Raw genomic sequence first — 248416 nt, 5'->3', positions numbered from 1 at the left:
CCATGGAGACGAGCTGGAGACGTACCCACTCCCACTAAAGTTATAGTCACGTTTTAGCAAAGGCGAGCTGCTCAAAGCTAAAGCACATGTTTGTTTGAGGTATTTTTCAATGGTGAAAATATCTATCATAAAATAAATGCTTGTATTTCAATTTTGTTTATTGGGTGAAATCTTACACGGTGTGGCTTTAATGTGTGACAGTAGACTCATCATCACTGTATGTATCTTTTACTGGTTTAGAGACATTTAGACATGATTACGTCCAGTAATTCGGTCTATTTTTGATCCTTTGTGTGAATGTTTTAATAACCAGTGTCTTGGTTCAGTCAACAATCATGTCTTGGAAATTATAAAATGGCAAAGCATAGGCTGACATTTCCCTTCAAGCTAATTTCATATGTTGACAACGTACAGTGCTGGTCATGAACTGTAATCAGTAAATTGAAGGACTACTGTAAAACGATGGAAGACGAAACAGTGAGGTCGTCCACTTTCCCCTCTCTCCTCGCTTGAGGCGAGTGAAACTGTCAGTGAGGACCTAGTGCAGTTTCAGCTCCCCAGGGCACAGATTATTTTATTGTATAGCCCACGCACACGCATGTTTGTGTGTGACTGCCAAATGGAGCGGTGCCAAAAGGGGATAGGTCTCTCGAGGTGCCTCAAGTGTGGGAAACAGAGGGAAAAAATGGGAGTGCGAGCAACCAGCCGCTAATTTATTGCACAATACACAAGCCAATAAGACCTGTTGCTGCGTTGGTTGCTGAACGCTTAAGTCAGGGAGTCTGCTCGGACATGTACAGTATTGTTAGCACGAGCCAGTTGATGCACCGTGAGAAATGCTTGATCTTGGTGGCACACGCTCAACCTCAGATGTCAGCACATGCCTCCCAGATTCATCTGTCGTGGGCTCTGCACATGTGGAACGGGGGTTTGAACAGAATATCATCGTCTTTACCACTGGAAAGATTTGCTCATGTGTTTGTGTGACTTTTTTCCAATTTGCAGAGGTTGTTTAAAACTATGGCCATGAGAAGATGATGTATTAGGGATTCACAAGGTTAAAGGGGGAAAATCCAAAGCAAGAAAAACAAATTGTATTGGAGCGTGATGTAGAAACACACCACACGAGATTGACACAAAGTAAATGAAACATGAAGCGCTACTGAAGGAGTTTTCTCATTGCCCGCTCTGGTTTCTGGCCTTTTGTCTAAGCAGCAGGAACTGTTCATTCACGGGTTCAGATATTCTTTTTTGTTTTTTGTTAAGTAGCTCCTCTTCACTAATGATGTCATGCTACAGTCCCGCTAGACTTGCTTAACATATGTTTTAATACACACCAGAAAAAGAACAAGTGCATGGCAGATTTTCATGATTTATTATACAAATACAATAGACGGTATAATGGTTAAAGTATCCCATGTATGTCCTAAGCATTTGACCCGTCCTTCAATGCCCCACGTAAGAAGCAGTGGACGACCGCAGTGCAGCGCCCCGTCTCCAGATGTGCAGCCAGGCTAATGGTCAGAAATCATGCTTGTTTTTGCTTGGGAAAAGTAATTATAGTTTTACACCTTTGAATTGGTTACATTAAAGTGATTGTCTGTACGTTTTTCAAAGGGAGGAGAGATAGAGTGAAATTTAAAAGTAAACAATCTAATTCATCCCCCTCTTTAACCAGAAAGCCCTTCTTAGTTTGCAAAATGAGGAGAGCAGGAACAGAGTTTTCAAAAGTAAATGGTCAAGCTCCTCCCCCTCCCTCCTGATTGGACCAGACAGGTTGGTTCACAGGAAAAGCTCGTCTCATTGGTCGACGTGGGAGGATGCTAGACTCTGATTAGTTGCTGAGATCCGGGAAGGATGGACCTTACAAAAAATTATACATATATGTTTTCTCTTGCTTTACATCAAAATGCAAGACCAGGTGGCTGATTTTGCACATTTTATAACATGTGTAAAACATGTAGACTTCCAGATTGCCACTATAAAAATAAAATGTAAAACAACTTTTCAAACCAAGTACCAAATCATAAAATATTTGACCTTCCAAGTACCACCTCATCAGGCCAAATGAGGACTAAACTGGGTGTAAGAGCGGTCTCAAATAGAAGTAAGTAGAACTAAATTATGTCTAATCTGTGTGTAACCCAGGTCTAAACAAAAAACAACAACCCTAAACTAAATACGCTGTTAAGGCCTGAATCAAATTATCTCTTATTAAAATGAATAGTCTAAAAGTGCCATGAAGAAGCTCAAGTATCATCAGTACAACACATACCGCAGTATAAGCACCATTGGTCAGAAATATTCTGAAATATATCACAAACAATGTCAAACACATCAACTCGTCTAAGCTCAGGTAAGAACGTATCTCAGTATGGAAAAACGCCGGCCTGTTCCTTTAACTAGATACATATTTTGTCTCGAAAGTCTCGAAATGATGATCCAGGTGGGATTTGGCTACATGTTACAACAATGTAGCCAAATGCTCTCAGTTTGTTGTTTGTGTCGGCTCTCAGTCGTACAGGCCTTGTCCATCTTCAGTGAAGGTTTTTGAGTCCTCTTCTGTATTCTCTACACTTCAACTACTGAGTACAGAAGATGACTCTCCGCTTCTAGTTTAAATATCAACATAATGCTATACAACGTTTTAAACATTTTACATAATTTTCAGTGAATGTTTATGTTCACAAAGATTGTCAATTGTAATATTGAACGGGGTGTGTGGCTAATTTGCAGATAAAGGCTTTCCCACCTTTGTTTGGTGCTAATCTGATGGTCCGACAGAGGAGAATGGAGTCGCTGTAATGTTTATTGAAAGATAAATGCATATGAGGGTATCAGGAGCAACCCGACACTAGCTCAGTGAGAAAGCTCTTGTTTGTTTTGTGGGATCAAGAGAACAGAGGTCCTCAGGTGTCTCAATTATCACCTTTCTCTTGACACGCTACCAGAGACGGCCTTCCCATGTGTGAGCAATTCATGCTAATGTCAAACAAGCCCAGACACCCATTACTGGGGGAGGATCAGGGGCATTGCTTCATGGGCATCATTTGTGATTCTCTCAACAAGAGACAGGAGTGTGGGCGGGTGAATGTGCGTGTCTGTGTGTGAGGGAAGTTGACCCATTGTGGAATCAAGGCCTAAGACTGATTTAAAGTGCATATAACTGTTTTTAGATTTCATTTACTTGATGAACATCACATCAATGTCAAACTCTAAACTAGATACATACATATGTACTCTTAAATTAAATAGACTTCTTGTCAAATGTCTGTGGAATAAACCATAGCTGTTAAACATTACTGATATTATTAGAGGACTGAACTTCCGTTACCTCTGACTCACTCCCATAGGCAGCAGGTCAGGGAGACCGGGTATGGTTGTAAATGGGGAGAGTTGTAACACCAACAATTCCACCACTCAGGGATAAGACAGGAGTCAAATAACATGTCAGTGTTTACCCCCTTCCTCCCTGATCCCACATGGTGGTTGTCAGGGTTGTAAACATGTTCATGCAGATTCTATATATAAAAAAAAAATTTTTTTTAGGTATAAAAGCAAATGTTTTGACCAAGACTATAGTTTAGTGCCGATACTATTGCACATAAAACCATATGACTTACATTAGATTAAGTTTCTCAGGCACATTTCCCCTGATAATCTCAAACCATTATGTTGATACAGCGTGTTAAACAATGGCTGACAGGGGTGGGGTGTAACACAATCATCCCCTTACATACAACTAATATCACTGTCTGGATTTTAATACTTTTACAGAATGCCTGGGCAGTGGAAAAGAAAGACTGACAGAGGTGAACCTGCAAATGTTTTTTTAGAAAAGCATCTGATGAGATCAGACAGAAGGGCAAGTCAGTCAGATCAGTGGCAAAGGCTCATCTGCCATATAACACTGAGCAGATACTGTTAAACACTGCAGAAGCTGAGAGAACAGTGTTCAGGGATCTTCCCAGTCTAAGTTATTGGAGCATCAACTAATCATCAATTTTCTCTGACTTTCTCTGACTTGAGGTAAGCACAGCTTACAGAGAGACATTGTTCTGGATTTCTTGAAATAAACCTCTTTTTGAAGCAGATCACATGACATGGCCTCTGTTTTTGGTTCTTTTGTTAAACTGGTACAACTCACCCCCGCATGTGTTACAACCTAAACAAAAGCTAAAACAAAACACGAGAGAATAGGGGAAAACGAAGGAAAAAGAAATCTCTGACTGCACTTTTGCTCAGTGACATTATTACTATTTCAAAGTAACTCAAAGTAACTCAAAGTATTGTAATCCAGCTACATTTGTGAAACAGTAATATGTAATGCAAACGTTTAAGTAACTTTCCCGACACTGCATTTACAAATTAGATTTGTGTTAGTTTTTGCCCTACAGTAATACACGCAAACCATATTATAGGTGTGATATTAGTAGACTTTTTGGCTGATTTAGAACACATTTATCATACCACTTTGTTGAACAAACTTAGATGCTATGGATTAACTAAATCTGTAGTGCAGTTTATTAGAAGCTATTCATGTGGTTCACTATAATAGCTGGTGTTAAACCTGCCACAAGGCCAGTGCTTTGTCCACTTTGATAAACAATATTCAGTGATAACTCTGGTAACTAAAGCTAAAAGCTTGATTGTGATTGTGACTTCTTGTATTCGATTACTTGTAAGGCATGGTAGAGAAATGTGTTTGTTGTTTAAAAAAAGAGAAGCTTAAGTGTTTTGTAGTGTCATTAGAAAATGCACTTGCAAACATATGCTCGTAACTGACACACTGTTTTGTTTATCTTCCACTTGTGTGCAGCATGGGGTGACAATAGTGCAGGAAATTGACCCCTTTTCACAACTTTGTGAAGAAAAGACACTTGGGAAACTCCATGTTGACTTAAGCATACACAGAGCTTTATCTGTTTATCCCAGGTTAAGTGTAACAGAACACTGCTTCATTTTGCTGCACAAGGGGAAATGTGTGCTCTTTGCTCAAGCCCAAAATGCATTTTATTATTGTTTACAAAACATGTAAACTGACATATCGTTACTGTTAATATTGTTGATCGTCTGCTTTGTAAAGTGGCAAAAGTTGCTTCATGAAGATTTAACCTGTTACAGCACTCACACAAAAGAACATTATAAACTAGAAATGCAATGGCTGCGCCATTGCGATTGACTGCGGAAATGCGGGAAGCGAATGCAGAAATTGCATAAACTCTTCAAATTGCATAATCAAATTTGCATAAACTGGTAAAATGCGTAAAATGTCATGTTGCATAAACTGTATAAACTGCATAAAGTGGTAAAATGCATGAATGGGTTAATTTGCATAAATTATGTAAATTGCATAAACGCTTTAAAATGCATTAACTGGTTAAATCCCATAAAGTGGTTACTTTGCATAAATTGTTAATATTGCATAAACTTTTTGAATTCCATAAACTGGTCAAACTGTTGAAATGGCCTGAAGGTGCTGAAAGCTCTAGAAAATCGGGAAAAAGATGGAAGAGGAATAATAATAAAGAACATGAAAACCAATAATTGACTGCGGAAGAATTCCGCAGTCAATCAATAACTAGAAATGCAATGGCTGCGCCATTGCGATTGACTGCGGAATTGCGGGAAGCGAATGCAGAAATTGCATAAACTGTTCAAATTGCATAAATTGCTTAATTTGCATAATCTAATTTCCATAAACTGATAAAATGCATAAAATGTCATGTTGCATAAACTGTATAAACTGCATAAAGTGTAAAATGCATGAATGGGTTAATTTGCATAAATTATGTAAATTGAATAAACTCTTTAAAATTCATAAATCCTAAATTGCATAAACTCTTAAGTTGCATAAACGGTTTAAAATGCATTAACTGGTTAAATCCCATAAAGTGGTTACTTTGCATAAATTGTTAATATTGCATAAACCTTTATATTCCATAAACTGGTCAAACTGTTGAAATGGCCTCAGTGCTTGATTGGCAGAAGCTGCACAAATGGCTGAAAGGCCTGGAGTCTCCCGATTGGCTGGATTCCCCCATACACACCAATGCAAAAATTTCAAACTCTTGTATAAAAAAACTGGAAAACTGCAGAAGGTCAGTTTTTCTCAAAACCCACAAGTTGCGGAAGCTGAACATGCACAAAGTGCAGAAATTGCATAAAATGCAGAAAAAAGTGCAGAAAAGCATGGATTTGCGGCAGCCCCATTATAAGTCAATGGGAAAAATCTCCGACATTTCGGCCGATTGCGGAAAAACCGTAAGTTGCAGAAGTCCCAAAAGTAATAGCACCCTTCTCCTCAACATGCGGAACGTTTTGATGCATAACTTGCATAAATTGCACAAAGCATGAAGGTGCTGAAAGCTCTAGAAAATCGGGAAAAAGATGGAAGAGGAATAATAATAAAGAACATGAAAACCAATAATTGACTGCGGAAGAATTCCGCAGTCAATCAATTAAGCCAACAGTGAAACTTTTATAACATAAGAAAGGAAAAAGAAGAGAGGTGGCCTATTTCCGACTGCACGAGTCAGACATTCGAGGTCCCAGTAATGTCACACTGGTCGTGGTTCACAGTGGAGTGGTGCAGCAGGCCGGACGGTTTGCCTTTGCAGACCCATTAATCCGTACTGTGAAGTCCGCACGGATACACAGACGTCTGTACTCTGCTCTTTTGCTCCCTCTGCGTGTGACCTGACCGTCCCTGCCTTACTAATGAAATAATATACTAATGAAATAATATACTAATGAAGAATGTAATGATACAACTTATCCCCAACCCCAAATATGTTTTACAGCACATCCTCTGCTTCATTGTTATACACATATGTGCATGCTTTATTACTGATGTTAATTTAAGGTGTTAGATATGGTCCATTTTGACTTCTTTAAGTGGTGTCAGTACTGTAACCCCATACATCCTGAGTGCATGGATGGGGTGAAGATGAATGCAGGCGGTGTCCGGCCATGCAGCAATAATAATTGCAGTATGTGTGGGCACCACATGACTGTGTGGCAAAAGACAGCTTCAAGAGTCTGTCTGTGGCCTTGAGAAGGGGACTGTGTGTGTGTGTGTGTGTGTGTGTGTGTGTGTGTGTGTGTGTGTGTGTGTGTGTGTGTGTGTGTGTGTGTGTGTGTGTGTGTGTGTGTGTGTGTGTGTGTGTGTGTGTGTGTGTGTGTGTGTGTGTGTGTGTGTGTGCGTGTGTGTGTGTGTACATGTTGAGATCTGCATGGGGCTGAGATTCTCATGATGACATGTTATAATCGTAATCAGTGCAGGGTAAAGTTAATGCTATAATGTTCCAAATTAACCTCAGGAGTGACAGAAGTCACATCAGCTGTCTGTGGTATCACTTTCCATCAAAATGGTATGGATGGGGCATCGACAACTGTCGCGCTGACTTCGCTTGTCTACAGGGCACCGTGGATAAACAAGGCTACCCACAATAGTACAAGAAAGACATATATGCTTACAGAAAATGTAAAAGGTTATTTTCAATAAAAGATCCTTTTTATGTATTTTTTTCGAACTAAACCTACTTACAATTCTTGTGTTACTAAGTTTATGGTTGCAACAACTGTCAAATTTAACATGACCCTGAAACCCAAACTGGTGGTTGTTACAGTTGTCAGGCAAATCAAGTTAAGGGAGACATGGGAAATGCTGGACATGAGCCTTTAATTTGACAATGACAGACGGCAGACATCACACCGGCTCTCAAGAATGAACCAAGTCTCACCAGATGCATGCGACACAAGATAACTCTAAGTATCTCTATGATTTCATGTGGCCAGAGACGCCAAAAGTGGGAATTTGATAGTTAAAGCTTCTGGTAGCTTTGACCAAGGCCAAAGGAAGGGTATAAAGAAGGAGGGGAAGGTCCTAAGGGGATGCTATAGGGTGTGTGAAGCGGTGGCCTGCGTGCTGTCGGCCAGCCGCCTGGGGGTAGGCACATGGTGCCAACAGCTGCCATGGTGAAATGCTAACCCCTCTTAAATGCTCTGTCCAGTAAACAACGCTGGTTTGAACACATGCCAAGGGGGAGCATGGGTGAGAAAGGGTGAGAAGGGTGAATTGGACAACCCAGCTGACGCCACAGAGAAAGGACTGACCTCTGTGAAATGGCTTATTAAACTGGCTACTGGACACCTCGGGGTGTACAAACTCATTTTCTGACTGTCAAAGAGGTGTACTAACTGTATGTACTACTCCTGCATACACCACATATATTTCCCCAGAGCAGAAGTTTGAGTTTGTTAATTATAACTCTGTTCATTAACTATGCAACCTTTTATGTAAAAAAAAAAAGCTGTTATTCGTGGATATTTGATCTTTCAGTGGCTTTGGGGGTGGGTAGCATAGCGCCTTTATTTCCCGGGGGCCTCTAGGACACTCTAGCATCAATTTTTAGTTTTCACAGCTGATTGAAACGTCTCCATGGTAACTTACGTGTTCCATTCAGAAAACCTATACGAGAATCCCTAAAAAAAACCTCAAATATAATTGGTCCTGAACCTGAAGCATCATGGGGTCACCGTGATGGAAAGTAAAGGCTCTAAGCTGACCACCAATACAGCCACTGGGTCACTGAAAGGTCAAACATGCACTTTATTTTAAATTGTTATTATTTTTTTTACATAAAAAGTTCCATAGTGCACCTTTAAATTAATTGACAAATTAACAGCACTTTGAACCGCCTACAAGCTACTAAAAGTTCCCATGCTCCTAGTCCCCAAGGGAGTAGCAGCAACAGATGTGACGTCTACACTGCTGCTCTGCACCCTCAGACTCCTCTCTATGAAGACTGGGAAACAATCGATCTTAAAATCTTTATTTATCTCTCCTGTGTTCTCATAGGTCTCCCATGAGAAAAGAACTGAAACTCACTCTTATATTAACTGAAAGGTGATGTCTTCCACTTCATGTCTAGAGGCAAAATACTTTATTCACTTCACCGTTATCTTTTAATATGTTGACATGTATGATATCTGTATTATCTGTATGATAACGTGAATAGTCATGTTGTGTTAAAATGTGTGGTCATTACACAGGGATAAGGGATGAAACGTTGTTGAGGGATAATTAAATAATGTTGTATTCTGATCAATAGAGACAAAGTTATTCTGATTGCTCACCAATAAGCATAACTTTGCAATACAAAATCTTCCACCCAACACAAACACAAGACTGGCTTCACAGACACGGATGTTCCCAATGCACTATGGGAGTCAGAGATATGGACATGTATGTTCAACAGTACAGACTTTCTGGTAATCACACAAAAACTCTCTGATATCCTGAGCTGCAGAATCCCTTTCTGCCCGGGAATTTCCAATTATTTGTGGAAATTCCCAAATAATTATGAGTGGAAATCATTTGGGAATCTCCACTCAAATTCCCAAATAATATACTAACCTCTTGAGCCATCGCCAAGAGAATTATTCGTGTTAAATGGAAATAAAAACCATCAACACACATCAACCACTGGACCAACTCTCTCACCGATCACATTTCAACATCAATAACAGCCACAATGGTTCACTCAGAACGTCCACTATAAAGACAACAATCGATAGTTTCACGTACGTTCCAGAAAACTGCACAACCACCTTCTTCAAACACTCAAATGATGATAACAATAAAAATAAAAACACTTATTGCGCTTCTCAGGCCTGTGTTAACAATTTTAAAAAGTAGGATTTCTATATTGTTGCTGGAATGGCCCACAGCATCATTCTCAATGGGGCTGCATTACTTACTGTTACAGCTGCACTAAAGGCCAAGTACATGAAGGAAAATCAAATCAAATATAGAGCTGAAATCTCTGCTCTAACATGATGTTTTATTTCCTATTTGTTTTTGTATCATATATATGTTAATTTTGATTGATTGATTGATTGATTGATTGATTGATTGATTGATTGATTGATTGATTGATTGATTGATTGATTGATTGATTGATTGATTGATTGATTGATTGATTGATTGATTGATTGATTGATTGATTGATTGATTGATTGATTGATTGATTGATTGATTGATGTCTAGGTCAGGTGTGGCCAGTGTTGGGGAAAATACTTTGTAGTTGTATTTACAGAGTACCTGCCTTATAACGTATTCTGTAACATATTCCATTACTTTGTCCAATATGAGCTTTGTATTCTGAATACTTAAATACTTTTACATTGATTTGCATTATATTTATGTATAAATACTGCATAAAACTACTAAAATGTTGGCTACGCTTGTTCCTAATTAGAGGTTTTAATAATAGACCACCAATTGTGGATTAAAAAACTATTTCAAATGCACGCACATGTGCATTGTTTGTATGGATTGTGGCATAAGTAAATCTCCTAGTTCATAGATTTAAAATATTGATTCATTATAATAATAACAATAATAAATCAATATATCAATTAAAGGTACACTGCGTAACATTTTGGATTCTGTACTGTTGACAATACTAAACATGTTCCTCAATTTTTTTATTTTAGCCGTTGATCAAAAAAATCCATTTGGATCTCATATTTGACTGCCTTTACTTTTTTATTCATCTATTTTTTATTCATCTATTTTCTTTTCTTCTACTTTTTATTTTATTTTATTTTTTAGGTCTGTTATAACAATAATAATTAATTAATAATGAATAAATCAAAATTAATCAAATATACAATACATGTACTTGGCTATTTATTGGATGGAATGTCACGCGTTGTGGCTTTACATTAATTTCACAATGAATTAATGAATTAATGAATTAATGAATACAACGGCTTTAATAGCACCTTCATGTAGCCTGATATAATAATAACCTTTAGTAATAATAATAACACAGACAACACTTTAGTGCCATCTAGTGGTCAGATCCGTGCGGAGCAGTCTTTTAAGCCGATGGAGAAATATCCCTGTTTACTTCTAGACATTCATGGCCAAGATGGAGACATAGTTCAGAGAATAATCCAAGTGTAGGCCAGTTTCCTTATTTACTTGTTTTGTTTTTCAAGTTTTTTTTGAAGTGTAAATTCTCTTATATTTATTAATACGGATAAATGGATTGTTTCGGCCCGCCCAGATCCGGCTCGCGTGACGCGGCGGTGTTTGGCCTGTGACGCCGCTTGTACACGTAGCCGTAGGTTGTGTTGTGTTCACTGAAGATGGTTTCTGTGTATCAGGATCCTTGCGCTGGACAGTTGTAAGTACGCCCTCAATAATAACACATTTCATTCAGTTGGTAAGAATGCTCCACAGAATATATCGAAATCTTTTAGTAGGAGAAGTGTTGTAATGTATCAAACAAGAAGCCTGCCCCTAAACCTTCCGCGACTTAACTGAGCTCCTACCGTGCTCCACTGAGCTGCCATGCTAATGCTAACTAAACAAGGCACCGATCAAAGTTAAAACAGCGACTACCACCCAGCGACCTTGTAACTCTCCGTTGCCAGTTCCTAGAGTCCAATATTGACAAAGATAGTGGTCATTGTTTTCTTGATATTAGTCAGTAAAGCGGTTGCCTTGACCAGCTTGACACAATCGCTAGCGTTAGGTGTGTTTTGTGGCGCATGATTTCAGTTTGTAGCTAAGTTACTCAATAACCCCACAAATAGTTTGGCCATCAATATTTGGAATTACCTTCAGCCAAAACATTTGTCTTCAACGTATGTGAAACCTAATGAAGTTCTATGTAACGTGATCCACCGGATAAGTCACTTTATTATGCTATCAAGTAATGGGCCAGTGACAGTGTACTCGCTATGCTAATGTTAGCACACAAGGAAGACTTTGCCTAAACTGTTGTATTGGAGAGATGTCAGAATGTTGACGGTCTCTGAGAGCCTACAGTCTATTATGTGAACACTAAAGCTGGCTAAATGCTCTGCTGTCTTTGTCATATCTGTTAAGTAGAGTTTGATATGTTTGTTGGCATATTCGTCGTCAGTCTAATTCCTGTTGTCATTATTGAAGATTTGATACAGATAAGGTATTCTTTCAGGCATTAAACAAAACGCGTTTATGCATTGCACCTCTGATTAACTCTTAATGTCTATATATGCAATAATGCATTTGCTCATTTAGTTCTTAATGCTAACATCAAATCTAATCCACTTGTGTTTGTGTAGCACACTTTATTTACACACTGTCTCCTAAATGCTACACTGAGAACAAATTGGCACTAGATGCAACAATAAGCTTGATCAAAATTCAATCAGGTGATGGTTGCCATCCCAGAATGTGAATATATTTCTTACCACCCTTTCCATTTCTTTCCTTACACAGGTGAGCTGACTTTGGTTTCATTCCATTGTAGTCAGGCCTGTTGGCTTTTGCAGCTATGCAGCCTCCTCCTCGGAGCGGGCCACCTGGAGCATCCAGTGGACCCCCTCCTGGTGGCGCGAACATGTTTCGTAGAACCCGGCCTCATAAGCAGACATCAGCAGTCTCCTCAGCTACCCAGCCAATGACTGATCCTTTTGCCTTTGTCAGAGCACCTACTCCAATGGCTGCTGGTGGTTTCCCCACAGTTCCCAACAGCAATCCGCCTCCAATGTCAATTCCCCCTAGTAACTTTTATTCTCAAACTGGATCTGGTCAGCCTCCACAATCACTGCAGGATATACCTTCTAGTTCAGCGGGTTCTACTGCACCCTCCCAGCATGGAATAACACTGTTTAATCCTTCTAATACAGCACCTGCAGGTGCCTTTGCTGCTCAAGGCCCCACTGCTTATGCAGAACAAAGTTATTTCAATTCAAGAGAACAGATCCTATCCATGGCCAGTGAACCAGCCCATGAGGCCTCGGCGCCGGCACCTAACCAGACCGCTAATAATCAAGAGCACCACAGACCGCCCCCTCTTTTTCCTTTGTCTCATCAGCCAGTGCCTCCTCTTTCTGCCCCATCACAGTGGGCGCCAGATCATGGAAGTCGTCCTCCATCAGTTCAAAACTATTTTCAACCAACTAGTGGCCCACCAACACAACCTATGAGCATGCAGCAAAGTTCCCAGATGTTTCCTTCCCATACACAATCACCACATCACAACACCCATAGTCCTACTCAGTCTGGACAATCTTCCAGTCAGGCTCTTCTGCAACATCAAGGAAGAGCTCAGTACATTGAATCAAATACACCACAGCAGCCTAACACGCAACCCCCAATGCTTAACTACTTCAGCCAGAGCACCACCCAGAGCACCAACCTCTCTCCGCTGGATTCCGGTTACCACCAGATGGGATCCGTCATTGGTGAAGTGCAACACACCTCTGATTCTGCACCTCTCAGTGCCTCCAGTACTGGTTCTAGGCCTGTTTCTGCCCCTGTCCCACATGCTCTTCCACAGGAGTGCGGTGCATTGTCAATGTTTTTTAAAGATGATGTGGAAAATGTGGAGACTCTTACAGGGGATGCAAATAAGGCAGCAAATGGTGTCTCTGATTCCTTTCCTCACCTCACCAACCATCCTGTCAGTTCTCAGCTGCACAGTGGTCACGCAGGTGTGGTCTTTGATTTTCATGGAACGCCTTTACAACCACCTCCACAGATGCCTTATGTGAATGATGGGGCTACCCAGAAACCTGCTGAGCCCCTGTATGACCATGTGGAGAACTTTGAGTGTGTTCCTAATCAAGAGGTGTTGCCTACTGATATGCCCACCAGCCCCATTTCTACAGTAACTCATGCAGTAGACCAATTTGAAACTGGACCCAATCTGGAAACTCCAGATTCTGCTCCTAGACCAATAAGGTCGGCAAGTGTCTCTTCTAACTACAGCAATATGAGTCAAGGAAGTGGCACCAGTACAAGGCGCCACCAGGGTGTAGTAGGCACTTTTATTCAGCAAGAAAGCCCTCGACTCACAGAGGATTTCAGTCAATCTGCAACTGGGGGTTATTTTGAGCAGATTGATTCAGCTTCAACTGGAGAAATGACTGCACCCAATATTACAGAAAATAATTGGCCTCCTACTCCGAGTCCCCCCAAACCAGTTGGCACATTTCAGGCTAGTGCAAACAGTTCTTTTGAACCTGTGCGTTCACACAGTGTTGGTGTGCGTGCTGTTGAAGTGGATAAAGCTAATATGGTAGTTGAAGCTGGTACTGATTCCACAGCTGGCAATTTAGAACAGCCTCCAGATAATATGGAAAACATTTACTGCCTTGGACCTCCCCTATTGACAGAATCATCTGGAAGTGTTCCTCACATAACACATCCAGTGGTTCACTCTCATTCGCGACCTTCATCTCGCACTTATGGGGTCAGTCGACCTTGTGAGAGTCCTGCCACTACACTTTGGGCTCAAAATGATCCAAGTAGTTTGGGCACCAACATAGTGCTTGCCCCTGCCGCTCCAACTGTCCTTGCTACTTTACGGGAGCCAACAAGTGATGTCATACAGCCCCCAGAAGATGGTCCGTTAGATGTCCATCCCCCACAAAGCTCCCAGTCCGAGTCAAATCACCACTTGGAAAACCTTGAGAATCCACCAAGAGTGAGTGAGGCTGAACCCCCTGACCCTCAAGGAAGTCTTGGTTATGCTTCTCTTCTCGTCTCTGATTCGCTTCATCAACCTATCTTGATCGCCCCTCCAGTGTCCAATTACAATGTAATTCCTGCAAGTACCCAACATCATGCAGGCAGTCAGCTTTCGTCTACAGCCTCTCAATCACAGCAAACTCCAAACTCCCCTCATCAAAACCCACTGTTTGCATTATCCTCTAGCCAGAGCCCCCTCAATTTGACGAGGGACAAGTCGGAATATGCTGCTTCTGAAGTATCTGCTCAACCACAGCCTATTTGCCCTCCGCTCTCAAGGAGCCAATCTGTAGTTGGAGACAGTCAACCATCAGTATCTGTTAATTCACAGGCTTCTGTGGTGACTCCCGTGTCCAATCATAATGCCCCAAACAATTATGAACTGTTGGACTTTTCTATGCATCATTCACAGACTCAAAACCTGGCTTCTGGGCATTCATCCTCATTTCAAGATTCTCAACAGTTCAGTAACGGATTTTACCTACAGGTCACCAAAGATGCCCAACAGGGTGTAAAAGCCGAGGGTGATGCATCAGTCCAGACAAGCATCTCATCTTCTTCCAGGCCAGTAGCGCCCAGTAATCCAGAACTGCTCACACCGCAGCAGCCAGATCACAAGGCTATAGAATCAACTGCCCCTCAGGCCTCACAGCACAGACAAACTAATGCCACGCCTGTTTCTGGAGCTTATGCACCATCGTCACTCGGTCAGTATTCAAGTCCAACACAAGGGCCTGCCTCTGACTCGGCTGCTTCTGCTGTTTACCCTCAAGGACCACAGGGCTCGGTCCCACCTAGCCCAGTGCCAACGGGGGGTTCCCTTCCTCCGCCTGGACCGCCACAGCCTCCCTCCGCTGAAGGAAGCCAGCAGGGATATGGACCCCCTACTGCTGCTCCTCCACCTGTAGGGGCACCAGGGTACAGAGGCTATTATGCAGGTAGCTATGGTGAATACCCGGACAGCAGATCTTACCTTCCCGGACAAGTCCCACCACCACCTGGGGATACTCGGCCACAATATTATCCAGTATGTATGTTTTTTGTTTTTTTTTCCGTTTCCTGTTCCCTTTATTGATTTATTGATTTACCCAACTTGAATATTGACCTTTTAGGAGGATCCTTACCGAAACCGTGCGGATCCTTGGTATGGGAGGTATGATGGAGCCACTCAGGCATATCGCGATCCTAACTATCAGTACAGAGAGCCTCAGCCAGAAAGACCTAGCTCCAGGACCAGTCAGTACTCCGATCGTCCCTCATCCAGGTGTGACTCTACTTAACTATCCTATATTGATTGAGAGAATGTTGAACTTTGTCAGTTTTTGCATCATGTGGATAGACCCAGGAATTACTGTGAAATTGACCATGAACGAAGTCGAGTCATCTGCATCTCACTTTCACTTTGTTTTGTCCTCCTCAATGTTAGACTATAGGCTCTTAACCACATAAGTGTAACCTATTACAATCCATTATTTCTGTAGAATCCATATTATTAGCATTGAGCTGAAGGTATAGAAATAACCACCTTGTTTTAACTGAAGGTTTTTGTCATAATCAATGTTTTCCTCTCAAATATGTTTTTAGACAAGGCTATCCTGAAGAATACCGAGCAAATCGCAGTGCATATCCTGACTATTATGCAGACTACCCAAACCAGTATAATTATGCAGGTGCGAATTACATGACATCTCAAGTGTTATAATTGTTAGCTATACAGTACTGTATAAATAAGTAAATATTGTTGTTTTTCTTTTGTCTGTCTGCTTGAAGGATATAATTACGGAAATTTTGATCCACGATATAGAGGATACTATGATCAGTCATACTGGTCTGCTGAGGGCTACCGAGGCAGAGAGGCCTACTACAACCAACAGATGTATCCTCCAAGGTACTTTGCACGCACACCAGGTGGTGCAGTGGTTAGCACTTGTGCCTCTCGGCAAGAAGGTCCCGGGTTCAATTCCCACCTGCACCTTCCTGTGCATTTTGAACCATTTCAATCCAAATGAAAGTCTTAAAGGAATAGGCCACCGTTTTTATATACTAAGATATGTTCTTACCTCACTTTAGTCGAGTTAATATATCCCCGTCTGGTCATTGTCCGCGCGCTCTGTCACGCAAACGGAGCACATACGCAGCCTCTCCCATATGTGACATAGCTCCGAAAAAGCTCACGATAGAAGCTACCAAGCTCTTCCACGTGTTCCCTATTTAAATAAAGTTACGTGAAGTGTTTTCATGCGAAGTATATTTACACAGAAATGTAACGTGTCGATTTTATAAGCAAATAAAAAGGGGGACTATATTGTGAGGCGTAATGATACGAGGAGCACAGCGTCCGCGTAGTAAGTCCTAAAGACTTCCCCCGCTCACTTCCGTCAATAACCTTTAGGAGTTACTGCGCGGACGTTTTACTCCTCGTATCATTACGCCTCACAATATAGTCCCCCTTTTTATTTGCTTATAAAATCGACACGTTACATTTCTGTGTAAATATACTTCGCATGAAAACACTTCACGTAACTTTATTTAAATAGGGAACACGTGGAAGAGCTTGGTAGCTTCTATCGTGAGCTTTTTCGGAGCTATGTCACATATGGGAGAGGCTGCGTATGTGCTCCGTTTGCCTGGCAGAGCGCGCGGACAATGACCAGACGGGGATATATTAACTCGACTAAAGTGAGGTAAGAACATATCTTAGTATATAAAAACGGTGGCCTATTCCTTTAAGTTATACTTTATTCTGATGGAAAAAATGTTAATCTCCATAATTCAGCGACATGCGCTTTTTCTATCTCCTTCAAGGAAAACCTGGTGAAGAAGATCTAAAGAAGTGAGGAACCAAAGGTTATCCAAAGTACTTGGATAACCTTTGTGGATTTTCATCCCCAAGTAAAATGTAAAAATAAGCTTCAATTTGCAGATATAGTGTGATACAAATTCATACAAAATTTTCTCTCTATAATATCAACAAAAATTAAGCGCAGAGTGCTCAGCATTGCCAAAAAACATTTTTTTTTTTTTTTAATGCCCTCTTGGGCTAATGTGTGGCAAGAGGGCAAGAGGGCACATTAACGTATTCCAAAAATCCTAAGACTAAGACACAAACAAACAAACATAAAGGCAGTAGCAATACCGTAATTTTAGATTGTGGGAGACAAAAGGGCGTGAAGCGGCCCCTTGCTTTGGGCAGGGCGGTCGGCGAGGGCCGATAATCGCTGCTTTGCGGCTATATTTTTTTATGTTTCTGTGTTTCAAACATAATTTTGCTTTACAGAAAAAATGGCTACGATGACCAGTGGCGATACTATCCTGGCTATGATCCCAGTTTTGATGATGATTATCGATGGCGCGGCGACGCGTATAACGATGAATTTGACCGGCGTAGTGTCCATAGTGAGCAGTCAGCACACAGTGCCCACAGTGTCCACAGTGTCCACAGTAATCATAGCAGACGCAGCAGCTTCAGTTCACGTTCACAACAGGTTTGGGCTCAAGACTTAATTTGATTGAAATGTTTATACACTGCTTTATTCCTGATATTTTTTTTGCTCTGTTTCTCAGAGTCAGGTATATAGAAGCCAACCTGACCTGGTATCTGCTGTTTATGACAACACATCATCTACTTTGGCTGTTGACTATTCATATGGACAATATCCACCCCAGACTGACGCTTCTCAGAATTACAGCCAGTACCCATATACTTCTGAGTATACGACGGACACCACTTGGATAGCCCCTGAGCAGCGTATGGAAATGTTTTTGTTTTTTTGTCATTTTAGAAATGTGTAGCCTAACTAGTTTGTTTCATTAACAGCTCCTCCTCGTCCAGTAACGCCTGAAAAGTTCACTATGCCCCACCGCTGTGCTCGTTTTGGACCTGGTGGACATATGGTACAAATACTTCCCAATCTCCCCTCAGCTGGACAACCTGCACTTGTGGATATTCATAACTTGGAGGTAATGCCATGTCCTATTAGACTGTGTGGCCCACTTGCTTATTGGCATGATTTGTTTGTTAAAATGGTTTATACACTTGTTTAGACAATGCTGCAGGATACATCAGCTCAAGCAGAGCTACGAGCCTTTCCTGGGCCTCTTATTAAGTAAGTTTAACGCTCTCATTAGTGTTTTATTTAAATCTTTTATCATTTAAGACTTGTTGAACACAATCCAACAGTCTTAAAATTATTTTCTTTAATCTCTAAGGGAGGACACTCATAAAGTGGATGTGATAAAGTTCTCACAGAACAAGGCTCTGGAGTGTTCACGTGACAACAGCCTTTTAGACAGGGACTCTGCTCGCCTTCTGTGGGACTTTATTGTGCTGCTTTGTAGACAAAATGGAGTAAGTCATATGTGCTAATTATAAAGTAAAACCGTTGTGAATGAAATATTGACAATAACATGTTTTCTATATTTTGTTGTAGACTGTCGTGGGCACAGACATAGCTGATTTATTGTTAAAAGAGCATCGCTCTGTGTGGCTTCCCGGAAAGAGTCCAAATGAAGCCAATTTAATTGATTTCAACAATGAGCCTCTGTCCCGAGCTGAGGAAGAGCCAGGAGCAGGTCCACTGTCTCTTCTTTCAGACACGTTCATGACAGTTCCTGAAAATGTGGGCAAAGAGACGGAGCGCTTCAGGGAACTGTTACTGTTTGGGCGTAAAAAAGTAAGAAAACATGTCTACTTGTGTCCCATTTAAAAAATATATAAATAAACATGTATAATGAAAATTAATCTGTTTTAGGATGCACTTGAAGCAGCGATGAAAAGTGGTCTTTGGGGCCATGCTTTACTGTTGGCCAGTAAAATGGACAGTCGAACACATGCACGTGTAATGACTCGGTAAATAAAATATTTAATATGTTGTTAAACGCGTGAATTATTTTATTTTTAACATTTGTTTATTTTACTTCTTAGATTTGCCAACAGCCTTCCCATTAATGACCCACTGCAGACGGTGTACCAGCTCATGTCCGGCAGGATGCCGGCCTCAGCTACTGTAAATACTTTCTGCATTATACACACATCAATGTCCATGTGGTCTTGTTTTCTGAAGAAAAGTCCGATTTATTTAGTGTTGTGGAGAAGAGAAATGGGGAGACTGGCGCCCTCATCTGGCTATGGTTTTATCAAACCTCACCCATACACTGGACCTTGACACTCGCACTATTGCCACCATGGGTGACACACTTGGTAGGACTATAACACTGATGTCGATATAAAATGCAATATTCTTGCATATCATATATCTGCTTTTGTCTTGTACCAGCATCAAAAGGACTTGTTGACGCTGCTCACTTCTGCTATTTAATGGCACAAGTTGGTCTTGGGGTTTATACGAAGAAGAGTACAAAGATGGTTCTTATTGGTTCCAACCATAGGTGAGGGAAAGTGGCTCATACCAATGTACTAACAATGTTAAAATGCACAGTGACAATAATTGTATGTGTTTATATTTTTTACAGTGTTTCGTTTTACCAGTTTGCTTCAAATGAAGCCATTCAAAGGACTGAGGCCTATGAGTATGCCCAGTCGCTGGGTTCACATTCCTGTTCACTGCCCAATTTCCAGGTACTTGGTGAAGTTAACTTAGTTTGAACATAAATAAATAACCTTTATAAATATACAGATCAACTCAGTAAGTTGGTTCAGAGGCCTGGAGCCTCTTAATGAGACTAGAACCTCTTTTACTCTGTTTTTAATGTAGCACTTTTGCTCTTTACCTCTAGGTGTACAAGTTGATCTATGCTTGCCGTTTGGCTGAAGCAGGCCTGAGTGGACAGGCTTTCCACTACTGTGAAGTTATCTCAAAAGCTGTCCTCATGCAGCCCTCCTACTATTCTCTTATATTTATCAACCAGCTGATACAGGTACCTTTGCAGTGATATAAACTATCACCGGATCAGGTCCTAAACAACCTAAAAACATGTTTGTATTGTTTTCAGATGTCTGAGAAACTAAGATTTTTTGATCCTCAATTGAAAGAAAAGCCAGAACAGGAGCTGTTCAGAGAGCCAGAATGGCTAATTCATCTCCGACAGTTGGATGGACAGATGAAGGTATTGCATGTTTGAATAGTTAATAATGTAAAACGGTGCAAAGAACAGTCTAACATAAGCAAACCCCACCCCCTGTGTCCATTCAGTAAGTTGAACTTATCGAGTATTGATTGGATCAGTTTCTAAGAGCTCATCAAAGAGATGCTTCAGTTTAGTGTAGCTTATATGAATATGTGACCAAGAGAAGGACCAGAAACAAACATCACATTTTTAAAGATGGTTACTTTAGTAAAGCAGAGTGTGTTTTTCCTCAGAAGCGTCAGGCAGCTTACTTGGATTTTCCCTGGCATGTGATAAGGTGTACGCTCCTTTGTCCTGGTTCATAGATGTTGATGCCCATTTCCTGATCTCTAATCCAGCGGTGATACTCGTTACTTTCGGCACAGATAAACAGTGGCACAGATGGTAGAGCGAGTCGTCTCATGATCAGAAGGTCGGGGGTTCAAATCCCACCTCCTGAAAGTGCACATTGTCGTTGTGTCTTTGGGCAAGACACTTCACCCACATTGCCCCAGTGTCTGCGTACATTGGTGTATGAATGAGAGTATGAATGGGGATCCTTGCTGTAAAGCGCTTTGAGTGCCTAATGTAGGTGGAAAAGCGCTATATAAGTTGAGACCATTTACCATAAAGATAATGCTGGGCTCATGACAATAGACAAACACGAGCAATAAAAGCAGATGTACTCTGCTTCTGGCCCATCTTATCACAGATTAAAGCAGGTTCACCCTCTGCATCGCTGACAGACGCTCATGATATTCTGTTTGTTTTGGTACTTTAGACTGGAATAATAACCTACAATGCAGACAGGTCTACACCGGCACAGTATGATTGCAGCAGCCCAAGCTCTGACTTGGATGAACCCAGTCCTCCAGAACCTTACAGCATGCCAAGAGAGTTGGATGGAGATACACCAGACAACCCTTTAATGAGCTCCCTATTGCCTGGTCCTCCATCTCAGGGTGTTCAGCTTATGCCTCCAGGTGAGTATTGTGCATTTGCACATTTACCTGATTAAGTAAAGAAAAAAAAAAGTCCCCCTGCTTTCTTCCAGCCCCTACATCCATTCTACAAGACAATATGGTGCAACCTCAGCTGTTGGCACCCAATGAAGTACCGCAGTTTTACCCTGTACCACCTGCTGGACCACAAGGTCACATGCCCTTCCCTGGCTATCCCCAACAAGACCCTGGATATGCCCCTCCACCATTTCAGCCTCAGCCCGAACAAGTCGATATGTATGCAGGCCCCATTCAGCCACCAGGGCCCCCCCCGCAGGTCAGCCAAGTGCCTCATCACATCAGCCCTCAGATGCCACCACCATCAGTGCTGATGCCTCCCTCTCCTGCACATGCCCCTCCCGTTGAGCAGCTGCAGGCGCCACCAGAGGTTCACACAGGGCAACCAATATCCTCCTCTCCTCCAAGAAGCTCATTGACTCCTCAGATGGACTTTTATGACCAAATGGCATACATGGTATATATTTATGATCCTTCATTGACAATAAAGTTGTATCATTTTATCTAGAAATGTTTACAGATTTATATATATTATTTTTTAAGCAGGGTCCTGGAAGAAGATCAAGAACTACTTCTCAGTCTTCGATGCCTATGGTGAGTTAATGATAGATTTTTGTCATGTTTATTGTTTAATGATATGCACAGACGGATAAGTAAGTTCAGACTGACAGACCACTTACTTTGCTTTTGTTGTGTGGTACTTCTCAGGTACCAGGACGGAGATCACGCACAACTTCAGAATCATCTACTCATTCTGGAGGTAGAGAAAGGAGCTGCTCTGTAATCAAGCAGGCTTCCCCTCCACCACCACCTATTCCTGAACAGCCAAGGAAAGAGGAGAAGAAAGCTAAAAGAGACTCACCCAAAAAGGTATGCGTTTCATTTATTTGAGCAGTTTATATATGTTAATACACAACATGCTGAGTCCCCCACCATTTTCTTTTTTTCATAGAATGGCAGTCGTGGCTGGCTAGACTGGCTTTATAGGAAGGGGAAAAATGAAGCTCATCTGCCTGATGACAAAAATAAATCTGTAAGTTAGTGCTGGGAAATACTGAACTGAATATAAGTCACATTTTGATCATTTATGTAATAATTTGTATTGTCAGATTGTGTGGGATGAGAAAAAGCAAAAATGGGTTGATTTGAACGAGCCTGAAGAAGAGGTCCGTATTATCAATCTGTTCTATGATATCATATCAATACACAGATCTCATCATTGACTGATCAGTATATTGATTGTACTTTTTAAACTATGGTTTTCAGTACAAACCTCCTCCACCTCCTCCTCCTGGTTTCCCAAATATGTCTTCAATGCCTGGTCCTCCATCTATGTCTCCTCCCAGTGGTGGTCCTCCTGTAAACATGTTCTCCCGGAAAGCAGGTATGACCATTTGTCTCCGGTGTTGCTCAAGAAATAATTGCTTATGCCAAAGTTTATTTTTTTGTCCGTTATATCAGGCACAAAGAGCAGATATGTGGACGTCTTGAATCCCAGCAGAACTGCTGCTGTGTCCGGTGGTCTCGCTCCAGCCCCTGCAGACATCTTTGCGCCACTTGCCCCAATGACCATGCCCACCAATCTGTTTGTGCCTAGTTCCGGTCTGTATACTGCATAAACAAAAGTGTGTTATATATTTTGATTTACATTATTTACGTGTACATTTCATCACTTGTAGCTCCTGACGATCAGCAACCTCTCGAAGGCAGTGAAGGGGGCGCTCAAGAGCAAAGTTCACCCAATGCCAGTACTAGTCCCCAGGTCTCCACTTTCAATTGTGGCTTTAATTTCTCAATGCATTAGTTGTCGTTGTAGCACTTGTACTTACACATGTTTTGTTCTCGTATAATTTTTAATATTTAGATGTATAATCCTACATTGGTCCCTCCTGCTCCAGAGATGCCTTCTGTCCACGATAGCTCTACATCTGGAGAGGTAAGGCCCTACAGTTAACCGCCTTTTTTATCATGCTCGCTTCATCCTGCCATTAAAGATACCTGCAGCTTTTCATGTAATGGTGTGTGGTTCATTTATGATACAGTGTTACAGCGATTTTGGGATTGCATGCTTTTAACTCAACATGTTCTAAATAATTTTTTTAATTTCCCACTTTCCCACTAAAGTTCATGTCTAAGTGGCTGGTAGAAGGAGCAATGTTAAATGCATGACAAATTGCTAATACAGGTTTTGTCTGCTATTTGTTTCTTTCACGGTCTCTTTAGCTGTCACGTTCTAGCTCAATGAGTTCTTTATCACGTGAAGTGAGTCAGCATTTAAACCAGGTACTTTAAGCTGTGTCGTAGATATGCCATATATATTGTCAACCCTGCTTGTTCCTAACAAAACACGTATAAAAGCATGCTTTGTCATTTGCACCTAAATGTTTGCAGCCTGTCCTCTCCACACCATGTCCCACATCCTCCTGCCATTGCCAGCATGACTAACTTTGCACAATGTATATAAGCCATTCTGAAATTATGTTACTTCTCAGTCTCAGGTTAATGCAAACTTTTAACAATAAAGCATATCAACTAGAACGAAATGCCAACTTTTCACTCTCCATCTGGGGAACTTCCTCTTTGCTGGTTTTGGATATGGATGTGGCCTTTATTTATTGGTGCGTGGGTTTTTTCAGCCCATCAGCCGCCGCGTAACACAACTTGTATGTTTTCAACTCGCCCGGCCTGCAACCATTAAAAAGTATGCATTATAGGTCTGTATGGCCCACAGGTTTAATTCTGTCCAAAAAAAGTGCTTAAAAGTTGCCTTAAACTAACAACAAGATGCAAATTTGCAAGAGGCAGCAATATTTGAGTTGTCAGGAAAAGAAAGCCTTTGCTTTAAAGGGATATTTGAAGAGTTTAGTGGTGCTAGGCTAGTACTAGGCTAGCACATGTCTATGGTAACTAGTAGCCTGCATTAAAAACCTCTTCAAAATCATGGTGTCGTCCAAACGTTGCCATATCTGATTTGTAGAAAGCTCCTTCGTAAACTCCACGTGTGGTAATGCGGCCGCAGGTAAACAAACTACTGTAGATCCGGTAACCGAGCAGATCACTCCGCCACTGCGTAGCTTACAACCAGGAAGCTGATGCTGCTCAAATATACGTTTTTTTTAAATGAAAAATGGTTATACTTAAAAAATGATTCAGTCAACAGACATTTATATGTAGTTTGGTGTTATAAGTGATTTGCCTCAGGTGCACTGTGCTTGGGTCAGACTTTTTTTAATGTAGGCTACTAGTTACCATAGACATGCACTAGCCTAGCACCACTAAACTCTTCAAATATAAGGACTGCATGGATAAAGTATGTATATATATATATATGTATATATATATCTCTATATATCTATATATCTCTCAGAAATCAACAACACGTTTCATAACTAGAAAATTGGGCCCTATGTCAAAAATCCTGAAATATCCCTTTAATCACACCCTGGTGAGTGTCGTGAGCGTCCCGCGCTCTCTCTCCCCGCCTGCTGTAGAGGGCGCAGGGAGTATGAGCCATAGACTGTATGAGCAGACTGTCAGGGTAGAAAGCAGAGGATATTGGGTCCATGAAAGCATTTTCTGGACCACAAGATGCAAAATGTTTAATGAGAATCCGAATCGTATTTAACATTAACACTCACTCCATACACGGTGGTGTATGGAGCCTCTGACCACCACCCTTCATCCATGACTGTACATGGTTTTTAGTGGTCGGGCAAACCGGAACACCCGGAGGAAACCTACACAGACATGGAGAGAACATGCAAACTCCAAACAGAAAGGCCCCGTCTAGGAATCGAGCCTGCTGTGGCGGTCAAAAAAACATGAGGAATTTCCATAGATGGGGAGTGATGTATGTTTGTTTGTTTGTTTTAAAAGTCCAGTTTTGTTTTATTGTTGGAAGTTGGGAGTGCACACAGACATACAGGTACATCTCTAAATAAAAATTGATTTAGTTTTCTAATTCTTTTAAGAAATTCTATTCAAAAAGCGAAACACCGGTATTTGTACTTAGAGAAAACGCTGCTCGGGAAGTTTTATTCCGTGTTTACCATAAGGAACTTAGGAACCTATTAAATTATACTGAAGAAAAGTAGCCTGGCTAACCCCAGACTAAAATCACAAGTGCTATTTAGTCTGGAGACCACCAATTCATTTTCTCATAGGAGAGGTGTGGTTTACGATCATCCATGTGCCGTTTATTGGCCGCTACGATTGCGTTGCGTCTGCTGCTGTCATGTTATGTTCACAAAATTAGAATAATGTGGGAATATAGTGGATATTATAAGCTCATTGTGTCTCAGGTGAACTCTAAACTGAAAGGTTTTGTAAAGTAAAGTCTGCTCAAGTTCCCATGACATGGTTATACACAAAGAAAGATATATATGGAGATATATGAATAGAATACAGTGTAGAATAACTAAAGACAAATCAAAACATGTCCCCAACTGTGTGAGAGCTTTCCCAAGCAGAGCCATTAACATGGACTTAAATAGGCCACTGTGCTTTCACGGTGTTTTCTGAAGGACAAAGTGAAACGTCGCATTAAGAGACTATACTCAGAGGACATTAAGCTTTCTTCAGCTCTCCAGCAGGACCCAGCACTGTCTACATGGTTTTAAGTCCCACACATTGGGTAAACGGTCATGTTATTTAAAGGGACTATACAGAGTTTAAAAATGGTAAAAATTATCTCCTTGATTATAATAATTATCTAATTTCCTCCCCCTAAATGTTCCAACAATGTCCTAATGTGTAGAATGAGCTCAGACCTGTTCACCACAACTGCCTCTAAAATCCTGCACTGTCACTCAAAAAAGGAGTCACTTCGGGTCCGAATTGCCTTCATGCACTCGCTTAATATAGAAGGTGCAGTTACACGTATGACCTGAGGTGGCAGTAGTGAGTATATAATGGTTAACTTGCATCTAGCCCCTTTAACAAAAAGATCATCTATCCAGGTTTTTCCTCCAGCACACGCCGCACTGTCCAAGTCCAAACTTAGTAAATATATACTACAGATGACCTAAATGACTTTTTGTGAATACATTTAATTGTCCTGTGTAGTATTGTTATTTTGTGAATACCGATTGTCATTTGCCTTCAGTATAATTTATGCTACAGAACTTTGAGAAAACACTGCTTACGATGTTTTATTCTTTGTATTTAAAGTACAAATACAGTTATGCTCAAAAGTTTACATACCCTGCCAGAATTATGTATATTTTTACCTTTTTTCCCCAGAGAATGTGAATAATGACGCAAACATTTTTTTTCTTCACTCATAGTTAGTTGTTTGACCATAAATGGCTTCACATAATCACTGAGTTTACTCTTTATTAGTCATAATGAAAAAATAAACTAGAATGACCCTGATCAAAAGTTTACATACCCTGGTGATCTTGGCCTGATAACATGCGCACAAGTAAAAGGTAAACATCCTCACCTGTGACCTGTGTTTGTAATGATTGTGTTTGTATAAAAGGTCAGTGAGTTTTTGGACTCCTGACAGAAACACCAGTGCAGCACTGGATAAAAAGACACAAGTCATGAGGAAAGCAAAAGAATTGTCAGATCTGCAAGAAAAGGTAGTTGAACTGCATAAAATGGGAAAGGGTTAAAAATAAAGATATCCAAAGTACTGAGAGTATCAATCAGCCGTGTTCAAACTATAGTGAAAAATGCAGGATTATTTTGAAACAAAACACGGTTAGGTCGACCAACAAAAGTTTCACTAACAACTGGCAGGAAAATTGTGGATGAAAAAAGAAACCGAGATAACTTCATCTGAAATCCAGGACACTTGAGATGCACAATAAGGAGGCACTTGAAAAATGGGCTGCATGACCAAGGCAAGTTTATTTGTAGAGCACAATTCATACAAAGGCAATTCAAAGTGCTTCACAGATGAAAAGAAAATTACAAGAAAACCGATAAAATCAATAAAAACATCAACATAAAATTAATCAATTACAGTAAAAGGCAAGAGTGCAGATATAATACTTGAGTTGTCATATGCATGGGTAAATAGAACCGTTTTCAGCTGAGGCTTTCAGTTGAGGCTTGTCTCACATCCTCATGAAGACTGTTCCAGATTTTAGCTTCATGAAACTGAAACGAAGCCTCACCGTGTTTAGTCCTGACTCTGGGAACCACCAGGAGACCCCTCCCTGAAATTCTCAGGGCCCGAGATGGTTCATACGGCTCTAACATGTCAGAGATGTACTTTGGTGTTAAACCATGAACAGACTTAAACATAAGCAGAGCTGTTTTAAATTCTATTCTCTGAGTGACAGGAAGCCAGTGCAGAGACCGGAGCACTGGACTAATATGGTCGTATTTCCTGGTTCTGGTCAGGACTGGATGTACTGCAGCTCTGACAGTGAGCAGCTGCTACAGTTGTCTAACCCAGTGTTTTTCAACCTTTTTTGAGGTCTAGTTGATATGAAGTCTCTCTCAATCTGATTTTGACACTATTCCTCTGATCTTAGTGATGTTTTTCAGATGGTAAAAAGCTGCTGATGTTATTACTTTGATGTGGCTGTTTAAGTTCAGGTCTGAGTCCGTGATTACTCCTAGAATTTGAACCTGACTTTTTGGTTTTAGAGAGAGAGACCAAGTTGCCAGAAGAAAGCCATTACTTGGCAAATGCCACAATGTATCCGCTTAACTATACCAAAGGCACAGAGACAGGCCTCAACATTTCTGAAACAAAGTCATTTGGAATGATGACACCAAAATTGAACCTTAAGGCCACAACCCAAAATGTTACATTTGGAGGAGTCAACAGGCCTGTGATGAACGGTGCACCATTTCTACAGTGAAACATGGAGCTGGATCACTGATGTTTTGGGGATGTGTGAGCTTCAGGGAACTGGTCAAAATAGATTTCAGGATGAATGCAGCATATTATTCAAGAATACTGGAGGAAAGGTTGCACTTATCAGCCTGGAAGCTGCACTTGGACGTGCCTCTGATTGGCCACAGCAGAATAAAGTGAAGGTTCTGGAGTGGCCGTCTCAGTCTCCTGACCTCAGTATCATTGAGCCACTGTGGGGATATCTCAAACATGCAGTTCACGCAAGACGCTCCAGTAATTTACAGGAACGGGGGGCTTTTACCAAAAAGAATGGCCAGTTTTACCATACGAGGAAATAAAGGCTATAGAAAAACGCAATAATATATTTGAAATGTCCAGATCATGACTTTGATGAGTTTTTGATCGTCATTTATTTCACTTCTGTTCATCACAGAGCTACCAAAATCACACATAGGGTGTATTAGAGTGTCTAGTTTCGTAAAATAATATATAAAATGAGTTTTTCCGTTTTTGGCACTCAGTGTGTTAAAGGGGGAAATACTGCAGTATTACAAACTGGGGTATGTAAACTTTTGATCAGGGTTATTTTGACAGTTTCAGTTTTCATTATGATTTAAAAGGGCAAACTCCAGTTGTTTGACCATAAATGGCTTCGCACAACCACTGACTACGAGTGAAAAAAAGTGTTTCTGTTATCGTTCATAATCTCTGAAAAATGGCACAAAAAAAGAATGAAAGATTCAGGGTATGTAAACTTTTGAGCACAACTGTACCTGTGTTTCACTTTTTGAAGAGATTTTTTTGGGGTAGAAAATATGCTTTTTACGTTATTTAATTTTTTGAGATGTATCTTTGTGAATGAGTAATAAGCAGTTCTTGGATTACCCTTAGCACACACTGCATCACTAAACTGGGCTGTATAATGCTTGCATGGCTGTTTACTAACTAGCACAGCAGTAGTTTTGAATGCTGCCTCAGTTTGTTTTGTTGTCATTACCTACACACATTTTGTTTGTCATTTTTGCCCTTAAATTAATTGGGTATGAATAATAATGACTTGCTCTGCTTAGGGTCATCCTCCTCCCGGAGCTGTGCCCACGGGCGGTGTTCCTTTTTATAACCCTGCACAGTTTACGCAAGTAAGTACCCTATGTATGTCTTACACAAATTGCAATATTTTTGTATCAGTGGGATTTTATTTATTTATTTATTTTTTTTTACAGCCAAGTGTCCCATCTGGGGGTGGAGTACGTTCTGGGCGCTTGGGGGGTCAGCGGCAGTACCCAGTGATGAAGTAATTCTCCAATGAGACCTAAAACTGTTGGATAAAGTGAATTCTTGCTTGAAGTTATCGAAGCACATGGACTGACCTGCTTTCTCTGTTTAAGAAATATTTCTCTGCAGTGAAGAAGCATAACTGCAATTGTGGTCTTTGTCAATGCAAACAGTTGAAAATCCACCTGTTCTTGTCATTGGTGTGATTTTAACTGGACTTGAAGGGCTTCACATCCAGAGAGACGGTTGTACTGAAGATTTTAACATTATATTTAGTCTGCCGGCCCCAATCCTTAAAATGAGTGTGTTGAGCTATAATTTTAATTCCTGGTAACTGGAGAGGTCACAGTGAATCAGAAAGAGTTATGGCAACAATCTGCTTTCAATTAGGATTTTTTTTTTTTTTTTGCCAAGACAGAAGATGACAAATTATTAGGCAATGCTTCTTTGAGATATTTATTTAAATGTTAAAGTTTCTTTTTGTGAAATGTGAAAGGGTGAAAGGATGAAAGGATGGTCTTCTAATTTCCAGATTTCAGGATCAAACTCCATTTAAGATATATAACAGTAATATCCAACGATGTGTAAATGAGATTGATTGTATTTATGATCAGGAACTGTCTGTGCGTGCGTGTGTGTGATTAGCTTTTATCAAATTGTATCTGACCGATGCCACAGATGCATACTTGTATGTATTGTAATGATGAAACATGCTCTATGGTCAGGGTTCAAATGTAAAATTATAGTTTATTGTTCACAAGACAATAAATTTGAGCAAGAGAATGAATCTAAATTAGAACCATTTTGTCCAAATTTGTATTTTTATCTACTGCTCAAATTACTCATGTACATATGATATAACAGACTAAATAAATGCAAATAAAATGTATTTTTAAGCTCTGTAGCACTTTCAACAATATTAGAGTTGCCATCATTGTCTTATTTTTTTCAATATATAACCTAGCTTCATAGTTTTATAAAGATTTCATTTCCAAACCTTTGCCTCGATGTAAAAATCCATGCAACGTCATTCTTATTTATGGCACAATCCCACCTTTTCTCACCAACTTTCCCACCGCTAGGTAAGATGTCTTTCAGAAAGTCATTCTCTTTTTAAAGTCTTTCATTTGTACTCGTTGCCAGAGCAGAAAGTGCTTTTTGAACGGCAACTTCCAGCGTCTTGTGATCACGTAACAACTGATGAAGAGCTGTCCGATCCATCTCGAGCAGCATGCCTGACCAGAGACGTGGGTCAATGAATTGATCGTTTACATTTAGAAAAGTTGCATTATCTTGAAGAGAAAGTTGAAAGAAAGACTGATACATTATTATCCATATACAGATATATTCACCTGTTATGCCATTTGCATGATCTTGATCAAGCTGCTCTACAAGAGAAAAGAGTCTCTCTCCCAATTCCTCTGTATCATCCACATCAGAAGAGTCTGGAGCAGCTGCTGACTGTCTGAGAGATGAAATATACTGATTATCTCACTATCGCAAGAACATAAAATGTAACTTACCTTTGTAATGCCTCTCGGGCTTGGTTCATCTGCTCTTCCAAAAGTTTTTGGTCTGACAGGAGGCTTACCACTACATCTTTTGGCTGTTCTAAAAGCATCCCTATAACAAGGAAGGAGATACTGCGTAAAACCAAGAGCAAGATGTAAGTAAAGCTACATCAACATAAATGTAGAGGAAAGCGGGAGGGTTGGGTCGTGGGAAACGTTGGGTGAAGTAGTTGTCCTCATGCTACTTTATCTGTAGGAGGTTCTGTCAGGTTTGCCCCATCTATTATCTTTCCTGTAGATCTTAGGGTTTGTCAAGTTCACTAATTCATGTTCAGTAATGATGAACACTATCGCTTACAGTTTTTTTTGTTTTTGTTTTTAAATGTACCATTTTCTATGTGAAGGACAAACATTCTATAAGATATCATCCTGTCAGAAGAGTGGCCCAACGTTCCCCTTGGACTGACCAAACCCTACCCGGTCGAATGATTCTGTTGAATATGAACATATTAGAGGTATCTACACATGGTTCTGGAGAATGTGCATACATGTGTAAGTATGCACTATCGTATCAAAATGTTGAAAGCCTTAGCAGTAGAGCTAAGAAATGTCTTATGTGACCCAACCCCACTCTCCCCATACCTGTAATCTTTTGTGAGCATCCTGTGTTGTGAAGATCCACCAACTCAAAAAGCTTTTCTCCCAGTGAATCAGAGGATGTAGATACATTATCTTCATTGTTTTGTTTTATTTTGCTAAAGTAAACAGTTTTCAGTTTAGATGAATCCTCCATTTCTCATAAATACAATCAAATAAAAATACCTGGGTTCCTTTGCCTCCTCCTGCAAGGCTTTGACAGCCTTGTCCACTGCTACAGTCAGCATGGATTCATCCTGGAGCAACTGAACCAATGTCTTACACGGTAGTTCCAGTAGCATGCCTGAAATAATAGCGTGAGTGTATAAGAGACAAACACAAAGCAACGATTCACCGCACGAGTAAAGTAAATAGTCATACCCGTTAGTTTCCCGGCGGTATCTTGGTGCTTGGTACAAATCCGATTGTACAACTCCTCACCAAGCCTATCTACATCTTCCTCGTCATTCATAATGTGTCGCTACACAAACATTAAATGACAGAAACCTAACTAAAACACTTCAAAACACCCCCGCACCATATCCAGTGCCACGCAATCACAGATACAACTTGCCTTGTGTAATCATTTATTGCCATCCTAGTGTGCGCTCATACAAACATGATAAAAACCTGCGTGTAAGTCTTTTTTAAGTGTGTATTATTCTATCTGTAAACACAAGGCGCACAAGAATGACGTCGGCGGTAGTTTGGATTCTCCGCTGGACTAGTTCGTGCTGTAAAGTAGTGCAGCAGGTATGGGTTGAACCTTACAATTTGGTTACAAAAAAACCCAGCACACTATAAAGTACATCTTGCAGAGAAAACAGACAAATCTGTTTAAATGCTGTGTATAAGTTTGTTTGTTTTTTAATTAAAATTATGAACTCGGAGCGCGGAAGGATCCCTCAAACACGTGTCGTAGAACCGCTTCCGGTCTTTTCTTTCCTTTCCTCCGCTTCAAGGTAACGTGGTCGTCTCGCTTGCTAGCAGTCCACTGTAAAAGTACATTTTACATTTATTCTAGCTTTATTGTCTTTGGTTTTAGGTGGTGACTGCACTCTTGTTACCCTAATAAACCCAATGTTTGGGCGGATTGCTCTATTCAATGTGTAAAAATGTGAAATGTAGACATTCATTAGATAGGCCGCGCCGTGTGTAGCCGCGTAACCGATGAACTAACCCGGAGCTAACTACAGCGGACTCAATCTTATTGCTGAGCCAGAAACTACTTATACTTACGAAGCAGGCAGTTCGGATAGCCAACAGAAATCCAATTACTTACAGTGTGTGAAGATATTTGGATATTGAAACTACCAGTAATTGAGATTGTTCTCCGTTACAGAGTCAGCATGTCGGCCCACTTGCAGTGGATGGTCATCCGAAACTGCTCCAGTTTCATCATCAAGAGGAATGGACAGACCTACAGTACTGTAAGTTTAATTTAACATTTAAATATGCCATATGTGGTACTAGTTTAGTGTGGTTTACATGTATTATGTGTATTCTAGCTCTGACGGCAAGGAGCTGGATAGTTATGTGTAAAGTTATCTGACTGTGTTTAACAGGAGCCTAACAACCTGAAGTCGAGGAACTCCTTCCGCTACAATGGCTTGGTGCATAAGAAAACTGTAGGTGTTCAGCCTGCTCCTGATGGCAAAGGTGTGGTTGTTGTGCTGAAGAAACGTGCAGGTACGTCTTTAGATTCTTTACACTTCACTTGAGACAACACGATTAAAGTTGGTGACAAAGTGGAGAAGAACGCAATGTGTTTATCCATGTGAGCATCTTGGTGTAGTTTCTCATCAATTTGTCGAAGGAAGACTGTCTTTAAAGCTTGAAGACATCTTTTATTTAATTTTAATAATAGGAGCTTTTAACTTTTGTTTTTAAAGGTCAGCATAAACCTGCCAACTCCTATGAGAAGATCACAATCAACAAGAACTCTCGTGCCACCCTCAACAGCCTGAGGCACATCATTCGCAAGAGCAAATACAGAAAAGATCTGCGCATGGTAAGCTCTGGTAACATTTGATGCCGACGTTATTTTAAGACTTTGTTTAGAGCTGTGATTTGTTTTGTTTTTTACAGGCTGCTCTGCGTCGTGCCAGTGCTATTCTGAAGAGTCAGAAGCCAGTTGTGGTCAAAAAGAAGCGCACCAGAGCGACCAAGACCGCATAATTATATCAATGAACTTGAAATAAATTTTCAAAAATGACATTTGCAATTTTTTTTGTCTGCCTCTTTTTTAAAACAAAAAACAAAAACAAAATGTGGAGTGTAATAATTCTAAAATATTTGCCAAAATGTCCAGTGAAAAGATTTTTCTTTTTGTGTTCTCAGGAATTCATGACTAGTTTAGACAGGGCTGCAGATATACATTACATACATATACATTCTGGAGATGGCAGTGTTGTATGTGGTGAAAAAAAAAGTCATTTCAAATTCAAAATGTATTTACGACTTCCTCCAAAATGGCATCCCGATTTGTCCTCAGGAAAATGACTTGAGTGATCAAATCAGGAATGGTGTACCCCTGTGCTTACAGCTTGATTTGCAAATGACAATGACTCTGGTGCTCCATGAGAGCAGGTTCCGCTGGTTTGGTGCATAAACTAAAGAAAATCAAACTTTAAATCTACCTGCTATTGTCTTTAGCTTAATTTAAACTGCTGGCACTAAATCACCCTGAGAAAATTAAACGGGTCAACAGTTATAGAGCCACTGGGGCAGCTGCTTTGCGGGCTATTGGTAACAGAAAAAAACAAAAGTGAAACATGACCCATATCCATTTTGGGATTTCATTGTGAAAACCTTATATATTTGGGTTTGAATTCAGTAAAAGGATTTTTACTGTTCTGTTTTATTGTGTTGTCTCTGTGGCTACTGATGCAGAAACATGAGATTGATTAGAAAGATGCCCCCTGGTAACGTTCCAGCAGAGCTTTGGAAACAGTACAAATTAACATTCCCTTCTCTTATCCCTCTCAGAGATTACTGTCTTTGTGGGTAGCTGTAAGTAACTGCACAGCTGGAACACATTATTTGTTAGGAAAACCTGAGTTTTTTTGTAATGAGACTGTTAAAGCTGATCTTTACCTTGACTCTGGTCCTGCAGAGTAGGACTTTTGAGCTCCAGGACACCATTCACAAACTGATAGAGGAGAACATCTTTCTTCATGATCAGCTGGAAAACCTCACTAGAGCTCTCAGGGAACTCAAATGGACGCTTATTCATCACTCCACAGGTATAGCCTTATCTTATATACAGCAGTTATGTCATGGAAAAAAATATGTTGTATATAGGCCTCTATATGCTACAATAAACATGTAATTAACTATTGTCTATAGTTCATTGTTTATGAGAAGATGAGATATTATCTTTGCTGTAATCGTTCTATAATGGGCATGCTATATTTGTACTGCTGCAGATCCTGGACACCGTGAAAATGATTTGCATCACAATGAAAACGTTGAACATTTGTGGGATGAATGGTCTCAACATGGTGAGTAATAAATGGCCAAAATAATGTAGAAAAAACAAAAATATTTGAAGATTATATTGTTCTTATTGGCAGGTATCAGTTCAGAAACCCATCTCTTGTTGGAGCAAGCTTTTTGTGGACATGACGTGCACGGGTCAGCTGCACCTCTCATCAAAGTGGCCCATCTCCTCCCTTTGCCCAGTCTAATACTCCTGCTCACACACTGCTTTGACCAACTCTAGTTCCACCTACTTTCACCAGTGGTCCTCAGACCTTTCACACCACGTACCACCATGAAATATATCCCACTACAATATCTTATCGGGACTAAACTTACGTCTAAATTATGTCTTAAACCACATCCAAATCAGAAAACTAACTTTAATGAATTACTTACACATATATAGATTCTTTAATTCAGATGAATTTATATTAATTTAGTGTGAAATCTATGGCAGTGCTAAGAGAAGTTATCGGATAGTACTAGATGAGATCAAATTAGAGGGGAAATTACTGAACTGGAAACTAAAGCTGTTGAGGCCGCACAAGGTTCACAGGCCAAACCACTGTAAATAATGATGCATTTATTTCATCCACAAATAACACAATGCTATTTTACCAAAGAAACAACTTCCAAACTTTTTTAGATAAATAATACATGTAACTTACGCTGTGCTCATAATTTATACATACATGAGATTGTTAAGATAAAAAAATAGCAAATATTTGCTTTTAACTTTATGTTTTGAGAAAACATGTTCACAACCAAAGCGAAAAACAATGACATCACTAACACGCCCCTATGTCAGATTATTGGACTATTCTACAAACAAGACGTTTACCAATCTAGTCTATATCAAGATCAGAGTCGTCATCGCTCTGAGTACTCTGTACAATAGCGCCATTGCGAATTGTTTTGGAGACAATATGTGGCTTTTCAGGAAGCAAACCGTACTCCTGCAGGAGGGCCTCCAGATCCACGGCAAAGAAGTCTTCGCCAAGTTGGTCAGTAAGTCGTACAAAGTTGCCAATAAGGTCTCCTCCTTTGTAAACAAGAAGAGCAGGAAGAGCACTGTCTCTGAACATCGCGCTGGTGCTAATCGCTGAGCTGCGAACGCTACAGAACTTAACCAAGGGGTATTCCTGAGCCAGACACATGAGGCTGCCACTCATTGCCTCACAACCTGGCACATCTGCTTCATAGATGTGGATCATAACAAGAGTGCTTTTGTCCTCTTTGTCTAAAGCCTCCAGGAAGTCCTCTCCATTACCGAGCTCATACACCTGTGCAAAGCGCTTCCCTCGGCAAAGCTGGCGACGCATCTCTTCAATGCGCTGCATGCGGTATCGCTGAAGGAAGTCTTCGTCATCCTTCTGCTCCTGGAGCATGTTATACTCTTGCATTGTCATCTGTAATGTGAAAAAAGTTAACATAGCACTTTTGTGCTTATCATAAATAAAATGCATTTATTCCTGAGGAAACGGTATACTTCCCACTTACTTTGCTTTTGATTTTGTCCTGTACATCTTTTTGTTTCTCTTTGTCTTTTTCTAGATCTAGATCTGAACGGCAGGTCATTGAGAGTTTTTTGATCAGTCTCTCCATCTCCTGTTTCTGTTCTTGCTTCTGCTCTATCTCCAGCTGTTTGTACTTCCTCCAGTCATTGATCACACCCTTAGGTCCTGACAGAGGGGACAAAACGATTTTAAGTAAAAATCTAAAATAAAAAAAAGACACATTGATTTGATTGTAAAATAACAAACAACTGTTATTGTGTGACCTGTGTTTACAGATGTCCCGTCCGCACTGTAGTCCAGCTCTGGCTCCATCACACTGGGGTCACGAATGGTCTTCCCATCCCCATCCTCCTCCTCATTGTCGCTTCCCTCATCCTCACTGCTGCTGCAGTAGTACTGCAGCTTCTCGCCCAAAATCTTGTCATCCAAAGTCGTCATGACACTAGTTTTCTGAAAACAAAAGTATGTTACTTCTATAAAGTTACTGAAGTCAATTTCAGAAATCACATATTGCCTTGCCTGCTCAGCTACACACATTTCTGACATATTCGTAAAATTTACAAATAGAGCAGTTTAACTTTTACAGGAGACCAATTATTATAAATCAGGTCTAGTTGTACATTTCTGTTTTCACTGAAGAGTTTGGTGTCCACTGGTGTCATGAACTGGTCACCGGGACGATCTTGGGAACAGCAGCTCTACGAACACGATGTCAAATCTGTATCTGAAATCTGTGATTGTTACTTATGTTGAGGATGGCGTTATTAATGATTTATAACAAGACAAACCTCAGTCTGTCAAAAGGGAAAGACATTACATGTAGCCCAGGGATCGCTAAACTATTAGCTTCGAGCTTGATGCTCCATTATCCATCCGTTATTTTAAGAAAAAAATAAATCTGAAAATACATAAATAAATATACACAATTGCCTATTTAAAAGACAAAGAAGTGCGACGTATTCTTACCTAGAACAAAGCCACCAGCTTAAATCCCAAGGCTAATCCGCTAGCTGCCTCTTCTTTAGGGACTTGAGGAAACAGCGCAAAAACAACCTGATGTGTGCTATCGCCACCTGCCGTGCTGGAGTGGGAAATACTGAAGGTGCGGAGGGACAAGAGACAAGAGACAAGGGACAAGAGACAAGAGACAAGGGACAAGAGACAAGAGACAAGGGACAAGAGACATGAGACAAGGGACAATGGACAAGAGACAAGAGACAAGGGACAAGGGACAAGAGACAAGGGACAAGAGACAAGGGACAAGGGACAAGAGACAAGAGACAAGAGACAAGGGACAAGGGACCAGGGACAAGGGACAAGAGGCAACGGACAAGGGACAAGAGACAAGAGACAAGAGACAAGGGACAAGGGACAAGAGACAAGAGACAAGAGACAAGAGACAAGGGACAAGAGACAAGAGACAAGAGACAAGAGACAAGGGACAAGGGACAAGGGACAAGAGACAAGAGACAAGAGACAAGGGACAAGGGACAAGAGACAAGAGACAAGAGACAAGGGACAAGAGACAAGGGACAAGAGACAAGGGACAAGAGACAAGGGACAAGGGACAAGAGACAAGATACAAGAGACAAGGGACAAGGGACAAGAGACAAGAGACAAGAGACCAGGGACAAGGGACCAGGGACCAGGGACAAGGGACAAGGGACAAGGGACAAGAGACAAGGGACAAGGGACAAGGGACAAGGGACAAGAGACAAGAGACAAGGGACAAGGGACAAGGGACAAGAGACAAGAGACAAGAGACAAGAGACATGAGACAAGGGACAAGGGACAAGGGACAAGGGACAAGGGACAAGGGACAAGAGACAAGGGACAAGAGACAAGGGACAAGGGACAAGAGACAAGGGACAAGAGACAAGGGACAAGGGACAAGGGACAAGGGACAAGGGACAAGGGACAAGAGACAAGGGACACAGTAAATCATAGAAATCCCGGACCTGTTTTAAATCCATCCCTGCACAAATGAATAGGGAAGTCAGACTCCGACTCAGTACAGAATGGTGAGGTACGTTTTGTCCTTCCCATGGCGGCGTTTATCTAATTTCTGTGGTTTCTTTATCTTCTCACAAGATTTTCACGATTTTCATCTTCATCCCCACTGTTGTCAGACTGTACAACCATACAGTAAGATACGATAAGATACGATAAGATAAGATACGATAAGATACGATACGATACGATACGATAAGATACGATAAGATAAGATACGATACGATAAGATAAGATAAGATAAGATACGATAAGATACGATACGATACGATACGATACGATAAGATAAGATACGATAAGATACAGTAAGATACGATAAGATACGATAAGATACGATAAGATACGATAAGATACGATAAGATACGATACGATAAGATAAGATACGATAAGATACGATAAGATAAGATACGATAAGATACGATAAGATAAGATACGATAAGATACGATAAGATACGATAAGATACGATAAGATACGATAAGATACGATAAGATAAGATACGATAAGATACGATACGATACAAATAAGATACGATAAGATACAATAAGATACAATAAGATAAGATACGATAAGATACAATAAGATACAATAAGATAAGATACGATAAGATACGATAAGATACAAATAAGATACAATAAGATACAATAAGATACGATACGATACGATACGATAAGATACGATACGATAAGATACGATAAGATACGATAAGATACGATAAGATACGATACGATAAGATACGATAAGATACAATAAGATACGATAAGATAAGATACGATAAGATACGATACGATAAGATACGATAAGATACGATAAGATACGATACGATAAGATAAGATACGATAAGATACGATAAGATAAGATACGATAAGATACGATAAGATAAGATAAGATAAGATACGATAAGATACGATAAGATACAATAAGATAAGATACGATAAGATACGATAAGATAAGATAAGATAAGATACAATAAGATACAATAAGATAAGATACGATAAGATACGATAAGATACGATAAGATAAGATACGATAAGATACGATAAGATAAGATACGATAAGATACGATAAGATAAGATACGATAAGATACGATAAGATACAATAAGATAAGATACGATAAGATACGATAAGATACGATAAGATAAGATACGATAAGATACGATACGATACAAATAAGATACGATAAGATACAATAAGATACAATAAGATAAGATACGATAAGATACAATAAGATACAATAAGATAAGATACGATAAGATACGATAAGATACAAATAAGATACAATAAGATACAATAAGATACGATACGATACGATAAGATACGATACGATAAGATACGATAAGATACGATAAGATACGATAAGATACGATACGATAAGATACGATAAGATACAATAAGATACGATAAGATAAGATACGATACGATACGATACGATAAGATAAGATACGATACGATACGATACGATAAGATAAGATACGATAAGATACGATAAGATACAATAAGATACGATAAGATAAGATACGATAAGATAAGATAAGATACAATAAGATACGATAAGATACAATAAGATACGATAAGATAAGATACGATAAGATAAGATACGATAAGATAAGATAAGATACGCTAAGATAAGCCTTTATTGATCTCACAATGGAGAAATGCACTTTTACATACAGCTCTTAGAAACACTCAGGGTTTGCAAATAGGCAGAAAATGTGGGGGGGGGGGAAACACGATTAAATAGTAAAATAGTGGTTTCTTATGTAAAATAACTACCAAGGACTTTGTGGGGACAAAAGTATAAACAGTAAATAATTAAGTTAACAGAATATAAGAAAAATGTTATAGCAGTGCAGGTTTACATCATAGTGCAAGTGGTTGATAAAGTGACACAGGTAAGTGACAGGGATTATTGCACATGTGACTTCACAGTCTTGTTGTACGGTCCGACAGCAGTGGGGAAGAAAGACCTGTTCCTTCTTGCACTGAGGGGGTCTCAGTGTTCCAACGGAAAGAGCTGCTCAGCTCCTCTACAGTCCGGCGCAGTGGGTGGGAGGTGTGTCCATGATGGAGGTGAGCTTGGCTAACACCCTCCTGTCCCTCACCTCCTCCACAGAGTCCAGAGCTGGCCCTCCTGACCAGCTTGTTCAGTCTGTTCTTGTCCCGCTCTGACCCAGCACACGGCAGCGTAGTGGAGAGCAGAGGCTACCACAGAGACCTGCTCACTCCGAAGGACCTCAGTCTCCTCAGAAGGTGGAGGCGACTTTGACCCTTCTTGTCCAGGCCGTTGGTCCAGTTTATTGTTGAGGTGAACACCCAGGTTCTTGAAACTGTCCACCTCCTCAATGTCCTCCCCCTGGATGTTCAGTGGGGTGTGAGGTCGTGTCTTCCTCCTGAAGTCGATCACCATCTCCTTCGTCTCACTGGTGTTCAAGCACAGGTGGTTGCGCTCACACCAGGTCTAAAGTAACTTATGTGCAAAAATAATATGCAAAACCTCTGCATTGGAGTAACTTTATGAATCACCTGCACTGCGGTGACTTTATTTAATACCCTACATTCTGACCTTTTTTGTTTTTTTACTACTATTTATATTCTTTTAATAACAGATTGAGATAACAGAAATCATCTCTTCCTTTCTTCCTTCCATTCACCAAAAGCCTACAAGATCATTGGTTATTGGCAACTTCAAATTGCTTGCAGGCCTCCACTGTGAGGTCCCTGTCACTACCCTACTCTGGCCGACCCGGAGGCACGATCCGTCCGGAAGTTATATGCAACGAACTGAGGCATTCAAGTGACTATGTAAAATATAGTTCAATGGGTGAAATTTGAACATTTGATAATATTATTGCCGATTAATATTTATATATATTTTAAAAAATAATAAAAAAATAAAGCTATTTTTAAACAAAGATTAAATATGTTTTTCTATTTTAAAGTTTTGTGTCAGTTTGCTCTCATCTGGAAACAAATAAATTATGTAATATTTACAATGATTCATCGTTTCTCCTGTGGGAAATTGTAAGTTCAAAATGCATTTCTCACAGATTGTGGTGAGCACAGATACATCACTAAGCACCACAAGACAGAAAAGGGAAAAAAGAGCAGAGAGAGAAACTTAATCTATGCATTAATAGTGAGCTCCTTAAATGTGTCACTTGAATGCATCCGGGCGTTCCGCTGATGCTAATGCCAGAAATATATTAAAAACAAAGAATTCTTGTCGACATTTTGTTTTTGCCCAGTATTGGCATATAAATACATAAGCATCGATTGAAATCACCAATCAACGTTATACTTAAAAATAAGGTTTAAAACGTATCGGGTTTCTGGCTACAGATCGGATGCCCATATATAGAACTTCCGGACAGATCGTACCTCCGGGACGCCCAGGGGTGACAGTCCTGACAGTGGAGAAGGGACATTGATGTGAACTGCTCTTTTTGTGGAGATCATCCAGAGACAATACAACATTTTTTTTGGACATGTTCTTACCCCAAGAAATTCTGGAAAGACTTATGTAGTTTTATAATTGGACATCTACACAAGGACTTTACACTGAAATGGGAAAACGTTATTTTTTGTTTCTTCAGAAAGCAAAAGAATGAAGATGTCTATTTTGTTGTTAATTTACTTATCCTTTTGTCCAAATTTTATATTCACAAATGTAAATATTCTAAGCAGAAACTCAACTTTGCACATTTTTTTAGTGATACTCTCTCATATATCAAGATTTTGGAAGGTTCTGATAACAAAAAGGCTCTAAAAACTATCAGTATTTGCTCAAAATATAATATATTTGTAACTGAATAATTGTATTGTACAATTCTGTTCCTGGCATACTCTGTATACTCATATACTTTTCAATTAAAAAAAAAAGAAAAAAAAAAAAAGTCCCGACAGTGGAGCCTGCACCGGAAGCGCCCTCACCGTGGAGGCCTGCTCGCACATCTGGCAGTCTGGCAATCAGGCAACAATTACTCATAAACATATGTACAGCTGCTTTTAAAAGAGAAGCTGTTCCGCTAAAATAAAGTACGAATGAGCATAACATAACTCAAAAATTGAGTGATTACAAAAATCATGTTGTTATAAGTATTCAAATTAATGAAAATAAATACAAAATATATTCAATACCATTAATATGTTTTATGGTTGATAAAACAAGGGCTGATCTAGCTTAAAATGACAAAAGAACTCACTCTATATTTGTAACACACCTGTGTGTGGAATCACTGCTCTAATGCCTCATGAGCCAAATCAAACCCCTGAATAGCCACGTTAAACATGTTATGATTGTACTTATTAACAAATCCTGGCATTGTTGCATTAGAAAGAAAATGTTGGCTAAAATAACATTGGGCACAATTTACAAAGACTTCATTATATATATTTCACAGTACTCTGTTGGCAAATGACTACATAGACAGCATTATTCAAACAACTGTATTTCAGATGCCATCTGAGGATTGTACCAGTGAACGACTCGCCATCGCTGCTGAGGTGGTAGGACAGTAATTTAGAATTTTTTAGAAGATCCTGAGGATTTTGTATCAAAAAAGTCAAATGGAAGACCCAAACAATTTTCACCAGCACTGAGCAGAAGGATCCATCTGACTGTCCGTCATGACGCTGGATGATCCACGACCCACAAGGCCATTACTGGAGCCGGCTGCAGCCCAATAACCATCAGAGGCATCTGCAACTGAAGAGCTTCAAAAACAAAAACACGTCTTCAAAGGCCTCGTCTCCTTAAACCCGTTTGGACTTTGAAAGAGAGCAACAAACATGGGACATTGAAAGGTGGAAGAAAGTACATAACCTTGATGGTCCTGATGGTTTTCAACGTTACTGGCATGACAAGCAGATCCACCTGAGATGTTTTCTATGAGCCACAGGGGAGGGGGCGCATTAATGATCTGGGGTGCTTTTGTCCTTCAGTGGAACAATGGAGCTTCAGATGGTGCAGGGGCGTCAAACGGCCTCTGGCTCTGTGCAGATGTTACAGAGAGCATCCCTCATGACTGAGGCCCTCGTTAGTGTGAACCACTGCAGTCAGCTCCAGTAACGGCCTTAATGTGGGTTGAGGATCGTCCAGTGTCTTGATGGACAGCCAACTGGATTCTCCGGGTCAGTACTGGTGACATTTCTTTGGGCCTTCCACTTGACTGTTTTCTTAACACTATTTTCAGAAATTCAAAATGACTGTCTTACTGTGTCCCAGTGATGGCACGCCGTAGGGGGCCCTGTTTATGCAGCTCAAAAACCCAAACTCAAAACCACAATTTCTTTTTGCCGTTGCCATCAGGACCTCATGACAGTGTGAATGACACTGAATGCACATTTTGTGCAGATTTGGCCTTTAAAGGCAAAACAGCCTTTTTTTAGTGAGTGAACTACATTTTTTTTGTCTCAGTCCCATTTCTTCTTCTTGCATACTGAAGTTCTACTTGGAACATTGTTTAAGATTCAACCATTTTTCAAGTGGTCTTAAACCTTTGATTGTGGCTGTATTGTCTATAGTACACAAAATGAAGATCTTAACTAGGACCTGTATTATCATTTTAGAACCACTTTTTATAGTTTCTCAGCAGGCGCTACATTCCACAACATGATAAATCTTTACAAATACCTTTATCATAGCTCATTTTTCCTCAACCTGTTGTCCTCTTCTAGCTCAGCTTGGGTTGGCACTCTAAATGCCACATATGGACATGTTTTGGTATTTAAACAGACCAGCTTTTTCAATGTTGCCGAGTTCACAATGTCAAATCCAACTTCACCTCCAAAGGTGCTGGGTTTCCAGTACAATGGTGAGCAGATGGGGTTCCCCAACAATCCTTTCAGGGAAAACGGAGCTCCCATCTCCACCATGCTCTCTCCAAATATAGCTCCTGGTCGGTTTTTCTCTAACAAAAGACCAGGATAAAATTCAAGAGCATTGATGTCTCCGTGGTAAAGTTCTTCAAGTTGATTAACTATGTCCTCATCATCTACAAGAAAAATATCATTTCAGTTGTGTGAACAGTGGGGCGTGGTTTGCCAGGGATGTTTCTTCTTACCACTAAACTCTCTAAAACTTGTATATGGCTTCAGATTAAACCTTTTCCTGTACTCATTGAAGGGCTGCACACGAAGAAGGCGGGATGCCTCGATGGTCTTCACAGCTACATACCCCACAGCAGCATGTAAGTTATGCCCACCTCCTATCTGTAAAGACCAAAAGGCAAATGTAGAAAATGTACTGCCTGATTACTGTAAAGGGAACATAACGGCTAACTTTACCTGACCAGCAGGTTGTATGGAGAAAGCCCTTACCAGTTCCTCAATGCCATAATGTGTGATTACACTGGTATTAAAGAGAAACTGTTGGTAGGTTAATGCATCTCCATTGATAATGAGTGCATCAGGCATCAAGGGGTGCCAGTGGTACAAATGGTCGAACTCCAGAGCAATACGGTTACTGTATTGGAAATCAGTGTGGTGCAACATCGTTGGATCAAACTTCAACTTCATGTGGTATCCACTGAGCTGCTGTACATATTCTTCAATAACTATTCGAATGGTCTCACCTAGAAGAAACAAAACATGCAGAAACTCAGAAAGACTTTGTGCTGCCCCCTCGAAATAAACAATATTCAAACAACTCAGCTCACCAATGATAATGAGGCGTGTTGTCTGGAAGAGCTGCTCATCATCCCAGTGTGGATGCATGGCCTTCAAAATGTCACAAACCCTGTTGTGTTCCCTCAGCCAAAGGGTTGCGTACATTCCCAAACCAGGAAGTAGTCCAAAGTGTTCATGTCCAAAGGACAGCTGCTGCTCCAAGGGAGTAGTTGGAGGGTATGTCATCCTTACAGGAGCATCCACAATAGTAGGGGGGTATATTTCTCCATCTATAAGCTAGGAAAATCATAATTAATATTTGACCAGTTTATTTGAAATAACAATTCTTCTATACAATAACCTATACCTGGTATTTGAGTTTTCCATCCTTGTGAAGCCTGAGCTGCAGCTGACGTTCCAAATTGTCTCCATAAATGTGTCCAGCATCTACCTGGAGGTGTTTTAACAGTCCCAGATAAATCAATATTTAGGAGAGTATTTATTAGTGCGGTCAATCAATTCATTCTTTAAATCACATTAATCACACTTCTGAAATTTGATTAATCACGATTAATCACAGATAATCTAAATGTAATCATTATATTAATTATTAATAACACATCAACAAAAAAATTATAAAATCTAAAACTGGCCCCCTAAAGTGTAGTTTATTGTGGTTCAACTGGCAGCTATGGTTAGTACAAGCTGCCGGGACAAAACCAGCCGAGGGCTTTGTTGTATTCTTCAACAGTGGTTCCCAACCTGGGGCTCGGGGATTGCAGGGGGGCCCAGAGCTTTGCCTGGAGAGAGGGTAAGGTCATAAATTATATTATTTGAGTAAAATAAATGTTCTAAAATCCTGAAATACTACTGAGTAAGGACTACAGTTTTGTTTTTAAATAAATACTTAATAGCAATTATTTTCATGTCTTTATACATTTGTGGGGGCCACAGTTTTGGACTGGTGTGCGTGACCCGACTATAGCACACGCAGGGGGGGCTTCAAGGAAAAAAGGTTGGGAACCACTGTACTTTAGTATATTGGTGAAAGGTTTTGCATAAATCATGGAGCAGTATCTCTCCGCAGCTCCTTGGCATCAGCTGACCATTGGACCAACTGAACTGAGTGGGCATGACCTGCTCTGCCTTTGTGTGCTTGAGATACAGGAGTGTGTTAGGGCAAAACATATGATGTCATTAACTTGTGATCTATGATACTCTTTTTTTTTTTTTTATTAATCGTGAGTTAAAACGTTTGACCTTTGACCGCCTTAGTATTTAAATAATGCTCCCAAAACACTCACCCCGTGCCCTAAAGCCCTCGTGAATCCTAGGCCCATGCGATTAAATGACTTGAAGAACTGATGTGTAAAGTGCTGTGCAAAAAAAGCAAACATGATGTTGGAGCCTTGAGGATCTGGTCTGAAAGTCCTCCTCTTTAATAATCTCTCCACCAGCTGCTCGGGGTCAGGAAGCCCAGCTTCACCTGAACAGACAGATACAGGACATGCTGATGTAATGTCATCATTCATTCCCTCTCTCTTGGCTCAGCAGTGTTGTTTTCGCCTTTTTCTGCTAACTGTATTTATAGTTTCTGTTTTACTCGATACTTTTGAACATCTTTGCTGTGTTTTTATGAGGTTCAGCGGATGTTTTACTGCCGAGTCCGTACTAGCCCTGACAAACAACTAGCTTATGAGCTAAAGACATATTTAGACATACACATTTCTTCTTCTGAAACAGTGAAGAGGCACAAAGAGTCCCCCAAACCTGCAGCACAGTGGAGGTGTTACAAGAAGCGCTACAGGAAACAAAAAAGAGACAAATGAAGAGGCATCCGGGCAAGACTCACAGCTATGCCACACAAATCCTCTATCCCTGCTATTGTTCTGGCAAATGTACATGCACTGGAGAGTTAGACAAATTATATTTGTTTGCTACACTCTTCCCAGAAGACGGTAAAAGACTGTTGTGAGGCGGAGGGATCTGCACAGGAGGAAGCAGGAGGTGACCAGTGTGGGACATCACGCTCTGAGGGGGGGTCAAACCCAAGAGGCACTGCAGAGGCAGCCAGACAGGTTTCCTCTATCTCCAAGAACATGCTGGTCAGGTTGGCACACAAAGGCAGCGGCTAAGGACTAACCCGACACCATTCGTAATTGCACAATGGCAAATAAAGCACTTATTTACTGATTATTCCACACAGTGTCCAAATCTGCAGACAGGTATATATACGCATATATATTTATTAATCCCTTCTCTATTATAAAAGCCAAATGTTCCTGTATATAAAACTGTATGTACAAGCTCACCTCTGACCCCTAGAGGTGTTGGGCAATCTTCTGGAACAGGAGGCAAAAGACGAGTGTAGTAGCTAACATTGTAGTAGGACTCCCAGGAAAGGTAGCTGTATTTGGAGTTGTATGTTGGAGGGCTGGGTATCATGTTGGATCTGACTGGATTGGCAAAAAGTTAAAGTGATAATAACAACAACAGTTTGATGTGCTGTTTCTGAACCTCTTAAGACGAGGCGCATCAGAGTGTTCCTCAGGGAGGTGCTGTTGACTATGTCCCAGATCCAGCTGAAGTGTGTGAGGATAAAATGTACCACGCCAGGGCTGGGCCGGAGGAAGTGATGCACCCTGGTCCAAAATTCAGCTGCCAAGGAAAATGAGAAAAAAATATCAAGCCTGTCATAAGAAGGTACTTTTGTTTTCTTGGAAATCTGTTAAAATCTGTAAATCTTTCAGCTCTTTCATCTGATTTCTGCGACCACTACAAGCCCAAACTGCTTTTCAACCTGCCAAGTGTGATGTAACTGTGGTGAGGGTAGCTGCTCCAGAGGCCTCATGAGAGACTGGGGTAACTCTGCTTAGGAGAAATGCAGTTGGAATAGTGGCTACTGATCCAGCTGGCTGAAGCAGTCTCTTAAAATCCTCTGTTTTATCTAAATATTTAGGTCTAGACAAGAATCCCTAACCTTTAGAGCCAGGGGCCATGATGCACTACTCATCCCGTAACAACAACACACGAAAAATGCAGGTTTTTATCTCTCCAAACATCTCATCTTCAAACATCTAATGCATTCAGCAGGAAATATCCGGAATGTTTCACAGAGGAATAAAGTATTAGGCACGACGCAGTACTCACGGATTGTGCAGTTTTCCCCATAGAAGCCGGTGAGCGTGCAGTCACATTCATATTTGTCCTCAGCAAACCTCACACACACACCCTGGTTCTGGCAGGGCAGATAGCAGCATGGGTTCACTGTGGAAAATGTACAGACAATATCTACTGCATAAGGGCTCCAGTATTCCTTAAAACATGACTTTCACATAATAGCCTTTGTTTAAAAAACATAATGATTAATAAATAATTAAGTGAAAAGTAAAAAGGGTACTTGGTTTCAACACAACCTGAGTACTAAGTAGGTGTTTTATGTGTTAGTGTTGAACAAAAAAAGGCGGACATTTCCAAAGAACAATCATTTAAAGTGACTTTTGTTTGTCTTGCTCACACAGTTCAAAGTGGAGTAAATAAAACTTTAAAGCGTATCTGATTAGGTCTGCAGACGTCAGGTCTTGGCTATCCACGGGGGTTGTCCTACATTAGGTCGTCTCGCAAAGTCTGTATTTTTCCAGAAACAAAGCGCTTTGTGTTCAGGGCAACACTTGCAGGGACATGTCAGTGTTATCAGACTATAGAGGATGATGTCAAGGATTTGATCTTGGTGAGCTTGTAAAACGGAACGCTTTTTCATTTCCAAATCTAACAATAAAAGGCAATTAACGCCTAGATGCGCTTGTCTGGCACTATTCTCTGAGCGTAAAGAGCCAGTCACGTACCTCCGGAGGTCTCTCCACATGAGGGTTCCCACAGCAGCAGGACGAAAAGCACACAAACAAATCCCAGGTGAAGGACTGCAGCACAAGAGGAACACAATAATGGAAAGCTTTATAAACTATTCACAGGCGCATCAACCCTCTAACTCACATCTCACTGCCATAGTCCGTGCGTCAGCGGCGTTTACAGTAACTACACAGAGACTACACAGAAGCAAAGCGTGAGCCAAAGTCCCAAACGACCTGCTCCTGAACAGGTACAGTCCTGCAAATTCACGTGAAATTAGAGCTTTATATGCGAGAAAACCAGACCTGAGAATGGGGCGGACATCCAAGTCTCAAGAGAATGTTCTCCTCCCCCTGCTGGCGCGAGCTCAGCCACAGTCGGTGGGATCATGCTTTTTTAATAATTGGCTTGGTGTCATTGTACATAAAGCTTTTTACGGCCTTCAAACTGTTTTGTTATCATCAAAAAGTGTAATTTCATTGTATAGATTAATCAAATGATAGCCTACATCCTAGAAACATTTAGTTGATTTCCCTTTTGCACCAGTAAGCTCTGGATGGAAGGAGTCTGTGGAGTGATAAGTGAGCGAGTGATTAATGTTATACACTGAAGGATAAAACATTTAATTTCACTGGAAAAAGAAAAGGAAAATCTGGTACAGGGCCTTTAAAAGAACAGGCCACCGTTTTAATACTGAGCTATGTTCTTACCTGAGCTTAGACGAGTTGATGCGCATCTGTCTGGACTTTGTGTGTGCACTCAGTCACGCAAAAAGTCACCAAAGATGTTGTTAGCATTTGGCCTCTCAGTATATTCCTATAGCTCCAAACGGATGGAATTTAGAAGCGACCACGCTCTTTCACGGGCACAAAGACCAGGCAGGTACGCATCAATTCGTCTAAGCTCAGGTAAGAACATATCTCACTATGGAAAAATGGTGACCTGTTCCTGTAAGGTCTGTGCAAATGATGTGAGACAGCCGCTTCTGAACTCAGCTGTCATTTAAACTCAAGGGAAAAAACAGACTTCTACGTAAATGTATTCTGTTAATCTGAGGTGGTTTGGTGGACAGGGGTATCTTCCAATACACAATATTTATGGCAGCTGAGACTTGTTCAGAATAGTCTTCCCATTAAAGCACACGACTGCCACAATATCACCCTCACAATCCACTTGTACGTGTATGTTTTGTTTATAGAAGTCACCCTTTTGAGAGCTACTCGGGCTCCTTCAAAATGTTTGGGAACTACTGGTTCCAAGAGAAATATCCAAACTTCAAAGTTACATGATCGAGTTAAACACAATTTGTATAAACTACCAGTCACACCAGTAATTATAAGTAGTTGTGCAATGTACAAGATGTTTTGACAGAAATCTGCATGTTACCACTTATCAGACAGCACGGCTTGCTCACAACCGATTCTCAATGTTACTGTATTACCATTGTACTGGAGGTATTGCATTACTGACCTGCATTATGGCCATTAAGTTGATACATTGCGACAGGCCAAATGTACTGGATCAACACAATTTCTTTCCAAAATCAAACCATTACCTCCCAACATCTGAATGAGGAATGTAGAGGTTCAATGAGACAGTCGGTAACAGTCACTACACACAGCGGTGGAGCAGAGTGCAGTGTGTAGGCCAAATATTTACCCAGATAACCAAGCAAACCATAAATCTTGGAATGAAAATGACCATGCCCAATAACCTTGGCTTCAAAGACTAAAAAAAAACAGACAAGTCAGGCAACATTTCTTAACCAGTTTTTATTTTAGCAAATGATTGATTCAAGAGGAACTGGAGGCAGCCACAGCAGCACGTCTTGGTTTGGGAGTGGTGCCTTCTCTGAATCCATTTCTGTAATAAAACACACATACAAGACTACATTAATGTACACATCAGGGGTGAGCCATTCATTTTAACAAGAGTACAATAACCCCGATGTCACCAACGATAACTTTGAGCTATACAAGATACTTGAGGGTACCCTCTTTAATGTACCTGGCAATTATAATTTGGCAGGTATTCGCTAATAATGCCAAGTACAATCACATACTTTATTTTTTTAAGTCCAGTTGTTTTGATTTACAGTTTGAGTTTTGCTGACTTGAATACTTTAAACAGCTCATAAAAACTCATGGACCAGTATCTAACAATACTAATGCTTGTACATCTTGAGCCAAACAGTGTGTCGTTGTGGACCGTTATTCTCTTGCTACAAGTTATACATATGTCAAACAAGGTGCACCTGTGTTTGCTGAGGGGGGCGGGGCGAGGGAATGGCGCTTTAAAAGCACGGTGGCAACAATTCCATGTTAACCAAAAAAATATGCAGTTCATCAGTGATATACACTGTGATTGAGGTAGTCTTCACACAGGCTTGAGTCAGGTCGACCTAAAAGGGGCCCTCGGCCTGAGAGCAGCGCTTTTGGGTCAGCACTTTGGCCGGTTTAAACAGCCACTCTGAGACCGGCTGAAACACCCAGTCTTGGATCGGCTTCACTGAAGGCGACCGACCTCAAGCCAAATTACTTTGTACAAAAAACAACAACACATTTTTAATGAATGCGCGCTGCATGACAGGACGTTTGGATTAATGCTCTGATGAAGCAAAAAGGAAAAACTATACATCAGGCATGTCCCTCTTCTGCCCCTTTCCCTTCCCACTGCACCGTAAAGCTTTCCTCTCCATGTGCCAATTAAAGGAATAGGCCACCGTTTTTACATACTAAGATATGTTCTTCCAAATAAAAAGGTGGACTATATTGTGAGGCGTAATGATACGAGGAGCAAAACGTCCGCGTAGTAACTCCTAAAGACTTCCCCCGCTCACTTCCGTCAATAACCTTTAGGAGTTACTGCGCGGACGTTTTACTCCTCGTATCATTACGCCTCACAATATAGTCCCCCTTTTTATTTGCTTATAAAATTGACATGCTACATTTCTGGGTAAATATACTTCGCATGAAAACACTTCACGTAACTTTATTTAAATAGGGAACACGTGGAAGAGCTTGGTAGCTTCTATCGTGAGCTTTTTCGGAGCTATGTGACATGTGGGAGATGCTGCGTATGTGCTCTGTTTGCGTGACAGAGCGCACGGACAAAGACCAGACGGGGATATATTAACTCAACTAAAGTGAGCTAAGAACATATCTTAGTATGTAAAAACGGTGGCCTATTCCTTTAAGTGCATGTATCCTCATCTCGTGTATCAGTCTCAATGTATTTAACCACAAGAGAGTGACCAAAGCTCAACATCAGGGAAGCTGCGCTATGGTCACTTCTGCAGGTGGTAGGCTTTAGCTCCACCCCACGGCACACAGTATACACCTTGTTACGGCACTTTCCATAAGATGAAGTTTACTTCGTTTGAAGAAAAACTACAGTTACTGCTACTGTTTACCACAAGTCTTGCCTCAGCCAAAAAGCTGAATCACAATGAATTCATATGTTCAGACATTTGTGTATAAAAACATCATCGGCAAGACTTGGGGACACAAGGCACACATTACATTTCCTCAGGCACCGGCGAAAGCTAAGCTAGTTAGTGTGAATCCAATAACACAATGGCTTAAGTGTAAAACTTTAAAGCAGGTAATATTTAAACATAAGAAATTGGGGCTACTAAACTACCACTATAGACATCAAGAGAACGTAATAAAACAACAGTATAATAAAATCACGCAATATTCACAAAATATATAAAAAGGGCAATCAATATCCGTTTAATGTTGGCAAAAAGCTTGTGTGTCAGTGCATTGACAGGTTGATTCCCGTTATCATTGGTACAAGTTCAGCGCACAGCTGATCGTTGTTACGTGGCTGATGGTGCAAACACGGACTGAACTAACTTTCAAGTAAATACAGTCTGAACTAGGTCTCTGATCGACCCACAAGACACTCCAGCAGGTGTGAAAACCGTTGAAATGCACGTTTTGTAATACAAATCTGATTGCAGGGTCCACTCGACCCGCGCAGCGAATAAAGGCTTGGTGACCAGGGTGATAAGCCCGTGTATGAAGGGTCATCATTCTGGTCTTCGCTTTCTCTGGGCACTCAGCACTAGGGGCCTGAAAGTATCTCCAACTAGATAGCGGTCTACCAGTTTACTTTGGAGTTACATGACGGTGCTGTCAACCCTTTACGCTTGTTTAGAACATTAACAGATGAAGTAATGATACCTGAATCTGCGGTAGACGACCTTCAGGTGTCTCAGGCGGCCGGTGCCAGTGGTGTTCCTCCTTTTGGCCTTAGCGCTCCAGTTATCTACACCCCAAAAACAATCATCATGAGGAATAGTTTCAACTAGAAAACTTGTATTTCATTTATTCCAATTATTCCTTACACTTTCTCTTGCGCTTCTCGGGATAGCCGCACTTCCCGCATGAGGACTTCTGCAGGTGGTAGGCTTTAGCTCCACAGCGACGGCACAAAGTGTGCGTCTTGTTACGGCGCTTTCCAAAAGATGAAGTTCCCTTCGTCTGAGAAGAAAAACTACAGGTCAGTATTGAACGGATTCCTACAGTTACAGCTTCTGTCCATCACAAGTCTTGCCTCAGATAAAAAGCTGAATCACAATGAATTCATATGTTCAGACATTTGTGTATAAAACATCATCAGCAAGACCCGGGGACACAAGCACACATTAATATCTCAGGGACCGGCGATAGCTAAGCTAAGCTAGCTAGCGTGAATTTAATAAAATGTCACCAAAATGGCTTGTGTAAAAACTTTAATGCTGGTAACATTTAAAACATAATATAACAAGGACATTGGTGCCACGACACACTGCCTCTATAGACATTAAACGCACGGAGAACGGAATGCTAACACACGACAGCAGCAGACAGAGCGTAAAAACAAAAATCACATAATATTCACTAAAATATATAAACCAAGGGATGGTATTGATTATCCGTTTCATGTTGGCAACTAGGTTATGATTGAGGAAGAACGGTTTCGTCTGATGTTTTAGGATTTTCGATGTTCACTTGACAAACATACCATTTCGGCCGATGGCTGCAGGGAAAGAGACCGGAAGAGGAATTTGTGCGACGCAAAGTTACGTCCGTGCGTCAAGCTGTGCTACGTTAAATAGTGTTCCCAATGATAAAATACAAATACAATTAAATAATTTTCTGTCTATGGTTCACATAATGTAGCAGATTATTCATGTCACACGCTGAATTAAATGAAGTAAACTATTATAATTGTTACTTCTCTTTCCATGCCTCAGCCTGGCTAACTGTGAATATAAATAGCCTAGTGAGAGAGAGAAATAAATTAATAAAAACAATGCGAATGATATTCATTTTCAGTTGCCTTTTATCTTTATATTTAATTCAATGTTTTATCCGGATAAACAAATATGAACACGGTCTATGATGAACACACGCGGCAAAGTGAATTTAAGTGTAATTCAAACTTCGTCCGCTAGGTATCGCATTTCACAAACGCACATTCACATCATTTTCCTTCAGTGTAGGGAAGTCTTGTCAAGTAGCAAAACTCAGCAGCAACATGTGACTGAGATCACTGCAGAGTTAAAGAAACTTAAAAACGATCACTAAACATAATGAAAACAAAAATTACGTTATTTGGCAAATCAAAAATAAACAAGTTCAAATCGAAATGGACATAGATAGAAAGAGCAAAGAGGAAGTTTCTGGGAGTGATTCCTAGTCACATTAGCTAAAGACTGTAAATAAACAGCATATGTTCCAAACTGGCAAAAAGATTACTAACTATTATGAGCAAATGTAGATAGCCTATTGGATCAAAAAGCTCTCCTCATCTTTTACTCTTCACTTATCGTCCTTATATTAGTCAGGGCCTACTGCATGGAGATCATGGGGAATACCTATAGTAGCCACTTAGAGACTGCATTTAGCCATTACCTTACGATCATGCACAATGTTGGATTTAGAAACCATACTAACACACTGTTCAGTGAGCAACAGAGGCCCAGATCTACCACACCAGACAAGACTCCAGACTTCAGGGAGGCCCCTGAGACAATCCAGCACATAGTTTAGTTTAGTTTATTTATTTATTTGAACAGGGACAGTGTACAATATACATTAACCTCAAAGGGAGAGATGCATTGTACCAGGTTATAGCACTTGTGCTAATTTCCACCTGTAGTCCCTGGGCAGACTGATGTCAACAAAGTCATAAAAATACTAATACAGAATAATACATTTCCCCCAAAACAGCATTAAAATCAACACACACTTCATTCATTCAACTGAATGAAGTGTGTAACTGCAGGCGCTCCATGTAAGCATAAAAGCTTACATGGGAGCGCCATAACCAAGTGACTGGTACTGGAACATCTGTGCAGAGAATGGGCTGGAAACCCCAAAGCCAAAGTGGAAAGCACCTCCAAAGGTGGTAGAGAATGACCGAGCCAAGATCCTGTGGGACTTCCAGATACAGATGGACAGAATGGTAATGGCGAACCAACCATTGTGGTGGTGGACAAAGGAGGAAAGCCGTTGTGGTCGACATAGCAATACCAAGAGACTTCAACATCAGGAAAAAGGAACTAGAGAAACTAGAGAAATACCAGGGGCTGATGATGATGTTGATGATGACAGTGATAACAATTACTGTTATTTCCTCCATTTTTTCATTACATTACACGAACACACACACACACATGTACTGCTTGTACTGCTCTCCGTCTCTCTTGTCTGTTTTTTGTAATTGTCTTATAACTCATAATAATAAATAAATAGATAAACACCAGGGGCTCAGAGCAGAGCTGGAGAGCACTCGGGGCTGTGACCCCCAAACTGGAGGAGTGGCTACAGCAGATCCCAGGAAATAGGCTACATCAGACATCTATATATGTATATATGTGATTATGCCATAGCTACTGGGAAAATAATCAGTTAAAATAATCAGTTTATTATTAATAATAATAATAATAATAATAATAATAATAATAATAATAATAATAATAATAATAATAATAATAATAATAATAATAATAATAATAATAATAATAACCTGTCTGAGTGATTCAGCCCTTTCTTACTTATAATAATATTTGCATGTTAAGTTTATATAATATTTTCCAGCCCCCATATCTCCGCCTTTATAGCTTATAGTATTAAGCTCACCCATCAGTAGGCCTAGTCAAGTTACAAATAGGCTACAGTTCTCTGGTACAAGAACTAAAAGGATCTCAAAAGGAGAGTCTGACCTTGTAGTCTATTTGGCTGAGTAAGGAGCATGATTGTGCAAGGAGCGCCCCTGGCGCCAGGCTGCGAAAAGGCGCGTCCCCGTCTCTGATACAGGCGCAGCTCTGAGCACATTTGTGATGAAGAGTGATGGGTATATTTTGAGAGATAATTTGCATTGGCATTGAACCTGAATCCTTTTTACAGTAAACCAACCGTTTTCTACGCAGCTTGTTATGGGGTTACGCTCGCGGATTCGTGCGCGTCTTTTTTAGGCTAGATTTATTTTTGCCTGACATCATCTCGACGCCAGTAGAGTGGATTGCTATCGTTGTTTCGAGCCCTTTTGAACACAATTCGCCACAAAGATGCTTCCACCTGAGAGCAGTGGATGCTCTTAGATGGACGATGCTGTGTGCAGTGTTTAGGGGACACCTTCGGTCCTGAATGCTTCGGAAAGACACAGCGCTGGGTGTCACCGTCAGCCGCGGATGCTGCGCCGCAAAATGGGATACGCCGACCCATCGTCGGGTAAAGACATACTCGGCAATAGGTCTCTTTGTTTCATATTTATTTGCGCATTTGGGCTCGTCACGTTATTGCAGCAGATACTTTATGGAAAAAACTACATTAAAAGGTAAGTGTGGGTTCTTAATCTGCAGTTAAACGGGGGATAGATTATATTTACATGACAATCAATAGGAAATGTCTAAATGCATAATGTGCACTGACACCAACCACTCGATCATTATCAGCAAATAACTGGTTTATGTAAATTGACGCAGGCTGAGAGTGTATGGGGGAAAACAAGGGCTTTAATGGCTGAAATGAACAGCAATTAACCATCCATCTTTTTTCAGTGGCATAGAAACCGTTTTCATTGGATTTATTTTCTGATATTTTCCTAAAGATGAAGCATCACATTCACATCATACACAGTGCTCGTGCTGTGTATGGTAATGTTTTCCCTTTTGTTTCCCCAATGATCTTTATTTGATTTTGTTTCAGCCTTCTCGACTGGTCGTAGCCTACATCAGATCCCCCCAGTATAGCTGAAATCTAGCTGATCATAACCAACAATATGTTTCAGATGATGTGTATTTCTTTCCAAACCCTTAAATATTTGTTTTTCCCCCCGGCTGCACCCAGCAAGGCTAAGGCACTGCAGAGGCGTGTTTTATAATACCCCAGCAGTCGGAGTGATTCTCATGAGCTAAAGCCAATACAGTTATTTACAGCCCCCCCTTTAAAGATTTAGGGACAATTTTCAGTGTGAGACGCGCAGATGTTGAGAAGCTGGACTCCTTGATTGTGTGTTGTGGTTTTTTTTCTAACAAACCAACAACAATTAAAGAATGATTTGCTCCTTTCAGATTATTTCCAAGCAGCACATATATGGTTACCTCACAAAAGACATACATGTGCTACAATGTTGAATTCCCCATAAAACTCCTCACCTCTGACACCCTGGTGGGGTGGATATGCAAACACATTCATGGCATCCAGGGAGGAGATGCATGAATTCCCACCTCTCCTCCTAATGCTCATCCTAGGAGTGAGGGGGGAACAGACCATATGAGAGATCAGCACTTCTATGGCAGCCATTTTGCTACAGTCGGCGGGCACACACAGTACAAAGTGAGAGATGATGGGAGTGAGACTGTGACTCACGTTAGTGTGTAAAGGTTGAATTCAGCCAACACCGATGCTCTAAGGGCCACGGTACCATTCTCTATCATAGAAGCACAATGTGATTTCAAGAAGTTACACACGCCTGCAGTTTAGTGTACAATGTTATTCCGCCTTTATTCAAAATGCAGTGAAAAATGTGGAACTACCTGAGTGAGTGACCCACTTTGGTAGAGAAACACTTTTTTTCTCTCTCTCTCTTTGAACAAAAAAACCCCAAACATATCCTTTTGAACTGAACCATGGTGCCATCAGAAGAAGATTGACTCAAACCATGTTGTTTAGTTGCATGTGTTTCTTGAACCAAAATGCTGGTCCCCCTGATCTGTGAAGTGAAGCTTGTTGTCTGACCAATGCACACAACAAGCAATAAATTCCAAATAAACTGACTCATTTTCTTACTAGTGCGCAACAGTTTAGCCGACTCAAAGGGGACGAGGGAGGAAATTGGACGGGCCCTGTTAATTTCTCGGACGATGGATCTCTGAAGCCGGCCAGAAATGGGAGGAAAAGGTATCACTCCATCGTGACTGACTGCACAACACCAGTAAAGGGAGATAAACTGCCCTCCAGCCCTGCATGTGTGAACTGGGCAATTGATAGCAACTTTTTGAAACGCTACAAAGCAAGCAGAAGCCATATTACACTTAGCTTTTTTTTCCACTTCTTATTTCTGTAGGTCAACAGGAGTGGTGTTTGTCACAGAACTCCATTACATACTTTTAACTCTAATGTTACCTGTGTGCATGTTGACAGATGTTTCCGTCAGAATTTTCAGCCAGATTCTCAGATCTCCGTAATAGTCACCCCCTGCCTAGCCGATATTAAGAAGAAAAAAAAACGCTCTTCCAGGTAGGCCTCCCTGAAGGCAATTTACTTTTTTTACTTTTTTTTTAGTACTTTTAACAACAGAAAACCTAAGAATGCTTCTTTCTTTTTCATTAGTCTGAAAGGTATCAATCCTCATATTATTCAGTGGTGGTTGTACTTCAGATTTGCTCTTGCATGTTGTCCGACCCCGTCCACCTTGACCCACTTTGGCAGACCCCCCTGAATCATATTCCCGCCTTCAGAAGCGGTTTTGTACTGGCTTCTCCCCTGTGTCGCATCCAGCACCATCTCCAAATGCCTTGTTGTTCTCAGCGTTTGTTCCATATGATCCGCACAGCTCTGTGTGTATGCCATGCACATAATGTGGACACTTCTCTCCGCTTACCCCTACCTATACCCTTCTCACATCTGCATTGTCTCTCTCTTTGACCAGGATATACCTTTGAAACACCGCAATTTTCTGACTGAAAAGACACGGTTGCCCCAACAAATGCTAGCTTACTTTAGATGTACTTTAGCTGTAGATCCTGGCTACTACAGGGTTATTCTAAGCAACATTGTACCGATAGCAAACTTAACAATTCACTCAGATGGAGACACTATTCAATAGAGAAGTCCTAGCTTGACAGAAATCACTTGCAAAGGTTTGATCATCTTTGCTAAAACCAACACGTCCAAAGCAGATCTATTTCCAGAAATACACGGCATCATCAGGTGGATGTAGACAACCAGTGTCATCATTTACAGCTTCATCTCAGCATCTTGTTCCTTTAATGCATCCCTCCATCGCAATTGCCTGTTGTGTTTTCTCTTATGGTTATTATTTCAAAGTCATGTTATGAAAATTCACACCCACAAGTAACATTGTATCTTGTTCCCCCTCCCTCATCTTTCTGCACTTTTCACGTTTCCTCTTCAGAATACTAAGAACCAATCATTTGTTTCAACTTTGTACTCAATTCCTAATAGGAGTCCTCCCGATGAGCTGACCTCCAGGAACGTTTAGTCCATTAAGATCAAAACTGATTGGAAGCTCATTGAGTTAGTAATACATGTTTAAGTTACAACGCTGCACACTACATTTAATATCTGACAATGACATTTAGAGGCACATCTGGATAAGTAAATCTCTTGGTTTGTATTTCCATAGTTATAATCTTTAATTATCAGAAACTCCCTCTTATTTTTACTTTTAGTACAAATATGTACCAAGAATAAATATAGCTTTTATTACTATGATTCATGAAGATAGACAATACAAAAAAAAATCTTCTATTGAGCTCGTCTTCCAAAGCAGGTGCCATCACATAATTGACTATAGACCTGACAATTAAAAAGCCCCATGACGATAATGCATTTGTAAATAAAAATACATTTGGGGGTGCCCAGATAAAGTGATACAGGGCATTAAAGAAGAATGTCTCACAATCACATTTACTCAACAAAACCCTGTATTCACAACTTACATAGAGAGAAATAAAAACATTAAAGTGACAATTGTACACACGTTGTTCTAGAATAAACGGATCCATACTCTGGTGTGCATGCCCACAAAACTCACTGTCAATCGACAGACACCAAGACTGATATAAGTATTTCATGAGTAAAACCACAAGCATTTAAACGGCTTCCAAATGTTGTATTTGAATGTGCTATTTCAGTGTTCTCAGACTATAAGTGCAAATGCTGCTGTTGTTCTTGACTCACCCTATCCAGAAAATGACAGTCTGTATCTCACCAGGTACCTGGAGAATTATGAAGGCTCCTTCGAATACAACTCCACTGCATGCAGGGAGCTTAGACAAGAGATTATGGATGTCAAAGTCCTGACAATGTGAGTTTCTGCAGCCATGTTGATTCAGAGGAGAATTGGGGTTGTTACAATATTCAAAATGTGTTTCTGTACTTTAAGTTTATGGCCATATTAATCCCAAATTAGAATAGTAAATACACATTAAACTAATGAAATCATTTTGTGAAACCCATGTCCCTTCTGTGTTTGCACAATTCTGCTGAGGAAGTTTTTTTTTCTCTCCATTAGAGACATCTGAGGTGACAAACTCTCCTCTCTATTTAGGCAAGCTTTCTCTGTATAAATGACTGAGTAGTGAGCAGTGGCGGCTGGTGATGTAAACTCTAGGTGGGGCTATTGCACACCGTATACATGTTTTACTATCAGATATACTCAAATACATTTACTGCAGCTTGTCAGACTAAAAAGAAGTATTTACCCACAGAACTAACAGTACAGAAAACTCTCATTCCCAGATCTCATAGTCTCAGACATGCAACTACGCAGACGTAACAAGGCAAACGTTTTCACTATTAACTGTGGTCAAACAGCTTCATAATATCATTTAAGCAGCAGACTATCACCTAACAATGACTTTACCCTAAACACAATGATATGAGAGTATAAACGAGTCGTTTATGTCCTGCTAAAATGTAATAGTGTAGTCCACAGACAGATGTGAAACACAGAGTATAACCATAGATTTAATATTTAGAGATGCATTATCGCCATTCCGTCCCATTCATGGTAATGGTAACGCGTTTTTGTGAAAATGAAATGGAGCAACTTGCGCCTCCTACAAAGCATGGTAGCGTTGTTTTTTTTAGAAAGAAATAAAACTCTATGGAGCCAAGCTGCTTTTGGGAGGTGTAACATCTCTATAGGAATCTGTTTTTGGAGTTGCACATGGCCACCAGGGGGTGGTATTGCAGCAACATTAGCTCCCCGAGTTGAGGCCCTTCCTCGCCCATTGAGCTTTAAATCCTATTGCAAAGAGACGAAAAAAGAAAAGAAAAATAATATTTAGTTAAGTTTCTCCGCAGCGTTTAGAGAGACCTCGTGCAAGTGGAGCAAGAGCCTCTGCGCAGACTTCAGCGTGCTGTGCGTGCTCTGTGATTGGCTCAGAGTCTGGGACTTATACTTCCCATCGGGTTTGTATGAGACCATGATTGACTGACATTTATTGGTCACTGTTATGCCTGCGTGTATTTGTAGAGCGGGGAGCGCTGGGCTATAAAAAACAGTCTGTTTTCTGGTAAAATTCAGATGCATAAAACAACAATGATTATGCACATTAATAACATTAGTTATGGTACAAAATAAAGTATAAACATTTACAAATGGGGGTTCAGCCCACCTTGCCCACTGATACTAGCCGCCCCTGGTAGTAAGACATTATAGACTTTATCCACTGACATTGGTATCAGGATAAACAGAGATGATGACTATATACAGTGGTTTAGATGTCTAATTGACAGTAGCTTCTTTGCACTAAAATGAACCTTGTCCTTCAGAAAGTGTCCCTGTAGTGATTGTGTCAGTCTTTTTCTAGGCGCTTGATGAAGCATCTCTCTAGAAATGCCAGAAATCACTCAACATGAAACATTCATAAGCCAATAGCCCACTCTCAGAGAAGCTGACATTTTAAAGACAGTTATGTCCTTTTTTGACATTATAGGATCCTACACAGGCATGCCCAAACTGAGCCACTAAGCAAACTGCACTATGTGAAGAGAGTCAACCAACAATTTAAAATTGAAGATATACAGTAAAATTATAATCCAGTATTCTTGCCTTTTATCTCAACTTCACCACAGATTAGTACTAACTTTGAGGCAAATGAAAAAGTATAAATCCTTGGTAACCTGTACCATGGGCTGTCAAACATTTCAGACTGGGACCCCCAGAATTACCATGGAAACAATCCAGGAACCCACTGAGGAATCTAATAAATAATACAGATAATATCAAGCAAATGACCCAAAAATGTGGTTTAGTGTGAATTTACAGTGTTTACTATGTTATTTGACATCAATTCACAAATCTATGCTGTATTCAATTAAAATCTCTATTAAATACATGATCAATATTTTTTTTATATCTTGAAATCATCTTGGGATCCCCAGCTCAGTGCTCGCGACCCATCTGGGGGGTCTCAACCCCACTTTGGGAACCACTCCAATGGTTCCCAACATGGCAGGCCCCTCCAAAGGGGAGCTAGGGATCGCGGGGGGGGAGTACAGGTGCATAAAACACTCCAATTTCTTTCTATTTGTTTAAAATAAATGACTTCTGGTTATTATTACCACCGACCTATAGATCAATGAGTGTCTGTGCCTTTTTGCCAGGGTGAAAACCTCTGAGCTGTTTGAGAGGTGGCGAAACCTACAGGTATGTCATTGGAGCCAGAACAAGGAGGAGACCAGCAACTTCAAGTAAGCAAAAGTACTTAAAAGTAAAATGTTTTTAGATATATATAAAACTTACCATTTATGATTGCATTCTTGTTTGAAAGGATGTCCCTGTCTCGCTGCTGCAACGCTCCTGCCTTTCTGTTCACCACAAAGAGAAACACTCCAGCAGGCACCAAGCTGAGGTATGAGGTGGACACCAGTGGAATCTTGCCCATAACCACAGAAGTCTTCAAGATGTTTCCAGATGTGAGTGAGCATCTGTAAAAAGCAAAAAGCAGCACCATTAATAATGATGTATTCTTTAATATCTTCACAGCATGACTAGATTTATTTTCTTTTTTCACTAAGATCTAACTAAGTATTGCCTTTCAGGATATGCCATACTCCAAATCACAGTACAAGAAATGTGCCGTCATAGGAAACGGTGGCATTATCAAGAACAGCAAATGTGGGAAGGAAATAGACTCAGCAGATTTTGTCTTTAGGTACTGTATAAACTATCTTCTGGTCGTTATGGGTACACACTGGCCAATGTTGCATGATTTCATCTTTTGCAGATGTAATATCCCACCAATTAATGACAAGTACTCAGCCGATGTTGGAACTAAAACAGACCTGGTCACTATCAATCCAAGCATTATCACTGAAAGGTATTGCAAATATCACCCAGCTGATTTAGATCCATCCTCAAAGGTATTGTTGTCCCAGAGGTGTTACTGTTTCCATTCCACAGGTTTCAAAAGCTGGAGAAATGGCGCCGACCATTTTTTGAAGTTCTTCAAAACTACGAGAACTCCTCAGTCGTACTCCCTGCCTTCTACAACACCCGCAACACAGACGTGTCTTTCCGAGTCAAGTACATGCTCGATGACTTTGACTCCCAGAGAGGCGTGTTTTTCTTCCACCCGCAGTATCTGCTCAATGTGCAGCGCTTTTGGGCCGTGCAGGGCGTCCGGGCCAAGAGGCTGAGCAGTGGCTTGATGCTGGTCACGGCTGCATTGGAGATGTGTGAAGAGGTGCATCTTTATGGCTTCTGGGCATTTCCAATGAATCCCTCTGGCATCTTTATAACTCACCATTATTACGACAATGTCAAGCCAAGACCAGGTTTCCACGCAATGCCACATGAGATCTTCAACTTTATTCACATGCACACTCGAGGCATTATCAATCTGCACACAGGCCCCTGCACATGAGACTGATCAATTGTGAGTGCCCTTTGTTCACATAAAAAAAAAAACACTATTGCTCATTTGCTTGCCTATTACAACTTTCAATCAATATCAAATATGTTTGGTGAGTTTCTGGACTTTGAGGGGTGGATTTCAAACTCCTGGAGCTGAAGAGGCTGACCTTTAGCGTGACAAGTGTTCACCATAGTGATTGTTTCTGTGATTTTTCTTTCTTTTTCTACACTAATGTACATGGTGCAATGGAGATTACACTGATCATGGGTCGTATGGAGTGTCTGAGATCAGTGTTTCCCAATCGGGGTGAAGGAAGTTTGGAAATATTTCAGATTTAAAAAAATAGGTTCAAACTGAATAATAATGTTATGTTAGCAAAGTGTGTGGGTTTGAGCATGTTTAGCTGCATTTGGACCACAAGACTAAAAAAATCAGACTTTTTGACAATAACTTTCAGAATAATCGGCTGCAACCTTGAATTCGGGGGGAGTTGGAGTGTGAATGAAGAGCTAAGGGGTGCACAAGATACTGAAGATTAGGAATCACTGTCTTAGATACACTCATTCTTTTATTCCTGTCTGTGGCAGCTTTCAATGTCGTGACAAACCAGAGTCATTAAGAGCTACAACTTTTAATGATAAAAATATAACAAACTGTATTTTTAAAAACTTTTCAAATGCCTTCTTTTGTTTGGACAGTTTTTAGTGTTTTAGGTGAAATTTATATATAAAAAAAAGAATAAATAAATGAAAAATAAAAAAAATTGGAAACTATGTTGTAAATTGGACCTGACTTGCAGTGATCAATGGCACATATTTGACCAAACCGTTGTAGTGATTAATTACAGTTTATGTAAAAACATCACAGTGTTGAGTAACGCAGCCTCACTTTGTCTTAAACCATCCTGCCTTATGAAGTATCGTAGTCCTTCACCAAAACTGGATGCAATTCACCCACATATTTGATTCTTGTAATAAATACGAACAACTAATTGTCTCAATCTTAAGAAATAGATCATCCACAACACGTGATGCTCTGCATGACTTTGCTCAGTAGCTTTGTGCGTGCCTGCTTTAGAAACCATGGAAATATGTTTACATTTTGCAAGCTTTTACTGAAGTTCATAGCTTTTTATAGACAGTGCGATGGATTTTGTCAAAAAGAGACCAAATTGTAGAGTAGTGCATTTGAAAATACTGTTAATGTCAGAATGAAGAAGACTGCTCTTCCCCCTTTACAGCTTTGTTCTGTTTACCTGTAAGCCAGATTTTGCAATGTAAAAAGCATTGATATTCTAAAATACTTTATTTTGCCTGAATAAAGGCAAATAATAATAATAATGCTAATAATTTATGATTTGTTTTTCTACTTTCTGTTTTTTTCTTTTCTTTTTTTTTACTGACAACGACATGTGCATTGAATACCTGAGATCCATGGTTACTTCTACATCCTGAAGTCAAAGTTAAAAAGAGGAAACAGGTTTGTGTAAAATAAAGAATGGATTAGTGTTTTTACTCTCTTTGTGTTTGTAAATAAAATTCTTTAAATATTCACACTAATCTAATCTAATCTGTGTGAATTTATTATTATGGGTGATTTTACTGCTGACACAGCATTTACCTGTGATGAACAGACTATGGTGCGTCTGAATGGAGCACATTGGTAAGAGGTCTAAGCCCAGTGTGAACAGTTCTGTCAGAGAGGACAGAGCCTGTGTGCTTCCATCATATCTCCACATGAGAGACCTTCAGCATTCATTCAATCTTTGAAGCATTTTTAATTTCTGTAATGAAGCTGTAGCTGTGGAAGGTAAATCTCAAACAGCTTTTGATAATCTGTGTGTTTCTGTGTGGCTTCATATGGTTATTGTTCATGTTTGAGTCATTAAAGTCTGTGGCTGCAGTAGGAGATTTTTTAGTTGTTCAATAATATATGGGTGATGTAGCTTTTATGAAACATCTGTTGGTGATGTCACTTCCTGTTGTTTCGGCCGCTGTGTGAGGACGGTCAGATTGTGCAAACGCAGCTGAAGCTCTAGCTCCTAACGGCACAGGGATCAAACAGTTGAACAAGGATGAAAATACAACAAAAAAGTGACAAAAAAAAGTGACAAAAACACGATTAAAAAGTGATGAAAAAGTAAAAGACTCACTGATTTCCATCCGTTGTCCCACACTCGCACTCTCAAATAGAATCTCACTCATCCAGGCGTTTGTCATCATTTGTACGTTTTTTAGTGGCAGGAGAAAAAGGAGTAGGGGAGGAAACCTACGGAGACACGGAGAGAACATGCAAACTCCACATGGAAAGGCCCGTCCGACCTGGGATTGAACCTTGTAATTGTGAAGCATGAATGCGAACTGCTGCACCTCAAGACTGTAAAACACAAAACCATCTGGAGAACCACTGGATTAGAACAAACTCAGGGAACCAAAGATGACATGTGCTGAGAGAAGACGTAGTATTTAAGAATAAAATAACAGCTTCCTGCGGTTAAAAAAACTCAGAATGTACACACGCTTTCAGCATCTACTAACTAATCAAAAAGATAATCGCTAGTTTCATCAATAAGCAAAAGGAAATCATCAGTTGCCGCCTACATACAATTATCAATATTCAAATGTGTCAGTTTCTATGAAAATCCTTAGGTGTGTAATAATAAAAATACATGCAAAAAGGTTTGTTTGTATTATTTTTTATCATGTTTCAGTCACTATGCACTGACAGAATCCAGCTCAAAATAAATAAGGAGCTGCTTAAAGCCAAATGGGTCTTAATTGGGATCAGGACAGAGTTAATTTGTAGTTGTTGGTGCTCAAATTTCGGTCAGTCTGGGTGTGTGTCTGGGTAAAAGCGAGACACCCCTGCAGTAAAGCGATCCTAACACCATGAATAATAGAGCGAGCTGCCGCAGCGTGGATAAGTTCTCTGAGCAAGGCTCCTTTTTCACAGGGCTTTCTCCCCACAGTCACGTGACCTCTGAGGTGACAGTAATTTTTCATGAGTTCTGTCTGTTGTATGTCCAAACTGTATGGATACTAGACTTTGAGCTCAGCATAGGTATGCATGGCCAGCCATCAGTGTCTTGAGCCTGACTCACCCCAGGCCCTTCTAGATCTCAGAGAGCATCTCAGCCCTCGAAGGTCAAATGAATTGTCTTACTGCATTAGAAACACAAGGCCACAATTACGAAACTAAAGGCCAGGGAAGTGGATGAATAAAAGATGCCGTCGAAAGAGAAAAAACCCACAGCTTCAGGAGAAACCTCAGAGCTTGATGACAGTGTCAAGGAGACAGTGCCAAAGCGACACGAGGAGGACACCGCCAGAAGAGACAGGGCTGACAAGAAACACAAGACTCCTGAGCCGAGTGAAAATCAGGAGGTCTCAGTCAAAGACAAGAAAGACGACAGGGAAAAGGACAAGAAGAAGAAGAAGAAGAAAAAAGTCTCTGAGGATGATGGCGGCACTGTGATTGACAATGAGGATGAAGAGCAAAACAATAACAATGATCCGAAACCTACTTCTAAAAAGGACAAGTCTGGGAGTAATAAAAGTGAAGTGACCAAGGGAACCAAGGAGGAGGAGAAGAAGAAAAAGAAGAAATCACCTGTTGAGGATTCAGAGGGAGTGGAGGAGATGGGCTCAAAGAGCAAGAAGTCAAAGGACGGAAAGAAGAAGAAAAAGTCCCACAACAACAATGACGAGGAGCCTCTGATCGAGGAACAAGAGGAGGATGAGGACAACAAGAAGAAGAAGAAAAAGAAGGCCAAAAAGGGCTCTGCCGACAGTGACGACGACAAAAAGAAAAAGGGAAAGAAGTCTAAAAGTAAGCAGGTGGACTATGCTGCGTTATACCAGGCAGAGCTGCTGGATTACCACACGGACTCTTCAGATGGCTATGAGGATGACTACTACAAAAAGAAAGGTAATCTTTTACACACATAAAAAGATCTTTATAAAACAAATAGAAAAGTGTTTCTGCACAGTCATTGTACAACAGGGATTTCAGTGAGGGGCACCCGAGGGATATCCTATGTTACAGCTGATTGGTTGAAAGCATAGTAATGTTCCACATGAATGAGGCCATACAGAAGAACCGGCACAGACAGGTGCTGAGTGCTGTCCCAGTTTGCAAGGCACAGGGCTTTAAGCCAGGCCAACCAAGCTGAAGAATGACCAAAAAAATCAAAGCCTAATTAAATTATAGTTGAATGACTGAGGAAAGAAATCAACTGAAAACACATATCAGGTATTGCAGCACAATTAATTGTAAGCAAAATGACACTAAAATAAAAAAGAATTGCAATTGGCACCAAATGTAACTATTCAAGCAGGAATTTCAACATTGATAGGACATTTATAGCTTTTTTAACATGTAAGATATGCAAATTCATCAACAAATAGGTTCATGGATGAATAAAATAACTAAATGGCCTCATGCAGTTTCTGGTGCAGAGAGGTTTAAGGTGAGGGAAGGGAAAACAACAACAAATAGCAAAATAACACCTGATTTATACAATCCAATCACCTTTGAACAGGACCAAATATCCTGTCTCCATGAGTTCTTCTTATGTTTGAAACTTGCTATCGCTGTAGTTAAGACTGTGTGGGTTTAGCATGCCGCCTTTATTTTCACCATGAGCCTCTTTGACGGATTTTTTCCAGCAGTGGGATGAATTTTTGTCCGTCTGTATAGCACATTTGCTGTGCATGTAATTACAAATCAATGTTTTATTGATTGTGAGATAGCATGCGGCACAGATCGTTGAAAGCTATAACATGTGCCCATAAACTCCCTGCAGAGAGATGGTTAAGAATGAGTTTGGCTGCTAAGATAATTCCATTACAATTAGGGCTGGGTATTGTTGCTTTTTTTGTGTGGCAATACCGGCACAATAACGATGCCGATAAGCTCAACAATAGTCTTTTCAGTGACTGTACTAAAATATATGTCATCTAGAACCATAAACCAGAACTAAAGACTTTATCTTTTAAATTTATATCATTAATTTGATCTGAAACAACCAAGTCGCTTCCTTTTATGCTGTCCCTGGACTTGGTCTATAAAGAGTTTTTTTTTTTCGACACCAGCAGCACCTAAACTTTTTTTTTGATAGCATATTGGTATCGTTTAACAGTATATTTTTTACACCTGTTGTTCTATCATTTCTCCAGTGTATGAGGTGGTGGCTGTCACTGGAGATGTGAAGGGAGCAGGAACAGATGCAAACGTATTTGTTACTCTGTTTGGAGAGTTTGGGGTCACGCCTAAAGTTCACCTGGCCAGCAAGTAAGCCTGTTTAATTATTTAAGTTTATTTTCTTTGGCAACTACAAAGAACGTTCTATCGTAAGATTGCATGTTTTATTTTTTTTATTATTGACTGTGACTGCTACACATTGTATTTGTTTTAAACTACAACTAACAGGTAACCACTTCTGTTCCATTTTGTCTTACAGCACAGAAAAGAGGTATATGTTTAGTCTGCTTAACTCGGACGGTTCTTAGATCACTGCTGTTTGAACTGTGTTACTGATCTGTATGAGACACATCTTTTTCAGTCAATGCATTTGTGAATTGAAGGTTTTCCTTGACATCCCTTGGAGGGCAACAACCATGGCGACACATGGTAAACAAAATAACGAGTCACAGAGCATTAACTGCATCAAATGAACTACAAATATGGTGAGAACTGTGGTCCATACAAGGCTCGTTGTCCTTTCTAAATAAAGGCCACCGTTTATTTTATTTACTTATCTAACCTGTAAATGCATGCCAGAATTAGCCAATGGCTAGTTTTCATCTGTAGCCCCATGACAAAAGATCACAAAGATTATCCACACAATTCATCTCCTGAACCGTGAAACTTACAAGAACAATCATCAAAGGTCACATGCCTGGTTCTTCTCCAACCAACATTTAAGTTTTGTTTAAAATACTGTGGCACAGTCTCTAATGTCAGCTGTGATGCTGTTCCAGACCTCAGCCCGTTTAACTGAGCACCTGTTGACTAAACGCCGTGTGTCTATAAGGCAGGACACAAACAACGGCCTCTCGCAGAGGCTCTGGTCACTTTATCGCTTGTACTGGTTTTGAACTTAATGAATTCCATGCAAGGTCTTATAAACCGAACATTCCAGTTTACATTATTTTTAATGTAGAATAGTATTAGGCAGTCATGAAAAAAAAAATACAAATATCTACTTATATACTCTATTGGTTTTTTAAGTAGTCACGTTTGTAAGTGACCATTTAAGGGCCTGTCTCAAAAAGAGAAAAACAAACCTATTTTCACCGAGACTACCTGGAGACTCGCCTTATCTCTTTACTACTTTATTGTCCCCGGGTAATTTTAAAGGGACCCATCTCCAGACTGGGCCAGGCTGGTGGTCCGAATCACCTTGCTGGAGGATTCACCTATTGTATGTTTTTAGCAGTAGGGAAACAGGAGTACCTGGAGGAAACACGGGGATAACATGCAAACTCCATATAGAGAGTCTCAGTTTAGGTGGGGATTGAACCCAGGACTTCTTGCTGCACTACCGTGGCCCCCACTCCAACTAGTCTCCAACTAGTCTCCAGACTGATGACATAGGCCCTTTGTATTTTTCACATGATTCTTCAAACAGAATGTTGAGTCCAATCTGTAGTTCCTCTCCTTGTAAAAATATGCTTGTCCTGACTTTTCATCATATCATACACATGGTTCTTGAGAGCAACCATCCACGCCTGAAGCGATTCCCGTAGTGAAACACACCCTTCTGTTATCAAAGAACCGGTGTTAGTTGAGTAACCTTAAGTATTCTTTGAATTCATGACTTACTGAGCCACTCATCAATGGAGGGCATTGCTGAAGTCAGTTTTCCTGAGGCTTCTACATCAGACTCTGCATTAACCTGGGTATGGATGAGTGGACGAATATTTGGTATGAGAACAATATGGGTCCAAGCATGGAGCCCTGAGAAATCCCAACCTAACAGTTGAGAAAACTATGGCAGCATGATAGTTGCTTGTTTGTTCATCTCATCTGTAAAGCGTCTTTGTGTCCCCTGAAAAGCGCTATATAAGACTTATGCATTATTATTATTATTATGGTGCAGCGATTAGCGTTCATGCTTCACAGAAAGAAGGTCCAGGGTTCGATCCCCAGCCTGTCCTTGTGGAGTTTGTTGCGACTGGGGTTCAATGAAAAACTTAGCCCATGGTGACAATCTGGTGTTTAAATGCATCTGTCCCATGTGTGTTCATTAACATGCACTGTCCTGACCACTTCTTTCTGATGGGAGTACATGTGAAAACAAAGCCTATTTGTTTAACTTGGGTAAAGGACAGTGCAGGGCAGGAATGTTAAAATGAGCGTTGCCATGGCGCTTGCTAGTGTTTTGACCTCCAAGAATGTCACATGAAAACCATCTAACAAAATATGATAATTCAGTATATACATTGGTGTGTGTTCTGCATTAATAGATAGAATAGAAAAATGTGTGGCATCATTTTTCATCATACAGAAACAGTGGTGAGAATATCTAGAGTAAGGAGAAACTATGTGGCATGGCAGGTCTTCTTTTAATTTGGAGCCAAATGAAAGAAGACCACGATGTCATTTCTGGGGATGATCATATGTCTCTCAGGGGATCTTCGCAGCAGCGGGCTCCCTTTATCTCTACACTCATGATTGATGGATAAGGTTACCTGCAGTGTATAGGATACAGCTTATTGTAAGCCCAAGCGTGTCACCCAAACCTACTGAACTAGAGGCTCTAACTAATTAATCTTTATCCCAAAGACCACACTAATTTGTTTAGTTAAATTAAATTAAATAGGTCAATGATTTTTTCACAAAATCCCCCAAGAGAGTTTTACCTTACTCAGATATGCATCAGTCACGCCTGTATTAACATTTTACAACATGATACAGGTACAGTAACATATTTTCGACAATCTGCATTAAGGCAGATAAGAAATGCAAGTCTTTGAACATTCACTGTAAACATCTATAAATTTGCATGAATTTCAAAGTTTGCATCCATGGTGTTCCAGAAAGATATACATTTTTTAAATTTAATTTATTATGTTTCAAATTCATGTATGTTTTTACCATAGGGTAATAATGCTAACATCTATACAAAGTGTAATTTACCTTTGCTTGAGTTATCCTTGTTAACATATACAGTGCCTCTCGTAAGTATTCATACACCTTGAACTTTTGCACATTTGATCATGTTTACAACCCTAAACATGAAGATTTTATTTTGATATTTTTACTGAACGTTCACACACAAGTAACAGACAGCTGTGAAGTGAAAGCAAAATGATACATGATTCCGTTATTTTTCAAAAAATAGAAAAGTGAAAAGTGGGGCGTGCATAAGTATTCATACGGCATTGTCTGAGTTATTAAATTGCCTTTATAACATTCCTAATGACGGCAGAATGTTCACACCTTGGCCTAACCATTAAGTAGAGGCCACCTGTGTGTAATCTACTCTCAGTATAATTTCAGCTGTTCTTTTAGGCCCTCAGAGCTATGGTCGGAGTGTATTGGTACTAAACAACATCATGAAGGCCAAGGAGCACCAGAGAGGTCAGGGATAAAGCTGTGGAGAAGTTTAAAGCAGCCTTAAGTTATACAAAGATTTCCCAAAATTTAAACATCTCCCGGAGCACTGCTCAATCCATCATTCAGAAATGGAAACTGCAAACTGCACCACTGCAGACTTACCAAGACACGGCTGTTCACGTAAACTAACAAACTGAACAAGGAGAGCACTGGTAAGAAATACAACCAAGTGCCCCAAGATAACTCTGGAGGAGCTGTGAAGTCCTGCCGCTGAGCTGGGAGAATCTGTACATGGGACAACTATAAGTCGTGCTCTACACAAATCTGGCCTTCATGGACGAGTGGAAGAAGAAAGCCATTATTGAAACGAGGCCATAAGAAATCCCGTTTAAAGTTTGCTAGAAGTCATATGGAGGACACAGCTCCATGTGGAAGAAGGAGCTTTGGTCAGATGAGAGAAAAATTGAACTTTTTGGCCCAGATGCAAAACTTTATGTATGGAGCAAACCTAACACTGCTCATCGTCCTGAGTGCACCATCCCCAGTGTCAAATATACGGGGGGGGGCATCATGCTGTGGGGCTGCTTTTCCTCAGCGGGGACTGGGGAGATTGTAAGAATAGTTGGGAAGATGGATGGAGCCAAATACAGAGACATTTTGGAGGAAAACCTGCTGGAGTCAGCAAGAGAACTGAGGCTGGGGCGGAGATTCACCTTCCAGCAGGACAATGAACCTAAACACAAAGATAAATCTACAATGGAATGGTTCAATAAAAACATATTTATGTGTTAGAATGGCCCAGTCAAAGTCCTGACCTAAATCCTATTGAAAATCTGTGGAATAATCTGAAAACTGCTGTTCACAAACGCTCTCCTTCTAATGTGACAGAGCATGAGTTGTTTTTTAAAGATGAATGGGCTAAAATGTCAGTCTCTACATGTGCTAATCTTGTAGAGTCAAACCCAAAAGACTTGTGCTGCTATTACAGCAAAAGGGGGTCCCACAAAGTATTCATTCATGCTGTATGAATACTTATGCAAGCCCCACTTTTCACTTTTCTATTTTTTGAAAAATAACAGAATCATGTATCATTTTACTTTCACTTCACAGTTGTCGGTTACATGACAACATGTGCAAAAGTTCAAGGTGTATGAATACTTTCGAGAGGCACTGTAACAGTATATCATTGTTTCCTGAATTTGCAGAAGTCGTACAGCGTTTGAGAAGAACAAAACTGATGTTTTCCGCATCAAGACACACAATGTTGGGCCAATAACAAAGCTCAGGTACTGACCACAACATGAAGATTACACTTCAGTAGAACATGGTACGGTATCAGCATCATCAATGCTGGGTTTCAAATGACACCATCATATTAGTGGACCAAAGGTGCCATCTGATTAAATATATTAGCTTCCAATAATCCAAAGATCAAAGGGGATTAACCTGCCTAAATTGGACCTAAAGTATGTCAAAACTGGGTGTATTGCATGTCTAAACCAGAAAACATCTAACTTAGGCGTGTTATAGCATTGTCATTTAAATTAAATGATGATTTAAGTCAAAAGTTCTAGATGACTAGATAGATGAATGTAGATGAATTTAAGTATGACTTGAAAAAGCCCAAGTATCAGTTTGAGAACTTTGGATGGGGCAGAAAAAATATGGTTAATGCAGTATTTTTGCTGTGATATAGTGGGATCATAGATCGAATAGCTATTTAGTATAAGGTTTCACCATTTATATATATGAGTATGAGTTGTTATTTTTTTAATTCTAGATAATTAAACTTAAAGGGGCTAGATGTAATTAGCCATTTTATACTCACTACTGCTACCTCAGGTCATACGTGTAACTGCACCTTCTATATTAAGCTTGTGCATGACGGCACATGACAGTGCAGGATTTTAGAGGCAGTTGTGGTGAACAGGTCTGGGCTCATTCTACACATTAGGACATTGCTGGAACATGAAGGGGGAGGAAAATACTCCGTACAGTCCCTTTTAAAGCTTAATTTCTTTCTTCATGTTTACATGCTAGCCTACAATAGCCCACCTGAAGGGTGTTCTGGTCCTGTTGTCTTCATAGGATCGAGCATGATAACACAGGGATGAACGCCAGCTGGTTCTTGGACAGGGTGGTGGTGACCGACATGAATCGACCCCATCTGCGTTTTTACTTCGCCTGCAACAACTGGTTGAGTCGGGAGGAAGCAGACAACCTTTATGTCAGGGACCTGCTGGGAAGTCTGAACCCCATGGACGTCCCAAAACGTTGGTCACTGTGTCTGCCACTCTGTAACACACACAACGCATATTAATTACATGTCCTTTAATTAAGGACATGACGTGTGTTAAGTGGTGACGTCACAGCTCTACTTCCGGGGTCGTAGATGCGTAGATGAGAAACTACAAAAAACTCTTTAATACCACAATCAATATTTCTGAAACTCTACAGAAAGTTACTGAACATACTTGATTATCAGGCCCAGTAGCCAAAAATGCTGAACCTACAGCTATAAAAGTAATATTTACCGAAATCGGTACTTCCGGTTTAGCGGAAATATATGCAGCAGCTACGCTAACCCCGGAAGTACCGACTTTAGGTAATAATACTTTTTTAGCAGTAGGTGCGGCATTTTTGGCTAATGAGTCTGAGAAATAAGTAGATTCAGGCCCTCCCCCAGAAATATTGACTGTTGTATTAAAGAGTTTTTAATGGGTTTTTTCTCGCATATTAGCCGGTATGCTAGGACCCGGAAGCGGAAGTCGTGACGTCACACTTAACAAACGTAATACCATTTCAATAGGTATGTTGCGTGTACTAATATACATTTGTATTAATGAACTTGTTTTAGCAATACCGCTGGAAAAATATCGTATGACAGAATGATGTTTGTTATGTTAGCTAGCAGCGCTAACTATTTTTAACTTGCCTTGAAGTTTCTCATGTTCAATGCAGTCAGGGTAGTTAGCCAGCCGACATTAGAGTCAATTCTTAAGCTATCTAGTTAAAACTAATGGGCAATAACAAATAGAAAAAAGAGAAGGCCTACCAGTACCCAGCCCATTTTGCAAAGGGTCAGGTTCAACTCCTTGACTTTCCCTTCCTTGGACAATATCACGTACCAGTGAAAGTTAGTATGTTTTAAGCATGTACACTTGCACTTGTGTCACGTGTGCCATTGGCTAGTCTAGTCTAGTAACATTATTATTAACATGACATAGTATAATAATTAATTATATTCATAAACATGCGGTATAAAGAGGAAAAAGGTAATTTGATCAACTTTTAAAAACATTGTTGAGATAATGTGGTGACCTTATCCTTTGCCAAATCTTTAAATGTGACGTTGATTATCTTTTCTAATTTATTATAGTGAATAAGTACATAGTAAGTGTCTTCACTCCTGACATGAAAGGGAGTGGGACTGATGCAGATGTTTTCTTGAACATCTTTGGAGAACATGGGGATACAGGTAATAATCTTTTTTTTCTCCTTTTTTCTTTTCTTTTTCTTTTTTACTACAGGGTGGCTACTAATTTACTGTAAATTTTGAATCTGTTACTTTTTGAAAGGGGAGAGACGACTGGACAGTGACAAAGACAATTTTGAACGTGGCTCTGAGGACAAATTCACGATAGAAGCTCCCAATTTGGGCCGCTTAAGAAAAATAACGATTGGGCACAACAACAGAGGTTCCTCGGCTGGCTGGTTTCTGGATAAGGTAAACTAATGAAAAATATGCGGTTACTGGTTAAAGGTTTGGGCTCATGTAATATTTACAGGTGGCGATCGATGACATGGGGAATAAAGAGGTGTATGAGTTTCCTGTTAATCGGTGGATGGCTATGGATGAAGATGATGGCAAAATACAAAGGGATGTCTTGGTGGGATCACTGCAGCCAATGGGTGAGTAGCAAATCTGTTTACAAATGTAACATATTATTGATCAAACAATACTTCAGTTTATCATTGCTTTGACAGGAATTGTATACAATGTACAAGTGATGACCGGCGATGTTAGAGGCGCGGGCACCAACTCTAAAATTCACTTGGTCATGCATGGCACCAAAGGCCTAAAAAACAGCGGCAAAATCTTTTTAGAGGGTGGTGCTTTTGAGCGCCGTCTCATTGATGTTTTCAATGTGGAGATTTGCGAGCTCATCAGTCCACTTAGCAGGGTTACCATTGGGCATGACAATGGCGCAATAGGTGCAGGATGGTACTGTGAAAAGGTGATACACACTGGTACAAAAATCAGTAATTGCTGTATAAGACTAAAGGAAACGCTGTAAAACAAACCCACACTTTCTGTCCCCAGGTTGTAGTGTACTGTCCATTCACAGGTATTGAACAGACGTTTCCATGCAGCATGTGGCTGGATGAAGATGAGGGCGATGGACTGATTGAAAGAGAATTGTATGAGATGGTTTCGCTCAGACAAAAGAAAATCAAGAGTAGGTATATAGAGGGTATACATAGATCCAAATAGAAATAATCTTCAACATAGCAAATTGAGTGGAAAATCATATAATAATTTGCAACTGCAGACTTACCACTGCTCAGTTTGCTGTCGTTGCTGTGATGGAACGCTAACTGCCATCCTGCCAACCTCTATATTTAACTGTTGGTTGAAATATTTTAATTATACATCAATCACTTTACAATATCGGAACATTTGTAAGCAGCTTGTATGACTAATCATCTAAATTGTCCCTAGAGTATCCTTGGTCCCTTTGGATTTGGACGTCAGATGTGAAAGGGGCAGGAACCGATGCTCAGGTGTTTCTGCAGATATATGGAGAGAATGGAAAGTCAGATGAAATCAAACTGGAAAACAACTCTGACAGTTTTGAACAAGGGCAAGTTGATAAATTTATTGTACGTATCAACGTAAATGTGCCCGAACAAGCTTTCATGTTTACTACGTTGTTACCTAACCATTTGCGCTCCATCTAGATTGAAATGCCAGACATCGGGAGGTTACGGAAAGTACGCATCTGGCATGAAAAGAGAAGTCCATTTGCTGGATGGCATTTAGCCAAGGTGAGAGGGTTAGACTTCTTACCTTGTCTGTGTGTTGTAGCAGGGTCTTGCAGGGTAACTTTTAAAACAACAAATACAACATGGTTATGGCTTTGGTAGATAGTTTATGGCAGAGTTTATAGTAATGTCACTGTGATGCTCTGTGTAGGTCACTTTGCTGAAGACACTGACTATGGAGAAGTATTCCTTTGAATGTGGCCGCTGGCTGGACATTAATGAAGATGACAATGAGATTGTCAGAGAGCTGCCTGCAACTGGAGCGCCGATTGAGGATCCACTGCCCTGTAAGTCCCTCCAATAGCTCATCGCTGTCACAATACAGGTTAGACTAATGCTGTTATAAATGTATGTTCTTTTTAGTGATAAAGTATAGAGTTACTATCTGCACGGGCACAGTCGGTGGTAGTGGCACAGATGCCACTGTTTTTCTAAACATCATTGGTGATCTAGGAGACACAGGAGAACGACTAATGATAATGTGCAAAAATAATGTCAACAAATTTGAGAAAGGAAATGTAAGTTCAATGTTCAATGACTCGACAAAACGTCCTAAAATAGACATTTTGAACAGAGCTTCTCTATTTTTTAGCATGATGAGTTTCTTATCGAGTCTGTGAGTCTGGGCCAAGTGCGAAGAGTTCGAGTCGGTCATGATGGCCGCGGTGGTGGCTGCGGCTGGTTCCTTGATAAGGTCATGGTTCGAGAGGAGGGCCAGCCTGAGTCTTTGGCTATTGAGTTTCCTTGTTACAGGCAAGTTGCAACAGTTTTACTTTCCCTCAGAAACCCATAAAGAATGTTTTATTCATTTTCTGTAATTTTACTGCATCAAACCTTTCCTGTTTTAATCTAATCAGAAATAAATAAAATGAGCTGAACTCCTCTCACTAGTTCTCCTGTGGCTTGCGATTAAGTTGCTCGGCAGCTGATGGATGCACTTGCCGTTACAAATAGGGACTAAATGCACAGTGGTCAGCCGGCACTCTTCTCACGTAATTAGACCTAAACCGCAAGATGGAGGTGCCGTGTTACCTCTAAAGAGGCCCTTCCTGTCTGTCTGTCTGTCTGCCTGTCTGCCTGTCTGTCTGCCTGTCTGTCTGTCTGCCTGTCTGCCTGACTGTGCGTATGTTTGGCTTTTGCCCTAATTACCTATAATAATAATAATAATAATAATAATAATAATAATAATAATAATAATAATAATAATAACAATAATGGCTTATACTTGTATTGCGCTTTACAAGCCTGTATTACCAAGTTTCTCAAAGCGCTACACTGTAGTCACTATTAATTCACTCCATACTCTGTGGTGGTAAGCTACTGTTGTAGTCACAGCTGCCAGGGGTAGACTGACGGAAGCGAGGCAACCAGTCTGTGCCATCGACCCCTCCGACCAGCACCAACCAGTCACTCACCACATTCACTCAGGCTTCCTGGTGTTCACAAATGGTCTCCCATCCGAGTGCCAGCCAGGCCCTGCTTAGCTTCCGAGATCTGAAATGTCTTTCAGTAAATAAGTAAAAAGTATACTGTATACAGTGTTTTGTTGGGATACACTTGTGTTTGTGTAAGCTCTCAGCTGTACAGGAGTTATCATCATAGAAAAACAACCCAGTACAGATGACAGATGATTTACAGTCCTTTTTCTACAATGCACCTATTATATAAGATGTCAATGATTTTTTCTGTGTATTTTTAGATGGTTAGATCGAAACGAGGATGATGGACAGATTATCAGAGAGTTAGTTTCTGCTGGAGAAGGCGGACGGTTATTTAGTGAGTTTAATCATTTTTGTTTGTAATGTTCAAATCAATGAAAAATACTTAAAATACACAATGCAAATGTTCTTACTCGATAGCCTCCCTTTGCAGATATCAGCTATCACATAGCAATTAAGACGGGTAGTGTGAACGGGGCCAGCTCTGACTCTAGGGTTTTTGTGAAGTTGTATGGAGAGAAGGGTGACAGCGACAAAGTCACATTGGCCGTTTCTGACAATGACCTGAGGAACTACTTCGAGACGGCTCGCACAGACATTTTCACTTTGGAAACATCTGACATTGGACAGGCAAGTTGTTGGCCCATGTACAGCACTTATCAAAAGACTCAGGTCAGTTCAGCTGTATTTGTGATGTTTGCATTTAGATTAACCGCTTCCTAATTGGCCACACCAATGAGGGCCTGCGTGCTGGGTGGTTTTTGGACAGTGTGCAAATCTCTGTACCTGTTCATGGAAAAGAGTACATGTTTCCAAGTCACCGGTGGCTCTGTAAAGACGAAGCTGATGGAAAAGTGGAGGTGGAAATCTATCCGAGTGAGACTCTGGAAATCGAAAAACGTGATGGAAAAACTTTGTTTCTAATTCATTGAGGTTTTTAGAAGTTTAAAATACTAATGCTTTGCTCTTGAACAGTGATAAACTACGAAGTAACGGTTGTTACTGGAGACATACGAGCAGGGGGAACTAACGCCAATGTCTTTTGTCAAATCTATGGAGATGAAGGGAAAACTGAAGTGCTCACTCTTAAAAGTCGGTCAAATAACTTTGAACGGGGCACAACAGAAATTTTCAAGGTTAGTTTCAAAGGTTTAGTAATGTTTCAGTCAATGTTTTTTCTACAGTACATGCACTTTTATCTCTCTTCAGATTGAGGCTCTGGATGTGGGTAAAATCTACAAGATACGCATTTTCCATGATGGAAAAGGAATCGGAGACGGCTGGTTTCTAGAGACTGTCGATATCAAACGTTTAACTTTGGCCATGGTGCAGGTTGAAGTTAAAAAGGAAGAAACCAAAAAAGACAAGAAAAAGGATAAGAAAAAGAAAAAGAAAGAAGAGGAGGAGGTAGAAATAATTGAGGAGATGCAAGAAGTGGTTGAGACCTTTAGTTTTGTCTGCAACCGCTGGCTGGCCCGGGACGAGGAGGATGGAGAGATTGTGGTTGAACTGTTGTCTGAGGACAGTGACGACCTTGAGGGTAAGCAGCACATCAGGAAAACGTTATCTTGTGACCACTGATATTCAATAATACATCTTTCTTCTCAGTTAACTCATATGAAGTGCATGTTTTCACTGGAAATATCTGGGGGGCTGGAACTGATGCCAAAGTTTATATTAACATTTATGGTGAGATTGGAGACACGGGGGAGCGCCACCTGAGAAAGTCAAACAATCTGAACAAATTTGAAAGAGGCCAGGTAAGTACACACGCAGGCACACAGTAAGTTTGGTCTCTGACATTTTCTAATGCTTTGTCAACATCTGCTCAGGAGGATGTTTTCACTGTCACAGCTGTGGATCTTGGAGTCTTGAAGAAGCTACGTATGAGACATGACAATAGCCAGGCCAGTGCAGGCTGGTTTCTGGATAGAGTGGAAATTATTGACAACAAAGATGAGACTACGTAAGCTCACCAGTAGAATTAAACAGAAAACATTTATTATCTTATTTCATATGGAGCATTATTGAGTGTAAAGTGCCACTAATGTTGATATTGTGCCACCTAGAGGCCTAAAATAGCAAGGATTTAATGCCATTGATAAACAGTGCATCCATCTTGTTCCTTTTTAGATACTTTTTCCCGTGTAAACGCTGGCTAGCTGTTGATGAAGATGATGGACAGCTCGCTCGGGAACTTGTACCTGTTGATGAGGCTTTTATGAGAAAAGGCGATGACGATGATGAGGAAGACTCTGAAGCCACTCTGGGTCTAGAGCAGAAAGGTGAGAAAGTGGACAGATACAGTAACGGATCATTTCTATATTTTTATTTCACAAAAAGGAATCTGACCCCATGTTATATTTTGCATTTCCAAAAGCTATGTCAACCACTTACACAGTCAGAATAAAAACTGGAGATAAAAAGTACGCAGGAACTGATGCCAATGTGTTTATGACACTGTATGGCTCTAATGATGATACGGGTATGAACGTTTACTGTTATTCATAATTGTGCAAAATTAAAGAGCTCTGGTTCAGATTTGGTCATGTGTGTTACACAGGTTTAATTACTCTCAAAGCATCAAAGACACATAAAAACAAATTTGAGCGTGGTTTGATTGATGAATTCATAGTGGAAGCTGTGAACCTTGGACCTCTTAAGAAGATACGCATTGGACATGACAATCGTGGTAAAGTAGTGTCGTCTATGGATCTTATAGAGGTTTTTTTTTATTTTTTTGTTTAAAGGAATCTAACCTTTAATTCTGTTTAGGAGGAGGATCAGCAGGTTGGTTTCTTGACTGGGTGGATATTGATGCCCCGTCTTTGGGACAGAAGCTACACTTTCCATGTGGTCGTTGGCTGGATAGAGGGGAAGATGATGGTGCCATTGTCAGGGACCTGTTTCCTAACCCTCTACAAACAGAGACATACACACCATGTAAACTTACCCCCTTTAGATATTGCCACTGTCAGTATATCCTACTTAATTGTCCTAACATTATAACCTCTTTTTAGTTGTGCCCTATGAGATAAAAACCTTCACCAGTGACGTGTTTGCTGCTGGCACAGATGCAGACGTCTTCATTGTCCTGTACGGCAGAGATGCGGTGTGCACTCAGCAAAAGTCTCTGTGCGTGAACAAAAGAGAGAGGATCATGTACTTTGAGCGGGGAGCAGAAGACATGTTTATTGTTGAGGTAAATCAGTGCAAACAAAAATAGCTCCCGGTTTGAATAAATGGATGATGACTTGTGTATTTGTTTGCAGCTTGAAGACGTGGGAGATGTCATTGAAAAAATACGTATCGGGCATGACAACCGTGGGGTCAATCCGGGCTGGCATCTGGACCGAGTAGAAATTAGAAGATTACTAAGGAAGGGCAAGGTAGGTGTTCTTCAAAAAGTAATGAGGGAAACATAGCGCACACAGTTTGCCGTGTCAGTGAAATGTACTTTGGTGCCACACAGGGCTCAGAGACCGTCATCTTCCCATGTGAGTGCTGGCTTGCCAAGTCAGAGGATGATGGAGAAACAGTGAGAGAGCTAGTGCCGTCTGATATTATCACTGAGAAACTTTCACGGGACGGAAGCCTCAAAGTGAATGAAGTTGAAGTGGAGGATGCCCTGGAGAGTATGTAACACACTACACATTTGTGCTGAAGTATGGTCTGCTTTACCTCCAGACTTGCTTATCTCCCTTACATTTACATCGCACTGTGGCAGAAATAACTTTTTTTCCTCGAATGAATCTGCTGTTTGCCCGAGTAATTTCTCCACCGTTTGTCTGTTCTTGTGCCCTGCAGCTCACACATATAAAATCTGTGTGATAACTGGTGATGTGTATGGGGCTGGTACAGACGCAAATGTCTTTTTGACTCTTTATGGAGACCTGGGAGACACAGGAGAGAGAAAACTCAGCAAATCAGAAACAAACAGTAACAAGTTTGAAAGAGGATCAGTAAGAAACTATTCATTTTATTATTTGCCAATCCCGGAAAATAAAGCCATCGAGCACAAATAATGTTGTTTATACTGCTTTTTGTCAGGTGGACAAGTTCACAATAGAATCCGTTGACTTGGGGCAAGTTTTCAAGATAAAAGTCCGCCATGATAACAGTATGATAAGCCCGGACTGGTACTTGGACCAGATTGAAGTGGTTGACGTGGATACAGAAGAGGTCTTCCTCTTTCTATGTGAACGGTGGCTTTCAAGAAAGAGAGAGGACAGACGGATAGAAAGATTTTTCTTTGTTAAGGTATTAACAATATTCAGTATGATTATTAAATTAAATTAAATTACTATGTTTAGGGTGCTATTGCTTTATACATGCCACTATTGCAATATATGGACCTTATTGATGTATGTTCAGGGTTATGAGGGTGTGAGAGAAAACTTAAACACTAAAAAGATGTCAGCCCCAGCAGTGAAAACTGTTGACAACAACATGAATAAAAAGAAAAAGAAGAAAGCGGAGGAAGAGGAGCAAGAGCTTCCAAGTAACAAATCACTAACATCACTCAGTTATAAAATATTCAAAGAATCTACGCATGTTTTACAGTATTTTGTATGCACATATTACAGACATACCTTATCACGTCACCATTTGCACTGGACTGGATCGAGATGCAAGCACCACCAGCCGGGCGTATGTCATCATTACTGGAGCTGTTCAGACTGCAACAGAGAGGCTGTGGTTGGACCTGCCTGATGGAAGAAAAGGCTTCGGGGCAGGCTCCTTAGAGACCTTTCAGTGTCTAGGAGCTGATGTTGGGGAGATCAAAAGGGTTGAGGTGAGTGTATATTAGTATCTTCATATTCATAACCAACAACAACCCTGAATGAATCGATATGGACTTTACAGCTCGGCCATGATGGAGCCACTCCAGAGAGCTGCTGGCTCGTTGATGAGCTGTCTGTTGCTGTGCCAACCAAAGGGGTCAATTATATCTTTGCCTGCAAGTGCTGGCTGGCCAAAGATCGTGGAGATGGCCTGACAGCTAGATTGTTTAATGTACTGGATTCAGAGGCTATATCCATTTCCCAAAAGGTATAACAAAAATAAACAAACATATATTACATGTAAAGAAATGGTTGTGATGTAATACATTTCTCAAACATATTCAGTAAATCATTGTATTGTTCTTTCAGATCATTTATGAAGTTACCATAGTGAATGGAGACGTGCAGCATGCAGGCACGGACACAAATATCTTTATGTCTGTATTTGGAATAAATGGCAGCACAGAGGAAATGTTGCTGCAGAAAAATGAAGACAGGTGGGTGGCAAATACTAAAGAAGGTTTCAGTGCTTTTTAAAATGTTTTTGACATTTCACAGATTTGAACGAGGTCAAGAAGACACTTTTAACATGGAAATAGATGATATTGCACCATTGAGAAAAATGAGACTACGCATTGATGGTTCGGGCAGTCGACCAGACTGGTTTCTTGATAAGGTTATTCGATTATTATTATTATGCATAATAATCATACGTTTTAGTTTTGTTCTTAGAAAATTGAGAGAACTTTACTTCTCTATACAAGACTTCTTGTATCTTGTACCAAAAAGAACAGTATTGCTGTAAGTGATTCACACAGACAGAAATAAAAATATGCTCCTCATCCTCCTAAGAGATTTACTACATCTGTAATAGTGAAGTAGCTGAGTCCTGCTGCTACTCTTTATATTCCCCCAGCCAACCTAATGTTAACGTGCTTTGATGCAGTATCCTAAATGCAGTCAAAATGATGTTCAGAGGCCCTCTGTAAATATTAAAAATGTATATATTGGTTTATAAATATTTTGAAGAATTGAATTGTATTTAATTATTTATTCTAGATTATTATGCGTAACCTCAAAACAGAAGAAGTGTATGTGTTTACCTATGAAGACTGGCTCTCCAAGACCCGTGGACCAAAGAGGACCATGATCTGTGAGCTGGCCGCTACGGTGGACGAGGAGATGCTGGTAGAGCCGACCACCTACATAATTCAGGTCAAAACTAGTGACATTTCAGGTAAGGCTCTTATTGCCAGAACATTGTAAGTGCAAATTTTGTTTGTTTTCCAAAATAATAATAATTAAAAAAACATTGGCTAGTACAGTAGACTTTAGCTTTCTGTTCGATGAAAACCCCTGAATGAAAACAGCTTGCACAAATATGAATGTGGGCTCTAACCACTCTCACAGTGTTTTTTTTTAGGGTTATAGAGGGTATGCAGGTGATGTCACAGCATAGCAACAGCAAGGCAACAAAAGCCACGTTAGCGTTGTTTTGTCAAGTAGGGCCAGATCTTCCATCTGACGCAACAACAGCGTTGCTCAAGATGAGGTTGGCGTCTTACAAACAACAGTGTGCCAGTGCATGACCAGTTTACCTGAGGCGTGGTGTAGCAAGCAGTGCTGAATACAACAAGCATTTGCTGCTTCCCTTTTGCTCTCATCTTTGCATGATTAACATCACGCACAGCCTCATGTACAGGGTGCAGCATGTAGGGGACATCCTTTTGAGCTAAACACTGTCCATGTCCCAGGAAATAGACAATATAACAATGGCTCATGGTAGTGGTGGTTTTGAAGAGCACTCCCGGTCAGCGCAAAAGTCTAGTCTACAGTCTGAGCTTAGAAACTCAAAATCGGGCCCTGGAAATGATGCAACCCTCCTTACATTTTCTTCTTTGTTTCTTTCTTTCTTTCCATCTTAGGTGCAGGTACTGATGCCAAAGTGTGGATCATTATATTTGGTGAAAATGGCGATACGGGGGCACTGGCTTTGAAAGACAGTAGCAAATCCAACAAATTTGAACGGAAACAGGTTGACATGTTTCGCTTTCAAGAAATCCTGAGCCTGGGAGATCTTTCCAAAGTACGAGTGTGGCACGATAATGCAGGTGAGCATCTGGGAAAAACAACACAAAATAAACAGCTTCAGAGTTAATATATGGATCATTTTGAGCAGGTCCTGCTCCTGGGTGGCATCTGGAATACATTGATGTGAAGGATGAGCTGCTTGACCAAACATTCAGATTCCCCTGCGATCGATGGCTCGCAAAGAATGAAGATGATGGACAGATAATGAGAGAGCTGGCATGCGCAAATAATGACTGCTTGGACTTCAGCGAGAAAACAAGTAATACACTTTAAACACACATCACATTATGCTAGTAGTGATGAGATAAACATATCTATCAGGCACGGAAACACTAGACCCACACTTTGTACTTCATTTATCATCAGCTGGCTCTGCAAATACATTCATGACAAATTAGTTTCACATTCAGAACAAGAACAAGGGTTGCATCTACTATTCTTTTTTTAATGGGTGCTTCAATGCCTTTTTCTAACCACAAGATGTCACTCTTTAGCACCATCTACCTGTGTTGCAGATGAATACAGCTTTCAATATATAATGATTACATCCAATAGTGACATAAACACTACGGAAATATCAGCCTGTTCCTTAAAAGTTAACTTGAAGAATACCCAGGCCTCTTTTAAGTCTGTACAATGGACAATACTATTTGGCAGAGAAAAAGTTGTCACCGTTTTTGATGTTTGACTAGGAGAAAATTGGCCCACCAGCACAAAACATTTGATAATCTGATTAACAGCAGGAATGATTCATTGTCTTTTTTTGTCAAAGAGTATGAAATTTGTGTCACAACTGGAGATTCGGGTGAAGGTGAGACCAAAGAAAATGCCTGGATCGTTCTTGAGGGAAGGAAAGGACGTTCTAAGGAATTGGTGATGGAGAACTCCTCGAAGAAAAAAAGATTTTTGCGGTAGGTATTAAGTACCGTTGTAAAATGACTCAGAATTAAGCACAATGATTGTTTGTTTTATTCCCATTTTGCTTTATTTTTAGGGGGAATGTTGACAGGTTTGAGTTCTCGTCCAAAAACGTCGGTGACATTGCTGGCATTTGCCTCGGTCACACCCCCAAGGATGGGAAGAAAGTCAAAGGGGAGGTTTACTGGCATGCCATGGAAGTTGTCGTCACCGAGAAGGAGCTGGGAAACAAGTACGCCATTTCTTTATCTTTTGTGACCATAGGAATCGACTTCAGTATTAAAACATATGGTAACTTTTTCTTGTCTGATCCAGGTACATATTTACCTGCAACAGCCTCATCCCACTGTCTCCAAAGAGGGATGATTTTCTGACCTTCGAGTGCACCAAGGCCATTGAGAGCTTTGCCAGTAAGGCCAGGAGTCTTGTGCCAGTCAAATACGAGATCATTGTGATAACGGGTGATGAGAAAGGAGCAGGTACAGATGCCAACGTCTTTGTCACCATTTATGGCACAAACGGAGACTCAGGAAAGCGGCAGCTGCGACAGAAGTTCCGTAACCTTTTTGAGCGTGAACAGACGGACAGGTTTCTGGTAGAAATGCTGGACATGGGAGAGCTGCAAAAAGTCCGAGTGGAGCACGACAACTCTGGCGTTAACCCGGGCTGGTTGTTGGATCGAATTGAAGTTACAAACACAGCGAATGGCGTTTCCACGATATTCCTCTGTGGAAAGTGGCTGGACCCAAAAAGGGCTGATGGCCAAATTGTCAGAGTGCTCTACCCCAAATACTGAAGTCACCAAAGACAGTAAACTCAGGATGTGGTACAGCCTTTATTTTATTAGATTTTTGTGTGAACTTAAAACAAATACTGTGCCATTATTATTATTATTATTTTTTAAAGTATGTCTGTCAGTTGTTTACCTTTTTTTTTTCTTAAAATATTTCTATGAAAGAATCTGTTTTGCTGTTTTTACTTCACTTTCTGATTATTAAATGCCCGGTCTTAAAAAAAGCAGTGCTAAGTAACCTTAAAGAGGGGGTATTATGCTACAATGATGACCAAACCTTCTGTTGGTCTGTAAATGTAGTAAATTAGAATAACTGCCTTGTATAAAATTGCTCTCTCAAAATGGCTGTAGCGAATGTCTTGAAATAGGCCTCTGTCTCTTTAAGAACCTCTGACCGTTTCCGACACGCCCCCTCCCAGAGGTTACTTTTTTTTTTTTTAATTCTCGTCATTTACGGAATATTTTTTACTTTGATGGAAAATTTCAAAGGCCGTCCGTCATTTTGAAGGATTAAAAATCAAGCTGCAGCTCTGCTGTATTTCAGAGCACGCGGGGCTCTCTCTCTAAAGTTTCACACCGTGTCTTACAAGTTGTATCACTGCCTTGCTAGCTAACTTTCCGGACACTGGGGGCTAACAACAACATGGGGAATAAAACCACGATGCAAACGCGGTTAAAGACTAATAATATCCTTCCGCTGTCTGTGGCATCAGTGGGGAGGGGGTTCTGCTGAGAAGCAGTGGTTGGTTACTCGGCTGGTGACGAAAGCTCGGAGGCGTCTCCAGGAGGTGGGGGCGTTCCTAGAAGGACTCAGGCAAACCTGTCCCTAAAATGGCTGCCATCAGAGTTTTTACAGATTACTCAAAAATACGTGAATGTGTCAAGGCAACACTTCAGGCATGTTTTTAATGAGGGAATGACATAATAACATGATGTAAAAAGTCGATTTTCCATAATACCCCCCCTTTAATAACTCCTTTTCGTAGTCCCTCTGGGGGTAATACAAGTGTTAATGGGATGACTGAGGGGTCTTACGTGAGGGGCCAGAAAACCACAATTGCAACATCCCTGGATCCGGGTCGGAGGCGCAATAAACAATAAAGGAATCACGTAGCAGCTAACAGGCAAAGCTAACTGTATTTACAGCCAAGTTTGAGTGAAAAAAAAGATCTCCATTGTGTAATTGGATGTACAATATCCCTCTCTCCCTTTGTCTTTTCTGTCAGTGTAGTATTTACTCTCACAGACAATTAATGAGTAAAAAATCGCAACATGCTACGACACCTGCAGTGGCGCTTATGGCCTCTAGGGGCACGAGTTTCTTAGTACTACTTTAAAATCAGAATCATCATTATTTTTTAGTTAGATTTGACTTTTTTGTGTGTTTTTTACCTAAAACAAATCACTTAGTTATAATGTATGTATATTCTAATACTATTGTCTGGTCAAAAATGCTCAGAGTCAATTTTTCCCCAATTTATTACAAAATAAGCACATATAAAAGGATATTATTCAAGCCGTAAAACTATATCTAAAATTGAAACAAAACAAATTTGCATCTGGCAAAGCAAATAGGAAATAAATATTAGTAATAATAAATAAAGTACAAAATACCACCAAAATGTAAATCTGATATTTACTCACAATGTGCCCATTCACTTCATCAACAACACACTTGTCACGATGCTCTATTGCTTCGTTATCAATGATACATAGTTTTATTTTGAAGATAAAACATTCTATATTGAAAAGCACTGCTCAGTCATAGCTAAACATCGTGTCTTCATACATGCTGACGGCAGCCCTTTCACTGGCACTTTTTGGGATATTTTAACATTTTAGGCTTACAAGCAGCAGTAAAATGTGTTCTTTATGTCGTTTGTAGCGCACCATCTACCAATAAGCCAAAGAAAACAGTGCACTGACTCCTGAGACATGCATTTTTGAAAAGGTTGTGCTTTGAAAATCCTTCCTCACAAAGAGGGAAAGGATGAGCTCTGAGCAAAGAGGAGAACAGCTTTAAACAAATTTACAACAAAAACAATGAAAAGAAGTGTGGCAGAAGGTGTGGCGTTGCGAAGCCTCTGTCAGACCGTGCACAGGCAGATTGTTTGAAATGTAATGGCTTTTGGACCTGTCAGTGTAGTAGCACCTTCTTTACCCTTTCATTATATCACACAACTAATAAGGCAATGGTGGCTTCATGGGCTGATTGTTAAAATGATTCACTAAAAGCGAGGCACTTGTTATGTGTAGGTTACCAAACAGAAAGAAAACAAAATCATATGGTATAACTATTATTTAACATTGTGCATTGGGACAAATTATAGCAGACAAAACATAAACCCTTACTGTGACTGTTGTAAATACTATTGGCCAGTGAGAGGGTTCCCATATTTGAACAGTTAGTGCAAAAATAAGAAATAAATTAAAAACAATTAAATTCATTGCAGTTTGTCCATTACATTACAACATGGGGTATTAGCGCAATTGCATTGAACGGAATGTAACCAACATCCACAGCACTGCATGAGTAAGAAAGACAGAGTGGCTCAGTAGCTCAGGACAGTAAACATCACATGGCCAGCTTGCAAAGATCAAACAGCAGGGATTTTTCTTGAGCTTTTGTATTTTAAAAAGTAACACTGCATGCAAAACATTCCCATTTAAAAATCAATGCAAAAATGAGGTAATTGTTTTTTCATAGCATTTTTTTTTTCTGTTATAAATAAATATGATCAGTTGCCCACAAAACTATATAAATTAAATACATACCCACAATATCTACAGTTAGTATTAAATTATGATTGTTAAATACTTAAGGCATCTCAACAACACCCTGTGTAAACTATGCACACTTGTACTCGCAACTCCACAACTATCAGAGGCAGTGTCGACACTGACAGTGCACAGGACAGAGAAAAACCTCCTCATCGAATTCTAAGCACATAAGACACTGAGTTATTATCACAGAGCGTACGATAGGCACAGAGCTTATGTGACACAGAAATGCTAGGCTTGCACAAGAAGGGAGTAAAACACTGCTGCGGTCGAGTTCAACAGCCTAAATGTTTTTCTGCTGTTGTGAAGAGCCCCGTCAGTTTGTGTGCACTGAGAGGGAAGCTGCCTCCATTGCGACGCATCCTACATGTCCTAGCCAAACAGCATAGCAACCAGCATGGCAACCACAAGGAGAGGTCTGTCACAGGAATACACCCAATCAATACACTAGCTGCTCTTTCTGCTTGCAACACTGCCATAGTCTATGCTCTATCATCAACCAACACATATGCAACACCAACAAATAGCCATCGTCACGTGTGATTGGTCTTTACGGATTTAAGTAAACGTCCAAAGGTATATCCTCTGACATACGCTACAGTCACGAGACACATTTCATTCTGTATTGTTGACAAGATACGGAGAGCTTGCTGTGGCAAACAAAGACACAGGTGCAAAGGCTGCTCTATCCTACAGTCTCATATGTTTTGGCTTTGTATTCTGATGTCCAGTGGCAATGCGTTAGTCCAGCTGGAGTGTGAAGTGGTGCTTCAGAACCCTTATTTGAACATTCACACATGACCCAGACACTTGTACTCACACAGCAGGGTAGTCAAGCTAAATCTTGTCAAAATGCATTTTGGTAGAACACTGTCGTCGTACACATTGCACCGTTTGTATCTGCAGAAGAGAAAAGGAGCTGATCTCTGTGACACCAAATCAACGTAAATGCACAGATGTATTGCAAAATTCAAAGCTGCATGAAGAGTTATACACTCACTAGTTCTTTCCCCATTTCATTACTTATTGGTTGCTGCTACTCTACTACAACCACAAATGTTAAACAGTATCAGAGCATATGTGTTTCGTGTGTGGCAGATTATTCCCATGAAAAGCTTTTCTAAAAACGTAAATATATTTTATATTGAGAAGAGAGAAAACTCACCAGCTTAGTGTGAGGTACTAACCACTCACAGGACACAAAGTCATGGCTTTAAATACATGCTACACAGCCCAAGGCTATCTAAGGACACCACCACGACAGTAACAACAACTGACTTTTGACCAGCAAGCTACAAGTAAGCCCTGTGAATATGAGCATGAGTTTGGTACGTCGTTCTGCTGAGGGCATGTGCTTATATTGGAGAGAGAACGCATCGGTCCTCTCATGCAGTTAATATCTTGGCTTGGCTCAGTTTGACGTCAGAAGGGCGATGATGTCACATAAAGTCTGGAGACATTTGGCAAAGCACCCAACACGGGGGAGGACCGGAGACCCGGTGGAAGAAAGTGTGAACCACACAAGGTGACTGAGTAGGATCTATCTAATCAGCTGTCAGGATTCAGCTGTGTTTCGATGTCAACTCGACAGATGGGACACTTCCTGCTTGTGGCCAACCACTGATCCACACAGCCTTGGTGGAAGAGGTGCATACAGGGCAGTCTCCTACATGAACACAAGGCAGAGAAATACAGAAAGTTTAATGGTGAGTGAAAAACTCTATACAAAATCTACTTTGAACGGTGGAACAATATACGCATGTTGCTACATCACGTCAACTAATCATAAAAAATGGGCTCCTAAAGATCAGCCAGACACAGACAATGCGTTTTGCTGTGGGTTCTCAAAACAAAGCACTTGGACATAACATATTTAAACCTTATGTTCGGCTACAAATGGTCAGACTAAGTAGCATCACTTCCATGGAGCTTCGTAGTGAAAGGGTATGGCTTTAAAGACCGCAATATAATCTGAAATGTATTGTGTTCTTTAATTATAGCGTTATTTTTAATACCTGACGTCTTCTCCATCTTCAAGCATGGACAAACAAATTGTACATTTCTCATCCACATCTGTTTCTTCCTCCCCCATCTTCAGCTGTGTGGGCTTCCTCTGTTTGAAAGATAAAGGGTCAAAAACAGATTTAGAGTAACACCGTAGATGGCGGTTGCCAAGACCAATGGAACACATTGTGAAATTCTACTAAAAACATTTATTATTTGGAATTTCTATTCATTTGATTTGTATATTCTTTGTATGTTTTTTTCTATTTGCTCAGTGCTCATAAAAGTCATCATTAAACTGGCTATAAAATATATAAATATTTTCCTTATGGTTGTTTGTGAAGGCTCTCATTCAGAAAAGGTTAAATCATCAACTGGACTGGGTTTTGGTTAAGTTGAGGACACTTCACTTCTTCTCAGCTCTTTAGGTCATAAAAGACACTTATTACCCAAACTGGAGCGGTCTTAGCAGTTAATCTGTTTTATTCTCCAGTGAACGTCCAATATCCAGAACAATAGAAGGCTTAGCTGTGAGTCTTGTCCAGATACCTCCTCGTTCGTCCCTTTTTTGTTTCCTGTAGCTCCTCTTGACCTGCTAGTTGAGTGATACTGTAAACAACTTAGGGATGTTTGGCAGTTTTGGTTCCCTCCTCCTGGGAGCAGCCTGGGTCTTATTTAGACCACTCCAGTTTGGGTGATAAATGTCTTTTATGACCTAAAGAGCTAAACGTCCTCAATCATATCAAACCCAGTCCTGTCCATGATTTAACCTTTTCTACGATGATTTCTTATGGTTGTATCCATACAGTATGAAATAATAATACTGCATAGAATAGCAATACACTACAAGCACACATTGCACACATCAAACCTCTGTGTTACAGTTTGTCTATGCCTTTGTGTCTGTCCCTATCAAATAACCTCATTAATGAATAAATAAACAAGGACTGTAAAAATCTCTCATGTCCCAATCTATACATTTGTATCAATTACAATTAGATGGTTTTTATTATACCTCTTTGGAGTCAAATCAAGAAGGCTCTGTGGTCATTTCATATAGTGTGTGTTGCAGCATTACCTTTTTATACTTGTGAGGAATGGTAAACCTCTCAATGGTCGTCTGGACAGCTCCTCTGCTGACACTCCCCAGTCTGTCCTCCAGCTGCAACAACTCCTAAACCACGGTTTTCCGGCATGAGTAGGCAGTGTGAATAAAACAAAGATTGATCATATATTTACATATGCCTCTTACCTCATAACTTTCCCGCACCGCAGTGACATGCCTTGAAGGATTAAGACTTTGTAGTGCTAATAGGTGCAGCTGGGGATATGGGTAGTTTCTAATTTCATGTACAACCTAAACAGAAATTAAAATTGCGTTAGTGTAATAAGGTTTAATATACAGTGGCATCGCATTGTTGGATTGCTTGATAATGTTTAAACACTGAAAACAAAATGAATTGGCATGGGCAAAAGGATGAAACAGCCATAGGAGTCATGGTGGATAATTTTTTATGCAATCCTGTTTCCATATTATTGTGAAAAAAATAAAAAAGCCAAACAATAATTCCTGGTAATTTATAGTCTCCATTCTGTGAGTAGGGTTAGGATGAATCAATTTACCTTGAAATAATGTAGAATGAATATTTACTGACTGTATAGGAGTCAATACTATGTAATAACAGAATCACAATCATGTTATTACACTTAAAGGTGCCATGCTTCTTTCATCATTATACTGGGCTGTCAGGTAAAGTGCTACCAATAAAACATTCACGTATCTACAGCTTCAGAGAGAGAACGCACCACTTGTGCAGAGGACGCATTCCTAGGATAGTGGTGCAGTCGTGGGGAGGCCAGGTAATGCTGATAGTGCTGTGGAATCTGTTGCAGGGGGTACTGATGATGAGGAGGTCCAGCATCTACACTGAGATCCCTGAAATACATGAAAGGGGGAAATTCATTTAAACATATATTGACCCACAGTGACTCAGGAAGTACGCATTCCAAATATTATGTAGCAATCTTAATTCTACATGTTGTTTGTTTGTTTACCTGGCCAGGACAGTTCATGTTAATGAACACAAGAAAGTCATGCATCTAGATCTGTCACGCCGGATTGCAGCTATGAGATGATTTCAATCTGGTTCATGGGCAACTAATGGAATTTACCACAGACCCAACATTTTGGAAAGTGCAAAACAGAACAGCTATGATTGAGAGAATGGCTCTGTAGCTACAGTGATCCCCTATAGGCTGCACAGGGGCTCCATCTTTATATTCTGCAAAATGTTAGAGCCGGGATGATGTGCAGCATGTGCACCAGCCCACTCGCTATTGCTGCTTCTTTCTCAAAGAGAAAAAATAAATAAAATAAAAAATAAAAGTAGTCAGTTCCCTGCCTTTGGTCAAAAAAATAATGATTAGCATGCTCCCAATTTATGTTTATAAATATTTATATTTATTTAAGTGAAGCTTAAGAGCAAAAAAAAATATTTATTTTTGTCTATATCATCTATTATGTTGCTATGTTGAGCTGACGTAATTCTAACCCATAACGCAATAACGGAAGATAAAGTAATAATATAATAATGGCAGATAAAGTAATTACATAATAACGGCAGATAAAGTAATAACATAATAACGGCAGATATCGAATAGAAATGCACAAAAACAATGTTTTGTGTTTTTGAAAACAAAGTCAGATTGATGTATTATTACATTATTGGATTAATTTATTACATTTGTGAATGATTTTTTTGTTTTTCTTCATCCAAACCTTTAAAAATGTTTGAAAACGTTCTCAATCCACGCTGCACCTTACACTCACCAGTCAGTGCCTTCAGCCAGATAGCGGGGCTGCTGGGTGATGGGCTGGGACACATGGAAAGGTGCAGAATACTCATAGCCTGAGCGCAGTCTGTGAGGGTTCATCGGGATACGTTCCTGATTTCTTCTGCACAAAGCAAAGAAACAAGCAATAATGTAAAGACATGCTTTCCCATTTCTCATTATGCCTGTGTGGCTGAGCATCCACCTGGAGTGTGGGAGGATCCTTCGATGTTGAGCCTCCAGAAGCTGCTGCTGGATGAGGTACTGCTGGTGTAAGGCCTGAGGTAGAAAGGGCGGCGTGGGCACGTCCTGGAACTGGGGTGGCGCTGGGAGGGCAGTGAGGGCCGGATGGTGTGCAGGCGGGAGGTGGGGGGCCATGCCGTTCTGTGGAGCCTGACTAGCATGTCCTACAGGAAACTCAGCTGATAATGAGGCCTGCGGAGCACCTAGGTGAAAGTGTCGGCAGGAGGCAGCATGGCTGTGTTGATGCCTGGTAAAGTGTGCTCCTATTGAAAATAAATGCAACTCATCACCATGGAGCTACAGTGTCCAAGGGAAGACTCTTCACACACAAGGACAATTTGTACTGTCAAAATGGATGGCACCTGACGAGATAAATATCCATAGATATTACAGACTAAAACATATTCAAACTATTCCTCCTTAAAGTGTATAAAGACACACTTTTTGCTGAAGCAAAGTAACACAATTATACTTACTGTTTTCATTAGTTTGATATTTCTTGCGATGTTTATTGTTTCACTTCCTTATTGGACACATGAAGAGATAACAATTTTAAAGTTTTCGGTGCAATCATAGTAAAGGATGGAGGTCCGAACCTCCAAATGTTGGCCCAAACTCAAGTCTGGTATGTCCAAATATAAATGTTGTGCCTCACATAGATCAAAGGTTTTAAATTCTGATAAATAATGAAAAGTAATGTATTTTCCTTAAAACATGCTTTTATAAGCCTAAACAAAATGACATTTTCATTAAAAAACAATCAAATAACAATCTCAGTAAGTGTTTTTATACTTAGAGAATATTTTTTTCTGGGAAAGGCTCAAAACCGACTGAAAAAGGTTCTGCGACTCACTTTTGAGTCCCGACCCACCAGTTGAAAAACACTGATCTCGAGAACGGGAAGGCAATTCGGCCGCAGCCCCATATTTTTTTCTGTCAAAAGATCGTGGACCGAAATGTAAGGTTGTACATCGAGTTGTGATATGAACCCAGTGGCAAGCTACTATTTTGATTATCATGTGATTATGCACTATGGTCAAAAACATTTCAAATACATACAGTATTGGTCAGTCTCATCATGCTCTGAGTGAGTGACACATTGAGTTAACCATTCAGAAAATTGTTTTGTTTTTTAAATCGCCTACCCCTACCGAGCATCCCATATGGTGACCTACATAGTTGTGGCTTTTGAGTTATATACAGAGGGGGCTAGAGGTTTTCTTTTCTTTTTTTTCTTTTTTTACAAGAATTTACTTTTTTCCCCTCCTTTTACAAAAAAATCTTTTAGCTAGTGTTTAAATCTCTGTTGTGTGCACTCATATCTATCAAAACCATCTAGGGGCTGGAGGACATATGCTCCAGGTCCATATTTGGCCCCCAGGACTGACATTGCCAACCACTGACCAGAAGGCAAATGCCTTTCCAAAAAAAAAAAACATATATCCCATCAGGACGGGATGTTTAATCTATGGTTAAGAGTTTAGAGATGTATTACCAAGATTCTGATTTGACATTTTCTGCCAAATAAAGGTTTAGATGTGTAATGCAATGCAACATGTTAGCCTGCTGGAGCTTGAGCTGACAGTAACCTCATCCACTGCTGCTCATAGATTATATTCATCCATGCTGCTGCTGCAGACAGCACCTCCCCCACAGCAGCTGCGTCTCTGTCTGAGTGACGGACGGAAAGCCCCTCCCACCTCCAACTGCAGTACTCAGCCTGTTCAGCAATGGTTCAGCTCTACCCCCTCCTGATGACTGCAGCGGCTTTACAGGGACATCTCTTTCACTCATAATCCTGTCTTTTATGCTTAGCCCACTGGTCTTCTTTGGGATATGCACAAGTGCTGCCAGACCAAAAACTGATTTCACCACCAAGCAATATCAACTACCGGAGGCTAAACTTGCACTGATTTGACGCACAGCTTGTAGACTGTTGCTAATGATGGTTCACAGAATAAGAACACAAGATGAGTGGTGTTAAAAAGTAGAGCCGTTTGAGAAAAGAGACATGCAGCAGTCGGACCAGAGAGAAATGTGAGACGCCTCATGTCTGCAAATAAATACCCTCAACTATTTAAGAGAACAGCTGCAAGACTCAAAAGGGACAACTCAATAAACTAATGTTTTAATTGTCTTATTATGTATGTCTTTAAGGCTGCACAATATATTGCCAGCATACGGTGACGTAGTGCAAGAAGCCACAATATATACTTTTAAGATAAGATAAGATAAGATGGTACTTAAAAAAATATATATATATTACAGCCTAAATCAGAAACTTCTGAAATTTGGTCGTGACTTTCATTTCATCGTCTCGATCTAGTTTTGTTCTGACACAGTTAGATGAATAGATCAACATTTCTTACAATTTGTGCTTAAATGTAGCTAAACATAAGAGTGTGGAAAAGATCTTGTAAAATCCTGCAACAACATTCTTATAGCAATATTCAACCCAGATATTGACAATCTCCCCCCCCATATTGTGTACCTCCACTTATGTCAGCCTCCGAGCATAAATGCCCTATTTCTATTTTCCTGAAAACCTTTAAATGCTATGGACAGTTATGCTCTGGAGGCTGTCGATAAATGTTGTTTTGTCTTCAGGGATGTACCTTATATTCAGCGAATATATCCCAATCAGTTACACCCGTATATGAGCAATAATCAGATGCAAATTCTATTCTTACAGTCCAAAAGTTTTCCATTGAATTATAAAATGGAGGCTTTGAAATCAAATATTCGTGATATAGTATTAACAGGCATGTACACATTAATAGGCTGTTTGTCCCACTCCAAAGAAGATTCACAGCCACTTGTGGAAAGTGGAGCAGAGGAATGACAGCACATGTAGTGAGGGCTTGTCTCAACGACAGCACACACTGAAGGAAGAGGGAGGCACGCATGGAAATCAGCAAAAAGCACACTGAAGGTTAGGAAGAAAACTATAGTTTTTATTGGAAAATATTAGTATGTGTGTGTGTGGCACTGTGTGATAATAGTAATAATAAGAAATACGGCCTATACAACCATAAGAATACCATGCAAGTAAAGATCATATAGAGCAAGGCTTGACCATGCTTTCTGGAGGTTAAGAGAACAGAAGCAGCATCCAATGGGAAGATGTGTATGCTTACAGCACATTTCAGTACAGCAAGGACATCTCTACACAAAATTACATTGGAATCTGCTGTTCAATGTAGAAATAAAACAAAGTAAATGACCATGCATTAGGATCTAATACAAGAACATAGGGTAGAAAATCACAACCAAAGAATAAAACACATTTGACTCTACAAGGATTTCTACAGCAGTGCAGGATACACATCCCTGTAAAATGGATAGCATTCTGGTGTCGTCATAGACTGTAATAATGATTATTATGATTCATTACTTTTTAAACAGCAATAGAACCACGTTGCATTTTCAGTAGAAGGAATAAAATTTAGAGAAAATAAATAAATAAATGAAAATCAATGATCAAATCATGCTGTCAGTTCTGTTTCCATTAACTTTAGAAATGGGATCATTTAATTTACATACTGGGAATGAAGACTAAACACCTGCCCATTGTATCCACTTTACAGAAATTTACAGCAGAATGTAATCTATCCACACTGGATGGGACATCACAATGACAGTCGGTAGTAAAGTCCAATGCTATGGGTTATTTACTAAAGAGCAACATGACAGTTTTAAAAGACAGTGTTCTCTACAGAGAAGGTGTTATTCTTTAGTCTGTTACACAGAAGGATACGGTATGAGTGGGAACGCGGATTAAAATGCCAATGTCGTCTTCAGATGGAAGGAGGAAATGAGGAAGAAGGGATTCACAACACAGCTAGATGCAGAAACAGGCAGAGGCTACGGCAGACAGCAGCAGATGATCGTTAGCTACACAATGGAGGGGGACAAAGGTCTGAGAATGCGGAATGTAGAGCCAGCCCCGATACTATGAAACAGGAAAAAGAACACAAATAAAGCACAATGAAGTCATTGGTGCCACTTTATGTAGGCTACTTAAGCATGTAGGCTCCTGGACAACTATTATTACGTAATCAACACAGAGTGACTTTGACATCAGTTTTTAAGAGCGTGTGTGTGTGAGAGACCGAACATATTGATTGTAAACGGTCTCCAGCAGAGCCATGATGGAAAAGAAGACACATCAGTGTGTTTGGCACGAGAGCATCAGTTAGTGAAGCGTTAGTACAGTTAGGCCACATGATGGACGTGAGGACAGAGCCCTGGCCTCGGCATGGACATCGCTAATTCTACAGCCGAATAATTGAAACAGGACGAGACAATGTTATTGAATATAACACTGTGGTTTAACAACATACTTCTAGTGCAATAGACGAACCAAAGCTTGGCCATGATCAGGTTTATATTTGCGGGCAGCCTGGCTCTGCACAGCGGAACTGGGCCGCACTAAACGGAGGATAGATGAGAAGAACACGGGCTGCCATTTGACAGCTACTGTCGCCATTTAAGATGCATTAAACAGCATATAAATGAATCGAATAACAGAGCATTAGCCTTGTGGCTGGTTGTGTACGGACCAAATGCGCCACTGTACTTCACACTGTGTGCTGCTGTAGTCGCGTTTGTGATGTGTGCGTCTTTGCTAGCAGGTGCCTGCATGAATGCTTAAATCTGAGAAACACAAACGTCAAAAGGACAGTCAGAGTTCAGACAGAATAGAGCGAGGCATACCTCTGTTTCTAACTGAGCCGAACACGGGGAGAACAAGGTATCCGACGTGCACTAACACCATCCTGGGTCCTTTCTTTGTTGCGAGGGTAAACGCGAGGCAGATGGTCCATGGAAATGATCCGCTTCACACCATGGCACATTCAAACCGACAGCTCGTCCTGATCTGAAGTCACACAGCACAGCGACCAATCCCTGTGATGCTACACACAGGAGCAGGCTGCTGTGGGGCCAGCCTGACCAATGAGAGCATGGCAGAGGCGGGGTGTCCATCAGGAATGTCCCACTGCTGGATCTGATTCACTGGCCATAAAAACACCACCACAATGTTCATGTTTGTATTTACTACAGGCCTATTTTAAAACACACACAAAGGCTTGCCCTCACAAAGCATGTTCACATTGGAGAGTTAAAATCAGATCTGATCTGTAACATTCACAAAAATAATCATCCAAAACTCCATTTCATTTGTCAGTGTAATTGTGAATTGTTGGAACAACTGAACTGCAGTTGGATGAAAAAGTGAGTACACCCATTGGAATTTCTTACATTTCTGCCTAAATTGGTCATAAATATGTGGTCTGATCTTTATTAAAATTACAAGAGTAAACATCGCTTAAACCAATACCACACACAAACAATTACCTGTTGTTGGCCATAACATGTTAACATTCACAGTGTGGAATAAGTGAGTACACCCTTGGCTTCAATAGCTGGTTGACCCTCCTTTGGCACCAATAACTCCAACCATTCCTCTTTACAAAACTCTTACAGTTCAGTGAGGTTCTGGGATGTGGCGTGAATGGCTTTCTTGAGGTCAGGCCACAGCATCTCAATCAGGTTTAGGCCCAGAGGTGGCAAAGTGCCCCCACACCAGGACACTCCCGCACCAGACTTCACAGTGGAGATAAGGTTTTGATGTTCAGAATCAGAATTGTTTTATTGCCATTGTCATGAACAGGTTCGCAAACTAAGATTTTGCGGTTCAATTGTGCAACATGAAACATGTAACATATAACACATAACTTAGATAAATAATAAACTATAAAAACATAAAACTATAAGACTAGTGTGAGTGTGTTCACAGAAGTGTTAGCAGCAGACGTGTGTGGACAGACCACATACAACACATACAGTGCAATAGTTGGTGTGCTTATTCCATTTATCCTCCACACATGACGTTGTGTGTTCCGCCCAAACAATTCAACTTTGGGTTCATCAGTCCACAGAATATTTTGCCAGTATTGCAGTGGAGCATCCAAGACAGTGCTCTTTCGCAAACTTCAAACTTGCAGTAACTTTTTTAGAAAGCATGGCTTCCTCAGTGGCCTTCTCCCATGAACCCCATTCTTGTTCAATGTTTTACAGATTCTGATTTCTGTAAGTCTGTAGCTGACACTCTAGGGTTCTTTTTTACCACATTGAATATTCTGCGCTGTGCCCTTGGAGTCATCTTTACAGGACGGCCACTCCTTGGAAGTGAAGCAACAATGCTAAACTGTATTTATAATATTTGCTGTATTTTTCTTGATGAATTTATGATCAAGACATTTACAGATGGTTCTGTAACCTTTTCCAGCTTTATACAAATCAATAATTCTTGATCATAGGTCTTCAAAGAGCTCTTTTGAACGAGGCATGGTGCACATCAGACAATGCTTCTCAAGAGACAATTCTTAGTGTGTGTTTTTCAGTGGACAGGGCAGCTTTAAGCCGTACCTCAGGGATTGGACTTCAGGTTGGCTCACACCTGACTCTAAATGTCTGTATAAATGTGACTAAGGGAAATTCTTTTTCACATACAAAGTGCATGTTTGTCAATAAAACGGCGGCTGAGTGGATCAGGCTTATTCCGTAACAAACTCTCCGGCACCTGAGTGCCCTGTGTCCCCGGCTGTGAGGGCAGAGGGATGAGGTGGGGGATGTGAGGGTGAGGGGATGTGTGGAGTAATGTTCTGGAGAGTGCAATGCAGCCAATGGCCCAGTGGTCGACACAACGTGAGAATTGGTGTAGGGAGTTTGGTCCGTTTTTGACAGCAGATTGAAGAAGCCGGTGGAACATTACAATATAACCGTTTGAGTGATAGATTGATGTAAACCCTAAAAGCAGAGATGGAACAACATAGAGTCATTTTAGTTTCCAGATTATTGACGGTCGTTGTTGGCTTCTTTTCTGAATGTAAGTGATGTGTTAACCAAATGTGTGCTGTATTCCAAGATATTTAAGGGTGCATATATGGAAAATAAAGTTGATATCGGTGTGTATTTGATCTTTTAGTGACACGGCAGCTGTATGGGTGTTTAGCATCGCATTTAGTTTCCATCACAGTGGCCTCTATGCTCCAAGATTGCTTTATAGGGACTGGTTGGTTTTCTAGATGACATGTATACTGTATAACCATGGAGATGGTTCCATTAGCAGAGAAAACCTACAAGAAACTCTGAAAACTATTTATCCTATAGGCCGTTGTGAAACTAAACGCCTGGTTGACATATATACTGTAAAACATTAGGGAGAAGTCAGATTACAACTATCAGATAATGAATACAGTATCTAATTATTGAAGTCGCATGTAAACAGCATAATCTGAGAACTCCAGAAATCATTTCATGGTCCGATATTTGATCTTCATGTAAACCCATTGACATTTGTGAGGGATCATTGCTATGAAAAAAACAGGTGGGCTTAAAGAGGCCAATGAGTTCCATATCCTTCACTGTGTCACCCACTAACGCTTCACAAAGATCCAGTAAAATGGCCTTGGCATAGCCTAAATCTTCAACTGCATTGGAATCATAACACAGGTCCACAAACCTGCTTTTACAGCACATGCCAGTTTTGACCTTTTTTTTCTTTGATGGATTAATTCCTGTGGTAAATAATGTTCTAAAGCAGTAGTTCCCAAAGTGGTGTCCGCCCTGGGGGGACCATACGCACTGTAGGGGGCCCCAAAAACTTGTCTAGTCAACAAAAAAATGCCACATGGGAGAACATGCAAACTCAACACAGAAAGGCCTGGTAAAATTAAAAGTAAAAAGTATTTTTCACCGCTGGGTGTCCGTTTAGCATAGAAATGATTTGTTCAGGCTAACTAAAATGTGGTTCTTTCATAGCTTTGCTCTTCAGGGCAAGTATCAACGTTTGACTTAAAAAGATACATAACTGAGGCGTTAAAAAAAAAAAATTAAGTTAAAAGGCCTTTATTGTAGCATGGCCATTTGATGAAAGCATTGCCTACATGAAAATTATTTGTATTACCGTCTGTAGAACATTTTCTAAGCAAAAGGGAAAGATCTGCAGCTGTTCTGATTCGGACTACACAACCATGATAATGCTGAATTATCCTTGTAGGCTTAAGAGAACTCTGGACAACTAAAGATGCCTGAACATGGAGGTGACTGGTCGTTTGTCAGCCAGCACATTCACTGCCCTGTAAAAATTAGCATACAGCTGAAACAGCCTCCTTCAGAGTGAAAAGAGGTGGCCATAGGGCTTTGGGGAAGGGCCTCAGCAGACGGCTTCACCCTATTGATCCATACACTCCATATGTTCTTTCAGCAGCAGATGCCACAGTCTGAACTCCGACCCTCATGCTACCTTAGGGTGAGTGCATAAGTCCCTAATCCTGCTTGGCTACTTGATTTCAGAAAAGTGTATCTCTCAAATTTGATTGACATACTATGAAATGTCCAAATCCCACAAAATATGGTAGAAACTAGTAGGAACCACAAAAAAGTGCACAACAATGTAAATAACACAATACTCATTTATTTATTTAAACTAATTTGAAGCTTTTGGGTGAATGGGGTCACTGGACAGATGCAACAACACTTTGTGTTTTGTTAGAAAGATAATGGAGTTGTGAGACGATTAAAATGACTAATTTAACCATGGAGCAAGTGATAAATAAAAATTCTTTGCAAACCAGAAGTTGGTGTCTGTTATTTCATAAAACCGTAGCAACAACATCGACAAAGATGATGAGCTAAAGTGAATCGGGAAAAACTAAAGAATGTCATAAAAAATCTTAAAAACATTGTGATTGAATATAGTCTAATGACCTATTGCCCGGACAGAAATTGCTTAACAGTTACATGTAGTACAAACAGAAAAATTAAACATCACCAAAAGCAAAGAAAAAACATTTAACATGATTAAACTTAACTTATGGGGACAACATTTGGACTAGGATGACTTATGAGGCTTTGGTTAGACTTCTGTGACCAGCAGAAGTACAACTCGCACAGTTCAGCCATTAAAATATAATGTCTGTGTTAGCATTAAGTGATACCAGTTTTTTATGTGGTGTATCAATAACATTAGTCTAAAAAAATACTTTTTGCTTTATCGATCCATACAGGTTTTTTCAGACAACCATTTTTAAAAGAAAAAGCTCTACTTAATAATCATTTAAAAAAATAAATAGAATAAAATTAGTACAGGTTGTCAAGGCATTAGGGTCAATCTTCTTTTGTAGAATTCAAGGTACACAAACTTTCTCAAGAGTTCCCAGAGGTGTAAAGGGGCATGCAGAAGCATGCAGGTCTGAAGTGACCATTAGCTGGACAGCATTCATGCTGTAACGTCTAAAAGAACATGTAGTCTAGTCCAAGAAACTTTGTTTGGTTTGTGTTGTTTAAATTTGGTTAAATGTACCTCGAGGGGAAAAAACAAAATTAACAAAAAATAAAACCCAGTGGTTGGACTATTTAAAACAACTATTGTTGATCATAAACAGATAGAAATTCACCCATGAACCAGCTGCCACTATCTCAATGTCTAGTATATACTCCCTTGTATTCAAATATAGGTATTGCTCTTTAAATATTCTCTTAGCGTTGTCTTAACTAAATTCATAGTCAACAACCCAATATCAAAGTCTTACATCAGTAGAATGGCTTTAACATGTTTGTTCAACAGTGCACAGGAGCAGGCTAACTCATTAGAAGCTGCAGCCAAAGCTGCAAAATAATAAAAAATCCCAACCGTAACAAGGAGGTAAGGAAAGGTCAAGAAGAAAATTGAGAATACAGGTCTTCAGCATAGATTTAAAGTAAGTACTTGTGTCCGGTTTCCTCGTCAAGGGTGAGGTCAACTACTTCAGGAGGGGAAACCCAGTTGGGCTGTGGTGAAACTGAAGTCCAAAGCTGTGACTGATTGGTGCTGGTTATCTGATTAACTGGATTTTCTTTCCAAGAGGATAAACTCTTTATCACCCCTCCATAAGGATGAGAACAACTGGATTTAAACACACACACCAGTAATTAGTAAACTCTCAAAACAAAGAAAACATTCAATGTGATATTGTCTTTACCGTGCTTTCTCTTGCACATCAACAATTTCCACCTCACTGTCAGAAGAGGTGATACTAATCTGGCCCTTGTGTTGAGAACTTTCCTTGTGCAACAGTTGTGCTTCTGCATTTCCTGAAATAGAAGAACAGAAGACTGTAAACAGAGCCGGAGCGGCAGGGTGCTTCTGGGGCCTTGAAGACAATGACATACAAAGGTATCTTGTGGTGAAAATGTCTCTCCCAATAACTATAATAATGTTAATTCATGCCAATCATCAGAGATACCAGGTTTGAAACTGACCTGAGAGTGAGCTAAGAGCTCTTATACACCCAGAGGGTACTGCCATAACTCGGCCTCTGTGAGTTTTTAGCTCATGCCTTATCACGCTGGGCCGGGCAGCCTCCACATTCATACTCTCTTGGTTAGAATCAGAGCCTGAAATATCATAGTGACCCACTACTGGTGGCCCGTCTGCAGAAAACAAACACAAACACTTTACATTATTCAAATTGTGTTCTTCTCCCTTGAGCTCTGACTTCATGACACAACAAGGCAGCTATTATCTCAAGTGAAATTCAATGTGTTATCATTTATATTTAAATTATTACACTTTAAAACTTTTGATGTAGTTTGTCCCCTCAGGATTTATTGCTTCAAAAATAACAGCCATTCACAATTTACAGTAGAAAATAACCAATGCAAAACAATCAATTGTAACTGATTCAAAATGTAAATCACACAATACTATAAAGGAGAGAGTACAACTGCTTTAGTTTTACCCTGTGAAAAGGCATGAGACCAGTTGAAACGGTAAACTTGTGTTTCTATATACAACATACAAAGGTCTGCAACCTGATGAAATGGTAAAAGTACCAACACTTAATGTTGGGAAAGGGCATTCTTAGATGTTGAAGATCTAGTGTGAATCACTGTAGTTTGATTTGTCTTGCAGTCCTTATTTTTATTAATTTCAGATAGGACAGTATAGCGTTAAAGAAGGCAGGGACTGGGAGAGACATTAAGCAAACTGCAGGAGTCAGAACACAAACCCATGGCGCTGAGGAGATCTTTGTGCCCGAGTGCTACAACCCGTTGGCAAGACCAGGCCCAGTAAAACTTAAGTACCAGGCTTATACTGAAACCAAATTCAAAACACACAAACCTCTTTTTCTCTTCATGATTGAAGCTACCCTGGTCTTTTCACATGCAAACTAATGAGGTGTACAGTTCCTCTCGTAGTATATAAATATGGCATGGCCTGGGGAATTAAGAAGCAACAGGATCCAAACCGGACACTTCTTTGGTGATTTTTAGAAGAGTCCATGCACTGTTACAGAAGTGTAAAATAGCTACAAACATTAAATTATGTACAGAGGAAAGACAGCAGTCAAGACCTAAAATTAAAAGCATAAAAATGTTACTTATTCCTAGTATAGGGGCACACTGCCAAGAGCAAACTAGTGAAGATTGGTTGTAAATCAAGTAAGTGTTGACACTGTAGTGTGTTATCACATTCACCAGTCAGTGACATGGCTGTTGAATGAGTCGTTCTTTAACATTTTGGCCTATCTAACTACATGGATGCTGCATCCCTGCAACCTGCCATCAACAAACGGATTGGATTTTGTGTATAACATTTTTGATCGATCAATCCTGATCCATATTAATATAACTTTTTTTTTATACTAAATTATGCAAAACCTAGTTTCACAACAAGAAAATGAGTACTGCTGTTTGGTGCTGCAATCATGTCAAAAAGCAATTAGCCTATTAGTCAAATTTACAAAAGTTAGTCTAAGATCAAATAAAATACAGCAGTATTTAGGTAGATTTTTATATCAGTAAAGCTTTGTCACCCCAAAAAACAGCAGATTCATAACCCAGAAAATAGATATTCAACGGGGAACAAAAGCTCTGCTGTTGTGGGAGTCACATTCATATACCAACAGGAAACATGCTACCTACACTAATCACAGCTTATCACATATGGCAGAAATATAAACTGTAATCCACTGTTTCATATCACGGTTACAAATAAGTCAGAAATCAAATGGGTGAGTTGAATTACTCATGTAAAACAACATCTATTCTCACAGTGATTCACTGCCTGCACACACAGTGGGCCAGACAAGTAACAAAAGGCCACCTCAGACCCAGCTGTGGTTTACATGCATTTATTTTGTGTCCTCACGCAAATGTGTACTACAGGATCGTCAGATAAGATTGTGTGTGAGAAGGAAGATGCGTTATTCAAACATTCAAGAGTCCAGGGTCAGGGACTCCTAGATTTCCATTTTGAGTTACTACTTCATGCATGATATTGTTGTTCATTGTGGTGGGAGTGAGGCTGTTATTCTCCCGGGCCAACATGTAAGCAGCCATCGTTTCGGCGGACTCTGATGATGGCAGAAATGAACTGGGACGTGAAGGCCGTGCTTCCTGAGGATTCTGCCCGTCTGGAGCATCACTTGAGCGCTTTGACGAATCGTCAGAGTCAAGGTGGGCAAGCCGTTCCATCCAGACTCTAAAGCGTTCTTCAGTCTGCCGCTGCATCATAGCAAATCGTGTCATGGCCTCTTCCAGAACACTCCCAATGCCGTTTCTGTCCCACGAACTGCTGTCCAAAAGCCCATGAACCTGAGCCCCAACTCTGGATCTCTCCGCCGCACGTCTGAAGCCAGCTTTAAAGACATTGAGGCCAAGCAGTAAGAAAACAATTTCATGCTTTGGAAGTGGACTTCTACTTAAGAGACAATGAGTCTGTTTATGGTTACGCGCAGGTGGACCCTTCCATGCTGATGGGCAACATGCAATTGAAGCACTCAAATGTGTGCGCTGCTGTAAAAATGACTGAAATGTATTTTGATGCATCTACACGGAATAATGATTTTGTGACATATTTAGTCTTGAGGTGGGGTTGAATAACAAAGTAAACTGGTTAACTGCATCTATTAATAATAAACTCTACATTTTTCAGCATCAATGTAATGCTTGAGATTAAGAATATTATATTTTATGCAACAAACTGTAAAAGTTGTATTTATGAACCTAAAGTTATATTATTATTATTTAAGAAAAAGAAGAGTAAAAACCATCAACTCACCCATGTGATTCCCAAAAATAAGAATACATAAAAGATTTTTAGTTTTGGCTGAATTGTACAGAAAAGACTGCTTTGAAACCATTGAAGTTTTCTAAATTACTCAAGGCCCAAAAGGCCTCTTTAAACCGTAATGTTTGTGTAAAACATTAAATGTAACCTTAGAGCAAGTGCTTTTGTTAAAAATACTGAAAATCTCAACATATCATCTTCATTTGCTGAAGCCTGCCAATTTAACATTCAAGGTTGACTCCTTTAATGTCATAGTTTAAGTAGTTAAAAAAGTTTTTTCAGACATTCTACTCTAATACAAGAACTGAAAGACAAACACAAAGATGATTGTGAGAATGACAAAACATATCAGAATTAAAATGGCTAAGAGATAGCAGCTTGTTATATTTGAAAGCAATTATAAACAATAGTGGTGAAGAAAAAAAACTCTTAAAAATGCAACATATTAAGCAGATTCCGTACAATGATGAATGTTTACAATTTCTCTTTATCTTTTTGGTCGTTAGCTGTGCAAATGTTCTAAATTAAACAGATTAAACAGAAAAGAAGCTAAATAGATACACTGAAATATGGAATCCACCAGAAATAATGGGGGGGATGTTCGACTGTTAAATGTCCAAATTCCAATTACCAATGGATTTTTTATGTACCAAACTCTAATGACTGTGTTGAGTAGTGTTGAATATTACCTGGGATATCGGTCTTGATTGTCTTGCTCCCTCCTGAAGTTTCATCGTCATCATCAGAGGAGCTGGTGCTGGAATCACAGGTGACCTCGCTGTCACTTGTGCTGCTGTCCTGCAATAGGTTGTATTTCTTCCGTGCCGCTGCTTCCCGTTTTTGACGAAGCAAACGCATTCTCTCTTTGTGTTTCTGACTCCGATGCCCTTTAACCTTTCCGACTTTGCCATTTGTTTGTTTTTCCTGTCCCGTGGCCGCCTCTGTCGTTGTTTGACATCGATTTTTCTTAGCAGCCATTGCATTTGAAGGCGCGTCACTCTCGGAGCGCGAGCGGCGAGACTTCCTCACTCCCGTTGTAGAGGATGTCGGCTGGTCAGCAGTCTGTTCAGAATCCAGTAAAGCTTCCATGTTGTCTCCATCTTCACACGCAGGGGGGTTCGCCGCGTCATCTCCAGACGAGAGTGTGTCTGAGTCTGCAAGGTGACCGCTTGATGAAGGGGACAGCATGCAGGGGTTTGAAGAGTCACTTTCATAGGCACGGCTCGACGCAGCCTTGTCACCTCCTGAAGAGGCTTGCTGAGAGCCCGCAGAGTCTCTCCGGAGCTCCTTCATGAGGCATGGCATAGACAGCAGGCTCTGTTCACTCTCTGTTTGCAACAGGCTGTCCCCCTCCTTATCCCTTTGAGTTGAGGTGATGCTGGAAGAGGTTTCACTCCTACACTGTTCCTCCTGCTCTTCCTGACTTGCTGCTGCGCTTGCTTCATCAAGGCACTCGGTGGGGCACTCAGCATCCACAAATTCATCTGCTTTTCCAGAATCTGCCATCTTCATATCAGTTAAACCCAGAGCCCAAGGTCCAAGTGATATGGACCGCCGTGCCTGGACGAGGACTCACCTATGTAAAAAAAAAAAACATGAAACAGTTAACTAACACTCCTTGGTTGACCTGCAGGCAATAATAATTACGACTCAGTGCTACATTGTTAATAACTGACAGTAAAACATTTATTACCCACATTTGGCTGTGACATCATCGAGAATAACAACAATTTAAGACGAGTCCTAGATATATAAATGGTGTTTTTTCGGGTATAGTAGCAACACTGTCACTATAGTGGGAACGTACAATATGCAAGCTTCCATAGATAGCTAATGCTAATAAGTATAAATGCATTCATCATTGGTTATTGAAGGTTGAAATAATTATCTGACGCAGAATGTAAAGTTGTGAAACATCCCTGGCCGTGCAGTTCTTCCCAGCTGAGCCATTTCACAGAACTTACCGAGGTGACGGTGTTAGTTTATGCCTTAGTCCAGCCGTTCGACATCTTATGTAAGTTACCGCCTCTCTCGATCACACTGCAGGCACTGGCGACTTCAGATATCGCAAAACCAATTTGTTGCCCAAATGTGTAGAGATGTGAAGGTTTACTCCGGATCTGTGTCGGCGCTTAAGCTCAGTTTTAGCTGAATGTATTATTGTAAAATGTCTTCATCAGTTTTTTTTCTCCGTTCTTTTTTTTTCGGATCCTGTCGTTGCCAAGTGAATACGCTACTTCCGGTGCACGCAGACCAGCGGAGCGCCCCCTACTGGACGGAGACCGGTGTCACAAAATGTTCCAAAGCACAAACGACATCCATTTTATAGAGAAAAATAAAGCATTTGAGCTTAAATATTTACTCAATTTTACTCAAGTAAAAGTACAGATACTTCAATGTGATTTTACTCAAGTAAAGTAAAAGTACAGTATGAAAAACTACTCTAATAAGTACAATTTCTTCAAAAAGTATGCATCTGAGTATCCACCTCTGCTTACCACCACTGTGTATGGTGTGAATGAATATTGAGTAGTCAGGTTCATGTAATTTCGCCGGATGTTTGTGGAGAGTAGGCTATCAAAACTATATATATTTGAAAACTATATTAAATCAATCAGGAAAAACATTTTTTTTCCATTTGCTCTACTATGTAAAAAAAAAAGTGTGATAATAAATTTAACAAACATTTAGCCTATATTGGGAGTAAAAACCGTAGTTTTGCGGAAATGTACGAAATTTAGCAGAAAGTTCCATTTGGTCACTCAATAAAAAAAGTCAATGAAATATGTTACATGGAGTTACCAGAACTCCCCATTTACTCTAATGGAAAAATGGTAAACTATAATTGCACAATTTTACCAAATGACAAGGGCTGCCAGGAAGCTGAACTCTCCTCTTCCCTCCCTCTGCTGCCTCTCTATTGTGTAAATATATATTTGATATTGCTCTGTTAACTATTGTCGTTCTGCATCAATGGACTGAGATAAACAAAATGGTAATTCTCTGCATTTACATGTAGGAGAATTGACAAAGCTGTTTGAATTGCATGAGACAGAATTTATTTTTTTTAAATTGCGTGAAAAAAAAATGGTAACAAAAAGTTTCAGAGCTGTGCCATACAATCTCAAATGACAAAGTTATAGGTGATGCCTGAATACATTCATTGTGCATCAAAACAAAGGAACATTAATGTGATGAAAAGTGTGCAGGGTATTAATGGTACAAAAGTGATTCTTGATTTAAAGACCATTTTCAGTGATTCAAGTTATCGCAGGTGCATAATTAACATTAAATTACTCTCGCAAACGTTTGTGGGAATGTGCACTGAACGGAATCAGCTAAAAGTCGTGATAATTATTTGTGAATAGTGAAATAATATGAAATAAATAAATATAATAATTTATAAAACTGTAAATAAATATAATAATTTAAATGACATTTAAAATCTTACATTACACAGGAGTGTTTACACCCAGTACTGTTTAGTGTGCATTACTGGTCTGTGATGCTTGTGTTTTGGTACATTATTCTGTTTGACATAGCATGGGTCGTAATAGTCCCACTCCAGAGCAGAGGCGAGCACTCCACTGGACAAACCGTCACTGTCTGCAGAAAGAATCCTCAAGGACACACCTAAAATGCAGGCCAGATCAATTTTACTTGCAACACTGTCAAAGCACAATAATAAAAGTGATTAGTGAAGCTAATAGGCAAAGGGAGAATAAAAAAGAACCTGCACTGGCCCCAAAGTCGCTATCCAGTCCCGGACCCACTGCAGATGTGAGAATACAGGAGACTTCGGAAAATGGGTCAGAAAGCTCACACTCCATGTCCATTTTGTCAAATAGGTGCACTTCTACAGCTGTGTTCACATCTGCATGTATGTCATATGGACTGCTACGACATATGTGCTCTGCATTGTCGGCCTCCTGCAGTGGGGAAAAAAAAAAACAAGTTGTAGGAGAAACAAAACAATGTGTGATCAAGCGCTGGACAAACAATATCATTATGCCCTCTCATGTGTGATTGAGTTCAAGGAGCAGATCTCGCTACACTGTGCATCTTCCGCATCATCAGGGGTCCATTCACAACATCCTATAGCTCTGTCCGGAAAATCCTATGGTGTTCCCGGGCCAGGTGAGGGACATAGTGTCCAAGGTCTTCCCCAAGGCCTCTTTCTGGTGGGGCATGTACGGAAGAGAGGTTCCCCTGCAGGAGGCCTCCAAATCAGATGCCCGAGCCGTCTCAGCTGGCATGTTGAGGAGTAGCGGCTCCACTCTGAGCTCGTCATTCATTTTGACTGCTTGTACCTGTAATCTTGTCCTCTCAGTCATGATGAAATCTTATGACCATAGGTGAGAGTAGGAGGGTAGTTCTGGTAGGTACATGTAGCTCCACCAAGGAAGCCCTTTGTCATCAGTTCTGCTCATCACTTTTGTAGATAGAATTTCTCGAGGGGGGCCCAACTGGGCACGATAGGACAGGATCTCATCTCTAGTGTCTGCAGATGATGTTGTTCTGTTGGCTTCGTTTAATCAGGACTTTCAGCGTGCATTGGCTTGGTTTTCTGCTCTCATGGTTCTCCGGGTCGGTCGAGGCCAGATATACACACAAAGGTCAGTGCCAGAGAAGGAAAAAGATTCTCGGTTTTATTGTTTTTCCTCCTATCAATGTAAACTCACAACAGTGGCCAAATAAAATACAAAATTGAGCAGGGCAAGGGTGGGCAATACATTTTAACGAGGGACCACTTAAATGACCTGAATGTAGTTAGAGGGCTGCACCAACGATAACTCCCATTGCAAAAAGCACTCAAATTATACCTGGAACTCGCTTCATGAGAAACAAAACAAAAATGAAGAGGTGTGTTATGTAACCACGCTTAAAGTTACAGGTGCCATAGCCAGAGGTGGGTAGAGTAGCCAAAAGTAAGTAAGAGGATTTTTATACATTTAAAAAAATATATGATTTTACTCAAGTAGGAGAATTACTCAGTAAACAAAACACTCACAAAATCCTTTTTTTTTTCAAGTCAAAATGTCGATTTTTCCTTTAAAGATTTACTCACAGTGGGACATGTTTCTATTTGTTTTTTTACTCAACTAAAAGTATAGATGCTTCATTTTAATCTTGCTCAAGTAGAAGTAAAAAATAAATAAAGTACTGTATGAAAATAGTACATGTAAAAGTACAGTTACTAAAGTACATGTACTTTAGTAAATGTACTACCCACCTGTGGCTATACCTTATGTTTTCTGGGGGGGGAAATAAATACATAAAAAATAATAATAAGCAGAAGAAAAAGACAAGCGTTGCTGTAAAAAATGTTAAAACCACAGTAAAAAATACCGTAGTAAAATTGAGATTGGAGTGTCGTAATATTAATTTTACAATGTCTGTTGTTAGTGCATTACTGCCCCCTAGTGGCACAGCTGTGTAACACCCAATACAATCATGAGAAACAAACGCTGTAAATGTCACTGACCATTGGAGAGTTTGGAGGCGCAAGGTTCACGCTGGTTTCACTCTCGGAGTCGCTGGACAGCTGCTGAGGCTGCTGCAGAAGAAGAGGCGCACTTTTGCGCCACTCGCCCTTGTAGACTGCAGAGCCCAGGTCTAATCTGGGGCAAACCGCAGAGGAAGTGGCGCGGATGGTGCTCGGGGCTCTCAGTGAACCTGAGCCGGTTGCGCCATCAGGCCTCAGGAGCCGTATTCTTTGGTCAAAGCCTAGCCTTTCCCTGGATGATGCACGGGAAGACGTGACAGGGTGAGGCAGGGCAGGTTCCGACAGGGACATGTAAGCTCTTCTCCCATTTGGCAGCGGGGAAAAGGCCACGTCTGACAGTCGTCTGGCTCTGGGCGGGTTAGGTTGTAAAAACATTGCCTCCGTGTCTGCTCGCTTGTCTGTCTTTTTTGATAATATTAACAACTTGTAACCCAAAAACAGACAGTTCAACAGCAGTAAAATGACTACACATGGAATCAGCAACAAGACAACCAGAGCCAGGTTTGACACAGGGTAGGCCTCTGTCAAGTTTGATGGCGCGGTCTGATGCACTTGAGACATTTCTTATCAGATGACATGAACGGTAAATGTAGGTTAACTGCTGATCACACGTGGGGTCTGTTTAGAGTCGCTGTGCACAGGTGGTATGACGAGCCCATTAGCAGTTTCTCCCCTGAGAGAAGGTTTAGGCCAATCACTCGCTTATACAGCATGTAAGAGTTGGGCTCTGTGTTTAGCTGTTGAGTAAAATGGATATTAGCCGCTGAGCTCTTCAGGTGTCTTCATTTCTAGACGTTTTCTCTGCCATAGCAACAGACCAACACAAGAGGGCAGCATAGAGCTGGTGATCAGACTTCTGATAACTAGTTCAGAAGGACTAGTAATCATGGATCAACAATGATCCTCTAGCCCCCCCACTCACAATATCTTAATCGTTTTACTTATATGACCAGTGCGAAGCTTTTTTTTTTCAATTGTTATTTATTCAAAGTCGTTGTATTCTTCATATAGCCACGTTTACATGAGTACATTTGGATAAGTTATTACAGAAAAGCCTTTGTACAATCATCTCAAATCATTCAATAGAACATTTCACATGTGAATCTCTCTTAGAGACAGTATTATTGCTTTTTGTACACAAAGTACTCTTTGTACACAATTATATAAGCTTTATTTAAGAAATAGTCATATGAAAACCATATAACCAATATTGACATTGAAAGTAGATGTATCACCTTTCAGATTTGAGGAAGTCTATACAGACTTGAATAGCACAATCATCTTCTGCAAGCGTTTGCATGTACTGTATAACAGCACTAAATACCTTTCCGGTCAGGAGGAAGGTGCTGTCAGAAGACATTCAGTCACTGCTCACCTCTTTGCTCAACGTGCAGCCAATTGCTGCATTACCCTTTCTGCCCAAACTACAAGTCACTGAGGTGTCTACATCCTCCAGTCACAATAAAAGGCTGTGAATGGTTCCAGTATTAGCACCTTTGGGCAAAGCTATGAATTTTCAACAATGCACCCATGGTGATCCTTGTGTCATTTCAGGAGATGCGCTAGCATTTGGCTAAACTGTGTTTAATGATCTCTCGAGACTGGGGTGGGATCCTGTCAGGGAAGAGCACCTGGAACTCCACCACCAAGTCCCCTCTCTGTGATGGGCTCTTGGGCAGAGGGAGACCCTCCCCTCGCAGACGTCTCACTGCACCAGGTTTAATAATGTCACTGCACGGCAAAGGCATCATCCGGCTGTCAAGTGTGGGCACATTAATAGTACAGCCACACAATGCCTGGGGAGACAGAAAGGATAAGATTAGACCCTCATCTCAAAAAGGGTGATCATAATACATGTAACATAAAGGAACCAACTAAGTGCTCTTGTCTGAAACACAGTTATGTAAAGGATTGATTGATTGATTGATTGATTGATTGATTGATTGATTGATTGATTGATTGATTGATTGATTGATTGATGCCTGTCTTTAATAGGTGTAACACTTTCCAGTTATGTAATACAGCAGTCTTACTGATGTTGCAATTATGCCTGTTTACTGAGTGCGCGTAGGAGTTAAGTGCTCTGTGATTGAAGCTAGCCCACGAATGATGGAAGGGCTGCTTGAAATGCCAGAGTGCTGTCATATCTTTGAGTAGGAGGTAAGTGAGAGCCAGAAAAAGAACCTGTCCAAAAAAACAAAACAAAAAAACCTGGCTGTTTCTCACTGCAGCCTGCCATCTAGAAGCGGAGGAGTCAGCAGCCAACGGCGGAGAGGCAGGATCAGTGCAAATGACGGGGGGTTGTGAGCAGCAAGGCTAAATTTAGCTCATGCTCCTTTGCTCTTGGCATTGGAGGAGTTAGTGCTGCAGCTGCTATAGTATGCTAGAGGGAAAGTGTCCAGACATCATTTCTGATAGATTATTGAATTACTATGGTGTGGTTTTGACTTTGAAAGTGGATCTAAATGTATATGGTTCCTTTGTGTTAAGATGTGAAATGTAAACGCAACTCACCTCTTTTAGTGTGATTTTGGCTGTGTAGACAATATTGGAGCCGTCCCTCCGGTAGTCTGGGTGCTCCTGGTCTTTAAGGACAAATGTGATATCAGAAGGGCCTTTGTTGGGTGTTTCGTCTCCTTCTCGAGGGAATGTGATCTTTGTCCCCGCCTTCCACCCTTTCTTCACCACCACATTGAGCACTTTGTCGTCAGATCGCATGCTGCGGCCGTCAGGGCTCAGGCGTTTGCGGGTGATCTTCACACGCTTTGTGCAACCGTGCAAAACCTCATCCAGAGAGACAAGCAGATCATGTACCTCGGCCTTGCCCTGAACATGGCCTTTCCTCATGCCCTCTTCCTGGCTGTATCCGCCCACATGACTGAATGTGAAGCGTCTAAAAGGGTTGAAGAGGTCATCATCATCTTGGCCGAATAGGATGTCAAAGTGGTCTGAGCCATGAAAACAGGATGAGAAAGAGGCATGGGAGTTGTTGAAATTACTGCGGAAGAGGTTGCCTTGACTGGACATGCCATTTTTGAGACCTGAAGAGAAGGTAAAAAAAAGCAAGTTAAGCATCAGATACCTGAGCTGAATAAAGTTTCTGTCTATCTTCAGTCACAGTTAAATCAAACCATAAACATTAATAAAAGTCTCACCTTCTTCGCCAAATTGATCATAGATGTTCCTCTTTTTAGGGTCATTCAAAATCTCGTAGGCCTCTGCGATCTCTTTGAACTTCTCCTCTGCCTCAGCTTCACTGTTCTTGTCAGGGTGAAACTTCAGAGCCAGCTTCCTGTAGGCCTTTTTGATCTCATCCTCGTTGGAGTCTGGCGACACGCCCAGCACTTTATAGAAGTCTTTACCAGATGGTTTAATGGCCAGACAAGGGCTTTCTTGGTCAGACTTGACACCTTCCTGGATAGACACATAAAAACAGTCATATTTAGATTCCTGAGTCTCAAACTGCTCATATTGCTTAATATGTCTAATATTGTCTCTGTGCAGATAAAGCTGCATGTTGAATATTGTACACATTATTCTGAATTATAATTCGCCAACTCCCCAAACTACAGCCAACTAGGTACCATCCTGTAAGCTGCAGTTGCATGATATGAGTTATTTATGAAGCTAGTCATTGGTTGTTGTAGCATACTCCGTGAGAAACGGGTATTTGCTTCTTTAGAGATAGGATCGTGAGGGCGCGAGACTCTCGCTCCCTCCCAACAACTGAGATCCAAGCTCGTGATTGGTTGAACACTCTGTAGCAACTACAGCATTTCAGCAAGAACCCTGCTGTGCTACGATATATGCCGGTATAAAATGTTCCTTCCTCACAGTTATTTAAAAACTTAGAAAAAAAGTAAGTAGTAAAAGCAGACTTACCGCTGACGATGCTGAGCCGGAGCTGTCTCCTCTGTGCATCACCCGCACTTTGCATTTGACATTGACATTTTTGTGTTTGACACCAAACTGAGTCCAGATGAGAACCATGATGGCCGCTGTAAAGTTAGGATTTGGAGTCGCTGTCCGCTCGCTGTGGTGCTGAAAAGGCTGCCGTCCTGTCTTGGAGCTCTCCTCTGCTCTGTCTTATATACTGCGGCGGCCGGGCTTTACTACACGCTCGCCTCCCACTCCCGGTGACAGAGATTTCCCCGGTCCGCCCATTCCATCACGCACGGCAGGGGATACCGAGTCCTGGGGAGATTTGGTGAGCTGCGATTGGTGCAGTGCTGGTGATCACGCGGATGTTGCAGCCTCCATTTCCATCTCAAGACTTGTTTCCGGAGTTTCTAAATGCTGCTCGAGTAGACAGTCACGACTCAGCTCAGACAGCTCTCTTTCCGATTACACAATGAACCGACACATAGGCACCCAGACCTGTGCCCAGACAGACCCAAAAGACAGAGATATATAGCCTCTTATGCAAACAGGGATGAACATGTGTGAAGTGGATGAGATAATGATGTTGAGCTGTTAACTGAGGAAACAGGGTTATTTAAAGCAGTCAAATGAACCAACGCTTAGTGCACAACAAAGATCTAGAAATGTCCCGTCAAACAAATATAGGCTAGGCTGTAAACACTGTAACCTGCATTAACTTCATAGGGCTGTCTCTGTAGTCAGTTTACCTTAAATAACCCAGTGGGGGTGGGGGTGGTGGGGAGACTGCAGTCTGATGTTATTTCAGTATTTCAGCTCGCTTTACCTCAAATGGCCTGCAAGTGAGCAAGTGGTGACTCTGCTGTGTTTTAGATAGAGACGTTATTTAAGGTAAATAGTTGATTCTCAGTCTCAAAGGTTCAACGTGATCTAAACAAAAAGGTGAATGTGATGATGGCGGTGCCTTAGTGTTCAGTGGTGGTGTTCTGTGACCAGCAGGTTGTGTCAGCTATATATAATGGTTCAAATTTTAATCTGTATTCAATGAACTACTTGTTTAAACGAGACATGACCAGTTAATGAACAGATGTGGCTATAAATAGATACATGCAAATGCACCCGATTGTAGCTAAAGGTTCGCTCTGTTGTCCCTGTTTACTGAGGTCCACTCCAGACTCATCCAACCAGGAAAATGTAAGATTAAGTATGCATCTGAAGCAGCTTTGTGTTTTCTTTAGACATAGCATTTTATATAATGATCCACTGAACAGCAGAGTTATGAATCATGTCAGACCTATTTCGACGCTGTTATGTAAACGCCATTTAGATCGAGCCAAACCATTACAACTGAAAAAGTCAGGAGGCATTCCCTGAAAGGCTCCTTTTAAACAGCATTTGTGTTGGCTTCACACTTACGCCTCCACGTTCCTGCAGGGTGCATAATGTGAAAGATATTCAAAGCAATGGAAATGGAGCACTGAAAAGCCAACAGCTGGCGTCTGATGGAAAAGATTCAACTTATGTAAGTGAATGTGTTATAATCCATGGGAGCGATGTAGCACTCCTTGTTCCAGTCAAAGAAATCATTTGACAGACTGAACATTTGTTGCTCTTTTGTCGTCCTCCTTTCTCTTCTTTTTTCATCTGCGTCCAACATTATTAAAAATATATATATTTTAAAGACAAATGTATAAAAAAGTAGTAATTTAACCTTAGCATCCACCATACAGTGTTAAAACAGCAACAATTGAAGATGTTCTGTCCAATATCAATGTGTTCTGCCAAGCAATCTCCACCCCCTGTGCACTTGGAGTATGTCACGACCCAGTCTACCATCTGATAGGACTTTACGTCTTGTATGAGAATGTCCTGTTGAAATGTTTCAGTGATGGGTGTACTTGTAACTTCAACACAAAGCCCACAGCTGTTATGTTGTGTGCAGGAGGCAGCGCTTCGGGAAAGTGTGTCATGGGAGCTTACATACATGGCGATGCTTCCTCTGCTGTCTTCGTCCGACATCCAATGGGAGGTGGAATTTCCTGGAGTTCTCCTGTCGTCGCGCAGGAAACGGCAGACAAATTTGGTGCGCACAGGGTGAGTCTGAAACGTCACGCTCAACATAGAAGCTAGCATAGTTCTCATGTACAGAGACAGAGTGAATGAGAGGCCTGCTTTCACATTCAACACACACACACACACAGTCAACATGAACTGCCTGTCTTGGTGAAGGATTGGATTTAAAATGTGAGATTGTGTTGTGAGACAGTGAGAAGGCTGACACAGAACATGGAGCCTGTATTCTTATTTTCTCACATCTGACACCACCAAAGAAGTCAAAGGCTGTGCTGATTACACTTAAGAACACATTTGTTCAAATAGAAGCTCACACCTGCCAGGGACATTATGTGTGAAAAAAGTCTTCAGTTATAGCCTTCGGGATCTTACATTTACTCATGATTTTAACAAAAACATCTGAAATAATCGATATGGATATGTTCACTTGATGTCAAAAGTTCCTATAGTGTAACATCAAGAACTCAATAGTGGTAACTGTGGTAACCATTGCCATTCATTTATTATGATCTATGATTTTGTGGAGTGCACAAAATGCTTCCCACACCTAAAACATACACTCACACGCTCTTCTCGTGGTGCACTTTCACAAGTACATGTGTTGGAAAATGAACATTGTAATTACACAGGGACAAAAGCACTCTCCTCTCCTCAAACACAGCGTCCACACAAGAAATGTATTGTCAAGAAGCCAAGAACAGCAGACTGTTATTTTTTTTATTAAATCACAATCGATCAATCAATAAATGTATATAAGTTATACGTCATTGTCATTTGAATAACAATTTACACAGGATAATACTCAGTGTTATTATACTTAGTATTATTATAGGCCATATCCCCGATCCCGTCAGACCTCAGAAGCTAAGCAGGGAAGGGCCTGTATCACTGTTTGGGTTCATTTTGTCAGACAAAATGAACCCAAAAAGTGATACTATAACACAAGTAGACATAATGAACGTTACAAAGTTTATACAGGGAAGGGCCTGGTCGGTACTTGGATGGGAGACTGTTTGGGAGGAAGCCTGATAACCAATAATCAGATCTGATGTGTTTATAGTCACTTCACAAACCTGATAATCCAAAACTCCAGGTTCTGCATGTGCTAGTTCAGTTTGAGCAAACTAACTATTTCCCCCCCTGCCTTCTGTCATCTCCTCCTGCAGCCTAAACCACTGGACTGTCAGAAGCACAGTGATCCATGAATGAAAAATGCTATCAGTGTTTTCAAAATACATTATATATATATATATATATATATATATATATATATATATATATATATATATATATATATATATATATATTTAGGTTGGCTCCATACATAACGTTTTGCATCTGGGCCAAAAGGTTACATTTGTCTCTCATCTGACCAAAGCTCCTTCTTCCACATGGAGCTGTGTCCTCCTTATGACTTCTAGCAAACTTCAAACAGCATTTCTTATGGCCTCCTTTCAATAATGGCTTTCTTCTTCCACTCGTCCATGAAGGCCAGATTTGTGTAGATACGACTTATAGTTGTCCCATGTACAGATTCCCCCAGCTCAGCAGCAGGACTTCACAGTTCCTCCAGAGTTATCTTGGGGCACTTGGTTGCATTTCTTACCAGTGTCCTCCTTGTTTGATCTAATATTTTAGATGGGCGACCGTGTCTTGGTAAATTGGCAGTGGTGCTTTACTCTTTCCATTTCTGAATGATGGATTGAACAGTGCCCCGGGAGATGTTTAAATCTTGGGAAATCTTTGTATAACTTAAGGCTGCTTTACACTTCTCCACAACTTTATCCCTGACCTCTCTGGTGCTCCTTGGCCTTCATGATGTTGTTTAGTGACCAATACACTCCGACTATAGCTCTGAGGGCCTAAAAGAACAGCTGAAATTATACTGAGAGTAGATTACACACAGGTGCCTCTATTTAACCGTTAGGCCAAGGTGTGAACATTCTGGAGTCATTAGGAATGTTATAAAGGCAATTTAATGCACTCAGAAAATGCTGTATGAATACTTATGCACGCCCCACTTTTCACTTTTCTATTTTTTGAAAAATAACAGAATCATGTATCATTTCGCTTTCACTTCACAGTTGTCTGTTACTTGTGTGTGAACGTTCAGTAAAAAAATCTAAATAAAATGTTTATGTTTAGGGTTGTAAACATGACAAAAAGTGCAAAAGTTCAAGGTGTATGAATACTTTCGAGAGGCACTGTATACACACACACACACACACACACACACACACACACACACACACACACACGCGCGCGCGCGCGCGCGCACACACACACACACACACACACACACACACACACACACACACACACACACACACACACACACACACACACACACACACACACATATATGTATAATCATGTTAATGTAGGTAAGTGGATTTGTGTTGTGAGTACACTGTGTTTCCGAGCACAAAGGGTGTTCTTGTGATTTCAGGACAAAGACTGGATGGAGTTTAGAGCTGTTACATAAATGTGCCCCATTTAAATGTGCAGACAGGCCATCAGCGTCTAAATCACAGTTGTATAACGAGTGAGAAAATGAGCTGTTCTTTGACATCTCCCATCCCTTGTCTCACACCTTCTCTCCCTCTACACCCACACGTCTGGGAGAGTGACAATCTGCTTTGGCTAGACTGAACACACAGTATTGGTCGCATGAACAGGTGTAGACGATATGGAAAAAGAAATCATTAAAAAAATGCAGCTGCAGTTATTTAGATTTAGAACATTTGTTCTTTTACCCACAAAATACACAAGTATTTAGTCGTAAAATCCGACAGAAACATTTTACTGTCGAGCGCTGCCCTCTGGTGTCTGATATTGTACAGCTTGTCTTTTACAAAAGCTTCTAATTCTTCAGAATAGAACACCACAGACCGCCATCCTGCAAATGGCCGGGATCTCGGAGGAGATGAGGAGACAGATGAGAGTGGACAAGCACAAAGGTACATGCAGATTGTTAATGCGATCTGAAAGGGATTGTCACAAAGAGGAAAGCAGAACAGACAATCTGACAGATTAGGCTACTTGACCAAAACGATATTGCACAGCAGGCTACCATAGCTATTCAACATGCACTAGGCATAAATGAGAGGAAAAGCCTATGCTGTGTATCAGAAAAGTGCTGCAAGACAGCTTTTCAGATATATAGTATTTTGTATTGATGTGAATGATGCAACTCAGTTTCTTACTGGACAAAAGCACCACAAGCCAGACAGACTGTAACAGCCAGTACCTCACAGACACACAAAAGAGAAGGGGATAATACAGTTCGGAAAGTATACACACTCCTTCACTTTGTCCACATTTTGTTTTGTTACAGCTTTATCCCTCATCAATCTACAAACAATACCCCATAATGACAAAGTGACAACAATTGTAGGCTACGTTTTTGTATTTATTGCACATTTATATATATATATATATATATATAAAAACGTAAACACAAAACAATAACTAAAATATCACATGTAATTATTACATGTGTATTCACACCCTTAACTCTATATATGACAGTAAAAACAGAGCTCTGGAGGTAAATGAAATGGATCGGTCTTGATTTGGAAAGGCCCAGGACCTGCCTCTATGGTCCCACAGTGCATGTCAGAGCAGAAACCAAGCCCTGAAGTCAAAGGCATGATCCGTAGACCTTCCAGACAGGTTTGTATCGAGGCACAGATCTGGGGAAGGTACAGAAAAACTGTTGCAGCACTTAAGGTCCCGAAGAGACCAGTGACACCAACATTCGTAATGGAAGAAGTTCAGAACCACCAGGACTCTTCCTCGATCTGACCGCCCGTCCAAACTTGATCAGGAGGTGACCAAGAACCCTCCCTCTGACAGAGCTCCTCCAGCGTTATTCTGAGGAAATGGGAGAACTTACCAGTAGGTCAACCATCCGTGCAACACTTCACCAATCAGGCCTTTATGGTAGAGGCCACACAGAAGCCTCTCCTCAGAACAAGGCACATGACAGCCCGATTGGCCAAAAGGCACCTTAACAACTCTCAGACCATGAGAAACAAGATTCTCTGGTCTGATGAAACCCAGATACTCACTGACTCGAAGCGCAGCCGTGATAACGAAGGAGTGGCTTCAGGGCAAGTCTGTCAATGCCCCTGAGAGGTCCAGACAGAGGCCAGTCTTGAACCCGATTGAACATCTCTGGAAAGACCTGAAAATAGCTGTGCAATAGCTGTCGACATTCACTGAAATGAATATTGTCTAATTGCAGATGGCCCTGAGTATCACCTGGTGAAGTACCAGTGGTACACGAACAGTTTGAGATAACCAACAACATGAGGACGCACAGGAGAACCTCACATCAGCAACATCAGATCAGTGTGTCACGGGTTGGAGTTCATGGTATGAAAAGTTGAAAATAATGGTTGAACAGTTGTGGCCGATCGGTTGAATCATTAATGCATTAAAGTGAATATGAAGGGCAGGTGTAAACGATAAAAAAAAACAAAGCATAAAAACATATTTTGCAATTTACTTGACAGACAACATTCACTGTAAACTCTCTCCGCCCCTGAGCTGTGTCTCTCTCATTTGGGCCAAGACAATAATCAGCGACTAACTCTATAGCCAAAGTATTTGGTGTGTGCTTTAATCTTTGGCAATATAACAAACACAGATGTACAGTCACTTAATTTTATTTGGACAAAGGTATGATTATAAAAAAATAAAGCAAAACGTTCACTTTTGAGTGTTCAGAAACAGTGTGGTTTGAATAAAAATGCAATGCTTAGAACAGGTCAGTTTGATTCTGTAGTGTATACTGTATACTACAGAATATTATCAGTCTTATAACTTAGGAAATTGTACGAGTCTTAATGGTACAATGACATGACTGAGTAAACCTACATACTACGATTGTGTTCAATGTTCATAACCTGTAGACAGTTTTCAACATACAAACTCACAAACAACATAATCATGTGATGTAATTTCCCTCTATCTATTAAAAGTGTCACCTCCGTGCTGAGCGCTGAACTCCTGGAAGTCCTCTGGGATTGTGTCTAGGGAAGTGAAAAGAGTTGGTTGTTTTGCAGCACTATTGAAATGAGCATCTGTTTGTCTGTGTGAAAAATGCCGTACCATTGCAGCGGTATTTCAGATTTGACCAGATGATATTTTCTTGAGAGAAACAGAAAACGCCCAGCCTTCCGCCTCTCATTGTGGTGTCAATAGTCACACCAGAGTCAGCAACCAGCTCAGTTCCTTCATAAAACCTGGCTCTGTAATATGAACGCACACATGTTACATTTTTAAAACATCCATCATCATACGTGTGTTTTACCTGATGTATCCAACTTGTGGTCGATGCTGCAGGTACCAGCGGTAGGACACCTTATCCTTCCAGCCCACATTTCTGGGGTCTTTCCAGAGCAGGCGCACCTGGTCGTTGGTGTCTCCTGTGTGCCACAATGAATTTCGCAAATGTTCCCCGGGGCCTGTTCTGGACTTCACGGCCTGGGATGCAAGAAACAGGAAACAGAAAAGATTAAAATGTGATACAAGAAAGAAGTGAAAACACTGGTGTATGGTGTTGTTAACCTTGAGCTGGATGCCGGGCTCTGCCACAGCTCTGAAGGGCGTGGCCTGCCAGTACGTCTGCTCAGTCTGTTTCCACATCACCACATAGAACGAGGAGGAGTCCTGATAGCCGAAGATGAAGCCAGCGTAGTCGTCATCTGTCACAGTGTTCACATGGAACGTCCCCTCGAAGTCCACGCCACTAAAGGCTGTGTAGCCTGCCCACAGATGTCCACATATTTTACAACAAAAACTAGAATGGCTAAATGTACATTCTCAGAATATGAAGACTGACAAGCTTACCAACGGCAAGTCCGGGATCACTGTTCATAGTCTGCACAATTTCCATTCCCTGTGTTAAAACAATTGGCAATGATACTTACATTCTATAGAGGTCATACAGATGATGTCACAGCAAAGCAATAGCATAGAAGCTAACTAACTAACCCATGCTTAACAAATGCTTAATGTCATTATAATTACAAAGTGTTGCCAAATAATGAATTAGATAATAAATAAAGCTTTTAAAAATATCTCTCCAGTACAAAATTAAACTCATTACACATTTGTATTTTCAAATTCTTATTAGTGAACTAGAAGGTCATATTAGTGTGCTATTCACTGGGGAATTTAGTTTTGCTTTTGTAGCGTATCTCAAGTCATTCTCAATATTCTGATTTACGAAGCCTGTTCGATTTATATACAGTACACGGTCCAGGCAATGAAAGGATTCTTGTTAATCGTACCTGGTTCAATACAACCCAGTTCGGGTCGATCTGAGCGTCCCCCTCCGGGTCCAGAACAACGGTCTGATAGGCCCTGAAGTCAGTGAGTGTGACCTCTGCATTCTCCGGGCAGTTGTCGATCCTGTCAATCACTTTGTCCTGGTCAAAATCAGACTCGCAAATATCTCCAACACCATCGTCTAAAAGGGGACCACAGAGAAAGATGTTTTTACCACCGCAATTCATGGCTCACAGCAACCTCACAATATGCTGCAAAATCAACATATTGCACAAAATAAGTTATGCATTTTTTAACCTTTTTTTTTTTTTCATGTGCATAGTGCCCCTTTTTCCAAAATAAGTGAGTGAATAAATGATCCCTGACTATTGATCCGTCAGTGGCATATTTTCATTTACATTAAAATAAACAAGAAATCAGGAAGGAATAAATCAAACACAAATAATAATTACCAAAAAATATAATTAAAAGCAATATATTTGTGTAACAGTGTTTGGTTCAAGTGTGTAAAATAGTTTTGTTGTGCTGCCCTCTACTGTTCTGACTGAGTTCCTGATCATTATTGGCCTCTATTGACTATGAAAGCAGCAGAGCACAAATATTGATATACCTCATTAATATGCATGACGTCGGTCATTAATATGCATGTTTACGTAATTCACCCTGGCCTATTGCACATGTTTTTAGTGGAAGGGTAAACCGGAGCACCCAGAAAAAACCTAGTCAGACACAGGGAGAACGTGCAGACTCCACACAGAGACGCCCCGTCCGGGAATCGATTCCAGGACCTTGCTGTGAAGCACCAGCGCAAACGGCTGCACCGCATAATATTTAGGTTCTGCCCGACTTCAATTACTTGCACACTCGGTCAAACCATGGCAGCATCAGAATGACCACTTGTCCATTGGTATAGAATGATTGCATTATTGTCACTTACTGTGCCCAAGGATCAAAAGCTAACATCACAAAAAACCTAACATATAGTGATGTTTGCTGTGTTCTGGTGAGATGGGTTTCCTTAATATGTCACATCCACAACCTACATGTAAGAATGGTCTTGCAATTTTTAAGCAATAGTGATACCCACTGTTGTCGTCTATCTGATCAGGGTTGGGGACCAGGCGGCAGTTGTCGGGACCCGGGGGAATAGAATCCGGGATTCCGTCATTGTCGTCGTCATCGTCGCATTCGTCTCCTAGACCGTCCTTATCCGTGTCCAGCTGCGAGCTGTTGATGACTAGTGGGCAATTATCCTTGCTATCTTGGTGACCATCTCCGTCGCTGCGTCACAGAATGGCAGGGCGTTATTAGTGCAATGTGGAAAAACTAAACAAAATAAAGTGTGTGGCCTACCTGTCTTGATTTGTATCACAGGAGTCTCCGACCAAATCGTTATCCACATCAGACTGAAACCACACAATGTTTCCATGTTTAGCTACAGGAATTCTATCTTTGAGTGTCGTTTGAGGAATGTCCTTCTCTGTTTCAAATGCCCACACAGCTTCCTCTACTAATCATTTACAGTATTTTTCTTAAATGGCTTCTCTCCCCTCCCCCTGTGAATGAGTTCAGACATTTTCCCATGCATTATTTGATGGTTTATTATTGAGTGAAATGTGAAATATGAACGCTGTCTAATAGCTTTATACCTGGTTCGGGTTGGGGGTGTCCGGGCAGCTGTCACACGCATCCCCCACACCATCTCCGTCTCTGTCCAGCTGGTCTCTATTGGGGACCAGTTGGCAATTGTCCAGGAAGTTTTTCAAGCCTTCAAGTAACCAAACAATAAGATTAAGGATCACCACTGGCTACCACCAAGGACTCCTATCTTTTTTTTGCACATAATACAACACCCTAGGAAGGCCCGAGATCGAAATCTGCACACAATGCAGTGAACGCAGGTCTTTGCCGCTCCACACTGTAAACATGTTCCACATTGAAAAAAGTTTGGACACGCCTGGTTAAATAGATTAAAGGGATATTTCAGGATTTTTGACATAGGGCCTCATTTCCTAGTTATCCAGAGTGTTGTTGATTTCTGGAGATATTTTTTTTTGCAATTCATGCAGTCCTTATATTTGAATAGCCTAGTGGCGCTAGGCTAGTGCATGTCTATGGTATCAGCTAGCCTGCATTAAAAACTGTCTGACACACTCCACAGAGCACCTGAGGCAAATCACTTATAACAGCAGACTAACCATATACATGTCTGTGTCCATAGAATATTTTTTTGAATAGAACTGACCTTGTATCACATGAATGACCGCATTTTGATGGACTATTTTCAAGCATATCACTCCGCCGCTGCGTAGCTTATACAACCACGAAGCTGATGCTGCTCAACTATAAACAAAACAGTTATAATGATTCTATTGACACAGACATTTATATGGTTAGTCTGGCGTTAAAAGTGATTTACCTCAGGTGCACTGTGGAGCGGGTCAGAGAGTTTTTAATGCAGGCTAGCTGATACCATAGAAATGCACTAGCCTAGCGCCACTAAGCTCTTCAAATATAAGGACTGCATGAATTTAAGAAAAAAATATCTCCAGAAATCAACAATACTCTGGATAACTAGGAAATGAGGCCCTATGTCAAAAATCCTGAAATATCCCTTTAATAATTTGTTATGTCTCAGCAGCCTCTGAAATGTATGAGCAACATCATGGTTCATTGGTCTATTTTATGAACCCGTCTGCCTCAACCACTGCTGTGGTCTATCTATAAGAGCTCCATAGAGAGCATGCTGGTGTGGTTTAGCAGCTGCACTGTGTCAGACAAAGGCACTAGACAAAGTGGTGAAGTCTGCCCAGAACATCATAAGGCCTCTGCTCTCTTCACCTGACAAGACGTCTTTGTCGGGCAAAGGAATCACACAGGACTCATCAGCATATTCCTTATTCACGTCGCTGCCCTTGGGGAGGCGGGATAGGATTGTAAAGGGACACACTAGACAGTTTCGACCCCGTGCAATGAAAACACTGAACTCTGATAGGTGAATGAATGAGGAATTTATGCTTTTTAATATTTTGACTTGAGACCACTGTGGGGCTGCTTTGTAATTTCGCTGTGCATTGTACAATGACAGAAAAAGGGATTCTGATTCAGTTGATAGCACAAAATAATCCTAACTTGTTTCTCTGCTCACTGTTGTAAGTTTACTACTGGTGGTACTTGGGCTTCTCCAGATGGCTGTGAAGAAGCCATACCACCTTGAGAAAGCCCAATCTCATCAAACCTCTGAAGCCATGTGCTTCTGATTACTCCCGGGCCTGTAAGTGAGTTGATGGTCAGAGGGTCTGTTGGCGCAGATGAGGGGTCACACTTCTGTCTGTCTACCTCAAGGGCAACTGTGGCTAAACATGCAGCTTACCACTGAGTGATTGGAAAAATACCTTTAAGTGAATACATGCATTTAAAATGGCCAAGTTAAAAGTCATGTATTTTGTTCGTACTTGTGCCACTAGGTGGCACTGTTGCATTTTCTATCACCAGATTTTCATTTTCTCCTGATTTTTATTCCTTGCAAGCAGAAGGCTGCAGGAAAATGAATGCATAAAGGTCAAGTAGCACATACATACACATGGGGGAAAGAGTTTCATCTTTCCGAGCATGGCTTGAGAAGCAATCTGAATAATCAAAGGAAGTATTGGCTTTTCACACATAGTTTCATTTCCTGCACTAGATGGGAAGCTTTGAAAGAAAATATGAATCCCATATATCCATATAGGGACATTGCACTCACAGAAAGACGTGAGAGATTATTTTGTATGCACTCAACTAGTGGTTCCCAAACTACATCTCCAGGTGCTACAGTTTCATCTGCCATTTGGACTTAAACCATTTTAATTTGAGATTATTATCAATTTATGTTTAAGTAACGCATTTAAGTTATTTTTTCCCCCGGTTTAGACACAGTTGACATACAATTTGAACATAATCTTTATCACATTTTGGGATCTTTAATCTTGATTGAGGCCTTGTGGTAGATGTGGTGTGAAGAGTTTAAGAACTGTCCAACTGAAGAGGTTAATAAGAAATATGTTGGTTGTTATATAACGCCATCTCCTCACCATCCCCATCCATGTCGTCGTCACATGCATCCCCTCTGCCGTCGCCGTCTGTGTCCCTCTGGTCGGGGTTCTCCACTCGGACACAGTTATCACAGGCGTCTCCGTGGTTGTCCTTGTCACTGTTCTTCTGGTCCACATTGGGTTTTAACCAACAGTTGTCCTGGGAAACAAGGAGAAATAAAAAGAAAATTATTTTGTGAAGTAACTTGAGAACTCAATATGCGAATTAGACTCTCAAAAAACTATGTTACTCCAAAGTTTCCTCACCAACCTGCTCATTTAAAATCCCATCACCATCTGCATCATTATCACAGGCGTCTCCGTGGCCATCTTTATCAGCATCTTCTTGTCCAGAGTTGGGAACATACACACAGTTATCCTGTAAGAAAAAGAGTGTCTGTAAACTTGCATCTGCCTCCAACATCGTGCACCTCGCTTACCTTTCTACAAGCTGGATCCTTGCACTTGAGTTTTTCATCTGGGTATCCATCAATGTCAGTATCCTTCCCGCAAAGATATCCATTACCGGCCCAGCCAATTCCACACTGACAGGGCGAGAAACAATTTAGCATCTGCAGAAGTGTGTGGATCTTTGCTTCTATAGTAAAGGTCGTTTACCTGGCAGGATATGGAACCATCTCGCTCTAAACTACACTGTGCATTCACATCACATGGGTTTGTGAGGCTGCTACCGCAGCTAATCTCAGGCTTACAACCTTTTACTTGATCTCCAGTGAAACCAGTCTTACAGGTACCACAGTGGAAGGAGCCCTGTGAAGGTCAAACAGAGAATACATACTGTTTATGTATAATATTCTAAAATTCAATATGTCTCCTGGTTGGTTTATGTAAGAGACTGATCTTACCTGAGTGTTGTGACAGTTCGAATTTTGTGTGCAGCCTCCGTTTTCTGGTCCTTTACATTCATCAACGTCATCACAGACCTTCATTGGGAAACAGTAGATTGTTATTTCTAAAGAATTACACATCTAAATGTGTTAAAAAAAACATTCACTCTTTACCTGTTTGTTAGTTTGGGCAAACACGATGCCCACACCCTCCAGCTCATGCCCAGAGTAGCCCAGTGGACAGGCATCACAGCGGAAACCTGGGGCTGTGTTCACACATTTCACTCCAGGGAAGCAGGGGCTGAACTGGCACTAAAAGACATACCCAAAATGACTACCTGGAATTTTAGGTTTTAGGATACAAATCTAACAGCCTAGTCCTTACAGACGAAGAAACAAACAGAGAAGCTGCTGTGTCCGGACAGTTTCCATCCAGTGGTTAACCGTAAACAGTCACATTACAGATCTACGTAGACCATGACCTTTCTTTAAGTGGTTGTGGTGAAGTACAAGGGGCTGTTCATAATAACTAATTCTGCTCCAAAAGTGCAGCTAACAACATTTGTTGTGTGTTAAGAGTCATTACTAACTGCCTCAGGCTCAAGTTTACCTTATGTGAACTGAATTTCTGTTTTTTGGTCATTCTCCCCTGCTACCGTGTACTGCACCTTTCTAACACAAAGTATATCACTACAACGAGGCAAATACTGTCAATGAATACGTTATTATACATATATGAATAACCATTTTGTGCAGTTGGGGTCTGAGTTGCCAAATCCGTGTTTTTTAAGTCCTTCCGCGGGTTGAAAAAAATGTCTTTTGGTTTTCCAGGAGGGGGTTATTTATAGTTCAAGCAAGATTTGCGTCAAATTGTGTAAATACAAGGTGAATGGCAGCATTATTCTCGACTTCAGGTGTGACATCAGGGCAAAAAAGGCATACAGGCATACCCAGTTTGACCTGGGGGGGACAGGGGTACTGCACCACCAGATCTCATAATATAGTCCACAGTTTTTGTGCAGTTTTTGAGATGCTCTTGGGCGGGTTTGGCTGCTGAGACCTGGCAACCCTGGTTGGCGTGGATGAAATATTGTCATAATATGGTATGGTAAAAGAGACAAAAGAGGATTTGGCACAAGATGGGATGTGCTAGTTGTTAGTTAGTTGTTATTTGGTCAAAAATAATAATTAAAGTTATGATTTGGTCTCAAACCTTCAAACTTACATAGATTTGTTTTCATAATTTCATCATTTATTGATAACAGAACACCAATAAACCATGTGCTAGCCATCAAATGGAAAGGTTTATGGTCTGGATGCCTACAGTTTATTACGCTGCCCTCAGCTGCAGTCAATGCTGACCTCATCCACATCGTCACAGTTAAAGCCATCCCCGGTGTATCCGTCCGGACACGGGCCACACTCCACTCCATCCGCCGTCTCTATGCACATGCCGTCACGGAAACATACGCCCGGACCACACCTCGGCTTCACCACCTCAGTGCCGCCCAGCCCTGAGGTGCATCAATACAAACATCATTACACAACCTTTCCATACAACCTTTAAGCAGAGGCATGTCCATGCTTTTAATGCTTAGCTGGTTCTGTTCCAACTCTACAAAAACGACTTGAACTTAAAAATAAACAATAAATGTTCTGGCAAACAAACAATGTGAGATAATTCATGGCCATTTCTTAATATTTGTAGTTTGGTTACAATGTTTAAGCTAAATTGGCTTGTTACGGATCCCTTCTGCCCCTCAGTGCCATCCCTGACCTGCTGTTAGGGCGTTAAAGAGTCAAATGTATATTATCGGTGTTTTTACCACAGGCCTGGCACTCTGAGATGGTGTTTCTGAGAAAAGCAGTCTCCTTAACCTGAAAAGGGTCCGAAACATGGTTATGTAAATATGCTGTGAAAAGAGCAGCGAGGTCATGGACAAAAAAGCAGGGTTTAAGTCGGGCATTACCTGCTGAATGAGGACATCCTTCAGTTCATTTATCACCTTAGTTAACTCCAGCATTTGACTCGACAGCTGCTTCGTGTTGACCCCTAAAATAAAACCATGAGCTTTATGTTGAAGCATAACCTCTCCTACTCACTAGTCACAGTGTTTAAAATAATTTCTTGGAGGTATTTAGATGTTTTGTTGCAATTTGACTAAAATACTCATACCCAGAGTTTGAACGGCATCTCTTTGTGGAAACTGGCAGCCTTGTAAAGAAGCCACATTCTCAAACGAATCACCAACAACTAGTCTGAGATCCTCCAAAACCTCCTGTAAAGTAAACAATTAGTAATCTCTGTCTGTGTGTGGGCACTGCTTTGCTATTGTCAGCAAGTGAAGTACCTGGTCTCTGGGCTGCATAGTCCTGAGATCCACAATACCATACCCTGCTGGCAGTCCATGGAAGGCTGCGGGCAGGTCCTGGACCGTCTCCACCAGCCGACAGTCCAGGTGAAGCTCCAGACCCACCTGGCCCTGCTTCTGCAGTCCCCGCAGGTGAAACAGCAGCTTGTGCACTTGGCCGTCAGCCAAAACCAGGTTGTTGAAGGTTACTGAGCTCATCCTGTTGTCAGTCCGCAAGTAGCGTAACACAGCTTCACAACAAAGAGCCGAAGAGGAAAAGGACACGCATCATTATACATGAGTACTGGCCACTTAGGTCATACATTTTCAACAGTTTTTTACCTCTGTTGAGCTTGCCCATCACAGTGAACTCAAAGTATTTGCTGTTGTCTCGAGGGTTGAACAGGCTGAACACAGTGGTGCCTGTCTTTGGCTGCAGCTTGAAGGAGGTGAGAATGAATGCCTCATTGACCCCTTGTTCAGCCAGGCCGCCCTGCAGAAGGTCTGGCAGGCAGTCTGGAGATGTGAGCAGGTCATACACTATGTACATAAAGAGAGAGGGGGGGAGAGAGAACGAGAGAGAGGGGGGAGAGAGAGAAGGGGGAGAGAGAAGAGGAGGGGAGAGAAGGGGAGAGAGAGAAGAGGAGGGGAGAGAGAAAGAGTGAGAGGATGAGAGAGAAGGGGAGAGAGCGAGAAGGGGAGAGAGAGAGAAGAGAGGGTGAGAGAGAGAGAGGGTGAGAGAGAGAGAGAGAGTTAGAGAGAGAGAGAATGGATATATTCACAAAACAGTCTCACTAGAAAAAACACACTGCATAGACAAACCTGGCAGATGGACTTGGTGCTTTGAAATGGGATGGATAAGAAAGTTACCTAGAGTCAGTGTGGTTAGGCGTGCAACTGTTTGTGTCTCATACAGACCTGCTGAATAAGACTGCAGTATGTATAGTATGTATAGTATGTATAGTATGTATAGTATGTATAGTATGTATAGTATGTATGATGGATCCAGCTCTGTCAATCACTGTCTGTGCTCTTCAGATATACGTTTATGGGCCAATCAATAACTGATTAAATACTGCGTTAAACATTCACCTGACAGAGTCGACAGACGGAGGGAAAACAGCAGCATCTGATTCTCATTTCATGAAGTGAGCAGGGAAATGAGTCTTGCAGGTACATCTTAATGCACTTTGATCATAGCGTGAATGTGCAAGTACACTCTAGGTCTAGGACATCTCTAACTAGTGTTAAAAGGAAACACAATTGCTCCCAAATGGTGTTAAGAACATGGCTGCTGTAAGATAAGACTCCAATGTTAGTTGGACAACAGGGTTAGTACTTCTTTCTTTCTTTCTTTCTTTCTTTCTTTCTTTCTTTCTTTCTTTCTTTCTTTCTTTCTTTCTTTCTTTCTCTTGTTTGCAAGTTTCTGGTGCGTTGTGTAGACATATGGTGTAATTCAGCGATACACATGGTGGTAAAATGTAGCACTTAACTACTGAATTAATGCCTGACTCACTCTTGTCAACAACAACTTTATCAGACAGTTTGTGTTAAACACAGGCCTGACTGCTCTGGAACGCATTAGGAAACCATTTCCAAACACATTTAAAATCAGCAGCATCCTGTGATGAGGGGAAGGTCACATCACCTCGCATCACCTTGCATCTAAAACTAATCTAACTAATCTAAATCTAAAAAATATGTCCTAAATAAATAACACCAGAAGCACCAAATATATATATATACATATATATATTTATATATATCTTCACTTTACTGCACGGACATCAAAGTACTAAGTGTTATTACGCGTTACAATATAGTTCCTTTTTTATCCGCTTAGAAAATCTACATGTTTAATTTTGTGTAACTACACTTGGATCGTGTAACTACTCGTGTAACTGTATTTAAATAGGGGAAAAGTGGAAGAGCTTGATCACTTCTAACTTCACCCCCGTTTGGGTCCATAGCGGAGGAGAGGCTAAATGCTAACAACATCTTTGGTCGTTGTGCATGACTGAGCGCACGCACAAGACCAGACAGGTACACATCAACTCGTCTAAGCTCAGGTAAGAACATATCTCAGTCTGTAAAAACGGTGGCCTGTTCCTTTACAATACATTAACTTGAACACTGCTTTAAGACATTGATTGATGATTAAAATAGAGCTTCATTACACATTCAATGACTTTATTATCATGTTAGAAGTCACATTTGATTTTAGATAGTATGGATCAAGACAGACAGACAGACATACATCAAGTATTAACATTATGGAACAACTGCTGGCATTTTTAATTAATATTATCACAACATCCATCCCATTAGGGGTTTCTACAGAACCAAAACCATGATCTGGATGTCTTACAAAGCTTTGAGCCAAAATATGCACATGTTGTACATAATATAACAGGTTTTTTACATAATTTTGTTTGGATTGTACAGGTAGTAAAGATAAATTGTGTAGTTTTTCACCTAAATTCAAACAGTATATGGTATATTTTGGCTTTTTGTCTTTCAGGCGTTTCTGCCTAGGCTTTAAAAATATTACAAACCACAAGGCCTAAATATGAGGAGAAAAACAAAATCACTTTGACTGACTTACCCAAAGCCTGTGCCTCCACTTGCATGCATAGCTTCAGGAGCAGATGTGTGGCCAGAATCAGGGCTGTGCGCAGCCTCATGTTGCTCCTTTTACAAGTCCAATGTAGTGTGTGGAAGCGTTCTGATTGTTTGGTGGTGTTCCCGTCTTTCTTCCCAATCAAGAACAGGACAAAAGATTCATCACAAGCCTTGGAATTAAGTGTGTTTGAGCCGTCTACTTTAGGGGTGGAGCATCATGTCAGAACCTGCCTTTAAAACTTCCCGAGACAGCCCCGTGAAGAGTAGGAGTGACCTGGGAACAAGCCCCTGCATTGGCTCCTAATGCATATTTGACACCAGACCTTAAGCTACTCCGGTAGACATGGAAACTGCTAAAGCCATAAAAATGTGAGGGAATTAGGACTGTACAACCACGTGACCATGCCAAATGACTGCTGCACTCAGGTACACTAAAACACTGTCAAATGTGCAACTGTGCAAATGTGCATTTCTGTACAATTTTCTGATACGCACTGACCTACCCTGAATAAACGGTCAATATGAAAAATGCTGACATTCTACAGGTTTCACACTCAAGTAAATCAGAAGAATTGTGTTGTGCAACACTTTTCCCGTGCACCCATTCCTCCCCCTTTGGTCGCTCGGTACACTCAGGAAATGAGAGCTGTGGCACAGTGTTAACAAGGCATGTGAAGTGGCCAGCAGGGCTTCAGACACAGCTCAGGGCCTCCAGCTTGTCAGCATGTCTGGCTCCAGAATGACTTCAAGCATTTGGCTGAAAGACAAAGGTTTAATGGTGTTTGCATTTCCCCCACCATTTGTCACTTGCAACTAAAACTGCCACTCCTGAGTGAACTCTGTGCTTGGCATTTTGGTGAAGGCATTTTGGGTGACAAAGGGCAGTCAATAAGACTGAGAAGAGTCGAGCGCTCCATTACTCAAGAGGCAAAATAAAGGCCAGCTGCACTTAATGGCACTGTTGATGCAAGATGTGCTGATAGGCACAAGTCAGAATTGAGCAATCCTTTGGACTTAGACTTTGTTTTACTTGATAATGACTTGGATGTCTCTAACAATAAGGACTTGTAATATTCCCGGTAATACCCAACTCAACAATTTATTCAGGCTTTGACCTGGCACGAAGAGTGCTCTGATTCAGAGGAACTCCTTCCAGAGAATTCCCTTTTTGATGATCTCACTAATGCTGTTCTAATCCAGTAAATATCAATTAAAAACGTTCGTTACCTGATTAGACAGATCACTGTGGGACCTCAGACCAAGGCAAAGCCTCAGGTCTTGTGAACAGACCGCACGTTTTTGCCGGCAAATCTGAACTCAATCACGTCACAGTGGTTGATGAAGTCAGACAGTGAACGCAGCATCTGGCTCAAAGATAAACCAAATCCCAAATGTCTCTGACACCATTTCCTAACTATTTTCAGACACTGATCTGAGTCATTACTCAAACAGTAAGCAATATAACGAAAAGCAGTGGCCACTTTCTTCTCAGCAAATAAACAAGGCTGTAAAAGTTAAAGAGTTTTGATTGTCTAGAAACACTGAGGCAGCAGATTTTTTTAAACAAACTATAGATTAAGTCACAAGTCAAATGTATAACTAGTTAAAAGCACTGAAGTGCATTATTGTGACTTATAAATGTAGCTCAGCATTGATATTTTCGTTTTCAGACTTAAACGGGAAGGAGGAGGTGGATGAGCTGACCAGTGCAGGACACCACGCTCTGACACAGGGACAAACCCAGGAGGCTCTGCCCCATTTCAGAGGAGACTGAATGCAGCCAGACAGTTTTCCTCTACCTCCAAAAACAGTCAGGTCAGGTCGACACACAGTGGCAGGGGGTCAGTGGCAGCGGCTCAGGACTAACACCTGAACACCACTTTGTTGTATGGTTGTACAATGACAAATAAAGCACTTATTTACTTACTTACGTGCTTTATCTCATTGTGAAGAGATGTAATGATACAGTCCCAATCAAAAGTTTAAGACTTGTTGAAAAATTGCAAACAATCACATTTTGCCTGGTTGGATCTTAAGGTACAACTTGAATTTGCAACAAGAAGAAAAAGGAGTGAGACAAAAGAAAAAAAATAGTTAATATTTTATTGAAAACAATAAATAAACTGAAATACTCTGTTTTGCCGCTGATCAAAAGTTGAAGACCTTTAAAACTCTGTCTAGTGTTCACACGGTCAGGACGTCCTGACGGCAAAGGCAAACACTAATTCTGGTTTAGACCGTGTTTGTTCAATAATCAGATGGACCGGCAGATCCTCCGGGGCTGGTGACATTTTTTCCACTTTACTTTTTTGTTCCGTAACCCTCAGGATCTTTAAACCAAACACGGTCTAAACAAGATCTTGTTTGTGCCTTTGCCTTCAGAACGTCATGACAGTGTAAATGCCTGACAGTGAATCCACATTGTTGCACAGATTTAAAGGCATGTGCTCTTAAACTTTTGATCAGCTGCAAAACATCTTATTTTTGTTTATTTGTTGTTTTCAATAAAATGCTCACATTAGTTTTTGTCTCACTCCCTTTCCTTCTTGTTCCACATTGAAGTTCTTTTTTTTCCAGCTGGTCTTAAACCTTTGATCAGGACTGTGAGTAGAAGAGCGCTCCCCGCAGGCAGCAGTGAAAATTGTTGTTATTTAGGAGATTATGCAAGCACGAAATGTTGGCAAACGGCATGATAACGAATTAACCATGACACTGTAATAAACAAGGAATTGCTCAGATTAGATCATATTTTATCATATTGTATTGTATTGTATTGTATTGTATTGTATTGTATTGTATTGTATTGTATTGTATTATATTATATTATATATTATATTATATTATATTATATTATATTATATTATATTAATTATATTATATCATATTATGCAAAACAAAACCCAATAAAGGAATACAGATTGGAGCTTCAACATTAGAGGAAGAAATGAAACAGGACAATGAAAAAATACACACAAATACTGCTACGCGGATGTTACTGATGAGGGAACAATAAAACACAGAAAGAAGATGAAAAAGGTGAATTTGTAGGATAAAGAAATACTTGTACAGCTCGAGTGGCCACAGCTTTGCTGTCCTGGTCAGAGAGGTTACGTGTTAAATGCACAGCGTGTCTTGTATGAAGTTCCATGTTGTTATGTCGCAACTGCCAGTCAGTGTCATAAACCGAAGCTTAATAAAACTGCAACATCTATCAAAACCTCACCCATCGGCCAAGATACTAAAAAAACGAAGCTGTCCCCATTTCTAGTATTAGACAGACTATAACTGCAGCAGAAGCTTAACAAATTGTCACACAAGCTGCAGCATATTTCAACAGAATGTTCTTGAGCCAAATTGATTTGTCATGGAGGATAAAATTGTTGAGTTGAGAATCGTCTAACATAGCGTAGAAGATATTTAAAATTACACTTTCCATATTGCAGGTCCAAAATGATTCAGAATAACTTCTAAAACTTACACAAGGACTAAACAATTTTGAGAGATTCCTCTTCAGTGAGGTCAGGAGACTTTTTCATCTGACGCAAACATCAGGAGGTAGATGAGACAATTTGTCAAGAGTCAATTATTTGAAAGAATCACTTTGTAAAACCTCATATCTTTCCCTAAGGTTATGACAAAACTTTCTACTTTCTTCTGAGCTCATTCATGTCCCATATTCATTTTCTAAAACAACAGTGTGGTTTGTCTGTCTCACCTGGATTTGTGAATGTTTAGTGGGCTGATGCCCCCTGCCAAGCCGCTGCAGACATACAAGTGATGACTTTGCCATGTGTGAACTGTGAGTTCATCCTCAGACCATTCACCGATTATTCAGCTGCTCCCTCCCTCCCTCACTCACTCGCTCGCTCGCCCCAGCTGTATGCACTCCTGCACTGGGCTACTCACCTCACACTGGGATACGGTGCTAAATCTTTCACACAGGAACAATGCCTCAAGGCACTCATGCAGATTTGCTTTTTGTAAGCATGTACGGGAATCCTTATGCATTTTTCACACTGTGCTGTCTTGGGAAATAAAAACTGACGCTGTTAAGGTACTTGTATGTCATACTTCAGTGAGTTGTCTGTCTATGGTCCACTAAAAAATCAACAAGTGTGTTGTAGCCTTGAGGGCTTGTCAGGTGTGCCTCATGAACAGCTTCACAACCTTTTCATTCAAAAATGAGTCAGTGCACTTACATTCACGTATTGTTGAAAAGCTACAACAAATAATCATGAATGCCAAAGCCAATGAGCCAGACATTGTGGCATCGACATATTTTTCTACATGGCATATTTTTAACAAAATAGTTTTTCTGCGACTCAAAAAGGGTTAATAATTACATATAATGTATTAGTGGCACGGTAGTGCTCGCGTTTCACAGCATGAAGGTCCGGGATCTTTCTGTGTGGAGTTTGCATGTTCTCCCCGTGTCTGTGTAGGTTTCCTCTACCATTAAAACATGTACAATAGGTGAACCCTCCGGCCAGGTGATTCTGACTGTTGGAGAATGAACAATGGTGTTGGAGAGGATGGATGAAGAATAGGCAGCAGTCTGGATGTCTTATACAGGAGAAGTCTATGTAACATCGGTGCGGGACTCCGAGACATGAACTCGAGATATTGCGCTAATCCTCCCATTCAAGTCTGTCCATGATTCCACAGAAAAGGGATAAACACCCTGAGAGCGTCAGACTGATATGCTTTACGGCAGGGGTAGGCAACATCCGGCCCTCCAGCACAGCACCTCTGGCCCTCAAGATGAGTTTGAGAAACATTATTACACAAATCAGAGAGCACTTTTAACAGTATTACAGTTAAACGGGAGAAAAAAAGGTAGAAATGCTGTCAATACACCCGATTAGGTCATATATTATGTACAACACTGGCATTTGAAGGAAGTGCACTGGGAACAGAATCATCGTTTTAAGGAACAAATTACATAAATGTACTTGAATTAAGAGATTAAATCTAAGGTTTGAGTAGATTTGGTCTGGTCTTAGATGAAATAAAACCTCTAGTAGGAGTTATTCTCTTAATTCAGATAATTTTGTGTCATTTCAAGGGAAAAACAATTTAAGATGGTCATTTTTCCAGTGTTGTGCTTCACTTTGGGCTAATAATCAAAATAATCAGCGCCTTCGGCCCTCGGTCTATTTACAATAAGAAAATCGGCCCTCCGCAAAGAAAACTTGCCTACCCCCGCTTTACGGGTTGCCCCAGCGGCATCGAAGGATGGGGCAAATGCAGAGGACAAACTTCCCAACAGGGACAATAAAGTTCACCTTAGGCTTAAGTTAAAAAGTGCTTTTCCAGACGCTTCACATGGTTTTCACAACTACTAATTTTCTTTTACAAAGCACTTGACAAAGCTTCATTTGTTTTCTTCTGTAATCAGCAAAATGGTGTATCACTTCAAAGGACACATTTTCTCTTGTTCTAACACAATGCGTCTGTAACTTCTCTCGTATCCCCTGATGTAGTGCGCTCATGAGTAACTCCAGTATTCGGATTTAATGTGGTATCTGGCCTTTAATGCGGGTAGAAATGTAACCTACTATTATTGGTCAGGAATGTTTTATGAGTGGGCACGGACTACATGTGCGAAAGTAAAGTTGAGATGAGAAAATGAAACACTGACCTTGTTTCTATGCAGAGACATAAACACCATGGCACCTAAATGAATTCTTTTGTCAAGTCCACATTCTTTGAAACACAACTCTCCATTTCCTGTCCATTACTATAGAAGAAAGACTATAATGTTTTTTCCAGAGACAAATGTCCAGTCTCTAAGAGCACAGACCAGAAAATTAATAGATTTCTTCCATTTTGTCTAGACGGATCCCCACTTTCAGCTGCAGCATCAGCCTTTGGTGAGAAACACTGGATATCTTTCAAATGCACATCTGTGAAAGTCTGTTTTATGGATATGTATGTGTATACTGTATATATACTGTTTTAGAAACACCTACTGTAGGAATTGTTCTTGTTTCAACTGGGTTCTTGCTGGGTAAATAATCTAAACACAATGGTTCCTGAAAAGGTCACCAGAGTTCACAGGAAAAGCACAGGCGTGTGTGAGTAATGGTGATTTGCAGCAGCAGCACCTGTGGCTGCCTGTTTGCCCTCGGTGTTGTTTTGTGAAGGGGCCAAAGCACACAAGTAAATCATACGGTGAACAGTTGCAAATCCTGTGTTGGAAAAGTTACTTTAAAACTGTAATATATTCTGTATTAGTGGTTACAGCTATAAAAATGTGATATGGTTGTATTACACATTACTGTTTCAAAAATGTAGCTGAGTTACACTACTTTCAGCTACTTTTGGCAAAATATAAACCGAAAATAGTTATAATGTATCATGTGTGTTATACCGTCACACATTTAAATGTTATTTTCCTAAGTTACTGAAAAAACTGTAATACGTTCCCTCCAACACTGTACACATCTAACATCATAAAGAATCTTGAGGGATATGGCAAATATCAAAGCTATTGTCATTCAAAGCTGATGGACGGAGCTCTATTGTGTTCATTCATCTCACATGGCTCTGAGCTAAGAACGTTTTCCATACGCTACACTGTAAGGCACTATACCAACAGTTCAGAGTGAGTCTAAGCATTAGCACAACCATGCAGTGGCTCCAAACAACAACCAAAGGTTTCCACCTGCAGTCACAGCTTGAGTTTGGTTACATCAAATGCATTTATGAGTGAGTCAGTGTAGGTCATGAAGATCTTTAAGTTTTTCTTGTTAACAAAACATGCAGCCAGATTCTGATTGGATTTCTGCATTCTTTCTGCATGTCGTGTCCAAACATGGAGCTGTCCCATCTATAGATCCAGCGGGGTGTGTTACATGTGAGTGCACAATGGAAACCAGGTGCTGCTGTGGTCTGTGCGAGGAAGCCGACTGCTGCCTCATCAGCGAACTGTGTCTGCGCACCTTAACAAGCTCAGCAGGGCCCTTCACATCAAAAACATCACTAAAACTCACTGGGCTTGGTAAAACACAGCAAACAGCCTCCCATGGCAGCAAACACAAAAACAATCATCTAACTGTTTCGATAGAATAGAAAAGAAAGACAAAAGCAGAACAAGTCATCGTGATGTCTTTATGGATAAGCTTCGTCAGACAACATGAGGTCACACAGAAAAAAATAATGTGTCATGAGGTTTCTGGTTTTGGAAAGTAATGTGTGAAACAAAAACAGCTCCTGATATCCATAAATATACAGACTACAAAATATAGACCATGAGGGGTTTTCAGTTGAACACGGCGAAGTAGTCCGGGAATAAGTACAGAAGAAACAGAAACATTCATATATATTGAAAAACTTAATCAGTGTCTTAAATTGGTTTTGAGAGGAAAAAGGGGGGCACGTTTGCTTCGCTGTTGGCTGGTTTTGTTCCTGGTCAAAACATGTGGGTGTTTAGAAAAAAGGACGAAATAATATTATTAGAATTTTGTAGTACTTTACCAAGAGTTTGTATTACTTATGTGTGCAGAGAAGATTACATTTCTCGAAATCCTGGGAGGGGCATATAGAAATACAGCATGCTAAGATTATCCCCTGCCCCTGCACTGTCGGTTCACCAGAGCCGGCCAACGCCAACATTTAACATTTAAAAGTGAAACACACACTGCTTTCCTCATTCTATCACAGAGGTTCAGTTCTTCTCCATTTTCAACTCCACCACAGGGATTATTGTTCTTCTGAGTAAAACTTTCCTTCCTCTTGATCTCTCAAACCCCTTCCTTTCTCCTCCTTTACTTTAAATGGTTGAGCTCAGCGTTACTCTTTGGGAGATTAAAAGCAGTGAGTCACAGGTTGGCACCGGTCCTTCCTGCCCCTCAGCGCTGACAGTTTCGGCCAGAGAGAGACATGTAGAAGATTACGAAATACGCAGGTACAGCAGAGGGGCCCGACCGTTGACCCATGACAGACAGAAAGAAAGAAAGAGAAGACGGATACAAGTGAAGTGCACACCTTTACAATTTAACACGGAGGCACAGCTCTGAAGTCCTTCACAATGCACTCGTGGTGGATGCAGCCAGCCTCTTTCCAATGTAGATCCTACAGAAGTGGATCAGTGTTGTAATAAAACAGTCATCTGAATATACCATGATGTTTAGTCTAATTATAGACATTTAAAAATATATATTGTAAAACTTGTTCCAATTGCAACACTATACATTCTCTATGTACGTAATATTAGAATATATATTCATAATTGAGTATAATAATGAGTCAGTGAGTTTAGTTGTACCAATAGGTAACTCATGCTTGCATGATTCTTACCCAACTCCGAGTGTGAGCAAGTGTGAAGCCAGGAGAGAGGGGACCAGGACGAGGAGGACATCGGAGGAGAAGATTCCTCTCTTCATCACCTCAGTCTTTCGAACACTCAGAGATCTGGGCTGCTTTGGGTGCTGGAACACAAACTCTCTGCATAACGGATGAGAGAGACAGGAAAGAAAGATGCAAATGCAAATGAGAACAGAAAAGTATCACACTTTTAGCTGCACTAAACAAACTCTTAAACAAGCTTACTTTGGCGGCATGTTTTCTGGTCTACTGGACCAATCCCAGACCCAGTCTGTGTCACCTCGCCGCTCAGGTTCTTCCTGCCAACAACAAGACATCACAATAAGGACATGCCTCTTGACTTGCAAAATGCACATTCCAATTTCAACAGCTGGATAAAAATCTGTGTCATATGTCAAACCAACCAAAAAAATCTCAAAGGAATTATATAACACAACTTTGAGTAAAGATGCACCGATTCAGCTTTTTTCTTCCGATATTGATCCTGGAGGTTTGAGTATCCAACAATATCCGATACTAACCGATACCACAAGACTTTCTTAAAGCAGTACTAAGTAACTCGTGCCTCTAGAGGCCATAAGCGCTACTGCAGGTGTCGTTGCATCAATTGTCCATGAGAGTAAATACTACGCTGACAGAAAAGACAAAGGGACAGAGGGATATTGTTCATCCAATTACACAATGGAGATTATATTTTTCAAATTCAAATTTGGCTGTAAAAACTGTTTAAGTGGTGCTAGCCCACAGTTAGCTTTGCCCGTTAGCCCGTTAGCTTCTTCTTCATGATTCCATTAGTGTGTATTGGGGCCGCTGACCCGGAGACAGCGAAGTTGCAATTATGGTTTTCTGGCCAGAGACACCAGGGGGAGATGAAAGACCTCCAATCATCCCATTAACACTTGTATTACCCCCAGAGGAACTACGGAAAGGATTTATTAAGGTAAACAAGTTACTTAGTACTGCTTTAAGCGTAGCGTGCTGTGAGTGAAAAAGTGAATGGTCCTGTTTTAATTTCTCAATTTGTGAGACCAATAGTCTTGTCTTATCTTGCAAATGAGAAGTTAAATATCAAGGGGTTTTCAATAAACTTTAATGGAAAATAGTTAAACAAAGATCAGCCTGCCAGACAACATGCTTTTCAGAAATGCTTTTTCAAAGACATGAGGTCTGGGAGCGCATGTGATCTCAGTGATTTCCCTGTGGGCGTGACTGACAGACGGGATCAACCATGTTGAGAAACGCTGGATGTGACGCAGGAACAAGCGGCAGGAATAGTGTGACCATCCTCGGGACAGCCCCGAAATCCAGGCTCCGTCCCGAATCCCGACCCAAAAATATTTTAGATCTTAGATTACTTTGAGAAGTGGTTCACTTTCTCCCAAGTGGGATATCTGTACAACATTCAGTGGTTGAATATTAAAGAATCAAAAGAGATCAGCTGTGGTACACTCAAAGACGCTGTGTGTGCTCTTCAAATGGAAGAGGAGCTTGATCTGGACGAGTGCTACAACCAAAACTGCGCTCTGAAGAATGTTATAAAGCACCTGGAGCTCTGTAGGCAAACTTTGGACCCAAGTGCTAAAGACCCAGTCCACATTTCCTTGTCCTTTGTCCTCAGCATCCCTGTGAGCAATGCTACTCTGAGCCGGTGTTCTCCATCATGAACGGCCAAAGGACAGATGTAGCTACGCCACAAATGCTCCCTGGAATTGATCCGTGCAGAAATATGAATAAAAATGAACCTTGAGATGAGCTGCATGGACTTTAATAAATATATCCTTGGGAAGACGAGGCTGCTGTGAGGTCCCTTATGTATCTAGGTTTAATGACTTAAATGTTGCCTTTTTTAACCTCCTTTTAACCTCCATTTTTTATTCTATAGGCGGTGACTGAGTGTGAAATTATTTACTAACTAAAAAATGAAAAACCCTTAAACCACTACTCTGCTTATGTTAAAGCCTTTAAAATACCGCTACCAGAATCTGGTCGGTGCATCCCTAATTTTGAGTTGTGTTTGGACCACGTACCTGTATGGGCACACAGTCACTGTCCTGATCACTGGGGGGTTTGGGCGAAGCACTTAACTGTGGTGTCACAACCTGTGGAGGACTGAACACAAATACCCATTACTATTAGATATACACATCCGTAAACATAGAGAAACTTTCCATTCATTATTGTGCAAATCATTATGTACATCTTGCTGTGGGACAACAAAGCTAAATTTGTAATAACAAACCGCCTGAATACCTGTCTTTACTCCTCTCACACTCCAGCTGTGCCTCCAGAAGAATGCGCTCTAGCTCCCCCTGCAGGGCTGAAGAGACATTGTCCTGCAGCCCTGTCAGGCTTTCCCTGCGGCTCACTGCTGCCATCAGCTCCTCCAGCTCCACCCAGGAGCCTGAAGAGCACAGGGGAAACAGTGAAGCACAGCTCCTGAACGACATGTCGCCAAGTTCAAGCAAGGTCTGAGATGAACACGACCAGTGGCATGTTCATAAACCAACACATGCGGCCACATTGACTGAGAGCCTGTCATCTCAGTCTTAGATATTCCCATGCTCTGAAAACTATGAATGAAGCAAGAGAAGAGGTTCATTGAGGGCATGGACAGGAAAGAATTTACACGCGCACACAGCTGACCCACAGACCGGGAAGGGCTAACTTAGGCTGACAGCGTGCTCACTTACGTAACATTTATTTTTGTTAGAGATTAGCTTTGCACTTCTCTCTTACTCTGTCCTGTCGTGTTTGTGCTACTGAGACACAGATTAAATGTATAAAATATCAACCGGGCATAAAGCGACATCATTGATATTCATCCGTTATCTCTTATTTACGAGCTTTGTGACTGTGTAATGCAGCGGACAAGGGATGAGCAAACCTGCTGCGGTGTGGGGGTTGGGGGGAAACTGTGCCATTGCCCTAGTTATTTCCCTACAGAGTGGAGCTATGACATAACAAGTGGCTTGTTTCTTGTCTGTTGAATTGGTGCAGCATTGGATCAGTGCCTGTGTGGCAATACAACACACTCATCCGGGACACTGCCAAATCATCTTTATGTAATATGGACAAGGGCTGAATGTGAGATAAGTGAAGTGCATTACTCTGTCGTCCGCCTAAGAAGAAGAAGAAAAACATTATGAATTGCTGCAATTAGAGCCGGTGTCACTCCTGCCACATGTTAATCCGGAATCATACGGTGATGACAATGTCCACACAGAATACACCAGATAAAAGTGTTAGGAAATCCCTGTTACTTAACTGGCTTACAAAGACACAGGTGAGTCATAAACTCCTATAAAACCCTAATGTCACCAACAACAACAGATTAGGCAGAGCTACAAATAAACCTCTTTGTCCAAACGACTCACATAAAGAAGAGGATAAAGTGTATTTGACTCGGTATGGGGGAAAAAAATTATAATGTTTTTGTGATATTAATTGTTGATAACCGTAATGACCATAATAAACAAATGAGGAATGAGTCAGACCTCTTTGAAACTATCCTTCTTCTTTCTTTCTAAAACTATGATTCGATTAATAATGATCACAGAGGCATTATTACCTCATACTAAGTAATCATTGAAATGAATTAATTCATGAAATAAAAATCATACGCACTTTAAGTTTCAATTTTGAACAGTGCTGGTAAATAATCTATGGAAACCTGTTCTATATTAATCATATTCCAGAAACAATTATTAACCTTTTTTTTATTATTATTATTTAATTTAATGTAACACTTTACAGGCCGCACAACACAGATGATGATGGCCTTTTTAAAATGCCATTTTGATTGTCTGTCTATAGTCCTTTTGTTTTGTTTTCTAATGAATAGCTACATTGTAGTTATATTCCAGGTGGTTTTACACACATGAAACCACGATAATATGTAGATAATATGTTTGACTTACCGTAGAGCCCGTCCTCTGGTGTGTGTGATCCGGACACAGACATGCTGGAAACAACAAGCCGAGGCAGAGGAGTTGCTGACACTGACCGGGGGACGAGGCCTTGTGTGCTCCCTTCGTCCTCAGTCACTCTGGTGTTTATTTGTTATCGTGTATTGAGGACAGATCTATGGCACAGGCGCGCGCGCTAATCCACCCCCTCCTCTCCAACGTTCCTCCCGCGCTCGCCCCGCTTCATCCGTTATCACCACGTGTCCGCACGAGACGGGTCTACATGACTCGTAAACAAACCGAAATCAGCTGCAGGTAAATGCCGAAGCTCCAACAACACCGCGGCAAATAATGGCCCCGTGGTGACGAGTGTGCAGCCAAAGGTGAACGGATCAGCGTTAATGGTCAGATCTCCAAACACTGGCAACAGGCTCAGTTTAGAGACAGAAGAAGAAAGGTAGGCTCAGTTGTAAAAGCACAAACTAAAAACCTCAAGGTTTGTTGAAGATTGTATTAAATATATGTCTAAATTAATTGCTAAAATAAGTATTTACTCTTTTGTAAAAATCCTGTCTAAAATAGATTTACAACCTGCCAGATATTCTGTATAATTTGATCTATAAACAAACACATGTGTCACAGCCTCCACCCACATTCTCCAACATCATACCTTTAGTTTAAGCTTCCTGTCAGTTTTAACAAACAGAAGCTGTTGCAAACTCCCTTAAAAGAAGAGAAGAAGACACAGGGTGCAGTAGTTCTTCCACACCAACATCGCCCCCTGGTGAGAGTAAACATCTGGGGCACTTCAATGATTATGTCACATGTTGCACATCTGTATAATGTCTGGTCAAAAACTCAGTGCCTTTGTATTTTGTATTATTTCAGACTGTTTTAGGTCAGGGTTTCCCGACCAGGGGTACGGGACCTGCGGGAACTTGAGACCTTAGGGGGTACTTGGAAGTACCTCAGACTATTTGTTCTTTATTTAACCACTGAGATGAACAGTCTCATTTCCAAGGGAGTCCTGGCCATAGAGGAGATCCTATTGCACATATTTTTAGTTAGATTAAAAGGACTATATGGAGCTTAGAAATGTTAAAACTAAGTATTTTCCTCCCCCTAAATGTTCCAACAATGTCCTAATGTGTAGAATGAGCTCTGACCTGTTCACCACAACTGCCTCTAAAATTCTGTACTGTCACTCAAAAAGGTGTTAATTCGGGTCAGAAGTGCCGTCATGCACGAGCTTAATATAGAAGGTGCAGTTGCGCGTACGACCTGAGGTGGTGAGCGTAAAATTACCAACTTGTATCTAGTCTCTTTTAAGGAATACTACTGAGATATGTTCTTACCTGAGCTTAGACGAGTTGATGTGTATCTGTCTGGTCTTTGTGCGTGCGCTCACTCATGACCAAAGATGTTGTTAGCATTTAGCCTCTCCTCCTCTCCTCTATGTGGCCAAACGGGGGTAAAGTTAGAAGCGACCAAGCTCTTCCATGTTTTCCCTCTTTAAATACAGTTACGTGAGCGGCTACACAATCCCAAGTATGGTCACACAAAATGAAACATGTCGAGAGGCTAAATGCTAACAACATGTTCGGTGTTTTTGCATGACTGAGGGCGCGCGTAAAGACCAGACAGATACACATCAACTCGTCTAAGCTCAGGTAAGAACATATCTCTGTATGGAAAAACGGTGGCCTGTTCCTTTAACAAAAAAAGGTGAAGCTGAGTATAATATTAAGTCAAAGGAAAGTTCATTTTTTAATGACACTTTTCAATAAAAACATTAAATTTGAGGGTAATTTACCTTCAGTTTGAACACAACACTCCCCTAATCACAAACAATTCTTGAATAATTCCCTGAATTATTATGAAGCTGTTGAAGCAGCTCCAGTTCACTATTTCTGTCTCTATTTGTCATGAGCTTTTTGTTTCAGACTAGTCTCCCTCCTACAAGAGGACAGATGCAGAACACTATTTGACCTACAAACAATGGAGTAAAAAATCACTTCATCCATTAAAGCAAAGGGACAAATCTCGTTAATGGCAAAGCTCAGTCTGAAGCCTGAGATGTCACCTGTACTCAGCCACAGCAGATGACTGCTCTGTTCATCAATCACGCTTAGATGGAAAGAGCAAAAGGAAAAGGTCTGAGGTAATAGCCACAGTTATAGGTCCTATAGCAGACACGGTGTCCCACTGTAAACCCCAGATTAGCCTTTGATTGATGACCCTGAGCCTGTACATTAGAGGATCTGCTTAAAAATCACCTTTTGCAGCTGTTCAGACTCAGGACTAGACTAATGACTGTGACCCAAAACACAGCTGTATGAAAACAAGCTTCAATTTATAAATATGAACATTGACAGCAAGTCCCGATCAATGCTAAAACATGCCTAAATACTGTCATCCATACTTGTCCATTTGAAAAATGCGCCCATTAAAGTTGTGACTTTGATTCATTTGCAATTGTTCAGCCCTATTTGTTTATATTATCACATCACCATGTGACGTAGGCTAATCCTCATGGCAGCAGAAAACAACGGTCCATTACCGCACCTCACTTTCATCTCTGAAGCTCGTTTTTGTCGTGCTCTTCCTGATGCTTATGAGCCTCTAAGGGTTCGTTGTCCTCTGCTCCTCCATCTGCTGCTTCGCTAGACCTCTTTCCCACAGCCAAACGCACCCATAATGCACTTCTGAAGCCCCTCTCTGTGCTGGGAACCAATTATAAATATGCAAATCCATAACCCTCAACTCGTCCAATGAATCTATAAGCAAACCATTCACTTGTCCATGAAATACTGCTTCACTATTCCTTCAAGTACTACTACTACTACTACTACTACATGACATCTTTGATGACTTTGTTCTACAACTTTCCTTTAATCACTTTTATCTTTTGCTTTAGTCTCATGGTACAATAGCGTTTCCTTAAAAAACAGGACGTTGTTTTCCTAAATTGTAAACTGGTCTAGTAGGCTGATCGGACACACAGCTGCATCCAGAAAACCTTTACACAAGAGCTCAGAGCAAATTCAGCTCATCTGGACAAAGATTTGTGGTTCAAACATGTCACGCTTTTTAAATAGCTTTATTCTCAGTGCCGTTTATTACCGGATAAGAGGTAATTACACCCTGTATTATGTGTTGCCGTCCTATTAATGGTTTTATGTGTCTTGTCTTGTGTTTGGTACTGTGGTTTGGTTTATTAAATGTAATTCATTGCAAACCAACTCTCAACTGCAAACCGATTCTACCTCACGGGTATAAATAAAGTTTCTCAAACAGAGAGTGACTCCCCAATGGCCTTCTACATCTCTACATACTGTGTGCTCTATAAGTCAAATATTAGATGTATTTTCTTTTTGTTTTGAACAAGGTGACATTCTCCAAACATTTAGGTAAATATAGAAGAATGAGAAGCTCTGCCATTTTTGTTGCATAAAAGTCGCTCCTGTGTTAAAAATACTAATACTGACCAATAATGGTTATTATTAAAACTCATGGGAACATGTTGTGATAAAACCTTTAAATATTGAAGTCTCTTGTGTGAATTACAGACGGGCTACTTGGACTTTGGAGCAGAAGCAGAACACGCATGCGCCCATAATTGTTCATTAGAGTCTGACAGACGGAAGAGAGATAGGACATGATAACCGATAGTGCTGATAAAGTGGGATGCAATGTCTCAAGCCTGGGGCAATTTAGGTGTAGATTTAATCTCTATCTCCAGCACAAAGTTTGTTTTTTCTATTCTTGTGTAAGAACCAGATTGCACAATAGAAGAGAAAAGAAGTCACTAAGCCCTTATCAGAATCTGAGTGCAGAGGCATGTTTATGCACACAAAGAGGTGCAGCCTGTGTGACATGGGAGCAGGTTAACCACCAGTGACAGGTCTGTGCTGTGGAGAGCCATCGTCCATATATCTCTATTATCGGCACGGTCATGGTTCCTGGACTTGGCCTGCCTCATATGGTAGATATCTGCAGAATCATTCCACCTGTCTGTTTTTGTTGTCTTTCCCTTGTTACGTTTCTTCATTTTTTTGAATGATCCCTTCTGCATTTCTCTTCATCTGACCTTGGCATCCTGTCAGCTTTTCCCCATCTCAACGCACTCTCTTCTAGGTTTTTTTTCTTTTTCTTTTTTTAACCAACCCCTGTGCCCCCTTCCATCTCTCTGGTCCTGTGACTCCTCCCCCCCCCGGTTCACTTCCCGCTTCCCTATTGCCTGTGTTGGTGCCTTCTCTGCAGCTGTACATACTCTGCTTTTTAATTAGGCTCTCTCTAAGCCCCGCCTCTCACGCTCCCCACCCCTCTTCCTTCCTTTGCCTTTTTATTTATTTATTTATTTATTTATTTTTTGAAGCATTGCATTGAAAGTACCTGGGGCTTGCGTGGCGACATGGAACCAGGGGAGGAGGTCATGAAGAGGAGATGCGACGAGGACGGGGGACCGAGGCAAAAAGAACAAGGCAGGGAGAAGCGAGCGGAGCATCACAGAGGATAAGTGGCATCTTGCTCCCCCTCCTGTCCATTCACTTTCACTTACAGCGCCGACGCTCTGACAGCTACGCATAGAGGCAACGCAGCGTAGCATCTGAGAGATGGATAAAAAGCCTCCCCCTGTGAAGGCATGAATCCACCTATTCAACAGGAGAGGGTGAAATAGCAGCAGACGTGCACATAAAGCGAAGACGCACGGAGGAGGACTATGCAACAGGGAGCGATGTGAAGCGCCGTTGAAAGGAGAGGTGAGGATACAAAAAAGAAAAGAAAAAGAAAGAAAGAAAGCAAAACGCCAATTGGTTTGAAGAATAGCTGGAGGAGACTGAAGGAGCAGCCTGGGGGGGGATGTAGCCTGTGTGTTTTTGTGGCGGTGAAAAGGCAACGGGATGAGAGCAAGATGTGGCATTTGTGGCACAGTTGATGCATGGTAGTACAGTGGCCATGAGCTTTTCCTCTCAGCATCACCAACCCCGACGCAGGGGAGAAGATGCTCGAGCTCGAAGCATGTGAAAAACCCCACCGACAGCAGCACTCGTGTCTCGTGTGCGTAGTGCCTCTGCAGTTGTGTTCGCTGGATGCATTGTCCTCGCTCAGTATTGATTTGTTTTGCTGGTATGTGCGCGGTCATCAGGGGTGTTTTCCGGAGCGGTGTGCGCGCGTGTACCTGCCGTCTTTGGGAAAAGGATTGGACTCAGATGCGGCAGTGGTGTTGTCCGATACAAAGGGGGAAGGAAAGAGTGAGGTGTCCGGGTTGCCCTCTTGTTGATGTAGTGTTGGTGTAGCAGCTTCCAGCAGCTGCTCTCACGTTGCATATTTGTCATGTGATGGTGCTGTGGGGAGGGGGGGGGGGGGCGAAAGTTTCAGGAGACACGCAGGGAATTCCATTTGTATGGGTTGTTGTGAGTTTGCACGATGTAAAGTCATTCTGCGCAGTCACCTAGAGCGAAACATTGTTGAGAAAGGGCTTTTTGGTAAATGTGCTGTGAATTGTTACATAGTTATAATTGAGCCACTGCTTGTGACTTCCTCATTTACATTGGGAGTAGTGGCTCCGGCAGTGTGTCTGATCACTCACATAATCAGGGTTAATTTTTACTTTGTACCTGCTGTATGTATCTGCCTTTATGTAGTCGTGATGCGTCATATTGTTCAGTTTGTTGTGTTGGATGGCCATTATGTTGCACAGGTATGGGACAGGCCCGTGAGAAGTCACCCACAGGGACTGGGGCTGCTTCATATAGAGCCACTTATTCTGATTATACAGTTGAGGCCTTCTACTAATTTACTATTAGTACTATTCACAGACCGTAGTACATTCTATTATACTTGAAATAACGCTGTACTGGGCAGGCCATATTGTCAAAAACATGTTAAACAGATAATAAAGCTAAAATAAATCTTGAATGTGCATCATCTGGAAAATGGGGTAAAGCTGTAGATTTGTTGCAGGCTAATACTGCATGAATAATGGAAATGGAAAAAGAACTGAACACAGTGTAGGCTTCAACAAAACAATGTTGATTTGAGTGTATGTTGTTTAACTTCCTGATTGCCAGCTTTGGGGTCAGGACCTGAAAGCTTCACAGTGGGCTCCCAGGACTTCTAAACGAAGAGCTCCAGATAACATTTGGACCTTTAAGCCAGTGGTTCCCAACCTTTTTTGCCCCACGTACCCCTTGAGACATTAATTTATACTCCAATTCCCCCCAACTCGAGGTCCTTGCCAAGATTTTAACAAAGTGAGCCACTAAACATAGATTATTCATATTTGGTCGTGTTATGTTCAAAATGTTATTATATTATTATATCAAACTGAAAAACATCATTAAAACTTTTCTGTCACAGTAATATTGAAATTCTACTCACTGACCCTGCACCCCAATATCAGAATGGGGTGTCTGCTCGATGCCACATGCTTGTCCTCATGTTCTTACTCATTAATGGGCTCCTCATGGCAGAGCAACTAACTGGAGAATTCTTCAGTGGAAATACAATATTCCTCATAGAGCTGACTTTACTCCCTAAATCAGAGTCAGTGTTGGATTTAACCAGTGATGAATGTTGTCTTGTAGTGCAGCACTGGGTCTGCACTGTTTACAAGACGACAGGCTAATGTTGCTAACTAGCTGCTAACGAGTCTGGCGTTTCTTAAGTCGCCTTATATGCTCAGGGACTAAATGCACCTGGAGAACATATCCAGTGAGTACAAAGTACTCAGAAAAGGCAAAATAAAGAGATAAAGCATGCCCGTGCAGAGCGAAATTTGCCTCCCGCTAAAATACTTGCCAAGTTGCTTGACGCAAACACGCGGGAAATCCACACGGAGTTGTAAGTACGGCTGATGCAAAAAGAGGCCAATTAGTCGTCGTAATAAGTAACCATCTCAATACTGGATTCAAAATAAATGAATACAGCACGTACACTGCACATGGGCTGTTGTGTCTATGATGAGTCACAGTGTGATGGACATCTTCATACTCTGAAAATAATGATTTATATGCAGAATTATATGCAATAAAAATAAAAAAATGTAATGAATGAAGAATAAATAAAATAAAATGCCACATATTCAATCCAATCTGTTGTGCAAAAGTCTGTTTATGAAGCGTCAAAGTGTTGAAGACAATGCCTTGTATCGGTCTTCGAGATCAGCAAGTACTCAAATCAAAGTATGTATACTATTGGTTTTAGGAAAAGTGGTATCGGTGCATCCCTCGATTTAAGCCACTATTTATTTCAATTCTAAATGTGAAAAATGTGCAGTGTTGCAGGTTTTGTTTGCAATTAAACCCATGTAGGAGTAATTAACACGCGGTCATAGACATACAGTATTAATAACAGACGTAACAAGTCGTTACTCATTTACGTTATTAACATGGACAGAAAAAGGGCAGGGAGGTGTATCTGCTGTAAACTCCACCATCTTGAGCCAAGCACCTCCACAGCTCAAACTTTAAAAATCTACTGAGCAAAAACACCCTCCTCAGAGTCAAAACAGGACATTCTAGTCTTAGCAACAATTATATTTTAAGCTACAGTCCAATTTATAAGTTACAATCAATTTAATTTACAGACCTGTTTCAGGAATGCAACATATAAGCATCAACAAAGTCCATCCTTTGTTCATTTTGTTTAACGTCTAAACAAAGTATCATCACCAGAAGGATTCACTAAAGAAGAAGAAGAATTTTATTTATATAGTGTTATTTCACAGACATAGTCACAAAGTGCTTTACATGAGACAATTACATTCACCCCACACTCGGTGGTGTTCAGTTTCCCCTGGGGGAACACGTCTGTGCCAACGGTCCCTCTGACCACCATCATGCATTCACACGCACACATACTTCATCCTGGCCTTCTGCACAGGTTTATAGTGGTAGTGATAACCATAGTACCCGGAGGAAACCTTTGCAGACACGGGGAGAACATGCAAACTCCACACAGAAAGGCCTCGTCCAGGTGGGAAACGAACCCGGACCTTCTAGCTGTGAAGCACGAGCACTAACCGCTCCATAGTAATATAAATTATGCTGACAGTTCATACTCTATAAATACTTACTGCACTAGCGCATCATTATATCAGGGACCATAAAAATGAACATGTTGTCTAATTACGTTTCTTGAAATACAAATCTTTGTTTTATATGGACTAAAGTTACAGGCATCATTCTTTCATGGCTCAAATTATTACAGTTTGTTGAAGAAAATTAGTTTTGGAAATCGGCATGAGAAATTGACCTGCAGTTGCCTGTCTTGTTGTGTATCTATGTGATTCTAAAGTATGTTTTGCTTGAATTGCTCAAAGATCATATGCTGTAAAAATCATATGCTGTAATATCCTTCATGCTACAGAGTAAACAGAGCGGCTTTCACTCTGTCTTCCACCTTTAACCAGTGGAGTTGAGCCTGCATAGTTTCCACACTAGTTCTGTGCAGAGCAGGTCATGCTGCTTTGTTCTCCATAACTTGGAGTTTGATGACATTTTTCTTTTTGGCATTGGCCCCGATCAACTGGCAATACTGGCAATTATACCGCGTTTCAAATTATTATGCATTTTCAAGCCTTTAACTGTCATAAGACAATATGAATGTGATTGAAGAAACCTCCCAATGATAACAGTATTTTAATCTAAAATAAATATAATAAACAACCTAAAATCTACTGTTCCAAATTATTATACAACTCATATTTTAGAAGCTGAAATGGTCATTTGTTGAATTTGTAGCATTAGGAGGTCATATTTACTGAAATCAAAAGCTATTTCAATCAAAAACATCTTAGCAGGTCAAGTTACATTTTAACATAAGAGTTTCTGCTTGGATTTCATTGTACGATGTCAGAATAGTCTCCCTGAAAGTGTCTGGATGAAAACTGCCTCCCACCCTCATAGATGTTTTTCTTGTTGAGGCTCCAAAGGTTCTCAATAGGGTTGAGAATGTGACTCCGCCCCCCTCCTTACTGACGTCACAGCCTTGTTGGGACATGGTGGCCATTCACCAACCATCCACTACTGCATCCATCTGACCATCCAGGGTTACACGGCCTCATCAGTGAACAAGACTGTCTAAAATGAGTCTTCATGTATTTCTGAGCCACTGCAGCCGTTTCTGCTTCAGCTTCAATGAACAGTTTAGAGGAGGCCAGAGAGAAGGTTTATGCACAACTGTTTAGGCACCAGCAGCTTCCAATACCTGTCTCCTGCGTTGTAGCAGCTGTTCTCTTAATCTGATGTGTTTGTTTGGCAGAAACCGTCCTCATTGTGCCTTTATCTGCACAAACCCGTGTGTCTGAATCAGCCATAAATCTCTTATCAGTACGATGATTACGCTTCATCTTTCATGAAATATCGAAGGTTTTCGAACCTAGTCCAAGCCTTTTCATCAGCAGCATTTCATCACGCTTTTCATCAGCAGAGAGACCCTTTTTCTTTCCCATATTGCTTGAAAATTATGGTCTGCTTAATAATATGGAACGTCCTTTTTCAGTAGTTTTTCCCTTAACTGGACTTAACCTGAAACTAATCATCACAGGCGTCTGAGATTAATGTCAGTGATTCAACGAGCCCTGAGACACAGTATCATCCATGAGTTTAATTGAAGAACGTTTTTTTTCCCTTTATGACACTAAAATACAATTTGCATAATAATTTGGAACGCGGTGTAGAGGTCGACTGTTATGGGTTTTTCTCAGGCCGAAGCCGATTATGGATTTCGATCGAGTCCTGCGTATGATGCTTCTAAACTGTAAAATGTGTCAGTGTTAAACTGTGACAGCAGGGTGGCGCTTTATTGGGGTGTCAGTCTCTATCGCTTGGTTCCAAAATTATAAGCTAAAGTATTCAACATAAAATATATAATGTACAAATTTGTGACAGATTTTTTTTCTGAGGCCTAATGTTAAAGGCTGTAACTGTGCTCTTGCCACTGCAAACAATGGGAAATCTCTATCACCTTCGGTTCCGGGGATATGAGCCCATATATCGGCCCGTTATATCGGCCGGCCAATATATCGGTCGACCGCTAAGTCTGGTAGCCAACTCTACTGTTGACATCACAAAGCTCGACAAACAGACCGCAGGTGTGCTGACTTACATTCAGGTGACGTGCTGTTATACACGATTTCGTTGTCACTTAGCGGAGCCGCAGGATCGAGTAATAATGAGCCTTCTCCGTGACTTAGATCTGTTAAAAGCCTTTTTCTCCCTTTGTTTGGGTGGGCATGCGGTTTGGGGCCTTTCGTTTACATCGTTGTTGCTTCCTAGATAGCTCCACATCTGAGAGCATTGCTAGTATTTGCTCATCATTCTCGGACGTAGGACCTCTCCCAAAATGCAGAGAACAAATGTACCTGCTACCCTTTATCTGCTGCACATGTTGACAGTCTGCTCATACACATAAATAGTGTCCCCGCTTTGCCCTGCCCGTTTTTTTTTAGGCCTATTCTCTTTCCAATTGTGTGGCAATTGTATGGAGTCCAATTTGCACCAGCCTCAACAGCAGTGCTGAGTTCCTACTAAGCGCCACATGCCGCCACCTACTGTACAGTGCTTCGCTTCTTGGCGTTTGAACATGTTTTGTAGCAGAAAACGTTTGAAGACTGACTATCGAAGCAACTCCAAAGAGACACCAGTGCAAAATGACTGCTTGTTTGACTTGCTTTACACCCCATGATGCTTTGCGGCGATCTATTACTCTGAAAGACGCTATTGTGAAAGAATTAGACTATATGTGATTTTGTGAGGCATTAAAGAAACGTCTGCAACTGGCAGCCTCTTTAACATCTCTGCAACTCGGATTGATTGCACGCATACAAAGGGCCTATCTCACCGGCTTTGAGACTAGTTGGAAACTAGTTGGAGAATCAAGTTGCCGCTGGTCACGGAGATGTCTCCAAGACGTCCCCTGGAGATAAGGTGAGTCTCCAGGTAGGCTCAGTGAAAACTAACAGGTTCGATTTCAGCGGAGTCTCCACATGGTCTCCAAGAGGTCTCAAGCAGCTGAGGCAACGTTACGGGCACTATTTGATTTCCTCAACCTGTGAGACGTTTCTGTGACGTCCCTGCACACGGAGACTGCATGGGGACTTGAAAAAGTCTCCATGCAGTCTCCACGGAAGTAGAACATTTTCACCAAGACTAACTGGAGACTCACCTTAACTCCAAATGGTAAATGGTCTCAACTTATATAGCGCTTTTCTACCTACAGTAGGCACTCAAAGCGCTTTACAGCAAGGATCCACTCACCCATTCATACTCTCATTCATACGCCAATGTATGCAGACACTGGGGGCAATGTGGGTGAAGTGTCTTGCCCAAGGACACAACGACTGTGTGCACCTTCTGGAGGTGGGATTCGAACCCCAGACCTTCCGATCATGAGACGACCCGCTCTACCAGCTGCGCCCTGGGGACGTCTCCAGGGGACGTCTCAGAGACATCTCTGTGACCAGCGGCAACTCCAGTCTCCAACTAGTCTCCAGGCCGGTGCGATAGGCGGATGGTCTCAACTTGCGTATATAGTGCTTTTCTACCTTCATTAGACCCAAAGCGCTTTACAGCGAGGAACCAGTCACCCTTTCACACTCTCATTTGTACACCAATGTAGACACTGGAGGCAAGGAGGGTGAAGTGTCTTGCTTAAAGGGAAAACACGGAGTTTAAAAATGTTTAAATTAAGTATTTTCCTCCCCCTACATGTTCCAGCCATGTCCTAATGTGTAGAATGAGCTCAGACCTGTTCACCACAACTGCCTCTAAAATCCTGCACTGTCACTCAAAAAGGTGTTAATTCGGGTCTGAAGTGCCGTCATGCACGAGCTTAAAGGAATAGGCCACCGTTTTTACATACTGAGATATGTTCTTACCTGAGCTTTGACGAGTTCTTTAGGACCTGTCTGGTCTTCACCCGTGCCTTCAATCACGTAAACACAGCGCAGACGTTTAGCATTTAGCCTCTCCCCCTCTCCACTATAGCTCCAAAACAGGTTCTTCTTCTTCTTCTTCTTGATTCTTGATTTTGTCTACAAGTGCAGTCATTGGTCAGAGCGGCTTCTGACACATCTATGTGTAAGATAAAGGTTCAAAGGGAGAATAAGGTTGAGAACCACCGACCCTTGCACTACATCCTCGTTTCGGCCAGCTCTGTCTTACCCAGATGTAACTCAGGCCCATTGCACAAATGCTGACGGTGGCCTGTACCTGTCTATTCTTATGGAGGTGGTTGCAAATATTGTATTGGTTTGTGGTGGACAGTATTTTATTCAATTATGTGAAATTATAAAATTTTATTTTTTGCTTTCAAGTTACTGGCAGTTTGACTCAGCTGTTTGTAGATGTCATCTGACACACTTCACTGCAAGCACAGGCGCTGATCCTGTGGGTTTTGCGGGGCTTGAGCACCCAGGCTCCCTATAACAAAATGATTCAAGAGCTATAACCTGTACATCACGAAAGCCGTCACTCCCTCCTTCTAACATGCCAGCGCGGGTCGCTCCATTATATTAATGTCAGTGTGGTGGCGGCGTGATTCTCTGCTCGTTTAGCTCATCACGAGTTTGTGACATCGATTCTGATACTGTCTGTTTCTTGTTTTTGTTTTTTTCCTGACTGGGCACCCACAGAGAAAAACATAAATCGGCACCTATCCACTGCGGGATGGGGCTCAGTAAATTATGACCTGCTGACACCTGACAGGATCCGAGCGCAGGGTTGTAAAAACACAACATTAAGTCTCCTGGACCACTAGCTGCTTCTGCTACAGGATGGAAAAACACTGCATGTTTAGCCTTATTTGTACAGTGTATCATACAAAGTCTTTTCAACTTGCATTTATTCATTCAGTTGATCAAGTTTAAGATTAGATTAAAAAAATAACATTTGCTGCAACACATATCATCACACACTTGTACCATTTATTAATTTCAGATCATTTTTGGTTATTTTCTCATTTTCTGTGGAGATGCCGTGATGGAAAGACATAAAACAATTGAAGACATAATGTTTTTGAGTATGTAGGGGAGGTAATTAGAGAAAAGGAGTAGTGTGGCTCAGATGTGCAATACCAGGCAATCTGTTTTAAATGTGTCTTTGTATAACATGAACTGCATTACGAAATCCTCAGTGGTTTATGTGCAAGTAACTGACCATGTAGCTTTTTAGCTTCTCTCCAATTCTTCTGTAAATAACCTGACACACTGATGGTCCTGTTTTTCCACTTGAGTGAGCCCTAACCAGGACATTTCCTGTGCTGTCAGAGGTGGTACCCTGTCCCCTACCTCTGCCTCACCTACAGATCATTTCCTTTTGTCTATGTATTCAGATCCTGGCATCTATTAATGATCAAATTATTGCATGTTCAGGCACAAAGAAATGAAATATATGAAATCAAATACTAGAAGCTGTTCATTACTATCCTCGCATCAGTGTCTATTTTCTTATCACTTTGAATTTGAGGTTTGAAAGGTTTGAAAACGGGGTCAGGAACATAGGATTCTTAAAGGAATAGGCCACCGTTTTTACATACTGAGATATGTTCTTACCTTAGCTTTGACGAGTTCTTTAGGACCTGTCTGGTCTTCACCCGTGCCTTCAGTCACGTAAACACAGCGCAGACGGCGTTAGCATTTAGCCTCTCCCTCTCTCCACTATAGCTCCAAAACAGGTCAAGATAGAAGCTACCAAGCTCTTCCATGTTTTCCCTTTTTAAATATGGTTACGTGAAGTGTTACACTACAAAGTATAATTACACAAAATTAAACAATGTGGATTTTCTAAGCGGATAAAAGGGGGAACTATATTGTAAGGTGTAGTAATACCAGGAGTAGTTTGTCATCCGCACAGTAAAGTGAAGATTACTGCGCAGTAAAGTGAAGATTACTGTGCGGATTTCAAACTACTCCTGATATTATTACGCCTTACAATATAGTTCCCCCTTTTATCCGCTTAGAAAATCCACATTGTTTAATTTTGTGTATTATACTTTGTAGTGTAACACTTCATGTAACCATATTTAAATAGGGAAAACGTGGAAGAGCTTGGTAGCTTCTATCTTGACCTGTTTTGGAGCTATAGAGGAGAGGGGGAGAGGCTAAATGCTAACGCCGTCTGCGCTGTGTTTACGTGATTGAAGGCACAGGTGAAGACCAGACAGGTCCTAAAGAACTCGTCAAAGCTAAGGTAAGAACATATCTCAGATTGTAAAAACGGTGGCCTATTCCTTTTTAATATACACCAGAAATATAAAGTTATAGAAAAATTTAAAACCTCAAAAATATGATCTGAAATGATCTGCAACGTATCATTGATTGGGTGCTCAGTTTAATATTTATTGGTTCAACTTTTTAGCTGATTTGACACATGGGAAATACAGGAACAGATTTGTTTCCATGACTCCATAATGTTCTGTGTTTGGGTAACGTAAACTTGCAACCTTCTAAAATGACATTGTTCCCTTAGCTATGCAGATATGAAGCTGTCTTAGATATCCAGGTAGTGTAGGATTGGCCGCTTTCTTTGCGTCAGTGTTACGATATGGAGATCAGATGTGACCTTAGCAAACAAACATGCTCACTGAGGCTTGGAGCTGCACACAGATGGCAGCAGCTGTATATACTTGGGCTTTCTTGCTGAAGAAGGCAACTGCGAATGAGCTTGCAGTAAATCTTAAATAATACCCACAAAGAGTTATGACCCTTGCTGACATTATGCAGTTGCACACCTCCCTTCTCCCACTTAGTGATTGATCTCTTTTCTGCCAATAAAGCTCAACGTGAAAATGTCACATACGTTCAGAAAAGGATAGGCCTCAGCCCCGCAGATGAAAGTCATGGCTGCAATACAGGAAAAAAATAGACAAAATGCTTGTTTCATTTTGAATAATAGAAGGTGCAGTGTTACCAGAGCTGAATGTGGACAGGGAGGCAGGTGCAGAATGAACAAAATGTGAATACACTTCTCTTAGACAATAGTTAGAGATAATAGTCCTTTAAAAGCAAGTAAAATTAGACAGATGATGACTTTAGTTTACATGAAATTAGTGAAACAATTGCATGTACTCTGCATGTGGTGTTTGATGCGTTTGCTTTTTATTTGTTCTAGTAGATAGCTGCATGTGAAATGTTAGGTTCTTCAATACTATACACAGGATAGGAGAAACAGAGAAAACAAGTGATATAAATAGCCCTTTAGGGGTCGTCTCTAGCTCCCTAAATAACTGGGGAGATGTGATGGAGTCACCAATTACTTCTTCCGCCGTCTGTATAATGTGCTACAAACACACAAACAGGCAGCCACAGTACACGGCCACATGGTGATGTGTAACAATGCAGTGGCTGTATTTTTCTTTTTTATTCCATGCAAGTGAAAAAGAACCCCATTCAACATGTTTAAACTGTAAATGTATCCAATGATACAATAGCTACAACTGAAAAGGAGTGGGAAGAAGAACTTATTTAACCGTCACAAAAAGATGAATCCGAAAGAACGTGACTATATGCAATGGAAAAAACACTCCCCAAATAATGCAAAAAGTCAATCAGCAAATTGGTCCACTTGTACAGTCGTGTAGAAAAGCCCACGTAGGGACAGGAGTTGAAAATGAGCATTAGCTTTATACTTTTAACACTTTATACTTTGCATCAGCTATAAACTTGCTTTTTATTTTCTGGCTGCATTGTTCCAGTCAAATTAATACATTAATGACATAGATGAATTAACCTTAATGGTCCTGTTTATACTTTTGTACACATTAGAATTGGCATTTCACTTAAAATTATGTAGAAAAGTAATAATTGAGCTCTGAATTCTGTATATACAAATGAACACTGGGACTCACCCTGTCATGGCACAGTGGGTACCATAATGCCTTCTGTAAATGTTATATACTTGATCTTAGGCAGAACAGTTTACATATTCACTTTCACAAGTAGATATTAAGGAAAGAATAACTGGAGGTGTGAATACCGGTGCCTGTGAGAATAGATCATTTTACATTTTTAAGATGATATGGCATATTCTTTCTGAGTAGTATTTATTCATTTCATAATTCAAGTAGAAACCATGCATTCTAATACACTCTTCTCTTTTCTCTTGTGTTCACAGAGCTCGGAGCCATGAGAGGAAGAGTCATCGAGTCTGACACAGCAGATGCGGAAATGAAATCTGAAGTAAAGAAACTATGAGTGACAGAGAAAGACTATTATGGAATATAACAAACCCCACAGTTACACACCTCTCTTGGACCCTGACATCTGCAGAGACAAAAACGAGCCAATGAAATGTGAGCTCCAAAATGATGACTTTTGCTTCCTAGTTCTTGTCTGCAGGTGATCCCAAATGTACTTTGAGTTCTTACAACTGGACATTGATGAAAGAATGGAAAATGAGGAGCCAGTGCATACACCAACGTTGACAATGCTAAAAACAAAAAGAAGAGTTTAGGGTTTTCTTTCAAACATATTTTTGGTACATGATTTTCATTACACATCAAACTGTTATCTTGTTCATTCTTTTCATGGCACTGTATTCAGTTAAGAGACAGATCTTTCATAGAATATGTTGCTCTGGGGTGCTACATGTAAAAGATAAGTCTCTATTTGTTGATGGACGCACGAACAGGCCCAGTCTACATCTAATTATTCCTCTGTGAATGACCGAAGAGAAATGGTGAGCAAGGAGTCGAGCCACTTGCTCACAAGCCAAACAAATGGCAAGAGCACCTTGGCAGACAAGCTTCCAGGGAGGATGACTGTGCGCTCCGTACTTCTCAATCGAGACTCACCTGATATTGAGAGTCGTCTTAAGAAGCGCCGTAACCGTACTCACCAAGTCCGCTTTAAAGACTTGGAAGATGGTAGTAGCAGCAGCGGCAATAGTGGAACAGGTGATAACAGTAGCCATCAGAAGACAAACAAAGACTGTGCAAACCCACATGCTCTTCGAAAACATGCCAGCAGGACAGCTCTGCCCTGGGCGGATGAACCTCACATTAGCAGTTTACCAGGTCAGACCTCTGTGGTTGGTGCTGTACGTGGAGACATGGCAAGTACCATAGAGGTGGTGGCTGCTTTCTTAGCCAGAGCCCCTCCTCACCCATTAACACCAGGTCCAACACGCAGGTGCTGGACCCCACCTCAGGCCAATTCATTAACCTTGCCAATGACACGAAAGCCCAGCACCAGCACAGCAATTCAGACATCACCATGTCTAAAAAAGACCCTCGGCACTCACACACGTAGCCACAGCCTAGGAGACTCAGTTGCCATTGATGGAGATGATGAACATGACTCACAGGATGAGAACTTTATCCACAATCACATGTCAGCTCATAGACCCAAAGGACCTAATGGTCTTTCTGGATGTTCCGAACGAACAACTATGGAACGGAAGTCAAAGTCTAGAACAGAAATTAAATCAGCTGTTACTGTTGTGAAGAATTCAAGACCCAGCTGCCCTTTTTCAGTATGTCATACTGAGCCATGCCACTGTTGCTCTGCTGCCTGCAAAGAGGGTGCCAAGCGCCAAGGCAGCAGCACCCCCTCATTAGTCAGAAGGAGAAAGCGCTTTAGTCGAACCACCAGTGATCCTGGAAAGGAAGTGCACTACTGCACTACCCCTACACAGACTGAGAGCCATAGTGTGTCTCCACCTCGCTCAAGTTCTAAACTGTGTACAACTCAAGTTCAAACCGAGAGCTCATCCTCATATTCAGACCCAAAGTACTCTACCACCCAAAGCCAAACTGAACGCCGCATTCAGTCCTTACCAGTCATTGACACCAATATGGAAGCTAACCAAACGCCAACAACGTCTGCTTCCTGTCATGCTCCCAGAGCTCCCTCCATAGAACCTCGCGATACCCAGCCACAAATAATGAGCCCATGTGCTTCCCAAGTTTTGACAACACCAGTGAACAAAATGCAAATTAGTTATGAGGGCTTTGGTTCTTCACTTAGGAAGAATCAAGACCTTCTTCCAAATCAACCAGTGCCTTACAATTTTACTGACCTAACACCATATTTTCCTACACATATCCCATCTCGCACCAATAATGGTTCCTCCTCAGTAGAAAAAACTACATGCACCACTTCAACAACTCTGCTTCAGTCTTGTTCTTGCACTGATGTAAGTACGGTTGTTACACCACAATCTCTAACGCCTGTTTTTGCACAACATTCTGTCAACACAGATGTTTCACTACATTCTGTTACCCCTGTTACATTACCCCCTGTAGCCATTGATTTTACACTTGGTTCTCCCCCTCCATCTACAGCCCCAGTTGTTCCACCACCGTCTTTATCCCCTGTTTTTATACCACACTCTGAAGCCCCTCTTGTTTCAGAGTTCTCCGTAATTAGTGATGTCACACACGCGGTTACAACTCTTGTTGCAGAACAAGATATGCCCCCTGTAGTTAGACCACACTCTGTTACCCCTGTAGTTAGACCACACTCTGTTACCCCTGTAGTTAGACCACACTCTGTTACCCCTGATGTTACCTCACTCGCTTTTGCCCTTGATGTTACACCACACTGTATTGTCCCTGTAGGTACACCACACTCTGTTGCCCCAGATGTTACCTCACTCGCCGTTGCCCCTGTTGTTACAAAACAGTGTATTGCCCCTGATGTTACACCACACTCTGTTGCCGCTGTTGTTACACCACACTCTGTTGCCCCAGATGTTACCTCACTCGCTGTTGCCCCTGTTGTTACAAAACAGTGTATTGCCCCTGATGTTACACCACACTCTGTTGCCCCTGTTATCACTCCACACCCTGTTGCCCCTGATGTTACCTCACTCGCTGTAACCCCTGATGTAACACCTCACTCCTTTGCCCCTGATGTTACACCTCACTCCTTTACCCCTGTTTCCCCGGACTCTGCTGCCCCTGATGTAACACCTCACTCCTTTGCCCCTGATGTAACACCTCACTCCTTTACCCCTGATGTAACACCTCACTCCTTTGCCCCTGATGTTACACCTCACTCCTTTACCCCTGATGTAACACCTCACTCCTTTGCCTCTGTTTCTCCACACTCTGTTGCCCCTGTTGTTACCTCACTCGCTGTTGCCTCTGATGTAACACCTCACTCCTTTGCCCCTGTTTCCCCACACTCTGTTGCCCCTGTTGTTACCTCACTCGCTGTTGCCCCTGTTGTTACCTCACACCCTGTTGCCCCTGATGTAACACCTCACTCCTTTGCCCCTGTTCCCGCACACCCCTTACTTAATTGCTCTACTGTGACTCGGTCAACAACCCCGGGACCTGCTGTTATTCTGCCTGTTTATTCCTGCAGTACATCTTTGTCAGTAATCCAAGATTGTACTTCACCGATCTCAAACATTTATCCACCTTCTTCATTAACATGTTCCTCTCCTGTCCCTAAAAACACTCCGGTCGTGCCCTCCAATATAACTGACATAATAAGGCGTGTACCCACCCCGGTAAATGCAATACCTCTACTGCCAAATGCAACGTCCCCCACAAATGTAGCGCCCTGTACATTTGTAACACAGACAGCCATATCTTGCACATCAATATCGTATTACACTACTACACATCCCGTTGGTCCCTCTGGCCCTCAGTCACACATTTTGCCCCCAGCTTATGCCACTCTTGTGCAAACGGTATCACACTGTAACATACCTTGTCAAGTTTTGAAAAATGCAGTCAACACCAAATTAACCCCGTTCTCCTCTCCTGTTCCAAAACTCAAATCATGCACATCGCAGCCTATACTAGTGAAAACATACACATCCAATCTTCCAATCGTGCAGCAATGTGTAACACCAACTAAAAGAGCTCCCCTATATTCCTCCACATTTCGTGCTGCACCACCTTACACTCCCCCCTGTCAGACTCAGGATAAGAGGGGCGTTCGACTTCCGCCTCCACCACCACCTCCTCCTCCCTATACTCCACGTAAAAATACAAACAATCAGCCTGCAACCCAAACCTCCATGCTCAGGACAGACAACAACGTCACTGAGAAAGACAAAGATGGCAGCAAAGACAAAAAAGAGGGTTTGAAATCCAAGAATTCACCTAAGCTGAGTGGGAGAGCCAGCTCTTTGAAGCACAGGGCCCAGACTCCGCCAGCTGTTCTGATGAAGGACAGGGGCTCTCCTGCTAAGGCCTGTCTTAAGTCCACTTGCCTCAGTTCGGCCCAGGCGCAGCTCGGAGTCCTACACAAAATGCTCTGCTCAGGTGCTCGTCCTAGGCCTCACACCCCTTGTCAGTTCCCTCTTCCTCAGAGTCAACAGGGTTACTCTAGGATCCGGAGGTGCTCTGTTCCAGCAGACTGTCCTACATCTGGACCATTGACTCCTGCCCAGGCTGACACACTGAGACAGGTCCAGGAGATTTTAGGAGGGTTGATGTCTGGAGCCAAGTGTAAGCTGGACCCAGCGAAAGTGACTGAAAAGCTACTGAGTCCCAATGGGCCTCTCCGTGACATTCGTAGCTTGCAAACCCAGCTTCAGAGCTTAGAGGGAGTCCTGGAGACAAGCCAGAACACCATTAAGGTCCTACTGGATGTCATACAAGACCTTGAAAAGAAAGAAGCTGTGCGGGACGGGTGAGTCTGTTCTTCACTAATTGTATGTACACCGTTGTTGTTGTTGCTGCTGTTTTCATACATTACTGAAAACCCAGGTAATGATGCCGTTGTATGTTTTTGAAGGCTAATGAGCCTAAATGAGTTGCTTGGATGTTATGTTTGGGCCAAAGAGGGGGCTAGTCCGCATTAAAGCTTGTACTGAGGGGACTGGAGCAATAAACCTTGGGTAACTGTCAAGGTTTATTTTCAGTTGACATACAGAATACAAAGCACAAACATGGGAAAAAGAGGTAATCCACACAGGGGCTGCACAAATGACACTTTACCCATGAGCCTGCTGCTTTCTTCCGTGCCTATTTTGATGCCCCGATCAAAATGTGATTTGACTAAATTCCTTGATAGATTGTACCTCGCCAGTCAGTGAGGGTGCGATCAATACCTTTGATTTGATGTAGGTGCTGCTATCAAAACATATCAGCCATATCTGTATGTGTACATTCATACACTAAATAACCATAACGCTGTAACAGTTTAAGCGGATTCATCAATATTTCAATCTCGCTCATCCAATCATGTTTATTGTATATCTTAATAATGTGTATTATATGACAAAGAAATGCTTTGTGCATTTTGTGTAGCTTTAGTTTTCGTTCAATTACGTTACTCTTGACTTAACCTCCTAACCATTATTTTATGCCTGGAGAGAGATAGTGAGTCACAGTTTATGTAACCACTTGGGCTAGTTGGAAGAGGAATCCGTTCATTTAAAAAAAGATTTTGTAAGGCAATTTGCTGGAATGTGTGAGACACATATTCGTCATGCAAAGGATGTGTTGAACTGATTGTGTCTACATGAACACATACAGGTGCATTATAAAACTGTCACTTTTCCCCCTGATTTGTCATCTCTATGCTTGTCAACAGAAGACATTTGTACAGAACTGGACAGGACATTGAAAACTGTGGCACCTGCAGGGACTGCGCCTGTATCATCTACAGGTAAAGTCACCTTTGATGTGATTATAAAACTTTAAGAGAAAGAACAAAGATACATTCTCCAAACTACTTATGCGGCATAAAATTGATAATAAGGAAAGGGAATAATTAAATTAAGGGGAAAAATGTATATGTAAACACTGATTCCAACTATAATGTGATGGTGTGGAGCACATTCTTTTAAGATTCAATAATTTAGTCATGGTTCATGTCTAACCCGCCACAGTCATGGAGCATGACAAGAGGTTTCTGTTTTTATAGAACATAGTTGAGCCGTGTCAAAGGAGTGGTCAGTTGCTAAGAAATGGTGGCCTGAACAATGTCACAGATGAGGCATGACGGATTTGATGAGGCATGACGGATTTGACAGAAAGGATGAGGGGTTGTCATGGATGAGAGGCAGGTGTCTGTGCAGGGCTCAAAATCACAATATAAAGCAGCGATGGGATGAATAGGGTGATAGCAGGCTGTGATGGACATGTGGTCTGTCATTTAGGGAACAGGAAAGAATGGAAAATCTACAACTGTTGGACATGATCACTTAGCCAGTATTTGCCACAAGGCCCGTTATCCAAAATTGTACCTGACTTAAAATAGCATATTAACAATACACATCTTCCTGCTGCCATCTCCATTAAACATGACGGAAGAGAGAATGATATAATGCCATCTGAAACCAATCAATTAGCCAGTGCTTCAGTACGCAATTTTTTTTGCTCTACCAAAAAGTACTGTATATTTTAAATCTTCCTTTCAGTGTCGTGAAACATATTTGTAGTTACCACAGAACACGGGTCAAATAAGCCTTGTGAACAATATAATCTACATGTTGTGTGAAGCAGTATTGCTAATTGTAGTGTCTGTTGTGTCCTTTTGTGTTACACAGTCAACAATTGCTGATGTTTGTGAAGGTACTTTTTCAAAGTTATTATTATGCATATTAATATGCCAGTCTGATTGTGTGGTCGTGCAGGAGTGTTAATTAGTAAGGTTGTGATTTCCCTTGTTATTCTTTTTGCTAATGGCATATGAGCTGCGTGAAGCATAACAGGAACTCTAACAAGAGTCTGTTGTTAATCCCTGTGGAGTTTACGCAGGTCTAATCAGATCTGTATGCTTTCTCCCTCACATATTATACAGAAGGACCTTGTGAGGGGAGACTCTGAGAGGGACTTGTCTATGAAAGAAAGGTTTACTGCTGACCTGTAAAGCTACTACAGTTTCTTCTAAAATGGTCTTGAAGATAATTGAGAGATGTGATGCTGAGGAAGAAGTCTCGCTTTTAATATTTTCTCACAGCTTCAAGTTTTTGTAGGAAAACTTGATTTATGTTCCTCACCCTGTCTCTATGGGCGCGCCCAGCCACCCTGCGAAAGAAACTCCTTTCTCCCGCTTGTATCCACGATCTTGTCCTTTCGGTCATGACCCAGATCTCATGCCCATAGGTGAAGGTAGGAACATAGATCGACCAGTAAATCGGGAGCTTTGCTCCCCAACTCAGCTCTGTCTTCCTCGCATCAGTCAATAAATTCCTTTTCTCATTACAGATGTTTTTTTAGGGGTCTGGCAGAAAGGAGAGCCGACAAGATGCTATCTCACCCGGCTCTTCTAACTGCAGTAACAAATCCTTCATGTGTAATCATGATCACTCAGTAGTTTCTCACAGACGACATACTATAAGAAAAAAACTAGACTAGTGTTCATGTAACTTGTTCAGAACTGTATACATTCTATATTTTGGTTAACTTGTATGTTGGCAGCTATTTATAAATTGTTTTATGAATTTGTTGTTGTGACAATACTGGTGCTTCAGAGCTTGTATCGCTGTTTCTGAAGCAAAAAATTTCGACGCACTGTACCAGAGCTTGTGTGACAACAGCCGGTCACGTGACCTTCGCTTTGTGTGCCAACTGGTTCAGTGTTTTTCAAAGCATTTGACCCTAGGGCTGGGTACTGTTAAATGATACCAGTATGGTATACCAGTATGGTATAGCAGTATGGTATACTATACCAGTATGGTATACTGCAACGCCAGTAATGTTAGAGGATAACATTACATCGCTATTTATCATACTGGGTCAGGGTCAGGCTGTACAGGCGTACTATCTCTGTCATAGCCTTGACTGTAGTGCTCAGACTCTTGCGTATCAGTATGATGCTCTGAGAGGGTATTTATCCCTTTTCTGTGGAAGCATGGACAGACTTGAATGGTAGGACTAGCACAATGTCTCGAGTTCATGTCTCCGGGTCCTGCACCGATGGTAAATAAACTTCTCCTGTATAAGACATCCAGACTGCTGCCTGTGGTCGTGGCACACTGGACCAGCTCTATACCCTCCGTCGGGTGCTTGAGGGTTCATGGGAGTTCGCCCAACCAGTCCACATGTGTTTTGTGGACCTGGAGAAGGCGTTCGACCGTGTCCCTCGTGGTGCCCTGTGGGGGGTGCTCCGGGAGTATGGGGTCCGGGGCCCTCTGTTAAGGGCTGTCCGTTCCCTGTATGACCGCAGCAGGAGCTTGGTTCGCATTGCCGGCAGTAAGTCAGACCTGTTCCCGGTGCGTGTTGGTCTCCGCCAGGGCTGCCCTTTGTCACCGGTTCTGTTCATCACTTTTATGGACAGAATCTCTAGGCGCAGCCAGGGGCCGAGGGTGTCCGGTTTGGGAGCCTCAGAGTCTCATCTCTGCTGTTTGCGGATGATGTTGTTTTGATGGCTTCAACGAACCAGGACCTTCAGCACGCTCTGGGGCGGTTTGCAGCCGAGTGTGTAGTGGCCGGGATGAGAATCAGCACCTCCAAATCTGAGGCCATGGTTCTCCACCGGAAAAAGGTGGCTTCCCCTCTTCAGGTCGGTGGGGAGTCCTTGCCTCAAGTGGAGGAGTTCAAGTATCTCGGGGTCTTGTTCACGAGTGAGGGACGGATGGAGCGTGAGATCGACAGACGGACCGGTGCGGCGTCAGCAGTGATGCGGTCGCTGTATCGGTCTGTCGTGGTGAAGAGGGAGCTGAGTCGGGGGGCAAAGCTCTCGATTTACCGATCGATCTACATTCCCACCCTCACCTATGGTCATGAGATTTGGGTCATGACCGAAAGGACAAGATCGCGAATACAGGCGGCCGAAATGAGTTTCCTTCGTAGGGTGGCCGGGCGCACCCTCCGAGATCGGGTGAGGAGCTCAGTTACCCGGGAGGAGCTCGGAGTAGAGTCGCTGCTCCTTCACGTCGAAAGGAGCCAGCTGAGGTGGCTCGGGCATCTGTTCCGGATGCCTCCTGGTCGCCTCCCGCGGGAGGTGTTCCAGGCATGTCCTAGTGGGACAAGGCCTCGTGGAAGACCCAGGACACGGTGGTGGGACTATGTCTCCGAGCTGGCCTGGTGTCGCCTCGGGGTCCCCCCAGAACAGCTGGAGGAGGTGTGTGTGGATCGGGAAGTTTGGGCATCTCTGCTGAGACTGCTGCCCCCGCGACCCGGCCCCGGATAAAGCGGAAGAAAATGGATGGATGGATGGACTGCTGCCTGTTTTTCATCTATCCTCTCGAACACCATTGCTAATTTCTCTAACAGGTTAGAAACACCTGGCTGGAGGAGTCACCTATTGCACATGTTTTTAGAGGTAGGGGAAACCGGAGTACCTGGAGAAAACCTACACAGACATGAGGAGAATAGAACATGCAAACTCCACGCAGAAAGGCCCCGTCCAGGTAGGAATCGAGCCCGGACCCTCTAGCTGTGAAGCACGAGTGCTAACCACTGTGCTACCATGCCACCGTTTTGTTAAAATGACTTGCTTAGATTAGCCTTTTAGTGATACAAAATGCACAGCCAGCCTCTGTAGTCCTGGCGTGCTCTCTAATTATTCAATAATGCATGTATTGATTTATGGGGTTAATTTCCTGGAGCCAGTCAACATTAGCCATAATCCTTCAGATGCTCAACCTTGATCTGCTTTTCTGTGATCTTTCCAATAGCCACATTGTTTGTATTGGACAAGAAATTGATCTCAATGAGCACAGCTCTTTTTCCCAGGGCGCAATGCAGATAAGCAATACCTTGCGGATCTACAGCAGTCAACCAGAGGAAAATAGACATAGAATCTGGTTAACCAGATATGAGAGGTATGAGTTTCTCAAGAGTAGATTTGTCAAGCTTTCGCCCTTTTGCTAACAGCCATGTCAGAGCTTTAGCCCGTGTGCGTGTGCTCACGTTTGTCAGCAAAGATAATAGAGAAGAGAAGTGTGTGATATGTGTAAAGGGCAGGCTAGGCAGTTCTTCTGCAGTAATCCATCTTCACTTCAGGGCTGAGCCGTGGAGCAACAGGCAACTCACAGGGGACAAGCAGGAAATACACCGTAGGCACAGCTTTCATTGATGTAAGAACTACACAGAGGAAACGCGCAGCACAGGGCTTTCAAATAAACAAAAAATACTTCCTTTTATTGCTGACAATTCTGCTGTCAGGTATACAGTACAGCATGTGCAGTGTTGGCAGAGAATATGGTCAATGTGCTTACCTTCAGAAAACATAGTGATTTTTGCTTTGTGGTAAAATAAAGAATCTGAAATAAAACATTACATATTTACACTGAAATATATATATACTGAAAGTATATATACCCTGAAAGTTATCGGTATCACTTTATTTTACGTTACATAGTTCCTAACTAAATTTAGTATAATGTAATATGCTCTGTAACAATGTGTAATAACTCATACCTATGGGTTAAATACACAATGGAATAACTTGTATTAGTACTTTGTAGGTAAATAATGTGATAGGACACGAGGGTGAGGGCTTAGGGTAAGAGTTATGTCTTATTACATGATGTACCTACAAACTACAAATACACAAGGTTCTAGTTATTACACATTGTTGCAGAGCACATTACATTGTACTAAATTTAGTTAGATATAATGTATCAAGGGTAGTGTAAAATAAAGTGTTGCCAAGTTATTTAAGGTGAAGGTATAAGGCTACTTTAGTATTTCTGTTATTTTTTTATTTTTTTTCAGGCTAGCGCAGACAAACAATACAAGAATACAAGAATACAATGACAATAAATTCTCTATAACAAAAATACTACCTACAGTACTTATTTACATAGTGCATGGGTGTGCTTGTATATGAAACAGTACATGTGACTTGGGGATGTTTATGGAGGAAACAGGAGATGGAAATTTGGCAACATAGAAAGAGATAAGATAGTACTACTTTACTAATAGTAAAAGAAAAGTAAAAAAAAAAAAAAGTTAAACAACAAATAAAATAAGTACACATTTCATACAAATGCTTATTGTTTATTTCTTAATACAAAACATTTTTACATATATTTTTCCTTTGAAGTGGGTGCAAGACCAGGGGCTTAAACTCAGCTGCTGCCCGACTCTACTTTCACTATTTTTATTCCTCTCTTTTTTTCCCCCCTTCTTCCCACAAGTATATTTTAAGCACTGCGTAAGTGAGAAGAAAAATAAATCACTACAAAAAGAGAGAAAAGGAATATTGTAGGTAAGGTAAGGCAGTCCACACAGAAGGGGTCTCACTCCCAGAGGGAGCAATAGCAGATGTTAAGGACAGTTACAAGTACCTCGGAATCCCACAAGCAAATGGCAACCTCGAAGAGGCGACAAGGAAAGCGGCTACGGCCAAATACCTCCAACGAGTAAGGCAGGTCCTAAGAAGCCAGCTCAATGGCAAGAACAAGTCCCGGGCAATAAACGCTACGCCCTGCCAGTAATCAGATACCCTGCAGGAATGATAAGCTGGCCAAAGGATGAGATACAGACCACAGATGTTAAGACGCGAAAGCTCCTAACCATGCACGGAGAGTTCCACCCCAAATCCAGCACTCTGTGACTGTACGCTAACCGTAAGGGAGGTACATCAAGGACAAGGCTCCACCAGATGACGTTCTCAGTGAATGTGCCCCTACACGGGATGTACCACCGAAACATAACTGGAGTACAAGATATCAGGAAATCCTACCAAGGCCAGACAGAGCTGGACTAAAGGACAGCACAGAGGCTCATCATGGCTGCACAGGAGCAGGCCTTGAGCACCAGAGCAATAGTGGCTCAGATCTATCACACCAGACAAGACATATATTTTGGTTGTATATTTTTTCTGGACTTGACATTTAAGATTTCTGAAGACAGAGGAGGGAGTTCAAGATTTATTATTATTATTATTTATTGTCTGGTTTTGTATGCTGAGAGAATTGAAGATTGTAATAGACTGTGCACCTTTGCATAGGCTACTTTAGGGGGGAAAGCTTTGTTTCCGGTGTGATAGGCAGTTGGGTTTTCCAAAACAAGTCAACCAAATGGATGAAGCAAGTAGGGTTTTTTCTCTAGATGTCTTTAGCATCTACTGTACCTAATATTTCTGTCGATATTATTCATCGACTTGTCGATGAATAATATCGACAAGTCGATATTACTCCTCAAAGTAAAAGAGAGAAAGGATCCAAATTTTATATTTTGTATATTTGTACATTTTTGAAGGTAAGTCACAATAACATAGCCTTCGTAACTACTAATATATATATAGACCCTTTTGAGCTAAATGTTTTTATATCCTTTTTTAAATATCCTGGGGCTTTTTATCGCTAAGTAAAAACAAGGTTTGTTGACATGCTGTGTGTGTACTTGACTGTTTGTGCTAGCTAATCTGAGTGTTGAAGGGAAAACATCTGGCTTTGACTAATGTTCACCTGTAGCTTGAAAGCTGAACATTTGCCCGTTTGAAGCATAAGAACTGTCACTATGCAGAGATGTGCTTTTGAATGTGTCTTCTCATTTTGTAATACAGTTCAGCTTGTGTGTTGAGTGATGTACAATGAACTGAACATAATAAAGTGATACGGAATGACGTGAAAGTCTGTATACATAGTACATCCTGCATACATTATTATACTGTAAACACAATTTATATGTCAATTCAGCCAATGAGGGATATCGGAAGATTTTTGCAAAGGTTGAAATGGTCAGTTATTGTCTTTAGAAGAGGAGCTCTGACAGCCTGGGGGTAATGTTAATGCCTAATGTGACAAACGTTGTGCATATGGGAATACAATAGGTGGTGTATTGGCTGCCACATCCCAACTATCTCCCTTTAATGCGAGGAGGATGGATTTAGGAAAGTGGATGGAGTAATCATAGAGTCTGAATATGTTTATATGAGCGATGAGCATTCGGTGTCTGCAGAGAGTGGACACCCTTGCCTTGTACCTCTATGTAATGTGAATGGTTGCGATATTAGTCCATTGAATGAATCCAATTAATAAATGATTCCCCAAGGCCAAGTTTTTGGAGAGTGGATGTTTGAAATGACCAGTTAACTTAAAAGCTTTTTCGGCATCTAGTGAAACAAAGATTGTTGGATGCTGTTGCAGTGTTGAGTATTCCAGTAAGCTGAACAGTTATACAGTTTATCTGGATGTATTATGGATGGAATTGCTTTTTCTTATTGATTGGATAATGTTTTGGTAATTATTTTGAGGTCAATGTTGATAAGCAATATGGGGCGACAGCTGGATGGTATAGTTGGATCTTTATTAGGTTTATTCATTCATGTGAATAGGAAATCTTGATTTTTCTTGTATTGTATTGTAAGTGAAGTGCAGTGAAAATAGGAAATGTTTTAGAACTCAGCAGGAAAGCCATCTGGTCCGAGAGTTTTATTGTTCTTTATCACTGGTTACTGGTAATTCAAGCATTATTCATTGGTTCTCATTAACTTTTGGTAATTCAATATTATGAGAAATTTGTTAATGTCTGTTTGGGATGGGTCATTTTCTGGAGCATATAGTTTTGTATAAAAATCTTCTAGTAATTGTGTCGGCTTCCCTGCTGAGTTCTTCATATGGTTGTTTTTTCACAATTGTCTTTAAGTTGATGTTTAACAGATTTATTGATTTGCTGAAAGGTTTCTTGAGTCCTTGTTTCATAAATGTTTTTTTTTTATGTGTTTTTTTTTTTTTTCATTTATTTGTAGTTTATATTGACAGAGTTGTTGTTGTTGTTGTTGTTTTTTAGTTCCACCTGTTGATCTTTCTTCTTTTTGTGTTTTTTTTTTTTTTTTCTTAAAACTGCTTTTCCTGTTTCCCATAGAACTGGTGGAGATGACTTTGGGGAATCATGTATTTCTAGGAAGGACGCCCATTCTCTTTCAATGAAGCTATTGAACTCCTGGTCATTTCAAAGGGAAATGTTGAAGCGCCATCTGGTGTAAATATTTTTTCCAGGCATATTTTACAGGCGCATGGTCAGTAATGATTCGGGTGTATTGTTGGCTTGGAGATATTTGGCAGAGTAAAATTGCTGAGAAGAAAGAAGTCAATACGTGAATAAGATTTATGGACTGGAGAGTAAAATGTGTGTTCTCTTGTTGTAGGGCTCTGAAGCTGCCAACCATCGCCAAGGCCAAACTCACTCATGTATTGTTTTTTTTTTTTTTTTTTTTTTTTATTGCAAAAAGTGCATATTTTACAGATGTGCAGAGAGGACACAATACATTTAAAGAAAATAAAAAGAGATACAGAAACAGAAAAAGAAAAGAGAGACAAAACAACACACATGAGGTATGGCATAAGCCAGTAGACTATTTTAAGCTACAATTCGTACCATTAGTGCCACTGTCAATACAAACACCACAACTACTATCACCACTACCGCCACCTTCCGTACCCAAACGCCGCTGTCGCACCACCATAGCCACCACCATCACTATCACTACCACTACCACCACTACCACCATCCACACCCGCATCACCACCACCACCACCACCACTACTAAAATCAAAGATTTGAGTTTATAACAACAGATGACAGATGAATAGAAGAGAAGAAAAAAAAGAGAGAAGAAAAATAAAATAAAAATAAAAATAATAATAATAATAATAATAATAATAATAATAAAAAAGAGAAAATAATAATAATAAAAAAGTAAAATAAAAAAGATATTAAAAAAAAAAAAAAAAAATAGAAATAGAAATAAATAAATAAAATAAAAAATAACGTTGTTTGTAATTAAATGTGTGGCATTCCTCTCATATATGGCTAGTTTAGCCATGTCGATAAGGGCAATGTCCGCCCACTGTTCCCCACGCGTGCGACACCCAGGCCGGCACCCGCGGTCGCTCACTGTTGATCCCCCGCCAATCCTGATTCTTACTTTCTCCCTTTACAGTAGGTGCAAGTGTGTCCCTAAATAAAGTGAGGTGCATTAAAATGGGCATCGAGCTCATCCTATTCTTTGTGTTCTCCCTTTTGCAGGGTTTCTCGGTATGTCCCTAAGTAAGGTGAGGTGCATTAAAATCAGCATTGAGCTTACCCTAGTCTTTATGTTTTTCTTTCCCTTTTTTTTTCTTTTTTCCTGAGCTAATATGATGCGTTAAAAACAGTGCCAGGGTACCTTGGCAAGCTACACCTTAGAGCCAGCCGGGGAAGAGGCACGCTGGCAGGGACCAGAGGCATCTATGCACCATCGAATGCCAAAGCAGGCCATAAATGATCAGGATTGTGATTGGGAAAAAATAAATAAATAAATGAATAAATAAATAAATAAACAAAATAATAATAATAAATCAATAAACAAACAAAAATAAATCAATAAACAAGGGAAAATAAAAACAAAACAAAAATTAAACTAAATTCAGAAGTGAAGACAAAATTAATAATAATAATTAGAATAAAGAGAGAGAGAGAGAGAACTAAGAAGTCTACTGGTGGTGGTAAAAAAGGGGAGTTGAGGCTTTGACAACTTATACTAACAACAGCAACAATAATAGAAATGACAATAATAGCAGAAATTAAGAAATTATAAATGAAAGTGTTTCAGATATGGGGTCCATATTTCATTGAAGGTCGATATATACTTCTGTTTGTGGGCTCTATTCTTTTCTGTTATTATGTGATCAATGATTAAATTTATCCAATGGGTTAAATTTATCCAATGGGATAAACTCATGTATTGTTTTATTGTTTTGGTTGATTGTGAAAGTCGAGCGGTGGTTGTGTTGCTACTTTTGTCAATTGATGGATTACAGTGTTAAAATTTCCTCCTATTATAACCGGGAAGTTTGAATCCACAGAAATCAATGAGAAGAAACTGTGGAAGAATGATGGGGAATCACAGTTGGGACCGTAAATGTTTGCAATTGTGATGGGATTGTTGTTAATAATGACAAACCTTCCCTCTGGGTCAGTTACAATAGTGCTGTGAGTGAAAGTATTTTTTCTTATTTATGAATAGACACACCCCTTTGTTTAGTGTTATAGTTATAGTTGTTTTAGTTTGAGGTTAAATTGTGGTGTGAGCAGTTTATTGTCTTGGCAAGGTGTGTTTCTTTTAAGAGACAAAGACTGGTTGTTGTTGAGTTAGATGATTAAGTATTCTGTTATTTTTTTACTTGTGAGCCAACTCCTCGAATGTTCCAGGTTAAAAATGTAATCGATGACATGTTCTCATAGCATTAACTATGATGGGAATCTGTTTGTTTGTTTGTGCCTGTGTGTGTGTTCTTGTAATTACGACATTGTGAAGACCAGAGTGAGGACATTTTTGGAAAGTGAGGACATTGTGGGTGGTCCTCACTTATTTGAAGGACTGTTTGAAGGTCAAGATGTGGTTTTAGGGTTAGAATTGGGTTTGGATTAAGGTTAGGGTTAGGGGCTTCGGGTTCAGGGTTAGGGTCTGGGTAATACATTATGTCTATGAGTGTCCTCACTAAGATAGCAGTACAAGATTGTGTGTGTGTGTGTGTGTGTGTGTGTGTGTGTTCTTGTTATTATGACATTGTGAAGACCAGAGTGAGGACATTTTTGTAAAGTGAGGACATTTTGGGTGGTCCTCACTTATTTGAAGGAGTGTTTGAAGGTCAAGATGTGGTTTTAGGGTTAGGATTAAGTTTAGGGTTAGGGTCTGGGTAATACATTATGTCTATGAGTGTCCTCACTAAGATAGCAGTACAAGATTGAGTGTGTGTGTGGGAACATCTCATGGTCGAAATGGAGGTAAAGGGGGGTGCATTTACCTTCCCCCTCGCCGCAATACATTTTGGAAATGAAGAAAATAATTATAATGAATCAACAAAGGAAAAGCAAAGAAATAATTGATGTGATTATTCAGCAAATGTACCGCCATTTGCACTTGTCAAACTACTGGTAATTAAACAACAACAGAGCTGAAAATGTCATTTCATAGCTATACCATTATCTCTGAATTGCTCTGAAAGAGTCCTGGTCACAAAACAATGAAATTATGCACACAAGGGAGAGTGAGAAACCGCGTCCATGCTATTTTGGCAATCAGTTATTGAGTACCAGATGGTGCCCATCACTGGAGCACCATGTCTTTGAAACCGAGACAAGAGAGGCAGATCAAGAGTGGCATGTGGCACAGGAAAGCAGAGCTTAATATGGATGATGTGTCATATAAATACTAATCAGGCTGGTATCACACCCACAGCTAAACGAGATCCCCAAAGCTCTCCACAAGCACCCACTCATCATACCCTCCATCATGCTACGGCTCACTTTATGGTTTAGTTGACAGCTTCCATCTAGGCACTCATTCGATATGAATTGCAAACACAGAAAATATTTGTTTCTCTTAGTGTCAATATTCAAGTGGGCAGTGATGAAGCATTAGGATAATCAAGGTATTTCACAGCAATGTAGGGATTCTGGTTTTGTCTTGAAGTTGAGTGGACCAATAGACTAAGTGTGGATAACCAAACAGTTGTTGCTTTAAGAGCATCTTGTGCATATTTATACATCCTGTCTGGAAATAGTGTCAAAAACATGACAGTGTGCTATTACGAGACAGCAATAACAATTTATAGGCCTTGACTGTGAGCTGTTTGAAGATGGCACGCTGCCACCTTGGCGTCACACTTCTGTCTCAGTTCTCTTCAGTGGCTGCCCATCCATCAGAGCCTTCCGCTTCACAAGTTATCACTCAATATCTCTGCAGTGTTCAGGACAAACAGGTTCAGTGTGCACTCAGCCAGCTTTGTCTTTCAAGTCATCCCAAATGATTCACTGCACAACTTTAAAATATTGTGAAAGCCGTTAGATTTAGGGCTGCACAATTGATCAAATCCAAATGACAATACAAGTGGTTGTAATTTGTCATTTATTTTGTTCAATTTCATAATTTGTTTTGCAAACAACACCATGTCCAGTCTCCAACACAGTTTTAGGCCTCTAGAAATGTTTTCTGAAATCTCATAGTTCAGTGCTCCATGAGTTTTTAATGTGTACTTCATGAACTGGAGCGTCGTCCTGACTGTTCTTAGGATTTGTTCTTCCAGAGGAATGTTTTCAGCTCAGAACTCTCAAACGAAAGAATTCTCACAAACCTCAAATGCTTTTTAACACGTTGAAATCTCCTGTGAGTCCGGGTGACAGAAACACAGCTGAGCTCTCAGTCTCTCGCTGCGAACATTTTCTTACATTTTCAGAGACAAAATCTCAGATCTAAGATTGTCCCTCTGTCTGCTGTGTATCCGGTGGCTCCATCAGTTTGCCATGCTGTCTTTGAATGTTTTAACCTCTTAGTGAATTGACTTAAATTGTGAAAAAGCTTAAGCCTTCTTCGTGTCTACTCGACATTATCCTGACCTGAGTCGATTATTCAAAGAATGTCTAATGGTATTGGTCCCTATATTATGCACATGGTGAATGATTCTCTAATGTCCGGTTGTTTTCTACTGCTGTTGTTCAGCCGCTCATTAAAAAGAACACCCTTGATCCTAATGTACTGTCTAACTTCACACCTATCTCTAAGCTGCATTTTGTGTTTAAGATCTTAGAGAAAGTTGCCTATGATCAGCCTTACCGTGATCAAAATGTTCCTATCTGACTTTAAATTACAACACAGCACAGAAATTGCCCTTTTAAAAGTTATTAACCTCCTCCTTTTAACTGTTGACACTGGGAAATCTGCTGTCCTTAGCTAGACCTGTCTGCAGCCTTTGACACGGTGGATCATCGCAACCTTTTAACCCGCTTGGGAACACATGTAGGCATCAAGGGTACAGCGCTCAGTTGGTTTTGGTCCTATCTCTCCAATTGGAGCTTCTCAGTAATCCTAGGGCAGTATTTTTCCACTGTGTCTCCTTTAAATTATGGTGTGCCCCAGGGGTCAATAGTAGCACCTGTTCTCTTTTCCCTGTATATGCTCCCCCTGGGATGTATCTTTAAAAAGCACAAAGTCTGTTTTCACTGTTCTGCGGACGACATTCAGACTGATCTTCCTGTAACAGCCAGTGACACTCTTTCTGCTGTTAAAACGCTACAGGACTGTCTTAGTGACGTAAATTTAAGATTTTGTTGATTGTTCTGCACTTTTTGTTACTCTGTAATTTTTAATTTTATCTCTGTGTGTCTCTAATTGTTGTTGTGACACACTTTGGTCAACTGTAGATTTTTTAAAAACGTGCTGTAAAAATAAACCTGAAATTGAATAGAACAAATGTATGAACACCAAAAAACGTTCTAAGAAGAACAAATGTGTCGTAATAACGTGTCCTGAATGACGCCCACCTAACAAAGTGGACTATAAATAAACATGTCTCTAATCTGAAGCGTGCCTTTGTGACAGTTAAGGGACTAATATACTCAATATACTTATATAATACACTCATATATTCAAGCATAAATCAGGTGAAACCCAAGCTTGAGGCATCGTAAGAGTATTATTTATTCACAGCTTAAACATCAAATTTGAATCTCAATTTATGTGCAATAAATATGCACAAATTGTGGTCATGATTAGGCCAAGAAAAGGAAGTTTTCTTTGTGAGTTTTCTGAAACAGCAGAGCAGACACCAAACATCAAACTGGTTTGTCTGGTTTCAGTCCAGTTGGTTCTCTGAAGGCAGTAACCGTGGCTTTGAAGCTGATTGGTTCCAGGTCTTCTTGTGAGCAACCAATGAGTGAACTGGTTCTGAATCCGAAACGCCCTGTGTTCTTTGGAGGGAAAGTTATGGTGCAACATTAGTTCAGTGAAGATACATCATGTGTTTGACATGGTGACAGATGTTGATACAGCTGCAGACACAAAACATCAGTAATTTGCTTGAATAACATGTCCTGTGACTAAACTGGGTTGAGTATTTGTTTCAGTCTGTTTCTGTGGATTCCAAGATAAAAAGTGAATAAAGAGAAGCAGAGTTTATTGAACAGTTGTGGCTGTCTTCAGTGGGGTCAGGCAGGTTCCTTTAGACAAAGGCCAAGCGTCTGGCCACTGGCAGAGAATGCCAGATGCTCATGGCACAGCAGGGGTTTTCTGAAGTTGGTTAACTTGAAGGTAATTGAGTTCACATGGCTTTGTTAGAGAGGTCATAGATATGTCCTGATGAGGATGGTGTCACTGAGGGAGATTGCAAAGAGTCAGACTGGCCGACTCTAGTTGGCAGCAGGCAGTTCTTTATTACACAGGTTGGTCCAAGTATTCATACGACAGAGTGAGTTTAGAAGTTAAATTCTGAATCCATAGATAGTCTTCTCTGTCTTGACTCTGAAGTTCACCATGTGGGCTAATAAAAGTCTCTTATAGGCTGCAGATCATCCATGGTAAAAACATCGCTGATGTCATTTATCAACAATCCACTTTGGGCATGATCTGATCTACTGTGTATAATTTGTGATTACATTGTCCCGGGGTGTGAAATCAAAAGAAACAATTCAAATTTTACTTAAGGATAAACTACTCACTGTTTCATACTTTTCCAAAATCAAAAGCATATCAGATGATTGTGGATGATACTGGGATGAGTTATGAGGAAAAACTCAAAAAGGCTCACATGGCTCTTAAGTACAGCTCAACAGAGGCGGGAGGAGTAAGTGTTTTAGTAAGTAAGTAAGAGCAACTTAACGCTGAAATAATTTTACTCGAGTAGATGTAAAAAGTAGTGACCAAAATAAATAACAGTAAAAAAGTACTTGGGCAAAATGCTACTGTGACTGAGTAAGTGTTTGAGTGTAAAAGTCTGATTTATGATTAAGTAATGACATAAATTATGACAAACAAAATATGAAATGAAAAATCGTACTGTAATATTTTACAGTAATAAAGTATATTAACACAAACTCTTTTCTGTGTGTCAACGTGAAGCTTTTGCCACTTAAAGATGTACTCACTGTGGAATGAGTCACATCTTTTTGCTCAAGTAAGAGTACAGATACTTACTGGTAATTAGCATAATACTCCAGTAGAAGTAAAAAACATATGGTATAACTACTCTAAAAAGTACAAGTACTTCAAAACTGTAGCTAAGTACCTCTCACCTCAGCAGCTCAGTGCATTATGTAGAAATAGAAATAGGCCAAAAAGTCTTGAACGTGTGATTTAGTTTTCCCACTGCTCGCACACAGCCGATTATCACCGACACTCACACTTGAATTTATCACCAAATCTTCTGTCCTTCATGTTTCTCCCTTTGCCATAGTCAGTCTGGTCTCTTATCATGCTGTGAGTTGTATACTTTAGGGGTTCAGCTTGTACAGTAGTCACCATTTCTTATTATTGGTTTATTTGGTTGGGGAAGTTCATGTTAATGAACAGACACACACTCACTCATCCTGGCCTATTGGACATGTTTTTAGAATTGCAATGTATTGCACATTTTTCCATACCATTGCCTTATCCCGTCAGATCTTGAATGCTAAGCAGGACTGGACCTGGTCATTACCTGGATGGGAATGGCCTGGGTGAATGATGTGTGAGTTAGTGGTGGATGGCACAGATGGGCAGCCTCGCTTCTGTCAGTATACCCCAGGGCAGCTGAGGCTACATATGTACAATATTGTTATTATCTAATTTTATTCCTTTTTCCTCATAGTATTTTGCCTGTATACTAACTAACCCTCTCGAATACGCAACAATAGAAGGACTTCACCTAAAACATCTGTACCTTCTAATCATGTGTGTGGGGATGTCCTATAAAAGCAGATATCGTTTTAAGTCTGTTCTTTAGCTCATATTTTCTTTGATGGTGCTTTTTGACAAAGATACTACATAAATGACACCCCTGACTTTTGCCTTGCCAATGATACATTTTGACTCTGCTTGCTCTTTTATTTGAAAAGCAATTTATTTTTATTCATTTATTTATTTGATTGGGACAATACATTGACCAACATGAAATACATACCAACGACTGTCAGAGCAGCTCTCCAGGTCGCCATGTTACGGACAACTGTCATTGTTTCACTTTTCAGTCAGAACGACTGTGAGCGTGGGCCTGTGTTATTGGGTTTTGCTGAGTGGTGTGAAACTGTCTTTCTAGACATAAACTTAAACAAAAAGAAAGAAATGCACATCCACTTTGGCAGGACACCTGTGTCTCTTCCTCCTGCTCGTATCAACAGCCAGGCTGTGGATCAGGTAGAACCTGACAATAAGCTGTGCTTCGAGTCCCAGGTAGATGCAGTCTCATCAACATATGTACTTTTATTTTAACTTACAAACTTTAACCTTCTTTTATGAAAATGTTTTATTCCTGTTTTATAGAATCAATACTTCACTTATCTGTTGGCACAGTTCACCCTCGGAGAAGCAAAAGAAGAGCGATTGGTCTTTGAAATGAATGAGTTTATTTCATGTGTAATATTTAACTTTATCATGTGTTTGTGTTTGTGTTGTACTGTGTTGATGGTATGTAAGTGACTGCAGGCTGAAAACTGAATTGCCCCATGGGGGAAAATGAAGCTGAATTGAATTGTAAACATGCCGAATTGTAGCCAAAGGCAAATTTCCATCTATATTTATCACACAGAGGTCACGATTCATTACAGAATAATAAAATTTACATCAATTTGATCACAAACCCTATTTACAATAATTAAATCACACTAGTCCTTTACAAGCTCAATCTCTTCTTCCATGTTCATTTAATGCACATTTACATAACGTACACATTACTACAGAATTCACAAAGTTACACGTTTCACTATTATGAGGTCCCCTCTGGTGGTGGCCAGTGTGGTCCTGAGTGAATTATCTTTACATTTGATCATTTCCTACGGAGGAGCAGGGGAGTGAAGAACCTTCTATATCAGATATCGGCTTTTAGACTGATCATGTTTGGAGAATCCAACAGTCCATGTTTTTCAGAACATTAAGGGGGTTCTAATTTGTTTTTAAGACTTTCTATAATTTTGTGGGGCAAGTGATCAAGTAGTCAAGCAATTCATTGTCCATATGAGAAATAATGGATTAATTTCGAGCATGTTGGAAATTTTCATGATTAAATAGACCGCCTGTAACACTTTTTCACCATGACTTTTGAACTAAAACTCTGAGACGAGGTCAAGCTCTACTTCATTAAGAAAAACATTTCCTTTGATTAAATATGGCCTTTTGAGAAGTTTTTCTAATGTTCAACATGAGTGATGTGTCCCTGAGCCAGAGGATAAAGCAGAATACTTTTCGACAGGATTTAGTAGGAGGGTTATTGATAAAAAGAGAGAACAAAACAGGCCCACGGATAAGCCCCTGCAGGACATCAACTTCAGAATAAATAAAGGGGGATTTGACGCCATCTACTGTTTCATGTGGGAATTGGGCTTTAATAATATCTGCTCAAAATGTCACTACTCGTGCTGTACAATTTTGGATTTTTTTACATTTTAGTGGTGCAGACATTTTTTTTTGTAATCTCGAACTCAAGCAGGCCTTTTGTGTTTTCTGTTAGCGCACGTAGAGCACTGTCGGTGGAGTGATGGTCCGAAAACCATCTCACCTTGCTGGGCATACACTATGCAATTTTACACACGATTCGGAAGCTCAATGAATCATCAGCTCACACTGTGTGCGTCTGAATCGCATACAAGGAGTACACGAGCCCAGAATGCAGGCACTCACACTTTACTAGTGAAATGACCCGCGTTACCATGGATACAACACCCAAACATCAATTAACTGAATAATTAATAAAATAACTTTGGCCAGGCTAACTCAGGAACAAATGACAAGTAGCCTAGCTTAAAGTACTTGATAGCCACTTAACTTTTGCAGACTTTGTGTCTCCAGTGATATGTTCAGGACAATGGGCAAGGAAAGCCCTCCTCTTTGGTCCTGATGGCGGGTCATTGGTGTAATACCACCCCCTAGCACTGCTTAAAAGCCTGGTTCCAAAGTTGTTATTTTTGTCTTCTAAAAATTGCTATGACCCATGCGACAACGCTGGGGTAGATGTCATATTTATAACCACATTTTTAACCGTTTTTTGTACATCAGCACGAAAAAGTGTAGGCCTAAATCTATGATTGACAGGCTCTGGTGCACTGTGGAGGCTCTTAGCCGGTCCACAGGGCGGGGCTTCCCGCCTTTTTGCCCTTTTAAGGAACAAGCGTCGTAGGAGGAGATAAAGCAGCCATGTTGATTTCCAAGACCGCTCGGGATCATTACTATGAATGGGGCTGAATGGAACACTGGTAATCGCTTCTATCTTACATATATTTATGGTTCAGGAAGACGTTATCAGCGTGTTCAGCCCTCGCTCACCTCTATCCACTGTGACCGCCCTGTGTCTCCCTCCTCCTGCCGCCTGCAGTTGACTGACTGAAAGATTGCATGACTTCAAAATAGTCCTGCTATTAGAATTTGTGGCAAAACTGTGTCTTAAATCACACAGTGTAAGCCCAGTGTCTAAACCATAGACAGGATTAATATCAGACTCCGTCTGCTCACTCCTCCTGTTTACGTTAATGACTATGTTCGAGAGGATATCCATGTTGGACTTACAGACTCCTCCTACCCAGCACGTTCCTAAAAGGGGCATAAGGGCGGGATCTTCACTGTAGACTTGGCCCACATGGGCCCTCGTTCGGTCATAACCGCACCCGCCCCTTTAGCTCTGATGCTAACAGCCTGTCAATCAAAGTCAGGCCCTCATTAATATATGAGAATTCTAAAATGTACCTTACAAAACCCACCTGGTTTCTTTTAATGTGCCTAACTCAGCATTATCACAGGAGCAACATCGAGCTGTAGAAAGTTGAACATATTGGAAACCAGGCTTTACAGTTGTGTTAAACGTGTGTAAAGAGTGATGCTCTCTGGTGCAAAACTAGCTTTATCTGCTGCCACTATATGGAGGTACTGCAGCCATGTCGACCATGGCGTGCATGGTTGTCACGAAACTGTGAAACTGCACGCAGCCATCGGTCTAAACTCCTCCATGAACATCCCGTTTCATTGATGCAGTGTTTTTATTAATAATCATAAATGTTGTTGTTGTTAATTCTTATTATTTAGGATATATAAGATTCATGGGATTTGCGAAATGGGGACATAAGCAACAGAAATTGAAGGGATCCCAAGTTACACATCAGAAATACCTCTGTATTGGTACTAGTGTATTGTGTCCGAAGCCAGTGTGCAATGCTGTGACAGGATGGTGCTGCGTGTTCGGTGCAGCTCTACATGTTGATGACATTGTTCAGCGTACATTTTATTACATACTCAAAGTGCACCACAAATCGCATAAATCACGAGCTTATGTTTCCCTGAGTCATGTTTATAGCCTCAGTCTTGCCCCTTTTCTTGCTCAGCCAAGCAGTCTCAAGTCAGCACTATAAAGTCTAGAGTCTCTATAAGAGGCATAAATGTCAACAGCCTTTGCCAATGTGGCGATCCTGCTAAACTGTATGTATTTCATCTTTTTCATCTAAACTGTATGTATTTCATCTTTTTCATCTAAACTGTATGTATTTAATCTTTTTCACAATTTCCCACAATTACAACAATATAAATAATGACAATAATAATAAGAGCGGTTTGGTCTTGCCACTGACAGTTGTGCCCAGACCTGCTGTCCAAATGTAGGATCCTCTGGTTCACAGAAAACTAAAGATTAAATGTATGTCACATCGATAACAAAAATATTGCGCTGAATGTACTAAATTTGCAGTTTATGCAGCTTGATCTTACTCAAACAAAGCAAAAACAAAAGTAATCAATCAGTGATATTATCCACACCAGAACCAGAATATCCTTGAGTAATTACTCTACATATGTAAATAAGAGGCGCCGTGTTCTCGCCTCACAGCTGAGGTTAATCCCGTCAGGACATTTTTCCTCTGCATGTGACCTATTCTTCAGGGCTGCTCCTGGGGCCACCGCTGGGACTCATCTCCAGATGAAGGAATGAATTAAACTTTATTATCCCTCATGGGGAAATTTGTTCTGGCACATGATGCAGCTGACAACATGTAAGACTGAGACAGATGAAGAATATTTAGAGAATAATGTATTGTTAACACTGGGAGAGGAAGGGAAGGAAAGACCCCGCCCACTGCTCACAGCTCTTCTGAGGCACTGTTTGAACGATGGGTCAAAATCAGAGGAAAAGTTTCCTAGGTCCATAATGTCTACCAATACAAAAACAAAGAAAAATACACATAAATCAGATTTCTGCTATTCTGAGTAAGAAGTTTAAGAACATCACTACGATCATGATACAAAAGATCAATTAAAAGCAACAACAAAAAATCTTTATGGTCAAGTGTGTGTGATACTTGCACACGCACCAGGTTAGTGCTCTCTTGGTCATGGTTGCGCTCTTTTCTAATTGAAACTGGGGAAAGGATTTCAGTCTCTTAGCAACAAATACACAAAGAGTATAAATGAAGGCCACACCACAGAAAATAAGATGAGACGATGCAGAGCACAAGCTCAGGAGAATGGACACTGTTCTCTGTCCACAAAGGTTTATTTTTCACCCGTATGGCCACATTATTATTATTATTATTTTTTTATTTTTTTTTATTATTATTATTATTATTATTATTATTGTTGTTGCTGTTGTTATAAACTAGAATTCCAGTCTTTTATCTCCCAGCATCCAAGTCTTCTCTGTGGACCTTAGGATATTGGCAGAGTTCGTTTCATAGCCAGAGCTCCCCTGAGGATGTGCGCTGTGCCAAGGAGGGTTGTTTTCTGGAGTTCATGGATGTTAATGTTGGTTCTATATATTTATTCATTCCCTTTTTGATGGTTCCAAGGGCTCCCACAATCACTGGAATAGTTGATATTCTAAGTCCCCACATTGTCTCAATCTTGATTTCAAGATTTTTATATTTGCTGATCTTGTCTGAAGTTTTGACTGAGGTGTTGATGTTAAGAGGCTCAGCCAAGTTTATGAGGGGGCAGGTTTTTTCCATCTTATTCTTCAGCACTATGTCAGGCCTATCTGCTGCAATCTTCCAGTCTGTGTGAACTGGCATGTCCCACAGAACAGAGATCATTTTCAGCTCCAGTGCTCGTGCTCACCATTAGAGTGTCCTGTACAGATGTTCCAGTGTATACGCTGCCGCTCTGTTGTGGCGGCATATACAGTCTTGGCCATTTCAGGGCGTCCAGCAACAAGGTGGTCAATGGTTTCATTGAACTTTCCACACAGTTTACACAGTGGGCTTGTGTTTGGCTCTTTGATCATTCCATGTTGGTACTGTGGTGTGGGGAGAAATGGATCTTGCGCTGGGAGCCTTCAGTCTCTGCTTTTAGGCCAGCTGCTGGCAGGTTTACTCCTTAGGGAAACTTTCCATGGACTTTTTTGGTTTCCCATTTTGACCTCAGTTGCTGGAGTGCTTGTTGTATCGTTTTGGCCTTTGTTCGGCGAGAAAATGCTGTGTTTATCTTGTCTCACTCTCAGGTAGTCATAGTTCTTCAATACTTGCTCTTGCTCTTGTCACAGTCTTTGACGTACCTGAGCAGGATATCCCCTGTTTCTACAGGGTATTCCTCAAGCCCAATGGGGGATCTGATCTCATTAGTCCCTGTACCCCTTCTGACCGTGAGAGGTATTCTGTACATTGTCAGGAGTTTTCTTGATTTTATGTCTGTTCTGATCGCTTCCCATTAATAACGTTATAGCTGTAAGTGACAGTGGGTAGTTGTATATCCAGTTTGTGCCAAAGTCATCCTCCGAAAACAGACACGCAAATCTTTTCCAAGTGGATTGAGGTATCGGCAAAGTAAAATCTCCATATCCCCTCAAATTATGCTCGCTCTCGAATTGAAAAGGAACTTTGTACAGTAATAGCCGGTAATAATTTACAAGATCCTTAAATTTGAGCAACTTTGACTGAATGAGCAAGTTATGTGTGTGATCCAAGTCAAACAAGCTTGTGAATGATCCTTGATTATATGATTACTTATGTTCTGATAAATGTTTCCCCACACTTCAGCACAATAAGGTATGGGAGTACCAAGGTACAATATAAAGTGTGAGGGGTTTCAAGTTAGTTTATCAACAGTAACAACCAAAAATGTTTTCTCATTTTCAATTGAAATCCCCTCAATAGTTATTTGCAGTTCAGAATTCATTTTTAGACAACCAAAAACATGGCTTTAGTTTTCTTAATATTTAAAGATCATTTATATATGTCCATCACTTCTTTATGGTATTGTATTCCTTGTTCAGGGAGAAGATTCACCAAATTGTATTGAGCTGTATAAGTGTGTGATTTCCAAACTATACTATCCTGCATGATTATAGTGAGGCACATATTACCAGTAAAGCGTCATGATTTCACGCTGCTGTAAATGCCTCCAAGAGTGTCGTACGAAATGCATTTCTGCACACAACCGCTTTGGTGATCCCACACTGCTTTTTTATTTAAAGCCATAAGCAGGTCTTTTGAGGACCCCTCCCTGCTCTAGATACTGGATAAAGCAGTATCTTTTCCCCCTCAGTCCGACACCCTGATGCCTCTTCCTCTGAAATGAACTGCATTTAAGTTCTTCATATTACGAGCTTCGGGAAACACCCTCAAACTGTAAAGTTGTTACATCAGCAGAGCTTGTGTAAAATTGAAGAGCAGCTACAGATCTGTGCTGGCTTCTCTGAGTGGTGGTGTGCGCTGCAGTCTGTGGGCCCAGTGTGAACATAATTAAGGTTGTGGATGGACAGATCCCCACAGTGCCGGTGCGTCTCGCAGACTCGGACTCTTCGGTCTCACTAAGAGAGGAGCGTGGCAGACTTAGGGCCGGAGTCACGGGGGAACTCTACAGGGAGCTGAGTGCAAATTGGCGGGCTATGCAAAGGAGCAAAGACCTGCTTTATTTACCGAGAGCATCGAGCTAAACTCTCAAAGGTTTCCTTGGATTGTTCCCTCTGCTGAGATGCAGCAAAGAGCTCGAGATTAAATTGTTTTGCACTTTGTTGTTCGGGCTGCACAATTAATCAAAATCAATACGTTTTAGAGTAATACATTGTGCTTTGAAAACAACAAAATAATCTGGATCTGTCGTTGGGATTGATCATGTATAAAACCCTTTCATTTAGACCACAATCATGTTCTGTGATTCCTGTAAGAACTAAGACAAACTGTAGATGTCATCGCGGTCAGAAAGCTTCCCCCTCTGTCTCTGCTGTTTTGCATACACATTGGTTGTTGTGCCTGAATATTTGGATATTTTTGTTATGCGTAAAAACTGCAGCTCTCCAGTGAAGTAGGAGTGGGAGTTTGAGGGTTTTTTTTAATGCCAGATGGGCTGGTTTTAGAGTCATCATTGTTCCCATGGCCCTGCTTCCTCTGCACCACTCCTCTTCATCCTTAACCTAGGGAGTCCTTTTTATTTCTAGCATCTGCGCTGTGATGAGAAACAGCAGCTAACTAGGGCACTGCATAATAAGCAAGAACAGCAGCAGTGGGAAAGAAAAGGAGGGGAAAAAAGAATCAGATCTCATAGGAGAAGCTTATGTGCATTTGCTGACAGAAGTAATTCAGGAAGCAAATATTGTCCTTGTGCCTTTCATTGCTGAGGCCTTCATGTATTATTGCTTATAGCTCGGGTGGAGGTGTATCAGAGTTCACTGATGCATTCTCATTTTAGTTGTCAAAGCCCTGAGCCAAAGTGTCATGTGATGGGTCATGTGATGGGTCATGTGATGGGCAATGCGGCAGGCTGACTATGTGTCAAAGGAAGAGATGTTTATGTTATATTAGGTTTTTGTCCCACTACGATTGCATAGCATATTGCCAAATTATTTTTAATGCTATACATGTGAAGTCACACAGTCGGGGTTTTCCAATCTTCACTTTTTTTCCGTACACCTGGAAACTTTTTACCCTAGATTTATGTGATTTTCATGATGCTCCGCTTATGTGTCATGGGTCTCTGTAGCTCTCTGATGGCCTGGGTGTTTCCAGAATCCAAAACACACTTTTCCTACAGGCACATGTTAATAGTGATGAAGGTAAAGTAGGTTTCAGGTGGATTCTACACCAGGGTCGTCTCAAATATCCCAGGAATGTTTTTTTTTTTTTTTTAAGGAATGTTTTGTTCCCAAATTCCTAATTTTCCAGTAATTTTGGAGCATTTTCATATGGTTCCCTTGTGTTGCTTTTCTTTCATTTTGTCAGCCATGACACAGTTTAAAGAACACCACTCAGATTTGACATGTATTGTCATGTTTTGATAGATTTCGATGACAAGCACTTTTTATGGGGTGGATTATCTCGGGTAAAAATCACCCGGCGTTAGTGATGGTGTTTTGAATTTGAGCGATAGTTTTCTAGGCTTCTGCAAAAGTCCTTGACATTTTTCCTGATTTATGCCATTTTTTCCTTCTTTCAATCTGCTGTTCAATGTTTGTTATTTGTTTTTCTGTTTGGTCACTTCTGAAATACTTGGGCTACACAAAAACCACTTGATTCTAATCAGAATGGTTTAGTCATATAATAGAAATAACAAGGTTATTGAAATATTCAAGATGGTGTTTGAAAATTGAACATTTTTCATATTGTGCAGCCCTAATGATCATAAAGTTAACCTGAAACAAGTTCAAAGTCAGAAGAAGAAAGTTTGACCGATACTGGTGATTTTAAAACAGCAAAGCTCTCGATGTTTTATCCACTTTGACACAAGCTGAAATAACGTTCTGTGACATCCAATTTCCCTCCCCCTGTACTTTGACTCAATGAATTTTGAATGGTTGGTCTTAATGTCCTTAATGTCCTCCAGACTGGCAGCTCTGCCTTCTAATCATTCGAGATTGATTAGAAGGAGATAAATTGGGAGTGTCGCACACTCCCAATTTGGGAGTGTCGCACACTCCCAATTTATCTCCAATTGTGATTCCCCAAAAGATGACAGATTCTTATGTAAGAGAATATCATCTTCAGCTTCGTTATACTGTTAGTTCGTTATACCATTAGCATTTGTCGAAAGAGAAAAGTCACCTAATGTAACAAACATTTGATTCATAAATTATTCCCCTCTGTTATTTCATATTCATTCTGATGGCAAAAATGTTCAAAATGTCAACACATAATAAAATGAATTCATTAAAGGAACAGGCCCCCGTTTTTACATACTGAGATATGTTCTTACCTGAGCTTAGATGAGTTGATTTGTACCTGTCTGGTCTTTGTGCGTGCGCTCAGTCATGCAAATGTTGTTAGCGCTTAGCCTCTCCCAGCATATTCCTATGGCTCCAAACTGGGGTGAAGTTAGAAGCAACCAAGCTGTTCCACGCTTCCCCTATTTAAATACAGTTACGTGAAAAGTTAGGACCAAGTCTAGTTACACAAAATGAAACGCCGATTTTCCAAGCGGATAAAAGAGCCCTATATTGTAAAGCGTAATAACACATTAGGAGCACTTTGACTTTACAGTGTGGACGTCAAAGTGCTCCTGTATTACTACGCCTACAACATAGGGCTCTTTTTTTATCTGCTTGGAAAATCGACGTGTTTAATTTTGTGTGACTTGGTCATGTAACTTTTCACGTAACTGTATTTAAATATGGAAAACGTGGAACAGCTTGGTCACTTCTAACTTCACCCCAGTTTGGAGCTATAGGAATATGCTGGGAGAGGCTAAATGCTAATAACATTTACACACGACTGAGCCACAGTGGAAAGACCAGACAGGTACACATCAACTCGTCTAAGCTCAGGTAAGAAAAGATCTCAGTTTTTAAAACCGGGGCCTGTTCCTTTAAGAGGAGGTCTAAACCTATAAAGCTGAAAGTGGAATTGTTCTAATTGGATTTCCTGTTGCCTCTCTCAACAGTGTAGAGCATGATTTCCGTCTCCAGGAAGGGCAGGTGGTCCGCACGTGGAAGGTGGGTGACCCACCAGAGGCGCGGCCACAGACCCCCACCCCTCCGCCCTCTACGCCCACCCAACAGGACTCACCTCAGGCTGAGCGACCGCCCGTCTCTGCCAAGAAGAACCGCAAGAAGTGCTTCTGGTTTCTGTGAGCTTCAGGGGGCACAGGAAACACCCCCTCCACTAAAAACCTAGAAACTGTGGACAGACAGGCAGACACAGAACAATTAAGAGGAAAAGTATGGGGTATGGCGGTTTGTAGCAAAGCTGAAATGAAACAAAAGAAACGTATGGTTCAGCACGTATGACAAAAAAGTTATTGAAATGTATTGAATATAATGAAAGACTCTTAATAATAAAACATATTTATATGAGAGGAGTAAAATATGAAGATAGAAAGATGGTTTATGTAATTTTATTGGAGTAATGAGGGTCAGAACACCAGCTTTTATATCAAGAAACATTATAAAGTTATATGTATTTAAATCTTTTATTATGTTGTAATTGATGAGAACTATATATGTCAACACGCACATACAAATCTCACAATGATGTATAGAAAAAAGATTATTTACAAAAGTATATACAGAGACACAGAGTAGGACGAGCTCTGGACCTGTCAGAGATCAGCTGCTTGGACGCTATATTTCAGATATGGATTATAAAAGCTCTATTAAAGTATTTTACCACAGCTGCTGTTGTATGTGTGTTTTGATTTGTATTCAGACAAGTGAAGTGTACATGTCATATACTTCAGAACTGTGTTTGCCTAAACTTGGACATTGTCAGAGTAAAGACAGTTTAAAGGAATAGGCCACCGTTTTTATATACTAAGATATGTTTTTACCTCACTTTAGTCGAGTTAATATATCCCCGTCTGGTCTTTGTCTGTGCGCTCTGTCACGCAAACGGAGCACATACGCAGCCTCTCCCACATGTCATATAGCTCCAAAAAAGCTCACGATAGAAGCTACCAAGCTCTTCCACGTGTTCCCTATTTAAATAAAGTTACGTGAAGTGTTTTCATGCGAAGTATATTTACACAGAAATGTAACATGTCGATTTTATAAGCAAATAAAAGGGGGCACTATATTGTGAGGCGTAATGATACGAAGAGTAAAACGTCCGCGCAGTAACTCCTAAAGGTTATTGACGGAAGTGAGCGGGGGGGAAGTCTTTAGGAGTTACTACGCGGACGCTGTGCTCCTCGTATCATTACGCCTCACAATATAGTTCCCCTTTTTATTTGCTTATAAAATCGACATGTTACATTTCTGTGTAAATACACTTTGCATGAAAACACTTCACGTAACTTTATTTAAATAGGAAACACGTGGAAGAGCTTGGTAGCTTCTATCGTGAGCTTTTTTGGAGCTATATGACATGTGGGAGAGGCTGCGTATGTGCTCCGTTTGCGTGACAGTGCGCACGGACAAAGACCAGACGGGGATATATTAACACGTCTAAGGCTAGGTAAGAACATGTCTTAGTATATAAAAACGGTGGCCTATTCCTTTAAAGCAGCATAAAACAGAAACCAAACTCTTGATCGTGGGCCTGAGGAAATACAGCATCAGCTATTTACCACACTCTCTGAGTCATTTGCAACTTTCCTGCTTACTTCTGTTTATTCAGTGCCAGGATCACTACGCTAAAGGGACTATACAGAGCTTAAAAATGTTAAAATGAAGTATTTTCCTCCCCCACATGTTCCAGCCATGTCCGAAAGTGTAGAATGAGCTCAGACCTGTTCACCACAACTGCCTCTAAAATCCTGCACTGTCACTCAGAAAGGTGTTACTTTGGGTCTGAAGTGCCGTCATGCACGAGCTTAATATAGAACCTGCAGTTACGCGTAAGACCTGAGGTGGCAGTAGTGAGTATAAAAATGACCAACTTGCATCTAGCCCCTTTAAAGGAATAGGCTACCATTTTACATACTGAGATATGTTCTTAGCAAAGCTTAGACGAGTTCATTTATACCTGTCTGGTCTTCACGCATGCCCTCAGTAATGTAAACACAGCACAGACGGCGTTAGCATTTAGCCTCCCCCCTCTCCACTATAGCTCCAAACGAGGTGAAGATAGTGAAGATATTACTGCACGGATTTCGAACTACTCCTGGTATTATTACGCCTTACAATATAGTTCCCCCTTTTATCCACTTAGAAAATCCACATTGTTTAATTTTGTGTAATTATAATTTGTAGTGTAACACTTCACATAACCATATTTAAATAGGGACGTGGAAGAGCTTGGTAGCTTCTATCTTGACCTGTTTTGGAGCTATAGAGGAGAGGAGGAGAGGCTAAACGCTAACGCTGTCTGCGCTGTGTTTACGTGACTGAAGGCACGGGGGAAGACCAGACAGGTACTAAAGAACTCGTCAAAGCTAAGGTAAGAACAGATCTCAGTATGTAAAAACGGTGGCCTATTCCTTTAATATAGAACCTGCAGTTACACGTAAGACCTGAGGTGGCAGTAGTGAGTATAAAGTTACCAACTTGCATATAGTCTCTTTAAGTAACTTTTTGATGAAACTGTACTTTTGCTAGTTTTTTCAATCAGTACTTTTTCCTTCTACTTGAGAAATATTACAATCAAGTATCTGCTCTCTTACTTGAGTAAAACAAAACAAAAAGTAACTCTGCCACTGTGAGTAAACATTAACTAATTCTTCATAATGATTTATTTTTATTTGTTTATGGTATTTTAATACTATTTATTTTATGGTTTGTTTCTCATAATTGAATAATGAATCTGACTTTTACGCTTAAACAGTTTGTTCTCACAGTTACATGGAAATAACCAAGTGTTTCTCACCAATCATGACAGTCCATTCATAGCATTTTGTTTACAGCCTGCTTTGTCACACTATCACTTCAGATCATTTACTGTTACCATTCATTTAAAACAAGTACCACCTCCAGCATAATCCAGAAGACACAATTATCCCTTTTCACACAATCTCACAGCGAACATATTGTTCTTCAACCAACACGATACTTCATCTACATGGCCTCTCTCCTCAGCAGCAGCAGCAGCAGCAGCAGCAGCAGCCCTACCAGCTCCTGGTGTAGTTGTCAGTCATTAATCTGCTTTGGTACAGCCTGTAATCCCGATGACAGAGTGCATTGGCTTACAGGAGGCAGAGAGAGGCTCTGAGCCCAGCCTGGTGAGGGAACAAAAGATCCACAGAAGACCAGCTCTGAATCCATGAAGAAAAACGTGTGAGACCAAGAGCTGTGTGCGTGTGTGCGTGTGTGCGTGCGTGTGTGCGTGTGTGTGTGTGTGTGTGTGTGTAGGTGTGTGTGCGTGTGTGTGTGTGTGTGTGTGTGTTCCCTTCAAGGGGGAGGTAGGAAACTATCATGTCAGTGGTGCACTTCTCTCCCTCTCCTTACAGATGTGGACAAAAGTTTACATACAATGGCAGAATTTTGGTTTTGTTTTTTTGGCCATTTTTCAGAGAATATGAAAGATAACAGAAAGAGGTTTTCCCCCACAGTCAGAGGTTGTGCGAAACCAACTGAGTTTGCTCTTTTTAAATCCTGATCAACTGAAACTCCCAAAATGACCCTGATCATATGCACACATTTAAAAATGATTGTTCTGTTTTATGGTTCAATGTGACAATATCTTATTATAGCAATCGGAAAAAGTATTGTTCAGGTATCGGTATGGAGAATTTTTTATTTTACGTTACCCAGCCCGACTAACCATTCGTGAATCAGTGGCTGTACAATAATGGGTTTGGAGGAGAGACACCACATCCACAGTTCTCACCCAGTGAGCTGGATCCAAAAACAATACAGTGGAAAAAATGGAAAAGTGATAAGATAAGATAAGCCTTTATTGATCTCACAATGGAGAAATGTACTTGTTACTTTCAGCTTTTTACGGCTCACAGCGGCAGAGTGACGTTTCGGGGTCTTCATCAGACTGTACGATCATCACAGGCTCCACTTAAGGTTAAGGTATGTACTTTATTCATCCCCGCAGGGGATTTGACTCATCTCCAGATGTGGAGCCAGGCTAAACACCTGGCTGGAGGATTCACCTATTGTGCATGTTTTAGTGGTAGGGGAAATTACTTGGAGGAAACCTACGCAGACACGGGGAGAACATGCAAACTCCACTTCACCTTCCGATGACAGGCACACTGAGGTTTTTGAACTTGCCAACAATAGACTCATTAAACACATAATTTAAATTTTAATCTCATGACATGTCTATATCATCAGGGGCACAAATCTGACATGTAGATGAGCTTATGCAGCAGTATTTTAAAATTCACGAGACAAAAATTTCAACTTTCAACTCTTTTTGCACTACTTTAGCACACACAATACTGTATTTTGTGTATTATGTTTTCTTAGCGAGCCCGATGGAAGGGCCAGACGGGTCGTATTTATTTGTTTGTCCACCTCTGCAATAGGCTCTATCAATAAGAAAACACCACTTTTTAAAATACCTACAGCCTTTTCCTTCACCCCTCTTACTACCGGGTAAATATGAAGGCGCAAAAGCATAAAGCTGCTGCTGTGTCACTCTCACATAATGTTAAACGAGTAGTCGTCCACACACCAGTCATTATAGACTTCTGAGAGACACTAAGAAGCAGTGAACAAGGCCGTTTTTGAAGACGGATTTCTTTCTTCAAAGAGACATGAAGGGTCAAAGTTAGCACACGCAATTCAGAGCAACATCACTGGGGGGCTGCTAGAAAATGAAGGAGAAAAAATAACAGTGTCTGCGGGCATCAACAAGCATGCGTAATGGGCATGTGAAAACATCTACCACTGGCCCTGAATGCTGAGAGGAAGCAGAAGCATGAATATGGGATGAGTCACCGAGCACAGGCTTCAGCTACACTCCAATCAATGTGTCTTTCACTGGAGCATCTCACCACTATAATGCCCTCACCCACCTTCAGTCCACGTGGGACGTCAGAGCTGTGTTCTAACCAGTTCACCGGCACCATAATCAATCACAAGTCAATGCCCCCTTTCTGCTTGTCCAAAGCTTGTATTAAAGACTGTGCAGCCACTGTGCGGAGATCAGTCCCAGCTGAAGGAACGTTGGGAAGTGTAGGTCCTCAGGGAAACACAGGAGCTGGAAGACATCTAACTACATTAGAACGAGGTGCAAGTAGTGACATCCGAGCTATGAGACGAATCAAGATGTTTCTGAAATATCGAACCGTACGGAATGCGATGCAGTAGCAAAGGGATAGAGGGGAACGAATGGGAGGGCTCTGCTACTTGAGTGGCCTAACATTCAGTACTGCACAGTTGTGGGCAGAGTGAAAGGAGCTTTCTGGTGATTACAGCAGGAGAGGAAATGGAAGGGGCAAGGAGCGGCCTCCTGGCGAGCGGTGGAGAGTCCAGTGCCCTGCAGGTGCAGGGAGATGAGAGAACGCGTGGAGCTCACTGCTGCGGCCATCAGGTGGTCCCGGAGCCGGTGTGAACCGAGGAGTTGATGGAGGGTATACGCCCTACAGGTAGACATCCATGGTGGAGGTGTTGGAGAGGTGGTGTTCAGCAGTGTTGGGTAGTAACTGAACCCAGTTGGACTAAGGTGAGTTGAGGCTGCGTTAACGTAGCAAACAAAACTGTGGCCGTTTCTCAATCTATACTTGTGCTGGTGGACAGTGGCGTGCACAGACATTTTGAGGGGCAGGTGCTCAACCAAGACAAAAGGGCACACCCCGTATGTTCAGCACATGTTGGCTTAGTAGGGCAAATATCTAAGAACAATAAAAGAAATAATACTTAATATTGGGGAGAAAACAAAACAGGTCTTGAGAAGGGCACAGGGCAAAGGGGCAGGTGCTTGAGCACCACCTGGGCTCGATCTGTGCACGTCCCTGCTGGTGGACTTGTGAAATGGGTCACACGCTGCCCATGTCCTGTTCTAAGTCCGCTTCTCAGCAAGTTTTCTGTAAATCCCTGGATGAGAAGCAGTGGCGGAGCCTGGGGGTGTCTTTGTGGGCTTAAGCCTGGAACATGCTTCAGAAGCCTGAGATCTTTTCTGATTTGATTTTTAAATTAATAAACAAAAAAGACATGCACGCTATGAAGCCTGTGGGTGCTGCGAGGCTCCACCCAAATCTTAGGGCTCCCAGGCGAATTTTCCCTAATAGCTAAATTATTCAGTAAATACAACCTTCAAGGTGATGCTCTGCTTGTTTAGATTTGTTGAAAGCTCGGCTCATAATCAATAGTTTTGAGATTGATTCTGACTATTTAGAATGTCTGGGTGTGAGTTGAGATATTGTGACCAAAACCCGTTGTGGCGGTAAGCAGCTATATAATATATAAACTGGTTAAAGACATGACAATTAAACAGAATGTTGACATTTCTCTTTGCTCAGACACATGGTCCTGACAGAAATACAACTGTGTGTATATAGTGCGGGTGTCATTGGGAACAGTAAATAATGAATTCCAATGTACTCATTTAGAGGCAACCTGTCAGGCGTTGGCTCTGATGTCTGCAGATTGGTTTAATAAAATATTAGTTAATTCCTCCCAGGACGTAGCTGTCAGGCCGGGCAGTGAAATGTAAATACAGATTGGCAGAGCACTGCTCTCCATGTGAGCAGGAAGTTCCCTACACATTACACCTTCATCGACTTTGGTGTCGACGGAAAACGGGGCATTTGTCAAAACGCAAAAGCAGTTCTTTTGGTGTCATCATTAATGCAAAGAGGATAAAAGACAAAGAGGTTTATTAATGCTGTTTCCACTGCTCCTCAAAGACATGTAATGAACTGAGAAGAAGAGACTACCTCGGATTCTCTCCTCTGTTCTGCAACTAAAAAATAATCTATATCAGAAAAGGTGGACTACCCTTGCTTCATTTGTGCTGTCAATGTCAAAGCAAAAATGTCCAGTGAATTGATAGAGTTATGGAAATCGTGTGTACAACATGAATTGTGTTCATGTTTGGAATTAGAGAAGTGATCTGGCTTTAATCTGCTGGGAAACTTGTAAAACAGATGGAACCAGTAACTTGTCTCAGTGACACCAGCTCTTTGAGGACAAAGAGGACAGTGTGAAGGAATGTAAAAAAAACATGGCCAAAAAAGGGAGAATATCATCAACTGCAGATAGTTTTCTTTGTCATTCATGATGTTTAGACAAAAACAGTGAAAAGGGTGGGTTGAGTGCTTTTTATCCCCTGAGTGCAGGGGATAAAAATCATAGAATTATATCATATATGGATAAAAATCCACACAGTAAAGTGAAGATTACTGCGCGGATTTCAAACTACTCCTGGTATTATTACGCCTTACAATATAGTTCCCTCTTTTATCCGCTTAGAAAATCCACATTGTTTAATTTTGTGTAATTATACTTTGTAGGGTAACACTTCACGTACCATATTTAAATAGAGAAAACGTAGAAGAGCTTGGTAGCTTCTATCTTGACCTGTTTTGGAGCTATAGAGGAGAGAGGGAGAGGCTAAATGCTAACGCCGTCTGCGCTGTGTTTACGTGACTGAAGGCACGGGGGTGAAGAGACAGGTACTAAAGAACTAACTCGTCAAAGCGAAGGTAAGAACAGATCTCAGTATGTGAAAACGCTGGCCTATTCCTTTAATTAAGACATTTTATGTTAAAAAGCTGACAAACTTTAAGAGTAGTTTATTTAAAGCAGAACTAACACATGCCCCTAGAGGCCATAAGCGCCGTGGCAGGTGTTGTAGCATGTTGCGGTTTTTTTTTACTCATTAATTGTCCATGAGAGTAAATACTTCGCTGGCAGTAAAAGCAAAGGGAGAGAGGGACATCATATTGTACATTATGCCACAACCCAAATACATAATGGATTTTTTTTTTAAATTTACTCAGACTTGGCTGTAAAACTGCTAAAGTGGTGCTAGCCCAGCATTAGCTTTGCCCGGTAGCTTCTTCTGATTGTCTTTCTATTAGTGTGTATTGGGGCTCCGGGTCAGAGCAGGGACAGCTGCAAGTGTGGTTTTCAGAGACACCAGGGGGAGATGAAAGACCCCCCAATCATCCCATTAACACTTACCCCAGAGGGACTACGGGAAGGATTTATTAAGGTAAACATGTTACTTAGTTCTGCTTTAGCATGCCAGATGACATGATTAAAAAAGCAACAAAAACATATAGTAAAAACAAACACTATTACTTTTTATATATAACATATATATATATATATATATATATATATATATATATATATATATATATATATATATATATATATATATATATTTGGTCACCTCGAGGTCCGCATTCAGAAGGCCTGAAAAGTAATGTTGTAAACACAGACCGTTTTCACCAAAGTTTTTATTGAGCGATCGAAGATAAAAGTAGAATCTAAATTAGTGGGATTTATTTTAGATATACAGCAGGGATTGTCACAGCTAGAACTTTAGAAATATTTATCACATTGAGCTGGACTGTACAACTTACGCTTCGTGTGGCACTGCTTTATAAATACACAATATGAACCTCTTCACAGACCCTCTGTGTAATACTAGAACAACAGGCTGAGTGTCTCAGTGTCTCAGTGTCCTGCACTGATGTGACATAACCTCCATAACACATCTGGACTCCCACCTTTTCATCTACACTCTGGAACTCCAAAGTTGTTTTTTTTCTTACAGGGACTAGAGTAATATCACACCATGGCATGTGACGGGTCAGAAAGATTTCCAAAACAGTAAGACGCAAAGAAGAGAGAGTCAAAGAAGAAAAGGTGGCTGTTGTGCCTGGGGCCAGAGAACAATTATTTTCACACAAATGTGTGTGAGAGAGAGAGGAGCTTTCGGAACATCAAAGTCTGTCTCTCAGAAGACATGTTAGATAACTTCAAAGTCCACAGACTGCTCAGCCAAGAGGTGCTTTTATATTGTTTTCTTGTGCTGTTACCTCTATATTTAAAGTTCTTGCATAGTCCTCTGTATTTTAGAGCATAGATGTAAAGGGCAAAGACAAGCGTAAATTTGTAAATCAGTAATTACAGGAAAACATTTGGTCTGGTGTGATCCAATCGGGAGCCGGACCTCTCCCATTACACACTGTGATCTCAAGCTGCAGGATCCTCCTGCTAAGCAGGTGGGCTTTTGGTATTTAAAGGTATGTTTTTGAATGAAATGTGGCCAAATGCTTTACATTAGAACGTTATATGCAGTATTGATTAATGAATGGTAATGTGCAATTAATTAAGTGTGTAAAATGTATGAATTAGCAGCACTAATAAGTGTGCTGAAGAAGCCAAAGCCAATAGTAATGCAGTCAGTGTTTGAGGAGATCAAAAATCCTGAGTGATACTGAGTCAGTCAAGTAAAGATTAAACAACGAGGAGCCGTGCCCGGGGGGCCCATGCCCCTGCTGGTGCAGACTGTCGTTGTGTCCTTGGGCAAGAGACTTCACCCAATGCCTATGTGTGAGTGGTTGGTGGTGGTCAGAGGGACCGTTGGAGCAGTCTCGCATCTGTCAGTCTGCCCCAGGGGAAACTGTGGCTACAAATGTAGTTTACCACCATCAGTGTGGATTGAATGAACCCCCCACCCTTTCATGTGCTGCAGAACGCAAGCGTCGTGATTGGTTGATCCTTTCGCAAAACAAGGAAACTCCTTCAGTCTCCCACTCCCTTAGTTATTTTTCATGAATATATTGTTCGTATGACATATATACATAACTACGTGAAGGCAGTGGGCGGGACCAGCCGCCAAAGTATAAAAGAGCCTTTAGATGATCCAGGCGGGCTCAGGCGCATGCACACCTAATGCATCGTGCTTATATGCCCGTGGCGCCGCCAGGAGGAGATGCAACAGGCCCCAGGCCACATATGGAAACAGCTGCAGGGGAGTGATATAGAACATTAACTGCACTTATATAACGCCTCATTTACGAAGGTAATGCGTGCCAGTCCGTATTCAAATGGTATAATCAAACTTTATTTATAAAGTGCTTTACATACAAAAATGTAACACAAAGTGCTTTACAGCTTAAAATCCCCCCTACCCCCAAACACACGCACACACACACACACACACACACACACACACACACACACACACACACACAGGGTCGGATTCACCGACAGACTGATACTTGGCTTCCATAATGAGGCAGTAATTTGATAGTCAGCGTTTCCCACAGACGGTGCGCTCGAGACCTGACGGCATTGCTCCTTGTGCCATCGGTTTATAAAGGACTTTGCAACTTTGGGGAACTTCACCAAGAACCTGTCAGCCAATGAGGAACACCTATTGAAACAGTTCTAGAAGAGAAGACGCGTGGGACAGCGCCTGGTACAGGCCTCTTCTCTGAAACAAAATGCTGTTGACTGTGATGATTGGGACGTTTCACGTTTTTTACTGCTGTCGGGCAGCAGTCTACACAAATGAATGGGCCATAAAAGTCTCAGGGGACCAGAAGACTGTTCATGAAATTGCTGAGAAATTTGGATTTTCAAATCTGGGTCAGGTAGGTTCAGCGCGTAAGCGTTTTTTTAAGCAAATACTTATTCCAGTAAAGTTTGAGAATTATACTGTACCAATTGCAAAAAGCATTGACCTCTTTATTTATTACCTATATTTGTGTTAAATTAAACAATTTTGGCATTTTTTCCCCCTGAATTTGTTTATGCCGCCAATGTCGTCACATAATATAAAAAATATGTGTTGATCATGGGCTGGGTTCACATTTCACTGGCTCTATTATAGTCAAGTGCACATAAGTCATATAGGCCTAGAAAAGCACAAACTAGCTGTGTCCTGTGTGACTGGTCTCACTGGGATCAGGTTGCTCAGTCTAAAAATCAGGTGTAAGGTAGCTTGCTCATAGATAGCAGGGACACATTCATAATTGATCTGGTCTTTAGTAAAGTCACAGAGCCTGATATCTTCAGTTAAAACCTGCATTTTAACTCATCTGATGCCTCTGTTGCCAGGTTGGGGACCTGAGGAGTTTTTACAATTTCTACCACAATGGAACCGCAAAAAGATCCACCTTGTCCAATGATGCCCTCACTGTTACTGTCTCCAAGGAGACTAAGGTAAAGAAACCCGATACAAAGAGGACGGCAAGACTTAGCTGCATTATTAACCTGCTTGCTTCACTGGTACCTACTTCTTGCCCCTTTAAACCACATTACAGTCAGTATAGGAGCAGAATAGGATTATTGTTCAAAGACAGGTTTTATGAAGGCTACAGATGATCTACTATACATTGTTTGCATGTAGTGTGGAAAATGTAAGCATACAAGAGTGCAAACTTTGGTGGTTTTGGTTTATCAAACGGAAGTGAGTGGAAAAGCTAAGTGACCCAAATATTATTCAAGTCCTGAGAAACTGTTTCAACATAAGGTCTGATCAATGTTTTACTGTTATCTAATTGACTAAACATAAACCAACTGTGATACTTACAAAGAACACACCATAAACAGCAGATCAAATGAATAATTGTCAAGACAAAATGCAACAAAAATGATTAGTGGAGAGGGAAGGGAAGGACCTGACTCAACATTCATCAATGCCATTGACACTAGTTCATTTTTTATTATTGGATCCAAAGTCTTTACCTACATGAGAGTTCAACAAAACTTTACAGACCTTCAACAACATATCACAATAACATTTCTTAGTTTCTTAGTTCTCAGGATGGAAAAATAGCATCATTTTAAAGTAGCTTTTGTTTATCAAAGCAGTTAAAGAGAAGAGAGCTTCTCCACAGAACCATAGCTTCAGTTCTCTGAAGAGCATTGGATGGAGGTGTAAAATGACACTGTGATGCCTGTCTAGTGTTTAAATTGTGCCGGACACTGGTCTGTCATACACGGCACTTACACCAGTCCCAAAGCCAGATCAGCTGCTCTGGATTAATTGTAAATTTGAAAGATTCATTTTTGAGGCTCTTAACCAGATAATGAAATAATATTCGAGGTGCGAAAGCACAAGTGACCGAATAACTCATTTTGATGACACAAAAGCCGGACTGGATGTAGCACTATTGCAGTGCCGGTTTAGATTTGTCTATGTAACGTAAACCCGGCTCTAAAGTGCAGCCTTCTCTCGCAGGTAGAATGGCTCCAGCAGCAGGTTGTTCGGAAAAGGGCAAAGAGGGCCTCTGGGGTCAGTCGCATCCACTCCATGAAGCAGTTCTCTCCCCCTCTGCCTTCAAAGCGCACATCGTCTCTGCACCTAAACGACCCAACGTGGAGCAGTCTGTGGTTCGTTGTGAGTCTGATTTTCCCGACTAAAAAAAAAAAATCAAGTTTGAACAAAGCCAGACAGAACCTGAAATAGAGCAGCCTGTTATCTAACCTGTGCGTCGACTGCTCTTTACTTCACAGCGTTGCAGTGACAAGGCCACAGGCTGTCACTCTCACATGAACATAGCAGGAGCGTGGAGAAGAGGCTACACTGGGAAGGGTGTGGTGGTGTCTGTCCTGGATGATGGCATTGAGGGGACGCATTCGGATCTCAAGCCAAATTATGTAAGTGCCCGGGGACAGGAGAAGAGGAGAATTAATCATAGGCAATTTGGCCGTGTGTGTAGTGCAAAGCTGTGTAGCAGTATACAGGCAATACTACAAGTTTTTATTTTACAGCGCAGTAACATGGTACGAGAAAGGAAATGGTGGGTTTTGCAGACGTGTATAATATTACAGAGAAAATACTATGATGACAGTCTTTTTCATAGGTTTAAGATTCTTCATATTACCATTAGATGAATCCATTGCAAATACTATAGTTACAATATTATTACACTTTTAATACAATGCAATTTCCATCCAATTACCATGCTATTTCTGTACTGTAAATAAAGTTAGTTTGACTTGCTCTATTGCTCTTATTCAGGACCCCCTCGCCAGCCATGAAAACAACCACAACGATCACTCTCCAAATAAAAACTAGTAGGTTTTGCTTAAACCTGTGTGCCTGTTCTCCCGTTTCTCATCCAACTGTGATTAATGCAAGCTTTCTCATCCATTCCGTAATTGCATGTGTTTATGGGTGTGCAAATTCTCCACTCAGGATTCTATCTTCTCAACGGTTTGATGTAACAGAAATAGCTCATCTTTCGCTCATACATATGCATCTAACCTCGTGTTCTGATGTTCCCTTTCCTTCTCTAAAGCCATGGGACTCAATGCGCCGGAATCATTGCTGCTGCTGCAAACAACTCGCACTGCACAATCGGAGTCTCTTTTCTTGCAAGAATAGGCGGTGAGCAGAAGTGTGAACAAGAGTGCGCCAAAGGACGTCTCAAGGTCGAAACTTATAGATGCCGCCTTTGTTTGCAGGTATAAGTCTGTTGACTGAAGACGTGACAGACATTGTAGAGGCCCGATCGCTGAGCTTCAAGCCGCACTACATAGATATTTACGTGTGCAATTGGGGACCTGAAGATGATGGCGTCACCATGGAGGGACCGGGGCCTTTGACCAAGCTGGCGCTTCAGAACGGCGTTAAAAGAGTGAGAAAAATCACCAACGTAGCCTGTCTTAGATGTTTCCTTGTGTCAACCATTGTGTCCTCGGGCAACACATTTCACCCACCTCCCTTGAGTGTTATACAAAAGTGAGTGATTGGTGGTTGAGAGCCGGGCTCCTGGGCAACCAAATTTACAAAATTAACTCATCACCAGAGGAGTTAATTTTCTTCTTCTTCTTCTTCTACCCCTCCAAGCACCACCGCAATACATTCATACAAGCGGTTGGTGAACTATCTTGCTCAAGGACACAATGACAGCTGGGATTCAAACCGCCAACCCCCTGGTTAATGCCCGCTCTACCCGCTCTCTAGCTCTCTCATCTGTAGTTCTTTGAGAAGTGAAATATAAACCCCATTGGTTCAGTCTCATTTTATTTGACTGCTAACCTTTCATTAATGTTTTGAAGGGTCGAAATGGGAGGGGCTCCATATTTGTGTGGGCCTCTGGGAATGGAGGGTGGTCAGGTGACCACTGTTCCTGTGATGGCTACAGCAGTAGCATCTACACTGTGTCTATCAGCTCCACCACATGGAAGGGAGCCAGACCTGGATTCCTAGAGCAGTGTCCTTCTACTTTGGCTACAGCATACGCTGGAGGACACGGTAAAACCCTGGTGAGTATAGTATGCGTGAGTAGTAAGCATAGTATTCATATGATACTTTTCCATACAGAAATAAAGCTGCACGTTTACCTTACTGCTCTTCATAGGTTTCTGTTGGTGGTCATCAGAGCTGTGCTGAGGCCAGTCCAGCCTCGTCCTTCTCTGCCTCTGTAGCAGCAGGCGTCATTGCTCTCACTTTAGAGGCCAAGTCAGTACCAGTTCCACAAAACAATGCAAAAAAACAAAAATGTCTTTGATAATTTGATTTTCTTTTGTCAGTCCATTGCTGACCTGGAGGGATGTCCAGCATATTATTGTCCGCACTTCAAAGACTGTGGGTCTTAGGACACCTGGTTGGACAATTAATGGTGCAGGATACAAAGGTCCTCCATAGTTTCATAATATTCAATTGTGTTATTTACAGAATTTTATTATGAGTTAATCTTTGCAAGGCTCGGTTCTATGAAAACAGCCATAGTTTCGACAGAATGATACCAGTGAGACTTACATTTAGGTGTAATTTGTGTCATTAACATCAGTGAGCCACCTGTATGGCTTTGGGCTGATGGATGCAGAGAGCATGGTGAAGGAAGCTGTGCGATGGAAACAAGTCCCCTCGCAGCATGTGTGTGCAGAGGAGGCACGCATGCAGCCAACCAGGTAGAGCACAAACAACAAATGAATTTGGCTGTGGGGGTTCCCCTTCTTCCCTCCTCCCCCTTTTTTCACACATCATCTATTTCTGTCTCGACACTTTTCTTGTTCACACAGCCGCTCCCACTTGGTTTCCATATTCATATAGCTCTACTGTTTATAGAATTCTCATTTTGCTCTCCATGTTTGATAGCATTTACCCTGGCTCTGTGACGACGTCTGTGCACGAGACCACAGGCTGTGTTGGCCGGCCTTTGGAGCACGTGGCTTATGTGGAGCACATCATTGTCCGTGTTACCGTCACTCACCGCCATCGTGGCAACCTTTACATCCAACTTCTGTCTCCCTCTGGCACCATGTCAGAGCTGCTAGCACACAGGTAGCTAACGCTAAGGGTGTTAGCTCAGTTTGAATGTCTTAAACACATATGGCCCATCATACTATACGTATTTGTGGAAATGGTCATAATAGGCTCGTTGTGAGGATCGGCACTTGCAAATCCTTTCCTATGGAGATTAGTTTAGACCTGTTTGAATAACCAGATTTTCATCAGAACCAAATCAAATCAAGTTGAATCAAATTGTCTTGTAGAGCCAAACATTAGAACAGTGAAACCTGAAAATATAATGTCCAAATAAATGTAATGTCCAAATAAACAGTCAGCAGCATGGATAAAACTAGTGCACACACATTGTGTCTCAAGCCAATTATGTTATTACTGAAATGCATTTGTGGCTCCTCCACTCTGTGACATCATTGTTCTAATATTTTTAGCAAGTTTAGTCAGTGAGTGTTTATTATAGGGCTTACTATGCCACACTGAAATACTGTATCTTTATGTTATACAGATATGTCTAGGTATAAAATCATTCTTTAATCTTGTTATTTTTTATTTTTATCGAGGCCTCTGGATAACTCCAGTGAGGGCTTTCAGAATTGGGAATTCATGACAACACACTGCTGGGGGGAAAAAGCAAGAGGAAGTTGGACACTGAAAATAAAGGATATTTCATCCAAGTCAAGCAATCTTGCTGAGCAAGGTTTGTCCTGTCTCATTTCAGTGTTTCAAATTAGTTAACTAATGGCAACTAATTGTATCTGACCTGCTGTGTATATATTGTGCTTCCAGGAGCATTAAAGAAGTGGTCTTTGGTCATTTATGGCACAGCTAAACATCCGTATCATGTGCATCATAGAAGTGTGCGTTCAGTAGAGCTCATTGATAAAAATCTTTTGGAAGAATATAATGGTAAGCTAAATGTTGTTGCATAACTTACTTAACTGTTAGATTAGTGGTTAATATTTCAGTTCTACCAGGACTCTGTGACCAAGAATGCACGAGTGATGGTTGTGAGGGACCTGGGCCAAATCAATGCATTATGTGCCTGCACTTCTTTCTCAAATTCAAAAACAACACAAGGTTAGTCTGAGTTCTAATTCAACCACAATTAGCAGTCGGTTATTAGTTAACATGCTCTGACAGAAGCTTTGATACAAATCCGCCCAGCGTTTCACTTGAAGTCACACTCAATTTGTGCTTTCCCAGGCTTTGTGTATCAGAGTGTCCAAGAGGTTTTTGGGGTGACCGCCGTCGTTGCAAACGATGCTTTGCGACATGTGAAAGCTGTACTGGGAGTCGAAGTGACCAGTGCACATCTTGCCAACCTGGGCATCACCTAACTGAAGGCACTACCACCTGCACCACCAGCTGTGGAGAAGGCTATTATCTTGATCACGGTAGTATTTTCATCCAGATCTATTGTTTAATGTACAACAATCAGCATTATTCTCCTTGGTTTATAAAAGAGGCATAGAGCCGGTTGAATAATGCATTTCCAATGGGCTGTTGGCTGAAGTAACAGCAGCTTAAGGCGTGTGAGTGAGAGTGATTAATCAAACTGATGTGCATTTTCATTTCCACACAGATGCAAGCTTGTGCCGGAAGTGTAGCGAAAACTGCCTCAAGTGCACATCGTTCAGCATTTGCACGGAATGCAAACAAGACACAAGGTAAAACCCAATTTTCTGATCAAAGATGCCCCTAATGCTTAGAAAACTGCTTACACTTCCTCTGCGCCATAGTTTTAAACAATAACACGTGATAGATGGAAAGTCAACTTTTCTGTGCATAAACCAGGCTTAATGAGTCATTGTTCAATCACAATGTCACCGTGCACCCCTCTTCTCAGTCTACAGGGAAATCAGTGCCTGCGGAGCTGCGCTGCAGGGTTCTACCACGACAAACAGGAAGGTGTTTGCAAGCCCTGTCACAAAGCCTGCGCTACATGTGCAGGTGATGGTTCAAAAGCCAATTGTCTTCAATTCAGTTTTTATGTTTGACCTACTCGTGGAATAACCAAAATTTGTGTCACGGAATTACAGGCCCAGGTGTTGAATCTTGCAAGCACTGTGTGGAAGGATATCTAATGGAAGAGTGGAAGTGTGTACACTCCTGCAGCGCTGGCTTCTATGCCACTGAGCCAAGCCCAGAGATAGCTTATGGGCACCGGATGTGTAGGAGGTGAGCACTGGTGTGTGTTCAGGTGTGGGTGGTTTGTTTATCTGGTGATTGCAGCCCTCGGTACTTGGCTGCATTGCCTGTGTTCATGTTGTTGTTGGGTGGCTGTTGGGAGGAGTTTTAATCCCTTTGTGGGCCTGGTCATTTCGGGTTTGTTCGCTATGCTCCTCAGGTGTGACGCCAGCTGCTCGGCCTGTATGGGACCAGGGCCGGAGAACTGCAGCAGATGCTCGAGTGGCTACAGCCATCAGGACGGCGTGTGTGTGCTCAGTACAGAGTGTGAAGAGGGTCAGTCAGCCAGTCCCATATATTACATACTGCTTCACTGAGTTAAGAAAAGTTTCACACATACACAAACCTTTGATCAAGGGACACACTAATTATTTCAGGTCCAAACAAAACGTCTCTTTTGCAGGTATGAAACACCTCAATTTATTGCATGTACATTTTATTTGTGTATTAGGAGAGTATCAGGATGATGATGGGAATTGCCATACATGTGATGCTACATGTCTGCAGTGCACAGGGCCACAGAGTGATGACTGTGTCAACTGTGTTTCTTCACGGTGAGTTGAACTTGATTTAGAACCAAATGTGCCTGTGTAATCCAAATTTGGTATATATTTTTTTGGTACTCTGTTGGATATACACACATAAAACATTACTTATCAGTATATATGAATTTCGAGAGAGGAAAAATAAGCATTAATTGTATTATAATCCATCCATCCATCCATCCATTTTCTTCCGCTTTTTCCGGGGCCGGGTCACCGAGGCAGCCATTTGAGCAGAGATGCCCAGACTTCCCGATCCAGCCACACTTCCTCCAGGCGCACCCTGTGAAAGGAACTAATTTCGACCGCCTGTATCTGATCTTGTCCGTCATTACCCAGATCTCTTGACCATAGGTGAGGGTAGAAACGTCTTTCGATCGGTAAACCCCTCTTCACCACAACAGTCTGATACAGCGACCACATGACTGCCAACTCCACACCAAACCATCTATCAATCTCACGCTCCATCCGTCCCTCAACAAGACCCCGAGATACTTGAACTCCTCCAATTGAGGCAAGGACTCTCCACCGACCTGGAGAGGGGAACCCATCTTTTTCCGGTGGAGAACCATGGCCTTATCTGCAAACAGTAGAGATGAGATCCTGTCTCAAACCGGTCACCCTCCAGCCCATGGCTGCGCCTAGAAATTCTGTCCATAAAGGTAATGAATAGAACCGGTGACAAAGGGCAGCCATGGTGGAGACCAGCGCACACCGGGAACAGGTCTGACTTACTGCCGGCAGCGAACCAAGCTCCTGGTGAGGTCATACAAGGAACAGACAGCCCGTAGAAGAGGCCCCGGACCCCATACAGTCCCCACAGGGCACCATGAGGGACACAGTCGAACGCTTTCTCCAGATCCACAAAGCACATGTGGACTGGTTGGGCAAACTCCCACAAACCCTCAAGCACCCGATGAAGGGTATAGAGCTGTCCAGTGTGCCACTACCGGGACGAAAACCGCACAGCTCCTCCTGAATCCGAGGGATCCCTCGGTATTTGGAACACTCCCTCCGGTCTCCCTTCTTGGGTGATGGACGAGTCTCCAGTCTCTGCTTCCTCATCGGAAGACGTGTCAGGAAAATTGAGGAGATCCTCAAAGTATTTCTTCCACCGTCCCGACAACACTGTTAGTAAAGCACTGCTACCTCCTCCTGAGGAATTGGATGGTTTGTCAGAATTTCTTCTTGTTCATGGTTTCTCCGAACTCCTCCCAGACTCGAGTTTTTGCCTCTGCAACTGCGCGAGCTGCGGCACGCTTAGCCTGCCAGTATCTGTCAGCTGCCTCCGGAGTCCTACAGCAAGGCCAGGTAGAACTCCTTCAGCTTGACGGAATCCCTAACTTCTGATACAATATGTATATACAGTATATACAGTATATACAGTGGGAACCAGATGTTTACATACACTATATAAAAAGACACATATGCATTTTTTTCTCACTGTCTCACATGAAACCAGAATTAACTTGTACTTTTTTAGGCCAATTAGAATTTAAAAATGATTTGTATTTCCTAAATGCCAGAAGAATGAGAGATACACATTTTCTGCACAGTTTTATATTACTTTTTACAAAGCCAAAAGTTTACATACATTTCATTAATATTTGATAGAATTGCCTTTAAACTGTATAACTTGGGTCAAACGTTTTGGGTCATTGCGTTCATTGAGGCATTTGGAAAACCCATCTGTGCCCAAGCTTTAACTTCCTGGCTGATGTCTTGAGATGTTGCTCCACATATTTCCATATAATGTTCATGATGTCATCTATTTTGTAAAGCGCAACAGTCCCTCCCGCAGCAAAACAGCCCCACAGCATGTTCTCAGGCTGCAAGATTCCTCCTTTTTCCTCCAAAGGTGATGATGGTCATTATGGGAAACAATTAAAAAAAATGTCCTCAGACCACAGCATATGTCTCCAAAAATTAAAGTCTTTATCCTTATGTGCGTTTGCAAACTCCAATCTGGCTTTTCCGTGTTTCTGTTGGAGTAAGAGCATCTTCCTCAGTTCCCTCTCAGCCCATGTCAGTGCAGGACTTGTTTCACTCTGGATAATGACAAACTCTTACCAGGTTCAGCATCTTTACCAGGTCTTTTGCATTTGTTCTTGGTTTGATCTTCACATTTCAGACACAGAACTTCTGTCTGATCTGTATGATGACTGGACATTTCCATCTGTTTTATACTTACGTATAATTGTCTGAACCAATGAACGTCGCACCTTCAGGCGTTTTGAAATTGCACCCAAGGATGAACCAGACTTGTGCTTCCCAGGACATGACATCGTCATCTGGGCTTTCCCAAATTGTTTAAAGGTATAGTAATCTTAGTGTATGTAAACTTCTGAATTCTAATAGCCTAAAAAGTAAAAGTTAATTCTGGTTTCATGTCAGACACTGAGAAAAAAAAATGCACATGTGTCTTATAAAGTGTTTTTAAACATCTGGTTCCCACTGTATATGTAAAGGTCCTGGGTGATTGAGATCAATCTTTGTTGGATTTTAACCTGAGTTTGGAACGCTATGGCTGGTACAATCTAGATCACCTGTTGTGCTGGAGTATGGCACCACCCGGTCTACCATCTGATGGGACTTAACAGCTTTGGCCCTTGAAGAAGAGAATTGGATGATTCTTGAAACGTCGGGCAACTATGTATAAAAATCGCTTTAGCCTTCTGCATAATATATTGTGTTATTTTGTGTTAAGTGTGCTGCTATTGACATTTGCTGTTTTAGTTGGATGTTTACGTGTTTTTGGACACAGATACCTGGATGAAGGCCACTGTGTGCCCGAGTGCGCTAAAGGGAAGTATGTGATGGGTGGGCAGTGTCACCTGTGTGACCACACCTGCGCCACGTGCTCAGACTCAGGACCTTCCAACTGCAGCAGCTGTGACAGGGGTGAGGAGAACATCACATGTACGCTGTTTACAAAGGGACACTCTAAATGTGTGGACAGTTTGTGTATAATATCTGAATATGAAGCTGTCTAGATTATCAGTTACATGACTGCGTTCTGCTATTGATTGAATATGCTTAAGGCAATTTGTCATGTTTTTCTAATTATTACTTAGTTTGATGGCATACAGTAATGCCGATGGTAAGTATTATTGTAGTTTTGCACAAGTGATGTTACAATTTTATGAATGAAAGTGGAATACTTTTTTTTATGTTCTATGGAAATGAGAAAGAAAGAGAAAGATTTCTATATTGAACGGATACATTTCAGAGTCAAGCCTACACATTAACCACCAAAACTTACTCTTATTCTAAATTTCTATTTTCTCTAGACAAGTTTGGCATCGATCGGTACTTGTCCATGGGCCAGTGTGTGGATGTCTGCCCAGAGGCATTTTATCACACCAAAGAGAAGAGCTGTGCTTCGTGCTCTGATCACTGCCGACAGTGCTCTAGCCCCACCCACTGCCTCAAGTGTAACCCCTCCTACTATGTCTCTGATGGACTGTGCACCAAACTGGAGTGTGGAGAAGGTAACCTCTGCTGTTATGTCCTCTCTGTTGTGTGACTTGGAAATCTCAGAGCAGGGCAACATAATTAGGAGTCCAGCCCACAATGTAAACTATTGCAGTGGAGCTCAACAGTCCCTTCCAGGGGCTGGAGGTACGTTTTCCATTGATCGCTATTTAAAAAAAACACACGCATATATATATTATATATTATATATTATATATTATATGGCTATCCAGCCATATAATATATAATATATAATATATAATATATATGGTACTAATAAGCACACAATTTAAATTACAAGATTTATCTTAAACTTACAAAAAGTTTAAAAGCATCTTGCTTTGTTTTCAAGTATGGTATTTTCTTTCTTATTCGCGCTACAGACAGTGGTTTCCACATAGCCCATTCAGCTGATTTTAGCAGTTCATATTGTAGTATTTTTCCAAAATGCTCATCTGACAGCATTCTCAACTACATGAAAAAGGACCAGACTCAAAGAGATTAAATGCAAAATAGTCTTTATTGTCAGAGCATCATAACAGTGACAAACGTAGACCTGAACATATCCAAGCACCTCAACAAGATGGACAAGTCCCCAATGTCCACAGGTTCAGAACCTTATACTGCATACCTCTTTGACAATTTTACGATCTTTGCTCAATAGAAAACTAATTGCCCTTAATCCCTTGGACAAATACCCATTTTGCCCCAAGTCCCTGATCTAGGCCTGCACCTGCACCCTCGTATTACTCAAACTTTAATGACTGCAATTTGTTATTCGCACAAAAGCTGCCCCACTATAACTGTCTGGTCCCTCCTCCTGCACTCTAAAGGACCCCTTACTCTCCGTCTCACCCCATTCTGGAGCTGGAGCTGCTGCTCGGCTCGTTTCCAACCTGAACTGACATAACTCTTCCCATGCATTGACAATTCAGAACACTATCGCTCAAATCCATAACACCGTCACTAACGCCGGGTGATTTTTACCCAAGATAATACTCCCCATAAAAAGTACTTCATCAAAATCTATCTCTACATGACACGTGAGTCGTGTTGTTTTATATTAAACTGTGTCATGTCTAAAAAAATGAAAGAAAAGCATCATGACAGGACCAGATAGCAATGTTCCAAAATCACTGGAAAATTAAGAAAAAAAAAATAATGAAGATGGAAACTTGTTTTTTGGTCCAGCCATTCCTGGTATATGTGAGACTTCTCTGGTGAAGGCTCAGTGTCCTTGACACAAACAGCCACAGGAGAGAGAAACTATATATGCCATATTTTGAACGGGTATAAATGAGCAGCTGACTAAAAAAAAAAAAGACACTGAACTCTGCGACAGGAGCAAAGCTGCAGTTGAAGTTGCAAAATAAATGTGGCAGTCCTGAATGTCAACCTTGAAAGGGGCAAGAGCCTGATTATCCCTAACCCTAACATGTGCCTGTAGGAAAAAGTGTGTTTTGGATTAGGAAAACACCCAGGCCATCAACGATGTCAAAGACAAAGCTGAAGCTCAGAGACCCAGGACACTCAGATGAACGCAGCATCATGAAAATCGCATAAATGTATTTGCTCGGGTGAAAAACACCTGGCAATAGTGTTCTAGGTGTTAAAACATCCTCATTTGCAAATTGAATCACAATCGCGACACTTGCAGCCCGTCCGAGTGAACAACACTTTGCTTTGTCTTTTGTACACTTGACAGGGGAGGTGGAGGATCCAGATTACGATGACTGCATGGCCTGCGAGGAAGGCTGCAAAAAGTGTGTCTTATGTAAGTCTGGAACTTTGATCAAGTTTCACCATCATCTTTCTGCCCATGCCACAAGATTTAAGATAGAATTTCAACTCAGATGAAGAGATGAAGTTGTTGTCTGCTTTTAACAGATAACCCCAGGCATTGCCTGTCCTGCATTGAGGGTTTTTACAAGTAAGGTGGTGTGCCCCTCAGTGTGCTCTTCAGAATTCACTCTTCCCCTTACAAACTGTCTGTGTGCTTTGGATGAGCGTGGGAAAGAAATGCTCAGCTGCTAAATGACAGCATTTGTTGTTAGTTTTCAGGATGGATGCTTCAAAAACTGCCCCGCAAAGACATACAGCGTGGAGGAGGAGATGACTTGTGTCCCATGTGATGAGAACTGTGTGAGCTGTGACGAACACGAGTGCTACTGGTGTGAAACTGACTTGTTCTTATCATCAGGTGAGAGGTCGCTGTCTTGAGTCAGAAGGCAGAGTGTATAGTTATAGTTTCTTTTGCGTATTGGAAATTGCTGGTGATATAACCCAGTAGTCAGAGAAAGAAAAGCTCAGGAGAGGTTTATTCCCCATCTGTATGGAACTTGAGGTCACTGTGCTCGGGCTTCCACATTAAGCTTCAGATGTGCGGCATATCAAAAACACAAATTTAACCATCATACGGAATCTACTTGTTGATTGAAATTACCACGACTATGCTTTGTCTTCACACGATTTGTTGCTTTTTAATTCCCTGTCTGTGGTTTAGATGTGCTAGAAATGATAACAAAGCTGATAGAGCTTGAAGTCTGATTAATAATTGAGAAACGGCATGAGAGAAAATAGCAATATTTGATAACCGTCTTAAATACTGCCAGTGTTGGGCCAGTTACTTTAAAATGATCATATATTGTATATTAGTGGTTACAGCTTAAAAATGTAATTTGTTTGTATTACACATTACTGTTTCAAAAATGTAGCTGAGTTACACTACTTTCAGTTACTTTTGGCAAAATATAAATTGAAAATAGTAATAATGCCACGGAGGAAAAAGGCAGTCAAAGATCAATTTTTCTTTTGCTTTTCCCCATTCTATCTTATGTTTTGCTTTAATAACGTTAGCCACATGCAACTGTAGATCTGATACACCAGTGTCCAACTTGATTTGGTGTTGCACTTTATTTGGAGAGTTTGCCATTTTTCGTTTGTACATCAATACAAAGTTTAGTTTAATTTATTTGTTTATTTGAGCATTTGAAATTCTGCTCAAAATCAGTGGGCTGAAGCAAAGCTTATAAACGCCCACCCCCGAAATCATTACAATAAGAAATGACATCACAATAGTGCAAAAGAACATATTACAAAGAGCAGAGTAAAAGAGGGACACAGCACGTACACACAACACACAGCACACGTGTTTGTGATTTAACTTTAAAAATCAATGACACATTTAACAACATCATATTAGGATTTGTCTCGTTAGCAAAAGGACCACACTTACAAAGCACTGTTTCAAATGTTCATATAACACTACAACAAACCATTCAAATGGACTTGTAACTTGAGTTATGACTAATATATTCACATATTTTGTTTAAGTATGTCATAATCCTTAGTCACTGAAAAAAGTAATATATTTTTGTAATACCTTTCTTTTGTAATACGTTACCCCCAACACTGAACACAATAAAATGTTAACCTGAAAGTGCTTAAAGGGAATGGAGATACCAAACAAACAGTTACCGGTAGATTAAACTAAAACAAAAGCTGTTTGTTTTGTTTGTGAGTTGTTTTTAAAGTCCAAAGCATGGATAATGCGCTCATTTAAGGAAATCAGAAACAGAAGTTTTATTCATTTTTAAGTTACCATGCGTGTAGATCTGGTCTGATGAAAGACCTTTGTGACAGTTCTTGCATCGTGAATATTGAGTCACCTCGTATGAATTTGCCGATATATTGCGCAGTGAACTGAACTTTGAACCGAAAACTGAAGATGCTGACACAGACACATACAAAATTCCAACTATCCGACTTCTTTTTCAGAGGGCAAGTGTGTTGACCAGTGCCCCGATGGTTCCTATGGAGACGAGGACACGAATGACTGCGAGGAGTGCCATTCAGATTGCGTGACGTGCCGCGGCCCCGGGGACAATGACTGTGCCTCGTGTGAGGAGGGAAAGACGCTGGAGAACGGCCTGTGCGTGTTTGACCATGAAGCCTGCCCCCTGAAAACCTACCGCGGCGGTGAGACTCAAACATTTATGTCCACTGCTAATCCCACTGTCTGCCTATAATGAAGCAGGGATTTGGGCACTTTCACGGGTGCGGGAAGAAATCAGCGGAGGTAATTGGTCGGCGTGACACTTTGACTGCCCATCATTTAGGTCCTCCAAAGAGTTATTTCAAAACTTTAAACAACAAGAACGTCTTAATTATAGACCGGGAAGGGCAATTAAAGTGACTGTGCAGTGGTGTTCCTCCACATCCAGAGCACTCACTGAAATCCAAGCACATTTTCATCTATTGCATTGTTAGGATTCATGCACATTTTCCACATCGACCGGTTTTGTGTTAGCTTTATATTTACAGAGCTTTTTATTATCTTTTGGGGTTGGTTATTGTTTGGAACTTCTATTAGGCCTGATATAAGTCCTATTATAGACCTGATTTAGATCTGATGGTACTAATATGTTCCTTAGGTGTTACTTGTTACTTGATCATGGCTCACTGGTACAATTCTGTATGGTTGAAACAGTTCTACCTCTGTGTATGTCACGCCCTGTGTCCAAGAATAACAAGAAAAAGACATCGGGGAAAAAAGTAAAGGTTTTTGTTAAAGTTAAGATAAAAGAATAACCTGTCCTATATGTAAGCATTGTAACAGCAAACATGAACATAATTAAGATGTGAATGGATAGGATTCGTCTTTGCTATATTAAAGGGGCTAGATGCAAGTATACTCACTACTGCCACCTCAGGTCATACGTGTAACTGCACCTTCTATATTAAGCTCGTGCATGATGACACTTCAGACCCGAAGTAACACCTTTTTGAGTGACAGTGCAGGATTTTAGAGGCAGTTGTGGTGAACAGGTCTGAGAAAATACTTCATTTTAACATTTTTAAACTTTGTATAGTCCCTTTAAAGATAAAAGTGTAATAGTTGTTTTCTTTTCTTAGATGATGGTGCATGTGACGACTGCCACCCTTCTTGTGAGGCCTGCTTTGGAGATGGGAAAAATCAATGTACAGAGTGTGTAAAAGGTACTTTATCAAAGGGAAAAGGTTGCACGTGCAGAAGACTCCATGAGTATAAACCCAAAAGTGATTGCAGTTAATTAAAATGTTGAAGGTTAGCATAGCTCTGCACCCTCTGAACCATTTCATTTAGTGCAAAGTATCCCAAGCGACTTGTATTGAGTAGTATACAACGTACTGGTCGTTATGAGTTACGTGATGAATTAAACTTTAGGATTCAGAAACATAGCACCACTTTGAAAAGTTTTAATGGTGTACAATGTGGAATAAATTGGAGATGGAGATGAAACAATGTCCAGACATCAACCTGTTCAAATATAAATATAAATAAAACACTTTTAGGAAGTATAGAGAAGATGAATTGCGTTGAAACTAGACGGAGCAGTAGGATCAATGTTATGTTTATTAATTATGAAGGAGAGTGTTGTTGGTCTGCAAGGTTGTCATTTCTATTGCTCAAATATACAATAAAACAATCAGGGCATGCGAGCTAAGAATCTGCTGAGAGGCCCCTCCCAACGGGTTCATAAACCTCGTCTTTAATGCACCACACAGCATAGGAACAGCATCTACAAAATCAGCTGTTAGGGCAGCTGGGTGGGGGTGAGTGGAGGGGGAGCTACTGCCCTCTTAAACTGGCCCCTCTGCACCCTGGCTTTTAACGCACTATGTAAGGCTTACATAATACATTGTACAAAAAAAAAAAGGCAGACAAATTGTTCACAAATAATACTAATACTATAATGAGGATGGAATTGACAACTGGGAATGAGCAAGATCACGGAATACAAGGGCTGCATCAATGTGCCTTTTTAACGTAGCACTAGTGACTTTTGGTTATGTTAACAATGTTTGGCGTTGGTAACTTTCTGAACCAAATATAATGATCGCCTTTGGTGCTTTGTACAGGACATCGTACATTAACTGACACCGCTGTTGTAGTAAGCCACTTTGTGCTGTATCAAGTTCTCTTTTGCCAATGAGACTAATCTCAATATGATGTTGCTAAATGTATGATTGATAAAGTAATTTGCTATAGGCAGTCATATATCTTATTTAAGGTAAATGCCTTAGAGTGCATGTAATACATTTTTTGCTGCTGTTCTTTGTTGTTGTTTTGTTCGTTTTGTACTATGTACTTTTTGTTATTATGTAAAATTTCATTGCACTGAGTTGGGGTGGGTGCTTATAAGCCTCTAGCTTTGACCCACTCCTTTTGAAACAATTAAACAAAACAAAAATACAAGTTGGTTTTGTTTCACTTGATGACTATTGTTCTCAAAGAAACATATCTTTATAAGTAATTTCCTTTTTTCCTGTTCCAGGCCGTTTCCTCAGCTCACAGCAGACGTGTGTGTTGAAGTGCGCAGGAGGACACTTTGCTAATCGTGTAACCAGTGTTTGTGAGGAGTGCCCTGTTGGTTGTGTGACATGTGTGAATGCCCAGCACTGCACGCGCTGCCAGAGTAGTCGTACTACTACACTGTACCTGCAGAACGGCCAATGTGTCGAAGAATGTGTCAGGTCAGAAATGATTCTAATATCCACTTGTACTCTTTGGTTGTTGCATAAACATGTTTTTTCTTTCTACACAGGGGCTATCCCGCCGGTTTAGTGTGTCGAAGTTGTGAGTCAGGCTGTGCTTCATGTTTGAGAAACAGCAGCCACTGTCTGAGCTGTGATGCCCCTCTTCTTCTGCACAAGCATCAGTGTGTGGAGGACTGTCCCTCGGGCCACACTGTCCGAGATGGAGAGTGCCAACGCTGCCCCCCCGCCTGCCAAGAGTGTAATCCACAAGGACAATGCTTAGGTTTTGTATTGAATTTATTCTGGTTTCAACATGAATAATTTGTATCAATGGAATAACATGATTATCTGTCCACAGAATGTGAGGACTATCATTTTGTCCATGAGGGACTGTGTGTGGTAGAGTGTCCCGACAGGTTCTTTGACGACACAGATCTAAGGGAATGTTTACGTTGCCACACTGATTGTATGTTGTGTGATGGACCGAACAACAATGACTGTTATAGCTGCCTGGATCCTGAGGCCACACTGCACAATGGGGCATGTCTAACTGCCTGCAGCTTACACCACTATCAGGACGATTTAACAGGAGCCTGTGAAGGTAAGACAGGAAGAGCAGTGTAGATCTTCAGTTTTGTCATTTATATTTCATTTTTCCAGAATGTTATGTTATGTTGTTCTCTGTAGAATATAAAAACACAGCATATGTTCTTACAACATCCATTACACTTTCTCTGAAGTCTAACTTTATCTGTAACCCAAAATAACACCCCACGAGAGTTGACAGCTGTCAAACTAATGCATACAGTTCCCTGGAGAAAAACGCACTGCTTTACAGAGTAAGTAAGTGCTTGATTTGTCTTTGTACAACGAAACTGTGTTCAGGTGTTAGTCCTGAGCCGCTGCGACCGAGCCGTGCCGCCGCTGTGGTAGGGCAAACTGTAGCATCCAGAGGAAACCTGGCTGCCTTCAGTGTCCTCTGATCCTCTGAAACGGTGCTGGGTTTGTCCCTGTTTCAGAGCGTGGTGTCCTGCACTGGTCAGCTGCACCTCCTCCCTCTTCTTCCTCCTGCGCAGCTCCCTTTGCTCCACAGCAGTCTTTCACCATCTTCTGGGAAGAGTTTAGCTGTTAATCTGTTCTATTCTCCAGTGAACATTCATTAGCCAGAACAATAGAAGGCATGTATGGCTTAGCTGTGAGTCTTGCTCAGATACCTCCTCGTTTATCCCTTCCTTGTTTCCTGTAGCTCCTCTCGTGCTGCCTCCTCTGTGCTGGAGGTGTGAGGGGCTCTTGGTGCATCTTCAGTGTTTCAGAAGAAGACGTTTGTAGGTCTCAAATTTAAAAAGCTGCTTTATTCAGGACCCTTATAGACTCTCTGCAGTAAAAAAAACAGCTGAAACTCACAAAAACATACCAAAAAAAATACATACAAAAGCATCCAGTACGACAATGTGGGACACAGAAACCACAAATGCAGTTCACTGGGAGGTTTGTTTACACGTTGCCATGACGTGTAAGATTGTTTGCTATTTCAAAACAACTGACTATCACTGTGCACTTATATTTGCTTTCTTATTTCTGTCTTATTTACTTTAACCTGTTAAGGACCACCTATTTTGATGTACTGTTTGTGGAACTGGAATCAGGGACTGCGGTTCTGAACAGGCCTGATTGAGTGTTTTCAACTGAAGCAAAAAGCAAATGCAGTTAAGATTTCTATCTCTCATAAGAGCTAAAAGACCACAGTGGAAACTCATTTATAAATCAGATTTGCACCACTAATAATATAAATAGTTTCTGATGATAAATCAACTGCAACACACTTTAAAATCTCATTTACTTATTTTACTTACTATTGGCACGTTTGCACCTGGCCTAGTAAATCAGGCCCTACGTGTATGTCAGACGTGAAAGCAGCAGCTACAACTTTATTTTCCTTTTTTTAACAGAATGTGATGCATCTTGTCTCACTTGCACCGGGCCACATGCTGATTCCTGTATAAGCTGCAGAGATGGCTACAGGCTGGAAGTAGGAGGTCACTGTGCTCCAGTGGTCCACTCAAAGTGTGCAGTTTACCAGTACATGGACCAAAGCGGGGAATGCCATCCGTGTCACAAATACTGCCACAGATGCTCTGGCCCTGGTGCAAGCCACTGCCTGACCTGCAACCAGGGGCATCTCCTGCACGGTAAGCCAAAAGTCAGATGACCTTGAAATGTGTCCTTTCATTTTCTGAGGCAGTATTGCCCTGTGTTTATCTTTGTAGATGGAACCTGTTTGGACACTTGCCCAGCTGGTTATTACCGGGACGAGATGGGCTTAAAATGTGAACCTTGTCACTCCTCCTGCGAGAGCTGTGTCGGAAAACACAGCAACGAGTGTCTTTCCTGCAAGTCCGGTCTTTTCCGAGAGGCCAAAGAGTGCGTCGACATCTGCCAGCACAGGTAGTTGAACACTGAGTCACAGGGCTGTTTTAAAGGTTTTTGTAAGGCATTAACATTTTGTATAAGGCAAATGCAGTCCAAACATGTTGATTTTAGATGTACCTTAACTTTGGGCTTGTGTGTATGGCAGTCACTATGGAAACCCCTCCTCCAGGACCTGTGAACAGTGTGACCCGAGCTGCAGAGAGTGTAGTGGAGCTGGGGAGGAGAGCTGCCTGAGCTGTACTATGGGCCTGGTGTATTTGCGTAAAGAGGGCAGATGTCTTCCTGCCTGCCCTGAAGGATACTACCATGACGCTGTGCACCAGACGTGTGAACCTTGTCATGCCACCTGCAGATCGTGTTCAGGTTTGAAAAAGTTTCAATAATAACATCATTTAGGGACATATGATCATACAATCAACTATTGATCAAACCACTTCAACAGAGTCTCATCTTGTGATTGTTGTTTGTCCTTCTTAGCAAAAGAATCACATTCGTGTCAGTCATGTCATGTCGGATACAGGTTGTCTGAAGGGACGTGTGAATCTATGTGCTACAGAGGCCAATATCCTGTAATAGAGGTAAATGTCACCTGCAAGGACCACAACTTTATACTAGCATGAAATAAAGTGTATTGAGTGAGCAAAGATGGCGACCTTGCAAAAATAGTTTACGTGGATAAAATCAACGTTTCGGTCCTGAGACCTTCATTGGGCAAATAGGTTGCGTTCACGACATGTTTTGGAATGTGATGAAAGACGATCTCCAAAGAAAGAAATCTCCAAACAGAAAATGTACAAAAGTTGTTCCTCATCAGTATTTGTAAGTGATTGGATTCACAAACCCACCATATTACTTTTTATGGCTGAAAGTACTTTCTACTGGCCAAAATCAGGCACATGTTTTTGAATAATGTCAGCACTTTAAGGACACCTTTCAGAGACAGAATAGACATTGAACTTTGAAACAGTTTTCATTTCATGTGGATTAAAAAATCTGCAGTCCGACAGTTACCATAGTGACCACAATAGCATTATTAGCTGCCCTCAGATTTAAACTAGAGACTGAAACTTTGATTATTTTCATTTTTATTTGACGTCATCACTGAACTTATTCGTTCTCATCAGGGTATGGAACTGGCATGTGAAGACTGTGACGCTTCGTGTCTCGAGTGCTGGGGTCAAGGCCCAAACAGCTGCACCTCATGTCCTCCGGAGGCCATGCTTGAACCTGGAGGGCGCTGTCTGCTCTGCTGTATCCATGACAACAAAGAGGAGGCAGACGATGAAGGGCAGGACTGTTGTAACTGCACTGAGTCCAGAGGTATGTTGTTTATACATATTCAAAAGTCAAACATTTGAACTCTTTTGTAGGCTACTTTTATCAGTTCGGAATAAAACATGGGTAAATAGATCATACAACACGTTACTGCCTTTTATGTATAATTTTAAACAATATCCCTTGTTGAGTAAATACAAATTCTGTCCTGTGTTTTTCTTAGGGGAGTGCGTCCTCCGCAAAAACTTAGCATTCAAAAATGGAGATGACGAGGAAGACCGAGGGAACTTGGCGGTCTTCATCACTGCCTGCATTCTGCTGGTGCTTGTACTGGTGGTCATAGTCTTTCTCATTAGGCACTCCCGATCGAAGAGCGCGGCCCGGGACATTCCCCCTCGCGGATATGAGAAGCTGGGCTCAGGTGGCTTTGGAGGAGGAGGAGGCAGCAGACACGGCTACAACTCAGCATCCTCTACTTCTTACAGCGGCTCATCAGGCGGCCGCTTCCAGGAGTCCCAGTTAACGGACTTCAGTGACCGTCGCGCGGGGAGAAAGAACGTCGACGATGATGACGACGATGAGGACATCGTGTACATGGGCCAGGACGGCACCGTGTACAGGAAGTTCAAATATGGACAACTGGGAGACGACAATGATGATGATCTGGAGTATGACGATGAGAGCTACACTTTTCGGTAAAGGGAGAATATATCATTTCTGTGCTGTTCATTTGTGTTTGTCCAAAGAGGCCCTTCACTGAACATGAGTCTACCCAAAGAGACATGGAAGGCTATTTATAATCCAAATCACCGGTACAACAAATATCACAATATGGTATTAACCTCAAGGCATAATTATTATAATACATCATATACAGCAGGCACGAGAAGTTTAGGAAAGATTCTAAAAAATCCACAACTGAAGGGACAATACGGAGTTTCAAAATGTTAAAATTAAGTACTACCCCCTCCCTCCCTACATGTTCCAGCCATGTCCTAATGTGTAGAATGAGCTCAGACCTGTTCACCACAACTGCCTCTAAAATCCTGCACTGTCACTCAAAAAGTTGTTACTTTGGGTCTGAAGTGCCGTCATGCAGGAGCTTAAAATAGAAGGTGCAGTTACACGTATGACCTGAGGTGGCAGTAGTGAGTATAAAATGGCTAACTTGCATCTAGCCCCTTTAAAGGAATAGGCCACCGTTTTTACATACTGAGATATGCTCTTACCTCACTTTAGCCGAGTTAATATATCCCCGTCTGGTCTTTGTCCGTGCGCTCTGTCACGCAAACGGAGCACATACGCAGCCTCTCCCACATATCACATAGCTCCAAAAAAGCTCACGATAGAAGCTAGAGGCTGCGTATGTGCTCCGTTTGCGTGACAGTGCGCACGGACAAAGACCAGACGGGGATATATTAACTCGGCTAAAGTGAGGTAAGAGCATATCTCAGTATGTAAAAACGGTGGCCTATTCCTTTAAGTGATCCTATTTATGATAAATATAATTTCATATTATTTAATAAAACAGACTTCCAGACCTATTATCAGCCCATTTTCATCTGCACTGAAACAAAGTAAATGATGTTCTGTTTTTGTTTTCTTTACAATACATGAAACGTTCCTTCTCATCCTCGTAGATATTGTGAGACTTTGTGGTTGGACATTTTCTATAGAATATCGCAGTTATTGTTACATCCCTGTTCACAAAATGGAGTTGAAGCTGAAATATACATACTGTACTGTGTATAAGACCTCTGCTCCGTGTTGATTGTCTTTGACAGCGTCTGTATTCACATTAAATAATTTGTCGTGGTGTTGGGTTATTACACATTTTTTTGTAATGACATTTTTTGGGTGTTTGCTATGTGTGGGTTATAATGCCAGCGACTGTCTACCTAAATGGAAATGAACCAAACGTTATTAAACACATAGATAACAACGGCTTAACAATACTTTATTGAGTATCTTATGAGTGGACACGCTTCAAACCTCACGACAGTAAAACAGTGAAGACACATGCTCTGCTGGAAACACATGGAGCTGAGATGGCTTTGTGCTTTACAGAGTCCCTGTTTATTTTCATTTTGAGGTCACATCTTAATGTACACACACTGGTAAAAGACCACGTAGCAATACTAATTTAATTGCAATATTATTTGTCCATATACTATTAAAAAAAACGTATTCTGAGCTGTTTCCATCACTTAAGTTACTGTGCAAACAATCTAAAGAAATCTAAATCCAAAGACCCTTAGAGATAATAAAGCAACACACATGCTGAAGTCCAGATTTATACTAATTCATAATGTAATATAAAATTCATCTCAATTAAAAAAATAAATAAAATAAATACATCTAATGATTTGGCAGGCCTGTTGGTTGGCCACTATCTTTGGCACAAAGGTGCGCTACACCTTGTGCTTTTTCAAACACCGCACCTGCCTAAATGAAACGAGACGACATTATTGCTCCACAGCTTCACATGCACACATTATATTAGACTCAAATATACTTCACAGACTGCAGCAAAAACAACGCTACCCTGCTGTGGCTGCCCTCTCTCGCATCCTTTGTGTACTAGTGATTGACAGATGCACAGTAGCTTTACATACAGTGATACAGTAGCCATGATGAACAGACCAAATATGTAGACAGGCACTATTTGTAGTAAATGGCGTGTGTTTTTTTTTTTTTCTTCCTCTATTTTATCAAGTAAACCTCACTGTCGACTTGAATAAAACGTCTACAACTTTGTATTTGTTACCAGTGAAATTGAGGTGGATTTTAGGAACATTTATTTAGGATGCCTGGCTTTGTGAATGGCTTGCTGCAGCCCTTTCTTCCCTGGGGGGGGAGAAAAACAGAAACAATAGACGATGATTGAGTGACAGACTTCTGAAACAAGGCTATTTCTCATGTGTGACTTACTGCATCCTGTCTGCTGCTGCCGATGCTGCTGCTGGAGGTCCTTGCAGGAAACTATTAAAACTTGGGCGAGAGAGAGAGAGATAATTAGAACAGGATTTATTGTGTGAGAACTGCTGAGATGAATCTGTGAAGTTGTGATTTATGCACAATTAGCCAATCCTCTGCTTGTTCTGGGCATAAATTATATATGCCATGGATCACTTCATAATAAAGGCCCATTTATTTTAGTGTATGATGAACGTACTTAGCATTTTAGAAAACCTTTGTTGCGCTCTTCCAGTAACTTCCACACAAGCCAATTTTAATTGAGAGGAATTAAAAAGTGATGATTAATGAATGATAAATTAATGAAAGTTCATCTAAGGCAGCAGCGGGGTCTGATACTAGAGGTGTTGCATTTACTCAAGTAAGATACTGAGCAGTTGCATCACATCACACTCACAATTGCTTGAGTGATAATGTTTTTGGAAGTAACAATGTCTGAACTTAATGGCAAGACTTCATTTTATTTCTTGGACTTATTCTCTACACACAGCTTCCAGAACTCTACTCTTCCTCCTTCATAGAACTGGGCACATTCTCTCTGTTCTGAACACTTCGTCAGTCACATCAGGCCAAAGGTTAGCGCTTTTTTTTATATGCAATGGCAATTTCATTTGAAAGCACATTGCACAGAGTTCAGTGCTGTGTGTTGTTGTATCTGGTCTGTGTGTGCAAGTCTGACAACAAAGTGAAGTTACTGGAAGGCTGTTTTAAACACAAGAGCTTTGTGGGTTTAGTCCCAGAGGAGGAAATAGTGTGCGGCGCTAGGAAAATGTGTGCTATGTGTCAGGATGGAACACCGATCAATGGAGAAAAAGTGTCAGTGCTTACTTTGAGTTCTCGGCCGCTTCCTTCAGCTCCTTGTCAAGACTGAAAATGAGGAGTTGAAAAAACAAGGTGATTTGCAAAGTCGTATGAAACAAGGAGAGGTGGCGCGAGTCGCTCACCTGATGATGCAGTCCGGGATCTCAATGCTTTCCATGGGGATGAGTTCCTGCAGCTCATCCAAACTATTGACATACTTTATCTTACTGCTAAACTTGGCACTGTGTGAGCAACGTAAACATTAGATTAACTGCCAGGTGCAGAACGGACAAAGTACTGCAGCAACACCCAAAGCACTTATGAACAGTTGAAGTGAACATTTCAAGTATTCCCAGTGGCACCCGGGGCTTGACATGCATTCCTTTTCAAATATTCTATAGTCAGACAGTTTTTCAACCCAGAATCTGAGAGAATAAGCTATGGTCAGTACCAAAACGTTAAAGTCAATGTATCACAAATTTCACAACATGTGCAAAATCAACCACTCTGTCTTGCATCTTGATGTTAAGTATGTAATAGTATATAGATTTTGTTCTTTGTAAAGTCCCTCCTTCCCAGATCTCAGCAACTAATCAGAGTCTAGCATCCTCCCACGCTGACCAATGAGACGAGCTTTTCCTGTGAACAAGCCTGTCAGGTCCAATCAGGAGGGAGGGGGAGGAGCTTGATCAGTTACTTTTGAAAACTCCTGCTCTCCTCATTTTGCAAAATAAGAAGGGCTTTCTGGTTAAAGAGGGGAGGGATTTGATTGTTTACTTTCAAATTTCACTCTTGTCTCTCCTCACTTTGCAAACTTACAGACTGTCACTTTAAGATTCCAGATACAAGCTAGGCAGTCCCTTAGGAAAAGGGTGAGGAGCTTTGTTACCACTCGAAGTAGAGCTGCTGCTCCTCCATGTCAAGGGGAGCCAACTGAGGTAGATGCCCTCCTTCGTCTGTTCCAGACACCAGATCCATGGTCTACATTTAGCACGGTGGCTAAAGCTAATGTCAAGCCCTGGTGGCAGCTGACAATGCGTAGAATAAAAGGTAAAGGTATAACAGGCAACACGTCAACATTGAATGCTCAAAACTAATATGAGCAGAAGGTAAAGGAAGGAAGAGTAAGACACGTTGCAATACAAATGTCCAAAACTGCAATACTTGAGGTGTACAGTATGTCCAGTCAGTAGTGGCTGGCTAGTGCATGATAAGAGCGGGAAACTAAGGCTGTCTCTGGTAATCTAATGTCGCTGAGAAACCACTGAAGCTGCTGGCTTTGCACTGTTCTGATTTATAGTTTAAAAAATTCTAAATGCTACATCTCATATGTTTACCCCACTGTACTCAGTGATTTGCAAAAAGAAAGGAAAAAAGAGGTTACAATAGCAATACTGTACCTGATGAAAGGTTTTGTAATGGCTAGAACAGTCCTGATAAACCATGATGGGTGAAGAATGATGAAGGATTTTAAGTTCTTTCGAAGTCTGAGGGAAGAGGACACTGGGCTGTAATTCTGCAGATATATGGGGCTCAAGAGTCCCACCTACCCCGAAACTGACTCTGGTTACAAAAGAGTCAAATCCTATTCATTCATCCTTTACACTTTTCAAATAAATAAATAAATATATAAAGATATATTAAAAGTTAAAGACTGGACAGACTTTTATGTTTCGATGATCCGATCAACATTGTCTGAGCTTATTTACCCGACTGCAGTTCATGGCAACACCTGTGTCAGACTGTGCTGCGGGATAAGATGTTATATCCAGTTTTATTAATTCTCTGCCACATTAATCAACAATAGAGTCTTTTTCTTCATCCAGGATAAGACATTTCTTAACCTGTACTAAGGACAATAGAAATAATAAGTAATATAATATAATAACAATAAATAGAAATATCCTTGATGAGACTGATTTTTTTATTATAAATAATTATGCGCAAAGGTTGGTATTATCACACTGCTGATTATGCTCAGCCGTGCTTTTAAACTCTTTAATTTAAAAAAAGTCTAAGGGGAATGGTTGTATATCTGAACCTGAGCATTTTTCGAGGTGAGCAAAACTCTTGAGCTCCAATACTAGTGTGCTGCTCTAAGCAGAAGAAATCAGACCTTCTGTCAATCATCTGGTAACACTTCTTGAGCCATCCCAAACCTGGCATTCTCCTGTGTGGTGTGGCTCCATTCAGATACACAATCATGTAGTCCTCAGCCACCATGAGCTCCAGCGTGCTGATGACATATCTGTGCAGAAGAGAAAGACTTTGCTCTCAATCAGCCAACAACAAAACTTCCACTGAGCAAAAAGAATCCTATAGTAGGTAAAGTCGATTGTTCTGTAATCATTTATTTAGGAGAAAAGCTTCAAGAAAAACACATTTGACAGCACTGCACTTGCTACACTTGATAATGAAACAAACACTGGCGAGCCGAGGTTTGTGCTTTTACATAAAGGAGGTAAAATGAAATCCCATCTGTTTTACTTTCTTCAGTTTAGTCTGATGAAGAAATGGTTTGAAATGTCTTTTGCTTTCAAAATAAGGTTTATTTCTAAGAGCAATATTCATATGATTTTGACCATATTTTGATCAAAAACAACTCATGCTTCAATGCTACTACAATAATAATATAAAGTTGGACTGACGCAGTTTCTTAGTGCATCGCCGAGATCCAAGACCTCAAGTGCTAAACCTTTCCCTCTTTCATTTCTTTCACTTTCTGGACAGGACGCACTATCATACTTCTTTGCTACACATTTTTTATGATTCCACATATTAATCAAAAGTAAAATATTGTATACTTTAGGATATGATACTCACAAAAACAGGTTCTCCATGATTTCATGATAGTCTGGTCGGTCACTGTCCGGCAGGAAACAGGCAGCAAAAACTATGATGGCACTGACACCTTTCCCATAGTAACCTGAAGAAAAAAGACCAAACCAAACACTTGATCAATGTCTTTTTGGACAATTATCTTGAATTTGTTTTACTTAATAACATTATTTTAATGTTTCTCGCCTAATAATTGTAAAGCGTGTTAAAGGGATATTTCACGATTTTTGACATAGGGCCTCATTTCCTAGTTATCCAGAGTGTTGCTGATTTCTGGAGATATATATATTTTTTTAATTCATGCAGTTCTTATATTTGAAGAGTTTCGTGGCGCTAGGCTAGTGCAAGGCTAGTGCATGTCTATGGTATCAGCTAGCCTGCATTAAAAACAGTCTGACCCGCTCCACAGAGCACCTGAGGCAAATCACTTATAACACCAGACTAACCATATAAATGTCTGTGCCGATAGAATCATTTTTGGAATATAACTGACCTTGTATCACATGAATGATCGCATTTTGAGGGACTATTTTCTAGCAGATCACTCCGCCGCTGCGTAGCTTATACAACCACGAAGCTGCTCAAATATAAGTTATTTTAAATGCAAAATGGTTAAAATTATTCTATGGACACAGACATTTATTTGGTTAGTCTGGCGTTATAAGTGATTTGCCTCAGGTGCACTGTGGAGCGGGTCACACTGTTTTTAATGCAGGCTAGCTGATACCATAGACATGCACTAGCCTAGCACCACGAAACTCTTCAAATATAAGAACTGCATGAATTACAAAAAAAACATCTCCAGAAATCAGCAACACTCTGGATAACTAGGAAATGAGGCCCTATGTCAAAAATCCTGAAATATCCCTTTAACAATTCAATGATTTGAATGTGACTTGTGTTTTTGTTGTCTTTTAAAGGAACATTTGAAATCAACATTTGTTTCACTGCTACAGTGTCTGCTGTGAATTCAACTCATTTCGCACTTTACAAATACTGTGTGCCGTCAGCTTTAAACCACAAGAGAAAAGTGACCATAAGCCTCAACTAAGAAAAGTATGGGAGATGCTTATAGTGGGTACGTTTTATGTAACTATAAGTTCTATTCACACACTTTCATGGCCCTGGATATCTGGCGCTCCTCCAAGTCTCTACAAATGTCTCATCTTATATCAGTTATGTATTTATTTATTTTTTTACAATTCCACACTCCAGTAGTATACAGTATATGCTTGTTTTTCGCAGGTTAAGGCTAGTTTTGTTCTTCAAGATCCTCAAACTCCACTATATAAAGAAAACATCAACAACAGATGAAAAAACACAGTAGAATATACACTACAGTACTTCACCTCCATGTGATATGACTTTCATGTATGGCTCGATGATTTTCATATTAATGCGATGCTCTTGCTCTCCAATGACGACAGTTCTCCACAGTTTGCCGTCCTGGCGGTCCTGGCGTTCCTCCTCAGCGCTGTAAGTAGGGATTGTGTTGAAGGCATCACTTGTCCCACTTTGGACGCCTGTATTGGGGTCTAAAAGTACAGAGACGCAGCATTAGACTTATCCGTAACACCACTGACTGTGTTCTGACAGACACACCTTCCCAGTCCGTCTCATGGTCAGTGTAGTCGAGGTAGTCTGCTTCATCTGGAGTGTCCATGTCGTCCACATTGATGTCCAGATCATCAGGAGTTTCCCCCAGGTCATCTTCACTCTGGTCCAAAGACAGGCTGATACGAGGCGCAGAGAGCTTCTTCCTCTGACTGGGACCTCCCTCCAGAGGCAGAGAGGTGGGCGGGACTACACACACACACACACAAGTCAAACAGCCATCTCGAACATCAAAGTGACCAATAGCAGATATTCTCCTCATTACCTGGCCTGCCTTCAGCTCCTTCAGAATTCATTTTAGCCAAGTCCGTCCACAGGAGGACCTACATGGACACACAAAAATAACAACAAATGACTTACTTTGAGAGCATGTTCCCCCATTTCTGGATGTGGAGGTCAGGGGAACATAGACCCTGCACCGGACAATGATATTTGTAACAGTAGGACATCGACGTCTATGAATAATAAATAGGCTATATTATGCTAGTACACATTCAACTTGCCAAAAAGTAAATGTAGGCTTTGAAATGAGCAGCCTAACATTGTGAGGTGAAAGGTCATGTTCCTTTCTGAATACTCTGTGAAGGCTAATGAAAGGATGGGGAGGAGAGTGAATGGAAGAGGCTGGGAGGCAGTGAGAGCAGGGACGGTTACATCACCAGCTCCTCTCTGCCTTCCCTTTGCCTCAAGAGCTGATTCAAATGAATGACGTATGTCTGCCTGCGTGAGCACACATTTTGCATTGATGCAAACAGCCTATGATGCAAACCCACACTGTGTCACGTGCGCACATTCGCACAAAAAAACAAAAAGAAGAATCTAGTGCCTAGCTGTCAAGCATTACCTGGAGAGTAGAGCTACGTGAATGTAACAAAATAATGGTTACAAATGTGCGCACCCACCCACACAATAAACAAGTATGTGATGGTTCATCGCTGTGGAATCTGAGGAGCGTCATCCACTTCACAGCCTGCGAAGTCCCACAGCCTCTGCTGAAGACTCCGCTCCTCCCTCTCCATCCTGCTTCCTGTGCTGCCATAGCTGTGTAAAAACTACATGTCCCTCTTGTTATCAGACCATTTCCTTACCGTTTGTGGAGCCCGTGCACGTGAGTCTGCGATCCTTCTGAGTTAGACCATTTGACAGATATTACATTTCCGCTTAATTCCTGCGCTGAGTCCCTCGGTGGAGATGGCTGGATGCAAACAGCTCACAGCTTCCACCATTTTGTGGTCACGTGATCTGGGTTTCTACCAAATAAGGAATGAATCATCTGCTACAATGTAGCTCTGTGCACAAGGACGTGCTCCTCTTCAGGCGGTGTGGCAGCATCCCGGACAGTCTTAGGAGTTATATGATATTATTATAGCAAACCGTCGAGGATTCAGACACACATGTGAAGAGGAACACGCTCATCAGAACTACAATGAGCTCTTTCCAACCTGCAGGCCCAACATGCACTGAACTTTTCAACCTCGTGGTTAAACATTCCGCAAAAAGCTGATGAAATAATGTTCACTCTTTAGGCAAGATAGTTGTGTTCAGCTGTTCATGCTCAGACTGTCGCTTACCCATGTGTGCCAGAAGCGCTGTTTGAACAAAGGTTCCAGGCTCAGGTGTAATGAGTGCCTGCATAGCAGGTTACTCATCAACTTCAAGTGCATCACATGATGCCCAATTTATTATATACAGATCAGTGCAAAGATAAATAAATAAAGACACAGTCCAGCTGTGGTGAAGACACATTTAATCCCTTAGCCTGTGAACTGCAAGCAGTGGGTCTCCAATATGTACAATGGCTTGTTGTGTTGTTTTAAATTGTAAAAGTGAATACCTTAAAGGAGCCGGTTTACCTCTCCAAGTGGTAGGACAGGACAGGTTTGATTCTTATAAACAAGTTTAACCCTTTCATCTTACTTCTCTCCTGTGTGATTGGGGGCGGAAACAATAATAATAATACTGAAACAGCTTACAGATAGATACAAAAATAAAATGAATAACATGTTTTTTTTCTTTACATAAAATTGACTGAGATTGTGCCTCTTGTTTATAAAAGTTTGTAAAAGTGTACTGCAGAGGCAACAGTAAAAAACCCACATAACATGTACATATGGTGTAGTATTTTCTCCAATGAAAAAGAATGGGATGAGCAGTGACAGAGCCTACAACAGGCCCACCTTCTCCATGTTATCTCTGAACAAAGTGTCTTTCACATCTTTAAAGACTTTTTTAATGTTCTCCGTGTCTGTTGCACAAGTGTAATGTGCATACAGACTTTTCTCGTGGCCGCTGTGGTGATTCACATACATCTGTCGTATAAACTTTCGAGCAGCTTCGGCGTTACCGTTTGGCCCTGTAACACAAAGACACGTTATTCAAAATACTGCAAGAAACGTTCCACCCCATTGTACCCAAACATAAGGTCTATCATCATCAGGTCAACACAGAGTGAGATTACCGGAGTATTGCGGGAAGTACGTTGCCAAATGGGACTGTGTAATCTTCTCTTCCAGTAAATCTGTCTTATTTAGAAACAGGATGGTGGAGCAGTCTTGAAACCACGGGTATGAAAGAATAGTCTTGAACAAGGCCAGACTTTCTTTCAGTCGGTTCTAAAGATGGAAACAATCATATTGAGAACATGTCATCTGATTATCCGCACATTATATGGCCATATATATATTATAGTCATCAAATATCACATCCCTCAGACTTATCACTGACCCTTGTGCTATTCAGTAGTTACAATACGGTTCTTACATCATTTTCACTTTCATCCAGCACTTGGTCATATTCACTTAAAGCCGCCAGAAATATGATGGAAGTGACATTCTCAAAACAGTGAATCCATTTTCTTCTTTCTGATCGCTGACCACCCACGTCCACCATCCTACACCAAAACAGCAGAATATGTTCAGTCCAATAACACTGCCATGTATCTCACAGGCCACTCTGAATTCATCTGCATCAAGAATGTGGGAAATATCTGCATTTTTTGAACAGCAATTCAGTATTTTTTGTGAAATATGAGCATAAATGTACACAATTACTGAAGTGGCACCTAAAGACAACTCTGGAGAGGTCAAAGTGATACTCTATGATTCCTGTTGTGGGCGCTCGGACTCTTAGGACGTCTTGAAGAGTTGGGGTGTACGAGGGAGCCGTGATCCTGTCCAAATCACTCAAGTAACTGGAAACACGTTTTGGAGAATATGTTATAAAGATCGTACATGCCGAGCGACGCGTTTATGATCAAATTAGAAGCAGATCTTACTACTTGGCGTTGTCAGATATTTGGTATTCCCTCCTTCGGTCGTAGCAGTATTGGACGCCGTGGTCATTCCACACGTTCCTCATTGCATCCACCTGCCAGGGCTCCAAAGTGGACACGGCGTACATCTCCACCTGGCACAGTCTCTGAGCGAGAGCCTGACACACAGAGCCAGCACCAAACACTTTACAATCACATATCATTGTGCATCATAAACGTGGGAATATTCAGGCTTCTTACAATGTTGTTGTCATCAGTGTAGTTTAGTCCCAAGGTTTTCATGGCACCGATGAGCGCCTGAATGGCTGCGATCATATTCTGATGGATTAGTCGTGTGAAGCCTTTCCGATCAGCTTCACTGTATCCTTTGCCATGGATGATCCTCATCTGTTTAATGAAAGTGCTTTTCCCGCTTTCCCCAGTGCCTATGGACAAACAACATATAATATATAACATAATATAACGCCTGTTACTCCCTCACGTCCCAAACAAACAAATAAAGTGTAGTTATTTGCAAATCTAATGTGTTAAAACTATAGGGCGACAGTCAAACAATAATAATAACTGCTACTCTTTTAATTTATGTATGACTTATCTGGTAGCTGACACATCTTTTTGTGAATTATATTTGTTTGTCAATGTCAACCCACAAACTGTAATTGGCCCGAGGTGCAAATACCAACGTAATGTGAAAGCAGAAAAACAAACATGTCTTACAATTACACATTTGGCCACCAGAGTGCACTATGTCAAACCAAAAGCCTTCTGAATAGAAATCACTTTGAACAATAATTTGTTCTGAGTTGCCTAAACAGTGAAGCATTAAGCTCTCTTTCAAGTAAAAGCATGAAATAACTTTAAAGAGAGAGAGAGAGAGAGAGAGAGAGAGAGAGAGAGAGAGAGAGAGAGAGAGAGAGAGAGAGAGAGAGAGAGAGAGAGAGAGAGAAACTGTAACATTAAAGATGTGGACAGTGTTTTAGGCCAGTTTCTTGTCCCGGCCAGGCTGAGGGACTCACCCAGGAGCAGCAGCTTTAACTCCCTGTTGGAGTCGTTCTTGTCGTTCCGAAGTTGTTTCTCAATTTCTCTGTGAACTCTGAGCCGTTCACTCTCCTCAGCAGAGAGGCAGCAAGTATCCATAACAGCCCGGACTGATAACGCTTATTGTGATACCAGCTGCTGTCTGAGGTTCCTTAAAGAAAGTACCTGGCAAGGCCAAAGTCCTTTTTCTGATCTTACAGAAGTGTTTACCGGAACAGGTGTGCTGCAAACTCTGAGCGATTATTCTTCCTCGTGCTTGATCCAGTTCAGGTGCATTTCACATTCCTCTGAGCCGGAAAGACTGGTGCACAGGCAGACTCTTCAAAGCATCTTTGTCGGTCACATTTGCTCCCGTGGCATGGCCTCCACATCATAGGCTACACTCCACAACACTGGCAATGCAACCACAGACTGTATCTATGGGCCCTCGCTCATTAAGGGCTTTGCTTCTGCCCGCGAGGGGGCGCTGAAGTGCTGGGGTAAGAGAGCAGAACAGGCTGGTTGATGAGTGCGACGTTGATTTATGCATCCATATATATGTGTGTGTGTGTGTGTGTGTGTGTGTGTGTGTGTGCGTGTGTGTGTGTGTGTGTGTGTGTGTGTGTGTGTGTGTGTGTGTGTGTGTGTGTGTGTGTGTGTGTGTGTGTATGCATCCCCTTACAGCAGTCTCAGGACATGAGAATGTGCTCCATTATCTATTACAAAAACAGTATTATCAGCACATTATCATCCCAATTTATTCAATTCATGTTAAAACTTATACACTTGTATAATTATAAAAAGAAAGCGTCCTCCAGCTGAAATGATGGGGCAAAAAAGCTTATTATAGGATCATATTTACAAAGGGTAACACACGTAGGCCCACGTGCTACTACATCCTGTGCATCGCCACTAGCCACGTGTCTGCAGAGGACCAATCACGTGCGTGAATAGGCTCTCCAGACATCAGTATCAATCAATACAACATTTTGATATGTTCTTATTTTATTTTATTTATTGCAAACAATGAAAAGGGAGCCAGAAGATGAGTTGTGGTCCAAACTAATTCACAACTTTAATAACACATTTGTTATGAGCATGTTTCACAACTTTGAGCGAAATGGCATTAAAGTTAAACTAGCCTGAAAGTTCATGAATTTGATACAAATGCTTTATAATACTTTTTATTTCTCTTATATTATATAATGCAGTATAATAACAAGCCTTACAAAAAGTGCTGCACATAAAATGGTACCGTTTAGTGCATCTACAGTATCAGAATTATTGGAGCCTCATTTAAGATAGGAAGGATCAAGTTTGTTTTCCAATTTGAGAATACAACAGTGCTACTTTACTGTATCATAAAAGTAGAATACAGGAAAAGGCATTAGGCAAATGTAGTAGACAAATGTAGTTAAATTTGTGATTTTAAACCATTATACAATAAAGTCCGTTTAAGCAGTAATACTCATTAGTGTTTCTCCATGAGCCTGAATCATGTAAACGTACATACTTTATATTCACATTCATTATTACCCCCATTCGATCAAAAGCATCAAAATAGCCATGGGTGCAGATCAGTGCAAAGATGATCTCTCACTGGCGGCAAAAGAACAATCTTAGATTCTTAGAGAGGAGCTCGGAAAATAAAACTGCAGCTCCATGTTTGTCATAGGAAATGAAAGTGCTTTGTTGTGAACATTTGGAGTGACGGCCATGTGGTTCCGGTTCAAACCAACACACAACTCAAATTTCAATACTACCAATATACAGTCCATACAGTTTTTCTACTTAAAACAATATATTTCTTTACATAAGAATCAAACATTAGTTTGCATTTTACAGCAGTTTTAACCAAAGGGACTGTGGGTAATAAGAAAAGACTTTCGTTTCGTTTTGAATAGTTGTATCATCTATAACAGAGGACATCCATGAGCAAACCGGCCGTCCTCATGCACGTCCACAACGCCGTGAGAACCAGGCTCTGAGTCCAAAAGATAAAAAGGAGAAAAGACAATGCAGTCCAGTATGTTGCATAATCATTTGTATATTAGTTTTGCATGTAATGCACTGAACGTACTGGATGTGGCTTTTCTTTTACATCTTACAGAAAAAGGCCATCAACAGTTTTTGTAGTCCAAATGACAATTTCCCTTTTACTCCATCTTTGTCTTTTACTGCTCCGCTTCAAGACCGGCTCCGTAAGTTTCTTATTGAAAGTCTTTTATCACAATAGAGACAGCAGTCTCAAAGGGGTATCGTTAGTACCGCTGTTTCCTCGTCCTGATGATCCTGTTCAGCAGTAAGACCATGCATTTGGAAGGACAGAGCTTCTCAGTGTAAATGCAGAACAAAACCCAGGCCACGAGTCACAGCTTCAAACCAAGTTGTACACGATTAGGTTGGACTGCAAAATGTGATCTTTCACAACACTGAAGACAAATCTAATATTATTTGTGTCTGTGGCACAGGTGAAATGGGGGTAGATCATTTTTTCATCTGCTTGAAGACTGAGAAACATGTTTAGAATAAAGTCACTTGCTTCTTTGGCATCTTGCTTTGGCCCTAGAAGATAAAAGGCATTAGCTCAATAACTCACTGAACTAAAAACTCAGTAGATAAATGAGACTTACCATCATATTTTGGAAAATAATCAACTAGATGTGAATACTTGATTTTCTCATTCAATAAGTCGACTTTGTTGAGAAACAACATCACAGAAGCAGAAATAAACCAAGGACTGGTCAGAATTGTCTGGAACAGTGCCATGCTTTCTTCCATTCGATTCTGACGAAAACAAAACACAACCAAAATCTATAAAAGAGCATTTCTAATCCCTGCTGAGATGGATATTTTAGCTGCACAACTACAATGACAAAGCCCAAAGATCAAACAAGCCTTTCTACGACTCAGTCATCATGTAACTAAAAAGCATATCTGAACACATGAAGTCCTTTCTGTGGCCGGTGTGCAGACTGCAGTGCACAAAATGTATTATGACGATTGCTTCCATTCAGCATGTATATTTCAACATCATAAAAGTACTCACAAGGCATGAATGTGGTATGTGGACAATAAAATGATTCAAAAGAGATTATCACATGTATTTGTGTCAATATAAATATTAATCTAGTGATTCTGAGGAACTGTAGTATAAAGAACGGATGTGTTCTTACCACACTGTCCGACTCTATGAGGACTTGATCATACTCGCTGAGAGCTGCCAGGAACATAATAGACGTGACATATTCAAAACAGTGGATCCACTTCTTGCGCTCTGAACGTTGACCTCCAACATCCACCATTCTGTTTGTGACACACCATAATATGTCAAATGTAATGATTGTTTAGTTTGTTTCGAACATTGACATTAGTTTATTAATAGAACGAGTCTAACCTGAACACCACTTTCTCTACATCGAAGACATACTCTATAATACCCGTTGTGGGCACTCTGACCCTGAGGACATCCTGCTGAGTCGGGACATAGACAGGGTCACCTATTCTGTCCAAGTTCTCCATATAACTACGGTAACAAAACAAAGAATATTTGAGATATACATGTTTCCATCTGTAGAATTTACTTCCACAGAATGAACATATCATACTTACTATTTTGCTGAGTCAGAAAGTTGATATTCTCTCTTTCGATTATAACATTCTTGAATCCCAGGGTCACTCCACAAGCTCTTTATGGCATCTACATGAATCTTTGCGAATGTGTATAGTTTATCTACGTCCACGTCACCTACGACTTTTGCATGGGCCTGGAAAACAGAGCACAAGCAACGCATCAGATCATAAAGTAATCACGCAGGTTCAGCATCTCATTGCAACATGCATCAAGACATTCCTTTTAATGATTACCCATCATTTCAAATATAAAAAGCTTATCCACTTACAATAACATGAGCCTGTACACAATCCAAGTATAGTCACACACAATTAAACATGTCGATATTCTAAGCGGATAAAAAGAGGAACAAAATTTGATATTACTACGCCTATATGACGATAGTGAAAGGCGTAGTAATAGAGTAGCAATAAAGTTCCCCTTATTATCCACTTAGAACAATGACATGTTTAATCTTGTGTGACTATAACTAGATTGTGTACAGGCGTAACCATATTTAAATAGGGAAAACATGGGAGAGCTTGGTCTCTTCTAACTTCACTTCCATTTGGATCCATAGATGAGAAGAGAAGAGGCTAAATGCATCTGTGCTCTGTTTACGTGACTGAGGGCACGTGTAAAGACCAGACAGCTACGTATCAACTCGTCTAAGCTAAGGCAAGAACATATCTCAGTATGTAAAAACTAATCCTTTAAAGGAACAGGCCACCGTTTTCACATACTGAGATATGTTCTTACCATAGCTAGGGTGAGTTTATGCAGACCTGTCCCTCAGTCACGTAAACAGAGCACAGACAGCGTTAGCATATAGCAGATAAACAGGGGCACAATATTGTGAGGCGTAATAACACCTGGAGCTTCACAACATAGTGCCACTTTTAATGTTAAAATAGAGAAAACGTGGAACAGCTTGGTAGCTTCTAACTTCACCCCAGTTTGGAGCTATACCTTTGCTGGGAGAGGCTAAATGTGAACTGCATTTGCGTGACTGTGTGCACGCACAAAGACCACACAGGTCTCTCAGTGTGTGAAAACGGTGGTCTGTTCCTTTAAGTCCTCTATAGGATCCATGTCTGGTCCCTCAACTGTTCCCAGGGGTTTCCAGCAAAGAAATTTGCCTCAAGAACCAAGTCCATAACTTAAGAACTAAATTTACAAATAAATGGTCAATAGATTCAACAAGTCTCAGAGATCCTGGTCACAGGCCACTGTCACTACAGTCAAGCCACTACAAATGATTTACAACAGGGTTGTTAAAGCCCAATAGGTCGCACCACTGTCTGGTCTGGGTTTGCTCAGTAATGCAAAAATGTTTGCATCAGCAGGTCCCACAGGTCCTTAGTGAGCACAGTTCCTCTTGAGGCTTGAAGAGCAGGAACTGTCAGGTCCTGGAGCCTGGAACTGTTTACCATCTGAACTGAAGGGACAGTCCAATTAGGTCCTTTTCAAACAACAGGATTTTCCATCAAAATCCTGATGAAAATGCTTTCTGACGTCAGCATTTACAGTATAGAGATTGGTCTGCTTCATTTCATGCACAAAAAGCTGGTCTAGTCAATAAAGTTTTCACTCAAGCCTCACCTCGGGTCTTTCAAAGCACGATTTAAATCAAATCAACAAGTTAAACATGTCACGCATGTGCCGGCTAGAGGAAAATGAAAGCTCTCTACAAAAAGACATTTACAAAAGGACTACCTATTTTGGGGACAAAAAAGGCACATAATGAGTGAGAGCGCTCTGAATGAATGAGCCCAGGTCAGAGACAGTGGAGGCTCGCTGTAGCTCCTCCCTCTTTACACAATATCAACAACTGTCAAAACATTTGGCCTTTCTTAACCACATGTTTATATAGTTTTATTGTATTTTTATTTATTTTTTTGTATTCATAATGTTTTTGATGTGTTTTTTTATGCTGACATTGACTGCATGTTACTGGGACATTGAGAATTAGCTTTGGATCAAATGTTGTAGTATGTAACATAGCTTATGGAACATTAAAAAAAGGCTTTCATGTATTAGTGCATTGATTTGTACTGAATGGTATAGAACGGTATAGCTAACATTGCGGGAACAGGTCATTTTGGCACTCCAAATACATGTTGCCATGTCTGGTATGGATCATTCTGTTCCCTGACAGCGTTTTCTGTAAAAGGACAACCCCAAGACAGTGTGTCTGCAAATCTAAACACTCTTTCAAACAGTAGGCAAACTTGGTCAAGATGAAGCACAGGCTCTTCAACTACAGAAAATAGAATGTGCAAGTTTGTACAAGATGAGAAGTTGTAAATGCAGAAGTGGTAGAAAACAGTGCAAACCAAAAAGGAAACCTGTACCTTGTTGTCCTCACACATGTAGGGGATGTGGAGCATGTTCATGGCCTGTATGAGTGTCTGCATCGCAGTGAAGATGTTCTGGAACACCAGCCTGGTGAAGTCTCTCCTGTCCTCCTCAGAGTACCCTCGCCCATGGATGATTCTCATCTGCTTAATGAAAGTGCTCTTTCCACTTTCTCCAGTTCCTACAAATCAAAGAACATTGCCAACTGAAAATGCAAAATAGATGTCATTTTTTCATCACACCAAGACTAAAATGTCTTTAGGTTCCTTCAAGCTATAGGGAGGATCACTGTTATTGTTTATGTTTTGGTGAATGGTGGGCAAACAATTCACAGATATTTTTACTTTTTATAGAAACAATGCTGTGTTGGTGTCATTGTTTTGAGCCATCATAGTAACTATTACTATCTATTTAATACATTTGTGGTGCCCACCAGAGCCTTGGACAGGACGACACAGTGATTCCCCTCATAGACATAGCCTCAAGAGCAGACATGAAATGGTTCTCAGACATGAAAAAAAAAAAAAAAACTTTCAAACAGTTAAATCACAATCCAACATCATTGCTATTGAAACATACTAAAAGCCAAATGACCACTAATTATATAGGTCTATTATACATTGGATTGAACATCATTATATTCTATGTAGCCTACAAGTTTCATTCAGGCTTTAAACTTGTTTGTGTGTTTGTCTGTGAGTTAAAGCCAATAAAATATAGGCCTGTTACAAAAGGGAGGCCAAAATGTTTACTCTTTGGAGAAAAAAACAAGGCTACAACAGCGTCCCATCACAATGTGTCCAGTCATCCATCATGTTACAGGTTTTCATGTTAGTGACCTCAGCGTATGGTCCATTGTACATGATTCTATTCAATATCTAATGTTTGGACATGACTTGATAATATCTTCTTAGTGCTATCATTCTCATTAGTTACAGCAGAGGCGTTCATGTCGTAGCTTTGTTTACTCCTTGTGGTTTGATGAAAGATCTTTACCGAGCAGAAGCAGCTTGAACTCCCGGCGAGCGTTCTTCTTGTCCCTCCGAAGTTGCCTCTCTATCTCCAAGTTGATTCTCCGAGCCTCTTTGGCCTCTGGGTTGAGGCAGCAAGCCCAAACACAGCTCTGAGTCATTTTCCCGGACTGTTACGCCAAGGTCCGTCGGATTAAATTATTTAGAGTTTTAGTGATTAGGTTACTTAAAAAAGTCAAATGCGTGGATACAAAACGCAGCATATGTTTTACCTAGTTCAACTTGGAGCCACAACTCGCAGTTTTTCATCTTCTCGGATCATTCTCCGGGCGTGGTTAATTGTTTTCAGTCCTCAGACATCGGAGCTGGCAACAAATATTCTAAAGGCCGAAGTAAATATACCCAGAGCGCGCGTTTGGCGCATTGTTTTGCGTCTTCCCGGCCATCCAAAGCTCCCGTCCACGTCTTCTAAAGCAAAAGTGAGGCATGTGACCAGGCCAGGGCAGCGCTAATGGGAAACCACATGGGCTTCTGTTATTACATTAGTCCGACACATTTCCGGGTATAAACACAATCGCAGCCACTCCTACTTTAGTCTTGCCAGACCGTGGATCTGCCAGACCCGGGGCTGCAGAGACCGACGGGAACTTCTCTGGACAGGTTTTAGAGACACCGAAAGTTTAAACCAGGGGTGAAATCAGCCAGTTTTTTCCCCAGGGGTCTTTTGGAATGCGATATTTATTCATGGCGATTGCAGTGATTGAGTTTTTGATTTAGCAATAGGCTACTTATTATTTTAGCAGGGGGCGCTAACGCGCGCTCTCGGTATCTGACAACTGTATCTGGGACTGAAAAACAGCCCTGGACTCTGACCAGCC

At 41.0% G+C, this 248416-nt stretch overlaps 19 protein-coding genes across 31 annotated transcripts; 6 read left to right on the top strand and 13 right to left on the bottom strand.

Moving 5' to 3' along the window:
- The first annotated feature begins 11093 nt into the window (after nucleotides 1–11093).
- sec16a (SEC16 homolog A, endoplasmic reticulum export factor) lies at nucleotides 11094–30463 on the top strand. 2 transcript variants are annotated; one of them, XM_079552290.1, is made up of 31 exons: nucleotides 11094–11201; nucleotides 12284–15566; nucleotides 15652–15803; nucleotides 16124–16209; nucleotides 16310–16427; nucleotides 17817–18024; nucleotides 18104–18287; nucleotides 18357–18499; nucleotides 18584–18645; nucleotides 18749–18887; nucleotides 18970–19212; nucleotides 19291–19388; nucleotides 19464–19545; nucleotides 19622–19739; nucleotides 19816–19927; nucleotides 20012–20117; nucleotides 20276–20416; nucleotides 20492–20605; nucleotides 21387–21588; nucleotides 21660–22081; nucleotides 22171–22218; nucleotides 22333–22494; nucleotides 22577–22657; nucleotides 22734–22790; nucleotides 22891–23008; nucleotides 23086–23226; nucleotides 23304–23386; nucleotides 23489–23560; nucleotides 23848–23907; nucleotides 29512–29580; nucleotides 29665–30463. In XM_079552290.1, the coding sequence occupies exons 2-31, from the start codon at nucleotides 12339–12341 to the stop codon at nucleotides 29737–29739; spliced, it is 6924 nt and encodes a 2307-aa protein (XP_079408416.1). In that variant the 5' UTR covers nucleotides 11094–11201; nucleotides 12284–12338; the 3' UTR covers nucleotides 29740–30463. The 2 variants fall into 2 exon arrangements, with proteins under 2 accessions (XP_079408416.1, XP_079408417.1); XM_079552291.1 differs by lacking the exon at nucleotides 23848–23907.
- A 163-nt stretch (nucleotides 30464–30626) lies between these two features.
- Nucleotides 30627–32536, bottom strand: LOC306960032 (uncharacterized protein). Its single transcript, XM_079552292.1, has 6 exons — nucleotides 32245–32536; nucleotides 32050–32167; nucleotides 31870–31982; nucleotides 31240–31339; nucleotides 31069–31181; nucleotides 30627–30951 (listed from the first exon to the last, which is right to left on the bottom strand). Exons 1-6 carry the CDS (start codon nucleotides 32333–32335, stop codon nucleotides 30830–30832), a joined length of 657 nt encoding a protein of 218 aa, XP_079408418.1. The 5' UTR covers nucleotides 32336–32536; the 3' UTR covers nucleotides 30627–30829.
- Nucleotides 32537–33205: 669 nt separating this feature from the next.
- Nucleotides 33206–34076, top strand: rpl28 (ribosomal protein L28). The gene is made up of 4 exons (XM_079551859.1): nucleotides 33206–33293; nucleotides 33429–33552; nucleotides 33756–33874; nucleotides 33952–34076. The coding sequence occupies exons 1-4, from the start codon at nucleotides 33213–33215 to the stop codon at nucleotides 34039–34041; spliced, it is 414 nt and encodes a 137-aa protein (XP_079407985.1). The 5' UTR covers nucleotides 33206–33212; the 3' UTR covers nucleotides 34042–34076.
- Nucleotides 34077–35970: 1894 nt separating this feature from the next.
- pdcl (phosducin-like) lies at nucleotides 35971–37889 on the bottom strand. Its single transcript, XM_079551895.1, has 4 exons — nucleotides 37837–37889; nucleotides 37127–37333; nucleotides 36847–37028; nucleotides 35971–36755 (listed from the first exon to the last, which is right to left on the bottom strand). The coding sequence occupies exons 2-4, from the start codon at nucleotides 37299–37301 to the stop codon at nucleotides 36192–36194; spliced, it is 921 nt and encodes a 306-aa protein (XP_079408021.1). The 5' UTR covers nucleotides 37302–37333; nucleotides 37837–37889; the 3' UTR covers nucleotides 35971–36191.
- A 6557-nt stretch (nucleotides 37890–44446) lies between these two features.
- On the bottom strand, nucleotides 44447–49607 carry LOC306959796 (prostaglandin G/H synthase 1-like). Its single transcript, XM_079552019.1, has 11 exons — nucleotides 49472–49607; nucleotides 49324–49398; nucleotides 48629–48745; nucleotides 47996–48136; nucleotides 47791–47934; nucleotides 46783–46964; nucleotides 45846–45929; nucleotides 45529–45775; nucleotides 45158–45444; nucleotides 44935–45082; nucleotides 44447–44865 (listed from the first exon to the last, which is right to left on the bottom strand). The coding sequence occupies exons 1-11, from the start codon at nucleotides 49482–49484 to the stop codon at nucleotides 44510–44512; spliced, it is 1794 nt and encodes a 597-aa protein (XP_079408145.1). The 5' UTR covers nucleotides 49485–49607; the 3' UTR covers nucleotides 44447–44509.
- A 1472-nt stretch (nucleotides 49608–51079) lies between these two features.
- On the bottom strand, nucleotides 51080–54413 carry rpl37 (ribosomal protein L37). Its single transcript, XM_079551398.1, has 4 exons — nucleotides 54341–54413; nucleotides 53682–53817; nucleotides 53518–53602; nucleotides 51080–51190 (listed from the first exon to the last, which is right to left on the bottom strand). The coding sequence occupies exons 1-4, from the start codon at nucleotides 54341–54343 to the stop codon at nucleotides 51121–51123; spliced, it is 294 nt and encodes a 97-aa protein (XP_079407524.1). The 5' UTR covers nucleotides 54344–54413; the 3' UTR covers nucleotides 51080–51120.
- Nucleotides 54414–56552: 2139 nt separating this feature from the next.
- On the top strand, nucleotides 56553–64800 carry st8sia5 (ST8 alpha-N-acetyl-neuraminide alpha-2,8-sialyltransferase 5). Of its 7 annotated transcripts, XM_079551932.1 has the most exons (10): nucleotides 56553–57160; nucleotides 58618–58725; nucleotides 58969–59064; nucleotides 60785–60877; nucleotides 62962–63078; nucleotides 63184–63270; nucleotides 63351–63495; nucleotides 63622–63734; nucleotides 63807–63899; nucleotides 63983–64800. In XM_079551932.1, exons 1-10 carry the CDS (start codon nucleotides 57015–57017, stop codon nucleotides 64443–64445), a joined length of 1461 nt encoding a protein of 486 aa, XP_079408058.1. In that variant the 5' UTR covers nucleotides 56553–57014; the 3' UTR covers nucleotides 64446–64800. The 7 variants fall into 7 exon arrangements, with proteins under 7 accessions (XP_079408058.1, XP_079408061.1, XP_079408059.1 ...); XM_079551933.1 differs by lacking the exon at nucleotides 58969–59064 and having other exon boundaries at nucleotides 56554–57160; XM_079551934.1 differs by lacking the exon at nucleotides 62962–63078 and having other exon boundaries at nucleotides 56556–57160.
- A 2657-nt stretch (nucleotides 64801–67457) lies between these two features.
- LOC306983159 (lipoxygenase homology domain-containing protein 1-like) lies at nucleotides 67458–88149 on the top strand. The gene is made up of 41 exons (XM_079582908.1): nucleotides 67458–68363; nucleotides 69614–69728; nucleotides 74204–74284; nucleotides 75087–75271; nucleotides 76378–76476; nucleotides 76577–76725; nucleotides 76787–76910; nucleotides 76986–77236; nucleotides 77323–77458; nucleotides 77722–77882; nucleotides 77961–78047; nucleotides 78196–78331; nucleotides 78408–78562; nucleotides 78637–78797; nucleotides 79744–79820; nucleotides 79917–80113; nucleotides 80191–80383; nucleotides 80459–80619; nucleotides 80693–81023; nucleotides 81092–81243; nucleotides 81316–81449; nucleotides 81617–81768; nucleotides 81864–81968; nucleotides 82047–82175; nucleotides 82259–82426; nucleotides 82504–82685; nucleotides 82756–82872; nucleotides 82956–83118; nucleotides 83291–83445; nucleotides 83534–83743; nucleotides 83858–83984; nucleotides 84070–84278; nucleotides 84350–84535; nucleotides 84637–84764; nucleotides 84826–84943; nucleotides 85327–85504; nucleotides 86193–86378; nucleotides 86447–86617; nucleotides 87131–87269; nucleotides 87353–87508; nucleotides 87592–88149. Exons 1-41 carry the CDS (start codon nucleotides 67661–67663, stop codon nucleotides 88070–88072), a joined length of 7248 nt encoding a protein of 2415 aa, XP_079439034.1. The 5' UTR covers nucleotides 67458–67660; the 3' UTR covers nucleotides 88073–88149.
- Nucleotides 88150–91503: 3354 nt separating this feature from the next.
- On the bottom strand, nucleotides 91504–100831 carry ark2ca (arkadia (RNF111) C-terminal like ring finger ubiquitin ligase 2Ca). Its single transcript, XM_079551320.1, has 8 exons — nucleotides 100646–100831; nucleotides 95892–96192; nucleotides 95685–95810; nucleotides 94661–94790; nucleotides 94107–94211; nucleotides 93933–94028; nucleotides 92866–92963; nucleotides 91504–92516 (listed from the first exon to the last, which is right to left on the bottom strand). Exons 1-8 carry the CDS (start codon nucleotides 100704–100706, stop codon nucleotides 92399–92401), a joined length of 1035 nt encoding a protein of 344 aa, XP_079407446.1. The 5' UTR covers nucleotides 100707–100831; the 3' UTR covers nucleotides 91504–92398.
- A 3599-nt stretch (nucleotides 100832–104430) lies between these two features.
- On the bottom strand, nucleotides 104431–111289 carry ark2n (arkadia (rnf111) N-terminal like PKA signaling regulator 2n). Of its 3 annotated transcripts, XM_079551821.1 has the most exons (5): nucleotides 111014–111289; nucleotides 109739–110625; nucleotides 106238–106408; nucleotides 105958–106069; nucleotides 104431–105881 (listed from the first exon to the last, which is right to left on the bottom strand). In XM_079551821.1, exons 2-5 carry the CDS (start codon nucleotides 110559–110561, stop codon nucleotides 105692–105694), a joined length of 1296 nt encoding a protein of 431 aa, XP_079407947.1. In that variant the 5' UTR covers nucleotides 110562–110625; nucleotides 111014–111289; the 3' UTR covers nucleotides 104431–105691. The 3 variants fall into 3 exon arrangements, with proteins under 3 accessions (XP_079407947.1, XP_079407949.1, XP_079407948.1); XM_079551823.1 differs by lacking the exon at nucleotides 106238–106408 and having other exon boundaries at nucleotides 104432–105881; XM_079551822.1 differs by lacking the exons at nucleotides 104431–105881; nucleotides 105958–106069; nucleotides 106238–106408 and adding an exon at nucleotides 107561–108618 and having other exon boundaries at nucleotides 111014–111288.
- A 1226-nt stretch (nucleotides 111290–112515) lies between these two features.
- Nucleotides 112516–115131, bottom strand: hwa (huluwa; the record flags this gene model as incomplete). The annotated part of the gene is made up of 3 exons (XM_079551687.1): nucleotides 114535–115131; nucleotides 112783–112978; nucleotides 112516–112682 (listed from the first exon to the last, which is right to left on the bottom strand). Exons 1-3 carry the CDS (start codon nucleotides 115114–115116, stop codon nucleotides 112516–112518), a joined length of 945 nt encoding a protein of 314 aa, XP_079407813.1. The 5' UTR covers nucleotides 115117–115131.
- Nucleotides 115132–115582: 451 nt separating this feature from the next.
- On the bottom strand, nucleotides 115583–118655 carry LOC306983155 (dnaJ homolog subfamily B member 5). Its single transcript, XM_079582903.1, has 4 exons — nucleotides 118438–118655; nucleotides 117711–117969; nucleotides 117070–117596; nucleotides 115583–116351 (listed from the first exon to the last, which is right to left on the bottom strand). The coding sequence occupies exons 1-4, from the start codon at nucleotides 118543–118545 to the stop codon at nucleotides 116118–116120; spliced, it is 1128 nt and encodes a 375-aa protein (XP_079439029.1). The 5' UTR covers nucleotides 118546–118655; the 3' UTR covers nucleotides 115583–116117.
- A 6620-nt stretch (nucleotides 118656–125275) lies between these two features.
- thbs4b (thrombospondin 4b) lies at nucleotides 125276–136919 on the bottom strand. The gene is made up of 22 exons (XM_079552041.1): nucleotides 136685–136919; nucleotides 134422–134619; nucleotides 134080–134330; nucleotides 133905–134007; nucleotides 133699–133781; nucleotides 133555–133606; nucleotides 133091–133242; nucleotides 131903–132040; nucleotides 131747–131824; nucleotides 131499–131651; nucleotides 131321–131425; nucleotides 131152–131259; nucleotides 130881–131040; nucleotides 128457–128575; nucleotides 128161–128213; nucleotides 127895–128088; nucleotides 126810–126988; nucleotides 126367–126415; nucleotides 126085–126281; nucleotides 125828–126000; nucleotides 125626–125765; nucleotides 125276–125546 (listed from the first exon to the last, which is right to left on the bottom strand). The coding sequence occupies exons 1-22, from the start codon at nucleotides 136761–136763 to the stop codon at nucleotides 125482–125484; spliced, it is 2829 nt and encodes a 942-aa protein (XP_079408167.1). The 5' UTR covers nucleotides 136764–136919; the 3' UTR covers nucleotides 125276–125481.
- A 7394-nt stretch (nucleotides 136920–144313) lies between these two features.
- LOC306959765 (BCL2/adenovirus E1B 19 kDa protein-interacting protein 3) lies at nucleotides 144314–149180 on the bottom strand. Its single transcript, XM_079551969.1, has 6 exons — nucleotides 148947–149180; nucleotides 147280–147430; nucleotides 147057–147138; nucleotides 145255–145328; nucleotides 145003–145149; nucleotides 144314–144777 (listed from the first exon to the last, which is right to left on the bottom strand). The coding sequence occupies exons 1-6, from the start codon at nucleotides 148987–148989 to the stop codon at nucleotides 144729–144731; spliced, it is 546 nt and encodes a 181-aa protein (XP_079408095.1). The 5' UTR covers nucleotides 148990–149180; the 3' UTR covers nucleotides 144314–144728.
- Nucleotides 149181–168093: 18913 nt separating this feature from the next.
- On the top strand, nucleotides 168094–197258 carry LOC306959740 (protein INSYN2B). 3 transcript variants are annotated; one of them, XM_079551930.1, is made up of 3 exons: nucleotides 168094–169530; nucleotides 170440–170511; nucleotides 196537–197258. In XM_079551930.1, the coding sequence occupies exons 1-3, from the start codon at nucleotides 168914–168916 to the stop codon at nucleotides 196724–196726; spliced, it is 879 nt and encodes a 292-aa protein (XP_079408056.1). In that variant the 5' UTR covers nucleotides 168094–168913; the 3' UTR covers nucleotides 196727–197258. The 3 variants fall into 3 exon arrangements, with proteins under 3 accessions (XP_079408056.1, XP_079408055.1, XP_079408057.1); XM_079551929.1 differs by having other exon boundaries at nucleotides 170437–170511; XM_079551931.1 differs by lacking the exon at nucleotides 170440–170511.
- A 10026-nt stretch (nucleotides 197259–207284) lies between these two features.
- On the top strand, nucleotides 207285–228955 carry pcsk5a (proprotein convertase subtilisin/kexin type 5a). Its single transcript, XM_079552277.1, has 36 exons — nucleotides 207285–207613; nucleotides 208635–208793; nucleotides 208910–209053; nucleotides 209418–209473; nucleotides 209698–209786; nucleotides 209864–210036; nucleotides 210461–210667; nucleotides 210763–210863; nucleotides 210935–211038; nucleotides 211195–211315; nucleotides 211503–211688; nucleotides 212213–212349; nucleotides 212439–212558; nucleotides 212627–212729; nucleotides 212856–213046; nucleotides 213235–213319; nucleotides 213499–213602; nucleotides 213692–213830; nucleotides 213865–214115; nucleotides 214291–214393; nucleotides 217146–217282; nucleotides 217672–217872; nucleotides 219561–219629; nucleotides 219743–219785; nucleotides 219910–220055; nucleotides 221633–221833; nucleotides 222770–222853; nucleotides 224173–224371; nucleotides 224443–224657; nucleotides 224733–224975; nucleotides 226324–226563; nucleotides 226642–226819; nucleotides 226950–227167; nucleotides 227282–227382; nucleotides 227929–228124; nucleotides 228303–228955. The coding sequence occupies exons 2-36, from the start codon at nucleotides 208707–208709 to the stop codon at nucleotides 228776–228778; spliced, it is 5448 nt and encodes a 1815-aa protein (XP_079408403.1). The 5' UTR covers nucleotides 207285–207613; nucleotides 208635–208706; the 3' UTR covers nucleotides 228779–228955.
- Nucleotides 228956–230008: 1053 nt separating this feature from the next.
- prune2 (prune homolog 2 with BCH domain) lies at nucleotides 230009–236719 on the bottom strand. The gene is made up of 10 exons (XM_079551389.1): nucleotides 236574–236719; nucleotides 236297–236497; nucleotides 236044–236229; nucleotides 234680–234782; nucleotides 233973–234104; nucleotides 233257–233343; nucleotides 232000–232098; nucleotides 231884–231922; nucleotides 231011–231070; nucleotides 230009–230926 (listed from the first exon to the last, which is right to left on the bottom strand). The coding sequence occupies exons 1-10, from the start codon at nucleotides 236602–236604 to the stop codon at nucleotides 230881–230883; spliced, it is 984 nt and encodes a 327-aa protein (XP_079407515.1). The 5' UTR covers nucleotides 236605–236719; the 3' UTR covers nucleotides 230009–230880.
- Nucleotides 236720–238470: 1751 nt separating this feature from the next.
- Nucleotides 238471–240719, bottom strand: LOC306960017 (guanine nucleotide-binding protein subunit alpha-14-like; the record flags this gene model as incomplete). The annotated part of the gene is made up of 7 exons (XM_079552276.1): nucleotides 240596–240719; nucleotides 239820–240004; nucleotides 239583–239737; nucleotides 239370–239498; nucleotides 239069–239198; nucleotides 238767–238920; nucleotides 238471–238661 (listed from the first exon to the last, which is right to left on the bottom strand). The coding sequence occupies exons 1-7, from the start codon at nucleotides 240714–240716 to the stop codon at nucleotides 238471–238473; spliced, it is 1065 nt and encodes a 354-aa protein (XP_079408402.1). The 5' UTR covers nucleotides 240717–240719.
- Nucleotides 240720–242444: 1725 nt separating this feature from the next.
- Nucleotides 242445–248083, bottom strand: LOC306959278 (guanine nucleotide-binding protein G(q) subunit alpha-like). 2 transcript variants are annotated; one of them, XM_079551354.1, is made up of 8 exons: nucleotides 247811–248083; nucleotides 247564–247708; nucleotides 246564–246748; nucleotides 244209–244363; nucleotides 243994–244122; nucleotides 243773–243902; nucleotides 243230–243383; nucleotides 242445–243161 (listed from the first exon to the last, which is right to left on the bottom strand). In XM_079551354.1, the coding sequence occupies exons 2-8, from the start codon at nucleotides 247697–247699 to the stop codon at nucleotides 242974–242976; spliced, it is 1077 nt and encodes a 358-aa protein (XP_079407480.1). In that variant the 5' UTR covers nucleotides 247700–247708; nucleotides 247811–248083; the 3' UTR covers nucleotides 242445–242973. The 2 variants fall into 2 exon arrangements, with proteins under 2 accessions (XP_079407480.1, XP_079407479.1); XM_079551353.1 differs by having other exon boundaries at nucleotides 247564–248082.
- Nucleotides 248084–248416: the final 333 nt, after the last annotated feature.

This window comes from Gobius niger (genome assembly GCF_951799975.1).
Source record: "Gobius niger genome assembly, chromosome: 2".
Lineage (NCBI taxonomy): Eukaryota > Metazoa > Chordata > Actinopteri > Gobiiformes > Gobiidae > Gobius > Gobius niger.
This window is presented reverse-complemented; position numbering and strand designations above follow the sequence as displayed.

Bases quoted from the DNA above. Each gene is read 5' to 3' on its own strand.
- sec16a (XM_079552290.1), top strand. From the start codon at position 12,339: ATGCAGCCTCCTCCTCGGAGCGGGCCACCTGGAGCATCCAGTGGACCC. The intron at 15,567-15,651 runs GTATGTATGTTT...TTGACCTTTTAG, and splicing joins CTCGGCCACAATATTATCCA to GAGGATCCTTACCGAAACCG. The intron at 22,495-22,576 runs GTATGCGTTTCA...TTTTTTTCATAG, and splicing joins AAAGAGACTCACCCAAAAAG to AATGGCAGTCGTGGCTGGCT.
- LOC306960032 (XM_079552292.1), bottom strand. From the start codon at position 32,335: ATGAATGACGAGGAAGATGTAGATAGGCTTGGTGAGGAGTTGTACAAT. The intron at 31,340-31,869 runs GTATGGGGAGAG...TCCTTGTTATAG, and splicing joins ATGCTCACAAAAGATTACAG to GGATGCTTTTAGAACAGCCA. The intron at 30,952-31,068 runs GTGAATATATCT...GTCTCTGGTCAG, and splicing joins TCATGCAAATGGCATAACAG to GCATGCTGCTCGAGATGGAT.
- rpl28 (XM_079551859.1), top strand. From the start codon at position 33,213: ATGTCGGCCCACTTGCAGTGGATGGTCATCCGAAACTGCTCCAGTTTC. The intron at 33,294-33,428 runs GTAAGTTTAATT...TGTGTTTAACAG, and splicing joins ATGGACAGACCTACAGTACT to GAGCCTAACAACCTGAAGTC. The intron at 33,875-33,951 runs GTAAGCTCTGGT...TGTTTTTTACAG, and splicing joins ACAGAAAAGATCTGCGCATG to GCTGCTCTGCGTCGTGCCAG.
- pdcl (XM_079551895.1), bottom strand. From the start codon at position 37,301: ATGACGACTTTGGATGACAAGATTTTGGGCGAGAAGCTGCAGTACTAC. The intron at 37,029-37,126 runs GTCACACAATAA...CCCCTCTGTCAG, and splicing joins CGGGACATCTGTAAACACAG to GACCTAAGGGTGTGATCAAT. The intron at 36,756-36,846 runs GTAAGTGGGAAG...TTCACATTACAG, and splicing joins AGGACAAAATCAAAAGCAAA to ATGACAATGCAAGAGTATAA.
- LOC306959796 (XM_079552019.1), bottom strand. The intron at 48,746-49,323 runs GTACGTGACTGG...CATTTTCCACAG, and splicing joins ATGTGGAGAGACCTCCGGAG to TGAACCCATGCTGCTATCTG. The intron at 48,137-48,628 runs GTGAGTACTGCG...TTTCCTTGGCAG, and splicing joins TGGGGAAAACTGCACAATCC to CTGAATTTTGGACCAGGGTG.
- rpl37 (XM_079551398.1), bottom strand. The intron at 53,603-53,681 runs GTAAGGAATAAT...TTTGGGGTGTAG, and splicing joins CGAGAAGCGCAAGAGAAAGT to ATAACTGGAGCGCTAAGGCC. The intron at 51,191-53,517 runs GTATCATTACTT...GTTTTATTACAG, and splicing joins GTCGTCTACCGCAGATTCAG to AAATGGATTCAGAGAAGGCA.
- st8sia5 (XM_079551932.1), top strand. From the start codon at position 57,015: ATGCTGCGCCGCAAAATGGGATACGCCGACCCATCGTCGGGTAAAGAC. The intron at 57,161-58,617 runs GTAAGTGTGGGT...TTTTCTTACTAG, and splicing joins GGAAAAAACTACATTAAAAG to TGCGCAACAGTTTAGCCGAC. The intron at 58,726-58,968 runs GTATCACTCCAT...GCATGTTGACAG, and splicing joins GCCAGAAATGGGAGGAAAAG to ATGTTTCCGTCAGAATTTTC.
- LOC306983159 (XM_079582908.1), top strand. From the start codon at position 67,661: ATGCCGTCGAAAGAGAAAAAACCCACAGCTTCAGGAGAAACCTCAGAG. The intron at 81,450-81,616 runs GTAAGCTCACCA...GTTCCTTTTTAG, and splicing joins GACAACAAAGATGAGACTAC to ATACTTTTTCCCGTGTAAAC. The intron at 82,427-82,503 runs GTAAACTTACCC...ACCTCTTTTTAG, and splicing joins AACAGAGACATACACACCAT to TTGTGCCCTATGAGATAAAA.
- ark2ca (XM_079551320.1), bottom strand. From the start codon at position 100,706: ATGGTGTTAGTGCACGTCGGATACCTTGTTCTCCCCGTGTTCGGCTCA. The intron at 96,193-100,645 runs GTATGCCTCGCT...TATTTTCAATAG, and splicing joins CGGCTCAGTTAGAAACAGAG to GAGCACACTTTACCAGGCAT. The intron at 92,517-92,865 runs GTATTAAAAATA...GTGTTCATGTAG, and splicing joins GAAGATGGAGAAGACGTCAG to GAGACTGCCCTGTATGCACC.
- ark2n (XM_079551821.1), bottom strand. From the start codon at position 110,561: ATGAAGATGGCAGATTCTGGAAAAGCAGATGAATTTGTGGATGCTGAG. The intron at 106,070-106,237 runs GTCAGTTTCAAA...CTTCTATTTCAG, and splicing joins AGCTCTTAGCTCACTCTCAG to GAAATGCAGAAGCACAACTG. The intron at 105,882-105,957 runs GTAAAGACAATA...GTTTAAATCCAG, and splicing joins GATGTGCAAGAGAAAGCACG to TTGTTCTCATCCTTATGGAG.
- LOC306983155 (XM_079582903.1), bottom strand. From the start codon at position 118,545: ATGGTTCTCATCTGGACTCAGTTTGGTGTCAAACACAAAAATGTCAAT. The intron at 117,970-118,437 runs GTAAGTCTGCTT...GTGTCTATCCAG, and splicing joins CCGGCTCAGCATCGTCAGCG to GAAGGTGTCAAGTCTGACCA. The intron at 116,352-117,069 runs GTGAGTTGCGTT...CTGTCTCCCCAG, and splicing joins CCAAAATCACACTAAAAGAG to GCATTGTGTGGCTGTACTAT.
- thbs4b (XM_079552041.1), bottom strand. From the start codon at position 136,763: ATGAGGCTGCGCACAGCCCTGATTCTGGCCACACATCTGCTCCTGAAG. The intron at 134,331-134,421 runs GTAAAAAACTGT...TTTGTTGTGAAG, and splicing joins GATGGGCAAGCTCAACAGAG to CTGTGTTACGCTACTTGCGG. The intron at 134,008-134,079 runs GTACTTCACTTG...TTTACTTTACAG, and splicing joins CTATGCAGCCCAGAGACCAG to GAGGTTTTGGAGGATCTCAG.
- LOC306959765 (XM_079551969.1), bottom strand. From the start codon at position 148,989: ATGTCTGTGTCCGGATCACACACACCAGAGGACGGGCTCTACG. The intron at 147,139-147,279 runs GTATTCAGGCGG...ATTTGTGTTCAG, and splicing joins TGTGAGAGGAGTAAAGACAG to TCCTCCACAGGTTGTGACAC. The intron at 145,150-145,254 runs GTAAGCTTGTTT...TCCGTTATGCAG, and splicing joins CCAGAAAACATGCCGCCAAA to AGAGTTTGTGTTCCAGCACC.
- LOC306959740 (XM_079551929.1), top strand. From the start codon at position 168,914: ATGCTCAGGACAGACAACAACGTCACTGAGAAAGACAAAGATGGCAGC. The intron at 169,531-170,436 runs GTGAGTCTGTTC...GCTTGTCAACAG, and splicing joins AAAGAAGCTGTGCGGGACGG to AAGACATTTGTACAGAACTG. The intron at 170,512-196,536 runs GTAAAGTCACCT...CTCTCTCAACAG, and splicing joins TGCGCCTGTATCATCTACAG to TGTAGAGCATGATTTCCGTC.
- pcsk5a (XM_079552277.1), top strand. From the start codon at position 208,707: ATGAAGCAGTTCTCTCCCCCTCTGCCTTCAAAGCGCACATCGTCTCTG. The intron at 211,039-211,194 runs GTCCTCCATAGT...CATTAACATCAG, and splicing joins TAATGGTGCAGGATACAAAG to TGAGCCACCTGTATGGCTTT. The intron at 212,559-212,626 runs GTAAGCTAAATG...CAGTTCTACCAG, and splicing joins TCTTTTGGAAGAATATAATG to GACTCTGTGACCAAGAATGC.
- prune2 (XM_079551389.1), bottom strand. From the start codon at position 236,604: ATGAATTCTGAAGGAGCTGAAGGCAGGCCAG. The intron at 236,498-236,573 runs GTAATGAGGAGA...GTGTGTGTGTAG, and splicing joins AGGAGCTGAAGGCAGGCCAG to TCCCGCCCACCTCTCTGCCT. The intron at 230,927-231,010 runs GTAAGTCACACA...CTCCCCCCCCAG, and splicing joins GCAGCAGCAGACAGGATGCA to GGAAGAAAGGGCTGCAGCAA.
- LOC306959278 (XM_079551354.1), bottom strand. From the start codon at position 247,699: ATGACTCAGAGCTGTGTTTGGGCTTGCTGCCTCAACCCAGAGGCCAAA. The intron at 244,123-244,208 runs GTAAGTATGATA...TTGTTACCGTAG, and splicing joins CTTTCTGACTCAGCAAAATA to TTATATGGAGAACTTGGACA. The intron at 243,903-243,993 runs GTTAGACTCGTT...TGTCACAAACAG, and splicing joins GTAGAGAAAGTGGTGTTCAG to AATGGTGGATGTTGGAGGTC.